General features: G+C 37.0%; 13 protein-coding genes, 2 non-coding genes and 3 pseudogenes across 31 annotated transcripts; 14 read left to right on the forward strand and 4 right to left on the reverse strand.

Annotated features, from left to right (window-relative positions):
* Nucleotides 1-3,604: 3,604 nt before the first annotated feature.
* Nucleotides 3,605-12,393, forward strand: LOC113059952 (solute carrier family 2, facilitated glucose transporter member 1). 2 transcript variants are annotated; one of them, XM_026228670.1, is made up of 12 exons: nt 3,605-3,744; nt 4,387-4,528; nt 7,781-7,891; nt 7,989-8,149; nt 8,230-8,470; nt 8,909-9,071; nt 9,199-9,386; nt 10,134-10,238; nt 10,362-10,463; nt 10,576-10,644; nt 10,765-10,965; nt 11,055-12,393. In XM_026228670.1, the coding sequence occupies exons 2-12, from the start codon at nt 4,505-4,507 to the stop codon at nt 11,298-11,300; spliced, it is 1,611 nt and encodes a 536-aa protein (XP_026084455.1). In that variant the 5' UTR covers nt 3,605-3,744; nt 4,387-4,504; the 3' UTR covers nt 11,301-12,393. The 2 variants fall into 2 exon arrangements, with proteins under 2 accessions (XP_026084455.1, XP_026084454.1); XM_026228669.1 differs by having other exon boundaries at nt 3,613-3,744; nt 4,384-4,528.
* A 1,461-nt stretch (nt 12,394-13,854) lies between these two features.
* LOC113059953 (ephrin type-B receptor 5-like) lies at nt 13,855-66,554 on the forward strand. 2 transcript variants are annotated; one of them, XM_026228671.1, is made up of 19 exons: nt 13,855-14,058; nt 42,949-43,013; nt 44,408-44,680; nt 48,216-48,379; nt 48,598-48,893; nt 56,279-56,434; nt 56,837-57,108; nt 57,920-58,001; nt 58,846-58,970; nt 60,084-60,246; nt 61,255-61,369; nt 61,501-61,556; nt 61,893-62,009; nt 62,141-62,388; nt 62,601-62,819; nt 63,005-63,154; nt 64,192-64,376; nt 64,462-64,617; nt 65,780-66,554. In XM_026228671.1, the coding sequence occupies exons 1-19, from the start codon at nt 13,995-13,997 to the stop codon at nt 65,883-65,885; spliced, it is 3,012 nt and encodes a 1,003-aa protein (XP_026084456.1). In that variant the 5' UTR covers nt 13,855-13,994; the 3' UTR covers nt 65,886-66,554. The 2 variants fall into 2 exon arrangements, with proteins under 2 accessions (XP_026084456.1, XP_026084457.1); XM_026228672.1 differs by lacking the exon at nt 13,855-14,058 and adding an exon at nt 42,723-42,746.
* Nucleotides 66,555-73,456: 6,902 nt separating this feature from the next.
* On the forward strand, nt 73,457-83,142 carry LOC113059956 (transient receptor potential cation channel subfamily V member 5-like). Of its 2 annotated transcripts, none has more exons than XM_026228678.1 (17): nt 73,457-73,947; nt 74,954-75,114; nt 76,488-76,585; nt 76,676-76,798; nt 76,890-77,030; nt 77,169-77,267; nt 77,350-77,465; nt 77,629-77,775; nt 77,979-78,058; nt 78,655-78,790; nt 78,876-78,962; nt 79,059-79,135; nt 81,932-82,097; nt 82,190-82,256; nt 82,336-82,604; nt 82,684-82,790; nt 82,887-83,142. In XM_026228678.1, exons 1-17 carry the CDS (start codon nt 73,891-73,893, stop codon nt 83,140-83,142), a joined length of 2,187 nt encoding a protein of 728 aa, XP_026084463.1. In that variant the 5' UTR covers nt 73,457-73,890. The 2 variants fall into 2 exon arrangements, with proteins under 2 accessions (XP_026084463.1, XP_026084462.1); XM_026228677.1 differs by having other exon boundaries at nt 73,461-73,947; nt 77,350-77,525.
* On the reverse strand, nt 82,846-92,258 carry LOC113059958 (CD209 antigen-like protein D). 2 transcript variants are annotated; one of them, XM_026228680.1, is made up of 7 exons: nt 86,162-86,371; nt 85,967-86,077; nt 84,889-85,011; nt 84,631-84,782; nt 84,432-84,532; nt 83,891-84,050; nt 82,846-83,854 (listed from the first exon to the last, which is right to left on the reverse strand). In XM_026228680.1, the coding sequence occupies exons 1-6, from the start codon at nt 86,235-86,237 to the stop codon at nt 83,927-83,929; spliced, it is 687 nt and encodes a 228-aa protein (XP_026084465.1). In that variant the 5' UTR covers nt 86,238-86,371; the 3' UTR covers nt 82,846-83,854; nt 83,891-83,926. The 2 variants fall into 2 exon arrangements, with proteins under 2 accessions (XP_026084465.1, XP_026084466.1); XM_026228681.1 differs by lacking the exons at nt 82,846-83,854; nt 86,162-86,371 and adding exons at nt 91,312-91,422; nt 91,613-92,258 and having other exon boundaries at nt 83,863-84,050.
* A 132-nt stretch (nt 92,259-92,390) lies between these two features.
* On the reverse strand, nt 92,391-96,199 carry LOC113059959 (gamma-aminobutyric acid receptor-associated protein-like 1). The gene is made up of 5 exons (XM_026228682.1): nt 95,983-96,199; nt 94,328-94,417; nt 93,888-93,966; nt 93,500-93,618; nt 92,391-92,884 (listed from the first exon to the last, which is right to left on the reverse strand). The coding sequence occupies exons 2-5, from the start codon at nt 94,415-94,417 to the stop codon at nt 92,819-92,821; spliced, it is 354 nt and encodes a 117-aa protein (XP_026084467.1). The 5' UTR covers nt 95,983-96,199; the 3' UTR covers nt 92,391-92,818.
* Nucleotides 96,200-97,176: 977 nt separating this feature from the next.
* LOC113059955 (leukocyte receptor cluster member 8 homolog) lies at nt 97,177-113,266 on the forward strand. Of its 3 annotated transcripts, XM_026228673.1 has the most exons (19): nt 97,177-97,593; nt 97,701-97,759; nt 97,912-97,981; nt 98,550-98,592; nt 100,642-100,686; nt 105,003-105,141; nt 105,250-105,390; nt 105,883-105,957; nt 106,067-106,487; nt 106,569-106,746; nt 106,902-107,072; nt 107,195-107,413; nt 107,535-107,699; nt 107,938-108,232; nt 108,380-108,481; nt 108,561-108,629; nt 108,710-108,839; nt 108,940-109,147; nt 109,239-109,401. In XM_026228673.1, exons 3-19 carry the CDS (start codon nt 97,969-97,971, stop codon nt 109,399-109,401), a joined length of 2,577 nt encoding a protein of 858 aa, XP_026084458.1. In that variant the 5' UTR covers nt 97,177-97,593; nt 97,701-97,759; nt 97,912-97,968. The 3 variants fall into 3 exon arrangements, with proteins under 3 accessions (XP_026084458.1, XP_026084459.1, XP_026084460.1); XM_026228674.1 differs by lacking the exons at nt 97,177-97,593; nt 97,701-97,759 and having other exon boundaries at nt 97,957-97,981; nt 109,239-113,266; XM_026228675.1 differs by lacking the exons at nt 97,177-97,593; nt 97,701-97,759; nt 97,912-97,981; nt 98,550-98,592; nt 100,642-100,686 and adding exons at nt 104,024-104,179; nt 104,268-104,369.
* Nucleotides 113,267-113,831: 565 nt separating this feature from the next.
* LOC113059957 (triosephosphate isomerase B) lies at nt 113,832-121,410 on the reverse strand. The gene is made up of 7 exons (XM_026228679.1): nt 121,201-121,410; nt 119,711-119,834; nt 119,509-119,593; nt 117,230-117,362; nt 117,063-117,148; nt 116,879-116,966; nt 113,832-114,449 (listed from the first exon to the last, which is right to left on the reverse strand). The coding sequence occupies exons 1-7, from the start codon at nt 121,310-121,312 to the stop codon at nt 114,331-114,333; spliced, it is 747 nt and encodes a 248-aa protein (XP_026084464.1). The 5' UTR covers nt 121,313-121,410; the 3' UTR covers nt 113,832-114,330.
* Nucleotides 114,774-114,828, forward strand: LOC113060243 (U7 small nuclear RNA). The gene has a single exon (XR_003278218.1). It is a non-coding gene; the product is annotated as a U7 small nuclear RNA (small nuclear RNA).
* LOC113060245 (uncharacterized) lies at nt 115,671-115,727 on the forward strand (annotated as a pseudogene).
* Nucleotides 121,411-122,184: 774 nt separating the features above from the next.
* On the forward strand, nt 122,185-122,238 carry LOC113060244 (U7 small nuclear RNA). Its single transcript, XR_003278219.1, has one exon. It is a non-coding gene; the product is annotated as a U7 small nuclear RNA (small nuclear RNA).
* Nucleotides 122,239-122,749: 511 nt separating this feature from the next.
* On the forward strand, nt 122,750-136,993 carry LOC113059962 (lysophospholipid acyltransferase 5-like). Of its 2 annotated transcripts, XM_026228685.1 has the most exons (13): nt 122,750-123,132; nt 124,409-124,516; nt 126,895-127,001; nt 127,353-127,446; nt 127,673-127,710; nt 129,504-129,682; nt 130,562-130,670; nt 131,740-131,826; nt 132,293-132,459; nt 132,595-132,742; nt 134,377-134,532; nt 134,667-134,794; nt 135,635-136,993. In XM_026228685.1, exons 1-12 carry the CDS (start codon nt 123,048-123,050, stop codon nt 134,784-134,786), a joined length of 1,398 nt encoding a protein of 465 aa, XP_026084470.1. In that variant the 5' UTR covers nt 122,750-123,047; the 3' UTR covers nt 134,787-134,794; nt 135,635-136,993. The 2 variants fall into 2 exon arrangements, with proteins under 2 accessions (XP_026084470.1, XP_026084471.1); XM_026228686.1 differs by lacking the exons at nt 122,750-123,132; nt 124,409-124,516 and adding an exon at nt 125,393-125,924.
* Nucleotides 136,994-137,504: 511 nt separating this feature from the next.
* On the forward strand, nt 137,505-157,431 carry LOC113059960 (calsyntenin-3-like). 2 transcript variants are annotated; one of them, XM_026228683.1, is made up of 19 exons: nt 137,505-137,829; nt 138,672-138,738; nt 140,843-140,965; nt 141,990-142,200; nt 142,305-142,513; nt 144,771-144,920; nt 145,173-145,358; nt 145,683-145,970; nt 146,916-147,028; nt 147,188-147,347; nt 147,830-147,889; nt 148,048-148,196; nt 148,359-148,507; nt 153,190-153,416; nt 153,899-154,060; nt 154,544-154,689; nt 154,846-154,981; nt 155,128-155,312; nt 155,877-157,431. In XM_026228683.1, the coding sequence occupies exons 2-19, from the start codon at nt 138,672-138,674 to the stop codon at nt 156,021-156,023; spliced, it is 2,868 nt and encodes a 955-aa protein (XP_026084468.1). In that variant the 5' UTR covers nt 137,505-137,829; the 3' UTR covers nt 156,024-157,431. The 2 variants fall into 2 exon arrangements, with proteins under 2 accessions (XP_026084468.1, XP_026084469.1); XM_026228684.1 differs by lacking the exon at nt 138,672-138,738.
* Nucleotides 157,432-158,378: 947 nt separating this feature from the next.
* Nucleotides 158,379-171,089, forward strand: LOC113059963 (peroxisomal targeting signal 1 receptor-like). 3 transcript variants are annotated; one of them, XM_026228688.1, is made up of 18 exons: nt 158,379-158,525; nt 158,614-158,691; nt 162,107-162,264; nt 162,553-162,591; nt 162,705-162,822; nt 162,897-163,040; nt 163,275-163,365; nt 163,475-163,565; nt 164,670-164,792; nt 166,400-166,510; nt 167,036-167,119; nt 167,214-167,333; nt 167,724-167,867; nt 167,997-168,067; nt 168,177-168,392; nt 169,592-169,757; nt 169,858-170,015; nt 170,103-171,089. In XM_026228688.1, exons 3-18 carry the CDS (start codon nt 162,151-162,153, stop codon nt 170,341-170,343), a joined length of 2,031 nt encoding a protein of 676 aa, XP_026084473.1. In that variant the 5' UTR covers nt 158,379-158,525; nt 158,614-158,691; nt 162,107-162,150; the 3' UTR covers nt 170,344-171,089. The 3 variants fall into 3 exon arrangements, with proteins under 3 accessions (XP_026084473.1, XP_026084474.1, XP_026084475.1); XM_026228689.1 differs by lacking the exon at nt 166,400-166,510 and having other exon boundaries at nt 158,479-158,691; XM_026228690.1 differs by lacking the exons at nt 164,670-164,792; nt 166,400-166,510 and having other exon boundaries at nt 158,482-158,691.
* Nucleotides 171,090-171,477: 388 nt separating this feature from the next.
* Nucleotides 171,478-175,218, forward strand: LOC113059964 (cell division cycle-associated protein 3-like). The gene is made up of 7 exons (XM_026228691.1): nt 171,478-171,675; nt 171,881-172,031; nt 172,199-172,301; nt 173,209-173,813; nt 174,121-174,460; nt 174,729-174,808; nt 174,933-175,218. The coding sequence occupies exons 2-7, from the start codon at nt 171,894-171,896 to the stop codon at nt 175,023-175,025; spliced, it is 1,359 nt and encodes a 452-aa protein (XP_026084476.1). The 5' UTR covers nt 171,478-171,675; nt 171,881-171,893; the 3' UTR covers nt 175,026-175,218.
* Nucleotides 175,219-182,336: 7,118 nt separating this feature from the next.
* On the reverse strand, nt 182,337-189,065 carry LOC113059491 (prolyl 3-hydroxylase 3-like; annotated as a pseudogene).
* Nucleotides 189,066-190,896: 1,831 nt separating this feature from the next.
* On the forward strand, nt 190,897-199,604 carry LOC113059965 (ubiquitin carboxyl-terminal hydrolase 5-like). Of its 5 annotated transcripts, none has more exons than XM_026228693.1 (21): nt 190,897-191,215; nt 191,643-191,771; nt 192,618-192,638; nt 192,829-192,895; nt 192,996-193,123; nt 193,254-193,399; nt 193,509-193,693; nt 193,840-193,934; nt 194,027-194,220; nt 194,805-194,876; nt 195,482-195,572; nt 195,740-195,865; nt 195,956-196,109; nt 196,193-196,367; nt 196,450-196,538; nt 196,752-196,937; nt 197,859-198,002; nt 198,094-198,236; nt 198,633-198,783; nt 198,882-198,966; nt 199,082-199,604. In XM_026228693.1, exons 1-21 carry the CDS (start codon nt 191,108-191,110, stop codon nt 199,173-199,175), a joined length of 2,583 nt encoding a protein of 860 aa, XP_026084478.1. In that variant the 5' UTR covers nt 190,897-191,107; the 3' UTR covers nt 199,176-199,604. The 5 variants fall into 5 exon arrangements, with proteins under 5 accessions (XP_026084478.1, XP_026084480.1, XP_026084479.1 ...); XM_026228695.1 differs by having other exon boundaries at nt 190,900-191,215; nt 196,752-196,880; XM_026228697.1 differs by lacking the exon at nt 190,897-191,215 and adding an exon at nt 191,246-191,435.
* A 4,365-nt stretch (nt 199,605-203,969) lies between these two features.
* LOC113059492 (uncharacterized) lies at nt 203,970-208,127 on the forward strand (annotated as a pseudogene).
* Nucleotides 208,035-224,484, forward strand: LOC113059967 (uncharacterized). Of its 3 annotated transcripts, XM_026228700.1 has the most exons (12): nt 208,035-209,063; nt 217,034-217,147; nt 219,039-219,042; nt 219,432-219,520; nt 220,335-220,484; nt 220,581-220,724; nt 221,488-221,742; nt 222,056-222,424; nt 223,090-223,341; nt 223,430-223,536; nt 223,660-223,706; nt 224,149-224,484. In XM_026228700.1, the coding sequence occupies exons 4-12, from the start codon at nt 219,466-219,468 to the stop codon at nt 224,183-224,185; spliced, it is 1,416 nt and encodes a 471-aa protein (XP_026084485.1). In that variant the 5' UTR covers nt 208,035-209,063; nt 217,034-217,147; nt 219,039-219,042; nt 219,432-219,465; the 3' UTR covers nt 224,186-224,484. The 3 variants fall into 3 exon arrangements, with proteins under 3 accessions (XP_026084485.1, XP_026084484.1, XP_026084483.1); XM_026228699.1 differs by lacking the exon at nt 219,039-219,042 and having other exon boundaries at nt 216,995-217,147; nt 219,405-219,520; XM_026228698.1 differs by lacking the exon at nt 219,039-219,042 and having other exon boundaries at nt 219,405-219,520.
* Nucleotides 224,485-250,251: the final 25,767 nt, after the last annotated feature.

Here is a 250,251-nt window from a genome sequence, read left to right on the forward strand (position 1 = left end):
ATAAACATATGGGATGGGAGCTGAATGGGAGCTGAACACGCAGCAACATCACTGTGTGGGGGTGATCTGAGGTCAGTTTGGGCCAACTGATGACAGCAAGGGACTTGAGCTGTTAGGAGAAATACCATCCAACCACTGAAGTGAAACTACAAGACCAACTCGACAAGAGGGAACACAGGCTGTGGAACAGAGCTGAGAAGTTCTTCCATACTGTAATTTTGGCACTTGGGGTCAGCCTTCTTCATATTTAAGTCAAAATCGCAAGGTATGAACTGCTGCGTTTCATGAACACTACTAAGGTGATGACGGAAGGCATCAAGAAGAGACTACGAGGACTGAGGCCGACTGCACTGCAAGATTTGTCCTGGACCAGCTCTCCGCATCTCCTAGTGGGATGTGTTTGTGCTTGTGGGAACTGTATTCAAAACATGACTAATTCAATTCACAGGTTAACAGAGAAGTAAATGTCAATGATGATTGGGAATGGAGTTGGCAAATGGTTTATGGTTTATGGCAAAAAGAATACATTGGGTTAATTGCCATTTCAAACAATGCAGATGCTTTATTTCGCCCTTATGAGAGTAATGGTGTTTTAAATCTTGAATGATTGATGTAAACTATAAGGGGGTAATGTGCTCACAAATTTTTCTAAATATAAGTGATCAATAATGATCAAAAGAGAGGAGTGTTAAGGAAATGTTTAGTTTTGTTAATTTGGCATTGATTGCATTAATCTCATTCAGGTATCTTTTACATTCAGTGATCAAGGTAGTGTATATATAGTCCATAGGGACACTAAGTTCTTTGTGTAACCTGTGCACGTAACTGCTTTAGGCTGAAAAACAACTTCTAAAGAGGAACCATGTACCAGGACGGTCCGTACCAGGGAGAGGTGCGTGAGATGTACATGAGTTATGAGGTGATGTGCACTGGGCAACATGATTGGCTCAAAGGTCCTAGTCTGTCCTTCAATGTATCTTTTTACATACTATAAAAAGTGATTCTGTGAGTCTGTGTGTTATCTCTTTGCACACAGACTCTGAAGCTGTGTGTAAACCAGATCATTCTCTGCAGAGAGTTAAAGCAATACAAAGACAAATCTCTGTTTGGTTTTTCATTCTACAAATTGTTATTGAATTAGAATTTCCACAACACGTCTCACCTGGGACTGGACTGCTGCTGAGTGGTCCAAAGTTATGTTCTCTGAAATCAGGGTCCCCGAGTCTGGAGGAAGAGAGGAGAGGCACACAATCCACGTTGCTTGAGGTTCAGTAAAAAAGAATTCACAGTCAGTGATGGTTTGGGGTGCCATGTCATCTGCTAGTGTTGGTCCACTGTGTTTTCTGAGGTCCAAGGTCAACAACAAGGTTTTAGAGGACTTCATGCTTCTTGCTGCTTAACAACTTAGATGTAGATTTCATGAAGAGGACTGGGCACCTGCACACAGTGTCAAAGCTACAAGTACCTGGTTTAAGGACCATGGTATCCCTGTTCTTAATTGGCCATGATATTCTAATTGTGAAGAGGATGAAGCGATATGTCAGACCCAACAGTGCAGAAGAGCTGAAGGCCACTATCAGAGAAACCTGTGCTCTCATAACACCTGAGCAGTGCCACAGACTGAGCGACTCCATGCCACGCCGCATTGCTGCAGTAATTCAGGCAAAAGGAGCCCCAACTAAGTATTGAGTGCTGTACATGCTCATAATTTTCATGTTCATACTTTTCAGTTGGCCAAGATTTCTTAAAATCCTTTCTTTGTATTGGTCTTAAGTAATATTCTACATTTCTAAGATACTGAATTTGGGATTTTCCTTAGTTGTCAGTTATAATCATATTTAACAAGCTCAGTTTAATCCCGTTTCTTGAAGTAATCCTTTAATTGACCATTGTGCTTTATAATACAGCAGATGGCAATAAAGTTGCATGAATTAGTCCCACACTGTAATGGCAACATTATTAATACAGTTAAAATGTAGTAATTGGAATTAACTATACTGATTGCAGTCCCTGGAAATCCCTCTCTTTCTATGTATTTCAAACATATGATGCAAAACATCAGAGCAAAAGGTCAGAGATTCTTAGTTCGATTAGGTTATCCAGCAGATGCTATGCGTGTTATTCAAGGACACAGAGGAAGTGTAGCAATCAAGAAGTCAACAGTTAAAGGGATAGTCCACCCAAAAGTGAATTTTTTTATCATCATTTATTCACCCATGCTGTTCCAAACCTGTATGAATTTCTTTGTTCTGTTGAATGCAAAATACAATTTTCGGAAAAATCTAGGTAACCAAACAGTTGCTTTAAAATATGGAGAAGAAAAAATATTATGAAAGTGTTTTAATCCATAGAATTACATTTTTATAGGAAGTGGCATATCAAACTTGTGTTTAACAATTCCAATAGTTACTTGAAGTGAGAGCATAATCTAGTAACATGCTGTAAGAGAGCATCATATGTGTGTGCAACTTTTCTGACCTTTTTTTTTTTTTTATACTGGGTTTTCATTTAATCAAGCTCAAATGTTTCACATTTCTTTACTTTAGTTTGCATGCTTTATTGCATACTTCATATGCAGTTATAATGGTCTGTTAGTAACTTAAATGCACATTTAAAATATGCAATCCACATATTTTCATTTGTACAAGTCTGACCGTGTTGAACGTTTCTTTCATGTCAGTGACCATAGTACATAACTGAAGCATGTAGAAGCTTGACAGTCTGTGATCCTGTAGAATAATGGGAAATGGAGACCATTTGCAATATAGGTGTCTGTTTTTAAACAAGTGAGTTCCTAGAGAATTTGTCTTAAAAGGTTCAGAGTTTAGTTTATACTAAAAGATAAAACGACCACAGTGGCAGGATGATATCAATAGCTGATCTCAGTTCTCAAAATGCGTTTCCTTTAGCAAGTTCCTGTTCGTCTGTCTGAAAAACACAGAAAACTAGTACAGTGATACGTGTTGTTGTATTATATTAAAAAATATTGTATTACGTCGTGTTCAGTGTACTCACGCTTTCATTTCGGTATCTACACTTTCAGAAGCCAAATATGCAAATCTCTAATTTCTTTCTAAATTTACGCATCCGAATTTTTTTGTAATGCCTCTTAGCCATTTTCAATGAACAAAGTAACAGCTAAGTAGGCAGCGAAACATTTGTTATCACTAGATCACACACTTGCGTGACGTGCAAGCAAACCCCGCGAATTGTCCGGTCTCGGAAGAGAAGAATACTTGTTTACAGAAAAAAAGGGAAAAAAAGATGCCATTCTTTAACAGAATCACTCACATGACATCAATAACGGTTTTATTGTGCAAGACGGCAACTTTTGGCAAGTTTGTATCTGGTGGGATGCTGCGCCACAGGAACAGAGAAGCGATTCACGTCCATTCTATGCGGTGAATAACCAAATAAGGACATTAAAACCGGCTTTGCCTCAAAACCTCGTGAGCTGCCTATGTAGACAGCGTTTCGGTCTTCAATGGGGCGTTCCAAGTGATGCTCGAGATGCTGACCAGGAGGATGCGCAGTGCACTAGTTTTTGAGACGCGGCCGTCATTTCCAACTAAAGGATGTAAGTCGAGTGACTCAGATGTTACAGAAACAGGGGGAGCACACTGACGTGACGACAAGAAGTGCAACGTGCCGCTGCTCGTGTCTCACTCGCCATAAAAGCCACGAGCGCGAGAGTGTTTCAACACACACACCTACCTGATCGCCACGAGCTCTGCAAACATAAACGTAACTATAATTCTTTAATTATTATTATTATTACATAGAAATATAAAGGACAATAATTGGCCTTGGAACGATATTTTAATTTCTCATGATGATGCTGCTTCATTACTAACTGTTAGTAGGCTATTTAAAATGTCACGAATGTTGCCTTAAATATTTAAAATCAGCCTGCAGTGAAATGCATTGTACTACTTTGACCACTTTTAATTTTATTACTAACTTACAGTATATCAGAACGTACAGAAAGTATATTAATGTCATGAGTCAAGGAACTGCAGGAAGCTGTTCACTAAAGCAAGTTTTATTTTATTTACTGGTAGACTGTTTAAAATGGTAGTTGTTTAACTTTTGCAAGACTGATGCAGGATCGAGGATTTGATGTAATACCACTAAGACTGAGTTGTTTGAGCAATACATAGGGTGGATCTTGTGTTAACAGAGATGCCCCTTGTATTTGACTTCCACATTTACTTTGCAATGTGCTTTGCACAATACTGATTTGCAACTGGCATCTCAACACAGCAGACATCCGTTGCAGGAAATTGATTTTTTTGTAGTTGTTCTCGATGAAGACATAAAAGGACTGTCTCATTCCTTAGCATTGCTGACAACTATTATTCATATTCTTTTCCCTCCCTCTAGAAGGCCCTCTGCAAAATTTGTGTTTACCCTGAAAACATAAGTTTGGATTCACTGCAAAAAGAGGGAGAACAGAAGACCTCTGTCTCAATCGCAATAACTGATTTTCTCAACAGAGAGCAGGATGGAGAAGATGAAGGACAGTAAGGTAGAGTCTTTTCTCCTCTGACTCTGCATTTATACAGAATGAGTGGTGATGTTTAGCTTTCTTCTTTATGATCCATAAGTAAATGCTTTACATATGTCATTTAGGCATTTAGTCATAAATGAAAATCATTTCACATTCGTTTTTAATGTAGTGTATTATTCAGTATTACTAGTACTAATTTACAGCTTCATTATTAACAGTGAGTAATTACAAATATATTTTAATACATCACAAGTTGTAAGATAAATAATGTTTTTGTAGCTCAATTGGTAGAGCATTGCATTGTCAAGCGCAAGGTTGGGGGTTCGATTCCCCGGGAACACATGATAGGTAAAGATCGATAGCCTGAATGCACTGTAAGTTGCTTTGGATAAAAGCATCTGCTTAATGCATAAATTTAATTAAATTTTAATTTAAAATAACATTAAAGTATACTTTGGTTTATCATAAATGCTTGTCAGTATATTTTACAGTACACTTTACCATACTTCAACACAATAGAATTATGAAGCTACTAGTGCTAGGCAACGATTAAAAAAAAAAAATAGCGAGAAATCACATTATTGTCTGCTATTAATAACATTGTTATGCATAAAACTAATAATGCATTCAAAATTTGTGTATTTTTAACTTTTTTCATTTAAAAGTAGTCCTACTGCTAGGCTATATGAACATAATTGTAATAACATCAGGCTCCTTCCTAGAGACCTGCGCGATTGCGGGACCTATCGCGGCACGGGAAAAGACTTGATGAGCGTGTAGAGACTTGTGTGTACGGGATGCGAGAGAGTAATTAGGGTGAGCTCACACTAGGTAATATTAAACGTGCGAGAGTACATTTGACCCCCAAATCCTGGTTCGTTTGACTAGTGTGATCTCTCAGTTCAGTAGTCCCTGGCTCAGTTGGAAGAGGTGGGCAAGAGCGTAGTTCAATTATATATAGATCAGTGAGGGTGAGCGCTAACTTGACCGTAGTGAAGATCTTCTGATACATGTTGCATGATTGCGTCAATATTTCTGAGCGGCAAAAGTGATAGATCTGTAAAACAGGATATTGTGATAGGGGCTTGTGTTACCATGGCCCAAACAACTCAAAATAATAAACCACAAAAAAAAATCATTCACTTCTGTGTTGAGCGAGAGTGCTTTTCTGCGGTCTTCACTTGCTGTCAGGAACTTCCTATTTTCAACTAATAAAGCCATGATTATGAGCTTGTTGCATTCTTTTCTGTTAAAAAAATAACAGTGGACAGTGATTTGTGAAAGTTGATGCTTAGCCTAAATAATTTGATCAGGAGCATCCCCTCCTGTAACTCATGATTTGTCTGTATGTGTATTCAGAGCCGGTGAGCAACAGACTTTCATAATAATGAAAAACTGTGTTAATGTGCGGTAAAATAATAGTCGGCCTTAATCCATTAATCTGTTAACTCGATAATAACACGTTAACTTGCTCAGCTCTAGAACCTAGATATACAGTCCTGATTATCAAGAAAGAAGTCAAAAAAGCATGCGCCTTGCATTTAATATAGATTTAAAAAAGAATGCATTTTAATTTAATTGCAGATAACATTCGATTAAGTTTCCTTAAAAAAAAACATTCAGTTTGCATTTTGTAATTACTCTTATAAAAGTTTGCTAAAGTGTCCTTCCTCTTCATGAGATTAAATGCAGAAATTATGGTGTTAAATGTATTATGCATAATCTGCTTATTTTTATGGCAATTGTTTTCTAGATGTTTTCATAACGTGTACCATAGTTTGTGATATAGGTTTTACTACAATGTTCCAATATATATAAAATGCGGTTAACATGGAAGAACTGTAGCAAATATTTAGGGGATGCATATGGGCATCTGGTGCAGATTTTAAATGTTGTGATTTGTTTTTAATTCCCTCATGATTTGCAAGCTGACTGTGTAGCTAAAGTGTTTTCGCTAGTGGGTTTAATGAGATATCCTTGGTTAATGTCTGTTCAGGCTATTCGTTTTCAAATGATTTGACTCATCGCCTTAAGAAATACATATAAAAAAAAAACAGTGGGAGTATTGGAACATTGTATAAACTGCTTTGTCATCTTGGATTGCATCATGTCATTTGATTTAAGAAACCAAGATGTGCAAAGGGAACCAACAACGAGAAATGAATGTTTACAGCAGGGTTCAGTTGGCATGTTCAGACTTGAACATAAAATGAACAGCATCCTGACCGGTTCTTACTTGTTTTACAATGGGCCGACAGAATGGAATTTTCCAATCCAAGTGTGCAAATTTTGCATCTATTGCAGCTCATTATAAATCTATTAAGTGAGTCTAACACTATGTCTATTGATTTAATAAATTAATGTGGTCAGTTCCATTCAGGAGGCTGGGGGTTGCATGGTGAGATTTGGGGAGCAAATATATATATATATATGTGTGTATTAAATATTAATATTCAATATTCAATATTCAATATATTAAAATAGGAGTGCAGTGTTTCTTTTCATACTGACATTTGCCAAATGCAGTATTGAGGAAGTTCCTCAGAAGCAATCCACTACAGATTATTATAACTTAATGGAAAACCATTGCAAATTACCTTTAAAAAATGTCCAACAAATGTCACCTAATACACCGTATAACAGGCCTTCAGACGGTTAATCTTTAGAATCTATTACCCACATAGCGAAACTAGTGAGAACTAGTAAGAACTCGCCTAAATGTTTGTGGGGGTTTTTGTGGGTTTTCCTGTGCCACTGACATTTATTTGTTTCATCAGTCTGGCAGATTTTAACTCTTTAATCTCTGGCCAACTTAGGTTCTTCTGCAGCCGTACAGAAGATACATTGTTGACAGTGAGCTTAGGTTGTAATTTCTCTGAATTTGACACAAGATATAGGAACAGACCTAGAGAATCAGAGCAGCCAGACAGTTTCAGATTTTGTTCAGGAAAAAATGACACATGGAGACACAAGCTTTCCAGTTATTATTGCTTACACAATTTATGCAGCTGTCTTGTTCCGCTTTCACACAAACTCTGGGAAATACTGTATTGCGTAATAATATGTCAGAATTTGTGAACCATTTAGAACTGAATTGAGAATGTCTTTAGATTCAATTCAGTTGCTGATTTGAAGTAGCAAACATGAATTTGAATGTGAGGAAGTATAATTCAAATGAATGAATTGATGATCTTCAGTTTCTATCTTGCTTTCATCTCTACTCTCTAAAATGTTGCATGTCACAGTACGTGTATTGCTTCTTTTTGTCAGGGGGACAAAATGTCCTTTGTGACATGTTACCTGATGTTCTGCGTGTCCACGGCTGTCATCGGCTCCTTGCAGTTTGGCTTCAACACAGGCGTCATCAATGCACCCGATGTGGTAAGTGTTCATTACGCGAGTAGAATTAAACTTCAGAAAACAACACTTCATTACTTTATCACTCATTGTGAATCAAATCTCCTCTGTTGATGATCAGAAAGTGAAGAACTTCATCAGAAACGTGTCTTTGGAGCGCACTGGAATGCCAATGGATGAATCCACTTTGACAACAGTGTGGAGTATAACTGTTTCCATTTTCAATGTGGGCGGCATGATCGGGTCTCTTAGTGTTGGCACTCTAGTTGACAAGCTAGGGAGGTGAGAAAATAAAAAAATCTGTTTCTTTTAACATAAAACAAATGTACACACTTTATTCAGCATCCCTCTTCTCATTACAGATGGAAATCCATGCTTCTGTCCAACATCCTGGCTCTGATTGGTGGAGTCCTGATGGGTTTATCCAGCGTGTGCCACTCTTATGAGTTGATAATAGTGGGTCGTCTTGTTATTGGTGCATTCTGTGGCCTGTGTACAGGATTGACGCCCATGTTTGTGGGAGAAATTGCTCCAACAGCACTGCGAGGGGCTTTTGGTACCCTTCATCAACTTGGTGTGGTCATCGGCATCCTAGTTGCCCAGGTTAGATTTTCCTATCTTTGAATGTTGATAAGGGATGGCTCACATTATAAAAGAAACTATCTGTCATTATCTATTCAGTCTTTTCCCATTCAAACCCCATATACAAGTCTTGATGAAAAGATACTGAAGCTTGAAAACAATTCAAAAGCATCATAAAAGTGAAGTCACTGAGTCATTTGTGTGTTATATTCAGTCTTCTGATGTAATATAATAGCTTTTTACAAGTCATTTTTGCAATTGCATTACAACATTTTTTGTATGGCTTGGACCATTTCAATGACACTTTTATGGTGGTTATGGCTCCTTTTTGAACCTTGAAGGCTTCAGTCCCTATTTATTATACTTGGTCAGAATTGATCCTTACTGCTTTGCAATCTATTTATTATGTTTACTAAAAAATTTGTTATAAAAGGGTCATTTTTGTGGATTTCATGGTAGATCTTAGGTCTGGAGTCATTGCTGGGGTCTCAGTCTTTGTGGCCACTGTTGTTGGCCCTGACGGCAGTGCCTGCAGTGTTACAGAGCATCATGCTGATCTTCTGCCCAGAGAGCCCTCGATACCTGCTGATCACTCTGAACCGGGAGGAAGAGGCACGCCAAGGTGAGCCTGCGATTTCAACTCCAGACCTGCCGCCCCCGCCTCAATCACAGAAGTGCTGGAGCAGCTAAAGTGCATTTACTCTTCTGTGCTGACTATGTATGTCTTTTTCTCTTTGTTTTGCTGTCAGTGCTGATACGACTTCGTGGGTATTCAGATGTGGAGGACGACATTCGTGAGATGAAGGAAGAGGCCGTGAAGATGTCCATGGAGAAGAAGGTTTCTATTCCAGAGCTGTTCCGTAACTCCGCTTACAGGCAGCCTCTTATTATCGCCATAGTCCTGCAGCTGTCCCAACAACTGTCCGGCATCAACGCTGTAAGTCTCACACGCCACACTTCATACAAAAGTTCCCACACCAGTTACGTACAAATCGGATGTTTGATCAGCTCATCCCTTTAAACATTTCTATAGCCAACAGAGCCTTGTTTTCCAGGTAAAAATACTTAACATATCCATCAAAATATTTGTTTTTCCTTTGCAAAAGCTTTGGGTTTTGAGGTACAGAAGTAAAAAAAAAAAATGCAGTTCTTTATATATTTAGGCTGTCAAGTTTACAGTGTTAATTTAATCAATTAATGATGAAAAAAAATATGCATTAAAATTTTTATGGAAGATATAGAAGATTAGTCAGAACAAATTTATTAAGGCCACATTGGAAAAAAATTATATGCTATAACTAGATGGATTGCTGTGGTCTGTATATATACTATGTACTATTATATATTATATTTATTTTTCCCTCATTGGCAGATTTTTATGCATAAAAACAGTCGAGATGATAAAATTAAACATTTATTTTAATAATACTCTAACAAGTTGTAATACATTACATCTTTTTCCCCAGTAAATGTATCTTTATTTTAAAATAATGTTTAGATTTTTTTAACTGAAAAACCAGACAAACATATTAATAATTTTTTTGCAGTGTTTTTTACAACCCTTAATTCTTGAACTTCTATCGATTTCTAAGGCTTCCCTGCATGTTTCCCCCCTCTTCAGCATATAATGTTGATTAGAATCGCCCTCAATGTTGAAAAGCTGTGTTTTCTGTAAATGTTCCAGGTCATTTATTACTCTACGGAGATCTTCAGAAATGCAGGTATCACTGAGGCAGTCTTTGCCACCATTGGAGTGGGTGCAGTCAACACTCTCTTCACTGTCATCTCTGTGAGTTCACACAGCTGAGCTAAAATACTCACACAAACATTTTTTAAGACTTTTATGAGGAGCATGCTAAAACGTTGTATCTTGAGGGCTGTGTTTTGATTCTCCCTCTGTTTTGCTCAACAGCTCTTCCTGGTGGAGAGGGCAGGAAGAAGAACTCTTCATATGATCGGTCTGGCTGGAATGGCTGTCTGTACTCTGCTAATGACCATTTCTCTTGGTCTTGTGGTGAGCTTTGGACTTTTGGGACTTATATATATATATATATATATCATTACATATCATTAAATAGCTCTAAATGATAAACCACTAACATTTTTATGTCTTTTATGTCCTTAAGAAACCTACAGGAGCGAAGGCAGAAATGACTGCTAATGTGACTGCCATCTCCGATTCTGCATCTGCAGGGGTCAGTGTACGATCTTACTAAAGAATGCCAACTTACATCTGTGTTGGAAGTCATTCCCCTAAATGTATCGTTTCTCTGTGTCTCTCTCCAAATGGTTTGATTTGCGCATACGGCTTGCAGGGAACTTCAGCGATCAGCATTCTGGCCATTCTGGCAGTGTTCGGATTTGTGGCCAGTTTTGAGATGGGCCCTGGACCGATCCCATGGTTCATCGTGGCAGAGTTATTCGCTCAGGGTCCACGTCCGGCGGCCATCGCTGTGGCGGGATGCTGCAACTGGACCGCCAGCTTTCTTGTCGGGCTGCTTTTCCCGAAACTATTGGTGAGAGCCCTGTCAACGAATTCATCAGTATCACGCTTTTCAAGAACACAAAAACTCAACGCATTATTGTGATCTTGCTTCCTTTTCAGAAACTGTGTGAGGCGTACGTCTTTATCATATTCCTCATCCTCCTTATCATCTTCTTCGTGTTTACCTACTTCCGGGTTCCCGAGACCAAAGGCCGGACGTTTGAGGACATCGCCAGTGGGTTTTCCAATGCCGCAGGCTCCAGTGCTACAAACTATACTTCCCCAGAGGGTGCCGTCACGATGCCAGTATCCCCAACAACAGACAAGATTCAGATGGCTGAATTACCTGGCCACGAAAATAGATGAGCAAACCTAGAGAAAAATAAAACCTAACCCACACATACAGCCCACAGTAGAGAACAGATGCAGCTAAATAATGGGCATTATTAGAAAGAGATAGCGTGGTGTATTTATCAGGTAGATCAGTGAGATGGACTACTTGATATCACACATCAGTGTTTTGACAAATATTTTCCAATGTTACCCTGCATGTGTTACAGATAGCAGCTGTTCAAATTATTTGCTTTCGTCAAACCACTGTTATTATTGAGTTGGGTTAGCTCTGAAAAGGTGATAGGGTTTTAAAAATGGCCAGGTCCACTGACCTGGAGGTACTAAACAATGTTATGTTTTTTGAAAACCTTTTTATGATTGGCAGTTATGAAGTCATTATGAGCTAGGAAGTGTTTGTTACAGATGTTAAATTACTGTATGTTTAATTAGACTTAGAGTTTAGTTGTATTTTTAAGATTACTAACATTCTACTGAGCACTAAGCACTTGTCAGTAATCATGGCAAATTCAACTGATTACTTTGACTTAAATAGTTGGTTAGCAAAAAGGATTAATTTAACTGTTTAAATTGGATTTTAATTTCTAGATTTCCAGTATGTTTTGGGGTGTCCCTTACATGTTCATTTATATATTTAGTATATAATATTATAATTATATTCTCTCTAACACGTTGTAATATATTAAACAATTTTTACAGTTACATTTTTAAATAGTGTTTAGATATTTGTACTGAAAAACAGATCAAACTTATTAATGAATGAATGTCCAGTTATGTATTTCAGCATGTGTTGCTGTTTATGTGGATGATATTGGTTGTAAAAGTCCCGCTGAAGGGATGAAGTATCAGTGTTTAAATGGTGTTCAAAAGTTAAGTATTTCTCATGATGACTGTCACTCAACATGACTCAATGGACAGTATTTATACAGAATCATATTAAAGTTAATTATGTCACCAGTCATCACAAGCACACATTTATTGTTTAATAGCCCGATTTGAGGTTTTTAACTAGGCTTTTGGTTTTGGGGGGTAGTTAAGACACTGTAAAAGTTGTTGTTTTGTACACTGTTTTTGCTCTACTGTGTAAATATATATTTTTGTTAGCACTATTCTGACTGGATGATTGAGATACTTTCTGGAGTTCTATCAAGTACACACCAAAGATGTTTTTTGTTTTTTTGCTTTTTTTTGTGACTGTGTGTTTAAAATAAATTTATATATTTGTTTGTATTTATAGTTTTTATATTGCTATTTTCAATTTCTTATGGTTTTTATTATTATTTTTATTATTCAAACAACTGTGTCCTAAATGTGTGAGAGCACTTGGAAGCATATATTTATTTTGTGAAATTGACCAGATTAAAACATTCCCATTGCACATGATTGAATGTTTGTGACTGTTCACATCAAAGGAACCGTATATATATTTTGTGTCATGACAGGTCTGTTTCTTACCATGTTGCATCATATCATACAAGTCAAGTATGCAAACAGATATTGCTTTAATTGTAAACTACAATAACGGAATAGTATACTCTAATGATAGCATCAGGTTTATTTACATATATTTTTTAAAGAGGATCTTCCACTGTGCTTTAATTATGCACTTTAATTAGTCTTTTAACTACACATGCTTAAAACTAATTAAATATTTATATTTGTCTCTCTCTCTCTCTCACTATCGTTACATTGTACAATTGCGATATGACACGAGATAAGATTGTTTTATTTTATTTTTGTAAAATCTCTAAATCTTGACAACTTCCCCTGCTCATCGAGTTTTTTTTCTAAACGAAGTTGGCTTTTTGTACTTGTAGAGACTTGCCATGGCTTTAATACCTCCATTGGGACTACGGAACTGGATAAATCAAAATAGAGTTAAAAAAAAAAAAAAAGGAGGAGATTGCCTCAAAGACTGTGAGTGGAAAAAATGGTCAGATTATACGGTTTCTTTTTCACTTGTGTGTTAAATGATTGGACAGAATGATCAGGCTTCTCCCGAGTTTACTTTTATAACTGGATTCATTCGAGTCACTGTGTCCATCAGGGGGCGCTGTTTTCAAAGACATAATTGAACAACACCGTAGACTTCTGGAGTTCAGCAGCTTCTGAATGACTGTCTACATTAAATAACATTTGTAGCCTGTATGTGAGTGTGGAAAATGGGACATGACCAAACCTAGCAGAAAATATTCAAAATATGTTTTTTTTCCCAGGAATAAAAGAAGGAACTGAAAGAAGAGAGGAAAAGAAAACACACAGGCAGGTTTCCAAGTTTCTTTTACTGAGTGATGCATATTTCCAATTTGGCTGGCTGTGCCCTATCAGCATGCCAAACCAGAGCCTTCAACAAATTTGACTGTGAGAGCGTCTGTCTCCTGCATGTCCGGACACTTTCTGCAAACAAGATGAACTAGTTCTAGGCTCTCTGTCATGGTGAGTGGCTAAAGTCAGTTTACTGGTCCCTTCACCCCCCCCAACCCCCCCCCCCCACTCTCTCTATTCTTTGCTCAGTGACTTCTCAGTCACAATCATCATCATACATAAATACTCCTCCCTGCTCCCCCACCCCCTCTCTTTCTCTCCTCTCTTTAATCTGAGATAAAAACGAGCAGACAGACTCCTCCTCCCTTCCCTCTCTCTCTCTCTCTCCTCCTGTCTCCCTCTCCTCTGTTCTTCCTCTCTGGACTTCTCTTGTGTGCTGCTCTGATGGAAATGTGGAGGATCTTTCTGTATGTCTCTCTTGTGGTCCAGCACAGTTCAGCAGAAGAAGGTATGAAACTTCCGTTGCTCCCCTGGTGTTCTCAGCTTTTTTTTTTGTTTTGTTTTGTTTTTAGTTTTTTAGTGGGGGGGGGTTTGGTCTCCTACTGTCCGGTCCAGTTTGAAAGGTGTGTCAACGTGTAGAAGTCTCTGAATGAGTTTGTATGTCTGTTTGGGGTTTGAACAGTTCACTTTCGTTTCCATCTGCATGTGTTTGTGTCAGGCTGAGGCTGATGATCTGAGCGGACTCTTGTACTGTATAATGAGTGGCTGTTTGTGAGATGTTACTGTGAATTGAAGAGCTCTCTGTGGACCCTGCCAAGCTGCATTTATGCTTAACAAAGGGGTGTAGAATAGAGCCAGCGGAGGGGTGAATAATTTGTTGTGTAACCTTTGTCTCTCTCTGACTCTCTCAACCCCCCAACCTTCCCAACTCACTGCCCCCCTTTTCAGATATTATAACTGTTATAATGACCTTTCTCCTCCCCACAGACCATTCAGCCCTCTGACAATACAGACACTCCACTCACTTCAATATACATTTTTCATTCTGTCTGTCTAATTTTTCTATTGGCTAAATGGTGTTTTCAGTCAATGCATTGCAGACATGAGCAGTTTAAATAGATGGATTGATGAAGTTGGCATCTCTTAAAGAGCTCTTGTGAAAAAGCTCTTAGTGACTCATTTTCTGTGTGTGTGTGTGTGTGTGTGTGTGAGGTATTTGAATGCCAGAGTCTGTTAAGAACATGTTGTCTCACAGAAGCTCATATGTGCTACTGTTTTTTTTTTTCCAAACTTATCAGAATCAGCCATTGTGCTTTGCACTTTTCACACGAATGCACATGTTTATGCACATGAATGGTAAAGACCATATATAACTTTATGGCTATGCAGTGTAAAAAGTGGAAAGAACTATATTTATACCTGATCAAATTATTACAAAAGAGGGCCACTGCTAAAATTCACTGGTGCATAATAGTTGTTACCAACTGTTGTTAACCATTTCTATTCATCAGTTTAAATTAAAGTACTTTTCAAAGTAAATAAAATGTTTAAAGCATGATTACTATACATACAATATTACCAATGCATCTTACACAACAAAAGCAGTGACAATACTACAGCTACGATAATGATTTTAAAAATAATATAAAAAATACGGTGCAATAAATAAAATAGAGTACAAGTAAATAAATAAGTACATAACATTTTTTCAGCGAAGATCCATTAAATTCATCAAAAGTGATAGTCTTTTACACTGTTGGAATTTTTTTGTTTTTTGTTTATGCCTATTGAAAATAAATGCAGTTTTTTTGAAAGTTCTGTTCATCAAAGAATCCTGAAAAAGTTTCCACAATTTTTTTTTTTTTAATTAAGCATTACTACTGTTTTCACCACTGATAATAATAAGAAATGTTTCTTCAGCAACAAATCATCATATCACAGAAATAATTTATGTTTTAAATTGTATTTAATTAATATTAAAACTGAAAAACTGAAATTTTGTTATTTAAAATTGTAATAAACATTACTATTTATACTGACTAGTATTGGTAACCCCAAACATTTCTTTACAAAAATGCATAAAAAAATATTTTTGACCCCAAATTTTCAAATGCTTCTGTAAATAAATAAACAAACAAATAAGCATCAATCAATCAATCAATCAACAGATAATCAACAAAACATGACAATATTTTTTACAATGTGAAATCTTGGTACATTTTGGGAGTAATTAGTTTCTTGCATTGCCTAGAGAGCTTGCATTATAGCACATACTTTCCCTGCTATCGTAACATGGGTGTAAGTGAATTTTTAACCCCCCCAAAAAGACATTGTGAACACACTGTTAAAAATCGCTGTAAAAAAACGGCCAAATTTCAACAGTAACATACTGTTTTTCATTAAAACAGTGCATTCTGGGTAATATTCATCATTTTCGAGAAGGTAGCCTGCTGCTATATATCGTAAATTAACAACTTTCAAAGTCGACACTCAGCGGCTGTGTTTCAAATCACACCCTACACCCTCATTCACTATTCCCTACATGAGTTTACTAATATAGTCCACCTGACAGAGAGAATGAACACTAATGAGTGAATTCAGACACTGATCAACAGCTGCTGTTAATGAGTAGAATCACTGAAGAAAAAAAAAAAAAACATAACAAGACAAACACATGAAATACAACTGACTTCAGCCACAGCCTTAGATGAAATCAACTGAAGATTTAAACAATCAACAAACAGCTTCACCAACTTCACACATTACTAACCAGACTGACTTTATTTCTATCAGATCAGAGATCAGAGATCAGAGATCAAAAGATCTTACTGAGAATTACAGAGATTTAGATGATAATGTTACTGTTTCGTTTGATGTTACCATTGCAGAGATCAGTGTTTCCTTTAGTTGGTCTCCTGACCCTTGACTTTTGTACTTTACATTTTGTTTCATTGCTGTATTTGTATCTTCATGATACATCTGTTATAGCAATATTAATTTTGATAGTCAAGTGATTATGGCTGTTTCTAGCAGGCATGATCTACTAGACTGACTTAAAGTGTTGTTATAGTAATCAAATATTAATTTGGTGTTGAAATATTTGAGAGAATGACACAATTTTTTTATGTTTCTTCAATTTTGTAAGATAGAAAAGTAGTGTGATAACCAGTATTTATGGATTTAACGACTAGTTTTAGTTAAAAAAATATTTCGGGCAGCAGTCCCCACAACACTCAAAGAGAGAAATAAACAATCAGCATATGAATCTCAACAATGGTGACAATCAAAAGGTTCATGATGCAATGCATGCTGGGTACCAGCACAGGATAAAACTCATCCATGATTCCCAGCATGCATTGCGGCATGAATAAATTATGCCCCTGAATTGTTCACTTATTTTCTTGAATTCTTATGTGCTTATGATTTGGCATTTGTTTTAAGTTTTAGTAGCATGTGTTGTGATGTTCAGAACTGATCTGTTTATCTATTTTGTGGATTGTCACCATTGTTGTGATTCATACGCTGATTCTTGATGTTTCTGTCTAAACTTCATCAAAGGTTTTTTTTTATTATGAGTGAAATTTTCTTAACAGTCTTTCATGACTTATGGCTCAGCAGTGTTCCTTCTTATGCTGTAGTACAAATATTCAATAAGAGAAGAGACATGGGATTAGATCAGAAATAATAGTGTTTGTTCTTGTCAATCTATAAACAACAATACCAGCTTTTTTTCTTCGGTGTACTTTTGTTTTGCTATAACAGGTTCCAAGGTAGCATTGTTACAGCATGTAAAAAAAAAAACTTAGTTGTTGAAAAGTCACGTTCAAGAGCCCAACTAAAGTAAACACTGATCTCCATCATGGTAGTGAAAAAAACACCTAAACCTATTTAACTCTCCATAAGTTCTTCTGTAGACATCTGACAGAAATAAAGTCAGTCTGGTTAGTAATGTGAATCTGGTGAAGCTGTTTTAATAGTTGTTTAATCAGATCTTGAGAGATTTGATGTATTCTTTTATTCAGTTGATTTCATCTAAGGCTGTGGCTGAAGTCATTTGTAGTTCTTGTGTTTCTCTTTCCTTCAGTGATTCTGCAGGTGTTTATCACTAATGCTCAATCATCAATTAATCACCGAATTATCTCATTAACTTCACTGACTCAGTGTTACTCTAACACTCTGTAGTGTGCACACATTATAAGTGTTCATTTAAAACTGAGGATTTTCTTGTGGGGTTTAAAGGGTTAAAGATTTAAGATGAAGAAAAAACAGCATGAAACATAATTTAACAGTAATAAACTGTAATTAATTTACAGGAAACAAACTGTAGAAAAACAGTTATTTGCTGGCACCCCTGCTGCCAGTAAATAACTGTTTTTCTACAGTTTATTGCCGTAAATTAATGGTTGCCAGCAAAAAAAGTGTTTTTTCTACAGTTTGTTGCCGTTAAGTCAAGGAAAAACAGTAATATACTGTAAAATGTAAACGTCAGATTTACCAAATGAAAAAAAAAAATTATTTTAACTAAAATAATTGTGAACATCCATAGAAAAAAAATTAGGCAAAGTCATACACTGATAATGAGAGTAAATACTGAACTTGACTGTATTAATGTGTGTTTGCACAAGAGAGATCGTTTAGTTTAATGTAGTTTGTAGTTCACCATTGTGCTGTAGAGTAGAGCCTGTGCTTCAGTCAATGATGAGCCACTAACGCTGATCTTCTGCTGCTTTATATAAAGGCAGTAAATGTGGAGTTGCTGATACAGTGATGATCTCTGTGTTAAGTACTTCAGCACATACATGTGCAGTGTAGATGACAATAAGCTGCAGTGATTTGAGTAAAAGTCATGTATTTAGTTACTTTATTACTGCACATTAAGTGTTTGCATCGTTATATTAAGAAATATTCCTTCTCAGTGGACTCAAATGAAATAAGTTCATAGTACTAACATCGTAGGAATGCTAGTTTTAAAAACTAGAACTGTTTGAAGCAGTGGGAGTGGAGTTAATTTCCATGGTAGAATTTACGGTAAAATACTGTTAAAAAATAAGAGTGGTAAATTAATGGTTAAGAGCTGTAAATTAACAGTACTTTACTGGCGCCCCTGCTGCCAGAAAATTACTGTTATTTAACGGCAATTTTTTTTACAGTGACACAGACCTGCATTTAAGACAAAGATATAGATAGAAAAAGACCAGTCTGAGTGTTTTGTGCCCATATTGCAATAATACTAAATTAAAGACTGCTATACACTTCAGTCCCATAACACACCTCTGCTCTAATGACTCTAGGTCGTTCCCTCAAGGCCATAACTCTAAACTAATTCAGCAAACCCCTTTACCTGCCCTCCTATAGCAAAATACTATACCTTTCATCACATTTAACTAGTCCACGGCCATTCCCTCAGGCCCATAACTCTAAACTAATACAGTTGTACCTGCCCTCCTGGAGCAAAGACCCTTCATCACCTTTAATTAAATCTACAGCCATTCACACAGACGCTGCCTTTTTATTCACATAGTGTCCCGTACCTTCAAGACCTCTGGAAGGCATTTGCAGGTCTGCTAGTGAAAATGCCCTCCTGACCGCATCAGACAGGTCTCAGAATGGCGGCCCACATAAGGTGAAGTGCTTCATGTGAAATTAAACAGCTTTTATAAAGCTATATCGATACGTTTTAAGTCTTCATCTCATGTGAGTGATTTTTTTTATATATTTTCCCAAAACAAAGAAAAAAAACTTTTATTCAGCAAATAGCGTGGAATTGATATAAAAGTTACTCATATATTCTATTTTAAATCAACGCTGTTTTTTATGTTTTATTAATCAAAGACTCCTGAAAAAAGGTATCACAGTGTTCACAAAAATATAACTGTTTTCATCTGTTTTGATAATAAGATAATAAAAATGTCTCTTGACAAATCAGCATATTGAATCATTTAGCACTGGAGACTGGAATAAATCACAGGAATAAATTTAATTTAAAAATCTGTTAAAATGCAAAATAGTTAATAATATTTCACAATATTGCTGGTTTTGCAGTTTTTTTGGCCAAATAAATGCAGCCTTTATGAGCATAAGAGAAACATTAATTATATATTAGTACTGACATACTGAGATTTTAAGATTTCCAGTGACCTGCACTGACCCACATGCCCATGGCACTCTCGGAATATGAGGCTAGTTTCCAAATAGAGCAGTCAAAACTTTTCAAAACACAACCCAGCTCAGAGAGAGAGAGAGAGTTTGTCCCTACTGCAGTCTTTCCAGCCTGGACTGAAGACAACACCATAAGGTCAGTCCCTGAGGTTCGGGTTATAAAAATGACGGTGCCCTCCTTTAGTGGTAATTAGCCTCCACTTGACTCTTCAGGAGTGTTGTGATGAAACGTTTTGTGTGTGAGCAGATAGTGCTGATTGAGAATGCACAAAGCTTCTCTAAGAGAAACAGAATGGTTTAAAAGCCTCACATTCTGGTAAAAGCAGCTTTTACACCCACGCCCATGTAAAAGATGGAGCTGTGAAGGAGGTGAGGAGGATGGAGAGGTGCAATGAGAAAGGAGAAGAGCACAGGTTCATGTCATGCCTCGCACAGAGCCACAAAAAGATCACTCAGACAGCACAGCTTAGACTTCACTAGACTGTTTTCCCCACATTGCTAGCTCTGTTTCATGCCCACCTCTTCTCAGGTTGGATATATGTGTGTCTCCTTGTGAGGTCTCCCACTGTCTGTATATTGAGTCACGCAGCTCAGCTCTCAGATTTGTACCCATCCAAGCTCAAACTGTTGCCGCAGGCCAAAATGCATCACCCTGCTCTGCTCCATCTTCAGCTGCTCCCCTCCACCACTCCTTTCGCTAGCTAGCTTTAGCTTTAGCTGCTTAATATCAAAAGTAATTTACTTAAGCAATTTGATAATCTGAAAAAATTCTCAGTGAACTCTCATGTGGAAGGATGTAATATAAAGATATAAAGTCATAATTGTTTGTGTAAATCTGAAAGTCGTGAGATATAAATTCACAGTTGTGAAATACAAACTTGCAATTATGAAATTAAAAAGTCCCATGTGACATATATATTGCAATCGTGCAATACTGTATCACAATTAAATCAATGTTGTAACTTTGAAATTAAATTGAAATTGAAAGTTGGAGTAATGAAAACTAAAGTTGCAGTAGATATAAAATTGCATTGTGGGATACAAATTGCATTAATACATTTTTAAATCACAGTTATGAGAAATAAATGTGAAATTGTGAAACCTTAAGTTGCAGTGGTGAGATATAATTCCACATTATGCAAAATTACAATTAGAAGTAAATAAAGTAAAATACTTTTATGTAAAATACTTTTACAGAATGCCAAAAAATATCATATTGCTACTTCAACAAGACCAGTTCATTGGTTTTAGATCTGACTCTAAAACCAGTTCATTTAGAATGTTTCCATATAAAGCACATTATTTGAGTATCTGGCAAAACACAGCAGTCTAGTCTATGCCACAAAACTGTGGTCTTAAATGTTTGCCCCTGCCCAGTGGCAATAACATGAATGCACAACGATCACGTAAGAAACTCTTTGTACTTCATAAAAAAATAGAGGTGAAGTCAGCTCGCTAGGAGCAATGATGGCAGAACATGCCAAGCTCCTTATTACTGTATGTGCCACTGTGTGTGGGAAGATTTTTAGGACACTGCATGAAATGTGCGTTGTGCTCAACTCGACTTACTTGCAAAAGTTATAAAAGTGAAAAGAAGAACACTTCACGCTTGCCTGGAGAACTGGTGTGTGCACAGGTCAAGCCCTTGATGAGTCAAGCTGAAAAATACAGCACCCCTCAAGGGCCAAATGAGAAACGTCCAGGTCCAAACTTGCAGGCTACAGGAGGAGAAGGGTGCTGCCAGTGCATGTGAGTTAAAAGCAGTGTTTTGTGGAAAGACACACACCATAGAAAAGCTTAAATTCGAGCTAAACCCAAAATGAGGAGTTCTGATAACATTCACTGACGTGCATTAGCTTAAATCTGGAATTGTGCTAATCCCTGTCTCGCTCTTGCCATCTCTCTCCATGGTTTGTTGGTAACGAAGGAGTGACTGTGTGTGTGTCCTTGGGTGACTGTCTGTACACAGGGACATCTGGTGCAAATTAAAGAGATGATGCCAAAGTTACACAAACACACACACACACACACAAACACACAGGCATACGCGTTAAAAAAACACACTGCAACCAAAAGAGATCTTTGGAAACAGTGTCGCATTAGTCATACACATCTGGGTTCATGGAGTGTTTCTGAACTTAAAATATTTTTTTGCGTTAAAGTTGATTTAGCAAGTGTGTTGCAAAGTGTTTCTTCAATTTTAGCACTTAGAAATGACTCTTAAATAAAGAAAATAGTTTGTTTAATTTGTCTAGCAACATTTCTCATTAGCAGACATACATGCATCAGAGGAGGATTCTGACCATTCCATAATAATTTATATAGCAAATTTCCAAAGCTCAACGGCACTTTACAATCAGTTTAATACAGAGAGCAGACAAATTAATTAATTTTCCCCTTGAACAATCAAATGCACTTTCCTCCCTATCAAATGTGTTATTAAAGTAAAGTGACGTGACATTCAGCCAAGTATGGTGACCCGTACTCAGAATTCATGCTCTGTATTTAACCCATCCGAAGTGCACACACACAGCAGTGAACACCCACACCCACCCACACACACACACTAGATCTGAGGTAACGCCCAATTTCCCAGATCTTACGCTCAGTCTGACCATTGGTTTGAGGGTGATATCCAGATGACAAACTGACAGAAACCCTGAGGAGTTGGAAGGCAGCTTGGCAAACTTGGAAATAAATTCTAGTCCCTTTTCTGAGACGATTTCCTTGGGTAGACCATATTTATGGAATACATCTTGAAACAAATGTTCAGCAGTATCAAAGGCTGTGGGTAATCCTTTAAAAGGAATGAGTTTGCATGCTTTATAAGACCTGTCAACAACCACAAGGTTACAGGTCTGGAAATCAGAGGGAGGAAGGTCCTGACAAAGTCTACCCAGAGGAGGGACCAGGCTGGCAAGAAATCATAAATGGAACCAGATTACCTTGCAGTAGGTGATAGGAGATTTTGGAGATAGCACGGACTGAGCAGCCCCTAACAAATTGGGAGACATCCCGGGCCATGTTACTACAAGTACTGGTTTCGGAGGAGGAGATTTGTTGGACACTTGGTTGTCCAAAGCCTGGAGAAGAGTGTACATGGTCCAGAAGGGTCAGTCAGAGTGTAGGGACATAAACTTTTTCTTTTGGCTTCTGTGATCTGATCGTCCAGGGCCCATTAGATCTGGCTGTGTCTGCTCCGCTGGCAATAACTTCTTTGAGAAGAAGGCACATGGATGGAGTGTGGAAGACTCTCCATGGCATTGAGATAATATGCCTCCTACCGTGATGGTAGATGCACCCACTTCAACAATAAATGGAAGTTCTGCGTTAGTGTGAAGAAGGATAGGAGTGGTACAGAAGGCGTCCTTGAGTGGTTGTAATGCCTTGATGGTTTCAGGGGTCCAGGAGGGAGACTTGGACTTCTTTCTCAACAGGGAGGTGAGAGGTACACAGATTTGACTGAAGTTGGCAATGCAATGCCGGTAGAAGTTGGCAAAATGTAGGAATCTTTGGAGATTCTTGATGGTGGATAGTTGATGCCAGTACTTGTCAGCTTGTACCTATTCCTATTCTACCTATGAATAATACAACAAGGTTTATTTATTGAAACCTCTGAAGTTTCCGAAGTCAGTGATGATTTGGGGAGCCGTGATGTCTGCTGGTGTTGATCCATTGTGTTTTATCAAGTCCAAAATCAATGCAACCAACTACCAGGAGATTTTGGAGCACTTTATGCTTCCATCTGCTGACAAGCTTTATGGAGGCTTTAGCGCCTGCCCACAGAGTCAAAGCCACTTCCAAATTGTTTGATGATCATGATATTACTGTGCTTGATTGGCCAGCCAACTCACCTGACCTGAACCTCACAGAAAATCTATGGGGTATTGTGAAGAGGAAGATAAGTAACATCTGACAAACAATACAGAGGAGCTAAAAGGCATTACCAAAAGCATTCTGGGCTTCAATAACTCCTCAGCAGTGTCGCAGGCTGATCGCCTCCATGCCACGCTGCATTTAAGCAGTAATTTATGCAAAAGGATCCCCAACCAAGTATCGAGTGCATAATTAAACCTACTTTGGAGATCTTGAACATTTCTGTTTTGTAAATCTTTTTTTGATTGTTTGAGAAAATATTCACATTTTTTGAGATACTGCTTTTGTAATTTTCCTAAGCTGTAAGTCATAACCATCAGAATAGAAACAAAAAACTCTTGAAATATTTGTTTGCGTGCAGTGAATTTGGAATATAAGAAAGTTTGCTTTTTGAATTAAATTACAAAAAATAAAGAGCTTTTCCATGAAATTCATTTTTTAGATGCACCTGTATTACACATACATGCCTCTCAGAAGGATGGCATTATTTTATTATATAATTAATAACAATAATTAATATTATTGTTAATTTCCAAATTGTAAGGAGACTTTACAATAAAGATTATTGTAATAATTTCATAGCCAGTTTTTATGTATCCTCAATAAAATATTTTTTAATTAAATAAATCAGTAAATTAATATTTTCACACTTTTTTCATCATTTGTCATTTACAGTCTGATTGGAAATGGCACAAACATAAGTTGAAATGACATTTACCTTGATTGTTCTTTGTTTTCTTTACACTGTAATGGTCTCATATTTAATCTAAAACCTTATCTTCACTGAAACTGCCGTCACCTTGTTTGTCCATAGTGAAAATTACACCACAACATTCATGTTACCTTCATATAACAAAACTAATGTGAAAACTGTTTAAATAAAAATCAGCAATAAAATATCTGATAGTTAAAAAAGTATATGTATATTTGAACAACAAATGCGTTTTGCTTGCATTTGGTCACACCTCTGTGAGATCAAGTTTAGCCGAATGTGTGCGTATGCGTGAGAGAGGCTATTCTAGAAAAGTGTTGGAATAAAACACTCACACTTCACTACTACAGGAGGATTAACATTGTAGAGAGTTGTCTTGAGTGACACTGACTAATCAAGCGTGAACTGGCACAGCGCGTTAACACATCTGAGAACCATGAAAGCCAAATATTCACATACTCTCTCCCTATACAGGACAGAAAGCATTACCCTTTCATAAGCAAGCACATATACCAGAGTGAAAGCACTCAAGTGAACAACCCACCAAGGCACATGCACACCACTGCTAATGCAGGACACCCACACATCATATTAATACCATAGACTGGATGATTAATACACAGCCCAGAAAGGCAATGATAATAAAGGACAAACTACAGATTAAATATTCTATTTGATATATGATATATTATACAGCGCTGAACACAGTGGTAGGATAGACATAAGCTGGTGTTGTCACATTTTTTACTCCAATTATTCAATTTCCATTTAGGCACTAACTTTGCAACTGTATTTTCTTTGGATTTAACACAGGCTGACATAGTGACATGCAGGGCATGTTGTCACACTGTATGTTGTCACAAAGGCAAGCATCAAACCAGCTAAAATAACACATACATACTAATAAGAAAAAAGACAAGCAACAATTTTAAAGGTAAAAAAGTTCATATTGAACAACTTACATTTTGGATGCAATAACCCTTTGACTATTTTTGGATCTCTCAGCAAAGCACAGTAGCTTTGTTTCATTCCCGAATGATTCAGTGTTTTTGAACAAATTGGTTGAGTAAATGATTCAATGACTCACTCATAAAGACAGTCACTTGTTTCATTTCACTCAAGAGTCACTTGCTGCCAACTACTGGAATAACAATCGAAATCCCCATCACTAATACAAATTCAAGGACTGGGAATTAAAGAAAAAAAATATTTGCTGGCAAATCTAAATTATAATTAAGAAACTGCATAAAATCCATTCATATGAAACACGTGATAACTTGTAAAAAAAAAAAAAAAAAAAAAAAAAAAAAAAAAAAATTCAGCTTACCCAAAGAACACAGTTCAAATGATTCTTTTATATTTATGTGCAAAAAGATGATTTAGGAATTTAGTTTGGAATACAGCTTTAAAGATGTATTGTGATGCATTTTCTAGTTTTGGTTTCTCTTTGGAGTGTTCCAAGCTCTTGGTGCATAAAGAAGATCTGTAAAGTTGCAAAGACTAAAGTCATAAACCCCAAAAAATATTCATTATAAATGTTAAGACTCATCCACCCCTTCCCCCCATGAATTCCAGTTTGAAGCAAAAGTATATGTTCCATTCCATGTGCATTGAAGTGTACGAGACGTGAATTTAAATGTTATTTATTTACAGAGGTTTATGATTTCACACTTGTCAGTTTGTGAAGATGTTGCGCAGTGCATATCCGTGAACGTTTGTACTGGGTTTTATTGTTTTTATCTTGTCGCCACTGTTCTGACTTGGACATGCATCACAGTATGGCAAGGGGCGTAACATTTCCGTCACACTCTTGAGGCATTCGGCCAATCACTAAACACTGGATAGCTGGCCAATCACACCACTTTTCAGAACGATAAGCTTTGTAGAGAATTAAGTGTTTCAGAAATGCGGGGCATAGAGGAGAAACAATAATGTACAGTATGTGGAAACGAAGGTTTTTTTTTTCTTTTTTTTTTTTTTTTTACCTTAAACCACATAAACACATTTCATTACACCAAATACAAAAAATAATGTTAGAAACATCATATGACCCCTTTAACAAAAAATTATTTTAAGGATTTTTACTTTGAATTAGGTCATTAAAAATCAACATACCAAACTACTGCTAGTTAAATATGCATTCTTTTAATTGGACTATTGATTCAAAACCTGAGACCAAAGTATTGTGAGAGCTTCTCCATCTTATGTCTTCATCTCAGTTCTCCATCACTGCTTCATCTGATCTCTTTACCCTCTCACACGCACCGTCTGTCACTCTTGTTTCCTTCTCCAGCTGCGTGTCTTTCTTTCAGTGCTCCTGTGTCACAAACATTGTCTCTCTCTCTCCCTCTTTCTCACATCAATAATGTAACTAAATGTATCTCTGTGTTTAAGCCCTGACAGGGCCCTTCTGTCACTTTCCTGTTTAATAATAAACACAAAAAGAGGGGGACAGAGTGAAGGGGACAGTGTGTATGAGCAACACAAGAATGAGAATGATATGCCAGTGGAGTGCATTTCTCTAGCACGCACTTACTTGGTTTTGCCCACACAGCAGTTTTTGCTTCCATCAGTGTGCAAACATCCCCATCTCTTTGGATCACAATGGACCCACTGAGTGCAGCCCGGCACCTCATACATGTCCACGCTCAGGGTTATGGCCTACCTGAGAATCTATTTAGGGTTTGGGTCATACACTTTTAACTACAGTAGAAAAAGTCATGTGGGGGAAAATCCTGGATAAAACCATGTTAAACATGCACTTGTCTAAATACGATTAGAAGAAATATAGTTTGTTCATCAGTTTTCCCCAAAGATTATTGAACAGAATGTCTACAAAGCTGTTTTTTAGACAGGCAATTTTTCTGACACTCTTACTGAATTTGACCTAGTATGTAAGCCAAGTCGAGGAGAAACTTGTGAAGAAAAATAATGTGCCTTTTATAAAATTGGAAGAACATTTTTAACTAGATTTTAACTTGATTGGCATTTTATTTTATTTACACATCAAATGGGAAGCCAGCTTTAAAATTAATAGTTTTTCTGAATTGCTAAAACACATTTCTTGACCCCATCACTAATTTTTCTCAAAACCTTAAACAAAATCCAATACTCAAACTAAATTCACTGACTACAGAGCATTCATTAGACACTACAGAGAAAAAATGGAGAACACAGCATCCAGAACATTACAGAAAAAAAGTATATACTATTAAGTAAACAATTTAGTAATTCTGTAAAAAAAAAAAGTATAGTAATTGCAAGGTGAATATATTGTATAGGCCTACTACTGTATATGTATTGTACTAATAGTATTGTGCTGAATATTGAATAGTACTGAATGTTTGTGTATATTCAGCACTTAGATGCTGCCAAAATACTCCAGTCCAACTGCAAAGACCAAAAAGTGTCAAATAAAACTCTAAATGAATAGCATGTTACAGTACACTCAAATACTGTAAGCAATTGTAAAATCAAGGTCAATAGAGATTCATTCGTTCTCAGCATCATGTCTTTGTGCTTGAGTCCGGCCTGAGGACTTTGTCCACATCACAAGTAATGGTGCCTTACAGAGAGACAATACCCTGTTGTCTGACAGATCCAGCCTTGATAATACTCCTTACCTTACACTTCCTCCTCATCCTTCACTTCTTACATGTACTCTTCCTCTTTTCCTTCTCAGATTGTTTCCATCTATTGTTCGTATCATCATTCAGTCATCTCTGCCACTTGTGCACTCTGAACTGGCTCATATTTTTTACAGTTTGTTTGATCACATCAAGGGTGAACCATTTAGATTTGTTGTGTGTACATGATGACAGCTGTGTATTAATTGTGTTTAATACAGTACTATTGTGTTTAGCATTTTCCTGCACAAATGCATCACAGCGTGATAAGTGTTTAAGTGAATGAGAATGTGCCTAACTTCCTGAATGTTAGCAGTGCTTTATTCGACAAATTGGTTTAAGCTATTGACAATTTTGTTTTTGTTCAGGTTTAGTGTTTTAGAAATTCAGAAAAACTGTAACAAGCTACACAACCTTGCCTGCAGTGTGGGATGATTAGAGAAAATAAACTCCATTACAACTGATTTAAACACATTTCCAACTTGCATTTTAATTACTGCATGTGGTGTTTATGTCACAGATAACATGGAATATTTGTACTTTTTAAAGTTAACTGGTCATAATGCATCATCATTAACATGGATTAATTAATTCAAAACACTGATTTAAAAGTGGTAAAGCAACTGCAAGAAATTTTGACCTGTTATGCTTTCCTGTATCCATATGATAATTTTAACCTAAGTTCATGTGAATTTGTCATTACCCATTTGAGAATAAATGTTGTCAGTGAAGTGACGTGTGAAGTGAGTGTTGGAGTGCTGCCGCAGAGCAGAGTCATTGTCAGAGATGAAGATGGTGGGAACTTTAGGTTCCTCTCTGTTATAGCCCATACTTGGGCTAAGAAAAAAAATGTCTCAGGCCCTGTGAAGTGGTGCAACAGCCCTGACCCAGAATCATCCCTCTGTTCATTCCACACTAACAGATGGAGAGGCCATCTGTAAAGGACAATTTGGAGTTTTTGTAGACAGTTTTAGATCCATTTTTTTCACTCAATAATGCAAACAAAGGTATTAGTTGTATTGAACCCTAAAGTCAATCTGTGACACATTTATAACTTTTTTCATCATGTAGGACTAACCTTTAAAAATCCACATTCACTCACATAAACAAATAACAAACCAAGATATTTCAAAGAAGGTATTTCACACACACATGCATGCACACATGCACACGCAGGGAGTTCGTCCTTTTGACGTCATTATACAAAGGATGATTTATAATAATTTCCATTATCTTTTATGTGCCTTTGTAAGACAAGTGCATATGGACTGTATTTTAACATCTGTGAAATTAAATTATGCATATCACAATCTGTTACACAAATTAGGGAAGCATTCATCCTTATTTCCTTGTGGGTATTTTACTTGACACTAGTTGACTGACCAGCTACAAACACCAAATTTAGTCAGTTCAAATAATTAAATTGTTCAGAAACATTCATTAAATGTGCTTGGAAGGATGTATTAAATGATTTCTGCTTATCCACTAAGTGATCAAAAGTCACTAAAAATATAAACATGCTTAATCATACATTTCATACTATTGCTTTTAGGAATATAGCATTTAGGACATTGCATAGACTCCTGAACTGTACATTTATTATAGCAGACGAATCCAAAATAATTAGCATAATTATCATTAAACGTTTTATTTTTACATTAATGTTCAACACACATTAATATGCAGTTTGATTTATTATCAACCTGGATTTATTATCAGTATATGCTCTACAGTGACACTGTCCCAGTACTAATGATTCATTTTAAGAAATACACAATCCCTTAAAAGCACAACATTGCCAAACACATTGTTAAAGAAGTGCCCTCTTTTCATTTTTCACTGTCTACCAAAGAAAAAACACAAAATCTCTCCCAAACCCCAGCCCTGCACACTCCAATGCATCACTGTCTTCAGGAGGAAGAGAAGCCGTGGATAAGAACCTAATGAAGAGAGACAGACAGGGAAATGATAGATTGGGAAGAGATTTGTGAGGTCCCCATCTGTGAACATAATCTTAAAAAATCTGTTTACGCGGTAGCAAGAGAGAGAGAGATGCAGGGGTGGATTTAGTCTAAGCCACAGAATAATATCAGTTGCGTGGTTTTAAGGAAGGAGGGGAAAGCTGAATTAAAAACACTCTCGTCGTCAGTATATGTGCCAGTTGTGTGTGTGTGTGTGTGTGTGTGTGTGCGTGCGTGCTGTGTGTGTGTTTGTGTGTGTTTGTGTGAGGTTTAGGTCTTCTGTCAATGTGCTTTAAATGACTGTGCTTGTTTTGTGTTTGCTCAGTTTGGTTTGATTAATTTAAGAGTCTTTAGGATCTTTACATGAGGACTTACACCGCCCCAGAGGAGCCAGAGCTCAACCTCCCATCATCTGGAAAAATATGTGGTATTAAATAAACATGAACCGTTTCAGAAAGAATTCATTTGTACACAGTCTGATGAATTGCCGATAAGAATTTGCTCGCTTCTTTTATTTGTCTTTTCATTCTCTTTCTGTCGGTGATAAACAGTTTATTAGATGAATGTCAGGGAAAAAACATGATCTGATGGGAAAGGACAGCTCAGCTGCCCCATTCTGGTCATATCAACCATTACTGTATTGAACATTTTGGCATAAGTTCTGCCTGTGGCTCATTTTTCATATGGGATGTTGACAGGCGTGTTCCAGAGTTGTGCACATTTTAGCAACGCGTTCTAGGGACACTCTTGTATTTTCCTTCTGACACACACTAGAAGAGTAGCAAAGTCTGAGACACTGGTGAAATGCTTCTCTTTTTTATTAATATTTTAAGTATTGACTTACTGGAAAGAGAAGTTTAATGGGAAATTTACATGGTATGTGGTATGTTGCTGTTTTAATAGCATCCGCATCAGCACATGACCTGATGATCATGTTATCCTCAAAAAGCATCATCATACAGTTAGTGTCATTTAACAACAAATATCCAATCATAAATTGATCATTTCAGCATTTTGCAGGGAAAAACTCAAAATGAAAAGTATTGATGCAAAACATTAATTGGAGTAAAGAAGAATGTATTCAAGACAAATGTAACAGATATGCAGGTCAGCGATTCATGGGTTAAATTCTGTTTTATAAATTCAGACTGTTGGTACTAAATGCCAGCCTGGCTGGACTTAAATTACTTTACGATACCCACGCGAGCCTCAAAGGATACCTGAAACCCCCCCCCCCAAAGTCCTCCAACACACTGGAGACAAAGGAAACCTTTTTGTATAAGTTCCTTACTTTCATTTTATTATTAATATGTATTTTAATTATGTTTTTGGATTGCATAAAATGGTTAATCCTTGTTATGTGAAGAGTATAAGTTGCAAGCTCATACTTTAGGAAATGTCTCTCCTCACTTTAACTTTCTCAAAAAAAGAAATGTTCTGCAACTCCCACACTCCTTGGTAGCTCGTAAAATTTTACGACCACACAGGACAGGAGAGAAGCCAAGTCACTGGCTTCTTTTGAACAATGCATTCTATGGAATGTATTCATTAACTTTCTGTTTTCATGTTTTATAAATGTATTACGTATTCCCTTTTGGTACATTTAGATGTTTCCCAACATCTGCAGTGTTATCATGGGTTAAACAAATCTTTAAATGTGTAATTCGATCTAAAAATTAGATCTTTGGTCATATATATATTATGTCTAGTCTTGTTCTAATCGTCATGCTTTGACAGACCCATTTATCTAGAGCAAAGTAATGAAAAATTTATTTAATCTGGAATAATGAACTTGCTTTAATATTCCTGATGAAATCGGACAGGCCCTAAATCATCAGGGGGTTGTCTCAACCGAGACAAAGGAACTTTCCCTCCGCTTCAGATCGCGGACATTCATTGGATGCTCCCTCGAAAATGGGCGTGAACTATTTCAAGCTATAAGAATTGACCAAACAAGGTCCACCCGCTCTTCTTGGGCTCTTCTGCTCTTCTTCCCGTTCTCGGACACGTCGCTCCGCGCGGCCTCGGGCCGCGCTCAGTTCTCCTCCCCCCTCAGCACACGGACTGAGGAGAGGAAAGCCATTTTCATGGCTCATTTGGAAACTTTCATTTTCGTTGTTTTCTTTTCTTTTCTTTACTAAGTTTATTCAACTATTCGCCTCTCCACACAATGAAGACGAATTCTGGAACATTGTTTGTTGAACCTTTCAAATACCGCGCGAAGATGAACGAACACCTCTTTGCAACAAAGGAACACGTGACTCCACGCTCACGCCAAGATCCAGCGCAGCTTGCGCGCGCGTCACACGGCCTCCGGCCCACGCGCGCAGTTTTCAAAGGACCACGTGACATCACACGTGCGTCGCCGGTACCACGCTCACCCACTGGGCCATGCAAGTATCGTTTTCTATGGAGATTTAAATGCTGCTTTAAAGTGTTGCTATTATTTGATTCGTTGTTGGTTCCACTAAGGTTTACTGACTGATTTTCATACCTGAGCTCATTCTGTGATCTCTCTCGCTTTCTACACTTCTCTCTCTCTCTCTCTCTCTCGCTCTCTCTCTCTCTCTCTCTCTCTCTCTATTATTTGGATTCCGTTATGTCTGGTAAATGTTTATTGTCTGTATTTTCGTACGCATATTTACTCTGTGTGATTTGTAGTTTGATGTATTACTAGTTGAATTATTAAAAACCCATATATAAAATGATTGGCCTGGACTCCACCCCACTCACATTACGAGTCACTGAAATGTTCTGATCTTTAGCTACAAGCTCTAAATTTAGAAACTAAATTTATCATAAGGATAGGATAATATTTTCATGGCCAGAGAATACTTTTCCTTGAATTATAAGGCGTGATAACTTTATTGAAAATTGATAGGTCTATAGTGGTGTGCTGGACATACCACGGTTTGATCTGCAATAATTTACAGTAAGAGATATCACAATAATTGATATGAAGAATGTAATATTGACATATTAATGAGTAAATTACAGTGCCCTGTGATTAGTATTGGTATTGGCAATTGAGCTATTTTTCATAATCAATAAAATTAAATGTAACTGTCATCTGAGATATATATTAATCAAATTCTTGATTAATTATTCAAATTCCCTATATATCATTTGAGTTAATTACTATGTAAAACTCATTTTTGTTACATTTTGGTGGAGAATGCGGGCATTTCAAACTTCGTTTTGTGAGCAATCAATCTGTGTATATGGTTTTTAATAATTTCTGCACGTGCACTATGAAATTATGTAACGTTACTTGTGAGATAAGTCGCAAGACGCGAACTCACTCCTAACTGACTGAGGCAAAAAGCTGGTCAGTAGCACCTAGGTATTCATAGAAACTTAACAGTATAGTCACTGTTATTTTTAATGAAAGTAAACTGCAGTATAATGTTAAAAGTATCCTGTTAAGAAATACCAAAATCTTTTTACAGTGAGAACATTTTAATATGAATAATTAAAAGATGAAGAAATCTTTTATTAGTTGCAACATGTAAATCTGAACATGAGCGATGTTCCTCTGATTCAGTAAAAAAGGCCTTGTTATTAAATATCGTTATTGAATTCATGGTAAACCACATGATATTCAAAAAAATAAACGATAAAAACTCCTGGTCTAGAATTGGCTTAGCTACCCGATTTTAAACCTAAAACATTTAAATCATAAGTGCTATTTTGATAAATGTCTATTGGAGTCAACAGATGGAAAATTCCTGTTTTTGTTACATTTGTGTTTCGGAAGTGAACGGATCCTTCCTTCAACCTATGTTAATATAGCACCTCAGAGATTAAAACTTTCTGTTTGTTACTTGTGATTTTTGATGCAGAAAATCAGCCTGACAAATGATCAGATAAATTCTAAGTCCTATTGAAATTGTAATTCCTCTATCTAAACACTAGAGGGAACGTGTGGGTTAGAAATTTCAGGGTACACCCTGCTTTCTGATTCCAGCTTGCATGAGTGCAAAGCTGCCAACCTGTGGCCATTTCAGATAATGCGCTCTGATTGCTAATTTATAATCCCCTGTGATGTATATTTGAATTGGATGTCTAAATTCTCGATAATTATTTGCATTTACAGCTTTGCTCGTGCGAATATTATTACAGGGAAACAAAAGAATGTTCCCTGCCTTTGACTGTTTACATTTACTTTGAGTTTGGTTCAAACATGATTTGAATTAAAATGTAATTGTTAATAGTGGAAATCTAGATGTGTCAGGTCAACCACTGATTGACCCACTTAGAAGGTAAGCCATCTAGTGGCAGTCTCCTGTTAAATCGACTAACATACCTCTGTCTTTTCCATTCTGTTTGAATTGCATGTCCAATTTTACCCTCTTCGATTAATCTCACACTGTTTGATTAATTTCATGATCATTAATGATAACTTACAAGCTATTAATGGTTATTATAGGATATTATTCAGTTTTTCCTTTTAATTCATACATGCTTATTTTAAATTTTGATTTAAACCAGTTTTGAATTTTTAATTTGAATTAAGTTTTCTGCTCAGCAGGTTAAAGACAGAGAAGCAGTACTTCCCCCCCCCCTTGTGGTGAAAACCAGCTACTCCTTCTCCCTTGTTTCATTCCTGTCTTTTAATTTGATGTTATTATTTTTCTTCTCTCTTTTGACTTAGGTTATTTTGATAATTACCATTATTATCATAATTCATTTGTTTTGTTTTATCATGATTAGGTAAAGCTGTTACCTTTCCTCTCTACATATAGTTACTCAATTGATGTTAAACAAACCAAACCTTAATTAACTTTAAGTGTCCTTTGTTCATCCTTTGTGTATTTGATTGTAGAACTCCCTTGGTGATTGGACAGTCATCTCAGGTTTCCAGTGAGCAAGGCTGCCCGACCGGTGTTACCGATACTGGCTGCGAGTGAAACTCGGTCCCTCTTGTCTCAAGAGACATCAGCAATTTTCGCACTCCAAAGGTTGTGCTAAAAGTCACAAGCCGTGCTTTCCTGCGACACGCCAGAGTAACGGAGGACCGGGGACACTGCGGTTCAGTGTTTGGGGAGCACCGGGGAGGTTGACCAAGCCACTGGTTCCCACCTGAATGACTTCAATTCAACCAGGTGAACCAAAAGTGATAAAACCTATCCACTTATTATAAGCCACAGAATATTAGATATTCCCCCGGATATATTTTAAGTGTTCTGACCCTTTTGCTTCTGTAAGCCACACCATATTTCTAGGTTTCCTACCCAGATAGCCCACTCACCTGTTGGCCCTATCTTAAAACCTAGCAGTAGGCTTAGGCCTCCTTATTCCCACTAACACATTGTGTTTCTATTGTTTTCATCTCATTTCAAGTGTTGTTTTTCACTTTGATCTTTTTCTACCCTCTGTGCTGTTGTGATTTGTTTCTTTCATTTCACATAGAGACAGTAACCTGGGAGCCACCAACGAAGTTAAATAGTAGAGCGACCACCAGCAGCCGGTGTCATCACACGACCCGCTAGGCTACTGCCTGTCAAATCTCCATTTCAGGTCCTTCGTTGACCCAAGTTAATTGGCTACTTAACTGTCTGACTGTTTGCATCAGTCAGCCCCAAAATTCTCATAAACGGCACAGCCCGTATGAATATAGCTCGTTAAATGTAGAACGAACTTGCATTGGTCTTTTTGTGTGTGTGTGCTGTGCTTCTCTCACCGACAGAGAATCAGGATGTTCCAGGCATCCAGTCCAGCAGTCCACGGGGGCCACCTCTCGACATGGTTGAAAGCAGTGACGACCCCCTTCCTGCCCAAGGACGCCAGTAACCTGCAGCACCCAGAGCAACTAGACACCGAGCTAGATGAACTGATGGCACGCGATCCAAACCAAAGCGACTACTACAGAGAACTCGCCAGGATCTTCGGAAGCCTAGTTCACATTCTCGTCACCCAGGCACGGCTCAGTGAACGGAGCAACATCGCGGAGGAGGCCTGGAAGGACCAGGCCCCAACCCAGAGTCATCTTGATCAGCTTCTCCTCGAGACCCAGAACCAGCACAAGAAAGAGGACGACACAGATCCAGAGCTACAGAAAGGAGTTGAAAGACTTCACAATGCCCTGCAAGATCTTCGCCTCGACACGGATCAAAGAGAACAGCTGGAGAGAGAAGCCAGAAAAGACCTCACAAAAAAAAAACTCCAGCAAGGTGACGCTCTCCTAAAAAGAGCAGAGACTGAATTGAAAGAAAGAGACTATAAAACCTGGGCCTGCAAAACACACTTGCAAGCGGCCCGAGCTAAATTCAACAAGCTCCAAGATGAACTTGACACTGTTCACACAGAACTGAGACAATCTCACAGATTACAGAGTGGCTGGATCGGAGAAACGCACACCACAAAATTTCTCCCGGGCCGCCACTCCAACCCTTTCAGCCAAGAACCCAGAGCTGGAAAAGGGGGTGTAGTCTCCCGTCTAAGGAAATCACCAGCCAGCTTACAAGAACATCTGTCAATAACGGAGGGAAGAGAACCCTTCCAGAGAACGCATGTCACCAAACCCTGCACTGCTCACAGAGAACTTCACAAGCTAGCCAGAAGCATCTCTACATTCATTCCAGATCCTGCAGGAGGACATGATGTTCATGCTTCTTTACAAGCCATTGACTTTCATTTGCAAACTGTCGCCAACGTGACAGATGTGAACACATTGTACCTGTTAAAAATCACGGCCAGCCGTGATGTGCATTGCTTTCTGGATCGTCAACCAGAGACTGTCAAAGCGTACTACCAGCAACTGCTACAGACTTTGATTCTTGAATTCTCTGATCCAAACTCAGATCATGGGCTCCTTATTGCTATGGACCTCAAACAGGGCCGATTTGAAAACCCACAGACTTTCTGTAGTCAGCTAGGAAACACCTACTTCGGAGCATGCAACGAACCAGGTATGGAACAGGATTTCAACTTAAAAACTCTGTTCCTCCCAAACCTACATGCCAGTTGGAGTTTTCATCTCAGAGTCCCAGCGTGTCCCCGTAACAGAACTACACAAGAGTTACGGAACTTAGCCCACAAAGCTTGCACCAAGCAAAAGACTATTTGTGAAAAGACTGTGAAAAACCCCAACGTCTCTGTCTCTGAGCACTGCTTGGAGTTAACCCTAGATGGCGCTCTACAACACCACAGTCACAGACATCTTTACAGAGAGTCAATACCATTCCAAGCCAGCAGAGGGCAACACAGTGCAGCCACGTCTGAGACAGCAGAGATCCTGAGGGTGCTGAAAGATCTTCTTCACATGAATACTCGCAAGGAAGATGAGCCAAGCACCCAGAACACTGCCCGAGCTCCACAGTCAACAGCTACAGCTAACTGAACGAGACAGCACAGGTCCTCACACCAGGTACCACAAACACAAGGTACCAGAAAATGCTGTTTTGACTACCTGCCTTCGCAGCGAGCTACACAAGACCGGTCCTCATCACCCACCGATCGTCCCACCTGCCCTAATGCCAACATTCCTGGGCAGCCCTGTCAAAAAGGGGGTGGGTCAAAAAGGAGTCAACAGGGAAGACCTGATCGACACAGGATTAAACCTGACGGTGATCTCATCTTACCTTTTCAAAAGACTCCAATTTGAAGCTAAGAGACAAGATCGAACTCTTACACCTCAAACTTATGAACTGAATGTACAGGTGTACAGACAGGATGACATCCAGTTTGAACAGGTTGTTTCCATTCACCTGACATTCGTTCCGATGAGTCTAATACATCCCATGTATGTCCCACCAATGAACACTCATACATTGCTCATCGACAAAGACCTGCTAGAACACTTTGACCCTTTTCTGAACTTCAAACAGCTAAAAGACTTTGCTCAAGTGCGAGAACCTCTTTCTCTCCAGCCACACAGGTTGCTAGAGCCAGACTGTCAGGTCGCAGAGGTCACGGGAACTCCCACAGAGCCAGACGGTCAGGTCACAGAGGTCACGGGAACCCCAGCAGCCAGCCATGAGTACAACGCCCTAACAACAGGCCCAAGTTCAAGCCTCTGTACCTTAGTCAACAAACAGGGTACGGTGGTACCAGCTTACACCAAAGGGGTCGCTGTTCGGCTCAACCTGCAAGGTGGTCAAACCTTACACCACACGCTGGGTTTCTTCCAATCCTCACCTGAATGTGTGGAACTCGGACTCACACTTGCAAACAAGCATGTCAAACACCAACACCTGTTCCAGCAATGTGATAACATCACAAAAACACACAATGTGATCGTGTACTGGAAGAAGGAAAAAGGACACTCAAAGTTACCAAGTCTAGACGAGGACTTTAAAGATCACACTGACACCCTTGCCAAAACTGGCACACTAAACAACATTCTGTGGTCACTCCCAACCCACCCACCCACATTCAAGGTTGAAGTGATTACACACAGCACAAGAACTTTACTAGCTAAACTGCCTACCTCAGAATCGCTTACGCAGGCTCCGTTGTCTACACAGACCAACATAGCGGACATGCGGGCTTCTGAAACCTTGATAATGACTTTGTTTTACCACCTCTCAGACCCCTCCATCCACCCTGGCAACCAGTCTACAGTCACTGACAACCAAAGCCCCAGACCACTGCATGATACACAAACCATGCTGCGTGCACAGAACAATATTGTGGGTTGTGCACCGTCTGACATCACAATGCCAGGGCGTGTAATGCCACGGAGCAAAAGGGGGATAAAGCCAATATATTTCCATGACGCAGCATGTGCTGCACCACGCAGCACCAGAGCCACTGACAAAACACTGAAGCAAGCGTCATGCCAGCAGCAAGATGTGGCAAAACATGGGCGAGGGCGAGCTAAACCCAGTCACCGCCCACGAAGCAAAGAGACTGTCCTGTCCAACCAAAGACAGGCCTTGTTTGTTTCTTTCTCCCCTTTCTCTCTCTCTCTCCCTATTATCTGTACCAGGATGCTGCTGTGGTTTGCCGTGCCGTGCTGTCAGCCAAAGAGAGGACAGCTGCCACCGAGAAAACCGCTGAGACTCCTGACTACCGATGACAGGGCACACTACCCCAGCACTGTAACCGAATACAGCTGTACAAGGTTCCGATGGAGAGAGGACTCCCTCACTCACACTGAGGCCGATGTCAAACACCTGTTCAGCCAACATGAGAAAGTGACGGTTACACAAATGGAGTTAGGTGGACACCACCACCGCTCCAAACAGTGCCCGGGAGCTTTGCTTAGAGCCGCTGCTGCTGCCGCCAGAATGTTTAACATTGTTATGTCCAGTGTCAATGCAGCGAACCAGACTGTAAACTCCTTGAAACCACTGTTTACTGTCTTCCAGAAGAACTTTACCCAGACTCAGCTGCCTACAGCGTTAACAACAGACATGCTGTGGGAGGTTAGCTCCTCCAATGACAGCCTAACCACGAGTAAAACCCCACCATACATGATACCCTTAAGCCTTGTGTTAACTGTGCTGTCTTACACCATCACCATGCCAGCTGACCTGCTACGAATGCACCTGGCCAACTCTCTGGATAGCGCCTTCCTACGGCACGCAAACCCCAAACAGGGAGAAGTGAACGTGCTCCTGAACCAACTCATCAGCGAGTCAAACCAAGTCTACAGACCTAAAGACATTGTCAGTGTCAGGATGTGGAAGAGCAACACCCACACCAAAACACACATTCCAAATGTGGTGGCCTACCACGACAGCAACACACAGCTGTACCTGGCCCCAAACATGCACATGTGTACTTTAACCAAAGACATTCATTATCTCTGCCTTAGCAAACCCTTCCTCAGACACAACTCTGAAGGAATCTGCGAGCTGCAACCCTGGGTCAGCGATACGCGCTGCCCTGCCGAAGCCAAGCCTCGTACACAAGTCACAGAAACGCAAGCAGAGATTGTGGGTAACAGATGGCTCGTCAACACTCCTGTGCGCTCAGCTATGCTGACCTACGACCAGCATGACACCGCCACCCGTGCCAACCTGCTGGACCAAGTACTGAAAGGTACCACCCAACACATTGACATTACTCCTGTCGATACAGCCCTCCAAGCACTGTCTCGACAGCCCATTCTGAACCAGTCATCTGCGGTCCTAGCCTGGACTGCTGCCGACACTGCACGGTGCATCTCCACCGTCATTGGTCCCACCCTGACTCTTGGCGTGACCTTCATCCTATACAGGATACTCAACGAGATGCAAACCTCTACAGCCAAACTCACGACAACTGTGGCTGGAGGTCTCCGATGGAATCCCCGGAAAAGGGACGCAAAGTCAAAGACAATACCGAACCTCACCAAGCTGAATCCTCAGCTTCAGGAACCACCTGTCATCATGACCCACCTGCTGCATGACCATCACGATTCACCTGTCATCTGCCCATCCGGATGATTGCCGTCCGATGATGTCCACACAGGGACTTCATCTGACGTAAAGGGGGAGATGTAACAGATATGCAGGTCAGCGATTCATGGGTTAAATTCTGTTTTATAAATTCAGACTGTTGGTACTAAATGCCAGCCTGGCTGGACTTAAATTACTTTACGATACCCACGCGAGCCTCAAAGGATACCTGAAACCCCCCACCCCCCCCCCCCCCCCCCAAATTCCTCCAACACACTGGAGACAAAGGAAACCTTTTTGTATAAGTTCCTTACTTTCATTTTATTATTAATATGTATTTTAATTATGTTTTTGGATTGCATAAAATGGTTAATCCTTGTTATGTGAAGAGTATAAGTTGCAAGCTCATACTTTAGGAAATGTCTCTCCTCACTTTAACTTTCTCAAAAAAAGAAATGTTCTGCAACCCCCACACTCCTTGGTAGCTCGTAAAATTTTACGACCACACAGGACAGGAGAGAAGCCAAGTCACTGGCTTCTTTTGAACAATGCATTCTATGGAATGTATTCATTAACTTTCTGTTTTCATGTTTTATAAATGTATTACGTATTCCCTTTTGGTACATTTAGATGTTTCCCAACATCTGCAGTGTTATCATGGGTTAAACAAATCTTTAAATGTGTAATTCGATCTAAAAATTAGATCTTTGGTCATATATATATTATGTCTAGTCTTGTTCTAATCGTCATGCTTTGACAGACCCATTTATCTAGAGCAAAGTAATGAAAAATGTATTTAATCTGGAATAATGAACTTGCTTTAATATTCCTGATGAAATCGGACAGGCCCTAAATCATCAGGGGGTTGTCTCAACCGAGACAAAGGAACTTTCCCTCCGCTTCAGATCGCGGACATTCATTGGATGCTCCCTCGAAAATGGGCGTGAACTATTTCAAGCTATAAGAATTGACCAAACAAGGTCCACCCGCTCTTCTTGGGCTCTTCTGCTCTTCTTCCCGTTCTCGGACACGTCGCTCCGCGCGGCCTCGGGCCGCGCTCAGTTCTCCTCCCCCCTCAGCACACGGACTGAGGAGAGGAAAGCCATTTTCATGGCTCATTTGGAAACTTTCATTTTCGTTGTTTTCTTTTCTTTTCTTTACTAAGTTTATTCAACTATTCGCCTCTCCACACAATGAAGACGAATTCTGGAACATTGTTTGTTGAACCTTTCAAATACCGCGCGAAGATGAACGAACACCTCTTTGCAACAAAGGAACACGTGACTCCACGCTCACGCCAAGATCCAGCGCAGCTTGCGCGCGCGTCACACGGCCTCCGGCCCACGAGCGCAGTTTTCAAAGGACCACGTGACATCACACGTGCGTCGCCGGTACCACGCTCACCCACTGGGCCATGCAAGTATCGTTTTCTATGGAGATTTAAATGCTGCTTTAAAGTGTTGCTATTATTTGATTCGTTGTTGGTTCCACTAAGGTTTACTGACTGATTTTCATACCTGAGCTCATTCTGTGATCTCTCTCGCTTTCTACACTTCTCTCTCTCTCTCTCTCTCTCTCGCTCTCTCTCTCTCTCTCTCTCTCTCTCTATTATTTGGATTCCGTTATGTCTGGTAAATGTTTATTGTCTGTATTTTCGTACGCATATTTACTCTGTGTGATTTGTAGTTTGATGTATTACTAGTTGAATTATTAAAAACCCATATATAAAATGATTGGCCTGGACTCCACCCCACTCACATTACGAGTCACTGAAATGTTCTGATCTTTAGCTACAAGCTCTAAATTTAGAAACTAAATTTATCATAAGGATAGGATAATATTTTCATGGCCAGAGAATACTTTTCCTTGAATTATAAGGCGTGATAACTTTATTGAAAATTGATAGGTCTATAGTGGTGTGCTGGACATACCACGGTTTGATCTGCAATAATTTACAGTAAGAGATATCACAATAATTGATATGAAGAATGTAATATTGACATATTAATGAGTAAATTACAGTGCCCTGTGATTAGTATTGGTATTGGCAATTGAGCTTTTTTTCATAATCAATAAAATTAAATGTAACTGTCATCTGAGATATATATTAATCAAATTCTTGATTAATTATTCAAATTCCCTATATATCATTTGAGTTAATTACTATGTAAAACTCATTTTTGTTACACAAACTAGATAGTTCAGATTGGAGTGTAAATATCTGTTTCAGCGAGGTCGTATAAGTGAGACATTTGTCATGTCAAATCAGGTCCTTGCTTGAAATCAGTGGCCGGTTAAATGTAGATTAGTCTTGTTTTGTTTTGTGTTTGCTCCGTTTGGTTGGATCAGCATCTGACTTGAAGCAGTGCATGGCGGTCACCACGTCACTGTGATGTATGCCATCGAAGCACCGTGAGAGCGATTCGAGAGCATCCGGCTGACTCATTCTGCACACCTTCTTCAGATCAGCCACAAGCTCTGATGATGACACAGCTGTTTCACGATTGGCCAGATTCGCAGATGACAACAGTCTCGTGTGTGACATCTTCAGTTCTGCTAATGCTCACAAATGCACGCTTTTACAAGAGCGAAAATTAGTTTTCATGTAAAGTCAATGTTACATTGCGATCCTCTCAAAAAATGTCTATGCTGATAACAGCCCTGTTGCAATCTAAATAAAGTAATGATGGAAATAATTACTCTCTGTACATTTCTGTCCTTTCCTGTCTTTCTCAGTAATGCTGCTGGACACTACAGAGTCCACCGCTGAACTTGGCTGGACAACGTATCCTGACACAGGGGTAAGATTCTTGTTTTAGATTAGAAACAGTGCACGTTCACTGATGCTTCTTTGAATTTAAAACATAAGGATCACTATTTAGAATATTCTGATGTGTCTGATTGTGTGTGTGTGTGTGTGTGTGTGTGTGTGTGCGTGCGTGCGTGCATGTGTGTGTCTGTGTGTGCAACATATCGATGACCTCTTCCTTTGTATTTGTTGTTTTGGCTGTCCTATTGTTTGTGTTTACTTCCTGTTTTAATTCTGCCTATCCAAAAGGACAGAAAATGGAGCATATTAAACCCTCCTTCCCTCAGTTCCTTCATCCACTTACGTGTGTATTTGCTGTCAGTTCGACCGTGATATCTGCTGTCTCTGTGGCCCTGGGCAGCGTAGAGTCTCTGACCTACTGACAAGAACTAGAAATCCTTTACTTCCTGTCCCAGCTTCTCTTGCCAGACCTCAGTTTCTTTCTCTCTCTCTCTTTCTGTCTGTCACTTGGTCTGCATACATATCTTTGTTAATCGATCCATCTGTGCTTTTCTGAATTTCTCCCCCCTCTCCTTCACTCATCTTCTCATTCTCTCAAGCTGTCCGCCCCGTCTTGTTTTCTTCCCGCTCAGTCCCATTTCTTGCTTTCGTTCCCTTTCAGTTCTCTAAATGAATGTTTTCATTCCTCCAGCAGTCTTTTCATGTTAAGTTTTTGATGCTGTATTTCTCTCCATCTCTGTCTGTTTGTGTTTATTTTCTTCATCCTCCGTCTCTCTCTGTTTCTCAGCATGTGAGTCAGTGAGGGTGTGTGTCTGGGATTTCTGTATTGTGTGTTTGAGAGATTTGGGGTTTGTCTAGGATTTTCATCTTAAATCACCTGAAAAAGCGGGAAAGGGCAGGGCGGTTCTTTGATCCAAACTGTGTCATTTCACAAAAACTAAAAAAAAATTGTTTTTTTCAAAGCGATGTGGGATTATTATCTCTGGGTCCCAAATACAGACAATAGCTTTCCTAACATAGTGTTTGTTTGTTTGTTTGTTTGTTTAATATTCATTTATATTTACTTTTTTTTTTAAGTGAGGTCCAGAAGTCCTTTTTTAAATTGAATTCAAATTTTAAGTTAAACTGGAAATAAACAAAAGATTAAAAAATTTATTATTTTAAAATGTATTATGTGTGTGTCTGTATATACATATAAATATATATTTATTATTATATTATTAATTTTTTTTCAATACATATTTTACATTATTTAATAAAGATTTTAATAGCATTTTTAAATTAAAATGTAATTAAACTAGAAAAATTCAAAAGGGATCAGACTTCTGGGCTTCATTGTATATATTCAAGCATCTTGGTGAACATTTTGTGCAGTGTTCATGCCTCAGGCTCATTTTTATTCTCCAACATTGTTCCACCTCTCAGTGGGATGAGGTGAGCGTGTTAGATGACAAGGGGAGACTCATGCGTACATTTGAAGTCTGCAACGTCAATCAGAACCCTCGTCTCCAAGACAACTGGTTGGCCACGCCCTTCCTGTACCGGCAGTCAGCTCCACGGATCTTTGTGACACTGCGTTTCTCAGTTCGTGACTGTGCCAGTCTACGCTCCCCCTCCCCGACATGCAGGGAGACCCTGACCCTGTACTACAAGCAGGCTGACTCCCAGAGAGAGCTGGAGAGAACCTGGGCAGCTGAGGTGAGTGACCAGGGATTAACTCAAACCACAGGCTTTAATGAGATTAAAGAAGGATTGAGAAATTTGTACTAAGCCCAATGGTATAAGGGTCAAAGACATATTATTATTATTTTTTTTTTTCTGTGGCTTATTTTTTTTTTCCAAAAAAAATGAAAAATGCAGTTCACACATACATTTACTTGAATATGCATCTTCTGTTATTTTCTATGAGCATGCTTTTTTCATTTTCAAAAGTTATAATATACATTTTTGAAAACCTTTCAAGCCGAAGTCTACTGGTGTGAACAAAAAACAGACATAAACCAACCAACACTGGAGAAAAAAAAAAGAAAAAACGAATATTTCATAGAGAGGACTGCTGTCAAAATCTTCTTAAATTAACAGATAATTTGACCTTTAATGGCAAGACAGATTTAATTCAAGTTGTAAAATGTCATGTTGTGCAGCTCCACAAAATGCATTGATATTAATGAAATACATTACCACTTTAAATTTGGATCTGTGCTTTTTAAAAAATGTTTTTGAAAGAAGTCTCACCAAGGCTGCATTTATTCAATCAAAAATACACAAAAAAACAGTACTACAGTGAAATATTTTCCCATTTAAAACTACTGTTTCTATTTTAAACATCAAGCTGAATTTTCAGCACCTATTACTCCAGTCTTCAGTGTCACATGATCCTTAGAAATAATTCTAATGTGCTGATTTTCTCAAGTAACATTTCTTATTATAATCAATGTTGAAAACAGCTCAGCTGCTTATTATTTTTGTAGAAACTGTGATCCTTTTTCCTACATCCTTTGATGAAATAATAAAAATAAAAATAAAAACAGGTAAAGACTTTACTGTCATTTTTTAATTAATCAATCACAGATCAAATTAATTTCTTTAAAAAAAAAAGAAAATGTTAAAATCATATGAAACCAACACTAATAGAAAATCGAATGGCCAGAAAATAAATATTAATATATAATATGACCTGAGATGATGAATGGACTTTTTCATGTTAGTATTACCTCCCAAAAACATAGATCACTACAGAAACGATCATGTCTCCTGTCCCGCACAAGTACAACCATATGGCTAGGAGACATCTTGAGGTCATATCTATAGCATTCAGTGTGCACAACTTCAGACTAGCATCCTAAAACTAACATGAGTGTGTTAGCCTGTTATCAAATGCTGGTTTGTTGGAAACCTTGACCTACACCCACACACAGACATCATATGAAGGATTTTGGCAGCATTCAGTCTTGTAGCATTCTGTTTGGTTTGACTGACTAAGACATACTTGGAATATTTGTTATGATGCAGCAATCCATGGGATTCGCTTTTAAAGAAAATAAGACCCTCGTTGTCTTTGAGTGACTGAACTGTATATTGTATGAACTACACTTCCCCAGATGCTTCACTCGGCAGAAAAGATGAAACCTACATGATGCCTCTGACATGTGCCTGCAGGCTCCCACTAAAAAATATATTCATGTAAAATATTAAAGCGTGAAGTGTATCTTTCATTGCATAATTCAAATTAAATACTAATTTCACTATTATTATTTTTTAATTGTTCAATTAACAATGTGTATAGCCGCACCATTGGATATATATCTTTAGACATTTCTGGGCAGGATCGCCTCAAGGGATGTATATCTTACAAGTGCAATTTCCTGGTCGTGTTTGTTAGAGGAAAACACACAGTCTGGTTTTTACGACTCTCTTATGTGGAGCCTCGGCGGTTTGTGTGGCTTATGACTCCTCGGGGGAGAAGATAGTGCTAAAAACAAAAAATAAAAGCTGTTGTTATCTCTCGGGAACTGAGATGTGGTCCATCATCATGTAAATCAAATACTTTTCTTTTAGTTTTGCAGGTCTCGCAACATCTCTGTTATGTAAAGCCCTTGTCAAAGCCTTTGTAGTTAATCTTTTAAATGCAATGCCGCCACACTAAAAATAGCTCCTTGAAGGAATACATTTTCCTGAAACTGAAATTCTGTCATTATTTAATCACCCTCATGTAGCTCCGAACCTGTTTATTCTGTGAAAGACCAGAGTTTCCATGTTACAGGGACACATCTGATGGCATTTTGTTTGAAGATTTCACTAGAATTGATAGCGGGCAACTGCAGGAAAGCGCTAGATTGGAGCTTGTGTCCAATTAACAGCTGCAATACACATTCAGCATTAAAAATTATCAAATTACAGTTATAAGTGATCAAATTATATATAAACTACCGTTTAAAGTTTGGGGTCAGTAAGATTTTTTTTTATGTTTTTGAGTTATCCTCAGCAAGTCTGCATTTATTTTGTCAGAAATACTGTAAAAACTGTAATTATTGTTAAAATATAACTTGTTTATATAAATATATTATAAAAGTTAAATGAATTTTCAGCAGACATTGTAAATGCCAAATGCCAAAACCAAATCCTGTTCTTTTTAATGCTGCTACTAACATCTTTTTTGTGCATTTAACATACTATATAAACACTACAACCATTCCACAAATATTTCACAGAAAAAAATGATAATATCCTGAAAACAAAAAAAAAACAAAAAATGCAGTATTCTACGTTTTCCATGCACAGACATTTCTTTCAACCATAAAACACTACAAAATGCAATGCAATGTGTATTTTAAGAAAGAAAAACAAGAAATTTCCTTCATAATAACAAAGTACATTGGGTCATATTTTTATGGATTTTTTCTTACAAATATAGTTAAAATTAAAATAGTTTTTTACACTGTTAAATTAGTTCTGAAGAAACATGTCTTATTAATAATGTTGAGTACAGTTGTGCTGCTTGAAAAAAGGAAACCGTGATTGTAAGATATGCATGCATATACAGCAGTTAGAAATTGAAACTGCTGTTTCTAATCATAAAGAATAAGAGACGAAGGGCCGTTGAATCATTAGAGAAGATGTGAAGTGGCTACACCTCGGGTGTGTGTTATTTTCAAATAATTCAACAGACGGGAATCAATTATTCCACTTATACAACTGTTACCACACCTCACAACATTGTTTAGATTATGTATTTTAGACATACGTCAGTTTTTTGTCCCAAAACGCTCCAGTGAGTAGGATACGTATTATTTTGTTTTGCAAAAACATGGAAATAATTTGTCTTTTTAATCTTGTTGTTTACTATATTTGCCTGATCAAGTGTCGGTATGGGTTTTGGGTATTTTGCTGTTTTAGGCTTTAAGGACATTTGAAATAACTGAAATCAATTGGTGAAGTGATCTGGACATGTTATGCGGTCAAGACCTGCCTGGAACTACACTTTAGCCATGCGTTTCCCTGAAAATAATTGCACCCCTTAGAACATTCGTCATCCAACCAGATTCAAGCATTCAGCACCCCCTATTTGAACTGTTTTTAATGTTTCTATGAAGCAAGGACAAGCAGTGCATGCACATTCTTCAAAATGTGTCAGAATTATCATTTCTGTGTGATCTCTCCCTAAACATGACAGACATATTCATCATTAGCATGAAAGCTGTTGTCTCTACGGATCTGTCTTTCTCTGCTCTAGCCTTCCAGCGGAGAGACGAGAGAAGGCTGGGTGAAGATCGACACCATCGCAGCAGACAAGAGTTTCAGTCGTGTGGAGCCAAGTCTACCTCACCAGTACAAACCTGAGAACGCCCGACGCATCAACATCAAAACCCGCAGTTTTGCTCCTCTCACACACAAAGGGTACGATGACCTTTTGCCCTTTCCCTGTCTCCCCAAAACCCCTGATGAATGACGGTCATTGTGTACAGATGAAATGAGGATCCATCTGAATGTGGTCGAAAACAACAAAAAGCAAACAACAGTTATTAGTCTGTGTGGTCTCAACAGATGTTTTGCTGGCTACTGTCTCTTTTCATTACTCTCTTTTTGTCTTTCTTCTTTTCTTCTCTTTTTTTCAGGTTTGTTTTAGCAATAGTAGACAGCGGAGCTTGCGTGTCACTTATGGGTGTTTCCATATTTTATCGTCGCTGTCCAGCAGCCAGTCGTTTCCTGGCCTTCTACCCAGCCACGCCCTCTGGGGCGGAGCCAACATCTCTAGTGCCGGTGACTGGCACCTGTGTACCCCATAGCCAATCACAGGGTGGGACTGCACCAAGAATGCACTGTAACACAGAAGGCGAATGGCTGGTTCCTGTTGGAGGATGCATGTGTGATGCCGGATATGAGCCCAATCATAATTACTCGGCCTGTTTAGGTGAGTAAACAAACATGTATTCTAATGGTGGGAATTTTGATTCATTTCAGTGATTCAAATTATTGTATCCAGTCACCAAAGAAACTTGTTCAAATTTGTTCACTGAATAATTCAGTGACTGGATGTGAGCCTTATCTTGATAGCTTGGCTTGATTAGGTCAGTTAACAAAACGTTGCTGTATTATGATGGGGATTTTGATAAATACAAGTGACTCAAATGTTGTTGCTTTTATTTATTTATTTAAAATATTTTTTCAGATTCATGAACTGATTCATTCATTCAGTGACGTCGTTAACATCAGTAGGTGGTGACAAATCAATAAATAGATATTTATTTTCAGTCACTGAATCATTTCTGAATCTGAATTTTACAAAAGTACTGAAGGATAGTGAATCAAAAACAAACAAACAAATGTTCACAATCTTTATTAATATTTTCTTACAGTAATAGTAAGAGACTCTAGCAAGAGAATTTAAGTATTATAAGTTTTACACAACAAATGACTACAAAAATGATTTTCAAATTTAGCCAATTTAATATTCTATAAAATTATTATATAAGTGCTTTTTATTTACGGTAATCTCAACATGATTATTTGTATATATATATATATATATATATATTTGTACTGCCAATAATTTATTTGTTCTGTCACATTACTGTTTAGGTAAATTGATAAAAGCTGAAAGGTAACAATCAATAGTAACTAAAGCACCTTCAATTTACAGTGTTCATTATACATTCACCTAGTTTAGCCTAATGCTGGAAAAAAAAATATTAACATGTTATTTCTCAACAACTTATATACAATCAGTGTGCTTATTTTTAGCGATTTTATTTCAGTGCAGTTTGTTTAGCTTTAATATTGTGTCAGTATAGGTGGAGCCCATTTATACGATCTTGCTGGGACCCCACAAACCCACCGGCTGGTCCTGAGCTCATCACATTTACATGATCCTCTAACGTTTGACAAATACTTCTAACCAGCAATCCCCTTTCACTCACCTTATCATTTCAATGTGCGTGCATCATCGTTGTGTCAGTTATCTTTGAATCAGAACTCCGCAGGCTTCCTGTCATGCTAATTATAAATGGAATTTGATGGACAGAAAATGACACACGGTGTATTCAGGCAAGCGAGAAGACGCCCGTAAACACAGATCTAATTAAAGACACAAAAGACATGTGCTGCATTGCATGCACTGTTTTGTGAATGCAAGTTACAAATTTGTGTCCATGTGTCGGGTAACGTTTGTCCTCATTTGGAAAAATATTAGTTAAATAATATTTCTTAGGAGGAAAACTTAAAATGTTTTCTGTTATGGTTATGTTAGGGAAGTTAAAGTTAAATACTTGACTAAATAATAATTGATCAAAAGTGACAGTTAAAAAAATTGTATATTGATATATACATTTTCTTGATAAATCATTTTTCTAAATTATTCAAAAAAAATGTATCAAGAAATTTTGAAACAAAAAAGTATGACTATGTTCAAAAATATTAACCAGCATAACTGTTTTCAACATTATTATTTTTTAATAAGAAAAGTTTCTTGAGCTCCAAATCAACATATTAGAATGATCTGAAGGATCACGTGACGCTGAAGACTGGAGGAATGACAGCTGGAAATTAAGCTTTAAAATATATTTCAATAGAAACAGTTGTTTTAATTTGTAATAATATTTTACAATGTTAACACAGCCTTGGTGAGCATAAGGGACTTCAAAAATGCTACAACCTCAATTTTTTTAACGATAGTGTAGATTTATAATCTAAACAAATTACTGCAGCTGTCTTTCATATATTGAAAAGGAATGTCTCAGGGGAGTTGGTCTGTGATATTTATCATTATCTTTATATATAAGCAATACACATATTTGTGGTCAGGTTATGATTCATTATGCTGTGCCTGAAATTAACTACATTGTGGCATCCAGTACCTGTGTGCATGTCGTAATTTTTCTTGTTTCTTTGTCAGCATTATTATGCATCTCTGTGGATATTTTGTCTTTTTTTTTTTGTCTGTTGGCTGACAGAGGAGAAACTAAAAGGGAAAGAATTTGAGGAATGTTTTTGCACCAAGTTAATTTTCTGTTTATCCGAGCAATGGTGGGAATGAGGTCAGAGAGGAGGAGAGATAGAGATGAAACAGAAGTGGAGGAGAGCTGAAAGGGGTTAAACTCTGGGGGCGATGCGAGTAAATCAGACAAGAAGTTTTGGGATATCTTGAAAAGTAGAGTGGTGGGGAGACGGAGAGAGAGTGGGATAAGAGAGGGATGTGACACATTTAGGTCACGCTGATGTTATGGCCATTCAGCTGAACAAGTGACAGAAACCTCAGGGAAGAGGAAAGGGAAGGACATAGTGGTGGACACAAGTTAAAGACTGGAGCACAGAGATCATGGAGTTCATGCTAGATGGACAGATGGAGTCGTGTGTAACACGTTTTATTTTGAGCGCAGCAGTTTTGATCTGTTATGTGATGCATTTTCTTGAATATATATATATATAATGTGTTTTAAAGAAGTCGCTTCTGTTCATCAAGGCTGCATTTATTTAACCAAAAATACCAAAAAATACAGTAAAATTGTAAAATTGTATTATCATTTAAAATAATGGTTTTCTTATTATGCTTTAAAATATAATTTATTTCTGTAATGCAAAGCTTGTCTGGAATCAATGTTGGAATCAGTTGTGCTGCTTATATATATATATATATATATATATATTCCAAAGACATAGTTGCATTATTGAAATGCTAAGAAAACACTTAAAATTAAAATGGTTATTGTAAATAAAGAGGTCAAATGCTGCTTTGCCTCTCAATTTTCTGTGTAATTTTTAGTTAGATTTTAGTTAGAACTTTTATTAGAATTTCCTTTAAGCATAAACCTCACACCTTTTTATTAACTTATTTTATATAAAAACATTATCCTATTATGCATTTTTGCTGTCTGGTCAAGAGTAGCTTTCAATTGCTTTCCAATTGCCAAAATGAATGAATATCTTAATTAAAGCTGCTAAAAAAAATCATTATTGAATTATGAAGATTAAACACTAAAATATTAAATAAGCCTTTTCAATGCTACAGGTGAATTTGGGCATCACGTTGTAACGTCCAGTATAACGTTATATGAAGTATACGTATACATTAATATACTTATTAAGTTAGTATACTTATTACTTAATCTGTTATCAAGATTAAGTAAATGATGATGACAAATGTAATTTAAATGTAAAAAAAATAAAAATAATAAACTGTAGTAATATTTTCAGGACAAATGTGTAGATATTAGATTTGAGACTAGTATGGGCGAGTTGTTCCCTAAAGAGCAAGTCTCAAAGGCCCACAGACATGTTCTTCTGCTTTGACCTCAGTTGTCCTTCAAGATTCTGGTCGATGAAGCATGACTGAGCAGATGAAACCATTAAACCTGCTCATCCACACATGAAAACTAACTTTGCATAGTGGACCGCTGAACGTGCATCTATTCATCCACTTGTGTCTAATATCAAATGTCATTTACAGAATCTTCCAGATTCTGGGCAGGCATATAAATAACCTTTTTTGTTAGATGCAGTGGTGTTTTTGTAGGCGGAATGACTCATTCCCACTTTTGACATACTAATAAACTAAATCTCAGGCCTGAATGTATGATTTGATGTATTATTTATATCCACCATGTTGCTAAGGCCATTCAAATAGCATAAAAATGGTGTATTCAGAGACATTTTAACTTGCATTTTGATCAGTGCAGTTTTTTGTGATTTCTCTGGAAAGGATGAAACCAAAATGTAACTGGTGACCACAGGGGTGTTTATAATTTGCTGAGAGTTTCCTTGTGTTACAGACATTATATTGGCACTATTACTATGAATACATTCTTGTTGATAGTAGAATAGTAGAAGATTGCCTATTCATTCATTTTCACAAGCTGCTCCAGTGCACATTGAATGTTTTATTTTTAATGTTTTGTGAGGGGAAATCCCTGCCAAAGGAGTTGGCAATATGTGTTTTTTTCTATGTAAGCATGATTTATTTTTTATCTTACTCAAATCATGTGCTATTAAACGAGTGTCCGCTACAGATGGGCCATCCAGGAGCTGTCAGTCACTAGTTTAGCTGTTCCTGATCTAATGAACAGAAAACGAGAGTATTGTGTAATGCCAGGAGCCAGCAGTGCATTACAAGCAAATAATATCACATTAAATGGAATAATTATGTAGATTAATTAGAGAGAAATGTATTTCCTTGGGTGGTTTCTACATGAGATATACACAGAGAGAAAGAGAACGAGAGCGAGACAGAGTCCTGAATATGAAGTGCATACCTTTTTCTGTCCTGATTTTGAAGTTGTGTGTGAGTCACTGTGTTTGTTGTTTGTGTGTTCATGCGCTTATGTGTGTTTGTGCATCTGTGCTTTAGTCAGAATGCTGCAAGCCAAATAAAGAGAATGAGAGCAACCAGAGGAAGAGAGAAAGAGAGAGAGAGAGAAAGAGAGAGAGAGAGAAATTGGGTCAGCGATCTAAATACCAAGTACGATGTCAACGGCAAATTATACACTTCACCGAGGTCTCCCGCGCTCGCTGCCCATTTGCTTTTACATTTTCCCTTCATCTGCATCTTTTTCGATGTCTCTTTCACTTCTTCTCTGAATGCAACTAATTTAATTTTTCATCAGTTTTGTATTTCTATGAGCCGTGGTCTATTTAAACATGAACAGCCCCTCCCCCACCAATGCCTTTAGTTTAATTCTCTCTTGATTTATCAAACACACACATAAACCAGCTCAAAACAGCATGCACTCAGTAAACTGATAATATAATATAATATAATATAATATAATATAATATAATATAATATAATATAATAATTGGAGGGAGAAAAAACATATATATATATATATAAACACACACACACTCTCTCTCACACACACACACACACACACACACACACACACACACACACACGTACACACAATATAGTATAAATATAAAAATATGATGTTTTAAAATATTTTGTATTGTTACATTATGAAGTTATATTTGATTGTTTAGTCAAATATATTTATATATATATAGTTTTTTTCTGGTAAAGGAGCATATACTTGGGATACATATCAGAATCGGATTGTTTTTATATTATATCAGACATTATAAATATTAGCAAGGATGCGTTAAAATAAAAGTAGTTAAAAGTAATATATAATTATAGAACTAATCAATTTATAATTATATATTTCATAACATGTATCATTCAAGTCATTTACAATATTAGAAAAGATTTCTATTTTAAATTAGTTCTGTTTTTTAAGCTTTCTATTCATCCAAGAATCATGAAATAAAATACATCACAATTTAAAATGTTGAGCAGCACAGCTGTTCACAATTTTTTCTAAATTGATAATAAGAAATAGTTAGTTTATTGTAATATTATTGCACAAGATTATTGTTTGTACTGTATTTTAATCATATCTGTGTGTGTGTGTGTCTATGTGTGTGTGTGTGTGTGTGTGTGTGTGTACGTATACAGTACAAGATTATGATCTAATTTGATAGAAAAATGAATAGAATGTGATACATTTGTAAAAGGATCATTCTAGGATCAGCTTGAGTTATCTGGCAGCATCCAAGCCACACAGTTTGCCGTGTGATGGAGAAGGACAGGCTGTGAACAACATTATTAAATATTTCAAACATTTACTGCCTCCACAGTCATTTCAGTCTCCTGACAACTCTAAACCCTTCATTCTCAACATTGCTTATAGCAGATTTCCTCAAGAAGAGCATTTTGTCATTGTTCTCGATATGACAGTCTATGGATATGACACATAAAGCTAACACATAGCAAATGACTGTATTTTTACTCTAACCCCAGACATGCATGTCATAAAAACAACTTTTGTGTCTTCTGATCAGCAACTGTATCACATTGATGCCATCTCATTAATAAGATAAGAAATCTGGGCCAGTTATTAAATGTGTTAATTATTTTTATGAGGAAACTAGATGCCTTTTGGCTAAATAGTGGCCGCTAGAAAAGGAAATGAGACACTGATCGAACAGGGAGTGTGAACAGAAGAACGAGACATTTAGAAAAGTGTAGGAGTTGTCTGAGGAGTGAAGAAGTTTTGTAGCTAAAGCATGTCTTTTGTCACAGCTAGTGTTGAATACATTGGATAATAATCCAACCACATGAAAGATAGATGGACAATGCTCACTTTCTTTTCTCTCACTTTGCCCATCTTTCATTCGCTCCTTCTCACTTCTCACAGTAGTGTTAAGAAGCAAATATCAAATCTGACAGACAAGCAAGAACATAAAAATCCTTTTTAGCTTTCTGAAAACTTAAATCTCTTTCTTCCCTCTCTCTCTATCTGCCATTGAAGTGCTTTTAATGTGTTATAGGAGTCTGAGCTGTCTACTCACTTGAGGGCGGAGAACTTTAAGGCTGACAAGAATGAAACAGCAACCCTTAACTCCATCAACTGTAATTATGTTAAAGCGCTACAGTGTCACAGGATTTCTGTGACAAAGCACTTCAGCAGATCACAGCATTCCTGTCACAAGTGTCAGAATACAAGCTCTTCTGTGGCTCAGCAGTTATATTGTTTGATAAGCATGATTCACTTAGACATTTCAGTGTGGGTTATCCAAACATATTGATTCCCCAACGTACCTCATATTGCATTTGTTGTGATTTGTTCTGTAACCACACAGTTGAAAGGATGGAGTTTGTTGCTGAGCTTCAAGCTGTGTAGCAATCGATCTCCGATGAAAGGTTGACATGTTTCGCAGCTGCCGAGCATATCATTATATCCAAATGCAAGAATCCAATAAGGCAGTGTTTTCTTGCAAATGACTCAAATTAATAGCCAATCAGAAATCTCAGTGTCATAACAATTATATCACTGGGTGGTGAGTGGGTCTGACAGCTTGATATCGATGTCTTTTATTTATGTGCCATGATACAAAACTAGAAACGATTTCCCACAGGATTACATTCTGTCAGGATAACAACAATCAAGCCGAGCGAATTCACTCCAACAATGTTTTTGCTCTTTGTTTTCTCAGTAATTAAACATCTGACTAAATAAATCAAGTGCCTGAGAGAACAGTAAGACTTGCTAATTAAATTTGCACCCACTGATTGAGTGTGTTTTTAAAACATTTTTTTTTTTCAGTTCTCTTCTGCAACAGTTTACGTTTCAATCGCCAGTCACTGAATCCAGTTGGATCGTTACATTCCCCTTCTGTACTCGGCATCCCGTTCCTGGTGTAATTGACAGAATTCCAAAGCAGGAATCTGAGACTTTCCAAACAGCTTGAGTGCATCTTGTGCCATAATTATCGTTTTTTTTTTCTTTTCTCTCCTTTCAATAGCGTGCTCGATGGGGTCCTATAAACCAGTAGCGGGCTCAGTTTCATGCACAGAGTGCCCAGCTAACAGCAGAACCAGTTCAGAAGGGTCTAAACTTTGCGAATGTCGGAGTGGTTACTATCGCGCGCACACCGATGCCAACACCACCGCCTGCACAAGTAAGAGCACAACTAGCTATTTATAAGATAATAAGACAATGGACAAACAATCATTGTAAATATACTATCAGAAAAACATGGCCTTAGGCATACATCAGCTTGTCACTGGGGCAGTACCCTTAAATGGACAACTTTGTTACTCCTATAATTCACACTAATTAATTCATAATTCATTTACTAATGAAACTGACACATAAAATGAATGACATTTTTAAAAACTTTTGAAAAGATTTTCCTTTTCTTTATTATGGACACATTTGCCATCAACCCACATATTAACCAAATCCCTCCAAGGTTTAAATTTGTGTTCTCATTCTAGTTTATAGAGGCTAATCATTAGACGGTTTAGGAGCTGGTGAGTGCTAATGGTGTTTGTGAATGACCTCAGGTGTTCTTTCTCAGGCCCTCCATCAGCACCGGTGTCTCTGTCATGGGAGTATGAGAGTTCGGAGGGTGGGGTGTCGTTGCGCTGGAGACCTCCTGCAGACATGGGGGGACGAAGTGAAGTGTGGTATGGGGTGGTGTGTCGAATCTGCCCCTCTGCCACCGACACGCCACCAAGCGTGTGTTCCTGGTGTGGAGATACTGTCACTTTTTCCCCCTCTCAAACTGGCTTAAAGCAGACAAGGGTCACCCTCAAAAACCTGCTTACTAGGGTCACCTACCTCATACAGGTAACCACTTTGTTCAGATAGAGTCTCATAGTGGAATAACATTATAGAATAAAAGGATTCAGTTGTTGGAAAAAAAAGTGTTTCACAGTGAATATTTTACATACTGAAGAAAAGAGAGCATCATATAAAAGAGACTGTGGCAAGTTGTCACAAGAGGAAACTGTTGTTTGATAAATGTATTCATTTATATTAATTTATATAAATAATATATAACCCTCTGTCTCTCTCTCTCTATAAATATATATATATATATATATATATATATATATATATATATATATATATATATATATATATATATATATATATATATATATATATATATATATATATATATTCTGGCATAATTTTACTAGCGATAGACTATGTTTAACACGCTATCAAGAACAATAAGATACATTCGATGTGAAATTATGACAATATAAATATATTAATATGCGATTAATCATGATTAATTAGAGAAAAAGTCTTTCCACGCTATTGATGGTTGTGTGTTAAAATAGGTCAATTAAATTACTCTTTCTTGACTTTTTTTTCCATTTTGGAATACACAAATGCAGCCTTTTTGAGCATAGAAAGTTTTTTTTTTTTTACTTTTTTTTTTACTTTTTTCTAGAATTTTTTTTACCAAACCCAAATTTGAACAGTAGTGTAACTTCCCATACAGGAACCTACCCTGAGAAATTTTTGTAAAGTGAAAAGTGTGATAACCAGCCCTGGTCTCTGCTCCCATACGATGCTCATTATTATACTTTAATGCAGCTTATGTGCATGGAAGAGCATAGCTGCAATATAAGCTCTGGTTTTACAGGTTCAAGCAATAAATGAAGTGTCGACGCTCAGCCCTTTTCCACCTCAGTTCGCCAGCATCAACTTCACCACCAGCCAGTCAGGTACAAGAAAAGCAAATGTATCCTGGGACTATCCGCAGTATGTGTTTGCACCAAACTGTTTGCTCAGTGTATCTATGTCTTTCTGCGTCTGTCTCCTGCCATCACTGTCTAGTCGTCCTCCACGCCTGTCTTTCCGCTTCCTCTCCCCTCGAGTCTGTCCATCCATCTCTCTCTTCCGTTCATAATTTTTCTTCATCTGCTATCTGGACCCAGGTGGCTTTGGGTCACGATATACTGTCATTTCATATAATGGTCAAGAAAGCAACATGAGAGACGGAGAGAGAGATGGAGAATGGAGGGTGGATAATCAATGTGGCAGCCCACAGAAACTTTGGAAAAGGCGCAATTCAGACACCCCCCCCCCCCCCTCTCTCTCTCACTGTCTCTCTCTCTCTCCCTTCTATCTTTAGCAGTAAATCAATCTCAGATGGATTCTGCAGATATATGACTAGTTTATATAACTCCCATTATTTAAGCTTGGTGTGCTGCTGATTGAACAGGATAGAGTCACCTATCCATGTGCTTCCTCATGACTAATTAACAGACAGAGACATCAGTTGAGATGAAGGGGGTCAGGGGGCTCGCAAGAGGAGAATGATTAACTCATGACCTCATTTACACCGATGAGATTTCAGCAATGTCTAACTAACCGTCAAGCATGCACCAAAGCATAATGCAAATGTCTTATTTAGGTCTACATGAGAATCCAAGCGTGTATTGTAGTTCTTAACATTAACAAAAATCTAAGCATTTGTTGTGGTTTTAAATATCTAAAAGTAGTTTCTTATTGTGAAGTTATGAGCCCCCGTGTGGTCACACGTATAATTACATGTTTGTGTCTCAGTGCCTTCTGAGGTGCCCATGCTGCACCAGTTGAACAGAGTTCATGACTCCATCACACTGTCCTGGCCTCAGCCTGACCGGCCCAACGGGGACATCCTGGAATACCAGCTCCGGTACCACGACAAGGTCATTACTGTTATTTATGCTCAATATAAAAGCAGGGGTGTCAAACTCAGCTCCTGGAGGGCCATAGTTCTGCTCCAACACGTCCCCTTCCTTTAGATTTCAAGTAGTAGGTCTACTGCTTCAAGTGTTTAATTAGAGCTGGAGCGAAACTCTCTTTCACATTCCTAAAAATCTTTTTTGTTAATTGGGTGAGAAACTACCAGTGTTGTTATTATGAACCAAAGCTAAATTAATTAAACATATTTATTTATTTATTTATTTTGTAATTGCAATGAAGCTAAATTAAAATGTAATAATTAGCTGAAACACTTGCACTCAAAACACTTAAACATTTCAAATCAACTGAAACAAGTTTAAGTTAAAGTATTCCAATAATACTATATAAAACAATACTACAACATCATAACCAATATGATGGTGAGTAAATGCATTTCATTTTTAGATGAGCTATCCGTTTATAATTGCACAAAAAAGTGTGAAAAGGAAATTCCTTTTTTTAAATGACTAATGATCTTATTGTTAACTACGGATATTAAACTATTAAAATAGTATTAAATATATATTTTTTATTGAAATAAAGCTGAAATAAAATATAAATATTAGATGAACTTACACAAGCGTTTTAAAGTTACCTTCGCAACTAGCAAAAACAGGGTTAAGTACTAAAAGTACTTTAACTCAAATTAAATAGAATAAAAAAATTGCTAAATAGAAAAATAATAATAATAAAATGACAAAACCACATAATAAAATTACTAAAATGTAAACTAAAATGAACATGAAAACAAGTACTATAACAGAGTATAAATAATAACACTGGAAATGGCATGAGAGTAAATAATGATGTAATTTTCTAAATAAAATATTTAAAAAAAAATGACAAAAGTACATAAAAAATTACTAAAACATGATCAAGAATTAAAATGAAAACAAAAATGCTGATAGTATAGAAATAGTACTGCAATAGCACTGGGAACAACTTGAGTAAACGATGACATAATTTCCCTTTTTTAGGTGAACTGTCCCTTTACATCAATATAAAACACTGTGTAATCATTGTGGAAACGGATATTGTCTCGTCATCACAGAGATGGTGCTTTGTCTCTCTGGCAGGGGTCTGATGAGGACAGTGCTATGAGCGTGTTCAGTGAAACCAACACAGTGACAGTTGGAGGTCTGATTCCAGGCTCCATCTACGCCTTCCAGATCCGTGCCCGAAATGAGAGAGGCTACGGACCCTACAGCCACACCGTTTACTTCAGCACTCTAGCAATGGGTAGGCCAAAAAATCTCACACATAATTAATCATTCTAGCCAACATATTCATATTCATAGGCTATTAAGTTCAGTTTCTTTACATTTTCAGTTTTAGGTATAATAAGAGATGCAATTTCTCTTTACTAATGCTTCAGTACCAAATGCTACTTGTTCAGTAAGCAAAGGACATATGCATTATGTAAATATACCCTTATTCAGAGATTTCCAACTTTTTTGTCAGACAAACTCCGACAAATTATTTGCTTTAAGTATCCCCACAAAATGAACAAATTTTGCAACATCCTCTTGTGTAATTAAATTGTTTTTTTTTTTTTTTTTTTTTTTTTTTTTAATATTTTGACAATACTGTACAAATGTGGTCAGTTTATTGTTGTTGTTGTTGTTGTTTTTAAGAAATTACGGTAGCACTTTATTTTACAGTATGTGTACTTACAGTGTATTTATCTAAGAAAGTTCTGGCAATACAAGGTAACTCGATGGGGTAGGGTTAGGTTTAGGGGTAGGCTCAGGGTTAGTACCTAGTTATTATATAATTATTGTAACTACTATGATAAGTACATAGTATGTACATAGGATGCACTGAATTGGTCAAAAGTGACAGTGAAGACTTAAATTCAGACAAATAATTTATAACTTACAGTTTCTACAAAAATTTTAAGCAGCACAAATATTTTCAACATTCATAATAATAACAAAAGTTTTTTGAGCACCAAATCAGCATATTAGAATGATTTCTGAAGCATCATGTGACTCTGAAGACTGGAGTAATGATACTAAAAAAATCAGCTTTGCCATCACACGTACACACTTTTATTTGAAATTGTAAAAATACTTCACATATTACTGTTTTTATGTTATGTTTTATTAAATAAGTGCACCTTTGGTGAGCTAAAGATACTTTCAAAAAGCATACCGATCTCAAATTCTGAACAGTTGTGTGCATATAATATTTTTATTGTCAAATTATTTCATTTAATTTGTTATTGCCATTTTTTTCACTTTGTAGAGGAACAGTCAAAGCAGATTCAGAATCGCCTGCCTCTTATGATTGGATCAGTAATGGGCGGAGCAGCATTTCTATTGGTTGTGATCGCGATCATTATTGTGTTTGTGTTTCGAAGGTATGTACATCAGAACTCTTCATCTCAGCTATTATGTAATGTATATAGATAACAGAGAGACCTGTTTATTGCATGTAAAAGAATAAAAGAGCATCACTGTTATTGTGTCTTTGTCACCTTTTTTCCACTAGTAAAAGGAGAGAAAGCCCTTACAGCGACAGACTTCAGAGATACATCAGCAACAGAGGTGAACTGAGTGCATATTTGTCTACATTTCTCCAACAGTCACTACATGTACATTATATTTTCTTCTTCTAAAGCGGGCTGTATTCAGACTACTTAGTAATTATTGCTTATATGTAATAACTATGATTCAGTAAAGTACTATGTCTACACCGCAATTAAAAGGGGTTTGTGAGAATTTTGCTATTTTGACAAAGGATGATAAATGTGCCGTGTCAGTAGTTTCTGACTGTGGTGTACATATTTGTGGTTTTACTTTATTCCGCCTGAAATCTTGAGCTGCATGTCTGTGACAGAACCAGTCATTAGGTGGTCTGTGTGGATTTTGTTTTTCATTCAGGTGGGGTGAAATATTACGTGGACCCCTCCACTTATGAAGACCCCAGTGAGGCAGTCAAAGAGTTTGCACGAGAAATCGAGCCTGCTCACATAAAGATCGAAGAGGTCATTGGTGCTGGTTAGTACATGTGTTGAACGTTTGTCACTGTTTCAGAGGCAGGATAACATTAGCTTGACACAAAGTGTATGAATCAGATTTAAAAAAAGAATAATAATAAAATACTGTAATGATTGGATTTCTCTTTCTAGCTCAGTTTGGGGAGGTGTCCCGTGGCCGGTACAGGCCATTAGGTCGTAGAGAGATGCTGGTCGCGGTCAAGACTTTGCGTTGGGGAGTGACAGACCGTGAGAAGAACGTGTTTCTCAGTGAGGCCGGGGTACTTGGCCAGTTTGACCACCCTAATGTACTGAAACTGGAAGGTGTGATCACTCGCACCCCTCCTGAACGCATTATCACAGAGTTTATGGAAAACGGCCCCCTGGATGCCTTTCTCAGAGTAAGAACAAAATACATGATGTTAAGTTCTATTAAATTATCTATCTATCTATCTATCTATCTATCTATATATATATATATATAAATGAAATAAATATTATTCTTTATTGTATTATTATGTATTATTTTAAAAAGAACCAGGTGAAAGTTAAGTTGAATTATCACAGTTTTTGGAGAATGGCTTTGTAAGCTTTTTTTTGTTGTTTTTTGAAGGAAAACGAGGATCAGTTCAGCGTCTTGCAGCTGGTAGGAATGGTGAGAGGTGTTGGAGCCGGAATGCGATATCTTTCCGAGAGGAATTTTGTCCATCGTGACCTCGCTGCCCGGAACGTTCTGGTGAATTCAAACCTGGTTTGTAAGGTGTCTGACTTCGGCCTTTCCCGTTTAATGAGGGGTCTGGACCACAACATGCCCACCTACACTGCGTCACTGGTGCGTTATAGGAAGATTTCTGAAAATGTAAAAACGCTGCTCGTGTTTAAATGGATGTATGTCAATTCATTTTATTTTTTAAGTTCTTTTCATTCTTACTCTGATGAGATTTGTTTGAGGCCTGGACATCTTTGTTAATTTGTGTCATCATTGCGTTTGATTGAATGATTCCCTCTGTCTTTCAGGGCAGTAAGATCCCTGTGCGGTGGACAGCTCCTGAAGCTTTCCAGCATCGTAAATTCAGTTCAGCGAGTGACGTCTGGAGTTTTGGGATACTCATGTGGGAGGTCATGTCATATGGAGAACGTCCATACTGGGACATGAGTAACCAAGAGGTGAGCATTATTCATTTTACAGCCACACGTGCTTTACATCCCATGCAGTCAAGAAGCAATTAAATTAACCTAATGTACTCTAGAGGGAGCTGTTAGAATGTTTTATGCTTAGTTGCATAAACAAAGCACAATAAAGTTCAGTGTAGTAAGCAATGTGTTTGAAACTTGCTGCTTGGGATTTCAAGTTTGCAGCTGCACTTTAAGAGTGTGACATTTATCAGGTTTTAGAGTATTTTTAAGAGAAGTTTCTCTCTAAAAGTTTCGAGTTTCTAGCCAGCAGCTAGAAATGTCATGACTTCAGTGAGTATGTGTTCACATGTTGACTAAATAGTACATTAAACTGCATATTTTTCGGCTGCTATGAATCTGCAAGTATCTTTCCCATTCTTTTTCTTCCTAGGGATTTCAAAGAATGATTCAATAAAGAGCTCTAAGACATGAACCAAGTCAACCAGCACAAAGACTTTGATGTGCACCAAAAAGAGTATTTTTGAACATTTATTAACCAAAATCATGTGAAGTGAATGATGCAATCCAGTAAAAAAAAAACGTCCTCTTTTTTTTTCTTTTAATTTCTGTTTTTCAGTTCCTTTTTCCTCCAAATCTCTTTTCCAGTCTCTGCTTTAGTATTTCTCTGACTCATACATTTAAACACTTCACTAAGATACAAACATACACATGTACACACTGTAATTTAAATACGAATCCCTTAAATTATCATTCCGCTTGTGTACAAAAATAAGATACTACCGAAATTGTGATGATTTACAGCATGGTAACCATAACAACATTCTGGCATCTTGCATAATTTATATTGGCTTTTTTTTTTTTTTTTACCACAGTTATATTACAGCATCCAAAGACATGTTATGTTCTGCAAATGCAACTAAATCACGGCCGACAGAGGGGTTGTGTTTCGTAGATGCTTGAGTGATTGAAGAAGGCTGTAGAATGTGTTTGTATCTTAGCTGCAGTGTGTACTTGGCAGTGCATGTGTCATCTCTCTTCCCTAATTATCCTCTCACTCTTTTTTCTAGGTGATGAAGGCAGTGGTTGATCAGTACCGTTTACCTGCTCCAAACGGTTGTCCTCCAGCTCTTCACTCTCTGATGCTCCAGTGCTGGCAGGCCAACAGACAGGACAGGCCAGCATTTGATTCTCTTCTGTCGTCCCTCGACCGACTCATACGCCACCCTGCCTCCCTAAAGGCAGAACACAGCCGGTGAGTTAATTAAAACTACATTTACCACATTATATTAACAGCTAATATTGTGTTTGATCTTTTCAAATATTCTCCTCTCTCTTAGTCCCAGCCAGCCACTCTTAAGCCCCACCCCTACTGACCTCTCAACAGTGACAACAGTCGGTGATTGGCTGACAGCTCTAAAGATGGACCGGTATAAAGATGCGTTTGAGAGAGCACAGTACCACAGTCTGGAGGGAGTGAGCATGCTCACAATGGAGTAAGTTAAAACACACTTTTCACAGTGGTTTGTCCAACATATACATATGTCACAGAAGAATTTCTTTCTTTTTCAAAAACAAATACAAATTCTTGCCACGGACTCATTCCTGCCACAACCTTAAATGATGTATTGTGTTGTTTAATAGCATTCTCTAATCTAATGGACAACTGTGATGTTTTTGGAATGAAATAGCCAACTTTTTTTTCCCTGCCATGGCTAATTTCATTAGCTAGCATTTTATACATTGGAAATACTTTGTAAATATTTTCAGACTTCTTGAATAATTTGACATTTTCTTTCTTTCTTTCTTTCTTTTTTTTTTTTTACACAATTGCATCTCATATTTCATACCTGCTGTCTCTTTAGTAAACAAGTACATCAATTATTTCTCAAGAAGCCTCTTATGGTCACCAAGGCTGCATTTGTTTGAACAGAAATACATAAAAAACAGTAATATTGTGAAATATTATTGACATTTTGTGAATACTGTGATATATATATATATATATATATATATATATATATATATATATATATATATATATATTAATTCTAAGATGAATAGAAAGTTATAAAGAACAGCATTTGTATTTATATTTATTTTTTTATTTTATATATCTATTTTTATATATATATATATATATATATATATATATATATATATATATATATATATATATATATATATTCCTGTGATGCAAATCTCTTCAGTGTCACGTAATCCTACTTAAATCATTCTAATATTCTGATTTGAAAAAAAAAAAAATTATTATTATCAATGTTGTGCTGCCTAATATTTTTGTGAAAACTATAATAATTTTTGTAAGTTTCTTAAATAAATATAAAGTTCAATGGGAACAGCATTTATTTCAAGTAGATCTTCAAGAATGTGCCCAACCTTTAAGCAGTAGCGTATAGATTTATGTAGACATATAAAATAAATGTAGAATTATTGGTTTGCTTTTATTTCGTTCTTTGTTTAGATTTGTTTTAAAATGTAAGGAGTTGTATCTCCCTACACGTAGAGTGTAGGGCACCCATTTGGCCAGCAGCGGCCCTGCTAACCAATACGATTTATCTATTTCAGTTGAAGAAATGTGCATTTACAAACATATTTCTGTGTGAGTGCAGTGATTATAATGCATCGCTTTTCTCTCAGGGATGTTCAGGCTCTAGGAGTGAATCTGCTCGGCCATCAGCGGAAGATCGTAAATGCAGCTAAACAGCTTAGGACACACCTCACTCAGGGACATGTGGAGGTCTGATGCTTCCCACCTTGTGTTGACACAGCAGTGCATGCTGGGAGAGCTAGTCCACAGCCTGTCGCAGCCCACAAGAACAATGGAATAGAGATGAGGATGACAAAAAGAGCCTTGAGTGAAGAGGAAGAGTTTTATTATGAGTTATTTGCTCATCTGTCCCACCCTTTCTTACTGAACTGTTGTCTTCTATATTCTTCTTTCACTTATTCCCTCCTTCAGTGTTGCACTACCTCTCACTTTTTTATCAGTTTATTAATTACTGGCATTCAGGATGATCTTGAGCCTTAAGAACACTCCTTCACAATCAGTTGCAAGGACAATCAGAGACTTTAAACGAACAGTAACTGACTGTTATGTCTTTGTTGGCACGTGTGGTCAAGGGCACTAGATGTTTTAGTTTTAACTACACAACCAAACAACATATTGAACAATAAACTGAACAAAAACCACCACAAATACACTGCCAAAAGTCCTGTTTCTAATCAGTATTTTGTCTTGTTTTCCAGTAAAAAATATCTAAATTATGCTCAGAGCTTATCAGGTTTGTTTAAGAATGTATAAATATTGTTTTCAGAAAATACACGCTACCATTCAAAGGTTTGGGCTCAGAGAGATTCAAATGTTTTTGAAAGAAGTCTCAAGGCTGCATCGATTTGATTAAAAATAGTAATATTGTGAAATATAATTACAATTTAAAATAAAAGCTGGATTTTCTGCATCATTACTCAAGTCTTCAGAGTCACATGATCCTTCAGAAATCATTTTAGTTGGTTGATTTGGTAATCAAGAAACATTTATTATTATTATCAATGTTGAAAACAGTTATGATGCCTAGTATTTTTGTTAAAACTTTGTTTTTTTCCCAATATATTTGGATGAATAAAAAGTTCAAAAGAAGAACATTAATTTAATATATATATATGATAAAAAAAATTGTAACAATTTAAAATTCTTTGCTTTTGAGTATTAAAAAAGTATTTATTTATTAAAAAAAAAAATATTACTGGCCCTAACTTTAAAAATAATAAATACATCATAAAATGCAATTTTGCTTTTTGGGTACTTTTTTGTTGTTATATTGATGTTATTTTCTACTGGAAAACAAGACTCAAATAATTAACATAACAATATTTTTGCACTATTCTTTATGTACAGATTTATGAAGTATTGTATAATACAATGCTTACGGCGGAGACTCACATGGTGAAGTTTTTTGCATTTTGTGAGTTTCAATCGTACATTGCAGCCACGATAGTTCACTGCTTACCTGTGACTGAGACCTGTGATGTTCCATCATCTCACCTGTGACCATCACTTCACATACAAAACACATCTATGCTACTATGAGCCAGTTTCCCTCCACCGATCCTAGTCCTGTCCACTAGCAGTTGTGTTCCTGTAAATACTTGTTCACCCCTGAAACAATGTAGCATAAAATCACACTGTAATATATGAGCGTTGTGAAGTAGGTGTTGCAACAAATGTGATTACAATTGCTGGGTGAAGGGAGAGAGAGAGAGAAATGTATATATATTTGTGTGTGTGTGTGTGTGTGTGTGTGTGTGTGTGTGTGTGTGTGTGTGTGTGTGTGAGACAGATTTACAGTACAGGTGTAACTGTTTGGTGCTGCTGAAGAAAAAGTGTATGTTTGGATGTGTGAATGGATTTCTGTGTAAAAAAAAAAAACATGTAAAAAGGGAGTGTATGATCAAGTGGATGTATATTTGAATCTGTTTGATTGTACAGTTGTTCACCAATGTTCCACTACTGTCCAAATTTGTAAAATATATATGATTTTGATTAAAGATGCCTACTGTGTTTATTTACATCTTGAACCACAAAAAAATGTCAGTACTCGTCACGTTGCTGAAATGTCCTTTCTTATTTCCCATGAACAACACAGAGTCAGCTAAATGGTGCCATACACTTTGAAAGTGAAAAACGTTGGTCTATATGTGCGTGCAACTATAGTTAAGAAAGTTTGTGAGTCCAAATGGAAAACGCAAATGCCTCGCTTGTCATTGTATTTAGTGAGCCTAAGTTGTAGGCTATCCGTATGCATACGGCAGCTGTACGAACACTGGTCATAGGATTAAATAACGCAGACGTTGTTCCGTGATTCCGTGGTATTTGTATAGGAGTTTTATTCAGCGACCACCTGGCTGAGGCCGGTGACACACTGGCTGCATGCCGTGAGCGTGGCGTTTCTGCTGCGTGTCAGTAGCGTGGCGGTTGCCTCGCGCTTTCTGTGTCTTTACGTAAACAACGTTGTTTACGCGTGAAATACACGTATTTATGGTGTTGTTGACGCATTAAAATTCATGTGTGCTTGACCCTTTTGGCCTTCAATAGCAGCGCGCCTGTATCACGATTAACTACATGTCAGACAGCTGCACAGAATAACATGTTTCAGTCTATTAAAAAAAAACCTCATAAATATGCGTTTAAAATTAATTAATTCAGTCTCATTCATAAATACCGGTTTAATTAATTAATGAATCACCGTTTTATACATTTATATATATATATCTTGAGTCTTCTTGAATAAATGATTATGCCACCTACTGGAGTAATGCAATCAACACAATCTTTATTTGAAGAGACTCCTTTCACTTTAGCCATTTTATTGGTTATTGCTTAAATGAGACAGGGGTAGCTGCAGCCTGGAGCAAAAAGTAATTTAAAATAATATTCTTAATATCATTAACGCCGTTTTTATCTTGGAATATAATTTGGTTTTATAGGATTATTTTGAATTTATTTATTTAACAGCCAGCATTGGCATTACCTTTTGGCACGCCCCCTACCTTTTGTTTCACCAATGAGAAACCTTTTGACACGCCCATTGCTCCAAGTTGCAGCTACCCCTACTAACTAAAAATTGGCAAGAATAAACAAGTGTCTCTGCAGGAAAGTACTGGGAGTTACCAGATCAGGGTGTTTTTAAACCATTATTCTTGATTGGTTGACGTCATAGTGATGTTAGGTTTAGGGGTGGGGTTGGGTAAGAGGGATCATTTAGACTGCATGATTTAGAAACACCCAGCAGTTTGCAAACACCCACAAGTTGATAAACGCCCACTTTTGCTCTGCAGAGACCCAAGTCTCAGAATAAAAGGAATAAAAAAAAATTCTTCAAGTATTTGACTATTGGAATCGGAAACAAGGATCGATAAGAGCCAGAATCGCTACAATTGAAATGATACCCAACCCTACTTAGACATGCTCATTTTATTTTATGTAGTAAAATTTAAACCATGACAGTCTTGAATTACAAATCAAGCACTTTATTTCAATGGCTACTTTTCTGGTTTATTGTTTTCTTAAATTATTTAAATGTTTTGACAGTCAGGTCATTTTGTGATGACCTGTTTATATCTGTCTTATAATATGTCAGCAAGCAATGCATCATCAGGCTGTGTTGAAAGCCTTTTACCCTTAAAACAGTTAACCATATGCAGTGTACCCATCCATATGATTCACATTGCACACATAATTTGGGTGATATGAATGTAAGATGATTGCAGAAGTGACACTGATCTGTGTTTTTGTTTATTCTTTTTAAAGAAATGGCAACAAATCAAGTGTGGCAGCATTTTACGCAGCCTACTCCAGGTAAGGCTCGCTGCAACATCTGCAATACAGAGGCATGGGAGCTGAAAAGGGCAAGATGAAAAATACTTAAAAAATGTGGAGCCACTTGAAATGTCACCACCTTGAGGCCTTTAATGAAGCACAAAAAGAAAAGGATGATCGAGAAGCAGCTTCTACTTCTGCAGCAAGTTCAACACAGCCTAATATTGTGCAGATGTTCGATGGCCAAAGGAAATGGAGTAATTCTGACACCAGGTCCAAAAAAGTTGATCTTGCCATAGTTGAGATGATTGCCACAGACAATCATCCATTTACAGTTGTCTCTGGTGTTGGTTTTCAAAGGTTGGTGGCATTGCTGGAGCCCAGATACTCCCTCAAAACAGAAAAGTACTATCGCACTGACCTCTTTGAAGATGTTCACGCAAAAGTAGAAAACTGACCTATCATTTCATTGACAGCGTCTGGGAAAGGAAACAAATTGTCCTCAATGTCAAAGCTCTCACACAGGTAAATATATATCAGTGAGGTGTTCCTCAGTCTGCTGAGGCATTGGGACATCGACACAGAGAGAGTCGTGCTGGTGCTTCGCCAACATGATTAAAGGGATGAGGCTCACTGAAGTATCCCCGATCTCAGCTGGAGTGCTCACACACTTCAGCTGGTGGTAAATGATGGAATCAACAGCCAGCGAACAGTGATGGACATCGTTGCAAAATTAAAGTCTTCTGCTACCCATTTTAACCATTCAATACTGGCCAAACAGCGTTTGAAGGACATTCAATAAGAATTTGACCTCCCCGAGCACAGAATAATCCAGACGTTGCCAACACACTAGAACTCCACTCTTCACATGTTGGAGAGCGAGCTGGAGCAGAAGCGGGCACTTACTGGATATGAGAGTGACGAAAGTGAAAGTGACGTGACATTCAGCCAAGTATGGTGACCCATACTAGGAATTTGTGCTCTGCTTTTAACCCATCCAAAGTGCACACACACATCAGTGAACACACACACTGTGAACACACACCGGAGCAGTGGGCAGCCATTTATGCTGCGGCGCCCGGGGAGCAGTTGGGGGTTCGTTGCCTTGCTCAGGGGCACCTCAGTCATGGTATTGAGGGTGGAGAGAGCACTAATGCAGGGGAACATGGAAAGATATCAATTTTACCAACAGATCAATGGACTCTTGTGGGCAATTTGACTGACACACTGAGCTTGCTCGAAAAGGTAACACTGGAAATGAGCAGATCAGACTCATCAATATTGTGCATAATTCCCAGCATCACTGTCTTAAAAATGCTACTTGAAGTTGAGGGTGCTATCGGCATCAAAGCACTCTGTGACACTATGCTGGACAGTTTAAAAATAAGGTTCAAAAACGCAGACAAGACCAAATGCTTGGGCCTCGCAACACTGCTAGATCCTTGTTACAGGGGTCATGCCTTGGCACCAGGCACACTGAGCACTGCAAAAGACTGGATAAAGGATGAGCATGTGACTCTGTCTGAGGCTAAGAAATGGATTAAGGCTTCCTCAGAAGATCAATGCCTGGATCCAAAACGGAGAAGAGTTAAGGGAGAAGAGGAAGACCATCTGACATGCTTGAACAGATGTATGACAACCTTCTGGGGGCACATGGACCAACCTCTGAGAAGACTGATGATGAGGAGGAGCAGCTTTTTATTCAGCAGCAGGATCTATACCTACGGGAGCCTTCATGCCAGACGGCCGGGCCAACCATTTGCATGGTGGAAACAAAATGCATTCGCGCTTGGCCTTCTGGAGCCACTCCCCAGAAAATTTCTCAGGATAAAATGCAGAGCATCTCTGTTTCCTCCATTATAAACTGCAGCTCCTAAACTGGGAGCATTAAGAACTTTCAGTGAGGGGTGTGTGTAATTCCTCCATTATAAACTGCAGCTCCTAAACTGGGAGCATTAAGAATTTTCAGTGAGGGGTGTGTGGGGTAAAGAAGTGGGGCAATGAGCATGTTATGCACAATTCTTTTTAAGTTGTTTTTTTGTTTGGTATTGCTGTTTACATTTTCCTTATCTTCTTAGGAAAGCCATTTGCTCTACAAGAGATTAAGTTAAGTGCACTAAAACTTAGACCTAAGCATTAAATGACTAGGTTGTAAATAGTTGGTTACTTTTAAAATTAAGTATAGTACAGTGTGCAGTTTATTATGACTCATGTACCTGACCATCAAAGATCATCATTTGTCTTTTAAACGGTCCAAACTCACTTCAGACCAGTGCTTTGCATCAGTTAATAACATTTAGCTAAATGTAAAACTTTTGCAAATGTAGGTCTATATATTCAGAGTTGACAAAAAAAATATAATAGGCTTCACTGACGTTCCCACCACACTGATTACTTGGTTAACCAAAACACTTAATTCTTCTTTGTGATGTAAACATACAATTAGGCCTTGTTTTTTTAGGTCTCTGGTGTTTGACCACTATGTATTATGCCTTAAATTACCTTATATTACACAGCCACTCTCTATGTTATTGCATTTGATGCTACTGCAATAGTGTAATTATTTTATTTATGCTTAAATATTTATTATTCAGTATTTTACTTGTTCTACCTCACATTTTTTATATTTGTTAAATGTTGTTTATTTGCTTGTTCTTACTTGTTCTACATCACATGTTTTTAATATTTGTTAAATATTGTTTATCTACTTGTTCTACCACACCTGTTTTTACTATTTGTTAAATATAGTTTCTTTTAAGTTCAATAAATGTTCCTATTTTAAATGGAGACTTGTAACATTTGGTATCATCATTGTGTCATTTTTAGAATGTAAATTGAGTGAGGCAAAGCAGTATCGGCTCCAAATATCAGCTCAAGAAAATCGGCAGCCTGTATCGGTCATCGGCTATAGGGCTATTGAAATAAAAAATGGCGTCGGCACTAAAAATCAATTTCGGTCGATCCCTAATATATATTACTATTCAGTAAGGATGCATTAAAATAATCAAAAGTGGCAATACTTTGCTGTTCTTTTAAACTTTTTACTCATCAAAGAATCAATTATAATCCATAAAAATATTTAGCAACATGCATTCCCACTTTTTTGGTCACTAAACAAGTAGTACACTGTTAATAGCTGCTGATTATTTTAAAATGTTGGTCTCATATTTCTCACAACATGTGGTCTAACAAGCATTCTATATATAGTATCCCATCCTGTGTTTCTGAGCCATTTAAAAACACTTTTGACCAATATGACTCATGTACATGACCATCTAAGATCATCATTTGTCTTTTAAACGGTCCAAACTCACTTCAGACCAGTGCTTTACATCAGTTAAATTTAGCTAAATGTAAAACTTTTGCAAACTTAGGTCTATATATTCTGTGTCCAAAAATATATCAGGTTTCACTGATGTCCCCACCACACTGATTACTTGGTTAACCAAAACACTTAATTGTTCTTTGTGATCTAAACATACAATTAGGCCTTGTTTTGTTTTTTTAGGCCTCTGGTGTTTGAACACTATGTATTATGCCTTATGCAGCCACTATGTTATTGTATTTGATGTCCTCTTAATCCCAGCAACCAGAGCAGCTTCGTTAATTTTCTAAAAATGTTTTAAAATCTTAGTAAAAGTGTGTTTATTCATGGGAACAAATTTTAACCAATAGAAAACTATAGTCAAAAATTCCTCATCTGCTTAATAGACCTAACTGAAAGTTGCAAACAATAAAGAAAGTTTGTTTGTTAATCACTATAAATCTTGTGCTAACACGTTAACTTTATTTTATGTGGACAACTTTGTGTAAAATATTTATATTTTTTAATTTAGACTACAATAATACATATAGACTAGGCCTACCGAAAAACAAACGAAACATTTCTGAGAGCTGTCAGTGAAACTCTAGTCGACGGTCGTGTCGGATTTTCCGTTAAACCAAATGTGTTTCACTCGTTAAGAGATGTTTTAGTGGTGTAGGCTACTACAAGAAGACTAAACATCTTGGAACGACGTGTAAAACATCATTAGGCGAATTTTAATGCGTTAAAACATGTGGTCTGTCCTGTTACGTTGAAAGACGTGAAAACAATTAGGCTATGCGCAATATTCCTGAAAACCGGTTTATGCCTTAACCTGGTGTGGTGATATCTGTCTGACCAGTCCTTGACCACATTACTGCGAGAAGTAACGTTAGTCTGGCTAATGAAGCTAAAGAGAAAGACTATTTAGTTTTTTGTGACCTGCGTTAGTGCTCCGTGGAGAAGAACAAACGCTCGTTGATCGGACGTTGGGACGTTGTTTTGAATCATTTAGAGCATCTTGGTATCCGTCAGCTGGTTTGGGACAGGTGTGCTGTACATTTATCTGAAACAGTGTTTTTGTGTGGACAGGCACGGTTTTGTTTCAGGTAGTCCACGCAGTGAAAGATGATGGGCGAGGACCGAAAAATATGGACCACGGACACATCTCGCAACTCCATAGAGGTAGGCTACATAATGAAGAAAGGCCATTTATATGTCCACTTCTGTCCAAATAGTGTTTAAGTAGCCTAAATCACTGAAACACAATAATAAAACAATTCATTAAAAAAAATAAACCCAATAGTAAGATTCAAAGTTAGTAATTAACATAAAATTGAGGATATATAGGCTAACTCAAGTATTTAACATAACTGTCTCAATCTCAATCTGTCCCGAACTATAATGGGTCACATACTGGTCACCTAAACCTCTATGGATCCTTTTCTACTGTCCACCTGTGTGATGTCCTCCACCCTCCTTTCCAGACTCAGTATAAGTATAAATACTGATGTCAGACTGCTAACTGTAGTATTGTCCACTGACAGTCAAACAAACATGCTGTACATCAGTTACTAAAAATAACACTGAAATAAGACATTAAGGATTTTTGTAAGGTAGGTGAATATTGCTTTGAATGCTGGCATCTTTAGTATAGTATTGTAACTGATTGCTGTGTTATGAAAGGTGATAGTGGGGTAAATTGTTGTTTTTCTGCATTTATATTTATTTTATTAAGTATGGAAGAAAAAGAAAAAGAATGTTAATCTAAAAATGTGCTTGATATGTTAAATTCCTAAATGAATGTTATTTTAGTCCAAAAAAAAGAAGGGTAGAAGCTGTTTAATAGTCCAATTTTAAACATAAAATATTAAAGATTTGTATTCATTATATATACATTAGGTTAAATCTACAAAACAAATTTAAGTGTTAGTTTAGAATGTACAAAAACGGGTCATCAAAATGTGTGTCATAATTTGAAAATGAACTTACTTTTAAAGGATCGTTTTTAATTATTAAGATAAACTGTTTACGGATTTTTAAATATATAAAATGTTGAAAGCTGATGAGGAGGGAAACTACACCTGCATGTTCATTTAAATATTTTTCAAAAATTGCTAAGAATATGTGTTTGAAATCACGTTTTTCTGTGGTTGAACTTATTCTGACAGTGTTGATTTCTTCTTGTCAGTCTTTTTGGTCTGAAACTCCTCCAGAAACCATGTCTCCAGCCATCTCCAGAACTGCTGCAGGGGAGATCAACCATTGGTGGAGCCAACTAAAGTACCGCCTTCAGCATAGAAAAGGATGGAACGAAATGTTGGATGAGACCTTCCTCATGCAGAACAAAAAGTAAAGAACTAACTATTACCCATATAATAAATTAGAAACTACATTTTCATTTCAACAAAGAAACGCTCGTGCTCTGAAGGCAGTAAAAGAATATCGTGCTTGTAAGTTTAGGTTTTAGATTTGGTTCTGTCTAAATGAACAAACATATTTTGTAAGTCTTTGCTGTGTTTAAAATTGTATACAGCTGCTTCTGTGTCAGCTCTGCAGTGTAATATATTAGTTATGTAAGTCAATGGGTGATTTAAGTTCAATATTAAACAGTTTAGAGGTAGAGAGGCTTCAATCGATTGGCCAGGGATCAGATTCGGTCAATTTTGCTCATGATCGGCCTGGATGACCTGGTCTCACTTTTTCTGATTTCAAACCGATCCGTTTTGTTCAGCTGCGCATTCTGGCTCTCTTCTCTCCGACAACCACTTCTACTTCGCTCCGGTTAAATGGTGTATTTAGTATAGGTGTATATAGTGTATTTTGTATTGTGTATTATTTTAGTCATTCCCTCAGGTTTCCCTCTTAAATAGTTGAGAAAGAGAAGTTATGTTGTGTAACAGTATATTGAGTCCATGGATAAACTCTTAAAGGGGCCACAGCCCAATATTCCTGCTGCTGTCTTGTCATGTTAATCAAAGAAAAAAAATCTCTTTCTGCTCTTGACTGAATATGTTTTATAACTTTAATGGTAAGCATTAAGACTACAAAAATTACCTTTGATAAAAATGTACATTTGATTACTTTAATTTCTGCAGTATTTCTTACCGGAATAAAAACTTACTTAACATGAAAACCGTAAGGCCCGTTCACACCAAGAAAGATAACTATAAAGATAACCATATTAGCGTCCACACCAGCGAATGATATTGTCTGTGTATTCTAAGCAGACACGAGTTTGCTGCTTTAAATTCTCGAGCTCATTGCAGTAGGATCGATTCTGATTGGTTGGCAATGTTTTTATCTTTCATCAGAAAAAAAAATCGTTCTGAAAGTGATTCCAACGATATCGTTTCTCTGTGCCTTTATCGTTATAGTTGTGGTGTGGACTCTGCTATTCTTTAATATTGAGAATGATTTTTAGAACTATATCTTTATCGTTATCTTTATAGTTATCGTGATTGGTGTGAACGGGCCTTTAGTTGGATAGCTCTATTTATTCTATTGCATGAATTTGTGCTTTTGTTTGCAATTTTTTAAAATTGTTTTTATTTTATTACCGACTTTTTACTTGTTTTTTATTATTATTTTTTTATGAAACTTTGTGTTGAAGAAAAGTTGATTTTTGTTTGTATATGCTGTCAAATATATCGCAAATCGAAATAAAATCGGAGATCGGCACATCCAAGAAAATTGTCAAAGTCATTTCTCTTTACGTTCTACAGAGTAAATGACATCCCCCTGTTTTCCGCCACTAAGGAGAATAATGCAGCTAGTATAAAGAAACTGCTTGACTGTTCATCAACTAATATCTTTGAGAGAGGTAAACCACACTTTTCGCCATTATTTACTTGCATTATGAAAGACAAACACATAATCGAATGTTGAGCTGACATTCGATGTGGAATTCTAGGTGAACTTGGAGAGACGGCTCTGCATGTTGCTGCGATGAATGATAATTTTCAAGCGGCTGTGGCATTAATGGATGGAGCACCAGAGCTTATCAACGAGCCCATGACCTCGGAACTCTACCATGGTCTTCATTTAAAAAATTAAAACTTCCTCAAACCTTTATTGCAATTTAATAAGTATTTGTAGATCTCATGAATGTGTGCTCTGTCTGGCAGGTTTAACAGCCCTTCACATTGCTGCTGTTAACCAGAATATTAACTTAGTCCGGGAGTTGATAAGCAGAGGAGGTGATGTGGTGGTACCCAGGGTCACAGGCATGTACTTCCGCAAAAGAAGAGGAGGACTTCTGTACTTTGGTGAGATGGATGTTTCTATTCTATTCATTTTATTCAATCTGATTATTTTATTAGTTGTGGAGGAGCATTAGGAGAGATGTAGTATTTCTATTGTATGACTATAACAAAAATTCTTAAATAAATAAACTGTGACTATAGGTGAACACATCCTGGCATTTGCGAGCTGTGTGGGTAATGAAGAAATTATATATATGCTGATAAAAGCTGGGGCTAATATTCGGGCCCAGGATTCCCTTGGTAAGTGGAAATAAACTTTTCTCATGATCTGATATTTATGTCTGCATCAGTGGTTGTAACTCTTTCTCTCTCTCATGAACAGGTAATACCATCCTTCATCTGTTGGTTTTGCAGCCCAATAAAACAACTGCATGTCAGATTTTCGACATGTTGATGACACAAGATGCAGATTCGGACCCCGCTATCCCTCTAGACATGGTACCTAACTCCAGGGGCCTCACACCATTCAAACTCGCTGCGAAGGAGGGCAACATCGTGGTACCTCTTCCAAAAACATGCATGTTTATCTAGAACGGAATTGCATGGTAACATTTCACAGCATTTAAAGAACACTGCTCGATGTGTTTGTGGTGTTGCACAGGTCTTCCAGCACTTGGCTAACCACAGGCGGGTCATTCAGTGGAGTCTGGGACCATTGTCCTCCTACCTTTATGACCTCACTGAGGTTGACTCCAGGGAGGATGACCTCTCAGTGCTTGAGATCATTGTCAGCAGTCAGAAAAGAGAGGTGTGTAAATGTATGCAGGACGCAATACAGCTTATCAAACAGGACCTGACAGGAAGAACCTGAAAAATTCAAGTCAAACAGTTCACTTCACATTAATGATGGAAGAACTCATCCGTATCAACAGGTTTAATCAAATCGCTGTAGCTGGGCTGTTCTTAGTTCATCTCTTAACAAAGGGCTTTGTGTATCCTCTCTTGTCCCAGGCCAGAAGGATTCTTGAGTTGACTCCCGTTCGACAGCTTGTCAGACTGAAGTGGAATCTGTATGGGAAACATTACTTCAGGTGCCTTACTATCACATACGATAGAAAAAAAACAGCATTTAATTTAGTTAGTAAGTATTTTTATTTAACTAATAAACTAAAAATAGTTTTAGCTGTCAAATTAAAGAAATACACCGACCTAATTGACTATTTTTATTAGTTTCAATTAAGTGAACATGAATTAAATATCTACATTTCTTATTTCCTTTTTAAAAAGTACAAAGAAAATCGAAGGCAACTGGCTTGTCTGTTTTTAGGTCAATAAATTACATTTATGGTGAAAAATGTATTATGTATTTATCTTTTAAATATAATAGATAAATAATCTAGGGTCTAAATGTAATAGAAAATGTCATAGAAAAAAAAGTTAATATTATTATGTTTGAAATGTAGGTTAATATGATATGGAGGTTTTAAGGAACGTTATGATATGTCAGCCCTGTCGTACCTGTTTTGCTTTACCCGACTCTTGTTCAAAAGTTTCAAGATTTTCCACATATTTAAAATTTTTCTGATTTTATCAGAACATATTTCACTTTGAAAGCAGTGATGTGCTATGAATCGATGTTCAGGAATCCAGCCACATTGACGATGTTGCTCTATTGATCTGTTTTCAGGTTATTGATGCTGGTGTACCTGCTGTATATTAGCATATTCACTTTGTGTTGTATAAACCGCCCCCTGAAGGACATTCCTGACAATTACACCAAAGCAGACAATGACCAGACCATAAAAGTGCAGAAAAGCTTTATGGTATGAAACTAATGAATCAATTTTATGTATCTGTATATCAAAGCACTTTATATCTGCTGGAACGTAATATATTTTGTATGTTTAGGAGAGCTATCAGACCTATAAAGATCACCTGCGATTAATAGGAGAAATTATCAGTGTCATAGGAGCCATCGTTATTCTGCTGATAGAGGTCAGCATAACTTTTTCTTGCATTAGAAACATGTTATAACTAGTGAAATATTACTGGTATTATGCCAAAACACTACTTATCATGAATAATTTTCAGATTCCCAGTATTTTGAGAGTGGGAGCTAAACGCTATTTTGGCCAGTCTGCCCTCGGAGGACCTTTCCACATCACTTTGTAAGTGCTCTCTCTCTCTCTGTTGTTTTTTTTTTTTTTTTATTGCTGAAGAGTGTTGAACCTTCTTCTCCTGTGTTCTACTGTACAGATAAAAAATAATAATAATAATAACATCATAAATTATTTAGGGAGAAACGTAATCCATTAATAATCCATTCGTTTTTAAAGTAACTTTCCCCAACACTGTATATACAAATATATATATATATATATATATATATATATATATATATATATATATATATATATATATATATATATATATATATATATATATACACAAACCCTATTCAAATTGTGAATAAAAACAAAATGCAATGATAGATGACATATCAAATGTTTAAACCGAGAAAATGTATAATAAAGGGAAAAATAAGTTGATTTTAACTTTCATGGCATCAACACATCAACAAAAAAGTTGGGACAAGGCCTCTTTTACCACATCCCCTCTTCTTTTTATAACAGTCTGCAAATGTCTGGGGACTGAGGAGACAAGTTGCTCAAGTTTAGAAATAGGAATGTTGGCCAATTCTTGTCTAATAGTCTTCTAGTTGCTCAACTGTCTTATGTCTTCTTTGTTGCATCTTCCTCTTTATGATGCACCAAATGTTTTCTATGAGTGAAAGATCTGGACTGCTGGCAGGCAATTTCAGTACCCAGTTCCATTTTCTACACAGCCATGATGTTGTAATTGATGCAGTATGTGGTCTGGCATTGTCATGTTGGAAAATGCAAAGTCTTCCCAGAAAGAGACGACGTCTGGATGGGAGCATATGTTGTTCTAGAACTTGGATTTACCTTTCAGCATTGATGGTGCCTTTCCAGATGTGTAAGCTGCCCGTGCCACACACACTCATCCAACCCCATACCTTCAGAGATGCAGGCTTCTGAACTCTTGTCCTCTTTAGTCCGGATGACATGGTGTCCCAGTTTTCCAAAAAGAACTTCAAATTTCGATTCGTCTGACCACAGAACAGTTTTCCACTTTGCCACAGTACATTTTAAATGAGCCTTGGCCCAGAGAAAACACTGCACTTTTGGATCATGTTTAGATTTGGCTTCTTTTTTGACCTATAGAGTTTTAGCCGGCAAATGGTACGGTGGATTGTGTTTACTGACAATGTTTTCTGGAAGTATTCCTGAGCCCATGTTGTGATTTCCATTACAGTAGCATTCCTGTATGTGATGCAGTTCCGTCTAAGAGCTCGAAGATCACGGGCATCCAGTATGGCTTTCCTGCCTTGACCCTTACGCACAGAGATTGTTCCAGATTCTCTGAATGTTTGGATGATATTATGCACTGTAGATGATGATAACGTCAAACTCAAACAATTTTTCTCTGAGAAACTCCTTTCTGATATTGCTCCACTGTTTTTCACTGCAGCATTGGGGGAATTGGTGATCCTCTGCCCATCTTGACTTCTGATAGACTCTGCCACTCTGAGAGGCTTTTTTTTATACCCAATCATGTTGCTAATTGACCTAATAAGTTGCAAATTGGTCCTCCAACTGTTCCTTATATGTACATTTAACTTTTCCAGCCTCTTATTGCTACCTGTCCCAACTTTTTTGGAATGTGTAGCTCTCATGAAATCCAAAATGAGCCAATATTTGGCATGACATTTCAAAATATCTCACTTTCAACATTTGATATGTTTTTGATATTCTATTGTGAATACAATGTAAATTTATGAGATTTGTAAATTATTCCATTCCTTTTTTACTCACAATTTATACAGTGACCCAACTTTTTTGGAATCAGGTTTGTGTATATATATTTACAGTTAAAATCACTATTTCTATTTTCACTGTTTTGACATTTTGAAATGTAGCCTCATTTATTTCTGTGATTGCAAATTATTTGTGATTGCAGTTATTCAGTCTTCACTGTTACATAATTTTTCAGGAATCATTCTAATATGCTGATTTGGTGCTCCTTAAACATTTTTTTATTATTATCAATGTTAAAAACATTTTTTTTCTTTTACACATATGAAATATGTAGTTGCCTTTATATTATAGGAAGGGGGTTGCTCACAATTGGACAGTCATAAAGAGTGGTGCAGGTATAACGTCAGAACTGGCAAGCCTGTGGTAAACATAACTTGCCGATACTTTGACATTATGTTCTACAGCATAACCCCAACACACATAATGAAAACATGTATTTTAAAGCAGTTATGTTTATGTCTGAAAACATGTTATTAATAAATATATAAACTGTTCGAATGAATGCACAGAGACCTTGTTAGGCACTTGATCTTTACTCTTGGTAATGATTACAATTGATTTGGCTTGCTAAAATGCAGAAAAGTTGCTGTGTGGCGTTCTGTACTTACAATCAATTAAAAAACCCATTTACACACCACCAAATATACTTTTATATACTGCCAAATAAATGGTTAAAGATGGTTATACTATGGTTAGTGTAGCCAAACCATGGTTTAACTGTAAGCACTACCTTAACTGTGACAGTCCGTTTGTCTACATATCTTGCTCTGGCGAGCGGCAGAAGTGATTCTGTGTAGGCCACACAGGGTAAACGCAATGCTTTTCCAGTCGGGGGAAAGGATTGTTTTCCCCCACAACACACCCCCAGCTATGATGAGACACTGTCCGAGTCAACAGGAAAACTAAAAAGGAACCAGCAGCGAATTAGTCTTGCCAGTCCTGACATCATACCTGCACCACTCTATAGGTGGAAAATCTGTATGAAATCTGCATTATTATATTGAATGAAAACCATTTGCCTGCATGCATTCACTCACACCTCATTTCCTTGTATTTCTGTGGCAGAATCGGCTACGCGATACTGGTTGTGATTTTGTGTGTGCTGCGGACCACTGGAATTGCAGAAGAGCTTGTGCCAATGTCTTGGGCCTTGATTCTTGGCTGGTCCAATGTTATGTACTTCGCTAGAGGTTTTGAGATGCTGGGACCTTATGTCATTGTGATTCAGAAGGTGGAGGGTTTAGCTGGGGCAGCTGCTCATACTTGTCAGTTTGTAGACCCAGTATAGCTTTATAATGTACATGTGTGAATGTTCTTTTGCAGACAATATTTGGAGATATGACAAAGTTCATGTGGTTGTCCCTTATCTTCCTTATTGGTTCCTCTTCTGGTTAGTTAAAATACAGTTGAATCAAAAGATACTCATATCATATGCAAATCTGTAATGTAAATAATGTCACCTTCCTCAGCCTTGTGGGTCTATTACATAACTCAAGATCCTTCAGCTTTACCGTCATACCGCTCATTCCCCATCACCCTCTTCACTCAGTTTGAGATGAGCATTGGACTGATAGATTTGCAAGTGGACAATACATTGTACACCCATCCAGTCGTGCACACTATCCACATCTACTTCAGTGTGACCTCTTACATCCTCCTGTTCAACCTCCTGATCGCCATGATGAGCGACACACAGTGGAGGGTCACCCAGGAACGCGATGAACTCTGGAGGACTCAGGTTGGTAGTGTAGCTAGTACAACCCCACACTAATTGTTCTAAAAGCATGCTGGGTAAACATCAGTTTCTCTGATCATAGGTGGTGGCCACTAATCTGATGCTTGAACGGAAGTTACCACTGCGCCTGTGGCCAAGACTGGGCATTTGTGGTCTGGCGTTTGGCCTTGGAAAACGCTGGTACCTTCGGTAAGGATGCCTTGAATCACAATTCCAATGCAAAAGCATCACAAAACACTCTCAGTTTAATTAGTCTTATTTATTTACAATATCTCATGATTCCAGAGTGGAGGGTCGCAATGACCCATTGGTTCAAAAGATGAAACGCTACATTGATGCATTCTCAAAGAAAGGAGAACCAGATAAGGAGGAGGAAGCAGGAAAGAGTGACCCTGGAAACGATCCACAGCAGACCAATTTTATTGTGGAAAACAGGCCTAAGATCCAGAGGAGACCAATAAAATGCTGGCAGCTCATTCGGCAGAGTATAGAATGTGAAAAGGAAGAAAATGGGGATTGCCCAGATATTAGTTATGTCTAAAAATGGCTCAAGATTTTTATTTCTGAGTAAATACGCTTAATATTAATGTATGGTTTAATAGGATCTGACAATATTTTGTACGAGATACAGCTATTTGAAAATCTGGAATCTGATGGTGTAAAAAAAATCTAAATTTTGAGAATATTGTCTTTGAAGTTGTCCAAATGAAATTCTTTACAATGCGTATTACTAATCAAAAATTAAGCTTTGATGTGTTTACAGTAGGAAAATATCTTGATGGAACATGATCTTTACTCAATATCCTAATGATTTTTGGCATGAAAGAAAAATGGATAATTTTAAACTGGTTTTGCGGTCCAGGATCAAATATATAAAGCTGAACTGTGCACAATCAATATTGTTAAATACAACAGTGTATGTTTAATTAAGCAATACAAAAAGAGACATTTTAAAGAGAAAGTATGTGCAGTTCAGTACATCATGTGAACATTAGATAGTGCAAATAAACTGTGTAAATGATCAGTAGAGTTAGAAAATAAGTGCAATTGTAATACAAATTAACGGAACCATTTTTAAAAGTGTTTTATACTGCTTCTATAATGCTGCATAATGCACGTTGTACAATAAAAAGCTTTACACTGTGTTGATGGCCCAAAGGTCCCTATTTCTGACTACAATCTTTAGAGAAAAGATGATTATATTGAGTATTTGTTGAGTTATTATATCCATATATATATATATATATATATATATATATATATATATATATATATATATATATATATATAGGTGATTTCAGTGGGTTTAGATGATGTTCGGACATCTACATCTTCTGACAGATGTACTGTAAGTATAAGCTGCAGGAAGATGGGCGCCAGCTCCGTTCAGGTGGTTCATTTCCAGCCAGGATGCCACACTCTCCAGGAAAGGATTGGTCTCCCCAATATCTATGTGCGTGCATAAGAACCACAGTCAGTCAGGAATAAACCACATTTAAATTAATGTTTTCATTTAACAAAAACAAGTTTTTTATTTGTTTTTTTTTTTTTTTGGCAAGTGCCTCACTTAGTTTATTTCCTATTTTATGTGAATATCTGCTGGTAAAAAAAAAAAAAAAAAAAAATAGGCAAACATTTCCAATGATTTTCACATTTTGAAATATTCAGTTTTCTTTTTCAAAATGATTGACTTATTTTGTTTAGTCCAGAATCAGAGGGAGAAAAAATATATAAATTTTTATTTGTCAAAAAAATAAAAAGTAATTTAAGGCACTAGGAGGCTCTTCAAAAAAACAACTGATCCCATTTGAACCATAATTATTTTCCCACCTCACTGTCAATGCAGTGTTGTTAATCCATGTCCATTCATTTGTCCCCAAATGATTCAGCCCAATCCAGTAGTGCAAACTCCCTTTCCTACTCAGATACATCTGTAGTGATGAGATATTGCCAAAAAACATATGAATACACTAATATGCTAATCAGTTCTGTTAGTTTTAATTTCACTGTATATTTACTGTTTACTGACCTGTACACGTTCATTAGTGATGACAGCAAGATCTCCTCCCATCCTCTGGCATTCCTTCCTGCTTTGCTGCCAGGTGAAACGGTTTTGAGACAGGAAGTAACACGTATTCTCAAACCTCAGCCAGCCCTTGCCACAATCACTGCACAGACGCTCTGCACACAGACATTTGTGGGGGGAAACAAGGAAACACTGAAGTGAAGGGGGAAAAAATTGTTTCATACGGGCGGAAAAAAATTCCAAACATACATAAAACCGTACCTCTGTTGTTCACAAACTCACGAGGCAGCTGGTAAACCTCATGGCATTTCTTCAAGCTACATTCCTGTTCCGGTGGAGACCTTTCAATCTCCTCTACCCTCTGACATGGCTGCGTCCCAGTCACTGTTCAGAACACATTGTAACAATATTACCTCTATAAAACCAACTGCCATGGCAATCACCATTTCCACCAAAATACCATAGTAACTACAGTTATTTTAGTACTCTGGAGCCATAATAAAGTAGTCTCAGCCTCAGAGCAACACGCCCAAGGAATGTTGGCTGTACATCAGATAAACATTATCACATGGTAGAGTAACATGGAGACCTCGAAACAACAAGTTAATGCAAAAGGTTTTCAGAATATTTCTCTCATCTTGGATAATTTTTTTTTTTTGTTTAAATTTTCCTGATGATGAACTACCGGTATATTGTTTTTCATACTAATTTTAACCCAATGATTGTTCCTAAAACTGCACCCCACTTGTGATCCTTGAAAACCATAAAAAAATCATAATCGTTCTTGATTATGGTCTAAAGACCACTTTAAAGAAAATTGTGTTTTTATCTGTTCTCAAAGTTTTAATTAACTCTGGGATACTACTCTGGTTGTTTATGAAGATGTTTATGAATTTAAAACAGTTTATGTGAATGGAGAAAATAGCATGATGGTTTGCAGAAATTGCAGAACCCAAGATGGTATTTTAAATGTAAAATAGTTTAATTCAAATTTTATTCGAGTTTACTAATAAAAAAAATAAAATAAAGCTGCATAACATACTGAAAGGTCTTAAGTGGTTCTTCAGTAGCCCATGTCAAACACTGTAAAGGTAATGTGAACCATGTCTTAATAGTTATTTCATTTATTTATCATTAATATTATTATTGGAAATTACGTAAGCTTATATTTTTCTTGTTTAGATCAATTAGACACAAAGCCTGTTTTCAATATCAAAAACGATGTGGTAGGCTATTTATAGCGTATTTTTGAAAAAAAAAAAAAATGGCCCCAAGTCTAACACAATAAAAGTGTTAAATGAACGCTGTAACGTTACATATAAAAGATGGCCATACTTACACTTCATAAACAGAAGAAGGACCACAATCAGCAAAAGGACGCAGATGACAAAGAGAACCAGCGAAACGATGCGGTAAACACGGATTTTCCGGTGGATATCTAGCGATGGATCTGGAGAAAAACATCATACATGCGTCGTTATATGGACCATCAAATGACGGAAGTCAACAGATGTGCAGTCGCAACATTCATCACCTGAATCCGGCTTCAGCTGTTTCGGTTCAGACTTGCCGTTTGTGTACTTGCCGAAATTGCACAGTTTTACGTACATGTTTCTGCTAATACAAAGCCGTTTGTGGCTCAGTTCGACGAAGGCCAGGGAATAATCAGCGGGGGTTTTTTTTTTCAACTAGTGCGCACTTGACCGCAACTCGGCTCAGAAACACTCTACAGGGGGGGGGGGTTGACCGCGCGCAGGGGCCTTTGAAGACGTTCGCCCCTGCAGTCTGATGACGACGCTACGTAACTTAACACCGTTGTGCTCGTATGGAAAGCCGATTTAATACTGAATCTTGAAACAAGTCTCGTTTATTTTATTTATTGAGACTTGAGACTTGAATCTTTAAACCGTGCTTTTTTCATGGTACTAATACTTATTTCTTAAGATACCAGTTTCTTTTCCATTAAGTAGTACATAAGGCGGGCGTACACGGTGCGATTTTTGCTGTCGTACGAGTTCGCATGCGATTTTCTTTCAATCATGTGGAAATCGCGTATTCTCGTATGGTCGCGGTTCATATCATTTGCGACCTCCCGATCATTTTTAAACATGTCTAAAAAGTTTCTACCTCTATCCATCACAGAAAATGCATGTTTAAAATTTCTATTAAACACTGTATATTATTTTTTTAAAGACATTTGGTTTACAAAGGCACAGGAATTGTCCTCACAAACCATGTTTACATTTTAATACCTATTTTAGATATTTATAAACCATATACAAGAACACACACATACACAGGGTGACCAAACGTCCCAGTTTCCTATTGCTGAAAAATAAAATGTAAGCGTAGGTAAGTCACGGCTCGTATCAATAATTTATGTGCAGTTATGAGAGAGGGAGAGCAGTTATATTAGGCGCGTTCGACTTGAAGCAGCGCTGCACAAAATGATCACCTGTATGACATCAAAGTACTGCGAGAGCGATTCGAATGCATTGGATATGTGTGCTCTCTTAGTGCTCTTGGAGTACTGTAATGTCATACCTTCTGTGCATGCAGCGGTGCTTCAAGTCAAACATGTCTATCAACTTATTGTGCGATTGCTTCTGGAATTCGCAGGTTGTAAAATCGTGTCGTATATCATCTCGTCCATACGATTTTCAGATAAACTCACTAGTGCCTTGTGCGTGGACATACGATCTTCCAACAATCCGAATTTGCACCATGTACACCCGCCTTTACTCATTTAAGTACTAGTGCTTATTCTTGTCTTGGTACTTGTGTCTTTTGTTAAGTTACTGGTACTTACATTTTCTTATTTATTAGACTAGTACTTATTTTTGTATTTAATTATGCTCCTCTTGTTAAGAACAAAATTTAATTAGTAATAATTTTTAGTTACTATTAACTTTTTAGACCAGAGATATCCTGAACTTAATAGATACTGTAACTTTTATATTTAGTGTTTCTGGCCAGTAGGCTAATATTATGCTTAATTTTAATTAGCCAGCAACATATAGAAGAGAGATTATACAGGACACTGAAACAAGGAGATGGATGTTCTTTTTTGAGGAAACCACATAGAAAACCTATTTTTGTCAGTTTTGTAAACACTGTAAATTCGTAAGTAGCCTAATGAGTTGGTCATTGAGTGATGTCTGGTGGCAGGATGGAGATAAGACTCCAGTTTTGTTATCTGTTATTTCCCTATTTTTCCTCCATTAAAAACAATAAATATAATTCCAGGGCTGTACACTAACTTTTTTTTTGCATGTAGCACTGGGGCTACAGACACTGAATGCATAGGCGGTGGGTGAACCAACTCAAGAGTAAGGCTAAAATAAGCCAAATGTATTAAACATCATAAATCCATCTTTTTAGGCAAGAGCCAGACATGGGTGTCATGTAGGGTAAATATTTTTTTTTTAATAGGACTGAAAAATGTATAATTATATGTTTCCTTTCCACGATTATTCAAGCAGAATAAATTATAGGCTATATATTATAACTAACATTGATCAATCATGAGTTTAAGCACTCTTAAAAAAAAACTATCGTCAATCATTGAGGCTGTATAAACTGTGAAATGAATCTCACTTATACATCTGCGCTTTGTTGTTTATGATGAGGGAATTTGCAAGAGTCTAATTCAGTAAACAAACGCACACATGCTCAACAAAACTGATGAGTTTTATCAAGGACTCATCTGAACGCTTTTTTTGTCATTGCATTCCTAAACTCAACAGATTTGTGTGTGATTTAGTTCAAATGCGCAACACTGTAAACACGGCTAAAATGCAATACGGCGAAATGGGAGCAGATCTTAATTTAGACATATGCCGTTGTTTTATGGACAATTGTCACATTATTGCAGTGCAAAAGCACATTAATACAATGCGCGAGTGCAAATCTCTCCACTCGTGCACAGATTTCCTTTGCTCTAGCACAACAATGTACGCTCAGATATACGCTGCTCTCGCCCGGAAAGAGTGTGTGCACTTAAAACGTGTCTCTCCTCTATCTCAAACTGTGTCCCATGCATGCTCAAAATTCTCTGGGCTCAGTATTGTATTGCCATGTGTACTCTGGTTGGATGCGGGAGAGGGACTCATGTTTATGTAATGATCTGTTTAAATGAAGATATCTCCAAATGCATTCTCACTAATTCTTTATGAGGTTGAAGATATCTCCAAATGAACAGGGAGTCATAGTTATACTGTTTTTAATATCATCTTTTAATTTCTGACTAGTAATTATTGCAATAGTGACTAGTATCTATTTAAAAATTATTAGTAAGCATTCATTAGATACTAGTACTTATTTTTTAGATACTGGTACTTACCATTAGATACTAGTACCTATTTAATAGACACTAGTACTTATTCATTAGGTACTAGTACTTATTTATTAGACACTAGTATCTTTTGTAATTATGACTACTGTAGTAACAAATCTTACCAGTCAGATCTGCTTTTTTACTCATCTTTATTTTGATGGTCAACCAACAACAGATAAACTGACTATACGTTTCTTTGCAAGTGTCAACTTAGTCTACCATACTAGATTCTACCATTCTTGAGCATACTAATACTCTAATGAGAGTTAGTTGGCATGTAGTTGCAAAGTTGCTTATATTTGATTGATTAAGGGGACCATCAAAATAAAATGTAACAGTTGGGAGTATTAAACTCACATCAATAAATTAACATTAGCTCCAGATTTAATATGGTGTTAATTGTGTGTTATAAATAATAATTATCTTAAACTTATAACCACAAATACGTAAGTATTATGATGTATTATAATTGTTGTTATGATTATTCATGATGATTATTCATGAGTTGATATATTATACTTTATATATATATATATATATATATATATATATATATATATATATATATATATATATATATATATATAAAATGCATTATGCATTCATTTTAATACCTTAAGAATACCCTTATAATGTATTATAAATACGGACTTCATAGAAAGTGTTACTAGAAGAATAAACACTAGTAGTTAATGAAAAAGTACTAGTACTTAAGGGAAAATATACTGGTATCTAAAAAAAAATTATTACTAGTAATGTTAAATTAGATATAAGTGTGGTATATAGATTAAATGTTAAAACGGCTTGCCATAATCCTCGCGAGCTCTCCTGAAACCTTGAAGTGCTCTCTGGACAAAACAAGATACCCGCTGTCCTCCAGAGATCAAAATATGCAGCTGTGTCCCAGATATGCATTTTACATCAAACTTTATGGTCATATAAAGACTTTGTCGAATTACAGACCACTCTATAAGTTATGCGGGCCATAGTAACAGATGTTTCAAGTGAGAAACCACTGGGTTAACTATAATGAATAGAGACGTTGCTATTAAAGAGTATTAATATTAAGCTAAGCACTACCAAAGCCTAACCAAACCGCTCACAATGTCATTTTAAAGGTAAAGAATGCTGCTATAAAAATGGGTATTTAACTTGGCAATATATGGAACACCTAAAGGGACATGGTGATATAATAATATAATTATAATGATATAATTACCCCCCCCCCCCCCAAACAAAATTATACATGCTTTTGCGTTCTATCATAATTTTTTTGTGTTCTCCAAAATACAGTACATAGCAATACTTTGCCAAGAATTCAAAAGTTTTGCAAGCAAATGCACATTTTTTAAAAGGGAACGCAAAGGTTTTGTGAAGGAAAGCAAAGGTTTTTTGAGTGAACACAAAGTTTCTTTTGGGGTGCGCAAACATTTTTAATCCCTAAATAAAGTCCTAAAATTAATCATAACATTTATTTAGGTTTCATTTGACATTGTTTTGTTCTAATACATTGTTATGTTCTACTATAACCTAAATGCCACTTGTGTGCAAGAGTGCAACTTTATTATAATAACATATTTTGGTTCTGATAACCTCTATTTCACTGTAGAGTTAACCAGATTATTATTTATTTATTTATTTTACATTGTAGACAATTAACACATCTTTTCATTTTGAGATCAGAATGTTTGTTTTGTTTGAAACTTTGCTCTATAGTTGTTTTTTCGCCATCTGTTTTTGTTCCTCTTTCTGGCCATTTTCACTTGTCCTGTTTTAGACCAGACACAGATGGATATTATAGCACATAATGAATGTGCACATAAATGCATATAAAAAATAATATATAATATATTTATATATATATATATATATATATATATATATATATATATATATATATATATATATATACACACACACACCCTTAAAAATAAAGGTTCTTTATCGCCATTGATGGCTGCATAAAGAACGTTTAACATCTATGGAATCTTTCCAATGCAAAAGGTTTTTTATAGGTTATAGGGTTCTTTGGATTATGAAAATGTTCATCAAACTAAAAAAAAAATCTTTCAAGATCTGTTTATTGATAGATTCTTTGGGAAACCAAAATGTTTATCCTGTCATGAAACACCCTTTTGAAACCTTTATTTTTAAGAGTGTAGCATTATTTATATACATTATGTGAATACTCCCAAGTTTATTTTGTAATTTAAATTTGCCATAAATCAAACTCCGAAGATTTTAAAAAGTCATTATATGGGCATTTCTTTGATTCTAGCAATTTATTGGTCTGAAATGTGCAGTGATAATAATAAACAAAGTTTTGATGTGTATAAAAAGTGTGCTACCTTTATTTACTGTATAAGAGCGAATTGAAGAGGGCATGCCATATTTATGCTCTGACGGACTGGTGAGAGTTGAGTAAAAATTCCCTTCATCTACAGCCTCTTCTGCAAAGTCTGTTGGAGGAAATCCAGTTGAAAAGAAGAATTAGACATGGAAAGAAACCAAGAGAGACGCAAGACTGATATGTAAATATAATGATTGAATCATAAAGCAGCCTCTCCCAAAGGGAAGAGACTCCAGTTTTTAAATTTCAACACTTAATAACTTGTTTATTACTTATAAAGATTTTATTTAACATTTTACCTTTTGTCTCTTTCTCCTGATTTTCTTTCTCCTTATCCTCCTCAATCGTTGCAATCTCCTCCAACTCCACTTCTACCCCTTTTTTGCTTTCCATTTTGTCTGTCTTATCAGAGGTCCCAGTAGGTGCAACTCTTTAGCAAAACTGATTTAATTTCCTATTCCCAACTGTCTGGAGAATAAATGAGTAACTGAAAAGCATCCCACAAGTAAATATGCTGACCTGATGCTAATTTTCTCACCCCAGGATAATTCTGAGCATCACACATGATTGGTTCTTTTCCCGCAACTTCCTCATTATAGTCCGGCAAGTTGCCACGATATCAGTCACTTCTCACTTTTTCATAATGTCAGAATTACTCAAAACACTAGTCATGTCTTATCCTAAAGGAAAAGAAAATTCAATACATATCGAACACGGTTTCTATGAGTTGCTGGTGTCCTTTATCAGGGGTCTCCAAACTCGGTCCTGGGGGCCGATGTCCTGCAGAGTTCAGCTCCAACTTGTCTCAACGCACCTTCCTGGAAGTTTCTAGCATGCCTAGTAAGACCTTGATAAGCCAGTTCAGATGTGTTTAATCAGGGTTGGAGCTAAACTCTGTAGGACAGTGGCCCTCCAAGATCCCCGGTCTATATGGTTAAGTGATGAATTAGTATTATTCAGAATTGCTGAATAATATAAATAATAGCAGTATTATAAATAACATTGAACTGAACCTCATTTGCACTAAAACAAATACTGTTAACATTATGCACAAACTTCAACACAAAAAAGCTCAAATGTTTTAAAAGATTTTTATTATATGCACAAATGTATTGATAATACTTTACAAAATAGAAAAACAAGAACAAAAACCTATTTGCATTAAATACATATGACTCAGTCCTGGGAGAGAAAGATGAAATAAATACTTTGCTTACACTTCTATCGATTTTGAAATTGATCTCTTTTGGTGTTTTGGGTCTTGCATTTTCTTCTTTTCTCTTTAGTGTCTCTCAATTCTCAAATCCCATTGCTTTACTGGCATCAATCTGTTTAATGAATCGCATTGTAGTTCCCATGAATACTGACAAATACAAACAGCACACTTTAGTCCCCATTATGAACAATGCCCCCTGAAGGTACCATCTATTGCTTATGGGATAATAGTGGTAAAATAATGCATCATCTTTCTCTCTCTCTTCCCTGCAGTCCGTTCGTCCTCTATCTCAGGCACCGTAAACACTCTCATTGCTGTATGTCATGTACAGGAACAGATCTTCCTCATGGTGTTCCTAAAATCACAGACAGAGATGATCAATTTAGATCAAACCATTTATTAGTATTATTTTTTACATGTAAAAACTGCATATAAACTGTTCAAAAGATTGTGGTATATATACGTTTTTTTTAAGAAATACTTTTATATAAAAAAAATAAAAAAAAAGACATTCAGTTGTTCAAAAGGGACAGTCAAGACTTCTATATTGTTATAAAAAAATCTAATTAAAGAAGTTTTAAACATGAAAGCTACTTATAAAATGCAACAAAAATAAATACATAAGAATTTATAATAATAAATATAAACATACATATATATATATATACACATATATATATATATATATATATATATATATATATATATATATATATATATATATATATATACACACACATATATATATATATATATATATATATATATATATATATATATATATATATATATATATATATATATATATATATATATATATATATAAAATTTAATTAATTAATTAAATGTATTAATCATATTACTTACAGAATTTAGCATTTTAGAAACAAAGTTTGTTTTTGAACACCCTATGCAAGAAAAGTCCAGTATCTTACTCAGCAGTAATGAAGAGGAAGGATGCTTGAGTTACCTCATACACCGTAGAGAGGGGGGAACTGGATGGAGGGAGGGAATTATTTACGAAAAAGAAGAGGGCTTCCTCTGGTCTCATAGACACCCGCTGTCTGATCAGGAAGCAGAGCTGACCAACTGGAAGAAGACGAGGAGGGTGAGGACAGAAACTCAGTCAGATCAAAACCTAACAGTTTCATTTCTTTTTTTTTAAGAAGAAAAAAATAGGGAAGTTTAAGGTTAGATAGACAAAAAAAAAAAAAGGGCTTAATATCCCGGCATAAAATTACGCAATGCTTATGAACAATCATGAGATGACTTGATTTCCTCTGTACATTTATAGATGTTATTCTTCATCAATAATATCCTATTGGGGAGCATTTACTGTATGCAATAAGAGTTGTCACCTGTGAGGTCTGAAGGAACGAGGTATTTCTTTTTGTCAAGCTCAGGAGCTCGTGACCTTGCAGCTCTCTCCACAATGATCTAAGGAGACAAACAAACAAATAAACACCCAATATATTATTAGCTGAAAATTCTGAAGATTACAATTCTGTCATTATTTTCTCGCTCTCATGTCATTCCAGACCTGTTTGACATTCTTTCTTCTGTGAAACATCGAAAAAAGATATTTCAAGAAATGCCTCAAAATAAAGTTGTCCATACAACAGAACTGAATGGTCACCAAAGCAGTTTGGTTACCAACATTCATCAGAATATCTTCTTTTCCGTTTCGCAGAAGAACCATTTGAACTGACAAGAGGGTGAGTAAATAATCACAACATCTTAGCAATGTAACAGAAACGTATTATTGTTTGTTATTTTAGTTTCCAACCGTGCGACTGACCGGGATTTTATCCGGATGTTTGGTGCGGACTCTCTCCCCTTCTGCTCTCCTGACCTCCAGCGGAACACTGCGCTGATACTGGCTAGACATCTGAGGGCCAAACACACACATGAACAATAACAAAAACATTAAAACATAATAAACAAAAAGGCTTCCTCATCTGATACATAAAATCATCTTCCTTCGTTATTATCATTCAAAACACAGGCGGAAAAAACACTTACAATGAGATATGCAAATGATTGTTAATAAAACATTTATTCTCTAAATCGGTCAGTCAGTAAATTTTAGAGATAACAAATCATTTCTCCATTAAACTCTCTGGGCCTTCTCCCATCCCACCATGGGCTCTTCCTCTACTATGCCCTCAGTCCAGATGTTGTGAAAAAATTTAATTAAAATTACATTTATCCAAAGCGACTTACAGTGCATTCAGGCTATCAATTTTTACCTATCATGTGTTCCCAGGGAATCGAACCCACAACCTTGCGCTTGATAACACCATTATCTACCAATTGAGCTACAGGAACACTGTATGTTGTTGACATACACTTGTGCCAAATGTTACAATTCATACCACGTGTACATTTTCTACAGGCCTGTCAAAATACAATAGCTAAAATAATCAATTTCATAATAAATATGAACGATTTTTAATAATAATTATAAAGATAGAAATGTCACATTAGTTCATCCAGCACAACTTTATGGATTTTTAATGCCATTTTAACAAAGGCTGTGGAAAATGCTGGACAATGTGTTTTATTAAAGTGGAACTAGACCAGCTGCAGTGCCCGTCTGGTTTGTTTACGTTCACCCAACCATTCACTAAAGTCTCTTATGCCTTGCAGAAAAACATTACATAATACAGACATGAACAGGCATCCCATTAGAACACAGTTGAAATGTGTAATATGACTTTTTTTTTTTTGCATTTACTCCCAGTTACTTTGACATTGAAACAGCTGAGTGTGCAAACCATGCCAGAAATTCTACATTCTGTGTAGATCACGTGGGCCAAAAATGACTGGCCTGTAGATGTTGTTGTTTTTTTCTTCTGTGCTCTAAATAGGTTTTACTGAGCAGAAGACCACCGCGGTTGCGCTATATTCCTCACAAACATGCATTAGTGTATGTGAATTTTTTTGTGCCATTTTCCACGCAAATATTGTTGCAAATACAATAGTATATGAATAGAGCAAATATTCAGTAGCGTAGTATTATGCAAGTATTTTTATTTGTTATCTGTATCAGAAACAGTCGCGAAGCCAACGGTCTTGCGATTCATGGTGATGTTGCAAAGAAAAGTTGCAACAAGGAGTGCTGCAATGCGAAAACATGTCCTCCACAGCACTGTCCGACACACACTGCACAATTTCCATAAATTTAATACTAAACATACATAATTTGCTGTCGTCAGAAAGTAAAAGATAAAGTAAGATAGCTGCGCCCATAACAAATGCTGATGGCGTATGGTACGAGCTGCAATTCCGCAAAATCCTCGATCATGGAACAAAAGTGAAATAGTGAGGGTAACCGCGAGGCTGGTGTTTGAACCTCACATTCACTACAAATTCACATTAGTTTCCAGCATGAAACTAACCTCACAAACAGTCGCGAACAGGGTTTACTGGTTGTGGTAAACACCAACATACCTTGGATGGGGTGCTGAAAGATTCAGTGAAATACAACGTCCGTCTTCCCCACTTGGACGAATATCAGATGACCGAATCAGCGCAGTAAGGATGTCGATCTCCAAAATTCAATCACTTTATATATTTAAAGTTGCCTTCTATGTTGAAGCTGTCGACTGGTCCACAATTCTCCCACAAACAACAACAACAAATAATGTACCGCCTTATTTTGAGGCCTGATCAATAAAACTCATAAAAATAGACTGACATGTCGTGTAGCCATTTAGGAGAGAGAGGAGGCGGCATTTAAATGTTTTCACAGTGCTTCGATTGGCTAGAGGGTGCTGTCACTCAAGTGTCCTCTAGGTCAGTGGAACCAATCAAAATAAAGGAAAATTAGGCCAATGAAGAGAGCGCTGCAGTGTCTCTGTGGTACGTGCCTGACGTGTCCTTATCTTGGCTAAACCAGCAAGTACTTTTGGAAGCAACCCAGGACAGAGACAGTACGTGTAAGTTTTGTGGACGTAGTGCCTTTCCTTATGAACGTCCTGCATGTACTTTCGGTAAACACATAAACAAACAAATCTAAGAAACAGCTAAACCCCGCAACAGTAAAGTGACAAAAGTGGAGTAAAACAATTATTTAGAATCGGAAAGAACTTATTTCCAAGAGTGTTTACATACACAAGGAGTTTGTCTTGGTGCCAGGAGCTTCAGTACAGAACGTACAAACATAGTGCAGACATAAAGTAATAAAATCAGCAATAATAAAGAGAATAGAAAATACATAATAAGTAACAATATAGTAATAAAATATAGAGAAAAAGAAAATGTAAGTAGAAAAGAAGTATACAGTTGTAGACAACACTATACTGCTAAGTGGCTTTATTATCCAGTGACAGCAGTGGCTGACCCAGAAAGAGATGCACACAGGACATCCAGGGTGATGCATGAAGGTGCAATGAATCATTGCTACACATTGATTCTCAAGTTAGTATTATAAATGTTTTGAGGGGAAATTTTATCATTATAATTATAATTATGATTGTGTTCATGTATATTTGTTATTGTATTATTGTATTTTATATTGTTTTTATTTATTGTCACTATATTATTGTGTGAACGATGAAACTTGTTTTTGCAATGACCTTTTTTAATCTGTATTTATTGTATTGTGTATTGTCCTTATAATGCATTTTAGGGCTGAATATAAAAAACATATATTTATGTAACCAGGTCAAAAAGTTACAAAAGTTATCACTGGACTGATTAGTAAAAGCTTGATGTTAAGGGACTCAGCATGTATCACACTGTAGCATGTTCCATCCAATACACTAGCCCTTTAAGAAATGTGAATGTGTGACGTTCTGGAAGTGTCGCGAGATTCGCCTGTAAACAGCGCGTTTTCATAACGTGTTTTGAATGGTGCTCATGCGGTGGAGCGTCGAAGCGTCGAAGCCATAAAACTCCGTGTTATTATCAATATAATGAGAGAGATGCACATATAGTGACTGGAAAGCCTTCTTTAATATTTTGTTCATGCGGATGGCTGTGTATTGTGCTGAGTGACCGCGATTTCTGTCGAGACACGTACCCATGTGACGAAATCAGATCGACAATAGATCTCGAAGCGTAAGTGTTGAACTATCATCAATGCCAGTTTATTATTGAGATAATTTTGTTGTGCATGATGTGATTTGAACATTAAGTGATTAGTGGTCATCCTTGGTCGATTATAGAGGGGAGAAGAGAGCTCTGTAGGCCTTCTGTTTCCTCAGGCTGAGTGTGAAGCAACAGAGTGAGTGTTATTAATTAATCCATTCTAAAAATTGTTTAATACTCATGCATATGTGTGTTTTTTTGTAACCAGTAGATTGTTACAGTTGTTCTGGTGTCGTGTTTTCCAAATGTTAAGAACCAGTGTTGTATTGTGTCTATTACTGTCCACAGAGGGGAAATTTAGTTCATCATTGGCTGTGAAAGCGTGTACAATGCTATGGTGATGCTATGATGATGAACAGTAAGTCTGAATTATTTGACGTTTAAAGTGTACAAGTGTTAATTTACTGTGATTTGAGATTGAGTGAATATTAGCCAGTGTAATGTATTAATGTTACTGGGAAATGTGGCTTCTAATTTCATTTTTATGCATGTTATGTTACATAAGCAGCCTTATTTGATCTTCTATGCATGCTGACAAATCTTGTAACACTCTGTGTATTTGTTTTTCAGTATAAGAGTCCACTATCGTTGTCTATGTTGGTTATATTCATGTAATTGACCTGTTAATGTGGTGACTGAGAACAAAGAGACAAGAGAGTTTGATGTAAAGAAAAAATAACATCTTTATTGATTTCAACCACTGTAACAAGCCTTACTGTTTAACACCTTTAAGAGTTGCATAATTAACGCTGCACTGTTAAGTGCAGTCTGGAATAAACGATCCCCTTTAAAAAAAAAAATTAATTCCTGTGTCCGGTGTAGTCACTAACACACCGGGCCACATTTATATTATTTAGAAATGTTTCAGATTGATCAGAATTGAATCTCAATGTCAATTTAATCTGGATTGTTTTTATGATGTCTAGAAAGGCCTATTTTTCCTCCTCTCGTGGCATGCTTCAGCAAAAGGTATCAGAAGTGGTTCGGGCCATAGATATGTATGTATATACATCTGATCAATTTTGAAGGCAGCATGTATCCTTTGCTAAACACAATTGTGTAATAAAATGAAAATGAAATAGAATAAAAAAAGATTAGAAAGGTAGTTAGGTTGTTTTAAGAATAGAATTAGAACAGTGAGTGCTAAAGTTAGAGGGTCAAATAAAGATGGAAGAAATGTTTTTTATGCCGATTCTTGAATACGGCTAAAGACTGCTAAGGCTGTTCGGATTGAGTTGGGGAGGTCATTCTACCAGGATGTAACATTTAATTTAAAAGTCTGTAAAAGTGACTTTGTGCCTCTTTTTTCTTCTTTACATTTACATCTACAATTAATCATTTAACAGACGCTTTTATCCAAAGCGACTTACAAATGAGAACAATAGAAGCAATCAAATCAACAAGAGAACAACAACAGTATACAAGTGCCATGAGGTCGTGAGAGTGATTTTGAACTTTGGGATGGCACCACAAGGCTTCATTCACTTGCAGAGTGCAAACTTCTGGAGGGCACATAAGATTGAACTTGTGAGTTTAGGTATGTTGGTGCCGTGCCAGTGGTCGTCCTGTAGTCAATCATCCGTATAGGCCTACCTTGAATTTGTTGGTAAGTACAGAGTAACAGGAAGAAATAGAAATGAGGAAACTATAATCTCAAGGCTTAGATTTTTGTCATACTGCTCTTAATAATAGGGTTGGGAACCGAGGACTAAGAGAACCGGTTCTTATTCAGAAAAGAACCAGAACAGTGAGCAATTTCTAAGTTTCAGTTCCGAAAACGGTTCCTGTGCAACACGTGACCAAGCGCTGTGAGCATCTTTCTGGCGTGTTCTGATGATTCGGCGTTTCCCGTGAAGGATGTCACAAACCGAATAACAGAAACGCCTCCCTGCCTCGTTAATTACTGAGCACATTAGCCGCATTTCCACTATCGGGCCAAAAGCAGGCGTACTAGTGCGTGCCAGGGCCAGTCGCGTTTCCACTGTCACTTCTGGTGCTTTCTCTGGGCCCATGGCCAGGGTTTTTTGGCCAGATGAAAACCTTGGGCCAAAGCGGGCCAGCTGGAGCTAGAGATGTGGTTATGAACAAAGGCAGAGTTTCTCCGCATCTGGAGAGCATCAGCGCTGCGGATCATTTCATAAAGATGACCGCTATAACACCAGCATTAAAAACTTCTTAAAATAAGTTGAGCTCAAAACTCACTTTCAGTCAGCAGCGAGTGTTTGAAATAACTTGATCCGATGTGGATTATGATCACCATACAAGGCAGAAATATTTATAAGCGATGCAAAAGACTGTGCACGCTAGGCATTAACATTACCATAGCAAGCATCACAATCGTGTATTTATTAGTATCCAATTTTTTCAGTCATAATCCTCGTCTCGAGCTCCGCGTAAAGCTGTCATAAAAAGTAAAATATTAAAATATAATAAAGGTTTTTGCTCGGGAGCTTTTATGAAAAATATAGAAATTAAAATTATTCCTAAATGTGATTACATGTGACTACAAATAAACAGAAACCGACTCGACTGAATAAGCGGCTATACGTTCAACGAATACAGTCTATGGTTCAACGCTCTATTTCTGTGGGACCAATTTTTAATCCTGATAAATTAATTCATTAATTCATTATGATCAATGTTTCACGTTTTATAGTAAAACAACCGATACTTTTGGATTTAAAAAAAAAAAACAAAGGCAATAATTACGCACACCTGAATAAGGCGTTTTTCACTCCCAGCCTTCATGAACAATTTTTATATCAGTTAGAAAGATTAAATACAAGATTAATGGTAGTTATTAAGATTGATGTCGTTTTGAATTGGTAAATTGTGCTTGAAAAAAGTATGATCAGAATACCAACTTGTATAATAATTCTGCATGCATTGCATTTTCCCTCTGCTTTTGTCAGTAATGCAGTGAATGTTGTGATTGGTTGTCAATCATAATTTAGCAGTTTCGTCTCTGATTGGCTGGAATTTTGGCATACTGTAACGCTGTGTTGTGGTTGTGTTCAGCAAGCGAGCTGGGTCTGAATTTAGAGGACTGAGGGTGGGCATCAGGTGAGCAAGCTAGTGAAACGTAGCACGTCCAAAAGAGAGAGAAGGGTCTGGCTGCAGACCATGGGCGAGTGGAGCTCCACTCTCAAACCGGAAATACGTCACCTCCACTTGAAAACATCAAGATGGCGTCGCCGGGAGTACTTCAAACTTAAACTCAGGTAATTTTATCTCTGCATCGCTAAAATGGTGAACTGACGCTGTTGTAACGCGCAGTGTAAGAAAAACGCACAGGGCTTACGTGAAATTAGTAACATAAGAATACTAAACACTATGGATTTATAGATTTATATCGCGAGCAATGTTGATGTCTGGCCACTGATCATATATACACCACATATAGTAATTTATAGATCAATGTTTCTGTCCAATGTGTTTTTTTATTAAGTTATCAAGTTCAATTACAAACCTTTACCCCGCATTTCAACAACTGAACACATATTATTAGTGTCGATACAGCCAAATAGAAAGAAAAAAGATGGAAAAAATAACAAATAACAATAATCACACCATAAGATAAAACAGAATAAATAACGGAAAGAAAAAGAAAGATGTCTTAGGGTCTTATTCTAACAACAAAAACAAGTTCAAAGCATACAAGAGTTTCTGGGCGTTCCTGTCAATCCTGTAATGAAGAGACTTTGCAAATATCTTTAGTTCATTCTTCCATCCGCTGAAGTGAGGTTTAACCTTTAAAAACGTACTTATCTTACTTATCTACTTATCTATGAATCTAGTATTTGCACAAAGTAATTGTAAAGTTATTTATCAAAAAGTCTAGGATCTTTTCCTTCAACAATACTCCAACCTTAACTGAGATCACAGTCAAAGGGTGTATTGATATCTGTTTGAAATGAAGCCAGTTTTGAAATTCCAGCCAAAAAGTCTGTACAGATTCACATTTCAAAAACATATGATCAACAGTTTCAATATCTTTCTCACAGAACCCGCATGAATTGTTCTCCCAATTAAATCTTTCTTGTAGTAGGAAGTGATTAGATGGATAAATGTCCTTTAGAATTTTAAATGTTACTTCTTTGGCTTTAGGAAGAACTGGATAAGTAAAATAAAGCTTCCTTATTTTCTTTGCCTCTTCTTCAATAAATTCTTGAAGAACATACTTTCATTTCAGTTGACTGGGGAAGTACAGTTTGGATAATACATTTCTGATAAACTTATTTGTTAATTGTTTGCTCTTTAAATTTTTACCTTTAGTACATGATGGATAGCATAGATGTAACTTAGTTTTTGGTGGCTTGTGGTAAAATAACATAGTGAATAATGAAAGGACACGATCGTTTTGTATGTGTATTCCTTTAGCATTTGTTGTATAATTTTAAAAAGGTCATATGAGGTGGTTGTTTTCATATTTAATTTTTCATTCACTTCCAGGGATAGGATTGGCATAGAAGATGCAGCACTCTTTACATTTTAAATGTATGTTGCCACCTTAGAAGTCAAGGTCTTTTTACATGTGACATTAACATATTTTTTATTTTTATTTTGTTGTTCTGTTATTCTATTGTTTGACTTTTTTTGTTTCAGATCAAATGTATATCAAGTGTTATCCATCCTCATAACACCTCCACAAATAGAGACTGAAACTTCTGAGCACCATCACCTTGTCTGCTATGGGACTGTCATAGGTGAATGATGCAGTACTATTCTGTGTTGAATTTACCTAACGTCAGCACACAGACATAGTATTGTTCCAGTTTTGCTGTGCTCATGTCTTCTTTGTGTCCCCAGCCCAGCAATCAGATGCATCAGAACAACAAAGCACAACTGTGGTGCACCAGGCACCTTCAGCAACAAGTAAATTGCTTTAACTTTAATGATAATTAAATGTCAGTATTGTAATTAAACTTGACCCATCTGACGTAATTGTTCATGCCAGAGATTTAACAACACTGTCAGTCAGGAGCATATTTAACAGGAGGCACACTTCAGCTGGCTTGATGGTGACTTCAGTAAGTGTGGTCAACCCTCTTGTTTTTGTGGCTATAACAATTAGACTAAGTAATCTCACTCTCTTCCATTTCCTTAACATTACCCTTTTTTTTGTTGATACTGAACAGGTGCAGTGAAGATATTTAAAGAGACACTATCTAAAGTACAGAAAGCCGTACATAATCTCTAGGTGCAATCGCCTACAGTGCAGCCAGCTTCACAAAGACTGTGGGGCTGGTCACCAGGAAAATGGCCAACAAGGAGTGCTTTTGGGGTTTTACTCCTCAGATGACCACCCTGGCTACTGTAGCTGGGATTGCTTCACAGACAATGGAGGTCTTGAAGAGTAAAGTGTGCGTGCATGTGAACACATTGTGTTATTACAGTAACAATTATGGTCACTTGCAGTTCATGTGTTTTCAATGTAGTGTAAGATGTGTTAATTATTATTATTACTCAAAAACCATTAAAACTTCTAAATTGTGGAAGTTATTCTTCATTATTTTACTGTGGTTATTTTGTATATGTTGTTATTTTGATTAAAATACAAAATTCAACACACATAATTCTGGTTGAGGTATTATTTTAATAATTTATTTAATATTTCATTTATTTTTCACTGCTAAATATTAAAAACATAAGGTTAACTTTCTAAAATGTATGGAATGTTACATTGGCAGTTGTACACTGGTAAAACAAACATGAACAAATTGATGTCTGTAGTGCAAATTGCTGGGGGGGGGGGGGGGGGGTAAAAAAAATGCTGTCTTGTCATAAACCGTAAAAGATTAGTATATATATATATATATATATATATTTTTTTTTTTTTTCTACTAGGTAAAAGTAACAAAGATAAAAGTACAGAACATATTAACATTACGTACAAAGAGGTGACATAACTGGCAAAGCACCCTTTATACGTGTATATAACAAGTAATACAAAACGAAAGTTTGGTGGTAGTGACATATTTTCCCTCTTAAATGGAGCTCCACTCGCCCCCATGGAGGCGACGTAATTCTACGTAAAGTGTTACCCGGACCAACATGGCGGCCGCGTCATTAGTGGAGGCGACGTAATTCTACGGAAAGTGTGGCCCGGTCCAACATGGCGGCGGCGTCCCTAGTGGAGGTGACGTATTTCCGCTCTTGAGTGGAGCTCCACTCGCCCATATGTCTGCAGCCAGACCCTCTTGAAAAGAGAAGTTCTGCACAAACCCAAACACTTATTTTAAATGCAAAATATATTTTTGTGCGCTCAAAGTACTTTCTTTTTTTGTGAGACGATCGTTTTCTCCTAAAAACTCACTGCACTTTTGCGCGCTCATAATGTGATCCTTCGCTCTCAGAATTGTGGCTCTGATATAACCATAGACAGGATATAACCAGCTGCCTCGGCTCTCGGAGAAGGCGGCAGAACTTCCGGTGTCATCGTCATCAGCCATTTTGTTAGAGGTGTTGACATTCAACCGCTGAGCTCGACGAACTCATTTTAGATGATATGGGCTCCTCCGGTATAATCCTAATGTAAAACGGAACTTGGTTTAAGGTATTCGGTATAAACCATTGTTAAGCAGCTTCTTCTACAAAAACATCGTATATTAAACGTTAGAACTGTAAATTTCCTCCATATTTAGGTAGATTTTTCGGACGCGCTAACAAGTAAGGTTAGCTAATACGTTTGTTAGCTCTGGCGAAATGGCGGTGAACGCGGCACAGCAAGCCCCGAAAACAAACTGGTAAGATCTTTTACAGATTATAAATCCTTCTTATCATAACATATATCTTCTGCTTCATTATTTTGACTCTTGAACGACAGCTTTCTATAAATGGAAACCTTTATCAGACATGTTTGGTGTGCAGAAGTTGGTGTAAAAGTCCATAGGCGTTGTTTTTTTTTTTAGTTCGCCAGACTAGCAAATTATCCGCTTTACTTTACGGAAGTAAATTAAGGATCGTATTTTTAAAAACAATTTAGATTGGAGACGTCACTGTCGGCATTAATAGTTTAGCTCAAATGACATTGAAAAGTTAATCCACGAGTTTTTTAACGTGTGGCCCGTTTATTAAAGGCCTGATTAAGTTACTGGAAATACAGTCTCTAGATTGTAATATTACCGTAATGGTATTTAACCAACACTCTTTTATGGCATTAATTATCTAAGAGCGGCACAGTATGTGTAATAACTAACTTATGTGCGTGACTCCGTATAATTCTAACTTGCAGATTTTAAAGTATGAAGATATTATAACATTATAAACTAGTTGCTATTGTTATAGTCAGTTTTATTTGTATGTGAACTGTTTTTGTATGTACAGGAAGGTTCTAGATTCGGTGTAACCTAAAGTCATATGTACCTTGTCATGTACAGGCCGTATGGTGGTAATTCAAGCGCAGATGGGCAAGTCCATGAGAACCCAGAATGGGAAAAAGCCAGACAGGCTCTAGCCTCCATTAGTAAAAGTCAGAACTCTACCAAGACTTCACCAGCTAATAGCACCCCACAACAGGTTAGTGATGTTTTTTTTGTTTTTTTTTATGAGTTTAGGTGGTTCCTATTTATGTTATTTGTCCATGTCTATTTTGTAAGTGTTTGATTTTGTTCTGTTTATTGTTAGACCGGACCTTATCAGGCAACAGACACTTCTGCAATGCAGCAACAACAGCAGCAGCAATACTATCAACAGTGGTATCAACAGAATCAACAACAGTATGCTGGTTACACGTATCCATATAACTACTACTACCCCATGCCTCCGGTAAATAAATGCACTTCTCCATATTCTTACAGCATATGCTTATATCTGTCTGCCTTAAGAACGCGGTCACAATTACATTGATACTAGAATAAAATGCAAGTATAATAGAATCTTTGCTGTATGTTAGTACATAGATCTACATTTTAGCATTTGCATGAGTATTCGTTTGTTTTTGGCAGACTATCCAATCCAAAGCAGTGTTCAGATATGTGTCAAAATGCACCTTGGCTTGTAAATGTGTCCTGGTAGATCTACTGCTGTCTGTATTATTAATATTCTCAAAATAATATTGACAAAAAGGAAATCAAATGCTTTTGGCTGGATGACATCAGAGCCTTTAACCAGACCTCTGCTGCTGAATATGTACAGAAACTGTGCAATTATTTTGCCTGCCTAGTTTTTAAAATCTTTTTAGAAAAAAGCTAGTACCATTCAACCTTTTTTTGTCCAGTTTCAATAATGATATCTTTCTCACCCCCACCACCCATCCAGTATGGAGGCCCATATCCTCCGGGACAGTATGGTGTTCAAGGGGGCTACCAGACACCCACTACACCCACTGGACAGGTATAGACCTCCATATATAATTCTGAATTCATGCTGGCCATGTATATCAACTAGTTTAATAATATAAGTTTTAAGTAATTCACAGATTATTTCTCCCTCTCTTTTTCAGGCCCCTGCCATGTCTATGATGGAAGATCAGTCCTCCAGCTATTCCTCCCAGCCCCCTCCTCCTGCTACCCCTCACCCACCCCCTCAGAGTCCTACATCCACTGACCAGCCCCCACCCCCTCCTCCACCCGCTATACCTCCCTCACCCAATACCCAGTACCCCCCTTCATCATCCCAAACCCCTTACAGCCCTAATGGTACCCTCTCTTACAGTCCCACTGATTCAAACCCTATGATGCTGGGCTACAATTCAGGACAGATTCGGCCAGGGTACCAGGGTTACCAAGCTCCGGCATATCAGCCCCCTCAGCAGCAGGCTCCAGGACAGGGCCCCTATGGAGGCCCAGGCAGGGTGGATGCTAAGAAACCTAACAATAGCAATATGAACAAAGGTGACCAGCAGATGTGGCAACGAATGAAACGTACGTATCTTTGTGCTTATGTGTGTGTAAAGTGTGTGCTTTTAATGATATCCTCCTAATGTTCTCTTTCTTCCCTAACAGAGGCTCCTGGAACTGGTGCTGTAAAATTTAATATACCAAAACGCCCATATGTCATGGCCAATCAAAACTTTACTTCAGGTGATCAGGCTCCTGGATTGGCTTCCCCCACTGCAACAAACCCGTCACCTGGGTCTGTTGCTGGAACCTCTGTCACTTCCACAGGAAGTGCCCAAACTCGGTAAGCATACTGGGAAATATTTTAAGTAAAGGTAAATCATTAGAGCCGTCCTAATTTAAATGCAAGGCATCACCCATGTTAACTAAATGATATTTAAATTAAAAAAAAATTTATTCAATAAAAATAATAGTGAAGTATTTTTTTTCATCTCGTAGGCCTCAGGACTGGCCACAGGCCATGAAAGAGTATGTACAGCGCTGCTTCACAGCCTGTGAATCTGAAGAGGATAAGGATCGTACGGAAAAAGTGTTAAAAGACCTTCTGCAGTCCAGACTACAGGATGGCTCTGCTTACACCATTGACTGGACCAGAGAACCACTGCCAGAGTGGGTTGCATCTCGCTTCTATAACTTTATATCCTTGGTTCAGTATTCTTAGTTCATTTAGCTTTAGATATGTTATTTCAAACTATTAACTATTGGCACTAAACAACCACTTGCTTTATCAGTTTGAAGCCAAAGCAGTCTCGCTGGGAAGCAGTTCCTCAACGTTCTCAGGAGAATGCTATTGGGAGAGGTGGAGCCACCCGTGGAAGGGGCGGGGCCAGGTTGGGTAACTACAGAAATGTCTTTTCTCAAAGAAGCCCCTCTTCAAGCTCATCACACTCCTCATCACGATCCCCGTCACCTCACAACCGACAAAGGGACCGGAGTAGACATCATCGCAGGTAATGCACAGGGTTGCAAACTTGCTTAATAATCCAATACAATCACTTTCATTCATCAGTATAAATATGAAAGGATTTGGAGATCTGTAGGATTTGACGGGTGATTGTGTTCCTCCTTCAGTGACTCTGGCTCTCAGTCAGACAGCAGCATGTCAAGTGATCTTCGACTTTCACTGTCCCGGCGGCAACAAAAGGCTGGCCGAGGCCGGGGGGCAGAAAGGGGGCGAGGTAGAGGTGCTGCGGGAGAAAGAGGTAGAGGAAGAGGCAAAGCAAACAGAGGGCGGAGGTGAGATATTATTGTTGGTACAACAAAATGAAATGGCATTACCAAACTTTTGGGAATGTTTTTATAAAATTTTGGTCAGTATGACAATGTAAAGTGAAAGCGAAAGTCTTGACATGTATGGTAACCCATACTCTGAATTGGTGCTCTGCATTTAACAAATCCAAGTGCACACACACCGCAGTAGCCACTTTAATACATTTCTAGTGGCCTCATTAAATATCTTTTCTGATTCCATCAGGAATATGGAAGACCTCTCCAGTGGTCTTGGTAAAAAGCGGAAAGGTGGTAATGCAGGGCTTGACTTTCATGACCCAAACCGTGAAGCAAAGAAGCAGAGCCGTGCAGCCCGTTTCCACACTAAGCTACGCACTGAACCCCTAGTGTTAAACATCAATGTTTTTGACCTCCCCAATGGCACCCAAGAGGGACTGAGTTGGGATGATTGCCCCATAGTCGGCACCTGCCAGGACATCACCAAAAACTACCTTCGACTGACCTGTGCCCCTGACCCTGCAACTGTCAGACCAGTGTCTGTGAGTGTTTCTCAAAGTGTTGCTTTTAGAGCTCTGTGTAAAGGTTAAAGTTGTGTGGTCAACACTGGATGTTGTACTCCAAAGTGGTATGTAGTTGGTAAATTAAACAGTTTATTTGAAGATTTCTTCACTTCTCTTGTGTTTCAGGTGTTGCGAAAGTCTCTGATTGCGGTTAAAGCTCATTGGAAATCCAATCAAGATTACTTGTATGCATGTGAACAAATGAAGTCAATACGACAGGATCTCACTGTGAGTAACACTTAGTAGTACCACCTTTCTGCTTCACATTTTTATCTTTAGTGTCTTATTTTGAATTCTTGTCATTCAGGTTCAAGGTGTACGTACAGACTTCACTGTGGAGGTGTATGAGACACACGCTCGCATTGCTCTGGAAAAGGTATGTGCATGTAAAGTTAATTCTGATTGAAAGGCATTTTTATTTCTTTTGGACTAAACCCGCATTTCAACTGTTATCAGGGTGACCACGAGGAGTTTAACCAGTGCCAGACCCAGCTGAAGGCGCTGTATAAAGACTGCCCTTCGGACAACGTGGGAGAATTCACTTCCTACAGACTTATTTACTATATCTTTACTAAGAATTCTGGAGGTAAACATCGCTTATTGGCTATACATCACTATTATGCAGTCCATTACATAGTTTCTCAATCTCGCATGGTTGTTTAATGCCTTCGCTAATTTTTTCTTAGACCTGACGACCGAGCTTGTGTACCTGACCCCTGAGCTCCGTGCTGATCCGTGTGTAGCACATGCTCTTGAACTCCGTACTGCCTGGGCACTTGGAAACTTCCACCGGTTCTTCAGACTCTATCAGAATGCTCCACGTATGGCTGCTTACCTTATTGATAAGTTTGTGGAGCGAGAAAGAAATATAGCACTGAGGTCCATTCTTAAAACGTGAGTGCAGATGCCAGGCAGATTGCTTGCAAAAAGTATGCTATTGATAATTAAATACTAAAGCTTTCTGTTTTTTCCCATTCTGTTACAGGTTCAGGCCCTCTGTGCCAGTGGAGTATGTTCAGTCGAGCTTGGCCTTCCCAGATTTAGACTCATGTGTAGCATTTTTAACAGGGCTGGGAGTTACATTCACCCCCTCTGACCCAAGCAAAATAGATTGTAAAGTCAGCTCAACCAGTCTTTCAACCTCATAGTACGGGGAAAGGGTGGGCAGTGACCAGAAAATGTTTATTTATAGAGGTTAAAAAGCCTGACTGTAGATGAGGGCCCTGATATCTGCATAATTGACACACACTCAGAGTTTAGTGCCAATCATATTTATGAAAGATAAGGAAGAGTGATGGACTTTCTGACAGATGACACACCCACACACAGGGATTTAGGTTCTATATTCAAGACCCAGTATAGCCTACCACACAGCCCATTTAGTGAAGTATCAGGCAATCAGTTTACTTGAACACTATCCCTTACACCAATAGAAAAAAGGCAAAGATCTGTAGGGTCAGCAGGTCATGTCAGGTCCCACAGCCCAGAGCTCAAAAAAACATCTAAGCTAACACTGTTGTGTTCTCATGTTTCTCTCCTTTCAAGCAAACAGCCGCAAAGCTCAAGACCTGAATCATCAAGGTTAATCCAGGATATATTTTGAGCCCGTTTCCACCAACAGCGTACCAGCTCATCAAGTCTGTGTGAAGGCTTCTTCTGCAAGGTTTTGATCATTATGGGACTTTTAAAGCCAAGTGAGCTACAGTGTAATTCTCCAGACAAGAAGAGGATGGTTTGTATTCCCAATCTTTCTCTTTGCCTGAGATGTCTTCAGTGAGTCACTAGTGGAGGTGTTCGGTTAGATCTCCATGCTCCCCTCATCTCTAAGATCCTAATGCTGATAGCATGTAATATTTGGACTGATCTATAACAAGACAACCATTTTAAGAAATGCAGATTAGGCCCTGTTTTACATCATAAGTTCCGCCCCTTCCAGCACAGTCTCTTCTCCCTCACCTGCACATCATCAACAGTCAAGAATCTGTCCTTCATTAGTCATACATACCCTCCTAATCGTTCCTTGACACCCAGGAAGCACAGCTCAGTGACTCAGTCTTCTTTCACTTATGCCCCAGCTGTGATCTGAATAGGGCCAGCAATTTTAAAAGTCATCAAAGTCCATTTAGGGCATTCATTCACCACAAGGTTTGATCACCTGCCTCTGAAGAATGAAGTCCCCTACAAAGCATCACCCAGCATATAAGTTTTGTGCACTTAACATGCAGTCACCCGGCAAAGGAAAAGTCATTCAAGAATGAAAAGCAAGCTCAGTGTTTCTTCACAACAAGTTGGAGGCTGTCTCTTGTCTTCTCTCCAGATGGTGATGTTTACTAGTTACCTCACTGCTGCAAGGGCATCCATTGTCAGGCTGGGTTTTGGAAACACACGGGTTAGTATGGCTCCTTAAGCTTTGGCCACGTCTACTGGTAATGGCTGGTAAGAAGGACTTGATGCTTTTAAAAGCATATTGGATCTTCATTTAGCTTGGGTTGAGGTGTTACCACTGTTGAACAACATGCTTTGCTTGGTATCTGTTAACCCCTTCTGGCAGGTTGTGAATTTGTCATTTCTCAATTTAAAATGGGCCTAATACTGAACCCTGTTTTACCCCTTATCTGCAAGATTGACACCAAAAGATCCATACAAAAATCTAAAAGATCTGCTAATTTTACATGGATATTACTGTGATAAAGTAGTAAATCTCAGATATTGATATGGTTTTCATGGTCTTAATCTAGCCAATGATTAAAGCATGAACACATTGTAGTAAAGTTATACCAATTCAAAGTATTACAAAGTGAATCTAATCCGCCTCGATTTCTAATTGAATGCTTTAAAATTAGAGTTGACACTCATCAATTACATTGTAAATGAACGAGGAGCATGTGCAGCAGCATTTGCAGCTGACATAATCAGGTTTATTTATTATTAAAGATTTAGCATGGATAAGGCTTGGGTCTGAAATATTTGTGCTTTACCTAAATGTGCTCGGGGCCACTGTAAGCAGAAAGCATCCCTTACACCTCATTGGTGAAATTTGTAAATATGTGCTCATGTAAAAATAAGTGGAATTTATTTATTTTTCCTTTATAGTTGCTTTGATTTTCATAATTATTATTTTTGTTTGTACAATGGTAAGTGTAATTTTCAGCTATACGTTTATTTTGCTGGCAGTTTTAAAATTTCATTTTTTTTTTTTTTTGGGTGGTGAGCATGTTCACACTGATATGCGGTTTGGTCCAAATAACAGTTTTTTTTTTTTAATTATTATTATTATTATTCTAACATTTCTTGTTCCCTTAGACATTAAATAAGTTACATGTTAGAAAGTAAAACATCCAGTCCATACTCATGAAGAAGTCAGGGATCCATGGATTGTTGATAATATGCCAAATCTTTCCCTTGTTGATCATAATTTAATTTACAATAATATTTAAGTAATGTTTCTCATTTACTTTGTCATCTTAGCTTTTGTTCATCATCTTCATTTCCCAATTCATCTTTTTTTGCTCTCACACCTGTAAAAATTCACTTTGGCACAAAAGTATACAACAATAAGAGAAAGATTTGGCTTAAGCACAACCACCAAGATATTGATTCCTTTCATTTGCAACTTCGATTTGACTTCGTAAAATAAGTACTGAATGACTGCATTGTATTGGAGTTGGGAAATGATGTTAATCAAAATTTTATTTTTTTGTTTAGCTCATTTTGTGGACCTTAGAGCTTCATCTTGTGTTTGATTGTATATTGTAATTGAATTCCTTGCTGATGCTACTGGTTGCCACACTGACTTTGCTCTCCTCTCCTCAACCTTTAACCCCTCCCACCCCTTGTTCTCCTCTCTCCTCCTGCACTCCTTCATTGCCAGATTCTCTCTCTCTCTTCTTGCAGTCATGAGTATTTGGAGCAAAGTGAGAGATGAAAAGATGAGGGCAAAACTAATCCAGAGGCACACTGGAAAATGGGCATTGACGTACAGACATCAGCCAATTCAGATTCTTCATTGTGCCTGTTGTCTGATGCATTTGTCATTTTGAGGAGAGCCTGGTGATTTCAACTTGCAATGTTTTCTTCATGCCAATCACAAAATCTTTAAGAAACATGACAAAACCACCATGTCAGTCTGATGATGATGTATGGGTTTTATTTCAGGAATTGTGCTCCATATAGTGTTCATTACAATTGCTGCTGTATGTTCAGGTGTGTCTTTGTATTGTAATTTGCTGCCCCCCCACTATATTATTATAGGTTTTTTTTTTTGGTTTTTTTTTAACTGATGTTTATTGTATTATTAAATTATTAGGCTTTTTGTTTCTGATGTCTAATTTTTGAGTTTAATGTTAGCTGTAGAATTGCATATTGAACACACCTGGACATACTTCTCATGTAAACTATAGATGTCCAAGCAGCAGGTTACGTAGATGAATCCTTACAGTAATTCCTCTCATGTCTTGAAAGCTCACTGCATTTTCTAATGGTAATGCTGATTGTCTGCCCATAATGCATATTACTTCAGGATTGTCCAAAGCAATGTTGATTGTCTTAAATGATTCCACTGTTTACTTTTCTTTCATGAAATGTATTTTTCCTCCTTGCTGTCATAGTTGATGTGTATTATTTTTACAGCACTATTCCTAATGGTTTCGTCCCTCTCTTCAAATGTTGCCTGTCCCCTTACCCATCTAATTTCTTTAACTTCTTTCCTTTGCATCAGACCCCCCCCCCCTTCATATTGTTTGTTTATTGTTTAGATTTGTCTCCAAGTGTTCTCTTGCATTTCAGCTTTAGCCATTGACTCTTTTGGCTTTCTCTCATCTTGAATATTTTTTTCAGCAATCTGTTCTTTCTGCATGTTCTTCGTCTCTCTCTTCTTTCCTTGGTTTTCTGTAATGCAATGTTGTGATTGGTATACATGTAGTCAGTGCTTGGCAGTAAGTATTTTGACAAGACTGTACTTGCATCTGTTTCTTCTTTTACAGCACCATCTCTGAAAGACCTAATGTCTCTGCCCTATCTAGCGCTCCGTGTGTTATTATTACACAGTGGAGTTCACAAAGAAATTACTGCCATTTGTAGATACTGATCTGTATATAAATGTACCTACTTTCTTTTCTTGAAAAAAATAAAAAGATTTTTTTTTTAAATACTAGTTGAAACTTTATTAATATAGCAATCATATGACCATATGATACAAAGTATTTTGAAACCTACATTAAAGTACCCAGATTACTAGGTAAAGTTTCATATATGAAGTGATTCCTGCGGTTTAGATTACACTACGGTTCAAAGTGGGTCATGGTTTAAATGTTTTGATTTTGAGGATTTAAAAAATTAATATATTTCTAAAGGATCATGTGACACTTGAGTAGAGGCTGCAGAAATTTCAGCTGTTGTATAAATAAATTGTAGTGTATAATAGATTTAAACATTTTTATATTATTACAACGTAATGTACTTGATCAAATAAATGCAGATTTGTAGAGTATAGGAGACTAATTTTAAAAATATGTTTTGTTTGTGTAGTTACAAAAAGTACATTTGGCAGAAGCACAATAACTTGAGACAACAGTAAAACTAGGTCTACACTTCTGAAACATTTATTAGAATATTTAGGTCTTAACCATTATAACAAATGACATTGGTTATTACACATGAGCACCTTCTGGATAGGCCACTCAGAGAAACTCTCTTTGAGGGAAAGGAAAACATCAGCACAACCACATTAAATGGAAATTAGTTTTCACTTGAATTAAAATGACTACAATGTTGATTGACTTTATCCTACATTTTTGACACTATCCACAACAATGTCGGTAAACATTATTCAAGTAAAGGCTTGGTTCTCATTACAGTCCTGTAGTTCATTACACTAGTAGGAGGGATAGTTACGCACTCTGGTATTTCAGTGGAATAAAACCCATTAAGTGTTCAGTATGTGTCTCTCTGTCCCTTTATAATACAAAAACAAAAATGAAACAACCGCAACAAAAATCACAATAACACTTTGCAAAGAAGAGCAGGGTTTGGGAGCTGACCTAAGCCTTAGGGTTCAGGTAGATGATAGCTTCATCTCTTTATGCTTTTGCATTTATAATGTCGATAAACTCTGGTTTCAAGGAAGCGCCGCCCACCAGGAAGCCGTCCACATCTTTCTGAGAAGCAAGCTCCTTGCAGGTCCCTCCAGTGACCGATCCTGAAATGGTGAACCAGACAGAGTCACTTTTTTACCAAAGATTTTTTTTTTTTTTTTATGTTTATAGGAAAAGGTCTCTAAATCTTTTGAAATGTCAGCAAATCCATTCCTAAGAGCCCTAATGCAGGCACCCTCACCAGTTGTTTATAGCGATATAATTACACTAGTATCATGTTGGAATGCATTTATAAATGCAAAGCACCACCCACATTAGATACCTCATTTGCATACCCATAATGCCTTTCACGGTTAACATTGTTTCAGTCACCACCAATGAGGTACTCACTCAAAAGTCACAGGTTTTGACTTTAACATGTGTTAGACCAAAATTGTCTCTTTTAGTATTTGTCCAGAAGGTTTCCTTTAAAAGGAAACCCCTCCATGACTGTTAAATAACAGAAAAGTATATATTAAATCTTCCTACTTTTTCTTTAACAGAAAATAACTATTTAAATGTTCTTTAAAACATTAAAAGTAATTTAAACTTTTACCTTTTAAAAGGCCAAGTTCATCTTACGGCCCATTGCTAAAGTTAATGTTTGGTCCTGCCTGTGCCAACCTAGTTGAAGTCATTTTTATGGTGTATTGTTTTCTATATAAAATTATCCTTAAAGAAAAATATTCTGTGGAAATGATTTTTTATAGCTTTAATATTGACCGAGTAAGTCCATGTCAAAGATTGAAATGAAACTGAGGAATGTTGTCTCATAATTGGATTTTGAGAGCTTAGCCTGGATTTCACAGACAGGGCCACATATGCTATAGCAAAGTTGTATTTCTGTTTATTAGAGTGGGTTGAAATGTTTGTTTCTAATTGCATCCAGTAATCAAATGTTCCTTAAGAATTCAGGACTTGGATACGTTTTAAAGGCTTATTTAGCCTTTGGTTTTATATTTTCTTTCTTGGGCGATGCAATAACTAAGTGATACAGTTATAAACTAACATAATGTCAACTATGTAATGTTGAATATTAAATAAAATGAAAATTAAAAAAGTCCCATTAAAACAGTTATAAAAAGATATCTTGTAACATTTTAAAAGCACGAGGTTGACCTCTTACAGTAAAAGCCCCTCAAGTCTGATGGGTGACATCACTGGGATGTGTTTGAATTTGCATAATAATACATTTCACATGCTGAACTTTCACCTCGGATCGGTTTCAGTCACCATGAGTGAGATACTCACTTAAAGTAAAGAGGAGGAGTCACTAGATAAGGGTCAAGTTAAATTGTCTCTTTACTATTTGTCCAGAAGGTTTCCTTTAAAAGGAAGCCCCTACAATGTTGTTAAAGAAAGAAATAAAAATGCAAGCTTGTAGAAATTAAATGAATCCTGAAGTTGGTTCATGCATGTCCTTGTTAAAGCGATGCTTTGAAACACATTTTTAAACAAATTTGCAAACAGGTGACATCACGTGATCAATTATGCTGTTACACCATAACCATTTAAGAAACATTTCGAAATTTCAATGCTTGACCAATACCGGCGATCATTATGAATCCAAGAACCAGTGTTTATAGTGGTTTAACTAATCTCCAATGGGTTTTTACATTTGCACACATCTTGATATGTACAATGTATAATAAAATAAAGGAAGAGTAGTGGTGAATGGTTTCTTATTGGCCGGTTTAGCCAAGCCCTCCATAAATCAAACAAAACAAGCAAATAAAAACACATTTGGACTCCATTTAAAAAAAGTTTGGTTCTCCCATCAATATTAGACAACATTGGAAGGTGTTTAAATTTGCATACCCACAATGCCTTTCACTTTAAAAGGTTGTTAGATGTTATTCATACACAAATAAATAATCATCTTTTAATTAAAAATGATTAATTTTTAACTATATTATATGAATGAGTACACATTCTAGGAATCACATATGAAACCGTAGTATACTACATTGTCACATGACTTCAACCACAGCCTCCTTAAAGTTCTTCATTTGCCACGAGTGAGGAAGGTATTCACAGTGACAGGAGAGGTTTCGGGATAAAATAAACCATTTACAGCTTGATAACGTTATAAACAAAAATATTAAGTATCTGTAAATTTATAAGTGTTAAAAACATATTTCAGATATAAGTAAACAGTGACGATGTTAATTATAAACACCTCATTGAAACTAATATAGACTTGAATCTTCCTTAAGTACTGAACATACGGTTTAGTGTGCTTATGTAGTTCTGTTCTATTAATATAATAAATCCTTACATGATGTCTGCATATTAATAAACTATGGCCAGTATAGACTAAAGCAGCCATGAAGTAACCACTGGCTTAACTTAAACCGAACTTTACCATTTGTTCAGTAGGTTTTCTACAAACTAAAACTTATCCGTAATCATAAACCGAAAGATGTGCAGTGAATGGTCGCGTATGTATTCAAATTCAAAATACTGCAAATCATTGGCATTCAAAAAGACCCACCTCCATAAATGATCCTGACGGAGTTGGCGACAGCTTCGGAGACATTGGCCTTCATCCACTGCCTGAGCTTGTCGTGCACCTCCTGAGCCTGTAAGAACAGCAGAGAGAGGGTTACTGAGCTAAAAGAAACCTGGGAACATGTCTGAAACGCCTCCATGTTTCAGGTCAAACTGCGTGTCTGTACCTGCTGGGGTGATGCAGTTTTTCCAGTGCCGATGGCCCACACAGGCTCATAAGCAAGGACCACTTTGCTCCAGTCCTTCACGTTATCTAAAAGAAATGATACATTCTATCAATATATATCTATATTTTTTAGAACACACATATATGCCTCACTAAACTGAAAGATACCTGCGATGAACTTGGTCTGTGAAAAAACAACTTTCTCAGTGATTCCGGCCTCCCTCTCATCCAGCTTCTCACCGATGCAGGCGATCACTCCCAAACCGCTCTCAAGAGCATGAGCGACCTTCTGCCCAATCAGCTGTCAGGAAAAACAACATCCAGGGAGTAAGATCAGAAGATGCAGAGGATTTATTAAGAGAAAAGATGACCGATTATCATTGCTTGTGTGTGTTACTCTTAAATACTATTAGGCTTGAACATAAACATGTATTTTATTTTTGATCTTGTCAATTTTGCAAATACCCTAATCATCTTGCCATTTTAATCAAAATCATTTTAATCATTTAAAAAAAAAAAAAAAAAAAAAATGTTTTTGTAATTTTACTGTTAAAAATTGTCACCACAATAAATGTACTAAAAGAAAACTCAAACATAGCGCTACTTTTATCTCATTTTTGTCCTGAGACGGTATGGGCAAGTTTGCTAATTAATCTGCATAAACAAATGCTTAATTAGTAGATGCTGCTCTTATTGCAACATGTTCACATTTGCATAAAACATTTAATTAATCTTCTATTCACCTTTTACTTCAGTCACCATGAGTGAGATGCTCGCTCAAAAGGATGGGTCAGATTCACTGCAGGAATACTAGCTAAAAATTTGTTCTTTCAGTATTTGTCCTTTAAAAGGAAGTCCATTTAGAAAAGTTAAAAAGATATTTCAAAATATTAACATATTGTATTAATTTAAGTGCCATAATTATATACAGAATTCATCTGTATAGTATATTCATAATACAACTTGCAGTATATCATGCTTGTAATATTTAAATATTTGTAAGTTACGCCCATAGTTGCCATATTTGTATATTTATTGTCCTTTAACATTTTGTAGACACTGTATATCATGTACATACTTTTCATTGCACATTTGGTTAGACGCTTACATAGTGGGAAAGTCATGGCCTAGTGGTTAGAGAGTTTGATTCCTAACCCTAGGGTTGTGGGTTCAAATCTCAGGCCGGCAATACCACGACTTAGGTTGTGTGTGTATATGTGTTCACTGCTCTGTGTGTGTGCACTTTGCACTTCCTGTGCAATGATAAAGTTGGATCTAATCTGTAGAAATATGTGGTTTGTCTTGTTCGGAAACTGTATGCCCAGTGATTAATAGGTGACATCACTGGGGGGCATGTTCACATTTGTATAATAATGCATTTAAAGCTGAAGTAGGTAACTTTTAACAAATATGTAAAATATACATTTTTACAAATCTGTCATTATGTCATGACAGTAGAATATGAGACAGATAATCGGTAAAAAAAAAAAAAAAAAACAAGCTCCTCTGGCTCCTCCCAGTGGTATTATTGCCATTTGCAGAAATAAACCGCTCCCGGTAAGAAACAACCAATCAGAGCTGCGGTCCCTAACTTTTTTTTGTGCTCAATTTACAAAATGTATATAATAAGAGAGTACACCATGAATTCATTTCCCAAACCGTGTTTTTGGCTTGTCCTGAATCACTAGGGTGCACCTATAATAAGTGTTTATATTCGGACTATTTTAGATTGCTTCAGGGGGTACCGCGGCGGAGTAACCCAGTACCTTTGTGATTCTTTATTGACATAAACAGAGAGAAGTAGCTCCGGCTAAGATGTTCTTCCACAAGACACAAGCAGTTCTGTTTATTAACCGCTAGAGCGTCAAAAGTTACCGAATACAGCTTTAATGTTTAACTTCATCCAGCTCAGGTCTGTTTCAGTCACCAGGAGTGAGATGATCACTTAAAGTAATAGGCAGGATTCACTAGACAATGTCTTACTTCAATTTATTTTTCTTATGTTAAAGAAAGATAATGTTTAGAAAAATCAAGATATTAACTCATTTAAACAAATGAAATTTAAAGTCTGTCCTTTTGAGGAAAATTCCAAAATTAATTAATCGCCGTTTTGTAGACTGACTGGAGGTGTGAGATACTTCAAGACAAAATTATCTTTTAGTAATGCCACAGGTAATGGGTATGAAATTTTTAGATTTAGGCAGGAAGTATACTTGGTATGCACAAAACTCAACAACTGCTATAAATCAATCCACACACTAGGGACAGTATATACCCGTTGTTTCAGTTTCAACACCGACTTAAAATACACTTCAAATAGTTAATGCATAATTATATAATACATAAATGTTCATGAACAACAGAAAAAACCTTGGTAGGACTATTGCTGCTGATTTATACTATAATACAAATTGGGTTTCACATAACGCGTTAAAGCACCGAGTTACCTCATCACTCTCTCCAAACACATGGCGCCTCTCAGAGTGACCCAGAATAACCCAGTTTACTCCACAGTCCTTAATCATCGCAGGGCTGAAGGAATAAGACAAGTCAATTATAGTGACAAGGGAGTACAACTTGAAGATCGTATTCTCATTACTTGATTATATTGCGACTCTTTTTCTGGACAGTAAATTGGATGAGGTGTACCTGATCTCTCCAGTGAAGGCTCCCTTTGCAACCTTGTAGCAGTTCTGTGCAGCCACCTCAATGTTAGGATTCAGCTTGGACCTGGAGTAGTCCAGGTAGATGGATGGAGCGCCACACACAACCTCTGTGAAACAAACAAACAAAACCAGCCAAGTTAAACCACCACTGGAGAAAATAAATAATTAGTCACTGGGAATAGCATATTGAATATAAACTTTTTTTTTTAAGCAAGTAAAAGGCCTATTGCACATGTCTTAGTGATTTTATAAAGTAAGAAACAAAAACATAACTTCTTATAGACATTAAGATGAATATTTACTGGACTGAAGCAAAAATGTTAAACTGGATCAAATCTGAATCCAAACAGGCTCTTAAGTAACATTTGTTTCATCTTTCAGGTTCAATCATAAAATTAAGCATTTAAATATCATCTTACTAAGACATAATATTGGGGAACATCAAATTACAGTTGATATCTAAATACACTTTTTGCATGTAATCGGTAAAAATCAGATTTACATTACAAGCTGTCAGAACGATTATATTTTGGCCATATAAACATCAGCACCAAACAGCAGATTTTGCTCCTCAGTTTGGGACGGACCACTTAAAACTTTACCTCCTCAAGTGTGAACAACATAAAACAAGATTAAATAAGCGGTTACATTTATTAAAAATAACCACATGACTACTATGTCATGTGTCAGATTTTACTTCAGAGTTAATGTAACTTAAGGTACTGCTGTATTACAACTGGAGGTGGCATTTATACTGTAAAATTATCAAGGGTCAGACTAATTTAAGCTCACTGTAAAGGGCACTTCATCCCCCTTGATAAAAAGGTCAAAGGTAAAGTTGCTCATATGACAGCATACTACAGAGGCCACGAAGAAAAGCAAAAAGGCAAAAGCTGGAGATGTGGCAGTATGACCCCTACTAAAGATATTATCGCTCTTTTTAATGTTATGGTTCTTAATAAATAGCATAAGATAATAAAGCACAGTTCTGTTGATAAACCAAGTATATGGATCATCCTGTCATTTGATTTGACCAACCGTGAGCATGCACACGGTGTCTACGTGCTGGAAATCACACACCCGATCTGAAGCTTTAACCTTGAGTCACGACACATGATGAGCATCAGACCTTCATTACAACAAATAACGGTCAGTCGACTCGTTTATACAGCGAATAGTGCTTTACACCGACTGTGCATTCATAAAATAAACTGTTTAGGACAACCCTTCTGTCTGGTTACTGATTAATCCTGGTGTTTATGAGCTCCAGATTGACTGTAGAAAACTAATCTGATAAATACAACGAGGAAGAGCATCTTAAATGATGATCTTAAATACGATGCGATCTGTCAAAAGTCACGCGTGAATGTCATCTCAGGGTCAGTGCAGTGAGTTGCACAATCCCTTAAAGGCCTGTGTTCGCAGAGGCGTGTGATTGAGTCTAGTGAAGAGGAGACTGAAGCAAATACGCACCGGTGTCTGGGTTGAGTTTGGCGTTATTCAATGTATTGGCGAGCTCTTCAATGCTCTTTTTATCGCCGTTCAATTTCCAGTTGCCACCGACGAAAAACTTCCTGCCAGTCATGACTGCAAAACGTTACTCTCACCAGAAAAAAATAGGTACAAGAATAAACGAACTTCCGGTAGAAGAGACACGAGACAGCGAGGAAGCGCAGGCTACTCGAGTTTATATAAGGCTGGCTGATAAGTTCCGCCCCTCGGCGCTTTCGATTGGTTCAAAGATTACACGCCTTGCCAAAATAAAAGTCATTCGATCACAGAGGAGAGATCACATAATGCCCAGATGTGTTTTTATTATTATTTTTACTCATGATATTATACGACTTCTACTATGTACATTTTGCATACATAAATGTAAATATGGGAAAATAAGACTTTTTCAATTATAAATGCAGAAATTCATAAATGCCTAATAAAAAGAAAAAATAAAAAATCTGAAAAATATTTGTAAGCTTGTCTTTTGTCGTGTGTCTATTTAACTTTTTATGCCATATTCACGGAGCGTGGGCAATTATTAATATTTTAAAATAATTTTTGTCTCATAACTGCACTAATAATGTATAACTTTGAAACACCCAAATCAGAGCCGTTTGAAGAACATATTTAACGGCTCTGACCCAATTGAAATAGCAGAAACAGAACCAGTGGACGACGACATGTGTTTATTGGCGGAGAATGTCTTGGAGGTGGGACTAAATTAGCATATCCGCAATGCTTTTCGCCATGTCAACTATATAAAGACATTTTCCATTATTTTAAAGTCTATAAAAAATGATATAACATGAAATTCACAAGTATTTATAAATGAAATAATTATTTCAATTCAGAAATCAGTATTCTAATTTATTTATAACTTATTGACTTAAATAATGTAGTCACCATAATCGATATTGCTGTTGAAAGTAGACAAGTCTTTTCGTTAGGCGATAGTGGACTGAAATTTGCTCTTTTAGTATTTGTCCAGAAGGCTCTCTGTAAAAGAGAGCCCACCCTTTACCAGTAAAAAATTATAAAATATTCTTTGCATTCTCAAACGATGAACAAAGATATGGTTTCATTAATGGTGATGGTGATGACGTTGCAGTATAATGATACTCTGGTTGAGTCATAAGCGTCAGCAATGATTCGTTACATTTAATACAGATTTAGTGATTCATTACTTTCCTACGAAACACTATAAAATACATATAAATAAATACCGAGAGATCTGAAAGTAAATTATATAATAAACGTATAGCTGCTGTTTTAGCTGCGTAGAATGATCAAATCCTTTTGAAATGTAAATCTTTGAGCTGGAATCGAATCGCGCAGAGAATGATCATAGCAGAAGAACACGTTTATGTTTACAGCAAGAGTCCAGGTCGCTGTGCGGAACACTAGAGGGCAGTATTATGACGCTGCTCTATCAGTAATGTCGAGGCAATCATTGTCAAAATTAACAATAATCAGAATTCAGTTTACATGTGTCATTCTTTACATTTGCTGTTTTTTTTCCGTTCTTTCTTGTTATTATATTTTATCCAAACCCAGACTTGCGGACTAATGATGTTTTCGTTATTCTGAATGAACCACCTCATCCGGATCATTTTAGTTGTTTGAACTGAAATGCCAACAAATATTGCACAAGACAAGGCGTTTGCAAAAGCAGTAAAGGTCGAGAGCGCGGCCGACTGTGAATGGTGTGAGAGGTGGCGAGAGGAGGAGTAGCAAGCAGCACGGAGTTAAGGAGTGCGTGGAGATCTCACGAGCGCCACACACTCACGGAAACACAACCACAACTACTTCCGCCCACACTAAAGATGGCGGCCTTCTTCATGGAGAATTTAGCCGAATCTTTAGGTTCCTCCGAACCGGCGGTTCGATTGATTTTGTCGATCTTATTAGGTAAGTGAACGGCGCACTAGTGAGATCTTTTAGGCTCTGGTGAGAGTTTGTAATGAGTGTCGTTAGGAGTCATAAAAACGTGGACAGTTATGTGGTTGTATTAGAAGTGTGCTCAAGTCACACAGTTGCCCACTGTGCTCCCAGCAGCCCTAAAAACACGTCTCCAGCACCTACTCTCTCCATTCACACCGACCCTAGCCAAAATCAAAGGTCGACCAATGTGACCTAAATGTCAGGCGAGGTTTCATGGTTAACTGCACACATCTGTTGTGAATCTTCTGACTACAAGTACTTTCAGACTCGTTAGACCTTCGCATGACAGCTGTCTTTATTTTGCTACTGAATTTGAGTAGTTTGATCTACTGTTAGTTGTAACCTTTCAATGCAAATGAAGCTGGGTTTCAGGTGACCCGTTGATATAGGGATGTGAGAGCAGATAGCAGGGTACTCTGTACTTTGGTCAGGTGCACTGCAGTGCACTGCTTCTAACCTCTTAAACCAGATGAATGACACATGGGCTGCTGGACCTGGATAGAAGCGCCTGTTTGATCATTTGCATGCTTTCAGCTCAAAGACTGTTACACTGTTGTCTTTAAGGCTTAACAATGTAAGATCTATGGTAGCCTCAGAATGATGCCTATTTATACTGATGCACACTTTCCAGGGCTTTTTTGCTTGATGCATGAGTCAATTTCTATTGTAAATCTGCAGTTAATGTAACCCTGATCTTAGATATTTATTCATGAACGTGTGCAATGAAATGCAGAGCTATGTGTCAGAGAATGGTGACTTACTACACACTAAAGTTATTAAAGGCATCAGAAAACACTGAAAAACAGACTAGTGTTGCACAATATATTTTTACATGCTCACTTAAAGCAGTTTTATCATTTGATTTCAAGTGTTTGTTTTAAAATTTTATAGAATCTTAATAGCGATCATAAGATGGGAATAATCATCAGCTAGTAGTCAGTGTCATTCGTAATTTCTATACTGGTCCATCCCTAAGATCACACCGCTGTAGGCATCCGATGATAATTTCAGAAGAGTTCAGTTTTTCTTCAGAAATCTTTTTTTAAATGTATAAAAATCCTAGTATGACTTTTATCTGACCACACCCTCACAACAGACCTTTCACATTCCTATCTGTCAAAGCATTCTCTGCTGTGCCGCACCCTCAAAAGACAGTTGTTATGTGCCCTAAATGTGTGTTTATTTGACCGTGCAATTGCATCGCCTCATATGCCTAATCTGTTTCTCTCTGTTTTCCCTGTAGGTTATCCCTTTGCTCTGGTGTACCGGAGGTTTTTATTTCATCAGTCTGCAACAGTTGTTCATCTCTTCCACACATTCTCTGGGCTGGCACTGGCCATGTTTAATTTTGGTGAGAGAGAAGGATGCAGGGAAAGAGTGAAGAAGTGAAAGATCTGATAACTAGTGTCTTTACAGCTGTAACATCTTTAAATTAGACCTACTAGCTTTTTCTTAGCTATATGCTATTGGTCATGATAACATGAAAGTCAGTGGCTTGTCAGTGTAGTGGCTTTTGGTCCATATTTAGACTGGAGCATTTCTACTGTAGTTCAGCTCCCCTAGTTTCTCTAATCTTGAAATTGCTTGGTTCACACACATGCGATTGTTTCTCATCTCATGACAAAAATGAGAGCGTTCTCAGTATTAAACAACATCACAGCTGAGGGGTTTTGTTTTTCTCACCAGTCATCTTCTCAAATACAATCTGTAAATTTGTGCTCGAGTTCAAAACATTTTCACTGAATGGGAGTTTTAAAAGGGAAGATTTACAATACTTATGTACTATCACAGTTCTATTTCAGACTGGGTTTTTTTCTTATTTGGTTGATTCAGTCAAAAATATGATCTTCGGCAGATTTTTATAAATGTTCTTTCTCAGTTTCTTGATTTGAAAGCACTTGCTATAAAATTAGTAAAATATTACACTACTCTTTAAAAGTTTTTGAAAGACGTCTCATACTTATCACAGTACAGTAATGACACAATAGTATTGTGAAATATTAAAATTCAGTTTAAAATCATTCCAATATGCTGTTTTGCTCCTATTATTATTATTATTGTTGTTGTTGAAAACAGTTGTGCTGCATATTTTTTTTTTCTTTGATGAATATGAAGTTCAAAAGAACAGCGTTTACTTGAAATAGAAATATTTTTGTAGCAGTGTAATTTTTTTTTACTGTTAACTTTGATCAGTTCAATGCATCCTTGATTAATAAAAGTTTTTGTTCCTTTCAAAACAAAACAAACAGAAAAGGAAAAGAAATACTGATCCAAGACTTTTGAACAGTAGTGTATATTACTCATAAAGTTAATAAACAAATAGTATTAAGGGTTTTTATTTTTATTGTTTATGGTAACATGTTAGATGTCCAATGAAAGTGCTTTGGCTCCTGTCAGATTTCCTCCTGGATAATGTTTCACTTGTTTGACACTGAAGGTAGAACTGTGCTCTGTAAAGTTATTGAATATTTAGTGTCCTTGAGAATAATGGTGGAAAATAAAGGGTATCCTGTCTAACTGCTCTGCAGTCTGTGGTAATGATTTCCTGATGACCGTGGCTTTGTTATAAAGAAGACTGACAGAGTCATGAGGTTTTGTTGCCATGGCGTTAACCCCTGGTGGTGAGGCTGTTAGTTAAAGGGAATATGAGTGGCAGGTTGAAAAACAAACTAATGAAAACCGATGGGTGTTGAGTTGGGAAATGTGTAAACTAACTTGTGTATTTGATTTCTTTGTGCTGCATGCGGATCTAACAGCAGGTCTGTCTCTCTTTGTCGTTATCTGCAATATTTTACTTGTTTGTTTTATTTGGGTATATCACTCTGACTTGTTTAAAACAACAACTTTTCTCTCTTTCTGTCATTTCATAAGACATAGTTCAGACAAAAATTATAGTTTTCTCTTTCTCAGAGTCATTTATTTACAGTCATCTTCAGTAGATCACAAAAGAAGAATTTTCAAAGAATGTCCCAGTCGCTTTTTACTTTTATTCCATGTAACGAATGTGAATGGAAACTGGGTCTGACAGGCTTCAAAATGTCAAAGAAATGCACCACAAAATATAATTAATGTATCATAAATGTAGTTAATGCAACTATATTTCAGTCATAATGAATTCATACATTATGTGTGATGAATGTACCAAAATATATGTAAATGTCGCTTCAACATTTCATTGAAGCTGTACGGTGTTCACAAAGGTCACACAGACTTCAAATATAGCACGTCAAACACCACTGGTCCTCACGTGTCTCATGAGCAAATATCTTTTATGTCAAAGGTGCCACATTTGGTTTGTCAGCAAATAAGTATAAGATTTCTTTCTGTACCAAAACTGCTGTTTGATTTCAGAAAATGTAGCTTAGAGTGCACTTTCATAGACTTAGAAGCATCACTTTTATTATACTTTTAGTGGTGTATGTTATTTTGGAGTATGACATATGTACCCATTCGATTTCATTTTATAGAAAAAGAGAGACCTTCAAAAAGGTCGTCACTCATTCAATAAAAACGAAAAAAAATCTCCTTTTGTGTTCAACAGAAGAAAGAAAATCCTACTGGTTTGAAATGACGCGAGGTTGAGTAAATGATTACAGAGCTGTCATTTTGTCAGAAGTATTCTGTTGAGTTCTGGTTCTCCACATTGTTGATAAAGTGTTGTATTGTTGTATCTCATGGTCAGCTAGTGCTGGAATGCAATAACACCATCTCTCCGTGTCCTTCTCTCAGGGTCTCAGGTCTGTCACTCCCTCTTATGCGTAGTCATTCAGTTCTTGTTGCTGAGGCTGATGGGAAGGACAGTCACATGCGTTTTGAGTAGCTTTATCTTTCAGATGGTGAGAAAACGCACACATTCTCTCTCACACACACACACACTATCTCTTTATCTGTTTTTGAACTCTTGATGTGTTCTTGTGCATGAAATGTTGCAAGCTTATCAGTGCCCAATTGGACCGTGTATTTAACCCTCATTTCTGTGCATGTCTACTGTGGTAAAATAGAGTGAAAAAGATAATAACATGTGCCACTTGAATTGCGATTAGGTCAGAAGAACCTAAAAGATGGTGAAGGGAAAACAAGAGCTTTAACACATAAAGATCTTTAGGGTCGCTTTAACCCCAGATATTGACTTCACTGTTTTAATCTCAACAGAACCTGAAGGTATTTTCTGTGTTTTTGTGTGGCAGATGTATCTGTTGATGGGTTATTACTACACAGCTACAGAGGAGTATGATATCAAATGGACCATGCCTCATTGTGTCCTAACGCTCAAACTCATCGGTATGATACTTGCTTTTAATTCCCAAATCTTGATACACCCCAGAACAAAGATATTTACAGATTGATTCTTTTTAACTATTTATCACAAGGCACTGAAAGTAAATCAACATTTACAAACACTCACAAAATACCATGGTGCAAAAATGGCCATGTAGCATGAATCATTTTCATTGCGATTGATCATGTCATGCCAGTACTGATGATGATTTCATTTTTCTCATTACAGGTTTAGCACTCGATTACTACGACGGTGGAAAAGAAGAAGTGAGTGAGACTTAATGAGCTGCTATTAACTTCCACCATTTCTGTCTTCCTTTGCGCTGTTGTTCACCTAGTATCCTCCTATTATTATCTCCCTCCGTTTCCTCTTCCCGCATCACTCTTTGCATTTTTTTATGCATGATTTGAGCACAAGGAGGAACTGATGGGGAACCACTTAGTATCTTCTTCAGTAGTGTAGGAGCAGTTCTGCTAAATGACCATTATGGATCAGTGTAATTATGCCTGGCAAGGTGAAGTGTAGTGAAAGTTCCCTGAGATGTAATTGTGTAATCTGTTAGCTCTCCACAGCAGTCAGCTCATATGTGGCTCAGATTAAACACCTCTGTCCGAAATATTAACAGTAGCCATGGCTTGACACAGTTGGCTTCTTCATGTGATGGTGTGTAAGCAGTTATATCTCTTTTGATCTCTCCCTCATTACTGCCACCCTAGAAAGGTGTTTCTCACTCATCTTAAAGCAATGTTTGTTTGTTTTTTGAGGGTGTAAAGATACCAGATGTACCAGATGACCGATGATAGACCCTGTTTACACCTGGTATTAACTTCGTTCTCAAGTGTTCAGATAGAGTAGTAGTTCTGGAGAAACAAACTGTCTGAATTACACTGCTCTCCAAATGTTTGGGGTCAGTAAGAAATGTTGTTGTTTTTTTTCTTTTTGAGAGAAAATAATACTTTAATTCAGCAAGGATGCATTCATTTCATCAAGAGTGAAAGTAAAGATGTTTATAATGTTATGATAGAATTTCAAATAAATGCTGTCCTCTTGAACTGGTTGGATGTGGAGGAGGGCAGACAGATATGAAGGGGCAAGATTATGGATGATCTTGAATCATAGTGAATCAAAAAATCTTAAAGTCAATGTGAAAGCTGCTGCAAAACAGGGGGGATGTGGTGAAAGGAGGGGATTCTGGCGATACAGGCGACTGAGTTTTGAAGCAATTGAAGCTTATAGAGGGATTTGTGAGGAAGACCAAAGAGAAGAGAATTACAAAAATCAATTTGGGAAATGACAAGACTGTAAACAAGAATAGCAGTAGTATGAGAGGTAAGGTAAAGGGCGAAGGCAATTAATATTACAGAGATGAAAATAGTCGGACTGGATGATTTTATTAATATTTGATTGAAATGACAGTGTACTTTCTAAGAGGACACCCAATCTCTTAACCTGAAGAGAATGGAAGACATGAATTATTAACTGAAAGATAAAAACTATTAGTTTTGGATAAAGTTGATTTAGTGCCAACTAGAAGAATTTCCATTTTGCCACTGTTTAGATTGAGAAAATTAGAAGAAAACCAGCATTTAAATTTGTTGAGTTAATGAGAGCGGAAGGAGGGAGAGTGGAATTAGGTTTAATGGAGAGATAGACTTGGGTGTCATCCGCGTAACAGTGGAATAGGAAGTTGTATTTCTGAAAGATATTGCCAAGAGGAAGAAGATAAATGATGAAAAGAAGGGGACCCAGGACAGATCCCTGAGGCACACCAGTATTAACGGAATAATTAAACATTAGAATGATTTCTAAGGGATCATGTGATGCTGATGAATGGAGTAATTGAATAAACAAAGCATGGAAATAATCAGAAAGAGCTTTATTGCCAAGCTTTATTTTGCTACCTTGATGAGCATAAAATACATATTTCAGAAACAAAAATCTCTTACCAACTCAAAACTTTTAAATGAAATGAGTTATGTTTTTCGATGGATTTTATCTTCTACAGCCAGTTCTAATTTCCCAACTCCTCTCTTTTAAATCATTTGCTTTTATCTAACAGTCTCAGATGAGTGCAGAACAGAAGAAATCTGCCCTCAGCTCTACGCCATCTATTTTGGAGGTCTTTGGTTTCTCATATTTCTATGGAGGCTTCCTGGTAGGGCCTCAGTTCACACTGCTAAGTTACCAGAAGCTGGTGTCTCGAGAGATGTCCGATGTCCCTGGACAACCACCCAGTAGGTAAGTGCACAAGCTTTCACAGTGTAACAATCCCATCTCAGACAGATTCTTTCAAACCAATGGTTTTACCTTTGGACACTTTTCATCCAAAGGTATTTTCAGGATTAATTTGTCCATTATGAGGACAATTCCTGTTTTGTTACTTTTGTTGCTTGCTCAAGGGCACTGTGATTATGAACAAGTCTTAATAACTCATTTGCTCTTTTAACATGCCTAATCTTTTTTTTTTTTTTTATCTTTATCCATTAGGCTATAGACATTCCTATAGGCACTGGATGCTCTGATGTTATTGACTGGCTGCACAACTGGCCCTAGAATTAGAAAATCTAATTACAAACAAGATATATTTCTTGTAGAAATTAGTTTTCTTACTGCTGAAAATGAACATTCTTTATTTAGTTTTTTGTCAATGAATTGCAGCAGTGAATAATGGATCATATCATGAGGAAGATAAATGATTATCAATGCATGAAAAGTTAATCGAAATGCAGACACGCTCTTCCAGACATTTTTTTTTATTATATCCCTGTATGTGAGCAGAGACAAATCATACAGAACAGTGAAACCATTCACAATAACAATATGCAGAAAAAAAACAGTCTTTGCTCCCATTGTTAGTCGCCACAGAGCTCATTTGCATAACGCTAACTTTGTTGAATTGGCGTGTGCACCCATATCACGGCTCCAGTTGTTGCTGTTGCTGGAAATTGAAAATGAATGATATGTTTGGTCCCAAATGCAAGTTATTTTCAGTGTGAACAAGATTTAGGCCACACTGTTTTGACCACAACATAACCAATACTGTTAAGGCCCATTATAATACTTACAGTCCTCTGATAAGTAACAATTTAATTTAACAAATGTTTCCTCTTTTTGCAGTGTGGTTCCTGCACTGAAGCGATTTGGTTTAGGTCTGATCACCCTATCAATCTTCACGATAGGTGGGGTGCACTACACAGATAACTACTTCTTAACAGATGAGTTTGAGGTGAGTGTATCAGTGGATTGTGACTGAACGTAGACAGAGTCACAAAATCACAGTGTATTATTTAGGTTGTACCTGGATCTCGTGAGCCTCCACTTGATTTTGTGCCAGGATCATTTCAATCTGGTCCCGATGTCACAGAAAGTTCCCGGTCTGAACGAGAGCGCTCTTTAAGTCTGTCAGTTACCGTTTTGGCAGCTATTTATATATTCTTGGAAATAGGAAACCGGTGCCTCAAGTCATATAACTACTTTTTGAACGCTGCAGAGGAGGTAGTTAAAATGAGTTCACACAAAGAGTGAAAAATGTTGAAAATGATTCATTGTTAGGGCTGTTCATATTCAGCAGACACTCAGTTGTATTCATGTAATTGGTTTAGCTTATCAAATGTCATGTAATACTATTCAGCATGCATTCGAGCAAATTTGAATAAATCGTTAATCATAAGTATTTATTTGTAATCGTTTTTTAAATCATGTTTTCATATCTTGGATTGAACTGAACATATGGAACACACAGGGCACGCTCAGTCCAGCTGTGCACACACACACACACACACACACACACACAAACACACACACAGATAAAGGACACTTTAGAAATTCTAAAATGAAAAGAAAGCAACAGTCCACCTAATCTAGAGATGGGCTGTTTAAAAGTAACTATTCAAAATACATAACGAATTAAAAAAAAACACAACACTCAGTACTGAACTTTCTGCTTATGATTATAAAGAAAATCTTCAGGCGGTATCCTTTGCAATAACCGCCACACATTCAGATAGACCCCAAACCTGTCTAATGTCTTTTTCAAACCTGCTCTACTGCCTATTTCTTAAGAAAATAATTTAGAAGATTTGAAGAATTTTCACGGAACAACTTCTTGGAATTTATCTTAAGAAATGTCTTACCTTCTTTCTTTAGATTTTTTGTGATATATGTAATTTATCTATATTATTTTTTGGATTGTCTTTGTACGGCAAAATCATGTTTAAAATGAAAGATTTGGCTATTCATAATTCATTGGTAGTGATTCATTCTTTTCTTATCCTTTGTTTTGATCTGTGTTTCAGGCACATCCATTCTGGTATAAGTGTGTGTACATCTTAGTGTGGGTGAAAATAAACCTGTATAAGTACATCAGCTGCTGGCTAATCACGGTGAGTAAACAGCACAACCCAAATCCCCCATTAAGAGCACACTTGAGGTAATTGAGAGTCATTACGCTTCATGCTGTGAACCCTGTCAGTGTATCTTTACTATCTTCTTAGAGTGGTGTTAGCTGTGTAACAAGGCAATTACAAACAAGGCATGGCCTTATTTTTCTAGCTGAGAATGTGACTCTGACTACTAGACGTGCAAATCTAGCTAAACCTGTTCAGGTTGTGGAGACGTTGAACAGGTTTTCTGGCTTAAATCTATCCATAGATTGTGTGTGTGTGTGTGTGTGTGTGTGTGTGTTGAAAAAAATACATTTAAATTAAAATCTTAATTCTGAACAGTCTGCTGTTTTATTTTGGAGCCACTGTAGCTTTCACTGTAAATCCTTTATAAGATTTTTGTAAGGAATCACTGAATGCAGATTTTTTATCTCATATGTTTATATTCATATATGTACATACTTAGGAAGGTGTGTGTGTACTCTCTGGGCTGGGCTACAATGGGAAGAACGAAAAAGGGGAGCACCAATGGGATGCCTGCGCAAATGTGAGGGTGTGGCTATTTGAGACCACACCCCTCTTCACAGGCACCATCAATTCCTTCAACATCAACACAAATGCTTGGGTGGCCAGGTATGCACATGCTTTTATAAATGTGAGATTTAATACAATTTCAAAATTGTATTTTCTTTTTTTTTATGTGTGTGTGTGTGCGTCAATACATTTTCTCTCAATTTCTATTTCTTTCCTCGCCCTTCTTCGGTACAGGCATGTCTTTAAGAGGTTGAAGTTTTTGGGTAACAAGCTGTTATCTCAAATGTTCACATTGTTTTTCCTGGCGATCTGGCACGGCTTGCACTCGGGGTACCTCATCTGCTTCTCCATGGAGTTCATCATTGTCAATGTGGAGAAGCAGGTAACCATGGCAACATTGCTCTACCAGACTTGAGGCTTGAAGTTGTTTCGAATCCAGATGACTAAAGTCTTTGAGTCACTTACTTTCATGCCAACTGAAGGCAGATCTGAAAGTTTACAGCTTTAAAGATATAGAGTTTCTGAATTTAGTAACTAAACTGAGAAAAATGATTTGAAATGATAATCTTGCTCTTATGTAAGTGATGGAATGAAACAGACTGCATTCCAGGAGCCTTATAGATCAAAAGTAAGGTATCAGTCATTAAATGTATTTTAAACCGCTTACACAGAGTATATATACACACACACACACAATACTGTTCATAAGTGGGTTAGAAAGCTTTTTAAAGAAAGAAGTCTCTTATGTTTTCAACACGGCTCCATTTAGTTTGTCAAAGATACAGTAAAAACAATAATGTTGTGACATATTATTTTAATATATTATGCAATATAATTTATTCCTTTAAAATATAAGTTATTCAGCTTTGAAGCTGAATTTTCAGTCTCATTACTCATGTCACACGATCCTTCAGAAATCATTCTAATATGCTTATTTTCTGCTTAAGAAACATTTCTTTTCAATTTTGAAAACAGCTGTGCTGCTTAATATTTCTGTGGAAACCATTATACATTTACATTCAGGATTCTTTGAATGGAAAGTTCAGAAGAACAACATTTATTCGAAATGACAATATTTTATGACGTTATATACATGTCTGATTTACTAATAACTTTAAAAAAAAATCAAACCAAACTTTTGAACAGCATCTAAAGGTGCAGTCATTGAGATGACTGATTGAGATACTAAACTGCATTTTCAGATTTGGAAACAGATGGTGATATTCAGCTGGCAATGACAGTATGGTACTTAAGAATGGCAGTTGCAGTTGTTGCAAGTAGTTTGCTTGTAAAATACTATCTTACAGGTTGCAGCCAGCTGTGAGTATGTGAGGACGCATCTCACCCTTGTAGTCCTATTCTAAAAATGACAAATGGTGCTCGCGTCAGAAAATGTGAGACATCAGTAGGCATTAAATGAAAGTCAATGGAATGTTTACGAATGACGTGTCCTGTCTGAGCCAAAGCACATTTGTTTGATGAATGTTGATGGTACAGCTTGATCATTAACCTTCTCAGGAGGAAAAGAAAACAAGTAGAAATGTAATATTGTTCAGGCAACTCTGGCTCTAGGCGAGATCGAAACACTGTGCATGTTTACGTGCGGTATGTGTCCACCGGTGCAGAATGAGTGGAGCAAAGTGTTTTCACTTGATTTTTTTTTATGGGAACTACGTGACAGGCTCATACAGGGAATCTGACAAAGGAACAAAGCAAGCAACATTTTTAATAGCATTTATTAATCTAGGTTCATGTTAATGAACCCTTTTCACAGACCGTGATGATGAGTTTCTAAATCTAGTTTATTATATTGTTTAGAAAAAAAAATATTGTACATTTATAACTTCTGTAGTATACAATCTATATTGTATACATACTATACAATCTCACAATATTTATTCTTAATGTTAATTTATTTAACTTGAATTTGCTCTGCGCCGGTGGACACATGGCATTAGACAAAGGCTTTAGAAAGTGGATAAAAATAATAAAACTCTTTTGTAAATTTTTTTGCAGGCCCAGTCACTGGTGCGGGACAGTCCTTTGCTGGCATCTATCGCTCAGAGTCATCTGTATCCACTTGTTTATGTAGTACAGCAGTTAATTCACTGGCTGTTTATGGGATACCCTCTGATCCCATTCTGCCTCTTCACTTACGACAAGTGGCTCAAGGTGTGTACTTACTCCTCAGGGCTTCGTTAGTCATGAATCTGACGTTGGATGTACACGATCCTTACCTCCTGTATCCATCCATATTGTAAAGTGTTGCAGGTGTCATTTACTTTTTGAACGTTTTTGTTTTCCAGGTTTACTCCTCTATATATTTCTGTGGACACATATTTTTCTTCATTGCCTTTCTTGTCCTGCCATACCTCCGCAAGGTGTTCGTGCCTCGAAAAAGAGGCAATGAGAAGAAGGAGGATTAATTAAAATGGTAAATTTAGCATCTGCCTTTTCTAAACTCTACTGTTTGTGCCACCTGCCTGTTCTCGCTGTTTTTCTGAGTGTGACTGTGTCATCTATTCTTTCCTGTGTTTTCGGCAGCAGTGAATCATATTCAGTACTCTTATGAGCACCTTCACAACGTCTCAATTTCCAATTAGAAACTCAAAATATTCTTTGATCGGTTTATATTTCTGATTATTCTTTTGTGTGATCCAATGTTAAAGATCACGGAAATCATTCTAACATCGTGATTTGGTGTTCAAGAAGCATTTCTCATTGTTATTAATGTTGGAACAGTTGTGCTGCGTAATATATTTGTGAAAACCACGATAGTTTAAAAAAAAATTTTTAAGGATTCCTTGATGAATAAAAAGCATTTATTTGAAATTGATTAAATAATAATTGACCTCTAGTTTTTGAACGGTAATTAATGTCACTTTATCTAAGTTACTGAATGTGCTAAAAACCATAAATTCAAAAATGAATACAAAAGCATGAAAACAAATCAACACACCTGCCAAGTTTTATTGATTTTTAATCTTACCTGATGTTTTGAGCAGAACCTAATGATACATACAGTTAAGTTTGTAATTATTTAGTGTAGTTTGGTTAAAGTTAAGATAAAGGTAAATATCTAAAAGTGCGAGAAAATTGTGTACATAATGCACATCTTTCTTTAATTGAAAGATGTGCATTATGTACACAATTTTCTCACACTTTTAGATCGAAATGTTTTTTGAATAACACTGAATCTCTTACTGAAAGTGCTTTAGATGTGACTGTGTGAAAATGTAAAATTAACCAACTTATTCCTCTTTTTCTTACACAGGTTTGTTTGCAGCTGTCTAAGTTTGACTGAAGTGAACTGTGACTTTTAAAGAGCACCTGAAGAGGACAAATTTTAAGGCCTTTAGTAATATATTACTATTTACATACAGCACTGATGGATGTGTACAATTATTAGTCCGATGGAAGGATTTTCTCATTCTTTGGGAGTTGTGGTGGACTATAATGAAGGTTGAAAGCTACAGAAACACAAGCTTTTCTATGGTTCATTGTTTGTTAAATAAGATTTACTGATGTTTGGTGGCTCGAAATAGTTATACTGTATCTCATACCATTGCACTCATTACTCAGTAATGATCTCATTTCCTGTTTCCGGTCTCGTCAGAGAACTGGCATTTTGCTGATGGAAACAAATGAGATGTATTGTTTTCCTTTGCTAGGAATATCTCAACCTCACTTTCCCTTAAAAAGACATTGAAATGTGAAACAAACAAAAGAGTGAATGGTGACACAGCATCGCCTGGCATTGTAAAAATGAATGTTTTTCATTTTTATAAATTTTCTTTTTTTTTTTTTTTTTTTTTTTGATCAGACAACTTTAGATGGGGATTTTTCTTTTTTTTTTTGGGAATGGGTTTTATGGTAACTACTTTTTTTTTTTTTTAAATAGCTTTTTTGACACTTTAATAAAAGGATCATCATTCTGTCATCTCATACTCTCACTCCATTTAACACAGTCTGTTTATCCATCTGACACTTTCCTGTTCACAGCATTTTCTCCAGAAAATATTTTTTGTCCAGTGTGTGAGCACCATCAAAACAGAAACCAGAGTAACATTAACACTACTAACCAGAATCATGAATATGATGGTAAATTTGTGTCAGTATTATTAAGAGCAGAGTATTTAAATTATAACAAGTAGTTTAGTGAGCAGTCAACTCAGCTGTGCACACTAATGGCTAAAAACTGCTGTGTTATGCTGTGTAAAATCTTTAAAAAGTGTCAGTGTGTATTTTTCATTACATATCAGGATTGTTTTTTCTTTGCGATCTGCTCTCAGTAACTCTTATGCATATTTGCCTTCATATCTGTTTTGTATGTCATGACATATTGAAGATCCTTGGCACAAATACAGGCCTCCATCACTCTTCAGTGAGGGCTAAAACCTGCACCCAGATTCAATCCAAGGGAGCAGAGGCTCACTGTAGCATCAGAGTTGAGTTGTTTTATAATATTTATACATGTGGTTGCAAATATTATTGATGTAAAAATTGTTTTTGGGAACAACTACTTCTGCCTTACTGCTACCAAATGTACAAAAAAAAAAGTGAGCGAGAGAGAAAAAAATAACTTTTAAATAAAGCCGTTTTTGTAATATTCATTAAAAATGCTGGATTTTAACAAAGTCTGCTCGAGTGTGTTCTGGTGAATCGTGGTGTCAGGGTTTTATATATTTGTCTGCTGTGGGAGCCGATATGACGTCATCTTGCAGTCTGGGCCCTAGAGCTGAAACACAGGAATGTGATAGTGAGGAGTTCAAGCGCGTTCACAGATGACATTCAGTGTAATCTCCAAGTGGGAAATAAATGTGTGAGTTTGATGATGAGAAGGAGTATATACCAGCTTCCAGATGCTTCCCTCAAAGCCAGAGGTATCACACTGGCAGCCACCTCGCTGATTATTTAGGGACCGCTAATCCGGAAGAACAAATACTATGAGCTCTGCGTAGCTCATTAATATTGAGCAGGATATGTTAATATTGTGTCGATTTGGTTGTTGCATATAATCTATTTCTTATGCACTAATGCCCTCCAATACTGCCTGGCTCATGAATATTAATTAAATAGCCTGCATCCGAGCATTCCATTAGCAGAAAATTAGTTAATGAATATTAATAAGCAAACCCTCGCTGCAGTAGGATTTGTAAATTCTCGTTTCACCGAGGCTGAGTCCTGAGCGCGAGAGAGACGCAGTGTGGGCGGGTTAAGAAACTGCGAGAGGGAGGAGATACCACACCGTCTCTCTTTTTTAATACACGGCATCCACTGAAAACGGGGACATTGGTTTCTTCGTATCTAATCTTCAAATTCCAGGTTCGTTCCTTCTCACAGTTCGAATCATTTCGGGAGGCACCGGAGGCCCCAGCGCTCCACCCATCGCGAGCATCAGACTGTCATAGGTGTGAGTCTGACGGGTGTTTAGAGGAGACTGAGCGGGGTACCATCTCACACCTCACGGTAACGGACATTTGATCCCAACATAATATTTTTAATGTAATTCTTGCGCTTAACACAGGTGTTATACTATCTGAACAGCTTGCAAATATTATTATACGGTGATTTTGTAATTTATTTACAGTCTTAAAAAAATCGATTAATGTTTGTCGCATATATGTGTGAGATCTATGAGTGCGCTATAACACATTTAACACCGGTCGTTTTAATAACGCGTTTTAAACACGAGTAGGTTATATCACGTTGCTATCAGTCAGTCATCCAAGTTGGAAATGTGTTAATCTTGCTTTAAAAATACTAATGTAAGTAAATGACATAGTCTTTCTAAATCTTTTCAGCTCAGATGTTATTCGAGGTCAAGCGTCATGAATCACGTTTGATATTCTGTTAACAAACCTGCCTGTGATATCCGCGCGCGCGCGCCCGTTCGCGAGGATAGGCTACACCTGCACGCGCGTGTGAGCGAGGATGCGCGGACTTCTCAATTTCACGCGCACTCAGTTCGCTTAATACGAAGGTTTTATTGAGTGTTGATTTTCACTAGTAAATACGGGATATATAATAACCGACATAGCGTATCTCAAATGTGAGCCAGACCTCCTCGGCCATACTAGGCTACGAAAACGATGTCAAGGCTTTTACATGGACTATAATATTCACATTTACATAGAGCGGAGTATTTGTCTTAATGTTTACGTTTAAGGAAATGCAGGCAAGGAAATATGTCTGTCTCTGTCTCTTGTCTCTGCGCTTAACTGTTTCTCCTCTGTCCTCTCTCTTAAACTGCTTCATATCAGGTTAATGCATGTTATTTCCCTCTGTCCTTCCCCTCCTTCCTCCCTCAGATGGCCAGAATGAGTTTTCTCTCCTTTCTCCTCTTTTGCTTGACTTCGGTTGCCCATGGCAACAAAGGTCAGTCTCCTCCATCCTTCTGAATGTTGATACTGAGCATCGTGTTGATGATTAAGTGTGAATGAGTGTATTAACATTTCTGTTGGCACCTCTGGCACAATCAGTTATTTAAACCAGAAGCTCAATTCGCTGTGCTGGGTGTTAATTATGAAATCAGTTATTAAATAGATGCCTTCTGTATGAATGACAACAGCAGATTTTGTAGAGATCACAAAAGGTAGGCCACATCTCAAGGTGACATGGGAAGAGACGACATGCTGAAGAAAGTGAAATCCTAGGAGATGTGGGAAAGGATGTAGGAATCACACGTAGGAAGATAAGAACGAGTAGATGAAAGTTACGTGGAGAGCAAAATGTGGCGAAGGACAGAAAGAATGCTGATTATGTACTGTAGGATATCTGTAAGAAAGAAAGCAGGAGTGAGAGTTCGACTCTTGTCCTTGAAGAAAAGGGTGAAAGCTTATCTGTTCTCGTCTCTGCTATTTTTAGACACGTGAGAAACCGGAGATGTGATATTTCTTAATTTACGGCTAACGTTTCTCCGTATGTGATCACAGACATGCATTGCTCTTTCTGTCTATCCTCTGCACAGCTGTTGACAGAGTCGTTCAAAATGCTGTGGTCAGTGTGTGAGAGCGGCACGTGTGATAAATGGAGTGAGATGCACAGCGTTGTCTCTCACTGCGTAATCCAAGGAGTAATCCAGTGGTCTGATGCTCAGATTAATGTTATATGGCTGAGTGAGGGATGAGAGGGAGGAACGCGGGCGTGGGTGGGTGGGTGGGAGAGAGAGCGATAGGTAGAGAAATGACAAAAAAACGACAGACTAACTTGAAATATGAGAAGGAGGTTGTTAGCATGTAGCCACACATGAAACAGATTTGCGAGTTAGTGGTCAACACACTCTATAGTACTAGTATAATATCCTATGAACAGAGTCATTTTTATGAAACATGGCTCAGTAATAAAGTTGTCATGATTTTTACTTAAGTTTCCATAATTTTTACTGGCACCACAGCAAGAAAATGATTGATTTAAATTTTTTAGTAATACATATTTGCTAGAAATATTTATATGTTTTTTTTAAATATAAGTGATTAATTAAATTAATGTTTTTAACACTTATACTGATATTTTAACATGAATATACAGTTCCATTCAAATGTATGGTGTCGGTAAGATTTTTATTGTGTAGGGTACGTGCTGAATTAAATATATACTTTTTTACTGACCCCAAACTTAAAAAAAATTTGATTGAAATTAAACATATTTTATGTAACTCCATAAATAAAACACACTGGAAAACACTGGCATACAAATCACGATAATATTGGACTGCAGTTCCCAACACACACCTATGTTCTTTAGACTATCAGGAATTTTTTTTTTTTTTTTTTTTTACAATTTTGGCAGACTCCTCTATGTTAGCCAGCTAAATAACATTATCTCAGTGACAAAGCAGCATCAAAGCAGATGCCAAAATGCATCACAGAAAACCAAATGTTTAAGTTGCAAGGCATAACAATTGAATGTACAAGTTATTGAATGTAAGATTTTTAGTGGCAATGCAGCACCAGCCAGAAAGACCCCAGGCCAGTGGGCCAGCCTTATTGTTGAAGGTTTCTAATATTTTAGGGTGTTTAATGTAGGTTTGCGAGGTTTGGTGTTCTTCCAAGCATTTTAAGAGAAGCTGTCTGTCTGTATTTGAGCGATAGGTGCAATATACCTCTCGGTGTGCGATCAGGCCAAACATTTCTACACCTAATTACTCTGCAAAGCAGCGAGGTGTGGCATGCTGTGTGTGTGTGTGTTTTGTGTGTCAATCCCCATATGGGTATGATTGTAACTTAATGTGCAAGTGTTATGCATACGTACAGCTGGCTGAACCATTGCACCATCTGTCACTGATGTATTTTAGCATGATTTTTTTATTTGTTGCAAAGTCCTTCGGCTTGGACTGCTTGTGTTCGTCTTTGAGCCTCTGCTCACCCACCTTCATGACGGCGTGTTATAAATAGCCTTGTCAAAAAACAAAACAAAAAATCACAGATTGTTCTTGTAGCTCTCATGCCTGTCCCTTGCTTTTGTGATTGTTCTTTCTCAGCTAATAAACACAAGCCATGGATCGAAACGGAGTACCAAGGGATCGTTATGGAAAACGACAACACTGTCCTCCTCAACCCCCCTCTGTTCGCCCTGGATAAAGACGCACCGCTGCACTATGCAGGTAAGGATGCATATCATGTCGCACCTTTATGCGTTGAGCTGCAGTCACTTTAACGATTTCTGTATCAGTCATTTCAGTAGGAATACACTCAATTAGGAATTTCGTGTGAGGACTAAAGATTTCCCCCCTCAGATTTCACATAAGGGTCAACTGTTCATGTTAATATGCTGCGTTGACCAACAATAATAAGCTGCTTGGTTTGTTAAATAACAGTCAAATTGAACGCACTGTACTCCTATCCCTTATAGACTAATATGGTGTTACCATGAAGGTCTGTAGACAAATCATCTTATTTGTCTGCAAAATTTCTCTGAAATTAGTGAATGTGACCAGATATTTAGTCATGCTTTGGTAAATAAACAAATTACAGTGCAATTATAAAGTGTACAGTAAGTATATTGTCTATTGTCAATAATAGTTATGACAAACTTGAAACCTGTTTGGTGAAATTTTTCACCCCGATGCTAAATTTCTGATTGCATGGATTCCTATTGAAAGAACTGGTGAAAATTGGCTGAACGGCGATAAAAGTGATCTGTAGTCAGTAAATAGAGTAAATAAACTCTTATGCCTGAAGTGTGAAAAGGAAAAACTAATTTTGCATTTAATATTACTAGTGTATTTCCAACTGACAGGGTCTAGTGAAGGGTTTGGTGTAAGGGTTATTTTGAAGGGGAGGGGGCAACGTTGGAGCTTCTAGCAGCTAGTTTAGTACTACGGTAATTACATGTTATGTTTACACAAATTACAGAGGGATTACGGCTCGTAGACCTCCCCCCTCACAGGCTGAGCTAACATTCACAGTGCTGTGTCATGTGTGACAGCATTTCCTGAGCGCAGACAAGTGTTTACTTCCAGAAGAGCACTCAGCAGCCCCTTACACATCATTCACATATGTATATATATATTTTTTTTTACTTGTTTAGTAAATGGCACTTTAAATTAGCATTTGTACAAAGGTTGTCACAAACAAAATATATTTGATTGAAATGTAGTCAATGCAGATGTATTATTCTCTTGTCAGGGGAGATCTGTGGGTTTAGGGTTCATAACGGACCGGGTGGTTCTAGCTCGGCTCAGTTCGAGGCAGTGGTGTTAGATCGCTCGACTGGAGAAGGTCTGGTCCGCTCCAAGGAGCCTCTGGACTGTGAGAGCCAGAAGGAGCACAGCTTCACCATTCAGGCGTATGACTGCGGTGAAGGTCCTGACGGGACCAACAGCAAGAAGTCTCACAAGTAAGAGATTTCTTCGGTTCAGATGGAATTTCCCTAAAAATCAGGTTTCTGCTCATTTCTGCAACATCTGTCACATTCTCACACTCTTACCCCGCTCTTCCCAGGGCCACTGTGCACGTTCGTGTAAACGATGTGAATGAGTTCTCTCCTGTCTTTGTGGAGCGTCGGTACGAGGCGTCGGTGCCCGAGGGTCGTCTGTTTGATCGTATTGTGCGGGTGGAAGCCGTTGATGCCGACTGCTCACCTCAGTACAGCCAGATCTGCTTCTATGACATCATCACGCCCAACGTCCCTTTCACCATTGACAATGATGGTGAGAACCACAACTGCCAGCTCTGATAAAATACAGATACACGCTGCACTTTTTATCTCATGTAGGGGTGAACGGGGACTATTGATGACACCTGACAAAAATAGTGATTTTAATTTTAATATGTAAAATTGAATATGTAAGCATTGAAGATTAAATAGATTTCAGTTTAAAGATTTTTTTTTTTAAATAAAAATGGAATAAGTTTCTTTTACATTAATCAATGTTCTAGATTTTAGTCTGGTGAGTCTTTTTTTTTAAACTATTATTTTTTTTACTATTTAATCTCCAGGTTGATTAAAATGTATTAAATTTAACATGATTGAAAGGCTCACCCTATTGCCAGCAGCTTCCATAAAAGATCTGATCAGTACTGTAAGGTTGGATGCAATTTAACTGTAGTTATGAAATGAAAAACAGTACGAATTGAAGGTGAATTGAAAAATGTAATCTTTAAAGCACATTATTCAACTAAAGCATGCAGCTCAAGGATGTTTTATTATTATTATAATTTTTTTTATTCAGCTAGCAACATGTTTTATTAAAAGGATTTAAAGGTTTGAAAAATCTGTATTATTTACCCCCATATCTTTCCAAACCTGTTTGACTTTCTTTATTCTGTGGAACATAAAAGTTTTTAGTTTTTCCATACAGTCAATGTTCTGTTTTGTTAACAACATTCTTCAAAATATCTTCTTTTGTTATCTGTAGAATGACTAAACGATGACAGAATTTTAATTTTTTGGGTGAACTATCTCTTTATTCAAATAATTATAATGTAAGTCCCCATATAAATAAAAAACTTTTCAGAAGAGTATAATGTTATTACAGTGATGATATTGTTACTTTTAGATAAGCTTTTATTTAAGGGTTTTTAAATGGCCCAAAACTACTGTTACAGTCACCCCCATAATATTATTGTTGTAATACATAATATTAATCATCATTAATTTAATCATTATAATGTTGCATATAATTAAATAAATGAGGCAGCTTGTGAATGTTAAGCTGGCTTTTAGGGCAACTCTCTGAAAAGCCCAGTTGCTGCAGTGAGACGGAGAGATAGTCACTATTCCTGATCATTCAGTGCAGACCAGAGCACCCATTGACAGACTGAGGGGGAAGCGATCAATAGCCAACGTGCTGTAACATGTCAAATGCTGATGAAGAAGGAACTGGCCAACTAAAAGAAACCAAAACAAGGGAGAAAGATACAATGAGCAAGCCAAACAAGGGAGAGAGCTCCTCTTTTTAGCCATGACTTTGCAGATTTTTCTGCTGTAGTGTATGTGGTTTGCTTTCGTAATTTGGGTCAGGCTGAACCAGACACCGCTGTGTGAATATCCTTTTATTTATTGTGCCCTTTCAAAATCGTTCTTTTACTCTCTCTCTCTCTCTCTCTCTCTCTCTCTCTCTCTCTCCCTCTCTCCTTCAGTCCACTGTTGGCCTACACCCGTCGCTGTCGTCTTTCATTGCTGTTTGTTTTTTCTCTCATTTCTCATTTTGAGCTGCTTTTTTAAAATAATATCTTCAATGTCCCTGACAGTATTAAATCTGCTTTATTATTTACAATCTGAGACTATTTCACCATAGCTTCTGGCCTTACATTTTTTTCAGCATTCTCTGTACTTATTTAGCCCGATATACACCCAACGGCCTTTTTGTTAGGCTGTCAATCACCCTAGTAGAAATCAAGAAAATCATCAGATCAAGCAACATATTTCCAGTCTTCTGTTGTCTGACAGGAGTTGCACTCAATGTGGTCTTCTTTTGCTGAAGCCCATCTATTTCAAGGTTTGACATGTCGTGCGTTCATAGATGCTCTTCTGTGTACTTCATGGTTATCTGAGTTACTGTTACCTTTTTCTCAGCTTGAACCGGCCATTGTCCTCTGACCTCCGGCATCAACAAGGCATTTTTGCCCACAGAGCTGCCCCTCACTTTGTATTTTTACCATTATTTCCTTGGTATTTCTCCAAGGAAGTACCAAGTCTCTTTTTCAGACCATTCTTTGTAAACCCTAGAGATGTGTGTGAAAATCTCAGTAGATCAGCAGTCTCTGAAAAGACCAACCCATCTGGCTCCAACAGCCATGCCGTGTTTAATAACACTTAAGTCACCATTCTTCCCCATTCTGATGTCTTGACTATGTCTACATGCCTAAATAAATTGAGTTGCTGATATGTAATTGGCTTATTAGATGTTTGTGATAACGAACAGTTGAACATCCATACCTTCTCTCTATCTCTTACAAATTCAGGGAACATAAAGAACACTGAGCCACTGGACTCTAAACGCCAGCGCGTCCACAGTTTCTGGGTGACAGCGTTTGACTGTGGGAAGAATCGAGCCCAGGCTGATGCTCAGGTCATAGTCACAGTAAAACCTTCCTGCAAGCCAGGCTGGATTGGTAATTATTTGTATTATTTTTTAATTTAATTTAATTTATTACATTTTATATTTTCTAGTATTATTTATTATTATTTATTTTATATATATATATATATATAAAATTGTATTGATTTATTGTCATGAAAAAAATACATTATCATTTGCCTTTTTATAAAAAAAAAAAAAAAAAAAAATTCTAAATTGAAAACTGATGTTATGCTACATCCCATGTTATTTTCTGTAATTATATTTGTATGTATTTGAATTACAGGATGGACAAAGCGCCTCGAGTATACTCCTGGTTCTGGCAGTATCCCTCTCTTCCCGAATCTGCACCTGGAGACGTGTGAGGAGACGGTTTGGAACATCCAGGCTACTGTAGAGCTTCAAACGGGTCATATTGGGAAGGGCTGTGACAGGGACAGCTACTCAGATCGATCTGTGCGCAGACTCTGTGGTACGTTTGATTAATGCTGTTGATTCCTGAATTTGTCATTTCTTCGATAAATTGTCTACGGTTTTAATTAGAGGATAGCAGATCCTTGTTCCATTAGGATTAGAGATGATTAGTGAATGGAAAACTGAGGATTTCAGTCTCTGTTGCGAAACTGTTTATCTCTTTAAGAGCAGATGGGAAAATGTCCCAAATCATTCCATTCTCTTTAGATTAGCTGCAGAATGGAAATCTCTTCAAATTAGGGTGTACTCAATAATTATATAGTTCTTGCTGACACCAGCCCTGTTTTTAATCAATAATGTGTTGGCTTTTTAATGTTTTCAGGTGCTGTGAGGGGTGAAGTTGACCTCCTTCCACCTCCATCTCCTGCAAGCAATTGGACCGCCGCGGTGCCGACTCTACCATCTTCTGATTCATCTCTGGTCTTCTCCTTCAATGGCTCCACCCATGTTGCTGTAGTACCTGATTCCATTGCTTCAGCAGTATCCGGTGATCACTTCACCCTGCAGTTGTGGATGCGAAGAGGAGGGGCCAGCACCCAGCCACCGGCCAATCAGGCGAGGGCAAGCCGTAAAGAGGAGGAGACTATTATCTGCAGCACTGTAAAGAATGGTCAGTCTGTGCTGGTATTATCACCATACTAAAATATCAGTAACATTTCAATTCCAAAATTCCAATGCCAGTAAAATTATATATATATATATATATATATATATATATATATATATACATATATATATATATATATATATAATGTTTGGGGTTGGTAAGATTTTTGAAAGGCGTTTCTGATGTTCACCAAAGTTTATATGAATCATTTTGATCATTTATATGACCAAAATACTGTAAAAACAGTAATATTGTGAAATATATTATTAGATTTTAAATGAGCTATTTTATATTTTATATATTTGTAAATATGATTTGTGTGATGGTAAAGCTTAATTTTCAGCATCATTACTCCAGACTCCAGAGCGTCACATTTAATATGCTGATTTGCTGCTCAAGAAACATTTCTCGTGATTATCAATGTTAAAAATAATAATGCCTAATGCCTAATATTTTTGTGGAACTGGGAAACATTTGTTAAGGATTGTTTCATGAATACAAAGTAAAAAAAATATATATATTTAAATATATATATATAAATTTCAAATATATATTTGAAATATAGATTTTTGTTACATCATAAATGTCTTTACTGAGACTTTTGTTCAATTCAATTATTATTAATTCTAATATTATTTATTTTAAGTATCTTAATATATCTTATTATTATACAATGGTATTGTACATATTAATATAAATATGAATAAGTGAAACTGAAACCATGGTATATAGTCTGCAATTACTTCTGAATAAAATAAGCAACAAACTCTATTTCTAATGCACAGATATGATATTTTGACAGATATTAGATGTGTTTACTATTATATGAAAATTGAAATGAAACATGAAACTTAGTACTGAAGTGCCAGACATCCCTGATCAATGCTCAATGCTTAAGAACTCAAATTTGTGCAGCTCTATTAAAGAGTTTTGTGGTCTCATTTCCAGATGACTCGTACTCTCACTACTCTTTATCGGTACACGGCTGTCGTCTCTCTCTCTTCTATTGGCCTGATGTGTCCACCGCAAGACCCGTCAAATTCCTTTGGAAACTGGAACAGGTAATCCAACTGTGACAGCAGATCTCGGTTACTTCAATCCTGTCACACACACTCTGTAACAGGAATGGTTTGATACATCTTGTTGTGGAATGCAATTCATCTGTATGTGTACACGTTGTTGTGGGGCTTAGCTGAACTTTGACCCTCTGACTCTGACAGGTGTGTGACAGCGAGTGGCATCACCTGTCCCTTAGTGTGCAGTTCCCCTCTGTCACACTCTATGTGGATGGCGTGACCTTTGATCCCGCACTCATCCATGACAACGGAGCTATCCCCAACCCGGCACCCCACCAGCGGCTGGTCATCGGAGCCTGCTGGGGTAATTGTAATATTAGTCATATGTGATAAAGCTTAGAGGCTGGTGTGACGGTATCAGCAGAAGGGGGAGCAGAAATCTGTAGTCATGATCTTTTCCCAGACTATGTGTGTTTCAGCTATTAATAGACTCATGTATTATTCAACTAAACAGAATCGTTCTTACACAATGTGGCTCTCGTTTAGTGTGTGTGTGTGTGTGTGTGTATGAGTGTGGTAGAACGATGCCCAAGCTTTCCAACTTCTGCTGTTCTTCTAACTGGGTCACCTAGTCTGTGTTAATCACCTCCTAGACTGATGTTTTGACACTGGGCAGAGTAATAGATCAAATAATGACAATTCTGCCATTATTTACCCACCCTCATGTTATTTCAAATGAAAAAAAATGTGTTATGCTTTAAATTTTTACATGAACTTTTCCTTTAAAATGAATAAATACAGCTTTTATCAGTTTCCTTTCAATTTTCAATCTTTCCGTTGCTGCAGAGCCAGAAGAGAAACCGAAAGACATTGTGAACAACACCATGCCCGAGAGTAAAGACACAGGTGAGGTGCACACCATGTCTGTGTGTGGAGGAGGGTGTGCAGGTGTGAGGTCTTCACAAGCTATCTGGGATCAATAGAGATGCTCACTTAAGTGCCGATATGTATTTAATGTTCAAATCGATTCATATTTATATATATCTTCTCATTTTGGCCCATAGTGAAGTTTGTCAGTGGTTACAAAGGGCTTTTGTCAGGAGTGACTGTGCGTCCAGGAAATGTGGAGCCCCACAGTGTTGTGGAGTGTCTGTATGCTTGTCGAGAGGGCCTTGATTTCGGAGACCTTGAGACTTTGGGCTCAGGCATGAAGGTACTTGGATTGTAACATCTTTACACATAATACAGTCATACATTTTTTGGTGCACTACTATAAATGATCTGCTTTGATTTGTTTTTGTTTTTTTTGTGTCTGAGATGCAAAATTATTTTCTATAGTTTAAGTCACATTTATCTTGGAGCATCCCTTCCTCAGGTCCATGTGAACCCTAGCCAGTCAGTGCTGGTGTTAGAGGGAGACGACATCGAAAGTTTCAACCGTGCTGTTCAACAGGTGACATACAGGAACTCTCTACGATTCGCCACACCTGGTGTCCGGCCACTCAAACTGACCACCTCTCTCAGGTAGACAACCATCAACACACCCAAAAAATTATCTCTCTGCAGCAGTTCAACTTACCCAACTAAAGTCTTGTCAGAAAATGAACTTACTGTAGTGACCAACAGAAGGTTAGTTTCAACTACCCAAGTTGAAATTAAGTAACAAGATATTGTCCATAGCTATTGCCCAAGTGCAGAGTAAAGAAAATCTGTAAAATGTCATAATTGCACTTAATACATTTTTGTTGATAACAGCTCCCGTTTTTTTGGCAAGCATGTAGATATTAGGTATTTACTTTACTGCTTCCAGATATTAGGTCAATGGGTTGTGGTGACCAGCTGTAGAATCAACAATCAGATGGAGATTAATTTAACCAGCTGCTCACAGATTAATTGGCATCATCACATAAACATATGGGCACACATTTATGCAAAGTTGCAAACAGTAACGTGAATATAATATTCTGATTAATTAATAAAAGTAATCACAATTATACATATATAATTCAGAAGTTTGGGGTCAGTTAACTAAAAACTGAAACTAAAATAAATTAAATTTTTAATCAGCAAAGATGCATTACATCAATCAAACATGACAGTCTTTTTATATATATATAATGAGATCAATTTTATTCACAAAATATTAACCATCACAATTGTTTTCAGCATTGATTATAATAAGAACTGCGTCTTGACAAGCAAATCAGCATATTAAAATGATTTCTAAATGATCTGGCCACACTGAAGACTGGGGTATGGAGTTAGAAATGTGTCTTTATTACATGCGAGAAAATAAAAGATCTGAGAGAAAAAAAAAAGTTTGAGAGAAAAAGTTATCACACTGATAGCAAAAAAACATTTCATGAGAGAAAAAAGAATATTTGAGAGAAAAAGTTTTCATGCCAATAGCAAAAAATAATAATATTTGAGACTAAAAAAAGTTTTGAGAGAAAGTATTTTCTCATAGAACATAAAAAAATATACATTTGAAATTTTAAAAATTATTTCTGAGAAAAAAAATCTCTCTCAAAAAACTCTCAAATATATATTTTTTGCTATCAGTGTGAAAATATTTTCTCAAAAAAAAAAAAGTGTTTCTCTCGAAACGCTTTTCTTTGCTCTTGATGCAATTTCTTGCTCTCGTGTCAGGATTTTGCTTTCACTGTGAGAATTGTGTCATGGGCGGGGCCACGTTCCTATTGGCCAGTCGGGTGAGCATCGTCTTGTCTTGGGAGTCGAACTGAATCATTACACCATTGTTCGGTTCACCTGCATAGATGCCGCCTCTGCCTTATGGATAGTTAAGTTGAGCACAGACACTCCAATGTTTGGGTAAGATGATGACACACAGCTGGCTGAGCAAGTTCAGTATCACTGAAGATTAAACATTAAAAAATAGCACTCATATTCATGAATGAATGTGTATTATATTATTTGCTTGCTAATTGCTAGTAAAGCTAACCAGCCATCATGCTAGGTAAACTTGCAAACTCACCTGGTTTATACTATGTTTAAATCAAATGCCAAATTAATGTTTTGATTTAGATAGTTTCACGCCTTATTTAGTGAGTAGTGAGCAGTGATTGATATACCGTTTGAAAGTGTCCCACCTAGTTTTGTTTAAAATAGTCTTTGTATGGTTGTTGCACATGTTTAGCTACACTGCATGTATAGCTCGCAAACTCAGCTACACGGGGCTTATTCTAAATATTTTTTACCATCTAGCTGAGGTCTAGAGCTGACAAGGTAAATTGCAGGTTTAGGACTAACTCTTACATTAGCAACCCACAAATATGTTTGTGCCTGTACTGTCATGGTAATTATTTTTTCTTTTAAATCTTTCAAACGGTATGTCAATCACTGTCTAACGTTAGCTAGTTGTAGGGTTGCCACCTTCCATGCATACTAATGTTAGTTGAAAGTTGTGCGGGAGGTTGTAAGAACAAGCAGTTACTCTTCAGGTGCTTTGAGGCTAGCAAGTGCAAAGGTAGAAACTAGCTCACTACTCACTAAATAAGGCATGAAATCTAAATCAAAACATTAATTTGGCATTTGATTTAAACATAGTATAAAACAGGTGAGTTTGCAAGTTTACCTAGCATGATGGCTGGTTAGCTTTACTAGCGATTAGCAAGCAAATAATATAATACACGTTCATTCATGAATATGAGTGCTATTTTTTAATGTTTAATCTTCAGTGATACTGAACTTGCTCAGCCAGCTGTGTGTCATCATCTTACCCAAACATTGGAGTGTCCGTGCTAGTGATGGCCGATTCGTGAACGAATCGTTCAATTTAACCGGTTCTTCTTAGTGAACCGGTTGAACCAGTTCACCAAATCGAACTGAATCGTTTGAAACGGTTCACGTCTCCAATAAGCATAAATCCACAAATTACTTAAGCTGTTAACTTTTTTAACATGACTGACACTCCCTCTGAGTCAGAATAAACCAATATCCCGGGGTAATCCATTTACTCAAACAGTACACTGAATGAAATGCTGTGAAGACCGAACTGAAGATGAACACCGAGCCGAGCCAGATAATGAACGAACACGCCCACTGCTGGAGCAGTTCTCGTTCTCGAGTCAAGAACCGGTTGCTTCGGTGTTCGGATCACCAGTACACTCAACCGAGAATCGTTTCTGTCGGACGCGTCCGATTTGAGAACCGATGAGCTGATTCTCGTTCTCGAGTCAAGAACCGGTTGCTTCGGTTTTCGGATCACCAGTACACTCAACCGAGAATCGTTTCTGTCGGACGCGTCCGAATTGAGAACCGATGAACTGATGATATTGCGCATGCGTGTAATTTTGTAAGTATTTTGTTAAACATCGGAAAGTGTGATAAAATAACTATATTTTATTTTGATTTTTTTTATTATTATTTTTTTTAGATTAATGTTTCCAATCTGTATATTGTATATAATGTATAGGCCAAATGGGTTTTCAGGGAAGTTGGAGAATAATTAAGACTAAAGACTCTTATATAGGAATAAGGGATGATTTATGAGATATCTGTACTGTATTTATAGTTAATGATGACATTCACAAATTGAGTTTGTAGTAAACAGAACATGAACATGAGTAAAGCAGCTGATGACACTGAACTGCAGCACGTGCCGGTTAGAGCGATTCTCGTTCTCGAGTCAAGAACCGGTTGCATCGGTTTTCGGATCATCAGTACACTCAACCGAGAATCGTTTCTGTCGGACGCGTCCGAATTGAGAACCGATGAACTGATGATACTGCGCATGCGCGATTCAGCGTGAAGCCAACTGACTCACAGCATGTCTCTGAACCGAAGGGATTCTTTTGGTGATTGATTCTGATTCTGTACTAGTAGTTATGAGCGGGTATTTTGAGGGCTTGGATGAAGGGCAATCTGGCGAAACGTAAGTTCATTTAATAACAAATACATCGCAATGGATTATGTTTAGTAAGTGGATTATGGTGTCTGCGCTGATGACACCTAATTTATTTACTTTATATCTTGAAGACTTAAATCCTCATATGCACATTATTGCTGTTACTGTATTTAGGTGTTGTTGCAAAACTCAAATGTAAACTTTTCATGATTATGAAGTTTTAACTGACTAAAGTTATGATTACTGACTTTATATATTTGAATGTTTGATAGACGTGACGCCATTACGTCATCGCCAATGACGTCATTACGTCGAGCGTGAAAGAACCGATGAACCGGTTTTTTCAACCGGTTTATTGAATCGAACCGTCCGAAAGAACCGGTTCGCGGAAAAGTATCGAACTTCCCATCACTAGTCCGTGCTCACTGCTCAACTTAACTATCCATAAGGCAGAGGCGGCATCTATGCAGGTGAACCGAACAATGGTGTAATGATTCAGTTCGACTCCCAAGACAAGACGATGCTCACCCGACTGGCCAATAGGAACGTGGCCCCGCCCATGACACAATTCTCACAGTGAAAGCAAAATCCTGACACGAGAGCAAGAAATTGCACCAAGAGCAAAGAAAAGCGTTTCGAGAGAAACACTTTTTTTTTTAGAGAAAATATTTTCACACTGATAGCAAAACATATATATTTGAGAGTTTTTTTCAAAGTATTTTGAGAGAGATTTTTTTTCTCAGAAATAATTTTAAAAATTTCAAATGTATATTTTTTTATGTTCTATGAGAAAATACTTTCTCTCAAAACTTTTTTTAGTCTCGAATATTATTATTTTTTGCTATTGGCATGAAAACTTTTTCTCTCAAATATTCTTTTTTCTCTCATGAAATTTTTTTTGCTATCAGTGTGATAGCTTTTTCTCTCAAACTTTTTTTTTCTCTCTCAGATCTTTTATTTTCTCGCATGTAATAAAGAACCAAAACTCACTCCATAACTGGCTGCTAAATATTCAGCTTTGCCATTACAGGAATAAATCACATTTTTAAACTTATTAAAATAGAAAGAGTTGTATTAAATTGCAATAATATTTCACAATGTTACCGTTTTACTGCATTTGCAAACTTGGTAAGCATAAGAGACTTTTTACCACTTAAAACATTTTTACCCACCTTAAATAAAATATTACATAATTGTAAAAGACCAATTCACTTAAAACATTGTTCATTATTAATGTGTTCATTTTAACACAACAAAATGTCTTAAAAAATATTAAGATTTTTTTATCAAATATGGAGTTATTCTCTTTAAATCATCATGTCTCTTTGTCCTTCTGTAGGTGTTTCAGTGAAGAGAGCTGTCTCTCTCTCAGACAGTTGGAGGGTTACCTGGTCGTGCTCCAGCCTGACGCCCCTCAGATCTCTCTCTCTGGGGTGGGACCCCACTTGGCCCGGCCAGCCGCTGAATTTGAGGGCCCTCAAGGGGTTCCCTTGTTTCCTGAGCTCCGTATCGTCTGCTCCTTGTCTCATGCTGTGAACACAGCTGCTCAGGGCATGGAAGGAGGGGGTATGTTTTGAACATCTCACCTAAAACAGTAATCTGTGAACCCACCGCTTGATGGATGACCTCTAGAAGGGCTTTTTAATCAAAATGGATTCGATTCATTTATCCTTGGAAAATGATCTACACATCAGACCTTGTAACATCCCAGAGGCTTGACTTGATGAATAACTATGTACAAAAGATCTGCAGTCTATGAGCTTTGTTCTGGTTTTGTCCAGAGGCGATGCAGCATAGAGAGATTTTTTAAATGAAGAAGTCAAGGTCAATGCACTGTCAGATATTTGCAAGTTAGTATGCAAGCATCGTCTCTTGATAGAAGGTGAGATCAAAACAAGCAATGGAATTACTTATTGACCCCCAGGTTAACCTGTTATTGGTGACTTTAGGCTTGTGCAATGCAGCAGACAGACCTTAGCTTTCCTCTCACTTCAGTGTTATGGCCAAAGGGCAGATAATTACTCAGTCTTGTTCCGTCTCTTTATTAGCACTGATGTCAGATGCTGTGGCTCATACTCTGGACGGGTGTGAAGTCCAGCCCTTGGGGGAGGAGCTGAACCCAGAAAGGGAGGAGCTTCTGGTCGACATGGAGGCATTAAAAGAGAGGGGACTGGACATCATCAACACAACGGCCTACATTGCCATCACTGGTAAAAAAAAATATATATATTAGCTTAATGGCTTATACACTGGTGATAAAACTGTTTTAGAAATTGAAATATTATAAGTTTTTTGTGTGTTTTATTTTGTATGAATAGTGTTCTGTGCTGTACATCTTCAAAATAAATGTCACTTGGTTTAATATGTTATTTAATAATGTAAAACGTCTTTATACATGTTGAAGTGTTAATTTAGTGTTTAAATATGTTTTGGGGCTGTCAATGCAAATGATGTACAGGAATCAGTAAGATTTTCTAATGTTTTTGGGAACAGTCACTGAACAGTCATTTATTTTAACGAAAATACAGTGAAAATAATAATTTTATATTTGAATATATTTTCAAAAGTGATTTATTCCTTTGGTGTCAAAACTGATTTTTCAGTCATTACTCCAATCTTCAGTGTCATATGATCCTTCATAAATCATTCTAGAAAACAACAACACCTTGTTTCCTTCCTTTTCTCTCTTTCAGGAGCGGAGTCTATCTCTGTGTATGAAGATGTGTTGCGCTCCATTCGCTATCGCTTAGCAAAGGGCTCTGCTCGTTTCGAAAGAAGGTTCCGGCTGTCGTGCTCAGAAATGAACGGCCGCTACACCAGCAACGAGCTGACGCTGGAGGTAATGAACACCACTGAACACACGACACTGATGTGGATCCTCCAGCCTGACCTACAGCACACACACTTCCTGACCGAGGGTACCACTGAAAGACCAGACTCTTAGTTAACACACACTCTCACTGTCTTTGTCTGGTTTTCTCCCACTCTTGCTCAGGTGAACTTCCTGCACTCTCTGGACAGTCTGTACCATCCGTCTCACCTGCTGGCATCTCAGCAGCAGTTCCTCCACCCATCCCATCACACTGGAGAGCTCAGTGGACACACACTCCCTAACCCACACCGCAACTCGGGTACATGTTTGACATTTATATATATATAAACACACAGATATTCATCAGTACATCTTATTTTTCATCTCATAGGTTATTAAAAGTTTAGCTATAAAAATTCTGAAATATAAAGAATGAACAATGTTTCTCACTCCTCGTGCGTACAGTTGTTCCAGGAGCCGCAACTGTCATCATCATGGTGTGCGTGGGTTTCTTGGTTGTCATGGTGATTCTTGGCGTCTTCCGCATCCGTTCCATCCATCGCCGTAGTGAAGGAGCAGGAGGCGGAGGCAAAGAGGGCAGCAACCAATGGGACGATTCGGCCCTCACCATCATTGTGAATCCAATGGAGGTATGAATAGTGAAGTAGATACAGCTGTTCCAAAGTTTGGGGTCTGTAATTTTCTCAATGTTTTTGAAAAGCCTCTAATGCTCACCAAGGCAGCATTTGTTTGATCAAAAACACAGTAAGACAGAAATAATGTGAAATATTATTCTTCTCATTTAATATAACTGTTCTCCATTTGAATATATTTTAAAATGTAATATATTTCCGTATTAGCAATGATACATCTTCAGCAGCCATTACTCCAGTCTTCAGTGTCACATGATCCCTCAGAAGTCATTCTAGCATGCTGTTTTGGTGCTCATTTCTTCTTATTATAAGTGTTGAGAAAAGATGTGCTGTCTGATACTCTTTTTTTCTTGGAATCTTTGACGAATAAAAAAATCAGCATATAATGTCTTAAGTGTCACTTTTGATCAATTTAATGCACCCCTACTGAATTAAAGTATTAAATTATTTAACAAATAAATAATCCCACTGACCCCAATCCTTCTGAATGATAGTGGATGAGCATTATTACTAATGTGTGTGGTATCGTTTACGCATCTTTCTTTTTATTTTCTCTCTCAGACATATGAGAACCGCATGGGAATTGCACCAGATATGGAAGAGTGTGATGACGAGGAAGAAGTTGTGGATTCGCCAGATGATACCAGTGATGACCAACGAATCATCATCAAGAAGGAGGGAAGAGACTCCGCCCCCAGACGCTACTGAGCCAATTAACCACACCCACATAGTAAAACACCGCCCACTCATTTAAAAATACAGGAATATACAAACACACACAGATGCACCATCAAAGAAAATGAATATTGTCTAACACGCCAGCGACACAATTATAGGATCTCAGCCTCTGTGAATGCAATGCTTCTCTCTGGAATGTACGCTCCCACAGTGCACAATGCATTCCCTCTTTGCCACTCTCAACCCAGATCCCAATATTTATTAATGGCACAATTATATGTTCATTCATCCTACAACCTTTCCAACTGATGTGCTCACAACACTGAACATAATGAAAACCCTAATTGTCAACTCATCTCAACTAATTGACTCTGAATGTTTCAAATTACAGCCTTTTGTAATTAATGTAATGCTTTGTGCCCAGTAAACCGAGTACAAAACTACTTCAGAAGCTGTATTTCCTCTGCACAATCTGTCTCTTGATACATTCCTTGAACAAATTCACATGTACAGATGTAGAGGACTAGTCAGTAAAGGTGTTTTGTAATAGTGATAGACTACAGCTAGGTATGCAAGTGCTTTCTTTTAAGCATCACAATTCACACACACACACACACACACACACAAATCTTCTGTGCACCTCTTCTCACAACCTCACAAAAAACACAGTACAGTGCAATGCCCTCTGCTGTATCAGAATGTTAGCTCAACTTGGGCAGTTTTGATTGTACTTAAATGTATGTAAATACAAATGACTACTACTATTATAATCATTTTTTTTGTTGTCGGTTCCATTATTTTCGTTCATTTTCAGTCTTTGCACTTTCAGATAGCCTCTGTATTTTTTTCTAATATCTCTTGGTAAAATACAGTGATAATGACAATAATAGTATTAGTAATAAGAGCGATAATGATTGGCTTGATGAATGTCTATTTATTTGTGTGTTCAATTGTGTATTTTAAAAACTTGTTAATATCTGATTCACAGTGGAACAGAAAGGCACATTATTGTGATGCCTAGAACACTTTTCACCTCCGCCATCATCCTCCCTCTCTCTTTTCTCTCCTGTCCATTCTCTGTCCATACCCTCTTTAGATACTGCCACTGCTTTTTTGGTTTCTGAATGTACAACTGTGCCACCCCCTTCCTCTTTCCAGCTCGCACTCCTCCTCTCTTTTTCCCGTGACTATTTCTCTGTCTGTGTTAGTGTACAGTGGAAACCTGTCAGTAAATAAAGGCCTGTTGTTTTTGCAGTGTGATATTAAGAATGGATAAATTTGCATTAATAAGCTATGTTATTACAATGGTTACCATTGGGACAATTAACTTTACTTATAGACACAATGACATGGATTATATGGATTGATTGTTATTGAAAACCGTCTGAAGAAATAATCTGTTCAAGAAATTCATAATAAAAACACACGGATGACGTCAGCAGATGGTCAGTGTTTTTTTTTCCCTTCATGTTATAGTATTTAAAAGATGAAAGTTGTAGACTAAAAATATTTAAAAACAAACATCGCAAATAACAAATTACACATACGATCATAATGTGATTATTTTGAGAGATGTGGATGTGATATGAAATATTTTAGAATATAAATAATGAATTGCCTGTGCATCCTTCCTCTTTTTCAGGACGTGTCCTCCTGTCATAATTTTTTGGATGAATCATTCAACCTGCAATTATTAAAGATTTAAATCATATTAGTTCATAACAATATCACATTAAACGTGTGAATTAAATAAACCAAATACAGTTTTTTTTGAGCCGATGTCACCATTTCTGCCACATCAGCTGATTTAGAATAACTTTTTGACTGCAAAACTAGCCATAGGAACTATTAGGAAATAATTTCTATAATCAATCAATCAATCAATAAAATTTTATTATAAGTATTACTTATGTCATAGGTTTTCCCGGTGTTTACAGTATTACTTTGCAAAATTTTTATTAAAAACAAAACATGAATACATCAGAATAGCATAAACAGTCAATTTTCAACAAGATACTCACAACATCAGAGCATGATCAAATCAAATAAACAAATAATAAATACATTATAGAGCTTTTTGACTTCATTTTTAATTTTTGAAAGGTCTTCAGAGAAATGTTTTAATTAATTTCTGAATTTGTGAAACCGAGGGGGTGGGGGTGGGGGGGCATTTTTAGAGCTTTCCCAGAGCATTTCTGTTTATTGCAAAACTCTCTTAAATTACACATGGATATTCATTTTGAAAGTTTCAAATTACAGAGCTCAAAATACACTGCGCAACAGTAATGATTTTAAAATTGTTGCTTATTCTACAAAATCCCTTTCCTGGATGTTGAAACAATATCAATCTGTCACTTAAAGCATGCGCTGTCACTTTAGGAATTTTACGTAACTCCAGCGTAAATCTTAGCAGAGTTCAAAGCGCTGCTTGTCGTTGGTCTTTACGCAAATCGGGTTTGTGAATAGCCGGAACGTAGCGTGTAGGATTCCTGTTTCTGGTTCGCTCCTGTTTCAGTGGGCCACACGAGGAAGGTAAATAAAGACAGGACGGTCACCAGTGCAGCTTTTACCCGTTAGGTACCGACAACAAACGGGCTGTTAACCTCAGCTGTCTTTATAGGGCCTGCTAAACACCATTACTCTCGGAATAAAAGGAGAAAAAGAGAGGAGAAGAGAGGTGACAACATCGCCTGTGCAGGTGAGATGAATTTATTTAGCTTATAAGCTAACTGTCTGCAACATAGTTGACTTAATTGTCCTGCTAGCTTGTTGTAATTCAAACCTGTGAATAGCTAACCGGTTGTTGTCTATTACGTTGATGTGTGCAACTGCCATTTAACGTTAACGTTAACTTACATGTGAGGAAAGTCACTCTCGCATTTAATGTGGAAGCCAAACTGACAGCAGACAAGAGCCAGACTCGGAGCAGAAGTGTCCAGCATGTCTGACATGTTAGTTTTCAGTGCAAGAAGTGATCAGATGACCGATTCAACCTGTGGCCATTCATTGCACAAACACTTCTGTTTGTCTCATTGATTTTTCATCAAGTGTGACTAAAACATCTGGGAAGCAGGTTGTTTTTGGTTTGTTGCAAAAGGACAGCAAGGCAAACCAGGACTGCTTGTTCACACGCAATCGTGGTTAATTGTTAATAGCTGTTTCAACCAGAGTCAATGAAATCTGTGTAATCCTTCTAGTCTGATAAGCTGATGGAACATACTGTATGTATATGCCAGTGGAAAGGTAGCTAAGTCCTCAGGATTTATCTGAAGGCGATGATTCATCGTCTTTCAGTCTCTGTCTGGGCTGGAGATGATTTTGTTTGTGGCAGGTATGTTGGCGTAGGATTCAACAACAAGATATTCTTTCTAACCACTTCCAGAGATGAAATGGTTGACAATAATCGTCATTGATTTGAATTCTTGAACCGACTAAAGCTGAGGACACACTACACAACTAGCTGAAACATATTAAGACTCAACACTGTTTCAATTGACTGGAGAAGATTGTAGTCTTTGACAGACAGAGAGGAGCACAAACCTAATGACTGAGTTAACACACACTTAACAACTGGCGAACCATGACTGGACAAATTCTGGCGAACCAAAAAATAAATAAATATCAATAAAATAAATAAATCTCATAATAACTTAACTGTGCAAGATCTTATCAAAACAAACAGGGATGTCAACATACATTTGGCAGTATTTATTTGCTGTGCATTTTCTCCAGGGGGAAAAAATAAATACAAAATCCCAGTATCTGATTTTATGGTCTATCCACGCTTCCACCCACCAATGACTACACTGAGGACAACACATGTGCTTTTATTTAATTACTGAAACTTTACTTTTTTTTCCGTGCTTAAAGGGGCACCTAATGCTATTTTAAGCAGTTTGACTTTAAATACACAGCTTGATTTGGATTCTCACTAAACATGACCAAAATCTCAAAACATGAGTTGGAGTACATTTGATAATAATTAAACTGTATATAAAATGATTTTATTTACAGGTGTCTTTTAATGAAAATTTTGTTTTGAGGAATAGCTATTCGTTCTCTTTGTATATTTGTTTTGAAGAAAAATTGTTTTGAATAATATCCCTTAAGATGAGAGAAGATTATAATCTTTAGACACCACCCACTAGATGACTACATTTCTGCTGACTGGAATGGACCGGTTCCAACGGCACGATCAGTCTTCAAAACAAAATACATTCATAATCGGTACGACAGTTGTGTAGAGTGTTCTCGCCTTAAGATGTGTAAAAGAGGCCAAGAATGCTACTCTCAGGGGCACTGTGGTGATTCTGGGAGTTTACTGAGGCTACAACCAATGGGATGCAAGTCTAGACTAGTAGTTCTCAGTCAACGGGCCATATATATATTTTATATAATGCATTTTTATTTGGTATATAAAAAATGTATCCTCAATCTTTATCCAGAAAATCATTAAATAATGTAAATTCATTGGTTAAAACAAGCTGGAAGCTGGGAACCCTGAACAGCTAAAAGGGGGGGGGGGGGTGAAATGCTATTTCATGCATACTGAGTTTTTTACACTGTTAAAGAGTTGGATTCCCATGCTAAACATGGACAAACCATCATTTCAAAAATTAAGTTGTACGTTTGAAGGAGTATTTCTGTTCCAAAAATACTCCTTCCGGTTTGTCACAAGTTTCGGAAAGTTTTTTTCGAGTATGGGTCTGTGTGACGTTAGATGGAGCGGAATTTCCTTATATGGGTGCTGACGCACTTCTGCCGGAAGAGCGCGCGCTCCCGTAGAGCAGAGCACTGAGAGCACAACAGACTTCACTGATCAGAGCGAGAGCATCGTGAAATGTCACAAAAGAAGTGTGTTTTTGGTTGAGAGGGCAAGACAACCCTGCACAGATTACCAAAAGAGAAACAGCATTAAGGGACCAGTGGATGGAGTTTATTTTTACAGAGCATCAACGGAGTTGTGCAAGTGTTTGTGTTTGTTCCCCTGCATTTCGAAGATGCTTGTTTTACAAACAAGGCCCAGTTTGACGACGGATTTGCACATCGTTTATTTCTTAAGGATAATGCAGTCCCGAAAAAGGGTCACGATCGTGTGTTGGAACCGCATGCGGTGAGTAAAACTGCTTCAAATATCTCTGTGTTGTTAACTTAGCTATCGGCGCGTAAGCACTTCAAGTAAACATGCGATGTTGTCATCCAAAAAAAAAAAAAAAAGACGACAAAGTGGAACTTAGTCATTTTCCAAAACCGCTAAGCAAATATATTCAGTTTCAGTACATACCACATAGAGACGTCATTGCTGATGCTGCTCTTGTTAAATTTCAGCCTCTGGATCTGATTCTGGATCATAAATATACGCTGAATCTGACTGTTAGCCATGGTTTGTTTTTCCTCACGGTAAAGTCACAGTTTCCAAACGCTCTCAACGCAAAAGCTTACTCGCGGTTGTGATTCTTTAGCTCCGCCCACACGTCACGCCTCCAGCCGGTCGTGTTTTTCCGGGAAAAATCGGTACAGACTATCTTTCTCTTATGAATATAATAAAAATAAAGACTTTTTGGAGTTATGAAAGATGCAGTACTACTCTATAGGTACTCAAGATTAACAGGATATTGAGTGAAAACGAGCATTTCACCCCCCCTTTAAGGCTGGAATACACTATACATGACATTTGCCAGATTTTGCACCAATTTACAGTTTGGAGAGAGTCAGAGTCACTCTGCAGATTTGAGTTGGCAGATTTCGCATAGTGTATGATGGTCATAGACTCCTATTTTTTTAAGCTTTAGACTATTATTACGTCCACTTGGAGAAATATTTTGAGCAGATTTTAAAACCCATTGTTTTCATTTGTCACATGTCTTCTTGCAACAAGGTGTGTGTTTCTGTGACAGTTTGACGTCAGACTCGAAAGTCAGCTAGTGTGTGGTGCCTAGTGTTTAAAATTCTGTTTAGGTTTTAAAAGTCATGTGATTTAATATTAGTGTTAAAAACAAAACTATGGCTGGGGGGCCTTCAAATATTGATTTGGACAATGTGGGTCTTGGAGACGAAAAGATTGACTTTCATAACAACAGACCAACCAATGACGATATTCTGTTTACTTGTAGATATCTCAAGGTGTTCGTCGGACCCAGCTTGACGGCGTGTTGCCATGGCGATGCGGGAGTTAGTGGAGGCGGAATGTGGGGGAGCCAATCCCCTCATGAAACTGACTGGTCACATGACCCAAGAGGGAGGGGCTTGGAGACACCGATCAACACCCTCTGTAAGTTACTGAACATTTTCTTTATAATCATAACAAAATATTTAGGGCCTGAATGACATGTTGATGCCTATAACATAAAGCATGACTTGCGTGAAGTGTATGATGCAGCACAATGTTCAACTGAGACTTCCTGGAATAAAATTATAGTTTGATTAATCATCCAATAAAAATGAATTATATAAATCAGTAGATTAATAGATTGAAAAATAATTGTTAGTTGCAGCTTTAAAAATATTCAAATAAAATGAATACAATTTTTAAAAGCTTATTTTTCCCTTTCCCCCATAGATTCCTCCTATTCCAATTGAAATAGCCACTGATCATGAGGTGTGTATTTTGGTCTTTTGGATGTTTCAATATTTCAGTGACCTGTTTAGTTTGCCGTGGTCGAATAGTCTCGTGTTCTTACCGTAATGACGTTCTGTTGTTTTTGAATCTAGCTGGTCAGTGAGTTTCTACAGGCCCCGCCACGTCCTCCTCACAGTTTTGATATGGGTCAGCTGCTGGAGGAAATGCAGCAGATAGATCAGCAGAGCTACAGACCTGCCCCACAGAGAGGTAGACCGCACAAACACACATATAGACTGATTTGAACACTTTTCAGTGTGCTGTAATCATGTTTTCTTTCCCAGCTCCTGACGTGGCTGCTTTGGCGCTGTCTGGCGATTGGACGGCAGAGTTCCTTTCTAATGCTGACCCCGCCTCTTCTTCTGGACAAGCTGGTCTGGACCCAGTCGATGCTGATTGGACCAGAGAATTCATCAGTGAAGTGGCAGGTTAATATCAATTTGAAATGTGCTATTTTAGCCCAGATTTTATCCCTTTTTTAAATTTAGGATGCCATCAGGGTTATTATAATGCCACTAGATGCCATTGAATGTCATCGGGTGAGGCTGAAGATTCTTCACTCATCTTTGCTCAGCCATCCTTTCATTCTCTAAAGCTTCCCTGTTTCTGTTGTCTTCTACTATACCTCCAATATATTCAGCTCCCTTCCTCTTGTCTTGTAGACCCTGGCTGCTGGGCAGAGGAGTACCTGGAGCAATCAGAGGAGAAGTTATGGCTAGGAGATTTGGGGGAAAGAGAACAGGACAAAGAATGGTATTTTATAGATCTTTTAAGAATAATAGTTTAGAAAGTCTGGACATAATAACAGTATACACTATGGCATTATATTCTTGCTTTAGTATATATTTTTTAATCCTATCAGGACGCAAGAATACCAGTCAGGTGAAGAACTCCGGCAAACAGCGAAAGAACTCCTTGCTAAAGTGGATGACCCTAAACTACAGAAGACAGAGGTGAGAGTAAGAGGATGGTTTAAGGGGTTAAGTGTTCTTTGAGCTGCATCTGAAACACTTTAGTCAAAGTCACTACATACAGAGATATATTAAACAAGCATACAGATATTGCACCTAAAGACAAATTGTAAACAACAGATAGTTCCGCTTCTAAGTTAATATTCTGTTTTACAGTGAATAGTCCTTTCTATGTTTTGTGCCAGTTTGAACTAATAATTTGTAGAAGAATAGTTTATTCTCAAACTGTTTATTGAACATTGGTGTCTTTAATCATAAAAGCAGCAAGCCACTTAAACCTGAGAGTTGCAGTAAGATTTTTTTTGTCAATCGACATTGGTAAAATCACTGTAGCACATGACCTCTCATGACATATTACTCTATTAAATGCTGCAATTTAAAGGGACTTTTTTAATGTTTTTTTGCAGGATGTTTGAACTTTGATCCATTTCAGAATAAATTTGCTCCGCTTTCACCAATGCCACATCACACAATTGATCTGTCACAAGGGACCACTTAAAGTTTACCCAGAAAAAAAAAAAAAATTGATAAACATTTACTTAACCTAGGGCATCCAAGATGTACGAGTTTGTTTCTTCATCTGAACAGATTTGGCATTCCTGCAGTGAATTGGTGCCATCAGAATGTGAGACCAAACAGCTGATAAAAACATCATCATAATTCACAATTATTTCCCGGCTACTCCGGTCCTGATTCAGACGAGATTACTTTTTCACCAGGGAAACTTGCACTTTGCCTTTCTGGGTGTATATTTAAAAAGGTTAAAGTAATTCTTTATTTTTATTAATTTTTGTCTTGTGGTAGATGATAAAGTGATGTGACATTGTTCATATTTTCATGGGCATTTCTTTACTTGCTCATATTTCTCTCTCCTTTTCATTTAACTCTGCTCATGCATAGTCATATCATTTGGGACATGTTATGCCTTTGACTGTTATTCCTTCCTCCTTGTGGTCTACTTTTGCCTGACCATAACTGTCAGGAGGAAACCACTGGTGAACGTGTGTGTGTGTGTGTGTTCAATTCAACGCCAGTGTGTTTCCTGGTAGCAGTAGATGTTTAATAGCTGTTGTTGTTGTTGTGTAGTTCCTGCAGTTCATTAGGCAGATTGGCGAGGGCAGTGTGACTGTGGAGGACAGAGCAGGAAAAGAGAACACTGATAGAGCACAGGCCAAGGAGGCACAACACTGGGCCTCCAGCATTAACCAGGTACGAGCCCTTCCCATCCTTTAGAGCAGGGTTCCTCAAATCTGGACCTCGAGATCCACTTTCCTGCAGAATTTAGCTCTAACCCTAATTAAACACATCAGAGCATGCGAATCAATGCCAATTCATGTCTTTGGGATCATTAGAAGATCACAGGCAGGTGACTTTGATCAGGGTTGGAGCCAAACTCTACAGCGAATTGGACCTCCAGGGCAAGATTTGAGGAAGGGGGCTTTAGAGGAAACACCATGAAGGTGTGACACTACGGCCCCTTAGCAACTATCTTGGCTCATCTCAAGCTGCTAGCCAACATTAGCCATGACTACATAACATGCTGTAAATCCTTGCCAATGTGCAAGAGAAATACAGTTTTGGAAAGCTTTTAGGGTTTAGAGATTGGATTCTGTATACAGTGGGGACTGAGACCGCGTGTAAAATTTGGGATTTAAAGTCTGTTTTCATCTATTATTTGTGTTTATAATATAATATAATATAATATAATCAGTTATTCTTTTTTTATTCATACTTTTATTCACCAAGGACTTATTAAATGTATCAAAAGTGACAGTAAAGACATTTATAATGTAACAAAAGATTCAATAAAATACAGTTTCTTTCAATTTTCTATTTATCAAAGAGTTCTGAAAAAAAGTGTCATGGTTTCTACAAAAACATTAAACAGCAAAACTGTTTATCAATATTACTAACAATGAGAATTGTTTCTTGAGCACCAAATCAGCATATTCGATTTATTTGTATTAGATTTATGAAAGATATGACACTAAAGACACTGTAATAGCTATGAAATTCAGCTTTGCCATCACAGGAACAAATTGCATTTAAAAAAATGTATTAAAAAAAGGAAAATGGTATTTTAAATTGAAAAAATATTACACAATATTACTGGTTTTTACTGTATTTCTGATCAAATAAATGCAGCCTCTGTGAACATATAAAACTTCTTAAAAAAAAAAAATACTGACTCAAAACTTTTGAACTAGAGTTTTTTTTGTAATAAAAAATTTTTTGTTTACATTTATAATCAGTTTTTATATATACAAATAAAATATAGTTAAAATATTGAAGTTTTAATGGAGTTTATGACAAAGCATTATGATATAAAAGGAATAAGAAATATTGAGGGTTATGTAACATTTTAAAATCATTAATAAAATATGTTGAGTTAATGCTTGAGTTTTTGCTCCGATTCACTCAAGTGTTACCCATATCATATAAATATGTATTAAATTAGAAAAATAATTTTTACTAGTGGTCTCAGACTTCTGGACCCCACGGTTGTTCAAGCCAAGATTTTTTTTTGATAGAGAAACTCACAAATGTCCAGGACTAGGTCTACACTGTGCTTGCAAACTGGCCTCTGTTTCTAAAAACATAGTTCATTCTATGGTTCAAACAAATAATAGTTTCATTGCAATATTTCCTTTTTCTCATGGATGGCCATCCTGACTTCTTAATCCGTTGAAATCCCTCTTGACCCCATCTTGATACCTTTTAACTTGCATCCATGTTTACATTTCCCTATTATCCTTAACAATCCCACACCAAACGCATACTATCCATGTACTCTCCGTCCCATACTGGCTACCCAGTTCCTGGAATCAGGGGAAGGGACTGTGCAAGTGGAAACTCGAGAGGGCAAAGAGAAGAATGACAAAATTAAAGCTAAACAGGCAGAGCAATGGGCTACTATCGCCAGGCAGGTAGGACCCTGATCACCTGGCAAGTCATGCAGTAGTCATGCTGTTCTGTCTGTTTTTAGGCTTATCATTTTTTTTATGTTAACTAGCCCCTGCTAACCAAACCTTTTTTGCCTTGAAGAGAGCGAACTGTTCCTTTAGTTTAATAGTGCTTTTAATGTAATTATCGCTGCAGGACACCAGGACTGTAGAGCTAATGTCCTGCTCACACTGCTTTTCATTTGTGCCCAGCTACTGAAACCACTTTGACTTCCTGCAGTAGTGAAGGTACACTGAACATTGCTTGCTATTTTAAAAATAGAGAGGAAAGGAAGGATGGATGAATGAGGGTGAGATTTTTTTTTCTTCTTCTCCCGGTCTCCCAATTCCTCTATCTTTTTCCATTACATCCTTTCTTTATTCCGCACTCTCATTCATCACAGTATGTTGTCTTTTTTTCCCTTTAGCTGAGTAGTGTTTAAGCATTTGCAGGCTCTGTGATGTGTCATTGAGGCAGCTAACAGCCTGGCATGTCACTGTGCTTGGTAGGTTTCTGCAGAATCTGCAGAATCGTGGGTAGACGAGTTCGCTGCTTACGGGCCAGACTTCCAGCAGGCCAAAGCAGCGGTCGAGGTGAGACAGACTGCACACGTGCACGTTTACATGAACTTCCGTGTGATACTGTGTTCACTGGTGCTTGTGTGTTGATATGTGTGTGTGAGTTCAGAGTGATGTTGATTTCTGGGAGAAACTGCAGCAGGAGTGGGAGGAAATGGCGAAGAGGGATGCTGAAGCTCACCCGTGGCTCTCAGACTTCGACCAGATGCTCAGCAGCTCTTACGACAAGGTATCTGGACAATGTACATCTGTGCCCATTCACAGCATGGATACTCCCACCTATGTTATCTTAAATCCATTAAATCTTTCCCAGGCTGGAGTCTCTACTTTATTACAGTTTATACAACAGTTGGTTCCAGACTTTGATTCTGCTTTGGCTTCACCAGACACTATTGTCATTGGCAGACCAAAAATAAGCAATATAGTGTCTAAAGAATTTATTGAACTGTTGATTTAAAGCAATGTCACAATGACACTTGACATTTAAAAACACATATTGGCACTGATAAATACAAATAGTTGTGAATAGTTAAGAGTTCTTATAATGTTATATATATATATATATATATATATATAACATTTTCACTTTTTGTGAATATGTCTTTACGTTTTCTCCTAGGGGTATCAGTTTGAAGAAGACAACCCCTACCTGTCCCACAATGACCCGTTTGCTGAGGGTGTGAAGAGGATGGAGGCGGGGGACATTCCTGGAGCTGTACGTCTCTTTGAGAGCGCAGTTCAGAGAGAGCCAGAGAACCAGCTGGTCAGAGCCTAATACGTATAATCCCGACAAACAAAAACTGATGATACATTTTGTCTCAAGGGACTCTAACTGTGTCCTGCTTTCTTGTTTGTCTTTGTGAAACACTGAATGCGTGTGATGATACTGCAGGCGTGGCAATATCTGGGCACCTGCCAGGCAGAGAACGAGCAGGAGTTTGCTGCTATCAGCGCCCTTCGCAGGTGAGAAGTATAACCAGTTTTTCGGTGCACACAGTTCTCTGTGACAAATCTGATTTATTTAAATACTTCTCCCACCTTTTTAAATCCAAGTCTCAATTGCTGTTTTCAGATGTATTGAGCTGAAAAAGGACAATCTGACGGCTCTCATGGCTCTAGCTGTGAGCTTCACCAATGAATCACTGCACAGACAGGCCTGTGAGACGCTCCGTGATTGGTTGAGGCACAACCCTAAATACCGGCATGTTCTCGAGCAGAATGAACGAGAGAAGGAGCGGGAGGGTGTGAGGGAGAAAGAGAGGGAGAGATTTGGATCCCTTCTTCCAGAGTAAGCGGATTCTTGAATGTTCTTAAGAAACATTTTGTTGATTGCACCAGGAACACCACACTGAAATCTCATAGACTGAAGTACGGCTCTTCCTGTACAAAATACATTTACACACTTATTATGGATATTTATAAATGCTGTTCTTTTGAACTTTCCATCCATCAAAATCCTTAAAAATGTGTCATAGTTTTCACTAAAATATTAAGCAGCACAACTGTTTTCAACATTGATAATAATAAGAAATATTTCTAGAGCAGCATATTAATAGAGTGATTTCTGAAAGATCATGTGACATTGGACACTGCAGTAATGGCTCCTGAAAATTAAGCTTTACCATCAAAGAATTACATTTTTGTTTATTCCTGAAAGGATTCATGTGGAAGTTGTCGATTATTGCATATTATATGAAATATTTAGGGAGAATCATAAAAAATGCAGTATGGTCAACATCCTGTAAATAGAAAGCAACATTTTTGCATTTAATGTGGGTTGACAAATAGTTATTACACTGTGTAAGTCTTACTGTGACACGGAGTGATGAGTAAGAATTATTTTACCCAAGACTTTAACTCAGAAGTCCGCAGCAGCTTGTTTACAATGCCTTTTTACATTAATGTGAGACATGCATAAGTGAGTGGACGGGGCATTGTAACCTAGCAACAGATTTACATTTGTCACCAATCATAAGCAGGCTGTGCTCTAAAAATATAGAGTATTACATAAACACAGGTGTGGAGTTCAATCTGCAGGCAGCATTGTGGGTAGCTTGCAGCATATGCTCTGTTTTAATCAGTTGACAGTGCAGATATTAAAATAGTTTTTGTATGACTCAGGAATGCTTATGAATTGTCTTTTTGTTTTATTAAAGTTTATTTTCTCAAATAAAATGTACTCGCCATGTCGTTCCAAACCGACCTGACTTTCTTTATTCTATGGAGCAAAAAATGAGGATTTTTTTAACAATACTTGCTGTTTTACTTCAAGTAAATTAAAGTTAATTAGGATGAGGTCTCTCAAGTTTCAATATTGTCAGTAGGACGGTTTTCCAGGTCTTTTGAAGCTAAGTGATATTTTTGTTTGTCAGAATGGTTTGAAACAACATAAGGGTGTGTCAGTGATGCGAGTATTGCGTTTTTTGGGGTGGACGACTACTTTTAAGTTGGTGGCTAATCCATTCTGTCACTTGTTCTTCCTCCTAGGGCACTCTTTAATGAAGTGCAGACGTTGTTTTTGAGTGCAGCGGCCGCTGACCCCACAATGGTGGACCCTGAGCTGCAGTGTGGTCTGGGCGTCCTCTTCAACCTGAGTGGAGAGTATGACAAGGCTGTGGACTGCTTCACTGCCGCCCTGTCTGTGATGCCACAGGTTGGATCCTACACATTGCTTTCTATATTCTGCACGTTTATACAGATTGTTCATCAGTGTTTTAGTTCACATTTCTTCTTTCTCTCAACTCTATGTGAAGGATTATCTGCTGTGGAACAAGTTGGGAGCGACTCTTGCTAACGGGAACCGCTCAGAGGAAGCGGTCGCTGCTTACAGGCGCGCACTGGAGCTACAGCCTGGATTTGTACGTAGCCGATATAACCTTGGCATCAGCTGTGTCAACCTGGGTGCACACAGGTTAGTAAGAGAAGGTTTCACCAGGGTGCACATGCCCGAAAGAGCTGAAACACCACAATGAATGGCACCTCTTTCTATCTCAATCAGGGAGGCGGTAGAGCACTTTCTTGAGGCCCTTTCTCTGCAGCGACAGGCCGCAGGTGATGGAGAGGGAGGTGCGGGTCGAGGGCGAGGTGCAGCACTGACTGTGATGTCAGACAACATCTGGTCCACATTACGCATGGCACTGAGCATGATGGGAGAAAGCTCGCTTTATTCAGCAGCCGACCGGCGAGATCTGGACACTCTGCTGGCACACTTCTGCCAGAGAGAAGGAGAGACAGAATGAAGGACGGAGGAGATGGAGGAGTGCAGGAAGATAGCATGTGAGTGTGGAGAAGCCTGTTTTGGAGAGCAAACAACACGAGTGGAGGAGTACGTTTCAACAAAGTGGCATGACTTTTAGAGGTGCTACAATGTGAGGAAAAATAAAAAAGAGAACATAACAAGTGTGAAACATCCATTGAGCTCAAGCACTACATTAACGGACAGACAGATGAACTGATGACTGTACTTGAGAAAAAGATGTTAAAAAGTCTATGGTACAAACTTGCTACGGTTTTTGTCAAGTTTACGCTCCCAGAGATTAGCATTTTTCTATTTGTTAATCTTGAAGATTACGGTTCTTTCCACTGTCTTTATCAAAATTGCTGTCATATTTCTCAAGGGGGGAAGTAAGGTCCCTGCACTGTGAGCTCAAAATACTTGCCTCTGTTTGACACCGAGAGGTATGTGGAGATATAATCGTGTTCTACATCACTTTGGATCCTGTACAAAGTAACAGAAGGGATTTGCAAGCCTTAAAGTAATGTTGGCAACTTCATTCATGAGTGACAGAAGGGCTGTATACCGAAAGACATGTCTGAAAGCACTATTTGTTATTGGATATTTGCTTTTGCTGTAAATTAATTTACTTAATTGTAAGTTCTACATGCCATATTGTGTATTGTATCATAATTATTAGTGTTTTGCATATAGCCAATTCAAATAGCCATTATGATCTATGTAATTCAAGCAATAAAGCTTTGACAAAAAGTGCTTGGTAACTTTTTACTTTAAATATAAGTATGAATATAACTACTACATAGGTTTTTAATTTATTCAGCTTGATATTATTAACATTCAAAATGGTAAAACTAAAATATACTTTCAACATAATTTTTTTTTTATAATTAGCGAACATTAATTCCTTAACGAAAACATTTTTTTTTTTTTTTTGTGACAACAAAAGTGCGATTGTTTGTAGTGTGTTTTAACTGAACTCAAAGTATTAAAAAATGACGTCAACAGTCAACACTTGGCTGCTTGTTGTATTTCAAATCGCTGATACACGCCCAATAAAAATGTATTCACAGTCTCAGCCAATCAGAAGCGTCGGGGCAGCGTTCACCCATTGGCCTGTTTAAAAATCGCCACAAACACAGAGTGATCCATTTAAATGCTCTCGCTGGAGTATTACGGAGTTTGGATTGGAAGGCGACTGAAACAGTTCTGTGTTGAAATCTGCTTTTGTCATACATAACGTTGGATATATTAAACGTGTCATAAAGTTGATCTGATTCAGCGTGGAAGATAAAAGGAACATACAGCGAACTGCACGTGGAACACGTTGAAATTTAAGGTGAGTTTGTTTGAGTTACTGGACAATTAATTTGTCGTGCTGCTAAAACGCTGCATGGCAATAACTGCAAACGTTTCTTATTTATTAAATTTAATTAAGTGTTTTATCTGCATACAATGTTCTGGCAAGTTAGCATAAGTTCAGTGATATAGGGGTTTAACTACTTTTTCTCTGCCTACCATGTATTCTTTCATAAATCGTGTAGCAAACCGTGTAAAATGGGTGCCAGTGAAAGCAAGGTGTCTGTGGCATCAACCCCAAAGGTAGAGCCGAGCCAGCGGCCGAGAGCAAGGCGTGTAGCGAGCCTCGCAGACCCGCGGTCACCGTCCTGTGCGATCGACCGCACTCCTATACAGGTAACTACAAACAGACAGTGTAACAACACTTCTGCTCGAGTTCCTCTAATTAAACTTTCGCTTATCGTTAATCCAGACTCTGAGATGAAGTATGCAAATCTTCAGATCATGTTGGAACAGTGAGCAACTGTCAGGATAAGAGTTTAAATGATTGTATTTTCCTGTAGGTGGGCGTGGCTTACTCTCCTCTTCCTGTGGTGGAGTCAGTGGGGGCTGCGTTTGTTGACCCCCGCTCACCCACACCTGGCGTTACTCGAACACCAATAAAGGGTGAGTGAAGTTTACTACATTTATTTGGAGTATAACATGTGGACTGATACGCATTCTTAAATCATATTTAAGCATGTTGAAAAGAGCTCAAGCTGAAAGCGATTAAACAGAATATTGATTAATACTGATTATAAAAGTTCTTGAACATCAGACAGAAAGACAAAGGTACAAGACAATGAGACGAATTGAATTTAAACCGTGTGTATATATAGACGTTATAATTTACTTTTATTTTGCTATATATATATTTAATATTCAGATTAAGCTAAAGTGTTTTTTGGTGCAATTCTCTGATTGTTTGAGATTTCTGCAGAATCATGGGTAAAACAATGTAAAAAAACAAGTTGAAACGATGCAGGCTGATGACTTGTGCAAATGGATATACCATTGATTTTTAACCTCATAACTCATATTAGATCTCTCTTTAATGGTTTATAAGTTATCGATAAAAATCTTTCCCTAAAGAGAAAATTGAGTGAAAGTGACGTGACATACACCCAAGTATGGTGACCCATACTTAGAGTTTGTTGATACCAGTGATTAATATGGTTTTTACTTCCAAACTCCAACACTTGACCTCTGTAATGAATTCGCAGTCCTCATCAGTCCCACTTTACAGAAGTTGTGACCGCCTTCAGTATTGTGATGTGCTTCTGAGTGGAGCGTTTCATCAGAAAGGAAAAAAATGTTGGGGGGGGGCTTGGTTCTGTTCAGCGGTTGTTGATTGGATGGAGGCAGATCAGAATGCGAGTTTTCAGTTGATTTTAAGAAAGGGGTGGATTTAATGATTCAAAATAAAGTAAAAAAAAAATAGTTAGTTTTTTTCTAAATTAATGAAATGAAACGCATAGATTAACCATTTTCAGTTGTGACTCTTCAAGCTCAAACTCATTTTTCTCCTTTACAGTGACTGTCACATCTCTTGCTCGGCGGCTGAGCACCTTCTTTCTCAATGACATCAAGTCTGGCAGTGACTCGGTTTCTTCGCTTCCTTCAGTCTCCTTCACCAAACACCCCAGTCTGCCCACTGTGAATCAGCAAAATGAGACGGGCCCAAGAGATCCTCTCCTTCCTCTAATAAAAGGCCAGAACTCCTCCACCCTCAATGGACACACAGATGCTGTGTCCACTCCTGCGCTGTGCTCCGTCTCAGAGGGCTACGGCCCCATGTGCAGCGGCCCTTTAGTGTTTACTGGAGACACGCAGGTGGAGGTGGATGCTGAGACCTCGCTGGAAGAGGCGGAGGAGGCTCTGATGATTGGTGATTCATCATTAAGAAAAGAGCTCAGTTTGAGTCTTCTTGCTTGTCGTGAAGGTGTTTACTCCTCTACTCTGGGGGAGCATCCTCTGACTCCTCATCCTCCTGCTGAGAGACAAGCGAATGAAGATCACTCCTGCGCAGTCTTCTCAGTCCCACCACAATCCACACAGTCTGAAACGCCCACAGCTGCTGTTGAAGCTGTCGTGACCTTGGAGGCAGATGAGGTCCCGTCCCAGACATCTGAAGAACAGGTTTGTTTTTGAGATTACTGAAAGACTGCCTGTTTGGGTCTCTTTCTGTTTTTTGTTTTTTTATAAGTTATTGTCGTCATTTATCTATCTATCTATCTATCTATCTATATATATATATATATATGTAATAACTTTGAAATGTATAAATAAGCTTGATGCAAATAAGCTTGATGCATTTTAAAATGATGCATTTTAAAATTTCAGTACAGTTGGGAATCTGAAATATTGGCCCAATTTGGCAAGCAGAACAAATCCATACTGTTGAATGCTGTGAGGATCTGACTGATGTGTGTCCTTGCTCCATCAGGTGGACGCTGCTCTTCCAGAGTTGAGCCATGAGCAGCCAGAGGAGAGCAAACCTCCCACACCTCAACCTGATGTAGCCCCCAACAGATCCAGCCCATTGACTGGCACACAGGTTGAGACGGTCCAGTCCGGCATGCGTTGTCTGAAGTTTGACCCCCGTAGCCCAAGTCAGGCCATTTTTAAGCCCCAGTGGTTGGGTGTGGGCTTCGGGACCACTGGAGTCAGAGCGAGGGGGGTACAGGCACGTGGAAAAACATCCATGTCCTCACCACTCTCCACCAAAAACACAGCCACAAATGAAAATAACAACATGGTTGTGCGTGCCAAACAGAGACCGAGAGGTGAGTGTCCGTTCACCACACAGCATCAGCAGTTATGAACAGCTAAAAAAAAGTGGAAGTAGATGATGCCAAAAGCTTGTCGATTTCAGGTTTATAAATGTCGGCACCTGCTCTTACAGTACAAGTAATGGATAAAAGACTAACAAAATGATAAATCTGAAGTGTATCCAAGTAAATTTTTTGCATAATTTTTGTATTTCAAATTTTTCTTTTTTCCCACTTTTCTCAGTGGTTATAAACTAAATTATTTGCTTGTTTAATATTACAGAAAAAGTTCTGATTGGGGATGGCAGATCTCCTCTGCAGATCCTGAGAGAGGCAAATTCACCCAGAGACCGCAGCTCCCAGGTAATCACACGGTTACTAGTCACTGGTTCTATTTGAATCTCAGTGCTTATTTAACTAGTGTTATGCAGTCATTTTCGTCTGTTACACCTTCAAACTCTAAATGGATCTTCATGTCTTTCTTCAGATGAAGTTGAAAGTGTCCACCCCAGAAAAACAGAGATTCAGCCAGATGGACAGGAGAGCTCTGATTGTGTCACTCAATAAGGAGAACGAATGAGACCGACTGAGCAGACCAGATAAATTCAGCCAACACTATGTATATAATACAGTTTTAAGCCTTTAACTACATGATCCTTCTCTTTCTTTTCTTTCTCTTTCTTTTCTTTCTTTCTTTTTCTTATTCTTTACCATTTCTTTGTGTGTATGTAAATAAACACTGTTTAAATGTGAATAAAATTTACATTTTATGAGTTTTGTTTCTTTTAATCTGAATGTACTTGATGTAATTGTTTTCAGAAAACCCTGAATAGATCGGTCTTTGTCATTGACACCAGCTGTTTGCGAAGCATGTCTAGTGGTGAAAATATACACCACTATCAGCCCTGCAATTATTGAAAAATAGACACTGTCAGCCAATCAGACGTCTTCACTCTGATGACCACATCTTTTTAAAAGCATTCACTCATTACTCTGAACTATTTTTAACAACAAAAGAATTATCCGATATCTGTGTGCTACTGTTCAAAAGTCTGAGGTCTGTAAGATAGATAAATGGATATAGATAGCATTTAAAAATAAAAAATAAAGTAATAATGGCGAGTAATAACAGTAAACTTTTAAAAAAAGAAGCTTCCATCAGACAGTCTCACTTAAACTTTAGTCTACCTCTAGTTTGTAAAAAAAAAAAAAAAAAATTACAATTTATGAAAGTGAAAATCTCATTCTTTGCAGACTCAAGTCATTGTATATTCAATCTTGTGCAACTATTTTGGCAACCTTTGTCTTGGTTTGATAGCACAGGATGCATTGAGATATCAGTAGGCTTGATCCAACTAGTGTTGAAAGTCTTATCTTGTATGTTATTATTGATAATATGCTGTGACACCCATTTGTTAATGACCCCATCCAAAAATGACCTCACAAATCACCAAATAGGTAATGGCTTTGTAAATGCCCACTTTTGCATTTAGCAGTCCCTGAAGAACAAGTTTTCTGGGATTGCATGATTTCTTTGACAAGCTTACTGTACTGGTCAGCCCCTCTTTAAATGAGGTCTTCTTATTCACAGTCTTTCTCATTGTGACGGCACAACAAACACATCGCTTTCTCTCCCTACTGATACAACTACATCCCATAGTACTATTTAAATTGCCCTTTTGCATTTTATCCTGTCTGATATTTTCAGGTTTTGCTTCCATTTGAGACAGAGCCTTAGTTCCAGATCTTCAGGAAACTATCCCATGATCCTGTGCAGCAGGTCATTCCATCAGGTGTCACACCAATACAGCTCACTGTTGTCATGACCAGATAACACTCCTGTAAAACACAAACACAGTTTTATTACAATTAATACACATGTGTTTGCATCTAAAATGTTTTTACATTCATTCTCCTAAAGGTGACATATATAATTTTATCTATTTCCGCTGACATCTCCGCATTCAGCAAGTCCCAGATGTTGCAGTTGAAGTCGTCATATGGTATGGTAATATTAATATAATATAATTAAACTTATTTAAACAGTAAATTTAGAGTTGTGTATGTTGTGTAAAATTGTTGAGTTGACTTAAGTTATAAAGTTCGAACTAGGAGATTAACTTGCATTTGCAAGAAAAAAAAAGAGAAATGTTAGATAAAAATAGGTAAATGTTATGTAAAATGTTGTAGATTGAAATAGTATTTCATGTTTTAACTGTAGGGTTAATACAATATGTCCCCTATGTGAATATTATATAAACCTATTTTTCAAATCGAATTAATGCTTTAAAATTGGGTAATCATAGCTTACATCCATAGTTTTTCCCGTTTAAACGTCTTAGCTGAGCTTCAAATGGCTTCTTTGACAAAGTTATTATATGAAAACTATTTGCATTCTGATTCAGACATCCAAAGGTGCAACAATACATTTTTTCTCTTTATTGATAAAGTCAAAATGTCGTTAGTTTATGATTAAATTAGAAATAAGCTTCATTAGCAGCTTTAGAAAGAACTGAAACCATCTCAGACCTGCTTTCGTACTCCATGTCATTTAAAAAATAAATAAATACATCTCCCTCCTGCACACAATCTAACCATTGGCAGGTACTGATTTTTTAAAAATAGCCTTCACCATAAATTATTTGCATTTAAATGTATGTGACAGCAGCTCCAAGTTAAAGCAACAGAGAGGCACTGGTTGCATCCAGTGGGGACATAATTACTGATTATAATGACTTACACTGTGTTTTTACACGTTGCATATCACACTGCATAAACACAAAAACCATGTCTGCATTTGTGATTGGAGAAACGACAAGCAACAAGCACTACTCTACACTGCTTAAAACTTGAGTTTGAATCATCAGTTGTCAATTCTTTAAGTAAATGTACTTACAGGCTGTGAGTCAGAAGCTCCAGACTGTCCTTACAAAGTTGAAATTGCCCCACTGTATAGAATCAGACACCACCATTGTAGGCTACTCTCCCAGGAAACAGTTCTTATCCCCCATAAAATGCACAGCACACATCTGAATATTTGGGTTGAACTGTTCTGGAATACTGTTGTAAATGCAACTTGACCACTGATTTCTAGTTGTGTCCTCTTTTGGAAGGCCAAACAAAGTAATTTCGCTTTCACAAAGAAACACAGAGCATCTCAACAACATGGCGGCAGCGGCAATAGTAAGAATCAAAGTTACGCCTTCTTTGCGATATGCAAATATTCACACACCGTGACGTAGACATGTGGGGGCATATTAGAATGAGTCGTTTTAGGTTGGAGTTGTTGCCTCTTAACTTTTATAAAGGATATCTCTATGGGTTTGAGTCTGAGACTTTAGTCTTTTCAACTTTACAGATCTTCTTTATGCACCAAGAGTTTGTAACACTCCAAAGAGAAAGGAAAAACTGAAATTGCATCATATGACCCCTTTAAATTACCTTAATGATATGAATGATTCATACATAAAGAACAACTTTTAGGTGTATCCATCTCCTTGAAAATATCTGTTTACTTTATCATTAATTTCCCTTATCTTTGCCAAAATAAAATGTAATGTGTGTTTATGTGTGTGCTTGTACATGTGGAACATGGCATAGATTTTGGCCAGATGTCCTCTCTTAATGTCTTCCTGGTCTTTAGCTGGACTCTCCCACAACAGCTGTCCCCTTCACATGATCCTGCAGCATGAGGTCCTGCACTGCTTTACGAGCTGACTGTAGAGCACAAAACATACACTAAACAGTTCACTGAGACATGAGAATAAATCTTTGATATTCTGTAAAGTAACATAGCTGTTTGTAGAGTTTGACCAAAAACAATAAATCTTAATTTCATCAGACATATTCTTGACACTTACAGTAATCTCATGTTTCAGGCTCTTCGCATCCTTTCGCAGTTGCCCCATTTCATCCATGGCAACAGTAGTCAGGCACGGTCACCCACAGTTACAGACAGGAAGTGAGGTCAGTAGAGCCAAGAGAGTGCTGGGGGAAAACTCTCCCAAACATGAATATACATTTCATTGTTACATCAATCATGAATGCAGTTTGTTTAACTGGTTGTGGGAAGAGGTTGTTGTTTATTTCCCTGTATACATCCTCGTTCAACATCTATTTGCAATTCAAACACCCTTCGAACTGGCTAGCAAATCCTCATAAATAAGGATCCATGTAAAATGACCACCACCGCAAACAAACAAGTGCGTAATGAGTCGGAGCCGAACAAGAAACTATTATTAAACATCCATTCACCAGCTTTTAAATAGGCAGATATTACATACATAGATGGGGTTTAGTTCATAAATACATTAGATACATCTAAAGTACATAAGTTTTTGGGTAAGTCCATCTGCTCCAGTGAACAGAAATAATAATAATGCTTAACTGCATAACAGTGATTACTGTAACTTTATTTATAATCCAAAATGAATGTATTAACACATCAAATGAGCCTTCATTAGTAATATTCTTGAGCTTTCAGAAACTAAGAAAAAAAAACAATAAATTAAAATAAAAGATTTTGCCTTTCACCTTGGATGGTTCACCCCAGTCTGCTTGTATAATAAGAGTGTGTCATTCGCCTTAAAGAACAGCATTTTTAAAATAAATATTACGAGTTAGTTTGAACATCATGTCTTACTTTACAAACAAAGATAAATGTAGGCTATTTCCTTTCGTTGAATTGTTTATTGAATCTTTGTGTCTCCCCCTGAGTCCTCATGTCCAATTGACTTTTGCCTAAAATTAGTTTGAGAGGAGTGAGAAGAACAAAGGGTGTGGATGGGAGAAACGTGGACCAGTGGGAGGGAGCTGTCTTGTAGTGGACATCAATATATATTCCTATTCTGGTAAACACCAGTTTTTGTATTTGTTGTCAGTGTGGACTAAATGGCAAGGTTATGTTATTACCAATAAGACCGTCAGCACCAAACCTCATGACCAGAAGAGACTAATAAAAAAGAGAGAGACAGGAATTTAAGGGAGGCTTTTTGTATCAAATCTAATTCAATCTGATTATTGACTGCTCTTTGCATTTGGATAAGAGCTACAGTAGAGATGGGGAGATGGATAGAAACAGAAAGAAAGAGCTGGGAATGAGTGTGAAAGTGTGGCCTAGCCATCGTTTGAATTTCAAGTTTTCTTCAAATGACTTTGTTGAGAGAACAGTATTATGTGGTCATTACCAAACTTTCTATGGTTAATTCCTTATGCTATGGTTAATTATTAAATTAAGTAAGAGAAGGAGAGAAAGGGGGATGGGATAGGGCAAGGTCCGCCAACTGGGACTTGAACTCTGGAAACCCAATGAGCAACGGTGCTATATGTCTGCCCACTTCTATATATATTCTTAAGTAAAAACTAAAGCTGTAGCAAAACATAAAATTCCAAAAATATAGAACTGAACATTTTCATTACTTACTGGTTCCACTGGGATGTTTCTCTACTCTATTTGTATTTCTTATTCCTTTCCGACTCTCTATCCACTTGCCTTTTTCTCGGGACAGTGTTCATTCAGGTTTTCCCCTTTAGGCACCTTCTGATCCCTTTCTATTTACCTCTCGCTCTCTGTAAATTCTGTGATGCTTTTGTGATAGGCAGATGAGGATGGGAGGGGATGAAGTGAGATCAGTGTTGAAATTATAAAGCCTGGGATGGAGAAAGTGAGAGGGATGGAAATCTGTTAGGAGAGAAGAGGACAGAGAGCAAAAGACAACAGAACTAAATAGTGGTGAGAATCAGATCATAGGGTCACATGACAGAAAAGCTGGTGAGTGAAGGGCCAGCTAAGGGACATTTTACTTTTTTTGCAGATGATGCAAATCCATTTATTTTAGGTGAGCAGAAGGCTTTGTGAGTGTAATGTACTCAAGGTACGATATGTTTTTAATCTTAAGAGTGTGAACACTATTGTAACAAAACATTGCACATCGGTTCAGGAACAGAAATGTGTGAGGACCATGAGAGAATTTTGTGCAACAAAAGAGCTTAAAAGCCTGCGAAGATGTACAGCTTTGGTTAAATCAGTTTAGTGTCCTGATTTAGAACTTACAAACTATCATTATCATAACTATAACTCGTCCTCCCCTTCCTCACTGAACTAGACAAAACGTCACAGCATGGTGGATAAAATCATCACCCGATTTAGCAAGAAGAGGTACAATATGACCCATGGATGAAAAGGATTATATTCTATTAGGACAAAAGGGAGTGGTTTCACTTTTCATGGATGAACTAGTTGGGATATATTAGTTTGAGATATAAGTATGAATGATAACATGCATTCTTGCCTGGATTATTCTTCCATACTCTAAATGGGAGATTTGAGCTTCTTAAACAAATGCACTCATTTTTGAGGGATTATCTGTAATCTCTCTCCCCAACCTCTTTCTCTCTCTCATTCGTTCCATCAGTCCATATATCACCTTCCCTCCTCCCTCTCTCCGCTCACTTGTTTTAATGTACTGTGGTCTAGATGTATTAAACACTTGCACCTTTGTTTTGTTCTGTTTTCTTCGTCTCGGTTTTGATTTTGAGAAACATACCTAGTGGTATGGATCCAGTATGAATGAGAAAGAAAAAAAGTGAGGCAACCTACACCATGTTAAATAAAGTAGCGTTTAAGACTACTGATATTATATGAGTGTAAAGAAAAAGTCACCTAAAAAATGTAGATGAGTTTGTTTCTTTTTTGGATCAGATTTTGATCAAAGTGAATGGGTGCCTTCAGAATGAGAGTTTAAACAGCTGATAAAAACATCACAGGAGAAGCAAAGTGACCAAGTATGGTGAGCCATATGTGGAATTTGTGCTCCGCATTTAACCCTTCCAAATTCGTGCACACAATAGTGAACACACACACCGTGAACAGTGGGTAACCATATTGCTGTGGTGCCCAGGGAGAAGATGGGGGTTCAGTGTCTTGCTCAAGAGCACCTCAGTTCTGATATTGAGGGTGGACGAGAGCATTAGTTATTCACTCAACCCACGAAAATCCCTGCCGGACCTGAGACTCGAACCTGCTACCTTCAGGGTTACAAGTCATAGCAATATGAAAATTAAGGTCAAAATATTTTGAGAATAAAGCTGTGGCCACTCTATAGATAAAAAAAAAAAAAAAAAAAACTGGTTTTAGTTGGTCATCCAGCCTGGCTATAGCTGATCAGTGGGCTGGTTTTGGACACTTCTTTAGCTGGTCAGACTGGGAGTCCAGCTAAAAGCAGCCACTAACAGATTAAACCAGCTAAGAACAGTCAACCAGTTTAGGCTGGTATTAGCTTTATTTTTTTTTTCAGCAGAGAAGGCCAGTATATTGAGTGAATAATGTGAGGTAATCTGAAAATTCTGCCACTTACTCAGCAAAAAACATCCAACCTTTCATTCTTCTAATGTATTTAATTAAAAACAGGAATAAAACATTCTAAATGTTTGAAGTGGGCTCCAACACTTTAAGTTGTGATATGTTGTTGTCTTTTTCTGATAATAATCCCACATTCAAATCAATTGCCAGGCCACCAGAATTTCTTTCGGTGAGCTTTTGCTTTTAAATTATTATAACTTAATTCCCGTTATTGCTACGTTATTTTTAATTTATGTGGCATTAAAACTCCACCGTAAAATAATAATAATTACAAAGTAAAATTTAAATACTCCTTGAGTTACAAAATTAGCCATTCACCACTTTATTCTTTTATTGTAAAAACTATATATAACCCAAATCAAAGCAGACATACTGAAACAAAGGCGCAAACAAATGGACACACTCTCACACTAGAGAAAAAACCTGTGAAACAGTCAGAGATAAAAAATAAACCAGTGTGCATGAAGAGAAAGTGAGGCATTTGATGTCCATGGATGTCTCTTTGCTGATTGGCTCATTAATCTGTCTTTCTTACAGTTCATCCCGCCTGCTTGTCACTCTTTCTCTGTCTTTGCTCCTCTCTTTGCCTTGGCTTCTTCCACTGCGGGCAGATTTTAAAGCACCCTCACCCTTCTTTTCTTTTATTACACTTTTCCCATCTGCAGCCCATAATTCTTCAGCTTCCTCACGTTCCTAAGATGAAGTAAAACATATGAGTTTGTGTACATACATACAACACTTTTCCTATTTTAGTTAGTCTTCAAGTTTCCATAACAGTTTCGTCGACCAAGCGTAACTGCAGTAACAGCATGGGGATTGACAGGTCCTGATGTAAACCCAACCAGTCACCCATATTTTTGCTTAACCATTGCCTGGGAGAATGGGTCTCATTCACTAATTATGCATATGAGTATAACAAATCATGGTTCAACAATAACTTTTGTACTAAAATTCATTCTTGATTTACGTATGCAAAAAGCTTGTGCAGAAATGACTAACTTGGGGCAAAGTTTACAATACTCAAAAATTTATTATATTAAAATGAGGTTAAAAACAAATGAATGTGTGTATGTTGTGAATTAGACAAAAAAAAAATCTCCATGCAGTTATTATTATTAGTGAATGTAATGGGAAACCTATTTTTTACATTTTATACACAAGATTTTTACATCCTTATATACCGTATATGAGAAATGTATAAACATGGATCCAAACAAAAGAAAAACATTTACTGAATACTGGGAAATTAATCTTATAATGATTGTTTTGGCATCAGTGAATAATAAATCACCTCCTTCAAAATCATTCAGGTAAAGAACTGCACTGCAAAGGCAACAAGATAAAATCACAGTGAGTGCATAACAGAAGAGTGAGGAGAAAATATGACATTTATGTCAGACATTTGTATTATTTTACCGATAAACATGTCTCCTTTCTATTCAAATGCACCTCATTCAGTCAATGTTGCATAATTATTCCCAAAAAAAATGTTGTCAGTAAGGGATTGTGTGTAAAGCAGTGTTTATATACACTTTATATTAAACATTTCCAGCAGTAACTGTAGCCAGTCATTAACATTAAGTGTAAAATGTTTAGTAACTTTGTGTGTTAGAAGCTTGAAGTCCTATTCTGAATTTTTACCACACCCTTTGATCATCTGAATCTTGAATCTTCTGAATTAAGTGAATCAGTGAAAACAACATATCCAGATTGAGGAAAATATCATTTAGCCTAATTTTTTATTTTTTGTGTTTTGCCTACAGTGCATCTATCTTGTACACGACTGTGCACCTGAGATCTCGATGAGTGTAAGCAGGTGCTTCTCTGGTTCTTCTGCCTGGTTTCTGGCTCCAGGATGCAGTGATCCACATGAACTGAGAAAGATCCGGACGCCCCTCCTGATGACCTTCATATACATAAAATCATATATGCACCAAGAAAGATTTTATCCCTGTTAATAATGTGTGTTTATGTGGGAATGACTGTTCCTATTAGAGGAACGTGTCCCTGGGATGGGAGCGGCACTCCAAGTGTGTGTAAGCAAAGTCGAGAACAGAGTGACTTCTGAAGTACGGGTCAATCAGAACTTTAACAGTCTCCCCGATCTCGTGTAACAACCTTGCAACCAGCCCATCTTGAGCTAACTGGAAAACAGATATTTTCGATATTATCTAGGGTATATGTGGTCTATAATTTTATGAATCATTGTATGTGTAATGACTGAGTAATATTTCACCTTAAGTGCTCTGAGAACAGTCAAACCCTCAAACTTCTCCTGCGGCGTGTGAGGAGAGCGTTGCCCACGGTAACCATCAGCCATGGATGCATCAACCTATCATTAACACATGCAGAATCTGATTTGAGAGTCTTCCAGCTGCTCTAAATTAGTAGGCTGACCCCGCAATGCACTGATTATTGAACAGTAATTCAAACAGCAGATTTCTGGATGATTAATCAAAAGCTCACAGTAGCAAGCTGCATCACACGATCACATTCAGACTGGGATAAAACTCCATCCAGAACCACACGGTTGGTCCCATTCAGCCCATGATCATCCATGGTGACTGTTCTGCCAACCACAGGAATGCAGGATGAAGAAGAGAAGAAAGTTTTAAATATATAAGCTTTTTTGTATTTGTTATTTTTATACTAATGATTATTATAATAATGATAAGAATTTTTTCTGTTATTATTAAAAACCTAAAGCCTATATTTCTGTATATATATATATATATATATATATATATATATATATATACACACACACACACACACACACACACACACACACACACTCACCTAAAGGATTATTAGGAACAGGTGTTCAATTTCTCATTAATGCAATTATCTAATCAACCAATCACATGGCAGTTGCTTCAATGCATTTAGGTGTGTGGTCCTGGTCAAGACAATCTCCTGAACTCTAAACTGAATGTCAGAATGGGAAAGAAAGGTAATTTAAGCAATTTTGAGCGCACTACCATTTCTAGGGTTTACAAAGAATGGTGTGAAAAGGGAAAAACATCCAGTATGCAGCAGTCCTGTGGGTGAAAATGTGTTGTTGATGCTAGAGGTCAGAGGAGAATGGACCCGACTGATTCAAGCTGATAGAAGAGCAACTTTGACTGAAATAACCACTCGTTACTTCCACAACACACACAACCTTGAGGTGGATGGGCTACACCAGCAGAAGACCCCACCGGGTACCACTCATCTCCACTACAAATAGGAAAAAGAGGCTATGATTTGTACAAGCTCACCAAAATTAAAACAGTTGAAGACTGGAAAAATGTTGCCTGGTCTGATGAGTCTCGATTTCTGTTGAGACATTCAGATGGTAGAGTCAGAATTTGGCGTAAACAGAATGAGAACATGGATCCCTCATGCCTTGTTCCCACTGTGCAGGCTGCTGGTGGTGGTGGAATGGTGTGGGGGATGTTTTCTTGGCACACTTTAGGCCCCTTAGTGCCAATTGGGCATCGTTTAATTGCCACGGTCTACCTGAGCATTGTTTCTGACCATGTCCATCCCTTTATGACCACCATGTAGCCATCCTCTGATGGCTACTTGCAGCAGGGTAATGTACCGTGTCACAAAGCTCAAATCATTTCAAATTGGTTTCTTGAACATGACAATGAGTTCACTGTACTAAAATGGCCCTCAGTCACCAGATCTCAACCCAATAGAGCATCTTTGTGATGTGGTGGAACGGGAGCTTCGTGCCCTGGATGTGCATCCCACAAATCTCCATCAACTGCAGGATGCTATCCTATCAATATGGGCCAACATTTCTAAAGCATGCTTTCAGCACCTTGTTGAATCAATGCCACGTAGAATTAAGGCAGTTCTGAAGGTGAAAGGGGGTCAAACATAGTATTAGTATGGTGTTACTAATAATCCTTTAGGTGAGTGTGTGTGTTTGTGTGTGTATATATACACAAAAACACACACATACACACACACTGCAGAACAGGATGGTACAGTGCTTGTACCTGCATAAAATCCACTGTCATTCACTTCTTGCACTTTCTGGCCCTGCTTCAGTTTCTCATGAAGTTTCTCTTTCCCTGCTCTGAGAAGAAGAAAAGTTGAAATCTGCCAGGAAATGTATTTCACCAAATCCGTTCTATTTTCTATCATTTTTTATTTTTTTATTTTCCTGTCTCATCTCCAGGTTTCTCTCAGAGTTTCGGGGACAATGTCCTCGGGTGTCCACAGATCCTGATGGGGACAGAGATTGAGACTGAGGCCTTTTTTGCCTTGTGTCAGAAAGGAGAACAAAAGGTCAGAGGTGCAAGACAAAAAAAACACCCTCAACAACAGCATAGAGGTATATACCGGGTGACTGAATTTAAAGTCCAAGTTTGCCATCCCAAAGTACAATCGCCTCTTCTCTTGAAAAGCTCTGCTGACACACTTGCCAATTTCCTTTGAGAAAAAAGATAAAGTGGTCATTTCAATTCTGTATTGATCTGGACCATTGACTCATCTATTCATGAATCCAATAGACTGAGCCATCTATAAATACAGACATCATTCTTTCTACCCCATCTCCCATGCATCAGTTACTTCAACAGTCCCCTGTATCATACCCGCATAGGGCCTGTTTCCTGAGCCTCTGTGTCGCCCTCTAGAGTCTGAGAGTAACTTCATTAGATAAAGAATGTAGAGTCATTAGAAAGTTATAGTCTTTGACACTGGCATTGAAATTGTATACAGATCAGATATTAGAAATATAACATAAGAAGATCAAAATGACGATAAATACAATTAAGATGCAAATTTAAGTTGTATCAGGAACCATGAGAGAACCCTTGTGTTGATGTATTACACTGGAGCCTTTACATACACAGTATTGTTCAAAATAATAGCAGTACAATGTGACTAACCAGAATAATCAAGGTTTTTAGTATATTTTTTATTGCTACGTGGCAAACAAGTTACCAGTAGGTTCAGTAGATTCTCAGAAAACAAACAAGACCCAGCATTCATGATATGCACGCTCTTAAGGCTGTGCAATTGGGCAATTAGTTGAAAGGGGTGTGTTCAAAAAAATAGCAGTGTCTACCTTTGACTGTACAAACTCAAAACTATTTTGTACAAACATTTTTTTTTTCTGGGATTTAGCAATCCTGTGAATCACTAAACTAATATTTAGTTGTATGACCACAGTTTTTTAAAACTGCTTGACATCTGTGTGGCATGGAGTCAACCAACTTGTGGCACCTCTCAGCTGTTATTCCACTCCATGATTCTTTAACAACATTCCACAATTCATTCACATTTCTTGGTTTTGCTTCAGAAACAGCATTTTTGATATCACCCCACAAGTTCTCAATTGGATTAAGGTCTGGAGATTGGGCTGGCCACTCCATAACATTAATTTTGTTGGTTTGGAACCAAGACTTTGCCCGTTTACTAGTGTGTTTTGGGTCATTGTCTTGTTGAAACAACCATTTCAAGGGCATGTCCTCTTCAGCATAGGGCAACATGACCTCTTCAAGTATTTTAACATATGCAAACTGATCCATGATCCCTGGTATGCGATAAATAGGCCCAACACCATAGTAGGAGAAACATGCCCATATCATGATGCTTGCACCTCCATGCTTCACTGTCTTCACTGTGTACTGTGGCTTGAATTCAGAGTTTGGGGGTCGTCTCACAAACTGCCTGTGGCCCTTGGACCCAAAAAGAACAATTTTACTCTCATCAGTCCACAAAATGTTCCTCCATTTCTCTTTAGGCCAGTTGATGTGTTCTTTGGCAAATTGTAACCTCTTCTGCACATGCCTTTTTTTTAACAGAGGGACTTTGCGGGGGATTCAAATTGTAACCTCTTCTGCACATGCCTTTTTTTTAACAGAGGGACTTTGCGGGGGATTCTTGAAAATAGCTTCACACAGACGTCTTCTAACTGTCACAGTACTTACAGGTAACTCCAGACTGTCTTTGATCATCCTGGAGGTGATCATTGGCTGAGCCTTTGCCATTCTGGTTATTCTTCTATCCATTTTGATGGTTGTCTTCCGTTTTCTTCCACGTCTCTCTGGTTTTGCTCTCCATTTTAAGGCATTGGAGATCATTTTAGCTGAACAGCCTATCATTTTTTGCACCTCTTTATAGGTTTTCCCCTCTCTAATCAACTTTTTAATCAAAGTACGCTGTTCTTCTGAACAATGTCTTGAACGACCCATTTTCCTCAGCTTTCAAATGCATGTTCAACAAGTGTTGGCTTCATCCTTAAATAGGGGCCACCTGATTCACACCTGTTTCTTCACAAAATTGATGACCTCAGTGATTGAATGCCACACTGCTATTTTTTTGAACACACCCCTTTCAACTAATTCAACTAATTGCCCAATTGCACAGCCTTAAGAGCGTGCATATCATGAATGCTGGGTCTCATTTGTTTTCTGAGAATCTACTGAACCTACTGGTAACTTGTTTGCCACGTAGCAATAAAAAAATATACGAAAAACCTTGATTATTCTGGTTAGTCACATTGTACTGCTATTATTTTGAACAATACTGTACTTTATTCAACCAAGTGGAATTGTGTTTTTGAAAAGAAAACAAAATATTTCCAAAAATAAACACTGAGGAAGAAAGATAAAAAAATTATAATCATTTGTAAATAATCCAAATAATTTGTGCGTAAACACTGGGAGGAAACATAAGTGCTTGTGTTTCAATGACATCTGACCTTTGAACTGTGCAATATGTAAGTGCTGGAGCTGGAAGGGCAGGAAGTCCTCCAGAGCAGAAACCCTTCCAGGTCACGTTGACACTAAGGTCACATACATCTGTTTGCATGACAGCAAGGAGAGAGAGAGAGAGGTCTAAAGAAACACAGAAAGACTGATTTGGCTGAACTGTTATATATAATTACCAAAATATACCATTAATGGTGCAACTCACCATTTAAACTGTTCTTTTTATAAACATGTGAATTATATGCAAAAAAAAAGGAAAAAAGACTGGACTTTTACTATTCCCTGAAATAATCTGATGTTATACTACTGATAGTGGCTGCAATCACTTGATAGACTTGGTAAATATACGTCATTTTTCACCCGCAGCTCTCTCATAAGACACCAGAATGGTGTCTGGCTCCTCAGGAATGACCCGGGACACCATCACACATTGAGCTCTGCCCTCTTCTGTCTGCTTGAGCATCTCATTCACACACTCCTTCCACTTCTTCACTGCCTTGACCCAATCAGATGAGATCTCAGCAAGAATGGCTGCATCATACATCTAAAAATGATGAACACTCTTACAAAAAGATGGTAACAGCGGACAGTGTTATACAGGACAGCTAATGCGGTTCATTTAAAGAGGAGTGAGAAAGAGAGACGAGGGAGGATAGTGAGAACTAGTATATGACTGACAGACACTGTCATTCTCCAAATATCTTAAAGACAAAAGTCTGCTCAGCCAACATGGGAAAAAATCGGCAAAATAACACCCTGCACAACACAACACCACCCAAAACCAAAATAACTTTAATGATTCACAACGATGCAATTATACTGTGACGTGACATTCAGCTAAGTATGGTGACCCATACTCAGAATTCATGCTCTGCATTTAATCCATTCGAAGGGCACACACAGAGCAGTGAACACACATCCAGAGCAATGGGCAGGCATTTATGCTGCGGCGCCCAGGGAGCAGTTGGGGGTTTGATGCCTTGCTCAAGGGCACCTTAGTCGTAGTATTGCCGGCCTGAGATTCGAACCCACAACCCTAGGGTTAGGAGTCAAACTCTCTAACCACTAAGCCATGACTTTCCCACTACTGCCCACAGATGTGAGAGCTGCTCAGACAGTGTGCACACGTGCACATGCAATTTCACACATTATATTTTAACTTTTATTTGAGTATTATTTATGATCATCTTTAAGATTTATTTTCATCCTCCTACACAATTTAACATACTACATACATACATACATAAATACATGATTTTACATCTTAACTGAAAATTGGTCTGAAGCCTTATCATATTTTACCTATCCTTGTATCATTATTATTCTAAAAAGCATCACTTAAACTAATTTTAAACTATACCAGACACAAAAGCAGTTACATAAGAAAACATTTCTTAAGCATGTCGTAAATAACTGAAAGTTACATTTTTCATACATTACTGACATATACAAAGGATTTAATGTTTATGTACTTTATATTATATATACATCATTATAGTATTTTGAGCTTTGATTTTCAGTTCAACTATTTTCATTTCTCATTTAAATTTTAGTTTAAATGTTAATTATTGTGCTTTTGTCATTTTTTATTAGTTCTTTTAAATATTTCTTTTAAGTGTATTTTTATTTTAAATTTAGTTCTTTATTTTTATTTTATTTTATTTTTCATCTTACCTAAAAAGTCATTAACTTATTTAAATAGCTAGATTTAAAAATGTCACTTGTGAACATCTACATATTTTTTTTTTAGTAGTAGTAATGGTCATTTATGTTTAACTTGTTTGAAATTATTTCAAAAGAATAAACGATTTCATTTCAAATTCATCTTAATTCTGAAAATTAAAAAGGATTCCTTTAGGGCTAAGGTAACTATTACCGTTTTAATTCTACAAGATTTCACGTTTGTTTCCAGTTGATAATAAAGGCAATAAAGCTCTTTCTGATTCTGATTGATAAGCGACACAATAACGGACAGCCAATCAGAATCCCCCAGACATTAGAGCGCTCGAGGATTTACAGCGGAAAATGAGAAAACTGCAGGGCGCGCTTTGAATTAATAAACAATTATGGATTTAAACTCCCAGCCGCACGAGGCCAGTATTATTATCTACATGAGGTAAACATTTCCGCTTTCTCATTTCGACAAGTGTCATTGCTTCCATTTTACCGTAATACACAAAACACACGCGAATCCACAATAAAGGTTTACGTCTTCTCAGTGGTGAACTGATAAAGAAAATATTTGTTATGCCAAGATTGCTATATTGCGTAACACGATCATTTAAGTCTTGCATAAAGACGTTACGCTAACGTACATATTAGTATTATAAAGTTATAATTAAATTAGGATCGTTAAATTCGCTTATGCGCGCGTTTTTGGCGCTTTAGGGTCAAACACTTGCGAGTGTGTGTAGAGCCCCTGGCCTCGAATGAAACACACTGGACCAACAGAAGAAGCTTTCCACTGAGGGTAAACAGAGAGAAATAAGGGGGTGTCAGAGACTTCGAGCGGGCTGTATTTCAGGAGCGGGGGTCAAAAAAACCCAGGCGGGCAAGGTTGTGAAGGCAAATCGTGTTTAACCAGATATGACGGAGGTTAGCGAGATATTGAAGTCGGTTCTGTCTACGATTCGGGTTCCGAGGCCCGGAGATCGTGTTCACAAAGACGAGTGCGCTTTCTCATTCGCCAGTCCGGTGAGTTCCGTAACGTTAGTAGCACGCGTCATCGCGCACTTTCGCTATTTATTTATTTATTTATTTATTTTTGCATAAGATTGCCGTTTTGCTCGACTCTTCCCATGAGCTGCGATGTTCGCTAACAAGCGCTCATTGAGTGCACAAATTTGCACTATTTTCCTTTATTGTGTCAAGTGAGCCATCATCGCAATGTAGACTCTGCACTCTTAAATAATCAGTATGTATATGACACTAAATTATCAGTGTGTATATGCAACTTTAGTTAGCTAGTTATAACGCTAACATGAGCTAGAAGCTGAAAAAAAAATCTTTAAGTCTGTGTGCTTCTGTATCATGCGCGTGAGCCAGCCACAGCATCACTGAATGCTTGGTGCTCACCAACAGTATTTGGTTCGATTGAAACAATTCTTTCCATTTGTTTCAGGAGAGTGACGGAGGCTTGTACGTCTGCATGAACAGCTTTCTCGGCTTTGGAAGCAAGTATGTAGAAAGACACCACGCCAAAACTGGTCAGAGAGCTTACCTGCACATCACCCGGACCCGGAAAACACAGGTAAGCACATTAAACATCATTCTGTGCATTTATAAATAACAATCATGCATGGGTTACGTTCATAAAAATTTTAATTCTCCATATGGAAAAAAAAGTCATGGGCATCAAACAGGTTTCCTTGAAACTCTTCCAGTCCCTTCCCCAAACTCACGCTTTTTGTTCAATTTGAGTGGGACAAATGTTTGATTTCAGCAGTTGGGTTCTGGATGTTAAAATCCCATTTATTTTCTCCATAGGGGAATTGTTTTTTTAATGATAATTTATTTATATACCATTAAAGCCTGACTAACTGTGAACAACAAGGTTGCTAATCAATGATATATGCTTTTGTTGAAGCCATCTGGTCAGATTATTCAACTGATATTTTAAAATAAGCATGTTTAACAGTGGTATTCTTGGAAAACTACATTACCCTTGATTCTCCAAAGAAATTTCCACCAATATGAGAATCATGACCCTTTAAAACATGCCAAAAGAGTGCACACCCACTTCCATAAAGCACTGAGTTGGTCCGTGCCAGTGATTTCACTCTGGTATCAGAAGCAGGATTTCTCAGATCATTTTGTCTGCTTAAATCCTGCCCCTGCAAGCTTATTTTCATTCATCTCCACTTTTGAGTGCCCTGCTCACATCTCAAAATCCAATAATTGGATATCAAACTGATTGATGGCACCAAAGATTGCTTACTTCTGTTTCTATGACTTTAAGTACAGTCTTGAACTTTTGTCTTTTGGTCCAAGTTTTGTATACTTCAAAGTTTGTAATGTTGTGATTGTGAATGTTGAAAACTCTTTTATGAAATCCTTTTTTAAAATCTCTATTGACAAAAAATGAATGAAAAACAAGGAACAAAAGACGGCTGAAAACGTGAGTGGGCACTATATTGTTTTTTTTGTTTTTTTAAATGTCTGGAAATCAATATACACATGGCTTATGTCTCTGCAGCCTAATATGGTATAGAAGGAAATATTTTAACATATTTCATCTTCATGTATTATGACTGCATTTTAACTGCTGATTCATGGCAAATATAGACATGATCATGTCTCTGTATCAGAAGGAGGATGATAGCAATTCTGGATCAGGTGACCCTCCCAAAAAGAAGCCCACAAGACTAGCGATAGGTAAGCCCCTGCGTCCGTTAGCCCTCAATCTTTGCTACATATTTTAGTACATGTTAGTTTTTATGTGAAAGCCTGAAAAGGTTGTATTTGTTTCTTGCAGGGATCGAGGGAGGGTTTGATGTTGAGCAGGAGCAGTATCAGGAAGAGGTTAAGCTGGTTCTGTTCCCAGACCGACAGGAAGTGACATCAGATGATCTAGCATCCATGCCAGATGTTGTTCGGGAACGGGTGAGTCATTTTATTATTAGAGCTTTTAAAATAATTTTTCACCATGTAATAATATATATTCATAATGAGGTGAATGCTACACTTTGACAAAGACTTTGCTTGGAAGTGTTGGTGTCGTTCACTCTTGCAGGTGTCTCTGTCGATGGCGGGGCTGCAGGCAGCAGACTCAGTGTCGCACACTTTGCAGGTGCAGCAGTGGGACGGAGAAGTGCGACAGGAGTCAAAACATGCAGCTGAACTTAAACAACTCGACAATGGGGTCAAAATCCCTCCTTGGTATATACACATGTGACTTTGATATGTACAGCAAGGCTGAAAACATGATCCTAGTTGGAAGTTTGAGTTGGTGATTGTTTACATTTACATCCTTCCATCTTTCTTTCAGTGGTTGGAAGTGTGAGGTCTGTGACCTACAGGAAAACTTGTGGATGAATCTGACAGACGGGATGGTTTTGTGTGGGAGGAGATATTTTGATGGCTCAGGGGGGAATAACCACGCCCTCCTGCACTACCAGCAGACTGGATACCCACTGGCTGTCAAACTCGGCACAATAACACCTGACGGAGCAGGTGAGATTGTCACACAAATCTGCTGGAGTCTAATTCAATCATGCTGAGGTTGAATATTTCAAGCTAGTGATGTTATGTATGCTTTACTGTTAACTAGGACTAATATATATATATAATAGCAATGTGTGATGTATGTGTCTTTGCAGATGTCTATTCATATGATGAAGATGATATGGTATTAGATTCTAAGCTTCCAGAACACCTTTCCCACTTTGGCATTGATATGATGACTATGGAAAAGGTACTGTCATCCAAAAAATCTCTGCTAGATGGGCTTTCATTCTTTTAGTGTTTAGGAAGCTGTATTTTAGTGTGTCCCTCTCTCTTTGTTAGACGGAAAGAACCATGACTGAGCTGGAGATCGCAGTGAACCAGCGTGTGGGAGAGTGGGAAGTGATTCAGGAGTCAGGAACCACTCTGAGACCCCTGTGGGGCCCGGGGCTGACCGGAATGAAGAACCTGGGAAACAGCTGCTACCTCAACTCTGTCATGCAAGTGCTCTTCACCATCCCAGACTTCCAGACCAAGTCAGTGCCTCTCAGAACGTTTGCCAATGTGTCTGTGAGTTTTCATGTTGGTGCAGTAATATTTCAGCCAGATATATGAGCATATACGACATATCCATAATCACTACTGTTTAGAGATTTGGAATCAGTAAGGTTTTTTTTTTTCATTCATCATTAAATTAGTCAAAAGAGAAGTTAATGTTACAGAAGATTTGTTTGAAATAAATGGTGTTATTTTGACCCTATTAATTGAAGACAATGAAAAAATTTGATTATTAATTATATTATTATTAAAAATACTGAATATTATTTAAAATAAGGAATTCATATTCAGCAGCACAGCAGTTTGCAGCATTGCTAATAAGAAATGTTTCTTAAGCATCAAATCAACATTTAGAATAATTTCTGAAAGATCATGTGACTCTGAGAAAAGGCTGCTGAAAACTAATTAAATTAACATTTTAAATCTTTTAAAATATTTAAAAAACATTTAAAATATATTAAAGTAGAAAAGTATTTTTTTGTCTGTTTGTTTATATGGAACTATTGCTGCTGAAATAAAATCTCTAAATGCAGCGTTTTCTCTCACTCCCACTGATACTCAGATACGTTTCCAACATTGACAAGATCTTTAATGAGGCGCCCAGTGACCCAACCCAGGATTTTAAGACTCAAGTGTGAGTACCTGTCCCACAAACTCTCACATACACACATACTTTAAAATATCAAAATTTTGCTTTCAAATCTAATTTGCACTTCCACACACAGTACTTAAACTTTTTAAGCCACATTTGGTTAAACAAAACAAGGCATTTCCAATCACTGATGTCAATTATGTTTTGATGCTCAGTGTTTGAAAATATACAATAAATGGGCTGTTCCTCACACAAAGCCCTTGCATGACTTAAGAAGACCAGGAATATAGAGCAGTACAGGTTTTATGGACCTGTTTATGGATTTTATATTTCATATTTGGAGATTGACAGTTTCTGTGTTGATGAATAGTTTCATATTCCACAGCAAAAAGAGTGTCATACAGGTTTTGACATAATGAAGAAAGAATTTTAATTTCAGGCTGAGCTTTAGTTCTGTTAGTGATGATAGCTTCAGTGATAACATATATCCAGCAGAGGTCGCCATACATAAATGAAAGAGAAAAAAAAAAAAAGAGCATCCGCTTCAGTTGCATCTAACAGCTTAAACACCATTAACAATTTTATTTTTTAAGTAATTGAAATTTGTATCTTCCATCATTTTAATCATTTAATCTTTTTAATATCAGAGCAAAGCTGGGCTATGGCCTTCTGTCAGGAGAGTACTCTAAACCGGCCCCTGACCCCGGGGATGACCCCAATTCCTCCACTGAACCTAGGGTATGTACACAAACATCGGGTCTCATTCATGAAAGATGAGTAGACTTTGTTTATATATTCCATTAATATTTTTGGTATGGAATGAGACACTCTTTGCAGTAAAATACAGAAATTGATTCTGCTCATCGTTGGAAAAGCAATTTATAGATATGATTTTCTTTGTACAGGGTGACCAGGTTGGCATAGCACCTCGCATGTTCAAAGCTCTGGTTGGACGAGGCCACCCTGAGTTCTCTACCAATCGGCAGCAGGATGCACAGGAGTTTCTTCTTCACTTTATAAATATGGTGGAGGTAATGATGATGTCTTTCTCTTGCAGTGTCTGTTTGACACTATTTACTTTCGCATTCACTCATTTTGCCTATTTTTTTTATGCTGTCTAGAGGAACTGTCGGTCTGGCATGAATCCCTCAGAAGCTTTCCGCTTCCTAGTGGAGGAGAAGATTGTATGCCAGCAGTCACAAAAGGCCAAATATACCCAACGAGTAGACTACATAGTCCAGCTGCCCGTTCCCATGGACCAGGCAACTAATATGGGTTAGACACTCATACTATGGTTCTGTGTATCCATACGGCTTTATCCTTCCTCTCATTTATCATCTTCTCTTTCTGTTTAACAGAGGAGCTACAAGAAGCAGAACGTCACCGGGAGGAGGCGGAGTCATCTGGAGCCCCTCCCTCTGCTGCACCACGTGCTAAAATTCCATTTGCTTCCTGTTTGGCTGCTCTCAGTGAACCCGAAACACTCATAGATTTCTGGAGCTCTGCAGTGCAAGCCAAAACCACTGCCACTAAGTAATAATGTTCATTTAATTCTTAATTAGTCTTTGATGTTCTTGCGTGTGTAATAGTATCTTTATATCTCTTTGTCTCTTAGGACCACTCGCTTCGCTTCATTTCCTGACCATCTTGTCATCCAAATTAAGAAATTCACCTTCGGCCTGGATTGGGTTCCAAAAAAATTAGGTTAATTATATATTATTAAGCTATTTGAAAGTGTAACTTTTTCATTCTGCACAATTAATTATTTATAAAAATAATGCACACCTCAGAACATTTGTCAGCTAATCAGATTAAAGCATTCAACAGCCCTAATGTATAAATAATTTTCTGTTGCTCTGTTAATTGGTTGACAGCCCTAGTTTAAACACTAATATACTCTTGTAATAATTGTAATAGATGTGAGCATTGACGTTCCTGACACACTGGATCTGAGCGCGCTCCGAGCCATGGGACAGCAGCCAGGGGAGGAGCTTCTGCCAGAGGTGGCTCCACTTCCTCTCATGACCCCTGATGTGGAGGTTAAAGGTATCCTGGGCTCCCATGGCAAAGAGGATGACGACTCTCTCTACTCCCCACTGCTGTGTCAGTCTGTCTTTTCTCTTCTTTCTGACCCTCATCTGTCTGCCACTTGAGCCTGTCTTTCATTCTTTCTTTCTTTTTCCTTTGCTTTCATCTTTAAGTGTCTAATTTGGTTTTATTATATTCATTTGTTTTAATGTACACATGTCTGTATTTGCTCTATATAAATGATACTCATACAGCCTTAGTCTTAATATTTCGTTTTCAATAAAATTTATTTTGGATTTAAATGAATAGTTCACCTAAAAATTTGCTGGAAATGTACTCTCCCTTCTTCATCAGATCAGATTTGGAGATATTTAGCATTACATCACTTGCTCACCTGTGGATCCACTGCAGTAAATGGGTGCCATCAGAATGAGAGTTCAAACTACTGATGAAGACGTCACAGTAATCCAATTCAATTAACTTATGAAGTGAACAGCGGAATGTTTATATGAACAAATCCATCATTAAGCCATTTTAATTTTAAAGTATTGCTTCTGGCCAAAATAGCTGTATATAATCCATAATAATGCTTCGCCCGGTGAAAAAATCCATCTCCTATATATATATATATCAATCAAACAAACATCTTGATAAATTTGCTTCTTAAAATTACGCTTTTCACTTCACAAGATGATCATTTGTAGACTGGAGACATGTTGTTGGATTATTCGTCAGCTATATGAGCTCTAATTTTTCTAAAATTGGTTAGCAAGTGATATATGCTAAATTTATCTAAATCTGTATAAATGAAGAAATAAACACATGCTACTCTTGGGTTATCTGAGGGGAAAACATTTTTAGCAAATTATTATTTTTTGGTTAACTATTCCACTTAGCATTGGTTTAATTTAATTAATACAATTTTCATTAGCATTCAGTCTATGTAATTATTGAAACATGTCTGTAGGGCACTCTGTCTCTCTGTATGTCTCTCAGCTCCGGTGTTGGATGACTCCACAGTGTCTCAGCTGTGTGAGATGGGCTTTCCTCTGGAGGCCTGCCGGAAGGCTGTGTACTACACGGGCAACACTGGCATTGATGCTGCTATGAACTGGGTGATGGGACACATGGAAGACCCTGGTAAATACAGTCATCAATGAGTGTCAGCTGTGAAGAGGGTTACAAGTAGGATGCAGATTTCCAGTAATAGTCTCTATGTGAACTTCTGCAGATTTCTCCGCACCTCTAGTGTTGCCTGGATCTAGTTCTGCTCCTGGCACCACACCCACAGAGAGTCTACCTGAGGAACACCTAGTAACCATCGTTTCTATGGGATTCAGTCGAGACCAGGCCACTCGTGCTCTCAGAGCTACGGTGAGACATGTCCAGTGATACAAAAAGATTCCAAAGGTTTCCCCCATTTTGCATGCAACCCAATTGCTACAATGGTTTTAACCTCAGTATAATTTTTTGTAAAAGTTTTTTTTCAAATTGCCACCCATGATGTGGCATCACTGAGATACTCTAGTTAATGTTTATTGCTTAAAAGCATTTAAGTCGCACAAATCATCGTCTTAAATTTTAGTAACCGGTAGCCAAAACTGTAAACTTCATAATATAAATAGACATTTAAACCTATTCAGCAAGGTTCAGCATGCTACAAATCAGTATGTTACAAATGCTTTGTGCTTCCTTTCACATGCCATTTTGTTAATTGATGATTTCTTTTCTTTGCGATTCAAATCAATTTGTCAATTTCTGTATTTGTAGAATAATGTTCTAGAGCGAGCTGTGGACTGGATCTTCTCTCATCTGGATGATCTGGAGTCCATGGATGTGTCTGAGGGTGGACGCTCAGGAGGAGGAAGTGAAGCCAGTCGGGAACCTCCTCCAGGACCACATGTACATGATGGAACAGGAAGTATGTGTTTCTGTGGTATTTATTAAAATGTAATTATCATATAATATAACATTTTATCTTCTAATGATTCACATCTTTCCTGTTCTTTTGTCCTGAAGAGTATGAGCTTTTTGCATTCATCAGTCACATGGGAACGAGCACAATGTGTGGTCATTATGTCTGCCACATCAAGAAAGACCAACAGTGAGTGAGATTCTCTATCCATCTGTCTTTCTCCATCATTCATATGCAGCTCTTGTACAGCAATATCACTTTTCTTAGTATTAATATATTCATTGTCATTCTTTACTTCTTTCAGGTGGGTAATCTTTAACGATCAGAAAGTTTGTGCCTCTGAAAAACCACCTAAGGACCTGGGTTACCTGTACTTTTACAGAAGAGTAGTGGAATAGAGTAAACTAGGATAGCATTTTTCTTTCTCACAAATGCACACACTTCTGTGTCTGATCTACTGGAATAGTAGGCCCAGACTTCTGCTTCTGAAATGATGCACCATTTAATAAGTCAAAGCACTTCTCCATCAAATATATTCACTACCAAGAGAAAAAAAGAGATAGGATGTGAGGATTAGTGTTCTTACTCGAAACGCCCATGTTGTACACTGCCTTAACACACACACACACACACACACAAAGAGTAGTCTCCTTCATGCCTCCCCCTGATTGGATAGTGGCTATTGTGACATCATCACTTTTAGAGCTAAGCTCCACCTTCCTACCCTTTATGTGTGCCAGAATGTTTCTGCAAATGTTTAATGGCAAGTAAATACCATTTAATCACACACACAAACACACACACACACACACACACACACACAAACAGCTAAGTATTATATATATTGGCATTTTAAATAAAAGAATGCAAAAGATATTGTGGGGTTTCACTTTTTTTTTGGGGGGGGGGGGGACTTACCTAACACATCTAATGTTAGTACTTAAGCAAACGTTGATCACACTACAAACAATACAAAACTATAATGCTTTAAGAAACAGAAAATATTAATTATTTACCTGGGTCTTTAGCCTATGATTTGCTCACCTCACCTCTTGTCTGACAAGTCGTTCCTTCATCATGTGATCATGTTTGCGTCGTTCCTTCATCATGTGACAGTGCCATAAGCTAAACCTATGCTGGCAGAAAATACAAAATGTGCAGAGCAGGGGGGCATGAGGACTGGAATTGAAAACCACTACTCTACACAAGAGGTCTAAACGGAGGACATGGGACCTGACCCAGGATCCATCCATATATTTTAAATGGTCACCCGAGTCCAGGTTGGGTCCCAGTCTATTACTTTGGATCATGGGTCTGTTTAACATTGTGTGTAATAACCGAGTCGATTGGACTCTGAGAACACCCAGTGTTATCAGAGTCAGTCAGTGCTGTGCGTGTATTTTTTTTTTACTTTTAACTTTCACAACAAAACAGTGTCTCAACAACATGGCTCCGGTGGCAACAGTGAGAATCAGAGTTATTCCTTCTTTCTTCGTATGAACATTTGGGTGACATTATGCAAATCGTCCCACATCGTGACATAGACATTTGGGGGGTGGATGAGTCTTAACTTTTATAAAGAATATATCTTTGGGTTTGAGACTTAAGTCTTTGTGTCGGCTGGTTTTTATCAGCTGGACTAAAGGCACAGAACTTCCCTCAAAATTACTCGACACATAAAACAGCATCCAAATATGAGTATAAAAGAAGAGCGTTCAGCTATAATTAAAAATATATATGTATTAAGTACGGCTGAGACGATTCCTTGAATAACTCGATTACAAAAAAATGATCGAGGCAAATTCCTCTGCCTCGAAGCCTCTTAATTTATTTAAAATCTCACGTCAGGTTCTTTTGCAATGATTTTTTTAATGTGACAATGCGTTAACGTCAGCCACAAAATGAAAGGAGACACAAGCGCTGCATCCGAAACCGCATACTGCAAGGAGTCAGGAGTGTTTTGATTTGAGGGCGTGGGCAAACGTAAAGAGAACGTTGTGACATGTGTCCATTGCAAGATAGAGCTGCCATACCACAACTAGGGCCCTATGATTTCCGCGATGCAGAAAACGCGGAGGGAATCTTGAAACATCAAATCATGATATGGACTAATATCTGTAAATATTAAGCTGGAACAGTCTATTTATGAATCCTGCGTGTACTGCGTGTCTGTGTTAATAAATGGAGCAGAACCGCGACTTCCTTTATTAACACACACTGAAGCGCGCGTGACGCTCCGGGGATTTCAACATCTGCTGTCTCACTAAATAAGGACGTGAACACATGAACAACATCTCCAGAACTGCTCTGACAGTCACTTTATGAGCATTTGACCATTTGATTTGAGTAAAACTAGTGTAACATCACATACAGAGAACTGTAAAGGTACATCAACCCGTCAAAATAAAAGTCCGGTTTAGTTTAGTTATTACGGTTTAGTACCAAAAAGTTACGCTTGCTTAATTTTCAATAATTAAAAGATAAATTAAATTGATGTTTTATGTGTTTAAAGTTTAATGTGCATCTCAGAAAATGCTTTATTTAAAACCCCAACTGAATGTGACTTAAATGCACTTAATTCATCTGTCAACTTTATTGTCGTTGTTCACAGTACAAGTACAGACAGAGAAACAATGGGTACTAATTAAATGTTTATTTTTGATGTATGCATTGCATTCTAAGCATTTAAAAAATAAAAATAAAAAATTCTAAAAAAGGAAACTTAATTGTTTATTTTAAGAGACCCAGGAGTCTTATTTTCTCTTGCATAATTAATATTGCACTTTAATTAAGCAAAAACACATTTTATCCGATTACTCGATTAATTGATGGAATTTTTGGTAGAATACTCGATTACTAAAATATTTGATAGCTACAGCCCTAGTATTAAGTATTACTAATTATTGTTATTCTAGGCTCAATCATTCTGGGCTTTGGGCCCTTAACTTGATCAAAAACTTGGCCCACATGTTGGAATTTGAGGCCAAACTGTGACATAGTGATGGGAAGTTAGGATCATTTTACTGACTCTGTCCTTTGAGTCTCGTTCAGTAAAATGAACAAATCTTTTTTGAAGGGCTGTCTGGCCCTTCCTCTTACCCCTACCCCTCCAACCAAAAGAGAATCGAGACACCCCTACCCCTTTATGTGAACGCGCGAACAGAGGGGTAGGGGAAAGGGGAAGGGCTAAGGGGTAGAATTTGGATTAGGCCTAAGCCGCAAGCTCGACTCATGGTGGTGCCCTTCCATCAATTCCTTTAAGTTTCAGCTTTGCAACCATACTCCCCCCGGAGCCCAAAGGCTCATGGTTTCCTGCATGCTGCCCGGCGGGTCATGGGAATAATGCCTCCGGATCACGGGTAGGCATTGTTTAAGGTCAGAATTACGACGGTATCTGATTGTCTTCAAACCTCCATCTTTCGTTCTTGATGAATAAAAACATTCTTGCCAAATGCTTTCGCTTTTGTCCATCTTGCGCCGGTCCAAGAATTTCACCTCTAGCGGCGCAATACGAATGCCCCCAGCCGTCCCTCTTAATCATGGCCCCGGGTTCCAGAAACCCACAAAATAGAACAGGCGGCCTGCTTTGAACACTCTAATTTTTTTTTCAAAGTAAATGCTCTGGGTCCCGAGGTGACCAGACACCCAGTTAAGGGCATCCGGGGCAGCCGGGAGGCAAGGTCTGGGACAGGCAGTGGCTCGCCTCGCGGCGGACCACCACCCAACTCCCGAGATCCAACTACTGCAGCAACTTTAATATACGCTATTGGAGCTGGAATTACCGCGGCTGTCAGAAATGGGTAATTTGCATGCCTGCTGCCTTCCTTGGACGTGGTAGCCATTTCTCAGGCTCCCTCTCCGGAATCGAACCCTGATTTCTCTGATTCCCCGTTACCCAGTACTCTGACTGCCACTGGTCACCCCGCGAACAGATCTCCCCCGGAGGGGCGAATGTCTTTCGACTCCCCCTGGCCACGGCGAGCGTGCATGGGCCAGGCAGCAGTCAAAAAAAGCCCCTGTACACCAGTGAAGACTATTCAATGCTATTTTACATTTGATTATTTGGTTTTGTACCTGAACAACTACAAACTTGAAAACAACTGTGGGGGAAAAAAAAATCATTGTTTAATTTGTATCTTTGTTCTAGCCTATTGGTTTTCAAGATGGTATTGCAAGTGGGCCGCCAATTACTATTAAAATAAATAATAATATTGTTCATATATGTAAAAATGTCTGAGTCTTAACATAATATAATTTCATATAATTAAATAACAAAAAAAATATTAAACTGTAACAATGATTCCACTATTCGAGCTCGCTGATTGGTTTAAGAATAAACCGCCAATTTATCTTGGATATTTTTGCTGCATATGCTAGAGAACAACAGCAGTTGTGCCAAGCGGTGCCATGCAGTCCGAGTTATTTTCTGTTCATGGCCAGTTAATTCAATAAAGACAGGTAACAATCTAGCTTTTGAGTACTAAGTTATTAACCCAACAATAGCGGGGTCAGTTAATTTTATCAGGTGGGCCGCGAGTTGAAAAAGGTTAGGAAGCACTGTTTTAGCCTATTCATTTACTTGTATTAGGCTATTTAGATCTTTTCAAACAGGGCCCACAGTAAAACCTGTAAATATGCCTGTGAATAATGGGACAAACTGTTGTGTATGTCTTTTGAACAGAACGCTCCTTTTATGTGTTAAAAAAGGGACGATTGTGTATATTAACGAACTGTTGGCAATCCCACTCAGCCATATGCTGTGGGCTGTCAGACCAAATCTGACAATTTTTTATGTTTTTTTTAAATATATAATATGTTTGCATAGCATTCCTAAAATTATACATTTTGCCTGTGACGTTTTTACAGTATAGCCTATTATCAACACGCATTTAGTCTTTATTCATTTTTAAATACTGTTATATCCCCATCACCCAACTTGTTTGCAAACATGAAGTTTGTTACCTAAATTGATATTTTAGTCCTTTATATTTACAATATAAAGTAGGCTATAGTTAAGCTGAAAGTATTGATCTATGAATGTTTATTTTGTCATTTTAACTTTTACAATTTTCATCTAATAATTTTATATTTTATACAATCCTTCTGCTAAAAAAATATCATAGAACATCAAAACGTAATATACTAATAGAAACAGATGTTAGTGTGGGAGAAATTGGACGTGTGGCGTGAGAGTGTGTGAACAGTGTCGGAATGTGTGAGATTTGGCAGCTATTGTTGGCTTAGTTGAAAAAAAACTGACCTTTTAATTTTTTTATTAATATATATTTTTACCCTATTGTGAATCTAGCCCTCATTTCAAGAATTTCTCACTTTAGAAGTGCATGTGAGAGGCGTTTTTCTCCCCTACTCTGGTTGTTCTACATACAACCATTTTTTTTCTTCCGCTCTCATAACTCATTTCATTTCCTCGTGCAGGTTCTTTTAGAATCGGCTGGTTTCTTGCACAAGGTTTTTGCCAGTTGGATTAAAGGTACAGAACTTCTCTGAAACTTTGTCAACAGAACATAAAACAACATCCAAGTGTGAGTAAGAAAAGCATGTCATCTGTGAAATATAATAAGCTAGTTAACTTCTGTGTAATGTTTTCTTATATAAAACGGAAAACCAAGATGAAAAGAGATGCATCAGCATTTTGGATTGATAAATCATTCTTCATACTCTGAACGAGATACATGCAGATACCGTTTTGAACAACAAAAAGATTTTCTTTAACACTCGATCTGGAGCCATGATGCTCATTTATAATGTTAACTTTAATTATTTTTAAATATATATATATATATATCTATATCATATAAATGTCTATGAACTTAATTGCACTTACTTTTTTCACATTTAAAACTGCTAATTTTAAGATTTGAAACATAAATGAAAAATACGCAATCATAAGTATTTATGAAAATTTGTCAGCTTGTAATAATAACCTGTAATGACATGAGAAATGCTCACTTGCACTACAAACATTCTAAGGGAAACCTGTGTAAATCAATATATATTTAAGATACATTATAGCATTGATAAATAATTTAAATATATAAAAATAATGATAATAATAATTTAAGCATCTTATCCATCATTTGTTTCTTCTATGTCTACCAATGCTTGTTTTTTTAAATATGTGTAAAATTTGGAACTATTACATATTTGCTGGTAATAGCATGTTAAGGTTAAAAGTAATGTAAGTGTCTTAAGCATTTATCTCAGATTACTCAAATTTTTTGTTAATAGTTTAATAGTCGTTTTCTGAACATTTACTTTGGGAAAAAAATGAGAACGAAAGAGAGTGAAACAAACTTACTTGCTCTTTTTTCTTTGCAAAAGCATGAGCCTTTTTTATGAATACAAATGTATTAATCTCTGATGTATAAAATTTATTTAAAAAGAAGCTCATTCTCTTTTCATTGACCAGATATTTCAGAAAAAAAAATGGCAACTTGCAAGATCCTCTTTTTTGGTGAGCACAAAGGAATTCATATAGTGCATTTCATCATTCTAACTGTACAATATATTTTATTTTAAACAGTCTATTACTCTGCCTGTACAGCGTTCTCTGTCTTGTTGTTTAACGCTCCTTACTCTCTGTCCTTCCCTTCATCAGCATTGTGTATATCATGTGGCAAATGTGATGTGTTCTATAAGCGAGTCGGGGATGAGGTTACCCTGAAGTGTGGAGCAACTTCAAACAGTGATACAGAATGGAAATTTAACAGCATTCTTATCTGTAACATCAAAGGCAAAACTGGAGCTAAACGGATGGGTATCAGTTTTTTTTTCTCCTCTCAATACAAAAATTTGAATATGAAGTTTTGTGAGTTGTCACACTGTAATTGATTTTATTTTTAAAGGTACTTCCCATATTGCATCAAAAGTAATTGTAACCGAAGAAACTTTGAAGGTTCCCAGACTGGAGACAAGAGACTCTGGAAACTATTTTTGCAGTCATTCAGGGTCAGTGAATAAACACACCGTTAATGTGGTGTCAGGTGAGAGGCGACAGCAGTGGTTGTCATTTTTTTTGTATTTATTTATTTTTAGAATTATAGTATTTTATGTTTTTTTTTTCATATTTACTCCTTTTTCTCTCTCAGTCTTTGCTAAACCAGGCCCAGTGCTGGTGCAGTCTAGTGATGCAGAGCTGCACTGTGACATTACAGGAAACACAGATACTAAAGTACAGTGGCTGAGACCCCCTAATGATCAAATATATAATGAAAAAAATCAAGTAATTCGCCTGACGTCTGTGATTTCAAAAGATGCAGGCCAGTGGACGTGTCAAGTCAAGGATGCTTTGAATCTCAGTATAACATTGACTGTTGTTGGTTGGTGTTACTCAGTAGTTGTTGTTCAGTATGAATGTTTTTTATTACTATAATAGTTCACATTGCATGTTGTCATTGACATTTGTCTGGGTCTCCAACAGGTAACCAGATTACAGCTGTTAATGTATCTGAAGGGGACGACACAGTGCTGCCCTGTTCTCTTCCTCAGAGTGTATCTCAGCGTGTTGTGGGTGGGAAATGGAAGGCTGACCACCTTTCCGAAGTCTCTTTCCCAACCCTGAAGAACACGGAAAACAAAGGCTTACACTGGAATGGCAAGGATTCAGAAAAAGTCAACTTTACTACTGAGCAACTCGGCACCAACTTTGATGTCACATTGAAAAATGTGAATACCTTACATTTTAATAACCTAAAGAACCCTTTTCATATATAAAGAACTATTTGTGGAAGTAAAATGTTGTGAAAAGGATGTGAAAGGTTCTTCATGGAATCATCCAGGCCAGTAAAGAGCCATTTTTAAACGTTGACAGTAATTTCCTTTCATATTCTCTCAGGTGCAGCATAGAGATGCAGGGAAGTTTGTGTGTACAGTGGAGTTTGAGGGTGGAGCGAGACTAAGTGTCGAGACAACTTTGAGGGTTCTGGCCAAACCTTTAGGTAAAACAAAACTACAATGCACAACTTTACAAAATCAGTCTTGTAGTGATGCACACTTTATATCAGAACCTTATCAATCATTGGTAGATGTTAGATTAGTCAGTAATATACATATTGATATCGGACACTGAATTGTGTTTGCTCATATACCCTATATTTACATTTATGTTAGCTGTCATCTAACTCTCACTTAAAGTTAATATTTAGAATAATTAATAACTGAATAAATAAATATAATTTTCAATAAATACATTTATTTTGAATTGAATTTGACAAAAATATACAGTTTTAATATCAGACATTTTTTGGTTATTGGCCATAACATGAAAATAAGTAGTGGTATCAGTATGAATTTTAATATCACTGAATCCCTAGAATCCTCATTCCACAATAGAATTCAGGCTCTTTTATGTACACTAAGCAAAATACCAGATAAAGGGCTTGGTGTCTGTTTGTATTGAAAACTGAACAGGTGGACAGGTGTTCACTAAAGGCAAAGGGAAAACTCTTTCAGTTAAGGAAATCTTGACCAAGGACGTGTATGGCCTAGAACTGTGGGTCTGGATTGCTGTAGGAGCTAGTTCTGTGGTTCTTATCGGACTTATCATTGTGACCGTTCTCGTCCGACAAAAGAACAAACGGATAAAGGTGAGAGATAGAAAGGAAGAAAGCAAGCAAGAAAGGAAATGGCTCAGTTAAGATTTTTATTTTATTTTATTTTATTTATTTATTTGTTTTTTACCCAGAAGAGGATGAGGAAGCTGAGATCCATGCGGCAGCCTCTTATAGCCAAAGACTACTGCCAGTGCAACAGGTACTTCCTGTTCTTCCATTACTCTGTGTAATACAATGATATTCCTAACAGTCAGGCTTACTGTAAGGTTTGTTTGTGCTTGTTGCATATTTTTACATTTAGATTGCCTTTGCTTTTATTTATTTGCATTACAATGATGAGTATATTCACTTGGAGAATTTCAAGAGATTTTAGTCTTATTTTACAGATTATTTTCACAAAATAGTGTAGAGTTTTAAGATCTGCCATTTATTAGTATTGGACTGAATATATATGGATCTCTGTTGTTTACACTATACATACTGGTAATGTCAAAATTAATAAATTTAGGGATGTTATATTTACACAGTCCATATATCTATGTATTCTGGGGAACAACAATTGTGTATTTCCTAACTGGTAGTTAACAGTTCATATAGACTTAATTGCCCTGTAACTGCTACAGAAGTCTTACAGCATGTGTGTGTGTGTGTGTGTGTTTTTTTTAGAATGAATCTGAGAATGAAGTAGAGCTGGATCAGGGAGTGAGGTCACTTCCAGTGCCCAGATGAGAGCACAACCCTCGTACACATACAGCAGGCCCAAACCACACCAACTGAGAGGAGCAGAGCGCAAAACACAGAAAAACACACCCTGTGCTTTTAAATGTGCTTCTTGATTAATAATGCTAAATAAAACATGCACTTTTCAAGACTTACTGTACCAGGCTAAACATATGTGGTGTTTACTGTACATTTAAAACAAATCCTGTTGCAGAGTATATAATATAAATATTTTCACAACTATACTTTTCCGCGTGCGTGGACTGCTCTATGTGTGTGTATTTCCCCAATTTTGTAATGAGCAGAAACTGGTGCAAGTGAGATTGTTTTATTTCAAAGGTGTCCATACGTGTACAGCTGTTCACAGACATCAAAACTTACAGAAAAAAATAGCATCTTTATTTTAATGTGCAGCAATTTGGAAGAATACTATCTTATAAATAACTTTAATTAGGTTTTAACTTCAAAAGTGTATCTGTGTGTTTTGATATATAGTTAAAAAAAAGCTACAATTCTGTCACTGTGGTGGTATGCTAAGATACAAAAGCTGAAATGTACATCTTTGTGCCTTATTAACCCGTAAATAGCACATATTAATACCTTAAATGTAAATATTAGTACTTTAAAAGTACATATTAGTAACTGAAGTGTACATATTACTACCTTTTGAAACGGTACTGTTTTGTATCTTTTTTGGGTGTAGGATAACATAAAAACACACTTTAGAAAGACGAAGAAAAAGGAGCTTTTAGATGCAGACAGAAGGCCGTTGGTGTGATAAATGGTGTGTGACACTGAAATGGTGTAAACAGTGCTGAAGAGTAGTCCTGAGCAATAACGTAAAGCATATGTTACCACAGACACATGAGCGCAGAGCTGCACAAATCACATTGCAGTTTCCTGCCCTGTGTGTATGACAAGAGTGTGTTTGGAAGAAAATGTCAGTGTAGCTCTGAGACCCTGAACAGAACACACACACATCTCATCACAACTGTAAGTATTTTTCTGTTAAACAAACCATGCTGCTTTTTGTTATTGTTATTCTCTTTCATTTGTTTTCTCATGTAAAAAGCCAAAAGCGTTTTGTCTTCAGCTAAATGTCTGACAAAAATGACGAGCTATAAAATACTCCAAACAAAATGGCAGTGGTGGAGATATGTTTTTTAGTTAATGATGTTCAAGAGCAACTTGTTTTGATCATTGCAATCAATCATATGGTCCTATATACTGTTTAAATTGTAGCGTAAAGTTTTGCTCAAGAATTTCGGATGCCGATCTTACGTTTCTGGTGTGCTGTTTGCAGTAATCATGGTATTGAATGATCAAAAGTTCAATAACCATAGCGTAAATAACCATTCGAAGAGACATTTTCAGGTCTACTCTTATTTACATACAAATATTTGAGGTTGTTTTTCATAAATTTTATTGCAAAATTATATGCTTTGAGTAAAGTTTTTGTGTTTGGTAGTTAGTGTTTGTAGATTACATCGTATTACTCTTATTGCTCTGTAGCCATGAGTTATATATGAAAGTGTAAAACTTCATAATGCAGAACATATTAACAGATATCAGTTGTTTTAATATTGTGTTAAAGTCTATCTGTTCTGGAGGCCAAGGCCTCAGTATGAACCGTTAATTGAATTTTCAAAATGAATTGTTGTTAAAAAGGATGAAGATTAAGTAAAAAAATATTGTTAAGTATTGTTCAGTTTTAGTGTTTTGTGTGATAAGCTTATTGTTTTTGAAGTTTCACGTTTTGTGATATGTTAAATGTTCACACGGTTACACTGAATCAGTCAAATGGGATACTTTTTCTATTTGACTTTTTGTATTTGCAACATTTAATTGAATTCATATTAAGTCACTGAGATATAGATATAAAAATAAAAAAGTAAGGTAACGTAAACAAGCCACACATTTTCTTAAACGACATAAAACATAATTCACAAAATTAAACGATTTTTACATTTATACTGAAAAAGGTATTTTCATGTTTAAGTCACTAGTATATATCGCATCTTAATATATCGATAAAAAAATGTGCAGGTACACAGGACAGCTTTTTCACTTAACAGCGATGAATTTATTATAACAGACAACATCCTTATCCTCCACCAAGTTATACTACTGAAAATCATTTTTTAATATGTATATATTTTTTTCTATCCAGTGCCCACAAACGTCAGACTTAAAAACTCAGATCATTCCATTAGATATAATATCAAATACAATATACAAATATCAATGCAAGTGCGAAAATAATGCTGCTAGAACTTTGCTCGTTAACTATCTCTCTCTGATTTATGCCTGACATGTTGTTAGTAACGGCGAGGCCATAGGTTTGATTCCCAGGAGAACCTGATAAAACACAACCGAATGCAATAAAAGTTGATTTGGATGACAGTCTATCAAATGCATGCACTTAATACTGGCTTTAAGATGTTGTGTAGTGGCTGTATGAATTTACTTTAAGATTACACAGGTGTCTTAACCACAGGTGTAGATCATCACATTAACTTGTCTGATGACCCAAAATTATCCAAATACTTCTAGTCTTCATTTGAACAGTCAAACGTTTGCTTTATTATCTAATATAACTCAACAAACAGTTTGCCTGAAAATTTACCCATTGAAAAAACAACAACAATGCCTATTAAATGTGATGTTTTGTTATCTAATGCAGTGATTTTCGTATGTTTAAGGTTTAAGGTGTGGCCTGGGTGTCCAAATACATTCTGATGTCGCTTTATAAAAAATTTAAACGGATGCCCAATTGAAAAAAAAAAATGACTGTGCATCTTCGTCAGACATTACCGTCTTCTGTCAAAGATCAGGTTTTGTTCTTATTTCGTAACAAATAAAAGATGGAAGAGATTTAGGTCTGTTATTCCTTGCAAACACATTAATAAAAAATAAAAAATACTCAGGAGTTCATCTTCGTAAGACCCTGCATCTCTCATGTGAATAAAACTTGCAACAGTTATGCAAGTATGTTTTAGATGTCACAAAGGCATTAAATTTGTCAGGATATTATATTGTACTCACAGATGTCAGGTTATGGTTATCTTCTATGCTTTCTATGGCATGCTAATTTTATTCTGAAAATATAATTATCATTCCAGCATGAATAACTTTAAAGATGTCTACTGATTTTAAGCAACAAAACAACTGTGTTCTGAACATGTAGTGTTTAGAGGAACATGTAGTAGAGACAACTAAACTCTAGAAGCTTTATTACATTTTTGTCTTGTTCTGTCATGGCAGAAAATAAATAAATAAAAACTACATGCAAAAACATCTTGCCAAAATTCAACCCATCAAGAGCACCTTTGACCTCGGGTGTAGCAGATAAAGTTAACGCTGCACAGTGAAATCATTGACATATATTTTTAATAATCACCACTTTATTTTAGGGTGACATTGTTACATTGTAATTACACAAGCAAGTACTGAGTAATACTAATTTACTATGTATACTTACTATATAGGGTTAGAGTTGGGGTTTGGTTTTATGCATCATTCACTATTACTAAACATGTAACAAGGTCAATAACATTACCTTAAAATAAAGTGTTACCTCATCTTATGTTTTTAGTTATTTTAGATACAGCAGTATTAACGATGACAGTGTTAAAGCAGATTAAAAGAGTGTATTTTGTCTTCAACCGTTTGCTGTCTAATGCAGCGGCCTGTAGTTGCTGAACGGCTCTTGTTCAGTGATAGAAACATTTGTAGGACAGACACAGCATGCTTTTGGATACAATCTGAGGTAATGAACAAATTCTGGATCAAAATGATTAAATGAGCAGAAAATGTAATGTAATATAGGGAAATTTAATGTAATGTAAATGTAATGTAATATACCTTGCGAGTATCGAATGCCTTATAATGTGTAATATAATGTATAATGTACGAGACATACACAGCCAGGCCTTTCTCAGGCAAGGATTTGTTTTCCTGATGCCGAGACTTTTGTTATCATGCTTTTCTGTCCAATAACATAATACTGTGCTCAATTTAATACATTACGTTTAAAATTATCTGCACACACAGAAACAGAAAGTACAGTATTTAGTTTATCAGTTCTTTTTATTTTTATGTATTTAATAAACCATCAGCCAAATACATACATTTATATACTGGCATATTAATGCAGGAGTGCTGCTATATTAAAGATTATTATACATGTATGGCATATATATATATATATATATATATATATATATATATATATATATATATATATATATATATATATATATATATATATATATATATATACACATACATACATAAACAAAATTACATTTTGTGTATACATGCATTTATCTCACCTTGCTTGAATGATGTACATATGCAATATACCATACATGTATAATAATCTTTAATATAGCAGCACTCCTGCATTAATATGCCAGTCATTAGATGTTTATACTGAAAACTGGAGGAATCAATGTGAATCAGTCGGACAAACAATGTGGAACAAGCCGTTAACTCCACAAGAGTGTAACGAGTGTTTAGAGTATTTATTTCATTAAAATTTACAGAACTATTAAAACCTTCTCATCACATTGTTTCAGTAGCTGAAAATGTAGTTCGTTATTTTTGTTATCAATAAAATGAAAGTCACAATTGATTGACAATATTTGATGTTCTCTTAAATAAAGTCACCTGACAAGAACATGATCCCTTGATCTTCTGAGAATTAATTCTGGCCAAAACATCCTCCTCTGACTGTAAATAATGAAAAATAAGTCAGTAATTGTCTTGAAATCATTAAGTCAAGTGAATAACATATAAACAGCAAACCAAGTAAAAAAAAAATATTAAGTGCAAAATGTAGTGCATTCTCAAGCACAGAACACGTTCACAGATTCTGGATCGCTGACTGAGCAAGTTAAATAAAAAAACAAATATTGTAAATTTGTTTTAATAGTCAAGAAAACAACTTTTCAGGTGGTTCGTTGTTACATCACAATGGGCCAAAAATGAATAAAGTGACCCCCTTTATTTTTATTGCTGCACAATTTGCTCTTAAAAATAAAGGTGCTTCAAATGGTTCTTCAAGCTATGCCATAGAAGAACCATTTCTGGTTCCACAAAGAACCATTCAGTCATCTTTCTTACCTTTTTATAATCTGAAGAACCTTCTTTCGCCATCTTTTGTGAAACAGAACGGTTCTTCAGATGTTAAAGGTTCTTTATGGAACCATTTAAACAAAAAGTTCTTCTATGGCATCGTGATGCACCTTTATTTTTAAAGAGTGCAGTTCTTGAAAATGAGTGTGAAATGGTGACTGTAACAAAGTCTTAAAATAGAGTGCGTCTGTGTTAGATTTTGGTGTTTGTGTGCTGCTGTTATGAAGGAGGGAGTGATTTTCATAATGAGAGCAGGATTCCCTCTTTCACAAAGTGTGTCATATAGATATTTTTCTGTTTCTCATCCTCTCACTTCAGCTTTGTCCCACACATACCACGCATTTTGTGAGAGGGTTTTCCTACCTGACCCTTGGTTTTATTATGGAACAGAAAAGGCAATTCATTAGAAAGAAATCAGCAAATGTGGCTTTATACATGACTGCTGTTATGGAAGAGGCATTCAACAAGTTCTAGTTACTACGTTTTTGAAAGTAAAAGTAGTATTTTTGTTACACTGAGGATTTCTAGTGATTTGTTCAACTCAAAATATAAGCAACCATCATCATATCCAAATATGAACTGTAAAAAAAAAAAAGAAGAAAAAAATAATTCAGAGGAACAAAACTCCACGTGAAAATGAAATCACATAAATACAGGAAATGACACTGCACTGCACACGACAGATTCTTGAAAATGAGTATGACCTCTTTATAATCATTTCTGTGAAAATACATCAATAAAAATGGGCAATTAGCAGATTTCTGCAGAAAAAAAAACACAACATGCAAGAAATACAATGACGCGAACATAATTACGCAATGGAACAGAATCACCGTCTGTACCATGAGGTTTCGAAATTTGCCGTCTAAAATATGATCTAATCTTCTGTACATTAATCTAAAAATACACATTTTCGTAAGCATCAGTCCAAATGTCAGTAATCTCTCTTTCTCTTAACATCTCTTTCCACTGACATTTAGTTGCGCTTGCATTTCAAACCTACAGGACTTCATTAAATGGAGGAGGTTTGTAACTGAAAACACAAGAACGAAAGAGACAAATGCAGTTGGTCTTTCTATGTAATTTCCACTCACTTTCCAAAACACTTTTGTTCACCATGTGAAACTCTTACTCTAGAAAACCAAAAGCAATGGCATCTATCTTAGCCCTCTTCAGCGCTCTGCATGCCTCAGACTTCTTCAACGTTTCCTACGGCCCACAATCTAAGCAGATGTGTGTGAATCATTGACAGTTTCTGAGGATTCAGATCTGTTAGAGGGATCCCCTCTGGGTCACATAACCATAGTGAACCTTTTACAATATTAGCATATACAGTTCTTGCCAGTTTGAAGACCAGACCAGATGAAGACTGAAGATTAAATGGCAACAAAGAATAAAACTGCAGATTATTCTCCCCAAAAATAACCTTGAAGTTATGTGTGGGAGACAAAGTCAATATCAGTCTTCGGTTCTTCAGGCGAGTACACACAGAAATGACTTGCTGAAGGGGAAACACGTAATGAAATCCTGTATGGGACATATTGAAATAAATCGCCTACTTTTTCTGCTTGCTTGCTTTCTCTCTTTCGGTAATGATTATGTTGGTGTCTCAACACCTTTTCAGTTTGTTTGAGTAATGAGGGATCCCTCTAAAATGGGTCTTTCCTTTCTGCTCTGAGAGAAAAAGGATAAATACTTAGTTAGACAGACAGACAGACAGATGTTGATGGTGATATAAAGAACTGTGTAAAGCTAAAGGTATTTTTTGAAGAAGATGAACAGAGCATGGCAGGAAGAGAGAGAATGACAGAGGGGTGAAACCTCAGACACAGATGTGAGGCAGGCAACATGTTTGTTTCAACCTTCATGTGGTTCCCCTTAGCAAACCACTCCTGTCCTACAGCGCTGAAACATGCTCTACACTACCTGTCGCTCTCTTGCGCTTTTCTTTAATCTAGTTATTCTTTTACAGCAGGATGCTTTATTCAACCTTAAACATGTTACAGTTTTACATACTTATGGCACTGGAGAATCCACAAAGAACTTGTTTTGTGTTTAGGTCTTAACAAAACCAGGCAAAATCAATGAGCTGGTGCTTAGACCTGAAGAACTCGTAATGTGAGATGATGGGTTTTGTTGGTTCTTGTTAAGAATGGCTTCTTTTTTCTTTTTTTTTTGCAAAACACAATATTCTGCAAAGTATGACTGAAGTATCTTCTTTTTTAAGAGTGCAGCTTGTTAAGATAAGTGTGTATTAAGACTTGTGCATTGCTTATGGGCTTCTAATCCTCTGTAATGCAAATTTAACACAATCTTCCGAATAAGAGTTATAAGTCAATACATTTGATTTGGTGAGTGCCAAACAATAAATGTAAACAGTAAACACTAAAAAGAAGGATAGCACAGAAATATGCTGACTTGATTCAGAAATGACCATAACTAACTAAAACAGAACTACCATAAGACTTTTTCTTGAATGCCTTCAGAATTTCTTTTTTTTTTGGTTGACCATTGTATTCTTTCATTTCAGTATTTGTTTCATTTGTTTTCCTCTGTGGAACCACATTGGTTCAAATCAGCAGAACTTATAGCAGAAGTGATACATTACAGATAAACCTTCTTACAGGTTTTAAAAAACAGCCAAGTTCACATATTGGATTTGTCCATGTTTAGTGGAAGTTGAGTCATGATAATTTGCTGCGTTTTAATAACAGAAATTGAAATCTTCAGTTTATCCATGACAACACTTCTTTAAAAGATATGATCTATATTTGTGAATGCATTTAATCATAATTTTCCTCATAATCACATATTACATAAGTATGCATTAAATGCTGATAACTGGATTCAAAGAATTTACACTCAACACGCTGAGGTCGTTTGTAAAGGTTACAATGATTTACGTTCTTATACAAACTGCAGTGAATTATCTGTTCATAGTGCAGGCGTTATATGTTAACATTCCACCTATCTGCTCAAGATTCATATAAAGGTTGACGTTAGAATGAAGCATCTATTTGGATCTCTTTAAAGATATAATAGATTTTTTTTTTAAATCATAATTTTAAGGACAATGAAACAGCTCCAGAAAAAAAAAAAAAAAAAGGCAGAGGAATAAAAAGAAATGTTTTAGCGTTTATTCTGTTGGGCTCGGAGGGTAAGCACTGATTAAGAAGTTTTTAAATGGAGTAGATTAGGTTATTATAAAAAATGATCAATAGCTCTGTAGCAATGCTCATGGTTACTAATAGGACACAGATATTTAAAAAAGAAGAAGATAAAGTCAGTTATAAAACAATGTGGCAAACAAACAATGGAAAAAAAAACAGATAAGCTTAACAAAAAATTACACAAAAACTAGTAAAATCAGCAGTGTTTCAGAGAACACGTTGTTCTTTACATGATAGACAAATACATCCGTTACGTACTACAACCAGAAAAACCTACTCAGAAAAAAAACTTTTTTTGAGCGTATCACAGCGATGTCTAATTTTTACAATTTATTACAGGAAAACATTCCCGTTTTATTTATTCATTTTATTTAATGACTGTCTTTGAATTTTTTCCCATGTTATTATTAATTTATAATGAAATTTTATATTGGTCTAACTATAATGTTTTGTAGGGAGAAATAATGTGGTTAGATAAAATAATTATAATACACAATTACAAGTGATAACTTGTTTGACAATTAAAGATATTTAGTGGAAAAAGTATAACTTTATTTCTTTTTTTAATTTTAATTTTGTTTTATAATTTTTTTTTAAATCTGCTTAATTCAACAGCCTCATGTCAATAACCGGACGTCTTCTTTTACCTCTCAGGCCAATCAGACAGAAGGGAGGCGTCAACAGAATTTAAATAGAAATATTTTGGCCTGTAAGTGAACACATCCGCTGCACAACTTTGAAGAGGAACGATAGTATTTTGCTCATAAGGTGAGTATATTTATCTACACATGGCAACTTTAACTACTTTTTTATTATGGATGATTTAATTTAATCTGTTTTTGTCTTCACAAGATCAGAATAGGGATATTGTAACATACAGCATATATTGTACATTGCTGAAAACATGGTTCCTGCTAAAGTTTCAAACAGAAAGTTGAAAACCTTCCAATACACAATATATAACATTAGACATCAAATGTACGGGATGGAAAACAGAAGTATATTCAGTTCATGCGCTGCTGAGAGTAGCTGTGAAAATAATCAGAAGGACTATCTTCAGATCACAACATAAACCATTAATTATATACAGGATTTCATGACATCAATGTGTCTATTTCCACTGTTTTTAGTTTTTAAATAAACTTTAAAATAGCTAGGAATTTTATCAGAATAAGTAAAAAATTAAATAAATAAATAAAACCCAGATAGGAATGAAAATAAACATGTTTAATCTGTCAAGTCCATTACATTTTTCCTCTAAAAGTTTTGTTTAGCATTTAGAAATGGAAGTTTTTGGTCTTTGGTTCCCCTCCCTTCTCCTCCATCTCTGTGCGTCTGTTTACTGTTTAACCTCCATCCTGACCACAGCCCTGATCATCTGTCTTTCTGGGTTACTTGTTCAGGTGCAGTCTCTGGCTGTCTTTATCTCTACATCTATCGTTGCATTTCTTTGTGTGCATCTCCTTCCTCTGTTTCTGTCTCTCATTCTACATAAACTTTTCTCTCATTTCTAACACATTTCTGTGCTCCACTGGAGACTAAAATCTCATGAGGTTACAATTTCCAAAATCAAGGCAATTCGGCATCAATTCTGTATCAGAGCCATAAAAATATCTGGACTTTACATACAAATGGCTGAAACTATACCTGTATGTCTCAACTAATGGTTTTACATTTATTTTTATTGGTTTAACAGCTTACATTCACAGGATTTAACCACTGGTCATTAGGTGACACTGATTCTGTTTAGCCGTTGATAACATGTCTGCAAATCGTTTTTGAAAATGGCACTTTTTCATACTGAAATTCACCACTTTAAATTTACCCAAATCATAGAAACATAAATAACCTGCACCATGAGGCCAACGTGAATATTTAGGACCACACTCTGTAAAAAAATGTATATTCCCTATGGCTGATTACGCATTATACTTTTATGTATTATAATGCTGTAAATTTTGCTCCAGAAGTAATATTTACTAAACATACTAACCTTACTATAAAAAAATCACATCACAAGAAAGAGCTGTTATTTATCAATAATGTGCGTGTAGCACAGCATCACTAGATCTTGTTTTATTTTAAACAGAAATTCAATGATTCATTCTACAAATCTTGAGTCACTTATTTTTTTTTTTTTTTTTTTTTGTGGTTCTAAGTGGTGAACAGGCAAAAGTATAACAAATAATAATAATAGAACATCATTTTAAGACTAAAATCACTAAATATTAAAGTTGGTAATTGAACAATATATTTGCCTGTATATGATTATTTTCTTAAATGTGCATTTAAGTTTGAGTATCATTTACATTTATTCATTTGTCAGACAATTTATCCAAATAGACATTCGTTGCATTTAAATATATATTTACATTTCATGCATTTCTTGGTAATCAAACCCAAGACCATGGCGTTTCTAGTTTAGAAATCAAAAGGGTTTACAGAACGTAACAAATAATTTAGGTGTCTGCATTTTTCTAGTGTAAAGTGTCAATCTCTTCAAAGGGAGTAAAAAGAGAGATTTGTGTGAATCACATGCATAAAAAGAAAGAAAAGCAAGATCAGATATAACAGGCATAGCACACACCGCACTCCAAGCTCAGCGACGCCACCAGCAGTGCCATGTGGTGTTCTTTCTTCTGTGTGTAAGCGTGGAGAGATCCGCCTTTCGTGGAACAAGGGAGGAAGAGAGGGGGTGATATGGAGGAGGAGGAGGTGAAGAGGTGAAAAGGAGAGGGATAAGAATCTACTCCCTGTACAATCTCAGCCCACCACAGACACACCTCTAGATGTCTTTTTCTCACCATCTTTCTAGCTGTTGTTCTTTCATGTTTCTTCACTGGCACTCGTCTTCCTTTATGTCTGTAACCTGTAGCCCACCACAAAGTTTCTGTCTCCCCCTCACTATCCGACACTCTTACGGTTTCTCTCAATCAAAAAAAAAATCTGAGCCCACCACAAGCCCCTTCCTTCCTCTGTATTTTTATGCTCTTGGTGACAAATATTCTATGGCTATGTCTCACAGATATACATTGTGAGAGTCTCCATCCAGTCTCCATCCTCTCTGGTTCTGCTCTGAGGACAGAATGATGTTGTGCTGGATACTAATATCACTGTTTGTTGGATTTCTTAAAGCACAAGGTCAGTGGCAATCTTAAAGGGATAGTTCACCCAGAAATGAAAATTCTGTCATTAATGACTCACCCTCATGTCGTTCCAAACTCGTAAGACCTCCGTTCATCTTCTGAACACAGTTTAAGATATTTTAGATTTAGTCCGAGAGCTTTAGTACATAGAAAATGCGTTTACGGTCTACTGTCCATGTCCAGAAAGGTAATAAAAACATAATCAAAGTAGTTCATGTGACATCAGAGGGTCAGTTAGAATTTGTTGACGCATCGAAAATACATTTTGGTCCAAATATAACAAAAACTATGATTTTATGAATTAATATAATTTTATAATTTGGTGAACTGGTTCAAGAAAGATCGGTTAAATCGAATTATTCATTCGCGAACCGGATATCGCTACACTGCAGTGAACGCACTCACACCAGACCGGGAAGAGAAGACAATGCTGAATAAAGTTGTAATTTTTTTTTTTTTTGGACCAAAATTTATTTTTCATGCTTCAAAATATTCTAACTGACCCTCTGATGTCACATGGACTACTTTGAAGATGTTTTTCTTACCTTCCTGGACATGGACAGTATACTGTACATACATTTTCAATGGAGGGACAGAAAGCTCTCGGACTAAATCTAAAATATCTTAAGCTGTGTTCCGAAGATAAATGGAGGTCTCACTGGTTTGGAACGACATGAGGGTGAGTTATTAATGAAATCATTTTGATTTTTGGATGAACTAACCCTTTAATAGTCTTTATATGGTGAAGAGTGTGAAATGCAGCCTGAATAAGAATTATTTTTCCGTCCAATTTGTTCTTCTATCATCAGAAAACCCAGACGTAATTTATGCACAGGTAGGGGGGACTGTTACCCTACCTAGAAAGGACATAAAAGCAGAAAATGTTTATGTGAACTGGTACCGCGGGAACAACGAATCTATAACTATCGCCAGGAATCCTCAGAGTGGAATCATAAGGGGTGAGATGCATGTTTTTGAGTTTATGGATTTTCACTCTACAGTAATAATCAGGCTCACATTTGATATAACTGCACATGTATGTTGGTCTTTTGAAGGTAAAGATACGAAGACACACATCGATCTGTCACAAGATTTCTCTCTTAAAATCTCACCTGTACAGGAATCTGATTTTGAAATTTGGCGCTGTGAACAATATGTATTAACAAGTAATTATAAAAAGACCTACAAATTGTACCATGGTAAGTGTGTGTGTGTGTGTGTGTGTGTGTGTGAGAGAGAGAGAGAGAGACAACAAGTAGAAAAAGTATCCAAATTACTTAGTCACATCATCCCTTAAAGGGACAGTTCACCCGAAGATCTGTCAACCCTCATGTCACTTTTTCTTGTTTCGAACTGTTTTTGTCCATACAGTGAAAGTCACTGGGGTCCAAAACCAGCACTAAATACTATATAATATCTTTTGTGTTCAGCAGAATAAACTAGTTTGATTAAATGACAGATTTTTACTTTTAGGGTGCACTATCCTGTTAAGTGCTCTCATTTAATTTCCCCCATTTTAAGGTGATAATTAAAATGAGTATTTTTCTATCAGTTTGTTTTTTCAAATATGAGGAAATGACACTACACCTACTGTTGAGCTCGATTCAGGATGTGAACACAGAAGTAAACTGCCCCCCTTTGTCATTCGGCTGAACTGCAAAAAAAAAAAATAAAATAAAAAAAAAAACATGACAAATTATTTTATTATTTTTAACTACAATCTTCTATCTATATGTAACACACGAAGGCAATTATTAATCATGTGTAATATGGCTGTAATATGTGAATTCTGCACTGCATATTTGGCAGTGTGAACAGAATTAAATAGGTTAATCTGGTTACACAAACACTTTTTGACATTATTGATAGTTTGTGGTGTAGGCTATAACTTTCACATTACATGATAACATTCCTGTAAAGTTCTCGTATTCCATGTTTCAACATTTTTTTACTCTGTTTCAGTCACTATACCCAAAGTGCCTGCTGTGATGGCTGGCGAATCTCTGTATCTGGAATGTCAAATTGAATCTAGTCCAGTTATTCCCACAGTAACATGGATTCCACCGAAAAACTCAGATTGTAATCAAATAAATCTTAAGGGTGAGAAAATTAAAGTCAACAGTGTGTCTAGATGTCATAGTGGTGTTTGGACATGCAAGTTGGAGTATATGAAGAAAACATATCATACGGAAGCAACAACAACTGTTTATGTAATAGGTGAGATTATTGTGTTATTAAACTCCTTCACTTTTTATTTCCTAATATATCTATCCATTTACTTGAGTTTGCTCATTCTTAGAGTTGCTTACAAAGCAATAAATAATATACTGTACGTCTACAATACATGAAAAACATGCAGTCAGGATCTATAAGGGGAAGATTGAACGAATGAGAGCACTGACAAATCTTTTTCAACCTCATTATTTGGTTTTGTATGGATAACCCCCATCTATTTACCCATTTATTATTATTTTCTTTGCAAAACAATAACATGAATGTTTCCTTTATTTTTTTATCCCTTTTCCTCCAGACCTCCCCTCTTCTCCAAATCCCATTTACAAATCATCCTCTGAAGTCAAGATTCCTTGTTCTTTGTCTTCTAACATTCCCTGGTCCATCTTGAATGAAACTGGTCTCATCGGTGGTAGCTGGAGCTTCACTCCTCTCAACGACCCAAAGTCAACACATTCTTTCCTCAAACTTGATGTTGATTCGGTGTTCAGATGGATTAAAATACCGGACACAGTCAGTCCTGTCAAGGCCGAGGAAATCAAGTTGAAAGACCATGATCTATCGATTAATCTGCCAGTATCAGAGAACATAAGGGGGCTTTACACATGTGATCTGACATTTAGCAGAAAGACTCTCAGCACAAAAGTTCAGGTGGAGGTTTTGAAGGGTAAGTGAAAAGTCTTGGAGGTCTAGTAACTAACAAACAACTAACTTATTTACTTTCAGTCAGTAGTGTGACAGAACTATAATGTAGTTTCCACAATAATAGCTCCATTTTCCAACAAGTACACAACAAAAGGAAACATTACCAATTGTTACTTTGTTACTTGTTCTCGTTGGCTTGTTGACTCATTGGCTTCCCAAACAAGCGATATTCACCAAACTGACTTTCTTGTCATTACAGTCATGAATATTTACTAATATAAACTGTATCATGTAAATTAACAGATAAAAATGTATTCGAATGGTTGACATTTTAGTTTTTTTTTCCTCTTTATATTCAAATAATTTATTGAATGATAGGACAATATTTTTAGATCCTACATGCATTAAAGGTTTCATTAGTCAATTAATACATCATTTTTCACTTCAGAGAATTATTAAATGTTATTCAAAGCAAAACTTTAGGTGTTCCTATAAATCATGACTAACTTGTAGCTTTAAGTTGATTCCCCCACAGTGGAATAAAGGATTACTGTTTGTCAACTGTGGCTTGAAGCACATTTTATTAAAGCACAAGTTTATGTTTTTGAGGCTTTTCTTACTGCACTTACAATGCAAACATCTCTTGCCTTATTTAATCCAAACTTTCTAAATTTCTCCTTCTATTAGTTTCCTCTTCTAGAGGTTCTCCAGTATATGAAGGCCAAAGTGTGAATCTGACATGCACATTAGGACATCAACTTACCTCTGACTTCGAGATGAAATGGAATTGCTCACCTTTATCCAGTTGTTCCAGTTTCAAGCTTAATTCATCTAATTTGTTCATACCTGAAGTGAAATTGGAACACCGTGGAAAATATACGTGTGAACTCTGGAAGAATGGGGTGAATCTGACATCTGCTGATCTATTTTTAAAGACTGGTAAGAGAAGTGAAAGACAGGGGGAGAGAGTGATTTATGTGCAATAACAAGTGAGTTAAACATCTGCTGACATTAAAATGTTTCACAGAGAAAGCTCCAGTGGACATCTGGCTTTATGTTGCCATCAGCAGTGGAGTCGTGGTCTTCATCTTGCTCCTTGTGGTCTTCATCATGTGCATTCGCAGATACAGACAGGTTAATGTTCACTATGATACTCAGTGCAGTTTTATCCAGTTCAGCACAAGGGTCAACATTTATAAAGTGTTTGAAAAGTGAAAAACAAATGCCTTATACATTTCTTTTCATTCTTCTTAACAGATGATGATGTACAGACGACGCAAAACCAAATTCTGCTGCTGCAAAAAGTGAGTTTGGTGGTTATGCTGCTTTCAAAATAACACATACAGTTGCCCTAAGATGTATTTAGACACTTAAGCCACATTAAAATATATGGATATTACTGACACTTGAACTAACATTTATTTTTTAATTACAGCACAAATACTTTTGTTTCAGGTATAAAACATTTTACAAATAGCTGTTTCAATTGATAATATACTGTTCAATATTTGGATTTTTTTTTCAGTTGCTGTATGACATGTTCATTGTGGTTCCTCTGATAGGACAGCTGTTTGAACAGCTGCTTGACTGCAAATATTACATTTTGATTACTAATGAAATATAATCCTATTTACATACAACTTTAAGTGTCCAAATACATTTTGCGGTTACTGAATATATTAATACATGAAGATAAATCATCCTTAAAATCATATATGTTATTTTTATCTGTCTCTGTCTCATCAGTCCACAGCAGAATCAAAAGGGTTTCTACAAGACGTGATGATCTTCTGCTTTTGATTTTTATAATCATATTAATGTACAGTTTCCTGAACAAATTCTCCTGTGCCAGAACTGATGGTCTTCACTCTGCTGGAATATTTTTTATTATTGTGTTAAATACTCTCATAGCCACTTTATATACTTGAACATGCTTGATCGCAAGCTATGTTATATGCAACTTAAACAATATGCTGTATGTCTTTTGGTGTATATAACATGATATAATTTGTTTGGAAGATAAATGTACAATTTCCAATAACAGAGTAGAATACAAAACAATAAAATGTTGCTATTATTCTGTTATTGTATAGGCACAGTGAAGTTATTTGTATATTTTATAATTGCCTAACGTGCATCTTTAAAATTCTCTTTTATTTTCATCCACTCCTGCTTGCTTACTTCCATATCTTTCAAATGCTGTTTTACATTTGTAAATTCACTTTTTTTTTGTATTTGAGAAAACAACTAAAAAATTGATAAAGTAAAATAAAATATAGCCTACTTAATGAAATTAAACTGTATGATCATTCTCACTCCAAAATTGTCAAACCACTAACAATCGCTTGTTCTCATTTGAGCCACTTTCAGAACGATTTTTTTTTCATTCATTTGTTGAATTAGCTTGGAAATTTTAATAATTGGGAGAGCTTGCACTTAAAACAGACAGAAGATATCATCCGCTGGTGTTAACGCTACACTGAAAACCCTAATAAGTTGACTGAACTAAATTTATTGAGTAAACTTGTTGCCTCAATTTAATTGAGTAATGGAGTCTCCCAAAACTTACATATTTAAGTTTATTTAACTTGACGGTTTTGTAGACTACCTAAATCCCTCAGAGGTTTAAATGTTGATACATGATTCATTTGAAGTCACCATTGTGGTGGAAAGTGTTTGGATTAGTTGGGATCTTGGTCCAGTTACTTCTTGGGTTAATTTGTCTCTTGCTGCTGTATTGGTGTATTTTAAAACGCTGTTTTTGTGGTGAAAAAAGACAAATTTAAATGAGCTCAGGTGTTATTTGATGTTTTTTGTTGGTGAGAAAGTCATCACATAATGCGTATTTGAGATCATAAAATAAGTTTTGTTTGATATTTTTAACAGGCACCAGGAGTAAAATACTTATTTTAAAGATGGACGAAATGAATGCGTTTGAAATAATTTGAGTAAAAGAATCAATCAAGTACTCACACACACAGACTTCTAGATTTAGCATATGCATCACAATAATGGTGACAAACAAAAGAGCTCCATAGCACAAACTCATCCTTATTTTACATCCTTTTTTTGTTCTGATTGTCACCATTGATGTGATGCATATCCAAAATCTTGATGTCTGTTTGTGACGACGTGATCAGTTTTCTAAAAGTAAGTACATTGTTTTATCTACAAAGTTTATATCCATAAAAGTATATCCATAGTTGCAGCAATACATTTTATTTTACTATAATTAGTCACCATTACAAGCAAGATATGTGTATGTTAGATCTCAACTCTCTTTGCCACAGTAACAGTGTTTTACAACACACAAGTTACAGCAGCAAGAGACAAGCTTACACCAACAAAGAGCTGATAACACCTGAGCTCTTTTAAACTTTGTCTTTTTTCGCCACAAAAACAGCATTTTAAAATATACTGTTATAGCAGCAAGAGACAAGCGAACATAAGAAGTATCTGGACCAAGATCCCAACTAAACCAAACATTTTCCACCACAATGGTGACTTCAAATGAATCAAGTATGCACATTTAAACCTCTGTTACTTCTCAATAAGAGCTTCTCTAGATGTCTGACAGAAATAAAGTCACAGAACCTTGTAAGGAGGATATGTGAACGTCTATATCGGATGTACAGAAGACATAAAAAACATTAAAAAAAGACGTCATAAAAACATTCTCTCCTCAGTGGATGTCTTTTCAATGTCTGCAAAGACATAAAAAGACTTTTTTTTTTGTTTGTTTGTTTTTTTTTTTACAGTGCAGTATAGGGTTTACTGTATTTTCATAAATATTGAGACAGTTTGTCAAAAGGTCAAAGTTTAAATATGCTGTTATTTGTTTTACTTCAGTGTGCTGTCAAAAATAAGAACATCATTTTCAGTTAAATTTACATGTTGAGTTAACTTAAATATATAAGTACACTTGAAATTAGTACCAAGTTAAGTGAACATAATTGTTTAAGTACGTTAAATTAGCATCAAGTTTGGTGAACTGATTGATTTAAGTACAATCTACAAAACCGTCAAGTTAAATAAACTTAAAAATGTAAGTTTTGGGAGACTCCATTACTCAATTAAATTGAGGCAACGAGTTTACTCAATAAATTTAGTTCAGTCAACTTATTAGGGTTTTCTGCAAAACCGTCAAGTTAAATAAACTTAAATATGTAAGTTTTGGGGGACTCCATTACTCAATTAAATTGAGGCAATGAGTTTACTCAATCAATTTAGTTCATTCAACTTATTAGGGTTTTCGATCTAACGAGTTAAGCAGTAACTTTAGCTGCCATGTTCTTTCGCTCAAAGGAAAACGATTGGGCCACTTCATCAAATACTTAAGTTGTCGTTTCAATAATCATCTCAAAATCACGTACCACAAGGATTTAAATTAACATATTTCACCAGTAGAAATCATGCAAAACAACTTTATATCTACATAATTTTAGTCACCGAACATAGTACAGAAAGAAAAACTTCCTCTTGAATTGTAGTTCAGCAACCAAACAGACCAAAAGGACGAATTTTGTAATCCACCAATCAGTGCTTTTGTTCTCTTGTTGCTAGGCAGAATTTCTCCAATGGCCAATCACATTAAAGGAAGAACAGAGTGATGTTGAGTTTTTCGAAAGGATTACTCATGATTTTGAGCTCACAACACTTGAAATCTTAAGTTTATGCATTTTGAAGGTAAATTAGTTAAATTAACTCATATTTTTAAGTGACAGGGCCAAAATGCAAAATTTTAAGTAATGTTTAGTCAACATTACTTGATTTTTTAAGTCAAGGCAACATTAGGGTTTACAGTGTAATATACAGTATTTATCTTTATAGTTATTGCTCTTGGTGTGAACGGGCCTTTAGATGTGTATAAAGGATACATAGATTTTTCTCCATTGGATGGCAGTCAATAAAACTCATTTGGATGCTTGGAGAAAAATGCTGGAACAACCTGAAACCAAACAGTTAGGCCTACAATTTATAGAAATTACAGTATCTCTTATTATGTCAGATATGAGATTAAAATTCATATAAATAGTTGTATTGAATTAATAATATTTAACTATTCAAAACAAGTATCTACAAAAAGTGACACACAATGGCCTACTACAACTGTGATACCTTACAGGTTATTGAGAAAAATGTAATCAACAATTTATTTATCTATTTATTTATTGCAGTGATGCAGCAATATTTCCTGTCTGCGCTGCAGGTTATTTACTTATTTCATATAGCACAGGAAACCACATGTGTAGTGAGCATGGAGACTCAAGCACAAGGTTTTTTCTTTTTTTACTGATGTCATTTTGTCACCTAACAATCATCTTAACAATCAACAATCGAAAACTAGCGTTTTTAGGGAGCACACATTTATCTTAAAGTCCGCGTGAAGCGGAATTCACAAAGAACTTTTCTCCATTGTTGTGACGTATTTCCGAGAGAAACAGAATACTAAATGAGGAAAAATAGTGGGCGTGGCTTTATTTTCCAACTAGCACTTGATTGGATCTAGAAAAGTAGGTGTTTCATTCAGAAATGGAGGCAGATCTAAATGCAAACAATCGGTTTTTGAAGCATTTGCATGTGAAGTGCTTCGAGCACATCCGTGACCTCTCTGTTATCCCTCCTTCCTCAGAATGTAAAAAATCAAGCCATCTGGGCCATAACGAGAGAATTTTAGGGAATGGGAAAAGTGTTTAGTGAGTGCCACAACCAAAAATGCACCTCCTCGCCATCTCTCCTTTCACGTGCTGTCAATGCTCGCAAACACACAGGCAGCCTGTCTGCTATCAGTTGGAGGGGCATGGTTATGGATGCTAAGCAGACACCCAAACCGTCAAACCTACGTCATCAGGGAAGGTCCTCCAATGCAGAGGGGAGGGGCATTTTCAGATTTTGATTAAAGATTACTAAACCAAAATGTTTTTGTGTGTGGATTGACTTGCATGGACGAATTGTTCACCACAAAACGATCAGTTTAGGCAAACAATGTAAATATGGTCAATTTTGATTTCAGTTGGACTTTAAAGGGATCATATGATGCTTTTTTAAACATCATTATTTTTTCAAACAAAGTATTTTCGCTTTCACAGCAATACAGCATCTCCACAACATGGCGTTCGCAGTGAAGAATCAGCAAGAATCAAAGTTATGTCTTCTTCCTTTGTGTGAATATTTGGGCAGCGTTATGCAAATCTTCCCACTTCGTGGGAAATACTGATGAGCTCGGGAGGCACTATTGAGAATGAGAAGTTGTCGTCATAGCACAAAGCCCCTCCCTCGATATCACGGTCTCCGCAATGTTGGCAGGATACCGGCGGCGAAACAGGATTGTTTACATGTGTTGTTAACTCGGTAGTAGAGGAGGTTCTCGCAATTCTGCACTGTTTTACCATGCCTGGAAGTTACTGCTGCGTTAAAAACTGCTCCAGTACCTCTCACGATACATATGGAAACATAGGAGCAATGGAATACAGTTTTTTTAGGTTACACCAAGCGCAAAACAGCGGTATTTGGAGAAGCTCTCAAGCATACAAAATATCGACCCATACGAGCTCCCTGCAGCAGCACAGAGACCTGGACCATTTACATCCACGCACACATATGGACATTGGGAATTATATTGTTTTTGGTTTAAGTTGATAATGCAGGAGTTTAAAAGCCACATGTCTTTGGAAAATTACGAGGCTTTCTGCTGTGGCTGGGTCCATCTACAGCAGGTGATGAAAACAGTGCTGTACTGGCCAAAGTAAGTTTATTCACATGCGTTTTAGTGTATTGTAATTACATTGCATTTAGAATGCACTTCTTGACCAAAATGACAAAGTAATTAACTGCGACTGTTTTGTAAACACTAGATTGTAATGAGATGTTCAATGTATACGAACGTTTCCAACATGTTTTGATTGATTTGATAGGCTAAAGCTGTGTATGTTTAGTTATGATTTGATTTTAGCCCAATGACACATAGTGTACCAGGTTTCAGTTCTGGGTTAGCTAGGGTAGTTAAATGTGTGATTGTAAGATGTAAATGTCCTGGGCCCTGTTCCTGTGAGAGCTCTCCGACCGCTGCCACAACGCCAGGGCCCAAACCCTCTATCTGCTGAAGGTGAACAAAAAAAAACTTATAGCTGCACTCAGTGATATGTGTCGGGTCCCCGCTATAATAGCAGCAACATTGACAAATGTGTGCCTGTAGCTTCCTCTATTTCAGTTTTATCACGTGATAGAAAGTCTAAGGCCATCTCAAGCAGAAGGGCAAACTCATCTAATCTGCGGCCTATTATGCATCAAACTAAGATTTATATAAAGACACAAAGCACTGCCATCAAGTTAGCACTTTTAAACATTCGCTCACTAAAAAATAAATCATTTCTAATCAAAGACTTTATAACCACAAACAATCTGGATTTTATGTTTCTAAATGAAACATGGCTTGAAGACAGCTGCAGAGCAACAGTCCTCAATGAAGCAGCCCCTCCTAACTTCACTTACATGAATGTTTGCAGGACTGTTAGGAGAGGTGGGGGTGTAGCTGCTCTATTTAAATATCTATATCAATGCAAGCAAGTGTCATTTGGTCAGTACTTGTCTTTTGAATATCTAGGGATTGTGCTGAAAGGTGCTCCACGCATTCTGTTTATTATTATTTACAGGCCTCCAAAATACTCTTCAGCATTTGTTGAAGAGGTCACAGAAATGTTATCAATGATTTCCTCAGAGTTTGACTGTTTTGAAATAGCAGGGGATTTTAATATTCACATAGATAATGCAGAAAACAAAACTACAAAAGAAATGATAATGGTTTTAAACACTTTTGACTTGACTCAGCATGTGCATGGACCCACACACAAAAGTGGACACACTCTAGACCTAATCATCAGTAGGGGTCTAAACATTTCATCCATTGTTACTAAGGACATAGCACTATCTGATCACTTCTGTATTTTCTTTGATATACTGATCTCTGCTACCACTGAATCTAGATCTGTCTCTGTCAGAAGGAGATGCATAAATGAGAACACAAGTGTACTATTTACGCAGGCTATATCTTTAACACCAAGCATTTCTGCAGACTCTGTTGATATTCTCCTTTATTCCTTCAACTCAAAAGTTAAGAATTGTGGCAGAGAGGAGGACACTAGGACCTGGGGAAGAATTGAGTGAGGCATGACTGGTAGGGGTGCTAGAACTAATTGTCACACAAGCAGTGTTGGGAAGGTTACTTTGGAAATGTAATAGGTTACAGATTACAAGTTACCCTGTTTAAAATGTAATAGTAGTGTAACTTTTTCAATTACTTTATTAAAGTAATGTAACTAATTACTTTTGAGTACTTTTTGATTACTTTTCTAAATTTGTGAACATTATAATAAATAAAAGCATATATATCAACTCAAATACAGTTATCTAATAAGCATGTGTCATATGCAGTTTAATAAACTCCTGAAACATTGGTGTTTTTTTTTTTTTTAAACTGCTGTCTCTTTATATATGATATGATGATAGTTTTCTCAAAATAAGTAAAATGCATGAAGTGACAGAGAAGTTCTAGAAATTATGTGTATGTGCTCGTGTACTCATATATTGAGACGGCAGAGGTTGAAAACACTGCAAGCTTCAGTAGGCCTATGTGTAGTAAATGAAACTGCATGTCTTTGCCATTAATTTACAGGAGGGGCAGACTGGGAAAAAAAAATCAGAATGGAAAATTCAAACTCATACAAACAAATTCATGGACAAGACTATTATTTGTATGGACCTGACATAAAAAAGGTTTAAATCTTTAATATGGGGACATGTCAAATAATTAAAAGTTCTCTCCTGAACAGCACCTTCACTTCCATTTTTCTCTTCAGTCTCATTATTTTGCCCCCTTATCCATCTTAATACTCAAGATTGAACAAAACTGTACTTTACAATACAATACTCTACAATACTACAATATATTTATAGAAAAATCCTAATACTGTACACGAGTCATGTTTTTCCCTTACAAAAATTTACCATGCTTTTATTAACCTATATAAAAGTACAATAACCTTGTATGGTTTTTTGTTTTGCAAATGGATTCGTATTTATTCTTAAATAAATAAATTTGTAAAATAATTTACAATTTTTGGTTACCACAGTTAAACAATAGTAACCATTTTCACTGGATTTATAGTAAAATAATAAAATGTTAATTTTCGCAAGGGTTGTGTCAAAAAAGCATCTTTACAGATTAAACTGACCTGAAACCCTGTAGTTCTGCTTCTCTGTTCCAGCTGTGCGCTTCCACAGTCCACTCTTTTATCTCTCTTTCGCATTGATTACTTGGAGTCTGATCCAAACCGTTTGGCGGAGGCGCGGAGAGCGCGCGAGTCACGACTAACAGATTTATTAGAGATTTTATTTAATTATCAAATGGCGGATTCGCAAATGATCGCTTTAGTACATTCGGCAGGCAATTATACAATAATGATATTAAAATATTGGGACAAGTTGAGGAAGACTGAGGAAGCTGGCAGGCCACCGGGAATTGTCCCGGTTCTCCCGGTGTCCAGTCCGCGCGTGATTTCAACTGACACGCAGAACGTGCAGGAGTCATATATTGCATTTTGGGGGCTTGATATTCACAGACACCAGTCCATGTCATGTTTTGATTCAAGTGTACTGACCTACTTTTGATTTAGTCATCCAAAATGTGGCATATTCCGTCCGCTTTAGGCATTCCATTTTCTGACTGGATTCTACGAACCAGACTGTGTTTCCGCATCCCGGAAATTATTAGGGCGTATGTCTTAGAATAGTCAGTGCAATTTGGGAAAGAAATCAGTTAAATCTGTATGTGGATGTGTGTAAATATTCAAATGTAATCCCCTTTGTAATCGTTAAAAAATTCATAAGTAACTGTAATTTAATTACTCATTTTTTCTTAGTAACTGTAACTAATTACAGTTACATTAATTTTGTAATTAAATTACGTAACGCCGTTACATGTAACTAGTTACTCCCCAACACTGCAAACAAGACCAGGTGAAACAACTTATTTAAGGTAAGCCAAACGATCAGAAGATGAGAAGGTGAACAGGAAGCTGGGCTCTTTGTTTGTTCAGGGGGCGAGCTGATTCAGTGCATAACGCAAACTGCTAAAACAAGGTAGTAACTGCTTTTATGGTTTTGGTTAGTATTTTTAAGTATAATGCTATGATCCTTGTTTGTTTGCAGCATTTTGATTCATCATGAGCGGGGCTGATTACTAATGTATTATTGGAAGGCACAAGCTACTAAAACAAGGTATTAATAGTTAGTTAGTTAATTGTTTCTGTTTTAGAAATGTACTAACGTGTGCATTTTTATTGTAGGACTGGCACAGATTGTTATCTGTTTAATTTAGAGTTGGTTTCTTACTACTTATTTTATATGAGGTTTTAATGAGTTCTTGAACTCAACTGAAAGTGTGTTTTAAGTGTGACAAATGAATGACGAGTGAGTCTCTCTTTGTTAACCTTTTGCGGGGAGTAATGACCTAGCATAGTGCTCATGAGAATGAGGAATTGCCGAGTTGGTTGTTAAAGGTGTTTTTTTTGTTTTGTTTTCCCAAGCGTTTGCACTCGAGGGCAGTGGGCGCACGTGTGGTGTTTACTCTTATTGGATGCAATGGTTTGGTGTGAGGGTGTCACATATAGGTAAATGCTGTGGTGATGTAGTGGTTTGTTTTGGAGTATTAAGTCTTCTCTCCACTTGTATCTCCTGTGTACTGCCTGGGTTGGTTTATTTTGTCTTTTCGATTATGTGTTTTTTATGCCTATAAGGGACTTGTGAAATAAAACTGCTCTGTAAAAGCGTTTATACCTGAAGTCCTCACTGCTGGTTTATTCTATATACATGGTTTACCTGTAAGCTCATTAATTGGGCAAGGTTACAGAATGTTATTGATGATATTGCTCCAATAATAGTCAGTAAGAAAACAAACAGACAGAAATCAGTTTGGAGAAGATCAACAGCAGTTCAGACTATGAAAAGACAATGCAGAAAAGCAGAGAGGATGTGGCGGAAGACAAAACTTGAAATTCACTAGCATCTATAAAGACAGCCTTAATGCTTTTAATGTGAAACTAGCCACAGATAGACAGAATGTCTTCTCAAACCTTATAAACAGTAACTTAAATAACACTCGTACTCTTTTTGCCACTGTGGAGAGACTCCCAGTGAAATGCTCTCAGAAAGCAAATGCAGTGAGTTTGCTTCCTCCTTTTCTGAGAAGATCATCAATATCAGGAAGGCGATTAGCACATCCTCAAGTAATGCAGAGGTCAGACAGATTCGGCCACAATATCAAAAAGATACTGTGTCTATTTTTGAAACAATTGATAGCTAAATTCTGGAAGACATAGTGCAGCAACTAAAATCGTCAACCTGTTGTCTTGACACACTTCCCACATCTTTTTTCAAAATTGTGCGCCTCACTTCTTTCTGGGACATTTCCAAACCCCCTAAAAACTGCAGTTGTTAAACCCCTCCTGAAAAAGACCAATCTTGATAAAACAATTTTGAGCAATTTCAGACCAATATCTAATCCTCCTTTTATAGGCAAAATTATAGAAAAGGTAGTTTTTAATCAGATGAACAAATACTTAAACTCAAATGGATACCTGGACCATTTTCAATCTGGTTTTCGACAGCACATAGACAGCACTCATTAAGATAATAAATGATATTCGCTTAAATTGCGACTCTGGCAAAATATCGGTGCTGGTATTGCTAGATCTCAGTGCTGCGTTTGACACTGTCGATCATAACATACTACTAGAGAGACTGGAAAACTGGGTCTGGCTTTCTGGGGTGGTACTTAAATAGTTCAGGTCATACTTAAAAGGGAGAGGCTATTATGTGAGTATAGGAGAGCATAAGTCTAAATGGACGTCCATGACATGTGGAGTCCCACAAGGCTCAATCCTTGCACCGCTCTTGTTTAGCCTGTATATGCTTCCACTGAGTCAAATAATAAGAAAGAACCAAATTGCCTATCACAGCTATGCTGATGATACCCAGATTTACCTAGCCTTATCTCCAAATGGCTACAGCCCCATTGACTCCCTCTGCAAATGCATTGATGAAATTAATAGTTGGATGTGCCAGAACTTTCTTCAGTTAAACAAGGAAAAAACTGAAGTCATTGCATTTGGAAACGAAGATGAAGTGTTCAAGGTGAATGCATACCTTGACTCTAGGGGTCATACAACTAAAAAACAAGTCAGGAATCTTGGTGTGATTCTGGAGACAGATCTTAGTTTCAGTAGTCATGTCAAAGCAGTATCTAAATCAGCATACTATCATTTAAAAAACATTGCAAGTATTAGATGTTTTGTTTCCAGCCAAGACTTGGAGAAACTAGTTCATGCCTTTATCACCAGCAGGGTGGACTATTGTAATGGGCTCCTCACCGGCCTTCCCAAAAAGACCATTAGACAGCTGCAGCTCATCCAGAACGCTGCTGCCAGGATTCTGACTAGAACCAGAAAATCTGAGCATATCACACCAGTCCTCAGGTCCTTACACTGGCTTCCGGTTACATTTAGGATTGATTTTAAAATACTTTTACTTGTATATAAGTCACTACATGACCTAGGACCGAAATATATTTCAGATATGCTCACTGAATATAAACCTAACAGAGCACTCAGATCACTAGGATCGTGTCAGTTAGAAATACCAAGGGCTCACACAAAACAATGGGAGTCCGCCTTTAGTTACTATGCTGCCCGCAGTTGGAATCAGCTTCCAGAAGAGATCAGATGTGCTAAAACACTAGTCACATTTAAATCTAGACTCAAAACACATCTGTTTAGTTTTGCATTTATTGAATGAGCACTGTGCTATGTCCGAACTGTTTGCACTATATTTTCACCGTTTTTATATATATATATATATATATATATATATATATATATATATATATATATATATATAAAATCATTTTCTAACTGTTTTTAAATTGATTTTAAGTAAGCGTTTTAATCATTTTAAAAGTTTTAAAATTGCTTGTTTTATTTTTTTCTTATTCTTCATGATTATTTTACTTTCTTTGATGTAAAGCACTTTTAATTACCATTGTGTATGAAATGTGCTATATAAATAAACTTGCCTTGCCTTGCCTTGCCTTGGTTAGATTAAAGCCATTTACAGCGTGAATGCAATGTGACTTACATCGTAAACAATATAATTCCCAATGTCCATATGTGTGCATGGATATAAATGGTCCAGGTCTCTGTGCCGCTGCAGGGAGCTCGTATGGGTTGATGTGTTGGATGCCTGAGAGCTTCTCCAAACACCGCTTTTTTGCGCTTGTGTGAGGTTGTTCCTGTAAGGTCCCCTTTCTTTCGCCTTATGTTTTTGCATTGCTTTACTTTCTTCCTTTTCTTTCTCGTATTCGTAGATCCGTCTCGATCTGTTACGCCGACAAAATAAATGCGCAAAAATTAAAGATCTCTGAAATGTTTAGTCAAGTCTCTGTGAAGTTCTGAAGGCATTGCCCCTGGCAACCGATAGCATATCCTGCCATCATGGCCGAGCGGCTCAGGCCCCTCCCAAATCAACCCAAATCGGCCAGTGACTCCTCACTCAATAAAATGTGGTGCATGGACAATTATGTCAGAATCTTCTCCTCACTTTGCTGAACATCCTAAGACTATGGCTTATAAACTCTTTACAGCACACAGTTGAGGTTCGCAGTATTAGACTCTTTGCAGGACTTGACACAAAAATCTCAGGAGCAGGCGATAATGGTCAGAAATTCAGCGGGTGCGGGATCAAAAAAACAGTCCCTTGCAGGGCTCTAAAACAAAAACGCACATGTTGAATGGCGACTGTGGAAAGCAAAAGCCAAATCCCAGACATTTTGGGAGATTTAGAAATCCCATCCAGACGCAAAGTTCAAAATGAAGACATGTCCAGGAAAAAGAAGATGTACAGTATGGTCACCCTACCTTTATTTATGTAGAAATTTATACAATGCAGTTTGTTTCAAAGCAGCTTTACAGGGATAAGATCTAATAAACAATAGTGCCATTGTTTAGCTGATGTCAGCTCAGTGTTGGTTCAGTTCCATTCAATTAATGTGTAAGGATTGTCAATTATGAAATGAGTTCTTTTCAGCTGTAAAACAGCCCTGTAGAAATCAGTGATGTTATCAACCAGCTCAATTCAGTTCTCCTTCAATAGTGTCAGTACAGTCAATTCAATAATACTTACTGCTGAATATTAAGGGTCCTCTGCTAAGCAGGTGACATTGGCAAGGAACCCAAACTCCATCAGTGACAAAAATAAAGATTTGCCTTTTTCCAGAAGGACAAACATGATGTGGTTTAATTCCAGGCTGCAAGTCAGATTCATCCAATTCCTTCTTGAATATCAGGACTGTGCCTGTGCCAGCGTTTGGTGGGCGGAGTTGAAGCTGCCCATAGGATTTGTAAAGAGCGCCTGTTTGGTTCTCATAGTCTCACAATGAATATTTAATTCTAATATAGTCAAATTAAGAATGTGACTGATTAAAATCACCTATGTGGACATATTCTGAGAAATTAGCTATTGAAAAAAAAGAAATTTTAACTCGCTCAGCTGAATGAAATGACTTGAAATCTTTTGTATAAGTTAAACTAGTTTCAATAAATGATGAAAAAATATAATTTCTGGGTTAACAATTCTGCTCTCTTATTTAAAATCTAATTTGCCTATTAGGCCTAATTTGTTTTTCAAATAGATAAAATGTCAGGCCATCTACTGTTGAGCTCGAGTCAGGATGTGAACACTGCAGTAGTAGTAGTTTGCCCTCTTGTGTCATACGGATGAACTGCAAAAAAGAACAATCAATTAGTTTATGAATTTATTCTGTGTTCGCCTTTCTCCATATTACACTCATTAAGGATATTATTAATTTGTGTATAATATGACTGCTAGAATTATTTTAACCTTAATACTGCATTGAATATTTGACAGCATGAACAAAAATAAATCGGTTACTCCACTCATACATGCTTTGACATTGTTGATCATTTGTGGTGTAGGCTATAACTTTTCATGTATAACTTATTACATGATTAGATTGCTCTAATGGTGTTGTATTCCAACTTACAGCATGGTTTCTCTTTTCAACCATCTGGCTGTGATGGTTGGTGGTTCTGACTTTATGGTCAAAGCTGGTCCAAACTGGTCAGTCTTGAAACAAACTGGCCTCAGTCAGGGGTGGGAGCTGGAGCTTCACTCCTCTCAGTGACTCGAGGTCAACACAATCAAACACAAAATCTCTCCTCAGCCTTAGTGTTGGTTCGGTGGTCAGCTGGGGTGCAAACCATATTGTCAATGAAAGAGTGTTTAAAGGTGCCATCTGTAATGTTTGGCAAAAAAAAATCAAGTCATACTCCACATTCCATACCAGATGGGGGCAGTATGCCTCAATAAAGTGAACTGGTCTACTCTAGAGTAACAAACGAGAAACGGCATAGTCTCTATGCTCCGCCCCTACCTTCACAACAACACTACAGCCATAGCCGAAGCCTAACTGTGCCTTCACACCGCCGGCGTCTAGAGCGTCAAAAATCGCTCTTGCCGCTCTGCTCACGACGCTGCAGAAAGATTTGTGAGCGCTCAGACGCTCTAACGTAGATCGAATGCTTATTTTGTATTTAAAGCGGCCACAAAGCAAACAAGCTTGTTGATCTCGTGCAGACTAACCACAAGGAGTTATAACCTCATTAAATATGGTTTTGGACGAAATATTAGGATCCTTTACTTAAAATGAACAATCTCAGACACCTTGGTCCACGTATCACTTTTAATTTATTTTTTTATGTCCCTGTAGGCAAACAGGGACACATCATAGATTAATACAAACGCTAAACAGCAATAATCAACCTGTCCTTTATTCTGCTTGAGAACTAATGTGCCAACTCTCAAGCATTCACCGTGAGACACACGCAATTGACTCTTTTCACACGCTTTCACGCCACACATCAATTTTTTCACGCACAGAAAAACCACGAAGCAAAGAGGACACGGAGACCAACAGACTAGACAGAGCAGGTTAGTTACGATACATAGGGCTGTGCAAAAAATCGAATGCGATTTTCATGCACCTCTCATCAGTAAAGACGCTCCTGTAATTAGAAGTATATGTCCAGCATGTGCATTCAGATCAGGGTTGCCAGGTTTTCACAACAAATCCTGCCCAGTTGCTTCTTAAAACTAGTCCAAAACTAGCCCAATCGCGTTTCCGGGAGGTTCCCCGATAAAAATTGCTTCCTGGGGTTAAAATATAAATTTTTGGGAAGGGTTTCCCTGGTAAAATTTGCATTTTAGGGGCTAAATATCACGTTATTGGTATTGGGATTGCTTCAAACCGCGGACATGAAAAACAACCGTAGACTTGGCAACACTGGTTCAGGTGGAGCGGCAGTTACTGCACAGAGCCTTAGTCTACCGACAACTAACACAAAATCGACAAAGAATCGCCTGCGATTTTAACATCGATGTTGTGTAGATTGTCAGTGAATTACGGCTCTGTGTAGTAAATGCCAAACAGTGTTGCCAAGTCTGTGGTGGTTGTTTTTCATGTCCGCTGGTCACAGCGACCCCAGTACAAATAACGTGATATTTAGCCCCTAAAATGCGAATTATACCAAGGCAACCCTGCTAAAAAAAACTATATTTTAATCCCGGGAAGCAATATTTTCTCGGGGAACCTTCTGGAAGCGAGATTGGGCTAGTTTTGAGAAGCAACTGGGCAGGATTTGTTGTGAAAACCTGGCAATCCTGATCTGAACACACGTGCTGGAGATATACTCCTAATTACAGGAGCGTCTTTACTGATGAGATGTACATGAGTAAAGACATGCACAGCCCTATATAATAAAATAACGGTAACGTTAAGTTATAGCTAGCTAATTATCAAACGCAGCTACGATTAGCCATCGCTAACATTAGCACGATTGACATCAAGTTCAAGTACACGCCCACAAGCCCTGCGAGTTATTCGTGTATTGCAGGTTGGCTGGTGGATATGTTGCCCGCATACCGCCTCCCACGGCCGAAACTGGTATTACAACACCTGTCGGGCCGGGGCTAGTAATGCTAATGCTAATTAAGGTTGATATCTCTGCAGCACAATATATTGAAATTTTTTTAATGACATCATCGCCCTTATTTCTTCTAATTCTTTTGATGCGTGTAGGTCATGTTATGGATATTTTTACCTCAATTTCTGCATATGGCACCTTTAAAGACCAGGATCTATTGATTTGTAATCTGCCTGTATCAAATAGTGATGGCCGATTCGTGAACGAATCGTTCAATTTAACCAGTTCTTCTTAGTGAACCGGTTGAACCAGTTCACCAAATCGAACTGAATCGTTTGAAACGGTTCACGTCTCCAATAAGCATAAATCCACAAATTACTTAAGCTGTTAACTTTTTTAACGTGACTGACACTCCCTCTGAGTCAGAATAAACCAATATCCCGGGGTAATCCATTTACTCAGACAGTACACTGAATGAAATGCTGTGAAGACCGAACTGAAGATGAACACCAAGCCGAGCCAGATAATGAACGAACACGCCCACTGCTGGAGCAGTTCTCGTTCTCGAGTCAAGAACCGGTTGCTTCGGTTTTCGGATCACCAGTACACTCAACCGAGAATCGTTTCTGTCGGACGCGTCCGAATTGAGAACCGATGAACTGATGATATTGCGCATGCATGTAATTTTGTAAGTATTTTGTTAAACATCGGAAAGTGTGATAAAATAACTATATTTATTTTGATTTTTATTATTATTATTTTTTTTGATTAATGTTTCCAATCTGTATATTGTATATAATGTATAGGCCAAATGGGTTTTCAGGGAAGTTGGGACAATAATTAAGACTGATTCTGATCCGAAGGGATTCTTTTGGTGATTTATTCTGATTCTGTACTAGTAATGTTATGAGCGCGGGTATTTCGAGGGCTTGGATGAAGGGCAATCTGGCGAAACGTAAGTTCATTTAATAACAAATACATCACAATGGATTATGTTTAGTAAGTGGATCATGGTTTCTGCGCTGACCTGATTTATTTACTTTATATCTTCAAGACTTAAATCCTCATATGCACATTATTGCTGTTACTGTATTTAGGTGTTGTTGCAAAACTCAAATGTAAACTTTTCATGATTATGAGGTTTTAACTGACTAAAGTTATGATTACTGACTTTATATATTTGAATGTTTGATAGACGTGACGCCATTACGTCATCGCCAATGACGTCATTACGTCGAGCGTGAAAGAACCGATGAACCAGTTTTTTCAACCGGTTTATTGAATCGAACCGTCCGAAAGAACCGGTTCGCGGAAAAGAATCGGAACTTCCCATCACTAGTATCAAAGAAGACCAGGGGGACCAGAGAAGACCAGATATTCTCTGGGTACATTAAGTGAAATGTCAAGTATTGGGGGTCTACAGGTGCATCTAAAAAAATGTGAAAATCATGAAAAAGGTCTTTATTTTTCACAATTTCATTTAAAAAACAAAAAACTAACTTATATTTTAGATTCATTGCATTCAAACCAAAATATTTCAAAAGTTTCTAAAGGTTACGACTTACAGCTTAGAAAAATTTAAAAATACACTATCTCAAAAAATTTGGATATTCTATTTTGAGCTTGATTACTTTGTTTAAATTTAGAGTGTAAATACTGGGTACCTCTTGGGCTAATTTAGAACATGCAACCACAATTATGGAAAAGACTACTGACTTGACAGTTGTCCAGAAGACAATCATCAACACCCTCCACAAGGAAGGTAAGCCACAGAAGGTCATAGCTGAAAGGGCTGGCTGTTCACAGATTGCTGTATCAAAATATCATCATATAACATTGACTGGAAGAAAAAAGTGTGGTAGGAAAAGGTGCACAAGCAACAGGGATGACCACCGCCTTGGGAAGATTGTGGAGTGGAGTGAACTGAAGCCGGAGGTCAGCACATCAAGAGTCACCACACTCAGACATCTTTAGGATAAGGGCTACAGCTGTCACATTCCTAGAACCACTTCTGAACCAGAAAATAACATCAGAAGCATTTCACCTGGGGTAAGGAGAAAAATAACTGGACTGTTGCTTAGTGGTCCACAGTCCTCTTTTCAGATGAAAATAAATTTAGCATTTTATTTGGAAAATCAAGGTCTGGAGTCTGAAGACTGGAGAGGCACAAAATCCGAAGTCCAGTGTAAAGTTTCCGAAGTCAGTGATGATTTGGGTGCCGTGACATCTGCTGGTGTTGGTTCATGGTTGCCATGATTTGGCCAAGTATGACATGTTCCTGGATCAACATCTTTTGTTGGTCCTGGATCAACATTATTATAAAAAATATAGATTTAACCCAATCCCAACAAGGATTTTGATCCAGGAACATGTACTTGGTGAAATCACACTCACCGTTGGGGTCATTGTGTTTAGTCAAGTCCAAAGTCAATGTAGCCATCTACCAGGAGATTTTGGAGCACTTTATGCTTCCATCTGCTGACAAGCTTTATGGAGATGCTGATTTCTTTTTGCAGCATGACTTTAGCACCTGTCCACAGAGCCAAAACTACTTCCAAGTTGTTTGATGATCATGATATTACTGTGCTTGATTTACCAGTCAACTCAACCTGACCGGAGCATCACAGAGAATCGATGAGGTATTGTGAAGAGGAAGATACTGTAAGTAACATCTGACAAACAAGACAGAGGAGCTGAAGGCTGCTATCAAAGCAGACTAGGCTTCAATAACTCCTAAATTTGATTGATCTTTTAGAAAACATTTTTATTTTTGGAAATATTGAATTTGTAAATTTCCTGTAAGTCGTAACCGTCAGAATTAAAACAAAAAACTTTTTTGAAATATTTCAGTTTGTGTGCAATGAATCTAGGATATATGAAAGTTTGCTTCATAATTAAATTACAAAAAATAAAGACCTTTTTCATGATATTCTAATTTTTTTTTAGATGCACCTGTATAATTAACAACGTTACAAACTTAGCTACAACTTTCACTGTAGGATGCCCAGACATCCCTGTTTTCTGGGGGCATGTTTTCACCTGGTTTTTGGTGTCCTGTCAATGAAAACGTCTCTATTTTACAGCATGTTCAAATGCACCAAACAGCATATTGAAGAAATAAAAAAAGACCAGGTGATTATCAGAGCATTCTATTTTCACCAATAGAGGGGGCTGTAAGCTAAAACTGAAATCCTATCCTTTAGTATCACCAGCTGAGTAAGTTTTTGACCACTGAACTAGTGTCCCAGACGGTTTACATTTAAGATACCTAGTCATCTTCTTCAGTCAGTAGTGACAGCACTTCCACAATAATGTAGCATTTACAACAAGTTATAGCCTACCCAACAAAATGAAATATTGCTTGTTAAATTGTACTCAGCGGCTTCAGAATTAAATCGCTTCATTCAGATGGTTCATGTAAATGAACAGATACAAATTTTAGAGTGGGCAGTTTCGTTTTTCTTTGTAACAAAATAGATGACACAGTCTTTCTTTAAATCATGAGTAGGCCTAATTTCCAGCTTTAAGCAACGAGAATGGATGTGCATGGTTCGTTTATGTGTGAACTGTGTCGGTGTGTTTCTACAAACAATGAAGTTAAACATTTTTTTAGCCTGCATGACACCCATGTCTGGTTCTTGCCCCATAAGATGGGTTTATGATGTTTATTTGGCTGCTTTTAGCCTTACCCTGGATGTGGTTCACCCTCCGCCTATGCTGAACTACCCATGCATTATAAACGGTTTTAATGCATACCTGCCAGCCAATCAGAATCGAGTATTCTGACAGACCATGGTATAATGAAAAAAATAAAGAATACCTGTGCATTAATTAACAATCTGTTTATGTTTCTGAATTACTTTTCTTACTGCACTTACAGTAAAAACTTTTCTTGGCTTATTTAATCTCTACTTTTTTTCCTTCTGTTAGTATCCTCTTCTGGACAGTCTTGAGTATAAGTCTATATGAAGGCCAAAGTGTGAATCTGACATGAAGACATCAGGACCCAGTTACCTATGCCTCTCTTTCTCAGTCCCCAGCAAAATTCAAAGAGATTTTACAATATCTGAGGATCCTCTGCTTTTCATTTTAATAATCATATTCATGTACAGTTGCCTGAACAAATCCTCCCACACCAGAATTGACTATAACATGAAATTGATTAACCAGAACTTGACTAACATGATATAATTTGTTTATATTTGAGGATAAATGTACAAATTTGTACATTCTAGTTATTTCCTATAACATAGTACTAAAACAAAGCATAAAATATTATTACTCTACTTGTCTATTGTAATCGAGGCACACTGATTATATCTATACATTTTAATCACTAAAATTGAATTCTTATATTGTGCAGATTTTTTTTTATTTACTCTTGTTTACCTCCTCATCTTCTGAATGTTCTTTTGCATCTTTTTTTCTCTCGAGCAATTTAGCCTGAAAGAATGACCAGTTTATAATATTATTACCAGATAATTCAGGATAATAATAATGATACCGTATTGCTCTTGGTTTTCTCCACTAGATGGCAGCCAGTAAAATATATTTCATCTCTGAGGTTATAGAAACTTTTTTTTCTTTTTCCTCTTTTTCCCTTTTTTTTTGGGGGGGGGGAGGGTGTTTATATCACACAATGGACTTAAATGTCAATGGTGAATCAGTAAAATTTGTCATTAAAATAGGTGATAGTAATTTATGCAGAAGCTTTCTAAATAGAGAATGTACACTTCTTTCCAACGTAAAATTTCTAAGTTTATTTTTCCCACCTTTATTCATCATCATGTTGTTCCAATACCACAGGACTTTTTTCTTCTGCAGGAAAAGTAAATAAATAAATAAATCTATATATTATTATTATTATTATTCAGTGAAAAATTAGTGGGAGACAACCAAAAACTGGGTTTGACTTTATCAAAGGTATAAAAAATATTTGTGTTGGATATCTCGCCTTCCCTGTTAACTTCTTTAGGTTTTCTTTATCTCTTCTTTATCTATGCTCTTGAAATGTTACTGAGATGATAGCAAGCTTTTGTTAACATGTTTAGAATCAACACATCTGAGTAATTCTGTCCTTCATTTCAGGGTGCTCAATTAAGATGTACCCTGCTGGATAGCCTTGTCTGGATGAGTTTGAGTAGGTGTTCTTCAGCAAGACAAAAATAATAATAAAGTTCAATATGCAACGTATTTGTAGGAAGTTCAAGAGTTAACATGCTGTGCTTTGAGAGAAGAAAAAAGTTGTATTTCCTGCCTGCAGGTTTTTTTTTCTCTCTTTTTTTTTTTTTTCACTCAGCACCGGAAACCACAGGTGTAGCAAGTATAGAGACTCAAGTACAAGTATTTTTTTTACCCATGTAATTTAGTCACTGTAAGAGTCTTTCAGGGCAAAATACACACTTTTTAAACAAGGGGTTTAAAGTAGGTTAAAGGTTTAAAGCAGGGGCGTAGCCATCTTTTCAGAAGTGAGGGGGACAGAAATTACACACACACACAGACACATAAAACATTACGATATAAAATTTCTGTAATCTATATAGCCTACCAGTCAACAGTTTTTTTAAAAGTAAGATTTTTAATGTTTTCAAAGAAATCTCTTCTGCTCACCAAGCCTGAATTTATTTGATCCAAAGTACAGCAAAAACAGTAATATTTTGAAATATTTATACTGTTTAAAATAACTGTTTTTTATTTGAATTTTAAAGGTAATTTATTCCTCTGATCAAAGGTGTATTTTCAGCATCATTCCTCCAGTCTTCAGTGTCACATTAATCAGAAATCATTATAATATGATGATTTGCTGATTATCAATATTTAAAACATATGAGTATTTTTTTTTCAGCATTCTTTGATAACTAGAAGGATCCACAGATCAGCATTTATGTGATTTTTTTTTTTAACATAAATTATAGAAATTAATAATTTTATTTAGAGAGATTTCTATATCAGGTAAATGTTGCTCTTCTGAACTATTCATCAGAGAAACCTGAAAAAGTTCTACTCAGTTGTTTTCAACATTATCATAATACAAGGTTTTTTTTTAGCAGCAAATCAGTATATCATAATTTTTTCTGAAGGATTCTGTGACTGGAGTAATGTTGAAAAAAAATCAGCTTTGAAATCTCAATAATTACATTTTGAAATATATTAAAATAGAAAACAGCTATTTTAAATAGGCTAGTAAAAATATTAAAAAAAATTCACTGATTTGCAGTACTTGGATCAAGTAAATGCAGGGTTGGTGAACAGAAGAGACTTCTATAAAAAAAAAAAAAAAAAATTAACAAGCTTACTGTTCAAAAACTTCTGACTGGTAGTGAATACTATAGGTAACTTTAATTTTTCTCTAATCTCTAGCTTTTAATTGGCTTAGAAATATATAACTGCTGGACAATAACAAATAATGATTTGTTTATATACTAACTTTTTATCACATAATAAGGCAGAATAGTTTCTATACTGTAATAAATGCTATATCAATTAGCACTACATTGTTCATATACTCTATCACCTGCTGGAGATTTTTTTGGACTTTAAAAAACTAAACCGAAAATAATTGTTTTCATACAGCGATAGGTGGACGCTTTCTGCGCGAGAGCGCCCTCCGGCTTCGAGTATGAATGAAACACACATACAATCACTGTGCAGGAGTGTTTAGCGCTCCGTGATGTTGATTTCGCTTTCTGGGTCAGAAAAAAAAACGTCAGATCATTTGCAGACTATCCTGTTTCTTTCAGTTTAAATCTATATTTATTCACACCAGCTCTTGAAAACCTCTACACGAACACCCTTGCCCGAAAAAGTGCATGTCCCCCGCGTAATCTACGCCCCTGGTTAAAGGAATGGTTTGCAGTGTGGTCTTACTCAATGCCACAGTTCCTCCATACCTCCTCTCCACGTGAGAAGTGGTAATGTGGTGGCATCTTTTTCTCATTGTGTAGATATAGGAAGCAATGGGTTATTCAATCACCATGGCAGTGTGATTGCAGTTGTTTTTAAGATTGTTTTTAAAGTTCGTCTGAAATTGCTTTTCTTGACAACAGTCAAAAGCATTCAGTTGTGATTCAAATGAATGGAATAAAATACTTAACAACCAATCTCATCTTCCACAGAAAACAAATAAACAGCAGATTTTCCTTAGCCTCAGCAATACCCTCACTTTCCACTTCTCTAATTTGAGAAAAAAAAAAGAAAGAAATGACTTTATGGTTTCAGTGGCCCTGCTGTAACACTGAACCTGTTACGTGTACCCACTACTAAAAAAAAACTAGCAAAAAATGTGTCATTTTTATTACAAGATAGGCCTAATATCATAAAAATACTGATACAGAAAAGAAGCAATTACATGAGAATCTTGTTATGACAGTAGTGCAGTGTCATGAAAGCTTAATGTCTTAGTCTCAGTTCCTCAAATAAAACAAACATGGCAACAACACCTGCACTCAGTATTATTTTGTTTTACATATTCACAGTTGTTTGAACAACCCATATGGACATGAAATACTGTAGACACTTTAGAACAAGATGAAGAGAAACAGACCTGTGCTGCTAAGATTATATACACTGGAAGTAAATAAATATATGAATCATTTTTCTATTTTCCCATTAACATTATCTTTAAAGGGTTCTCCACCCCAGAATGAAAATTTTGTCATTAATCACTTAACCCCATGTCTTTCCAAACCAGCTTTGTTCCTCTTTGGAACTCAGTTTAAGATATTTTGGATGAAAACCAAGAGGCTTGAAACTGTCCCATAGCCAAGTAAATTACACTGTCGAGGTCAAGAAAATTAAAAAAGATATCATCAGAATAGTCCATCTGCCATCAGCAATTCAACCATAATGTTATCAAGTGATGAGAATACTTTCTGTACGCAAAGAAAACAAAAATAATGACTTTATTCAACAATTCGTCTCCTCTTTGTCTCTTCGCATCACTGTATTGCCATTTTGGAGAATATGAGCGCCGGCAGCGTATGTGTATTTATGCTTTGATTCAAAAAAACAAAAAACAAACAGTGCATCCTTGTGATGTGGCAAACACAGAAGAATGTAAAACGGTGGACTGAACAATGAACTGGATTTACAATCCTGATGAGAACATTTGGTCCCCATAATGTAGGAAATACCAGGCACACACACACACACACACAGTCCCAAAATAGATGTCAGCTTCTTTAATATGTAGTAATTGTGTGATAATGACTGGAATTTTCTAAAGTTTCTAAATTAAAAAAAAGCATTTTATGCTTAATACAGGAGTAGTATCTCTGCAGACACCAAAGGTTTAAGTGCCTTGCTTAAGTACACAGTGGAAATTAATAATCCGAAAGGTCATGATTCATCATCTCTGAGGTTTGAACCAGTTTACTAGCACCTGATTTTCAACCACCTAGATAAGATCATGTTTTTTATTATTATTATTATTAATGTGCACATTACCTAATTTGTAATGTTTTCATTTTATTTAATTTTATTTGAATGCAGTGCAAATAGTAATGTATAGTGAAAAATCTATCCTGAGTATTTGAATAAATAATAAAGAAAAAAAAAAGAAAACAAATTCAGAGAAGCTTTAGCTGCTGAATTAGGTCAGACTTCCTCTGCCTGAAGGTTATTTTACTCAAATATTGCTTCTGCAAGAGTTTGCATAAGTGCCACTTAGAGAGTGCTGGCGAACACCAAGTGAATCCTGTTATGACAGTCAAAAACAGCTACATGTTTGCCATTTAATTTTGTTTATTGGCTTGATGATGCGAATGGCCAAAAATCAGTACAATGACAATGTTGTTTAAAGGCAGTTATCTGCATACACTAGGCCTTACACATGTCTCTGCATGCCTGAGCATGTTTCTACCAGCATTTTAAAGAGATAGTTTATAAATTAAAAATATTTGTATAATTTATTTAAACTTATGCCTTTAGAATCATGTAAGACTTCCTTTCTTTTTTGGAACATAAAAAAAACACATATATGGTTACATCCATTAAATTAGAAGTTAATGGTAACCAAACTCATTCTTCAAAATACAAACCTGATTTCAAAAAAGTTGGGACACTGTACAAATTGTGAGTAAAAAAGGAATGGAATAATTTACAAATCTCATAAACTTACATTGTATTCACAATAGAATATAGATAACATATCAAATGTTGAAAGTAAGACATTTTACTATGTCATGCCAAATACTGGTTCATTCTGGATTTCATGAGAGCTACACATTCCAAAAAAGTTGGGACAGGTAGCAATAAGAGGCCGGAAAAGTTAAATGTACATATAAGGAACAGCTGGAGGACCAATTTGCAACTTATTAGGTCAATTGGCAACATGATTGGATATAAAAAAAGCGTCTCAGAGTGGCAGTGTCTCTCAGAAGTCAAGATGGGCAGAGGATCACCAATTCCCCCAATGCTTCGCTGAAAAATAATGGAGAAATATCAGAAAGGAGAAAAATTGTTTGAGTTTGAAGTCATCATCATCATCTACAGTGCGTAATATCATCCGAAGATTCAGAGAATCTGGAACAATCTCTGTGCGTAAGGGTCAAGGCCGGAAAACCATACTGGATGCCAGTGATCTTCAAACCCTTAGATGGCACTGCATCACATACAGGAATGGTACTGTAATGGAAATCACAACATGGGCTCAGGAATACTTCCAGAAAACATTATCAGTGACCACAATCCAAGGTCTATAGGTGAAAAAAGAAGCCATTTCTAAACATGATCCAGAAGCGCAGGCATTTTCTCTTGACCAAGGCTCATTTAAAATGGACTGTGGCAAAGTGGAAAACTGTTCTGTGGTGAGACGAATCAACATTTGAAGTTCTTTTTGGAAAACTGGGATGCCATGTCATCTGGACTAAATAAAGGACAAGGACAGCCCAAGTTGTTATCATTGCTCAGTTCAGAAGTCTGCATCTCTGATGGTATGGGGTTTCATGAGTGTGTGTGGCATGGGCAGCTTACACATCTGGAAAGGCACCATCAATGCTGAAAGGTAAATCCAAGTTCTAGAACAACATATGCTCCCATCCAGACATTGTCTCTTTCAGGGAAGACCCTGCATTTTCCAACATGACAATGCCAGATCACACACTGCATCAATTACAGCATCATTGCTGCATAGAAGAAGGATCCGGGTACTGAAATGGCCAGCCTGCAGTCCAGATCTTTCAGCCATAGAAAACATTTGGTGCATCATAAAGAGGAAGATGCGACAAAGAAGACATAAGAAAGTTGAGCATCTAGAAGCCTATTAGACAAGAATGAGACAACATTCTTATTCCTAAACTTGAGCAACTTGTCTCCTCAGTCCCCAGACACTTGCAGACGTTTGCAGACAGTGGTAAACATGGCCTTGTCCCAACTTTTTGTTGATGCCATGAAATTTAAAATCAACTTATTTTTCTTATTTTTCCCTCAAACTTTTCTCAGTTTAAACATTTGATGTCATCTATGTTGTATTCTGAATAAAATATTGAAATTTGAAACTTCCACATCATTGCATTCTGTTTTTATTCACGATCTGTACAGTGTCCCGATTTTCGGATCAGGTTTATATCTTATTTTGTGTTCCACAGATCAAATAATGATAATAATAATGCATAAGTAGAGAGAGAGAAAGAGAGAGAGAGAAAGAGAGAGAGAGAGAGAGAGAGAGAGAGAGAGAGAGACTGACATAAGAGTGGGCAAATTAAGTCAAAATTGTCATTTTTGGATGAACTTTACTGTTAAAAAACGTCCTCCAAGGGGAACAACACATACTTCAGTTTAGTTCCTGAAGCTGATGAGC

Source organism: Carassius auratus, chromosome 41 (assembly GCF_003368295.1).
Source record: "Carassius auratus strain Wakin chromosome 41, ASM336829v1, whole genome shotgun sequence".
Classification (NCBI taxonomy): domain Eukaryota; kingdom Metazoa; phylum Chordata; class Actinopteri; order Cypriniformes; family Cyprinidae; genus Carassius; species Carassius auratus.

Coding starts and splice junctions, on each gene's coding strand:
- LOC113059963 (XM_026228688.1), top strand. CDS start 162,151: ATGGCGATGCGGGAGTTAGTGGAGGCGGAATGTGGGGGAGCCAATCCC. Junction 168,068..168,176: donor GCTATCAGCGCCCTTCGCAG/GTGAGAAGTATA, acceptor TGCTGTTTTCAG/ATGTATTGAGCTGAAAAAGG. Junction 170,016..170,102: donor GTCAACCTGGGTGCACACAG/GTTAGTAAGAGA, acceptor TATCTCAATCAG/GGAGGCGGTAGAGCACTTTC.
- LOC113059959 (XM_026228682.1), bottom strand. CDS start 94,417: ATGTCTAGCCAGTATCAGCGCAGTGTTCCGCTGGAGGTCAGGAGAGCA. Junction 93,967..94,327: donor AACATCCGGATAAAATCCCG/GTCAGTCGCACG, acceptor TTGTCTCCTTAG/ATCATTGTGGAGAGAGCTGC. Junction 92,885..93,499: donor CCCTCTCTACGGTGTATGAG/GTAACTCAAGCA, acceptor CTGTGATTTTAG/GAACACCATGAGGAAGATCT.
- LOC113059967 (XM_026228699.1), top strand. CDS start 219,466: ATGATGTTGTGCTGGATACTAATATCACTGTTTGTTGGATTTCTTAAA. Junction 219,521..220,334: donor TGGATTTCTTAAAGCACAAG/GTCAGTGGCAAT, acceptor TTCTATCATCAG/AAAACCCAGACGTAATTTAT. Junction 223,342..223,429: donor TGATCTATTTTTAAAGACTG/GTAAGAGAAGTG, acceptor AATGTTTCACAG/AGAAAGCTCCAGTGGACATC.
- LOC113059955 (XM_026228673.1), top strand. Junction 105,142..105,249: donor CTAATAGCACCCCACAACAG/GTTAGTGATGTT, acceptor GTTTATTGTTAG/ACCGGACCTTATCAGGCAAC. Junction 109,148..109,238: donor CTGAGGTCCATTCTTAAAAC/GTGAGTGCAGAT, acceptor ATTCTGTTACAG/GTTCAGGCCCTCTGTGCCAG.
- LOC113059960 (XM_026228683.1), top strand. CDS start 138,672: ATGGCCAGAATGAGTTTTCTCTCCTTTCTCCTCTTTTGCTTGACTTCG. Junction 140,966..141,989: donor CGCACCGCTGCACTATGCAG/GTAAGGATGCAT, acceptor TTCTCTTGTCAG/GGGAGATCTGTGGGTTTAGG. Junction 147,029..147,187: donor TCCTTTGGAAACTGGAACAG/GTAATCCAACTG, acceptor TGACTCTGACAG/GTGTGTGACAGCGAGTGGCA.
- LOC113059956 (XM_026228677.1), top strand. CDS start 73,891: ATGATGGGCGAGGACCGAAAAATATGGACCACGGACACATCTCGCAAC. Junction 76,799..76,889: donor GACCTCGGAACTCTACCATG/GTCTTCATTTAA, acceptor TCTGTCTGGCAG/GTTTAACAGCCCTTCACATT. Junction 77,776..77,978: donor TCAGCAGTCAGAAAAGAGAG/GTGTGTAAATGT, acceptor CTCTTGTCCCAG/GCCAGAAGGATTCTTGAGTT.
- LOC113059952 (XM_026228670.1), top strand. CDS start 4,505: ATGGAGAAGATGAAGGACAGTAAG. Junction 8,471..8,908: donor TCGGCATCCTAGTTGCCCAG/GTTAGATTTTCC, acceptor ATTTCATGGTAG/ATCTTAGGTCTGGAGTCATT. Junction 9,387..10,133: donor AACTGTCCGGCATCAACGCT/GTAAGTCTCACA, acceptor TAAATGTTCCAG/GTCATTTATTACTCTACGGA.
- LOC113059957 (XM_026228679.1), bottom strand. CDS start 121,312: ATGACTGGCAGGAAGTTTTTCGTCGGTGGCAACTGGAAATTGAACGGC. Junction 119,835..121,200: donor CAAACTCAACCCAGACACCG/GTGCGTATTTGC, acceptor TTTGTTTCACAG/AGGTTGTGTGTGGCGCTCCA. Junction 116,967..117,062: donor AAACTGCATCACCCCAGCAG/GTACAGACACGC, acceptor CTGTTCTTACAG/GCTCAGGAGGTGCACGACAA.
- LOC113059962 (XM_026228685.1), top strand. CDS start 123,048: ATGGCGGCCTTCTTCATGGAGAATTTAGCCGAATCTTTAGGTTCCTCC. Junction 124,517..126,894: donor ACTGGCCATGTTTAATTTTG/GTGAGAGAGAAG, acceptor TCCTTCTCTCAG/GGTCTCAGGTCTGTCACTCC. Junction 127,711..129,503: donor ACGACGGTGGAAAAGAAGAA/GTGAGTGAGACT, acceptor TTTATCTAACAG/TCTCAGATGAGTGCAGAACA.
- LOC113059965 (XM_026228693.1), top strand. CDS start 191,108: ATGACGGAGGTTAGCGAGATATTGAAGTCGGTTCTGTCTACGATTCGG. Junction 192,639..192,828: donor AACAAAAGACGGCTGAAAAC/GTGAGTGGGCAC, acceptor TCTCTGTATCAG/AAGGAGGATGATAGCAATTC. Junction 194,877..195,481: donor CAGGATTTTAAGACTCAAGT/GTGAGTACCTGT, acceptor TTTTAATATCAG/AGCAAAGCTGGGCTATGGCC.
- LOC113059953 (XM_026228671.1), top strand. CDS start 13,995: ATGGAAATGTGGAGGATCTTTCTGTATGTCTCTCTTGTGGTCCAGCAC. Junction 44,681..48,215: donor AGAGAACCTGGGCAGCTGAG/GTGAGTGACCAG, acceptor TCTCTGCTCTAG/CCTTCCAGCGGAGAGACGAG. Junction 60,247..61,254: donor CTTCAGCACTCTAGCAATGG/GTAGGCCAAAAA, acceptor TTCACTTTGTAG/AGGAACAGTCAAAGCAGATT.
- LOC113059964 (XM_026228691.1), top strand. CDS start 171,894: ATGGGTGCCAGTGAAAGCAAGGTGTCTGTGGCATCAACCCCAAAGGTA. Junction 172,302..173,208: donor TACTCGAACACCAATAAAGG/GTGAGTGAAGTT, acceptor TCTCCTTTACAG/TGACTGTCACATCTCTTGCT. Junction 174,461..174,728: donor TGCCAAACAGAGACCGAGAG/GTGAGTGTCCGT, acceptor TTAATATTACAG/AAAAAGTTCTGATTGGGGAT.
- LOC113059958 (XM_026228681.1), bottom strand. CDS start 91,706: ATGGAAAGCAAAAAAGGGGTAGAAGTGGAGTTGGAGGAGATTGCAACG. Junction 91,423..91,612: donor TCAGGAGAAAGAGACAAAAG/GTAAAATGTTAA, acceptor TTCCTCCAACAG/ACTTTGCAGAAGAGGCTGTA. Junction 84,533..84,630: donor TCACTAATGAACGTGTACAG/GTCAGTAAACAG, acceptor TCATCACTACAG/ATGTATCTGAGTAGGAAAGG.